This window comes from Excalfactoria chinensis, chromosome 2, assembly GCF_039878825.1.
Source record: "Excalfactoria chinensis isolate bCotChi1 chromosome 2, bCotChi1.hap2, whole genome shotgun sequence".
Taxonomy (NCBI): domain Eukaryota; kingdom Metazoa; phylum Chordata; class Aves; order Galliformes; family Phasianidae; genus Excalfactoria; species Excalfactoria chinensis.
In genome coordinates, this window is record NC_092826.1 from 92,315,635 (window position 1) to 92,600,675 (window position 285,041).

Genomic DNA, 285,041 nt, shown 5'->3' on the forward strand with positions numbered 1-285,041 from the left:
AAAGAGCTAAGTGAGCCTGTAAGGATCTCATCAAGACCAGTAACAATTACACCAAATCCTGTAAGAAATTTCCAGGACAGCCAATATGAACCATGGCTACAGGCAGAGTCTCTACCACAGTACCTATGACAGACTCACATGTGCACTGTGTTGTGAAGATGGCAGAGCTCATCCAAGGCCACCTCCTGCCCAGGGCTTTGTGGTTGGGCTGCCTGTTTCATACAGGGGCAGCCACATTCCTCACACCAGGAGCTTACCATCAAAGAGTGTTTTTCCATGTGGTATTGAGGCCAGTGCTTATTAATCCATCAGCACAGCTTCTCTGAAGTTGCACAGCACATGTTGGCTCAGTTCATGTTGGTGCCAACCTGAGGTAGACCCATGGCAGACCCCCAAGGAGAGGTGCTACTGGGGCAGCAGACACCAAGGGACGTGTCCTGAACAGGATGTTTTGTGAGGTGAACAGAACTCCACTCTGTGAGTTGAGGTGGCTCACTGGGAGCCCACCTGGAGGTACATACACTGAAACAGCAAATTCAAAATGGAGGATGTTGCTGCTCTTTATTTAAAAGAGGAACTGGAGTTAGAGATCAGGTGATGCCTTAAATTGTTTGCTGGGAACTTAAATCTCTGTAAGAAGTACCATGAGTGTGGTGTTCTGCATCAGAACTTTCATTTCAGAAAGCCTTTTGCTTTAAAACCTTTTTTCTTTCTGAAGAGAAAAAATAATTTAATGCATGTGTTAACCTCAGAGACTGTTGTCCTGTGAAACTGAACCAGTTCAGAAATAGCAGTGTTTGTCTTCTGTATCCAGTACATGGGCTGGTTTACACTATTCACTTCTTACTCATTTCTTCCTTTTGGGCATAGACATATTGATTTGTATGGGAACTGTTCAGTCATGGCCTCAACCACTGATTGAGAACCAGGGGAAATGACCTGGTCTGCCATGGGAGCACAGGTGAAGTCACCTGTGTGACTGGAAGGGTTGGATCCATCTCTATTAGACCCCATTTAAGAGCTGACTGCCACTGTGGTTGGAGATGTCTTCCTTGTGAAGACTTTCCTGTGAGCCTAGATCTTTGGAGACAGGTGAGCACCTTCCCTTTTCCTTTGTAATACTATTCCATCCGCACTAGTCCCTTTGCTGTTACACTCATCTGTTGCCTTTCCACTGTGTTAATCTAATTAATTGTAATGGGATTAGACTTCTAGACACTGTCCTTCTCAGATTTGACCTATGATGATAGTAGAGATGGCTACTCTTTCCTGACAAACAGCTTTAACTTAGCTGTATTTCTAATGGCACTCTTAACAAGTCACTGCTGGCTGTATTACTTTCTATTTAGTTGCCAAATGTCAAAGGTTACCCTAAAATCTACCGGCACCCATGACAGGGGTATAGACGGCCTGCAGGGCCGCTATCCCAAAAGGAAAAGAAAACAGGGAAAGAGAAAATAAATACAGCGGCAGCGATCTAAGGAGGCACACTATTTTACTAAATACTATATCGGAATACAGAATAACACAATATAATGCAATATAATTGGAATTAAGGCTAACAAATCAAGTAAAATAAGAGAGAGTGAGTCCCGAAACCGAGAGGCCTACTGTAACTCTAGGCGAAACGGCTGGAACGCTTCCACACACTCCCCCATGGCTGGCAGGATCCGAGAGAGCGAGTCCAGCACTGAAGTGAGATTATATAGTCCTGGTCATATGACTGACCGTGGTGCTCCCTGGGACATGTAGTCTTCTTTCTGTGAGCAGCAGATTCGTCAAAATTATCTATGCTTAACATGATGTTATGATGTGGAATACTGATAGCAAAATTACAAAATTGCAAAACCATGACATTCCACCCCTTATTCTACATCATTACATTATGCTTATTATACACACACACACATATATATAGTCGTGAGCAATCAGCAACCTTATTTTCTTAACAATTTATATCTATTTTCATGCAAATCTTTAGGCTGAAAATAAAACTCCGTAACTTAACACACTATTATTTGCTAAGTCGAGGAAATGGCAAAACTGCCAGAAAGAGGAACATGGTGGAGGGAAGAAAGGGAGAAAGGCAGCACTAGCAGGGCGTCCCCCACGTCAAGGTGCACTCATCCTTTCCCTAAGCTACAGGGCCACTGCACAGAGGACTTCTTGGGACTGTCCTCCTCTGTCTCCATCACTGGATGTCAGGGCAGGAGCCCAGAGCATAAGCAGAGGGGAGAAGCAGACCAGCATCACTGCTGGTGGTATGGCCATCCTCCAAGTCATCCATTCCCTTCAGTGGAACAGAAGCATCAAGGAGAGGCTCAGCAAGAAACTCCCCAGCAGGTGATCACAGTATCACAGTATTGTGCGAGTTGGAAGGGACCTTAGAGGTCATCGAGTCCAACTCCCGGGATTCGAGCCCTCTGTGTAGCAGAGCGGCACTTCTACCACTTGTGCCACAGCGGGGATTCGAACCCAGGCCTCCGGTGTTGCAAGCGGCACTTCTATCACCACGCCACCGGGGCACACGATTGTGCCAGCAGCTTCACATCCTGGCCTGGAGAGTTCAGCTCCAAACCCTCATAGGGGAACAGTGAACCCAGGCCTCGTGGCTGCAGGATGACCCCCCTCACTGCGGGGTGGCTCACTTGGCACATCCACACCATCCTCACCATGAGCTCCTGCTTCTTGCCCAGGTGACAGGGATAGGAGTGGAACTGCTGGGGCAGTGTCTGGAGTACCATGCCTCCATAGAACTTGCTTCTCCAGCCCTAATATTGTATTTCGGGCGATAGCATGGGGTACTGGTACTGCGTATGTTTCAAGCCACCCAGTGGCTGCCTCCACCATGGTGAGCACATAACGCTTACCATTGCGAGATCATGGCAAGGTGATATAATCAATCTACCATGCCTCCCCATATTTATATTTTTGCCATCGCCCTTCCCCCCAAAAAGTTTTCATCCTCTTGGCTTGTTTAATTATGGCGCATATTTCACAGTCATGAATGACCTGAGCAATAGCATGCATAATTAAGTCCACCCCTCGGTCTCTGGACCACTTGTATGTTGCATCTGTTGCTTGATGGCCTGAGGTCTCATGGGCCCATCGAGCTAGGAATAATTCAGTCTTGTTCTGCCAGTCCAAGTCTATTTGAGCCACCTCAGTTTTGGCAGCTCGATCAACCTGATGGTTATTTTGATGTTCTTCAGTAGCCTTACTTTTAGGCACGTGAGCATCTACATGGCGCACCTTTACAACAATGTTTCTTATTTGGGCAGCAATGTCTTTCCACAGTTCAGCAGCCCAAATAGGTTTACCTCTTCGTCGTTGCCAGTTGTCTTGTTCCCACTGCTGCAACCACCCCCATAAGGCATTTTCCACCATCCATGAGTCAGTATAAAGATGAAGCATTGGCCACCTCTCCCGTTCAGCCACATCTAAGGCCACCCCTCATGCCGGACAGCCGGGCCTCCAGTGGGCTGGATGGGGGCAGTGCAGTTCTCCTGCCCCATGGCCATAGCGGTGGGCGCCTGCTCAGCCTGGAAGCGCACCAACCCCTTCCAGATATGGAACAGACCCACCGGGAGAGCTGAGACCGGTGACGTCCGCTTGGGGTTGCGCTGCTCCGCTACAGGCTGCCTCGCCTGGGCTCGGGAAGGAGCCTTGCTCTGACCGGAGGTTGTTACACTCAGACTGGAGGGCGTCGTGCTCAGACTGGAGGGCGTTGCGCTTGGACTGGAGAGTGTCACGCTCGGACTGGAGAGTGTCACGCTCGGACCGAAGGGCATCTCGCTCAGACCGAAGGGCGTCTCGCTCAGACTGGGGTGTGTCTTGCCTGGACCAGAGGGCATCAAGTTCGGACCGGAGGGTGTCACGCTGATATAGGAGGTCATTTCTCTCAGCTCTGAGACTCTCCATCTCAGTTCTGAGACTCTCTATCTCAGCTTCAGAAACTTTTTCCCTCTCTGCCTTTTCAGCTCTGAGACTCTCTCTCTCAGCTTCAAAATTGAATAAGGCCCAATAGGCATTAGCCAGGCCCCAAATCATTTGTGCCTCCTGAGATCTGCCTGTGCCGCAACATTCCTGCCTCAAATATGCGATCAAGCTCTCAGGATTCTTCAAGTGTTCAGGAGTAAAGCTCCATGACGCTGAAGATGTCTGCCTTTTTAAAGTCTCCTCAAAGCCTCTCCACACTCCCTGCCACTCAGTATTCTCTGGTTCTGGGGAAGACTTCCTCAGAATGTTATAAATCCAGATACTGAGTGAGATTAATAAAATAACCAACAGTATGTTCAGGGAAATTAACAGTGTGGTCAAATGGGCATTCAAAAACTGCATAATGGATTCAGGGAAGGGACAAGGAGCATGCAGTCCCCTGAAAAGCAGTTTTACTAGCAGTTTTAACAGAGCACACATTTTTTTTTCCTCTCTTCAATAACGAGATAGCAGAGCTAAAAGTTTACAAAATATTCTGGGGTATTGGCCGTCCGCCTGGACTTTCAAGGTCAAGCTCCCAGGTGCAGAAACGTAAACTTTAGATAGCTCCTTAACGAAAAAAAAACTCGTAGCTCTGTAAAAGCTAAAGGAACAGCAGGGAAAACAGCAGCTTTTGCAGTTTTTCCCCACTTTTGCCCCTTTTTGCCCAAATTTCTTGGCAATCTGCCCGCATTCTCCACCAATTATGTCAAAGGTTACCCTAAAATCTACCGGCACCCATGACAGGGGTATAGACGGCCTGCAGGGCCGCTATCCCAAAAGGAAAAGAAAACAGGGAAAGAGAAAATAAATACAGCGGCAGCGATCTAAAGAGGCACACTATTTTACTAAATACTATATCAGAATACAGAATAACACAATATAATGCAATATAATTGGAATTAAGGCTAACAAATCAAGTAAAATAAGAGAGAGTGAGTCCCAAAACCGAGAGGCCTACTGTAACTCTAGGCGAAACGGCTGGAACGCTTCCACACACTCCCCCATGGCTGGCAGGATCCGAGAGAGCAAGTCCAGCACTGAAGTGAGATTATATAGTCCTGGTCATATGACTGACCGTGGTGCTCCCTGGGACATGTAGTCTTCTTTCTGTGAGCAGCAGATTCGTCAAAATTATCTATGCTTAACATGATGTTATGATGTGGAATACTGATAGCAAAATTACAAAATTGCAAAACCATGACACCAAATCATCAAAAGTAGATAACTTGTATGTGAGTTTCATGTTGGTGGATAGTAAACACAAGAACACATAACCTCTGCTGCTGCCTGTGAAGATCAAGTTGCACTAGGCCCAGCTGCTTTGGATTAGCCAGAAATGGCAGAGGGGCAGCTCTTATAAGGGTGCAAAGCCCTCCAGGCTCAGACCATGCTGTTCTCTGTGGACAAACCCTTGGGGAGAGAAGAAAAAAAATAAAGAACAAAAAAGGTGTTAACCATTTATGCCCATTCAGGCTGGTCCCATGACACACATGACTTGCAGACTGGCACCTCAAGAGAGATGGAAAGTGGAGGGGAAGGGTAGGGAGACAGTAAATGAGTCTAAAAAATAAAGCCACTGGCAACAACCTGAAGAGGAGCAGTGATTCACTAAATCCAACAAAGTCAAACAAAATGAGAGAGACAGTGTTCAATATGAGGCCTTACTCTACTGGACTGCAGGATAACCATGTACTTTTCTCTGCAGAGAACCGAGTGAGGGAGAGGGAGTCCTCCCAGCAGCACCACCTTTCCGCCTCAAGGCTCCAAGTTCTCTGGGGAATGCCACTCCTCTGAGAACCAAAATGCCCCAAAAAGGCAGTCCACAGAACCAGAAAATTAACTCTTTAACTCCCACTGCTTTACATGCTATCATGTGGAATTATCAGCAGCAAAAAATCACAAAACTATGACAAATTATAAGGAAGTGAGGCTCTGAATTTGTCTCAGACATGTGAAGACAACAAACTTAATTCCCATCATGCATCAGTTGAGCAGGCAAGCAAAAACTAAAAAATGCCTTTATGCCAAAATTGAGTTCTTTGAAAACTTTTATATTTGCAGAGGGCAACAGGCAAGTCTCTGCAACATGTTAGATAAGGGTTAAGTAACATTGTAACAGTCTGTACATCTGTGTTCCTCCAGAATGTTGTGCTGCTTTTGGATAAAGGGCTAATCTGTTATGTTGTTAAGAGTAGTTGAGCACAAACAGTGGGAACGATATGGGGTCGTTAGCTAGGGGTGGAGTTTGGGGCCTAGAATAAGCATGGAATAATATAATGGTTTCTAGAATTATTAATTGTAATAACCATTCCTTCTCTTAGAAAGCCCCAAAGTGCTCCCAAAACAATTTATTTATTTACTTATTTATTTTCCCAGAGAAAACTCCCCAGGTCAACAAATCCACTGCAGGGCAGAGAAAGAACTCTAGTGCGGACCAGGTATATTACAGGTACAGGGGACCTGTATCCCAGAAGTAAGGCCATAGTTCCCTTGGGACTGTAAACTTTGTAATACTGTGTTTGAAAGATCGTAGCTACAAAAGTGTGATAAATCTGAGGCGTGAATGTGATGCGAGTGTGACATAGCTAAGCTGCAGGTTGAGTGAAGTGTTCTGATCAGTGGTTTCATTCTCCTGCGATGGAGACGGCTGGAGACTGTCATGTTTAAAGCGACTGGTCAAGCAGGGGGGGCAAATGCCCGAACTGATTTTCTTTCTTTTCGTGATAGGACCTGTGTTTGTCATTGTTGTTATCTTTGTAATTGTTAAGTGTTTCTGTTATTAAAATATTGTACGTGGAATTCCATTTATAATACAAGTGCTACTGTTGCTGGGGTCATTGATTATAGCTCTTGTACAGGGAATTTGGTCTTCCCATGCCCTGAGCAAGTAGGCAGATTCCATTACCAAGCAACAGAGACTTTGACAAGCGGCTGTTATGTAGATTGAATGTTAAATATTGGATCCAAGGTATGAGTGGTATTGTGTGATCTGAGAGTAATTGGATGCTAGTTACACCCTGAAAATAATTGCAACCCTATATTTGTTGGTAGATGCTTAAGTTGTAACACTGCCCAGGAACTGCAGTGGAACATAGGAGTGACTTACGGAATCAGACTCTATAATCCAGAGACTGGTTATAAAGCAGGTATGTTTATTCCAGTGTTGCACAGAGCTGGATGCAAGGGGGGTAGTTCCACCAAACTTGCACCCCAACTTGTAAAATTGTGACACAGATATAAGTACACCTAATACATAATCAATGATTTCCTGGAATTCGGATACATATTCAATAGTTCTTTAGCATGCAGACCCCCTCTTGTTATCACCCACCTTATCAGGGAGATGCAACTCCTATGAGTTATGAGCCCAGCTATCTGTACAAATGTTCAGGATGCCATCACTGGGTTCCTTGGTTATAACCACCCACACAGCTTGCACTTCTGCCCAGTGGCTGCTCTGACCATCCCCCTCATCAAACCAGATTGTCTCAGCAGAGGGATGATATGCTATTGCTTTCCACTTGCTCAGGTTGCCCTTGCTGGATCCATCCGCGTACCATGCATCTTCAGGAATAGGATATTTTCCTTCCTGAACGGGACTCTTGTCTTGTGGAGAGACCAATGTTTCTCTTGGTGCATCACTACGGTATGTTACTGGGCCTAGAATTTTCTGTAACTCTTCTTTCAATGGTGATGAAGACAGACTACTTCTCTGGCTGAGATAGGTGACCCATCGTGCCACTGTTTGTGCTTGGGCCACCCCGTCTTAGGAAGGTGGGTCAGATCTCTTACCCATCCCTTGATTGGCAGAGTAGCTTTAACTAAGATTTCTGCTGTTTGGGTTATTGACTCTACTGCTTGTAATGCCAAATAGACAGCCAATAACTATTTTTCAATCATGCTGTATCTTTCCTCTGCTCCATGCCAAACCTGACACCAGAATCCAATAGGGGTTCAAACAGAACTCTGGCATTTCCACAGGCCCCAGCCAAAACCATCCTGAGTAACATGAACATCTAATTCAGCTGGGAGGGTAGGATCAAATATACCCAATGCCTGGGCTTGTTTAACTGCCAGTTTTGCCTGTTGGAAAGCATCCTGTTCTGTTTTCCCCCAATTCCATAATTGCCCCCTTTTTATGAGCCTATATAGTGGTCTTAGCAGCTGCACCAAATGAGGTATAAAGGAGTGCCAATACCCCAAAATATCCAAAAATTCCTGCAGCTGTCTTTGTGTCATAGGGACTGGAAACATCTGAGCCTTATCTATTACAGCACTGGGTAGTACTTTCGTTTTCCCTGACCTAACTACCCCCAGGAATTTCACAGATAAGCCTGGACCTTGCACCTTCTGAGGTTTTATAGCACATCTTTTCTGCAGATGGGTGGTTAACAAATCTGCTGCTTGTCCCACTGCCTCTAATGAGTCAGATGCTAACAGGAGATCATCAATATAATGATACAAATTGATATTATCTGGTTTCTCCCATTTAGCCAGGTCACACGCCACTAGATTATGATAATACATTGGCGAATGTATGTACTCTTGCGGCAAGACCTGAAAGGCCCAATGCCTGCCTTCCCATGTAAATGCAAACTGATCTTGAGATTCCTCAGCAATCGGAATGCTGAAGAATGCATTTGCCAGATCTAGGACACAATGGTATGTTTTGATTTCTCTACTTAATGCGTCCATTAAGGAGGCAATATTGGGTATGGCTGCATGAATAGGCAACGTGACCTTATTTAGTTCTCTATAATCCATCATCATTCTCCATGTTCAACCCGACTTCCACACTGGCCATATGGGAGAATTATACAGGCTATGTGCAGGTCTTATAATCCCCACTTTTTCTAACTCCTGCACTGTTCTTGATATTTCTTCTTGCCCATCCGGGGGTCTATATTGCTTTACATTAGTAATCAGGTATGGTTTCTGCAGACAAATGGGCTCATGTTTCACATGGCCTCTCAGTATTGTCTACACTGCCTGAATACTAATACACCTCTGTCAGAGCCTGAATTCTCCCACAATCTTGTGGAGGGCCAGACCCCGTAGGATATCTATGACCAAAATGTATTCTTGGACCGGGCCAATAAATACCTTGTATTCCCTAGGTGAGAGACACGCCCAACCCCCAACTTTAACCAGGTCTGGGTGACTGGAATAGTCTGTCCCTCAAAACTTCCAATCACCATTACATTTTGTTGGATCTTCTTAAATTATAGATGTTTTGGCCCCTGTATCAACTAGGGCCATAACCCTCTGGATATTCTTTTGGGACCAAAACATCAGTCCCGTCTGAGTCTGTCCCTCAAAACTTCCAATCACCATTACATTTTGTTGGATCTTCTTAAATTATAGATGTTTTGGCCCCTGTATCAACTAGGGCCATAACCCTCTGGATATTCTTTTGGGACCAAAACATCGGTCCCGTCTGAGTCTGTCCCTCAAAACTTCCAATCACCATTACATTTTGTTGGATCTTCTTAAATTATAGATGTTTTGGCCCCTGTATCAACTAGGGCCATAACCCTCTGGATATTCTTTTGGGACCAAAACATCAGTCCCGTCTGGAGACTAACGTACTAACTAGGGACTAACTAGGGAGACTAATGTACCTTATCACACCATGAACTGGGCTAGGTTCAAATCTTTTACCTCCGGTGGCTTGGGCATTGTGGCCCAAGATACCTGAGGTGGCTTTTTCCTTCTACTGGGGACAATTTAGTCCCCTAAGTTCCATACTACCAGTGGTCTTCATTCTATAATTCTTACCCTTGTTTTTTTAGGATAATTCTGGAATTTTTGCTCATTCTTCAGCTGTTTCCATAGCTGAAGGTGAATGTGGTTGGGCTGGTGATCAATCTTTGCAAATTGAACACCGGCCCTGAGGAGATCATTAAACATCTGCTTTCAGGACACCCTAATGGGTCACAATCGAGGGGCTTGTGGAGCTGGCCTCTTGGCTTTAATTACTGGCCAAACCTCAGCCTCTTCCACTACTCAGACATTACGTTTATTCGGCAGGCACTCTGTTTCTTCCAAATCAGCCACTAACTGAGCTGCCTGCTGGACCACTGCCTCTGATGCCACTAGAGGATTTATTATTGACAGCAGGGTATCATACATATGGGAAGGGGCCTGTTGTAGAATTAAGTCCCTCATTCCTGCTGAAAATTTAACCATATCTGGGCTGTCAAAGGTGTCCTCATAGATAGCCTCTCTCATTCCCAGCTCTCTGATATGGTTTTGGAGATCCTCCATGGAGGACCATAACCCCACATTAAGGTGCATGTCAGTTTTAATTGGCCAGACAGGCAGCCATTAACCAATCCAGAATAGAATGGTTGTCTTCTGGAAATTGGGACCCTCCATATAATCTCTGCCTAAGGGAAGGATGAACTGTCACAGTGACTAGTTTAGATACTTCAGGTCCACTGTCCGTGACACTTTCCGCCCCTGAGTCCCACAGGTGAAGCAACCAGGTTGGTATACTTTCCCTGGGTCTTTGTCGGAATCATTGTACCAAATCCATTAACTCTGTGGCCATGTATGGTCGGTCTGTGACATGGAAGTGTGTTTCAGCAGGGGGCCATTGATTGGGAGAACCCCTGACGGTCTATCTTGAACTTTCTTTGTTTTTTGTGTTATAATAGGGTGGAGTTGTAATGGATCCATCCCAAGAGGTTCTTATAAGTCTGTCTTCACAATTTCATCTTCTTGTTTAACCAGATCCATTGTTTCAGATACCTGGTTATCATCTATTGAAACATTATGGATCTGAGGGATTGGGGAATGTAATAAAGGTCTTTTCTCCATTAATATACTGAGGTCTTGTTCCAGTTTTCCAATACGATCTTTTAATAATTGATTTTCAATTATTTTATATTTGATCTATTTTCTGCCTGATTTAAAACAATCAGTAATGGCCATGCCACCGTAGAAGCAGCTAATTGTCTTTCCTTTGTAATCAAGAAATCTTTATTTAAACCTTCAAAATATTCCACCAGGTGGAATGGAGAAAAGTTTCCCACAATGCACAATGGACCCCATCATTTAATTATCATAGCAATTAGATAATAGGGGGACCCCATAAATCCTGGGATCATGTTTTCTGAGGGGGTGATGTTCTCCCCTTGACCATATTCCATAAGAAGGGCATTATGGTCATGGCTCCTGCCTGGCTTGCCAATTGTATAGTGGAAATAATACAAGTATAATGTACAGTTGGAATACTATAAATATAACTGGAAATAAATAGCCAGAGTATAGCTAAGGAAAAGGACTCACAAACTCTGAGGCCTTCAAGATAGGTGCTTACCAATCTCAAGGCTCACCACAAGAACTCCACAACAGAGCAATCTCCAGAAAGAGATGCTACCTTAGTGGTGGTCAGCCCTTAAATGGGATCTAGGAGAGGTAGAGTCAAGCTCCACCCCTTCGAGGAGCACAGCTGAATTACCTTCACCTGTGCTCCTGCAGCTGAATCAGGTAACACTGATCCCAGATTCATGTTTGTAAGCATCCTTGTCAGTTTACTAATTACTTTTCTCCTGCTTTCTTTCAGTAGAAGATGGTTCAGACTAATCGGGCACTTCTCCCAAGGGGACAGTGGTCACTGGGAAACTTAACATTATAAAGCAAGAGATGAGCCCACTGGGATACTGGCAGCTCAGAGGATTTACACCAAGATGAGGAAGCCAATGGCAAGATACTGGAAAATAGAAGTGGCACATTCAGACAACTGAAAGTAATTCTGCAGAGGTGACACTGAATGTTCACAGCGTGCAGCAAAAACTTAGCTTCACTACGTCTCTGGAAGACAGGAAAACACATTACGCAAAGGTAGGAAACTGAGATAAAGAAATACAAACTGGACTGGTGTGGGATGCCTGAAGGGAGAGAGCAGGTAGGTTTTGATGTAGCTGTACAAGTGTTGACAGAACAGAGGGAGAGCATCCTTCTTATAGGAAGAGAAGGGATGAAGTGAGAAAGGGCATATCAGAGGCTCTTTGACTGGCTCTTTGACTTCCTCAACAATGAGGAAGAATGAATTCTTTAAAATGAAAAGTACTGTGCTTTGGTTTGTTTTTTTTTATATCTTTGCATCAAAATTTGGTCATTGGTTGAGTGATCTTCAGATGGCCCACTAGACCTCTTCAGTGGAGGAGGGTGGAAGACTACCTGTTAGATTTTGCATGTATAAGACCCCTATGTGTGACTTTTACAGAGATTCTGGTTGTGTTGTCTTTGCATCTTTCTCCTTTCAAAGAGGTTTGTTCACAGGCATATGTATACTCTCCTGAAGGATGCCATTTCCTATTTTGCAAGTCTATAAGCTGCCTGCGTTGAGAAGGTATTACTTCAAAGAGAGCTTAATGAGATCATAAATGAGTTCCTGAGTTCTGGGTTACTGAGTACTGAGGTTGTCATTCAAAATATTCAAACAAATTTTATTGCTTGAAAGATTATTATTAATCAATATCTGTTTCAAATTATCTTAATGACCACAACTCAAATTTATGCTTTCTCACACAAAGAATCACAGAAAAGAAATTACACAGGAACTATCAGAAAATGAAGAATTACATGTAAATATAAATGTTTATTCCCCCCCACAACCCCGGACGCTGTCCCGACCACCCCTCCCACAAACTGCACCGTTGGCTCCAGCGGCCACTCTCCAGGCCAAGATCACAATGGGAGTGAGGCAACGTCTGCAGCAGTATCCACCAGAAACTCCAGGGTCGTATGGGGTCAACAAACCAACAGTGTGTATGCAGACCCGGAGACCCCCAGCTAGCACTTACTAGCACTGAATAACACAATCTACGAGCATTTATCTCAGGAATCAGATCGCACCCGATCAGAATGCATTCTTGTGCCTTGATGGTCCAGCGTTCAGCAACCTCGGCTGCTTCCCTCCCCAGATCTCGATCGCTCGCAGCTTTACTTTGAGAGCCCGAGGATGCCTCACTGCCTGAGGCTGACAGCTTTCCTATTTGCGTTAACTCCGTTTCAAAGTCTGCCTCCTCCTCGCTAGTCGAGGACTCCCCGGCGCCACCTCTCTTCTCTGTTTCCTCAGAGACCTTTAGTTGAGGGTACGGGGGTGGCATAGCGGAGAACACAGGCGGCTGAATAGGGGTAGCCGCGTCCGCCACCAGTCCTGGCGGTTTCTCCCCCGAAAAGTAGATAAACCCTCGCCCCCCCATACCCCACAGCCCTCCCGACTCATCCTCCCCCCACTTCCCATGGGGGGAGCGGAGGGGGCTGTTGGAATCTGTAACGGGACTAATAACGGGGTTTTCTCCTCAGCTACCGAGGCCCTTTGTTTCTCTACCTCTTCTACTGAGTCTCCCTCTTTTGTCTCCTCTCGATCACTTAGCTCCTGTTGTTGAGTCTTCTCCTCCTCCCCCTCGGAATCAATAAGCCCCAACGAGGTGTTAATGGCTCGCCATAGCTCCTGCTCCCCTTTGGCCGATCTAGTTAACTTTCTAAGAGCGCCAAGGGCAGGTAGCAGCTTCTGCGCCTCCTCGTCCCCTGCACAAGCTCGCTCAAAAAGCTCCTTGCTTGCTTTCTCTAATGCCGACCGACTCACACAGTGAGAAACTTCGTCAGCCAAACCTCTCCGCATCATCCACTTAAAAAGCGGATCGAGGTCCTCATCATCCACTTCACACCACACCCGTGAAGCCATCCCCCACAGCATACTCACCCACTGTCCCATAATCAGAACTATAATGCTGTTGCTGTCTCGCACACACCGGTCCGGAGCACTCTCACCACATCACGTCCTGGTCGCCAATTGTCGCCTCCCGATCCGGCGACAAGTTAAGGCTGCCTAATGAAAGTACCGTGCCTCAGCGCATGGGGAACAGACGGGACTCACACACAGTGCGTAACGCCGAAAGTACAAGTTTAATGCCTCACAACAAACCCTATATAGTGGTCCAGGTGACCACCCCTGTGTGACACTCGTGACCTCCCTGACTCCACCCCAGGTGCCCGCAGGCACCACCTACCCAATACCCAACAGTTGTGACCAAAATGCAGGTTACTTGGTCCTATTGAAACTCATGCCGTTATCCTTGGCCCATCGATCGAGTCTATCCAGGTCCCTCACTGCTACCTGTGTGACCTGTTGTAGGGTACTTGCTTTACTGTGGGAGCTGGACTTGATCTCTTGAGGTCCCTTCCAACCCCTGCAGTTCTGTGATTCTCTGCAAGCTGATTTTTGATTGAATCCCTGCTGTGGTGCCAGCTCAAGCTTTATTTTCTTCCCCTCCTCCATCCCCCCCTCTCCCCCCCCCGCCCCCCCTCCCCCCCCAAACAAAAACAAAAACAAAACAGCAAAAAAACCCTAGTGCTGTAGTCTCCTGTTCTTCACCAAAATTGAAGTCACTTCTCTCTGAAATGTCTCTCCTCCTTAATCTGATTTGAGCTGAAACAAAATAGAGGAGTTTTGATTGTTTGGTGGGTAGCTTTCTGCACATAGGTCATCTCTTTGCTGCTTCTGCATAATCAGTTGCTTCAATTTTCAGCCCAGCTTCGCACACAGCTTCAGTTCTCCAAAAGAACTCATAATGATAGAAAAGGATTAACAGAAAGACAGTTGTTTTGGGAACAGATGGTGACAAGAAATCCTGAGATGTTGGCAGCTATTCAGGAAGCTGAGCTCAGTTTTTCATTGTCTTACCATCAGCTACACAGGTTACTTGTTGCTTAGATGCACCTTAATGCAACTAGATGTTTGCAGCGTTTGAGGCACGGACTCAGATGTGATTGATCCAAATCCTTTATTACAAGTTCTCACATCCCTTATATACCTTCACAAGTTGTTGTTTTCTAACTTTCCCATCGGCCCTTACAACTTTCCCAACCACCTTTACATGTCAACGAAGCATTCTACAAAACACTTTTCAACTGTCCATGCAGGCACATATCCAGTCAGAGCTGTGAGACCCTTCCTCTCCTTCCAGAGGTGTCCTTGGTTCTCATGCTGTTTATCTTGCTCCACAGCTACTGCTCTGGACAGCTTTTCTTGTATTCCCACAGATGTTAGAGTTTTTCATTTGTTTGTTTGTTTTTCCCAGATATATTTAATCATACAGTGATTTTAAGGCTAATAAGTGTGGGTAATGCATTCAGTATAACCATCAGATACCTCCATCTAATGCGCTTTCCCTCAGTTTAGGATAGGATGCTTGCTTCATCTCCAGCCCTGACTCCAGGAACATACTTATCTCAGGAATCACAGAATCATAGAACTACTCAGGTTGGAAAAGACCTCAAAGATCATCAGGTCCAACCTCAGCCTAACTATAGTATCCTAATTCTATGAACACTCTGTTAAACCATATCTCTGAGCACTACATCCAAACAGCTCTTAAACACATCCAGGGACAGTGACTTTCTCTGGACCTACTCCAGAACCTTCATGTCCTTTTTGTACTGAGGTGCCCAAAACTGATCACAGTACTCGAAGTAAGGCCTCATCAATGCCGAGTGCAGGGGCAGGATGACTTCCCTCGTCCTGCTCACCACACCATTCCTGATACAAGCCAGGATGCCACCGGCCTTCTTGGCCACCTGGGCATGCAGCTGGCTCATATTCAGCTGACTGTCCATCAACACCAAAGTCCCTTTCTATCAGGCAGCTTTCCAGCCACACCTCCCCAAGCCTGTAGGGTGTCCTGGGGTTGCTGTGACCAAAATGCAGGACCCAACACTTGGCCCTATTGAAACTCATGCTATTAGCCAGCAATCCAGCCTATCCAGGTCCCTCTGTAGTGCCCTTCTTCCCTCTGGCAGATGAACACTCCTTCCCAACTTGGTGCCGTCTGCAAACTTACTGAGAGTGCATCAACCCCCTCATCAAGATCATCAATGAGGATGTCAAACAGAAGTGGTACCAGCACTGAGTCCTGGGGGACAGTGCTCGTGACCAACCTCCAACTGGATTCAAATCCATGGACCACAACTCTTTGGGCCTGGCCATCCAGTCAGTGCTTCACCCAGCAGAGCGTACGCCCATGGGCAGCCAGCTTCTCCACCAGAATGTTATGGGTTACAGTGTCAAAGGCCTTACTGAAGTCCAGGTTCACCACATCAATAGCCTTACCTTTATCCACCAAGTGGGTCACCTTGTCATAGAATGAAATCAGGTTTGTCAGACAGGATCTACCGTTCATAAGCCCATGCTGACTAGGCCTGATCTCCTGGCTGACCTTTAATAGCTTTGGATCTTTTTTTACCTACACTGCTTTTATGATACAAGTCTCTAGTTAAATACTTGACCTCCCAGCCCTTTCACTGCTGTGGTAAGCCAGGCATCTTCAGATAAAGTGATCATCAGGGCGCATGAGTAACTGCCAAACACATGACTTTTTTGGCGGGTGTATTTAAAGTCTAGACAAACAAATGTGTCAGCACTCACCTCTTGCAGCCAGAAGGTGGGTAAGTTTGCTTTTCCTCCCTCCTAGACCCATTTTCATTACTCTGAACTCCAGTGATAGCTCACAGCAACAATTGGTGGGAGATACTGCCTGTGTTCAAGACTTCTGTTACATTTCACTACTATTACTATCCAGGTCATACTATCTTGAACAGTACTAAACTACAATTTTACTTCCAGTGTCAGCAGAGATAAACTAACTGCCACCATTTCCTTTAGTAGGAGCAGCATGGCATCCACTAGTCCTGTTATTTTTCTTTCCCTGTCTTGTCTACCACATATCCCCTTGCTTCTCTTTTCCGTTCTTGTACTACTCTCAATCTTCCTCAGCCTACAAAATATTATACAAAATTATAGAGCCAACTTGCTTGAAGGTGCTTGTGTTTTTCCTGATTATTCCTCCAGAATATTCACTTCATTATTCCTCTGTGTCCTAACATGCTGAAAAGCACTGAAAATAGCATCCAGAGCCACAAGGCGCATTTTGAAGAACGTAAACCTTCCCCTTCAGCAGCACTGAGAGAACTTTGTGTGTTACAGCATCACGCCTATTACTTCTGGTGAATCTCAGGCCTGGGTCTTTCATTTACACTTATCTCAAAATAGTGACTGGGGCTACTTTTTAAGTCACATTGTCATGGTGTCATTCAAAGGGTACCAGAAGAAATAAGAAAACAGTTGCAGTAGGGACACAGTCAGAAATTTGAAAATACAAATTGAAACAGCTTCCTCAAATAAAGGCAATGGTCACTTTTTTTGTGCTCCTTTGTATGGAGCAAAGGTGAAATAAATAGATGTAGTTAGGCCAGCCATCGGGAGCCTAACAGTACATGTATTTCACTTCTGTTTATTATTCTCCATGCCTTTTGGAAAGTTGCTTTTTTTACCAACTGGGATGTTCTTTTTCTGGGCTTACAAACCTTGGCAGGGTTAGTATCATCTCCTTTGAAAATCCAATGATATGCCAAAGATTACTAAGGGTACATTTAATGTAAGCTGGTTCAATTTTCATCATAGACAGTAAACACCAGTGAGAACATTTACAGACATCTTTGCATAATTTCATTATAAATTGTATTCCTTACAAGATCAAAAATCAAGAGCACCAGGATTAAAGAGATAAGGAACCTAAACGTTTGATTACAACAAAATCCATTATTTAAAAACAACTTGAAACGCAACAACTGCTGCTCAGGCTTATCATTTATTAGCGTGCACTCACAAAAACAGTATTGCAACAGACATGATGGCACTGGTTTTATTTTTGTTGTTTTTTGTTTGTTTGTTTGTTTGCTAAAAGGAAAAAAAAAAAAACAGAAAACTTAAGAAAAGAAAAAGAAAAAAAACACACAAAAAACCAAAACCACAACTATATGGAATTATTAAAGTATTTAATATTTTATTATTTATTATTTAATTATTGTTTATTATTATTTATATTTATATTTATATTATTAAAGTATTTATTTGGTGTTTGAGTTACACAATGTCTTAACAGAGACATAGAAATCTCTGCTATATTAAACAACGTTATTGTATAATAGAGATCAGTTATTCATAGCAGACACATGAATCTGTTGCTATCGGAAATAAGTATGATTTAGTATATCACACAAAAACATTAATTCTTGTGAAAACTTATACTCCACCTTAAGATGAACTGAAATACAGGGCTGAATTTCATCCAAGGCCTGAAAGTCTTTTACAATTAACATACAAAGCCTGATCCTGCAAATTTGATATTATTAACATCATATTAATTACAAAAAGGAGTGCAACAGAGTTTATTAGGCCTATATTGTTTCAAATAATTTGAATGCAGAATATGATGGTGGAGAAAAAAAGAAATTAGGAAATATAATTAAGTGGAATGCAACAGTAATGGTGAAGAGAGGATGAGGAAGTCTTTGTAGGCTGTTAAAGGCCTGTGGCAGTGTCTGGCCCTCTTTTATTCATATACAAGAGTTCAGCTGAAACTCATCTGTTGTGTACGGAGACAGGCCCTCCCCTGCTCGGTCATGCATATGTAGATGGAGTCATGTATATGTAGAAGGAGTCATGCATATGTATAAGAGGTGTAAATGAAATAGGAAACCTATATAAGGGACTCGCACAATCTAATAAACACCATTTTACCACTCACCATATTGGTGTAAGGATCAGTGTGTAACTTGGCCACAGGGCTGTCAAAAGCACATTACCGAAGGACGTGATTCTTAAGGTTACCTGATTAAGGTAACACTCATCAGCGTACACTTAGAAATAAAATGAGATTAATGCAGCCACTGCACAGGTTCTCCTCAATTTACAAGGTATTTTATCAGTCACATACTCATCATCTGGTCTGCTTGCACATGAGACTGCAACTGTAAGCTGAAGCCAGTGCTGGGACAGGCTTCATCTATGTTTAATCACACACCACATATGTATTTTGATCACAACATAACTACTAAGTGCCTAGCGCTCGAGGTCATTGATCTCTGTACAACATCCCAGTCTTGAATTAATAGTTTTTTGTCTTGCTGCCTTACTAACAAAAGTAATGGCATAGTTCAGTGTAAATATTTAATTGGACAGTGAGGTCTCCTGCATCCATACACTTACACACACTTCTGTGCTGAGTTTGGACTTTTTTGCTGTGTGTTTCTATGCCATTCTACCTTACAGAAGGGCTTATGCCACCTGCCCCAGCCAAACCTCGGCTTCCCCCGCCCAGGGAGCGGCCAAGCCCAGAGAACTCCCTCTGGCCTCCCCGCCGGGGCAGCCTACAGCCCACCGCCCCGGGAGAAGCCTGAGGAGAACCACGGGCGCTGGTGGGGGTGTGTGTGTGTGGGTTGGGGGGAGTGAATACCGAGGCAGCCCTTCGGGACACTGGGTTTCGTCTTATTTTTTAACATGGCTTTGAGAGAAGAGCTGGAGCAGTGCACAACCACTACGGTCACAGTAATCCACAAGGACTGTAAGCCGAGAGTGGAACGAAGGATGGAAAGCGCCTACGCCTCCTCTCTGTAGCCGCCCCTCCTGCTAGTGAGCACCTGCCTCCGCCTCGAGGGCGGACTCTGAGGGCCGCCTTCCTCTCGCAGGGCAGGCGGGCGGGCTTTGGGGGCCGTCACCGCCTCTGTTTCTCTCTTTAGGCCGGGGCGGCGGAGGCGATGGTGGCTGTCTCCAGATGAGCGTGGTCCGGCAGAGGTCGTGGATGCACCGGTCGAAAGAGATCTTCGCGTACTGTCTGTTCCTGGGGCTGTCCTTACCCCTTATGCTGTTGCTATTGTTCTGATATGAGCCGGGCCGTGGTTCGGTCTCGCCGCGAGGGGACAGGCAGGCGGAGTCGGCGAGAGCCCCGCTTCTCAGCCCAGCGTGTGGCTGGCGGCAGCAACCCAAGGGCCTGACGGCGGAGGGGGATGAGGAGCTCGGGCGGGCTCTGTAGAGGTGATCTGCGGGCTGGCGGTCTGCTTCTCCCCGCAGGGGGGCACGGCCACGACCCCAGCAGCGGCTGTGATGCCGGCACGCTCGCCGCCCCCTCACCCCGACTGACGGGGAGGTGAGGCGGTGCCCGCGAATTCGAGTCGCTGCAGCTCAGGGGCGTCGGCGGTGTCGTCTCTTCCGCCCTGAGTTGGCCCCGATGTATCAGCAGCCGCTCCTCACGCCCCTGCCAGCGCCTCGGGGCTGCCGCGGGCCGTCTGACTCTGCGCCTGCCGCGCGGCGGCCGTAGCCCGAGGCCGGTGCCGGCCGCGGCGCTGGCAGTACTGCAATTCGCCGCTCTGCGAGGCGGAGTGTGTCCCCGCCGGCTCGCCGTGGACGGAGGCGGGCCGGGGGCTGTCTGAGATGGGAGAGAGCATGTCCAAGAGGCTGAAGCTACAGCTGGGAGGTGAGACGGAGATGGAGGAGCGGGCTTTCACCAACCCCTACCCCGACTACCAGCAGCTGGGAGCCGCGGCAGCCCACAGCACGGTGGAGGCCCAGCGGAATCGGGCGGTGCTGCCGCCGGAAGAGGACCCGCTCCCCTTTGACGCGGACGGGAAGGTGAGTCCTGGCAGGGAGTCGCAATGCGCGCCACGAGGCCTGCTGCGCGCCGCAGGCTGCCCGCGGCCTGGATGTGGGGCGGGCTGAGCGCCGTGTTCGCCTCGTTGTCAAATGGGTGTGCGGTGCCCGGAGGCAGAGCTGCCTACTCCGAAATGGGCTCCGCTTTTCTGTGGTACCGCCTGCGGCCTGTCCGAATTTGGCTCGGGAAACGTGCGGAGGGGATGGGAGCTGCCCCGCTCCCCGCCAACCCCTCTCGGCCCATTAGTGCCGCTGCCGCGCTGTCCTAAGGAAGGGCTTCCCACAGGTGGGCGGCAGCGGCACTTGGCGTTTCAGTTGTCGCCGGTCCATTTCCTTCAGCGGTGACTCTCTAAGGTATATATTTACGTTCCCCAAAAACACTTTACGTGCTATTTTGAGTGGCCTGCAGGAGGTCTGTGCGGTAACACTAGAGACAGTAGTACCCTTCTTAGCTTCTGGACCCCACGTGCTGCTGATGAGCTGCTCTTCTACATGCATCACGTGCACACATTTCAAAAGCTGCTTTGGCTGTTTTCACACAAGTGGTGAAAGCTGGGGAAGGAATGTCATCTTTCCAAGGAAGATACTGCATGGTGACACTGCTAGAAGTACAAGTGCACTAGGTGCAAAAGTAACTTTTCTCATTCACCTGTGTGCTTGGGTGAAGAGCACTGTAGTACTCGAGCATGATAAAACTTAGCGGGGCACATACTAGCTGTTGATTAGGATGAGGCAGTTAAAGCTTTTACTAGTTGTTGGAGTGTAGTGAATGAAGTTGTGTGGGTGCCCAGAAAGGATCACTCGTGGGGGTTGGTTTCTTACTGTTAGATCTCATTGTAGCCATCAAAAGCAAGTCGTGGTGTTTGAAAAGGTTTAAAAAGCAAAGGTAGATTTGTAAGTAAAATCTTACTTGTTTTTACAGAAATCTCAAACAGTATACCCAGTGTAATACTCTTTTTTTTTTTTTTTTTTTTTTTTTTTCCCGCCCCCTCCCCCATTTTTTTCCCCTTTTTTCCTGGAAAGAACTGTGGTACTGTGGTTTCTTTTGTAACTGGCTTAGAATATAAAAAAAATCTATCCAAGTGTGTTGAATTGGAGTATGAAGACACAGAGGTGACTTTGCAGTGTTCAAATGCATGGAACTACTCTGGAAAAAAGACCAAGTCATCTTCTGTGTTGCATTGAAGCAGTGTAGTAACAGCAACTTTCAGCAGGCCCGTTTTTTCAGCACTGCATTTTGCTGGAGAGGGCAGATCTGTGCCTACATTTTCTTTCTGTTTCCTTTTGGTTTTTCATCTGCAATTTCTGAGTAATGATTCTGTGTCTTTCTGAGTTCAAATATGGCTTGAAGTATGTTTGTGTCTATTTATACTGTTGGCAACATTTGCATGTTATCATTCCTTATATCGTACTGACTTTTTTGAGACTTCCTGATGAGTATTTTAGGGTGGTCATTTTGGTTTGTTTTGATTTTTTGATTTTTTTTTTTGGTGCATGTGTGTGTTTATTTTTGTTTGTTTGCTTGTTTGTTGCGTTAAACAGGCTCTAGAACTGTCAGAGAAACATCTTAGCCTCTCTAAAGCCCCTGTGAAGGTGAAAGGACTTTATGCAGACTTATAGTTCTGTAAAGTGTTTTGTGTAATAGCACAGATTTCCTAAAAATGAAATTAGCCTTCAGAAGCCCTATGCGCATTGCATCTTTTTTTTTCCTACCATCTGCTGATGTGTGCAATGGTGAGAACTGAGTGACTCACAAAATGACAGCGAGAAGTGTATGGGGTTCTGCCATTGTCATGGAAGGCACTACATTATTAATCCCTCAGTTTGATTTCATAAGCTGCCATTTTTGCCATCTAAAATTAATCCAGGTGACAGAAGGACAAGAAGCTCTTCAAGTCATTGTCTAGAATGTGAGACAACTGGGGCAAAGCACTGTATGTGAAAGTGTGTACTTATGTGCGTAGGATATGCATAAAGAAGTTAAGAGTGTGGGAGGAAGAGAGGAGCAAACAGGATTTTGGCCTGCTGGTTTGCTTTTTAAAAAAATACTTGCACAAAAAAAAAAAAAAGAAAAAGACTATTTTAATTAAATACATATAGATTCCTTATCCCTTTTCATTTTCGTGTGAACTCCATAGCGATACTTTTGCCTGGAAATGTATCTATAGATGTAATCTCCAGGTGGTCCAAGTGCTTTTAAACTGGAAAGGTAAATAGCTAGAACACAGTAGTAAATAGATATCTATAAACTGAAAGCAAAGCATATTTTGTAGTTCATGGGGGAAAAAACTGTTTATCTGTTCAGTTTAATTTAATTTTGTTTTAGTTGATTTTTGGGGGAAAGTATTAATATTTTAAAATCAGACATTTTGGTATTCATAGAGAGTTCTAGCTGTAAGCTCTCCTGTTCTTAATGGTGGCTGTAGTAATGTATGGGCCCCTGCAGTTGGGAACCAAATCATCACTCTCTTAAGCAGTATGGTGCTTTGCTTTCTTTCTGTTTCCACCTGAACTGGAGTGGAAGCAGCCTTTAGCTGCAGTCAGTGCTGGGACTTGTTGGTCTTTTGTTGCCCATTAACTGTAGTTTAGGGGTGGAGAATAGAAAGATGTGTGAAAGGATGACCAGTAGTCCTGGCTCAGAAGCTGTTTACCAAAACAGTCACAACAGAGAGCCTGAGAGCTGTTACACGCTTGCTGAGGAGGGACAGGCTGCGCAAGGCTGGCTGGTGAGAGGTGCCAGAAACTTGTTTGAGGATGAGTCTGTCCTTGAGTGAGCTTCAGGTGTCAGCTCAGTTACTCCGAGCCCAAAGAGAAACTTTCTTTCTTAGGCCTTTTCTTTCTAAAAACCTCCAAATTTTGATTGAATCCCTGCTGTGGTGCCAGCTCAAGCTTTATTTTCTTCCCCTCCTCCATCCCCTCCTCCTCCCCCCCCCCCTCCCCCCCCCCCTCCCCCCCCAAACAAAAACAAAAACAAAAACAAAACAGCAAAAAAACCCTAGTGCTGTAGTCTCCTGTTCTTCACCAAAATTGAAGTCACTTCTCTCTGAAATGTCTCTCCTCCTTAATCTGATTTGAGCTGAAACAAAATAGAGGAGTTTTGATTGTTTGGTGGGTAGCTTTCTGCACATAGGTCATCTCTTTGCTGCTTCTGCATAATCAGTTGCTTCATTTTTCAGCCCAGCTTCGCACACAGCTTCAGTTCTCCAAAAGAACTCATAATGATAGAAAAGGATTAACAGAAAGACAGTTGTTTTGGGAACAGATGGTGACAAGAAATCCTGAGATGTTGGCAGCTATTCAGGAAGCTGAGCTCAGTTTTTCATTGTCTTACCATCAGCTACACAGGTTACTTGTTGCTTAGATGCACCTTGATGCAACTAGATGCTGAGAAGTGTTTTTGAAAAGCATTCTGTATCTAAATATCTTTGAAAAAAAATTAATTGAAATAGCTCATCCTGTGGTTTTCAAATCAGAGTGTTTCTTCTATCCACAAAAGGAGTTCTGTGGGTTCTCAATTGCTTTGTCAGATTTACATATGCACTGTGGTATGTTTATGCAAATCATTTGAAACTTAAGGTATGCAAATGTGCATACCTTATTTTAAAACTTAGAAGACTTCTAAGCTACGTACCTAATTCCTAAAATTGTAATATAAATCACATATGTTGCAACTGCATGTTCCTTCATCGGTGATTGGTGCTGGTTTGTTGTAAAGCCACACTTAATTTATTCTGTTGTACGTACACATTTCTTACAAGCTTCTAGTGGAATCCTATCAAATGAACAGTAACAGTGCTCTGTTGTTAAAGCAACAGCAAAAAAAAAGTGGTGGATGAATAGGTATCTGGGAAAAACTGCTGCCCTTAATTGTTCACACTGGCGTAAACTTGTGATTAGCTTTGTTTGGGTTGATAAATGATTATAACCATAATTTTAAAAACCTTTTTGCTTTTGCTTTTCCTAGCACTGAATCAAGATAAATGAATTACAGTTCATGTTCTGGAGAGAGGGAAATGTCAGCCTGAGCTAAATTACTTCTGTGGAACTGGGGTTTCAAAAGAGAACCTAGTTGTCCTGATGTCCTAATCCTTGCCTATTAAGTAATTTGATTTGGTGTTTTATTAATAAATAACTCATTTTGGTAACAGCAGTATTGTCCGAACTAGAAGGTAACCAGCCTACTTATGATGTGCAGTAGGTAAATAAACTGAGTATAAAACCTTTGTTCACTCTTGTTGGACAAACAGAACTGTGCCTGCACGCATCAGCTCATGCTGCTAGACTGTTTGCCTAAGCTTTGGCACAACTAGCTTTAGAAGGAGAGAAACCCTGCCTTTGAGTTCTGTTAAGGCTTCACTGTGCTGTCTGAAAAGCTTGGAGGGTTTTTTGTTTGTTTGTGGTTTTTTTGTATGCTATTTTATAGTTTCCTAACAAAAAGATGCTTAATGCCATACCAAAGCTATAAAGCAGATGCCAGCTTCATACTGTATTTGGTTCTACATCTCAAATTATTGAAGAATGCTAAAGAGAGCTCTTGCTGTTTCCTAGGATAGACTGGAGTGTTATTTGTGTGTCATGTGCTGTAATGGCACATTTTCCCTCTCCCTGTCTCATCGCTGTAAAATGAATTTGAACTGTTGACCTAGACATTTCTGAGTGTGTCAGAGGATTTCTGTGATTCCAGCTATCTTTCTGATTTCTTTATCAAGTAGATGTCAAGAGGACAGGCTGAGAGAACTAAGGCTATTTAGCTTGGAGAGGAGAAGGTTCTAGAGGGACCCAATAGGAGCACTTTCGTTATCTAAAGGGGGGACAATAAGAAAGAAGGGGACAGACTCTTTATCAGGGTCTGTTGTGATAGGACAAGGGGAAGCGGTTTCAAACTAAGATGGGAGATTTAGTTTGGGTAAAAGGAAGATTTTTATTTATCTTACAGTAAGGCTGGTGAGGCTCTGGAAGTTTGCCCAGAGAGGTGATGGATGCTCCATCCTTGGAGATATTCAAGATCAGGCTTGACCAGGCTCTGAGTAGGCTGATTGAGCTGCAGATATCTCCGTTCATTGTAGGGAAGTTGGACTAAATGACTTTTAAAGTCATGACTTTCAACTCCAGTGATTCTATGATTCTATGTTTGCATTCATTGCTTGGAGCTCCATTCTGAACAGAATACAAAATGCGTGTTCTGAGTGATCAGTTGCACAGCAGCGCTTGGGATTTGCCTTTTAACTGAACTCTTCCCCTTTTGAGATGTGTTGTAATCAAACAAGAGCTTGCCTTCCTAAATGAGCTGACTTCACTTTCTCTAGTGAGAAATTGTACATGTGTTTAACATCAAAGAAACCTTCACCAATCTAACTTGTTCTAGTTGTCACTAGGGAGCATGCTAGAAAGCAAGTGGTAGAGGCACAATTCAAGTGTATCAAGCACAATTCAGAAGACAATGGCTAATTCTGTCCGTGAGCTGACAAGTAGCAAAACTGGATAATGCTCTTTTTCTGGATGCTGATGGCCACTTTGTTGTGACACTTGGTTTGGGGTATGAGAGAACTCTTCTGGCTTTTTTTGTTCCTAGAAAGGTTCTATTCTCGCTGTTCCTGCCTGGATAACTAAAAACGAGTGACTTGGATGTTTCTGTAGGTGGTGGAAAATTAACATTCAGGAAATATTTTTTGGTGCTGTGAGATTAGCGTACATCACTCTCTTGTCAGAGTGATGTAACTATCTGATACTGACAAAGCTTTTCTTATAGCCCAAGTAGCAAAGAAGTATTTTATTTCTCCTTTTCAGGTTCTACTTAAATATTTTAATTAGTTTTAATAAATGTATTGATAGGAAAAGTTAATTAGCAAGTCATTATATGTATAATAAAACATTTTTTAGTATTCTTCCTGATGTTCCCACTGCAAATGTAAACCTATCCCATGATGGGACTTCATGAATACACTTTTCCATGGAAGTTGATAGGGCAACAAATATTTGATGAGGGCATTGAGTGCATTCTCAGTAAGTTTGCAGATGGCACCAAGTTGGCTGGAAGTGTTGATCTGCTTTGGGGTAGCGAGGCCTTACAGAGGGATCTGGACAGGCTGGATAGCTGGGCTGAAGCCAGTGGGATGAGGTTCAACAAGACCAAATGCTGGGTCCTGCACTTTGGCCACAACAACCCTAATGCTATAAGCTTGTGGCGGAGTGGCTTGAAGACTGTGTAGAGAAATGGACCTGGGGGTATTGATTAATGCTGGGCTGAACATGAGCCAGCAGTGTGCCCAGGTGGCCAAGAAGGCCAATGGCATCCTGGGTTGCATCAGAAACAGTGTTGCCAATAGGAACAGGGAAGTAGTTGCTCCTCTGTACTCAGCACTGGTGAGGCCACACCTTGAGTACTGCGTCCAGTTTTGGGCCCCTCACTGCAAGAAAGACATTGAGGCCCTGGAGCAAGTTCAAAGAAGGGCAGCAAAGCTGGTGAGGAGTCTGGAGAACAGGCCTTATGAGGAGCAGTTGGTGGAGCTGGGATTGTTCAGACTGGAGAAGAGGAGGCTCAGGGGAGACGTTATTGCTTTCTGTAACTACCTGAAGGGAGGTTGTAGTGAGCTGGGAGTCTGCCTCTTCTCTCGTGTCATTAGTGACAGGACTAGAGCTGCAACAGGGGAGATTCAGGCTGGATGTTAGGAAATGCTGCTTTTTTAAAAGAGTGTTCAGGCAGTGGAATGGGCTCACCAGGAAGGTGGTGGAGTCGCTGACCCTGGAGGTGTTCAAGGAACATTTGGACATCGTGTTGAGGGACATGGTGTAGTGAGAGCTGTTGGTGATGGGAGGATAGATGGACTGGATGATCCTGTAGGTCTTTTCCAACCTTGGTGATTCTATGATTCTATGATTTCCATGCTCTTAAGGAAATAATAATGCATTGGCCCACACATTACATTTAACAAGAGAGAAATGGTGGCAAGGATAAATTGTTCTATGTAGTATTTCATATATAGTTACCTGTAAGCTTTTCTTGCTTGAAAGTAAAAACAAGCAATGGATAAAATCATGGGTTTGTTTCTTCAACTTTGTGCCAAAGGATATGAGCTGAAGCTTCCAAGCTGCTTTTATCTGTCTTCTTTGTGCCTAGCTTATTTTTTCAGGTAGTTATTCTTTTATAGTTTGCTGCATATAACAACCTCCCCTCATGATAGAGTGTGCCAGTCCTACTGGTATTTGGTGAGAGTAGAGAGCAGGAAGAAGAGGAAGGGCGTTTTATGGATCTAGATGACTTGCCTTTTGCGTGGTTATCACAGACTCAGCAATCAGATTTAAAGAAGAAAATGTGAATAAATTATGAATTATGTAATTAAGCATATCATCTAAGATGGTGGGTTTGATTTTGACTTGGTTGTCTCAAATATGAGCATTTATTTTCATTTAGCTGTTTCTTTGACACTACTGATGACTGCACGTTATTTATTCTGTAGTTTTTGTTGTTTTTGTTTGTTTGTTGGTTGGTTGGGGTTTTTTTGTCTGTTTTTCCAAATAAAAAAGTAGAGCACCTTGCTTCTTGGATTCTTTCCTTTACTGGCTCACTCCTTTTCTCCTTTTTCCTTCTCACAGGTCAGTGCTCAGTTCACAAAACGGATCCAGACAAAAATCAAGGACCTTCTGCAGCAAATGGAGGAAGGGCTGAAAACAGCAGATCCCCACGACTGCTCTGCCTATACTGGCTGGACTGGTGAGAGAGCTAGACTGTGAATGAAGGATGTTTGTTGAATGGTATGAGTGAGTCCTTTAGATATCCATATAGGAGCAGTAGCAGAATTCTGATACAGTCAGTTGTATGAGTTGCTTTCTTTTAACTTTGTAACCTTGGTCACTGTTGTTTGCAGTGACTTTCACTGCCTTCAGTAGACCAACGATCTCATTATAGAGAGTTAATAGGCTTTTGTGTATTAGATATTTATCTTGCAAAATGAGTGGATTTTTTAAGGCTACTCCTTCTTTTGAATTACCTGCCATTTTTTTTAAGGTTTTATTAAAATTAGTCATTTTCACCTTTTTTTTTTTTTTTTTTTTTGCTTTTTGTTTTGTTTTGTTTTGTTTAAGTGACTTAGAGGTAGTTAGCTGGTGTAATGGTAATAGCATCTTCTAATAATTGAGGAGGTTGTGAGCTCTGTGCAGAAGCCTTAGTATTTATGGTATGGGTAGAATAAAATTATAGAATGGCTTGGGTTGAAAAGGACCATAATTATCATCTAGTTTCAACCCCCCTGCTATCTACAGGGTCACCAACCACTAGACCAGGCTGCCCTATGCCACATCCAGCCTGGCTTTGAATGCCTCCAGGGATGGTATGTCCACAACATCCTTTGGCAACCTGTTTTAATTGTGTCCCCACCCTCTGTGGAAAAACTTGCTCCTTATATCTAACTTGAAACTCCCCTGTCTTAGTTTAAAACCATTCCTCCTTTGATCTCTCACTGTCCACCTCCCCTTCCTATTTATAGACTCCCTTCAAATTAGAAGGCCACAATGAGGTTTCCTCAGAGCCTTCTCCAAGCTAAACAAGCCCAGTTCCTTTAGCCTTTCTTCATAGGAGAGGTGCTTCAGTTCCCTCTGATCATCTTAGCAGTCCTCCTCTGGACCTGTCCCAAGAGCTCCAAGTCTTTATTGTGCTGGGGACACCTAGGCATGAACATGGTACTCCAGATGGGACCTCACAAGAGCTGAGTAGAGGGCGACATTCACCTCTCTCCCTGCTGGCCACCTCTCTTTTAATGCAGCCCAGGATTTATTTGGCCTTCTGGGCTGCAGTCACACACTGCTGCCTCATGTCCAGCTTTTCATCAACCAGGACCTCCAGGTCCTTCTCCACAGGGCTGTTCTCAAGGAGGTCTTTCTCTAGTTTGTATAAACACCTGGGATTGCCCTGACTCAACTGCAACACCTTGCACTTGGCCTTGTTGTACCTCATTAGGTTCACATAGGCCCACTTCTGTCTACATCTCTCTGGATGGCTTCCCTTCCCTCCAATGTGCACCGCTCAGCTTGATGTCATCTGCAAACTTGCTGAGGGTCCACTTGTTAAAAACTCCAGGGTAGTTTGGTTCTTCTGTTCTATCTGTACAAAAATGTTGAAATTAGCATGTAGGAAGGAGTGGAATGGAGTTAAGGCTGCAAAACTGTGAATTATATAAGGACAAATACGTATGTGCAAGTGCTGTTTATCTGTAGACACCGCTGTTCTTTTACTTTGCAGTACTAATGCTGTCAAAATGTGAATGAGCCCTACTGATCCTTTAGGCAGAGCTTGCAGTTGTCAAACCTGACACAGCCACTGCTCTTCAACCTGCCAAAACACTTTTCCATCGTGGCCTCATAAGTTCCACTTTGCAATTACAATGGCATATTGTATTCCTGTTCTCTCTATCTTATGCTTTGAACATTCCTGTGATTTTTAGCATAGCATGTTTCATATGTGCCATGAGCAGATCTGTTATCTTTGTGGCAGAGAGGGGGAAGTAGCCTGGAAAAACTCTCCAGGCTTTGCCCATGTTTAGTCTTAATTTTGACAGTGGAAATATACCAAGAAGAAAGTGAAGAAGTGTTTTTTTTTCAGCACAGATGGTGCTGTGGGTGAATGAGTGGGGGTGTTTTAGACAATTCATGCGTAAATGATAGATATATTTTAAGGTCTAAGAGTGGCTGCTAAGTGAGTGCAGAAGAGATGTTAAGTAGCCAAAGAGGCCCATTGTATCATGGGATGCAGGAAAAAGAGCATGGCTAGCAGGTTGAGAGAGGTTATCATCCCCTTCTACTCTGCTTTGGTGAGGCCTCATCTGGGGTATTGAGTCCAAGTCTGGGCTCCTCAGTTTAAGCACAACAGGGAACTACTGAAGAGAGATCAGCAGAGGACCAGGAAGATGAGGTCTGGAACCTTTCCCTTTTGAGGAAAGGCTGAGTGATCCAGGACTGTTCAGCTTGGAGAAGACTGAGGAGGGATCTTATGAATGCTTATAAATATCTATTGAGGGGAATCAAGTGGATGGAGACAAACTCTTTCCAGTGGTGCCTAGCAGCAGGACAAAGAGCAATAGGCACAACTGGGACATAAGAAGTTTCATCTGAACATGAGGAAAAATTTTTTTTACTGTGAGGGCAACAGTGCATTGGAACTGCCCAGAGAGGTTGTGGAGTTTCCTTGTCTGAAGATATTCAAAACCTGCTGTCTCATTCCAATTTATAGGAGGGAGAGGAGGTTCTTTTAACATACGTATGCCCGACAGCAAGATAAGACACAATGGGTCAAAATGTTAACCTGACCAGTTTATTACTGTAAGGTGGAATAATACAAAGATGGTAACCGATATTCAAAAGGTTATTTATAGGGAAAAACTCACCAATATGGATGCCTTCAGTCCGCTGGGAAACACTGAGGCAATCCCCAAGAGATACTGTTTTAGTGGTGGTCAGCCCTTAAATGAGGTCTAGAGGAGGTGGAGTCAAGCTCCACCCCTTCCAGGAGCACAGCTAAATTACTCTTACCTGTGCTCCCACAGCAGACCTGACACTTGCCTCAGCTGATTAATCAGAGGTTCAGGCTGTGATTACCAATTTCGCATACAATTACAAATCCTAGTCATTTAGGGAGATGGGGAAGGGAAGATGTGTGAAAGAAAAGATAGGAAATAAAAGGAAGGAGTCTTTGTAGGAGGCAAGAGATAGTCACCACCATGGTTTCCAGCACTGCTCATAGGTCAGATGTTGATCTTCAGTAGTGGTGGGTAATTGGGAGTTGTTGATCAGTTAACAATGATTATGGCAACGATGACTGTGATAACAGAGATGATGGAGAAACTTTCCAATGGCAGTGCAAACTTATTTATAAGTTCGAAGTGGTTGAGTCAGCTCCTTTTGGAGTGACAGCTTCTCGCTTTTGGATCTCAGCAGGAATTCCTTTTGTTCCCATCTTCTGGGCCTTGCCAGCAAATAAGAGGGGGCTTGGAGGCTCCCACTTGTATCTTCCCTTCACAGCATGGTATTATCCCTAAATCTCCCTTAGCAAGTTGGAGTTATTTGGTCACAGGCCAGATCTTCTGCCAGTAAACAGCCCTGAGCATTCTCTTCCAAGGGTCAACAGCTCCAAAGAAATGCTTTCAAATGTAAAATTGTTCACACAGTGATGCTGGCTGCCACAGGGCACCACCCACCTCTCATTTCCAAGATGAGTCAGAGTCTTATTGCAAGAAGGCCTCAGAAAGCAAGCTTTGAGCCAAAAACAAAGAAGGGTTCAGACACCTGCCTTGAATGCTTTCCTGTGCAACCTACTGTAGGGAACCTGCTTTAGCAGGTTTGATGAGAGGTACCTTAAAACCCCAGTGATTCTGAGATTCTAAAACCGTGACTGACTGCATACATTACTGAGCATGACAGAAATGAGCCATGAGGTAAAACTAACACAACCATCATTAGCTAAACAAGTGATGCAGTCTAATGAGAGTATATATTTTTTTCTGTCCTATAGAAAGATTGCTGATTACATCTACTTCAAGTTGTAAAATTCTTTCAAGGTTTCTGTGGAATTGCGTCAATAAAAATATGAAAATGGTCTGGATTTTGAAAAACTTCATGAAAATACTTTCTCCCCAAGCTTGCTTCTTGCACTATTTTGCTAGAACATGAAAATCAGAAGATAAAAGGAAAATCTGAAAAGAACTGCCTTGCTTATTATGTACCAAGTCTTGACAAATCTTAGTGGAGGTGAGCAGTCCTGAATATTGGCTTGTACTTTGGAAGCATCTTCAAAATCTTCCGGTGCTTATTGTTGTCACATAACAATATTAAAACCCATGGTAGAGTCCATTGTGCTTGTATACTAATACAAATACTGTTTGTACGTGACAAACGTCTTGTAGCATTTTTGCACAAGAAAGGGTTGGATGAGTTGGACCTCATGGCTAGTTCCCAGTCACATTCTTGATCAAATCTGGTTATCTGCATACTTGGTGCAATCTGTGAAAGAATTGAAGAAATTCCTGTCAGGCCAACAGCCTCAAAGGAAGTGTTTTCTGACTGTTGCTTTGAAGGGGACAGTAAATAGGCCACAATCGCCTAACCAAGAAAGTAACCTTACTTAAGTAAGCCTAACCAAGCTCTGCAGCAGCCTTCTTGGAGCCATCTGTAAATGCCTTTTCAAGACTGTTCTAGAGAACATCTGAGCATGTGCCTCTGCTCTTATGGTACCATTCTTGTTGTCACGGTTTTGCAATTTTGTAATTTTGCTATCAGTATTCCACATCATAACATCATGATAAAGCATGTATAACTTTGACGAATGTGCTGCTCACAAAAGAAGACTGAATGTCCCAGAGAACATCACGGTCAGTCATATGACAAGGACTCTATATAATCTCACTTCAGTGCTGGACTCGCTCTCTTGGACCTTGCCAGCCGGGGGGAGCCATGTGGGAGCGTTCCAGCCGTTTCGCCTAGAGTTACAGTAGGCCTCTTGGTTTTGGGACTCACTCTCTCTTATTTTACTTGATTCATTAGCTTTAATTCCAATTATATTGTGTTATTCTGTATTCTGATATAGCATTTAGTAAGTAAGTGTGCCTCCTTAGATCATTGCCATTGTATTTGTTTTCCTTTTACCTTTTTCCCTTTTCTTTCTGGGCCAGTGGCCTGCGGGCCGACTGCCCCCCTGTCATGGGTGCAGGTAGATTTTAGGTTAACCCACGACACTTGTACTCCTCAGAAAGTCTCTCTGTGGAACTAGGTGCATCTAGTTTGTTTTCCACTTTATTTATGGCACAGAAGAATCTCATCCCTGCTCAAAAAAGAGGATTTTGAGTTGCAGCATGGTCAGAAGGTACATTTTTTGCTTTTACACATGTACTCTTCCAGTTGGCCAAGAAACATCCACTTAGAGTTGTTTCACTTAGTTAAAAGCTGCATTGATGTAGACTTAAGGTTGGGTTTTGTTTTGTTTTAAATGAAAACTGTATCATTGTAATGGAGTGAAGCTTGATTTAACCTTCCAGCATTCTCCTAGGACTTGTTTGCTTTCTGGCTTTTACAAGCTATACGTATTATAAGCTATAAATCTTAGGGTTTCATAATCTCATTGTGAAATTCAGTCAGGGGTTGTAAAGAACTTGGCAAGTCAAATTCAAGAACTGCTTAAAATATCCTTTTAAAAATCAAATGGGAAGTAAGTAATTTTTTGTCTATAAAAGATGAGTATTGTAAAGTGAGTGTGCTTGGTTTTAGGTATGCTTACCGTAAGATTTTGAGTCTTAAGCAATTTCTTCTCCAAGCTTTAGTACCCAAGTCATGAATTTTCTTAATTCTTTGCTAATAGTGGATGTACTGTTGGGCTTCAGTCTAATAAATTTAGATGTTTGTCATGATCCAAATAGAAATGTAGTGAAGACAGGCTGATGTGCTCCTTTTGCATGAGCTATGACCCTTAGCTGAAATGTTTTAATTGACCAAATATCTCTCCATGTTCAATTTACTGATTCAGTGGCACTAAAGATGACAATGTGATGTACTGAGAAGGGAAAATGAATGAATCTCTTTTTTCATGTGTTTATTCCAGGCATTGCCCTCTTGTATGTCCAACTGTACCGTGTCACAAAAAACCAAAGCCATTTGCAGAGATCTCTTGATTATGTGAAGAGAATCCTTCGCAATCTGAATGGCAGACGAGTTACTTTTCTCTGCGGTGATGCTGGGCCACTGGCAGTAGGTGCAGTCGTTTATCACATGCTGAAAAATGAAAGTGAATCTAAAGTATGTGTTGCTAGGTAAGTGATTGATGGTGGGAAAAGCCATGGCTTTCTTTAGTAGAGTTCAGTAAAATTAGCAAGTTCAGTCATGAAGGGCAGGATTAAAACATGGAGGTACTTTCTGTACTGATGCATTTTCAGTAGAATACAGTATAGACTTAGCATTATTAAATCTGGCTTAGACTTGTATTTAGTGGGTCACTGAGTCTTCTAAACTTCTCTAAGGACAGAATGTCCTGGATGTATCTGTAGTGCATGCACATTTCATTTTTGTTACAGGAATAGTAGTAACCTTTCTTTGGCAGAATGTAGTGCTTATGCAGTATGTGATGCTTCCTGTAAAGTTTTGCAGTATTCCTTGCCCATTCAGAATTTGCATACTGGCTTCATGTCATCATCTCTGGTTTATGTTTGAATATATAACCCATCTACAATCCTAGTCTAAATAATATCAGTTACTGTTCTTGGATGAATGTTTTGAAGTGAATGAAAGATTTGTTTTTTGCTTTTAGAACAGACAGTTAGCTTAGGCGTGTCATTTCAGGTGCAGCTAGGAAGGCGGTGTGGCTGTAAGGCATGAAGTATGAGTAGAGCAAAATGAGATAAGCAGTAAATCTTTTAGTCTTTCCTGTGCTTGAGAACTCATTTTCAGGGTGACTGAGAAGGAGGTTAGTATGATTATTTGCTCCTTTTCTTTCTTTTTTCTTCCTCCCTTTGTTTGTTGGTTTTGTTTACAAATGCCAGGGCTGCTCTGAAAGTAGTAGCTCCTACATTGGCCCACAACATTAAGAGGCAGATGTTGGTGGTATGGCAATAGAAGATGAACTTTCCTGACAGTATTCCATTACATTTTGTTGCCATTTGACAAGTACTTACACAGGATCAGAAAGAAAACCATGTGCAAGTTTGTCATGATCCACTGAACCAATACTAGCATGAAAGTGGCAGTTGCATCATGACCAGTGACAAGTGAAGGTGTCATCATTACAAGCTGGAATCAAAGTGGCACTTCATGGAGTTACAACATCTGAATTCATCATCGAGTAAAAAGTTCAAGATGCCATCTTTAGTGGCTAAAGTGATGTGTGTTGTCTTTTGGGATGGAAAAAGGGTGATCCTTTTGGATTGCCTGGAACCTGTGCAGACCATCAACTCTTGACTGCTATGTCATAATGCTGACTAATCTAAAGACTGGCCTTCTAGAGGCAGGCCAGAGAAGAAGAGAACTTTTGTCTTGCAGTGTTATAATACCAGCCCCCATACCAGTTTTAAGACAATGGAGTATGTTGCTAGTCTTGACTGGACGGTCCAACCCACCCACCCACCCACTGAATGCATCAACTTCTGACTTCCATTTGTTTAGGCCAATGAAAGATGAGCTATGAGGGCAGTGTTTTCCTAGAAGCAGTGTCGTCAAAACAGTTGTGAAACAGTGGGCCTTCTGCTGGTGAGGATTTTTACAAGTGTGGCATGCAGGTGCTTGTTCATCATCACTGGCAAAAATGCATAGCTAGTGGTGGTGCGAGTGTTGAAAAATAGTGTTTTGTAGCTCAGAATTTGCTTTATCAAACAGTGTTGTTGTGATCTTTGTATGTGTTGTAGTTACCATGGAAATCAATAGGAGGCTTACTTTTGGAGCGACCTACGTATATTCAGGACATCAACAGTGACAGTTACATTATAGATGTCAAAGTATATATGTGATTGCACTTAAAACGTTTTACCTTGGAGCTGTCTAGTTATAATATGACTTGAATAATAAAACCTAACAGTGGACATTTAAAAGAAAGTAATTTAATTGCAAGTCCAAAGAGTCCTAGGAAAGGAGTAATAACTTAAAGTTCTTTTTGTGAGTAGATTTTCATGGATATTAAGCAGTGGCAGTGTGAACAAGCCATTGAGGTCTGTGTTTTTGTTCCAGCGTGATGTTAGTGCTAACATTTCTGCCAAATAATAGCTACTGAGAATACCTGAGTGTAGGTTTTTCTCTTGATCCAGATTATTTTTCCCTCTCCCCAAATTTAAAATGTGACTGTTTCCATGGTTTCGTCTAATTGCTAATTTTAATCTGTGAAAAAATAGGAATAGACAGAGAAAGAAAGGGAAGGAAAATAATTTCTCTGCTTCTGAAAGCGAACTGGTAGAGTAATAGTAGGAATGCTCAGTGGAGCATGTGTGAGTTACAGTGGCTAGCCTAAGGTGTCTTTCCACTACTATAGACAAGCAGAACACTTCTGCATAATAGCAACACTCTCTCTAAACTGTGTTCTTAAACATTTGAAAAAATGTATATCTAGGGAAGAGGAGTGCAGAGTTTTTTGCCCCTCTGAAACATCTAAAATGAAGAGTCTTTGCTCAGGTGAAATTACCAGAGGTTCCAGGAGGTTTTAATAATTCTTCCCATTAATTTACAGCTACTTGTACAATTTAAGTGGCATTTCCTTTGATTGATCTCTGAGATCAGGAGTGATGTAACTGGTATCTGAATCTTTTTGCTTCAGTGGAAATTGGTTGTCAGGTAGTTTGATGTTGTCCAGTTTGATGTTTCTGGTCTCTCAGTGTTATCTCTAGATTGGAGTAGCTCTCCAGCCCATTACCAGTATATGTGTTTCTATCTGCATGAAAGCCCCTTTTTTTCAATATACTCACTGGCTCCAAGTTGCCTTTCTGTTAGGGACATAACATATGTATTGAGCCAGCTGAGGAGAACTGAAAGGAGATTATGGAACTTAAGTACTCTAACTGTATCTGGTTTGGCAGTTTATGCATTGCATAGTCCAGTATAGTGTCTATGCTTTCTCTCACTCTACTGTTCTTGTCTGATGCAGGCTGTTGCAGCTGCAAAGGACAGTCAGAAGCATGGATGCTGAACTTCCGGATGAATTGCTTTATGGCAGAGCTGGTTACCTGTATGCCTTGCTGTACCTGAATACAGAAATTGCTTCAGACACAGTCCCACAGTCTGTTATCAAAGAGGTAGGACTTTTCTCTCTCCAGTGCCACAGTGTATGACGAAAGGTGGTGATGACAGTGTCTTCAAGCGGGATACAGGCACAACAGTGCAATAATGGGTAATAAAGAAGGAAAGCTGGCTCACCCCTTCCAACAGCCAGTGACAGCTCAAGAGAAGCATGGTCTCTATCTAGAGATGCTACTTCTTCAGCTGTTAACCCTCAGATGAGGATGAGAAGGAGTGGATCCAGGCTCTACCCCTTTAAGTCACTCAGATGCTTTACTTGAACCTGAGCTCCCTAGGTTAGCCATGCCTTCTCAGCTGGTGTTCAACCATTGGTTCAGACTGTGACCTGGCAGTTCCACTGCACACAGCATTTGTGCAATTGAATTAGAATCATTACTTCATGTAATTCAAGGGATTAGGAGCATGAGGCTGGAGAGGAGAGAAATCTGCAACTACAAACTCAATCGGATACCACCTTCCTGTGCGTTGCCCCTTTCTCTGCTGCCTGGCTGGGACTGAAATGGTAACTAATGTGGTGGGTCTGCAGGTGGCTATGGAAACAGATCTTCTGTGAAACTGGGATTGCAGCACTTGAGGGTGAGAAATGGTTATGAAAAACCTTAGGAAAGAAGAGTGAAGAAAGAGAATTCAGTGGGGAATATGCACATCTTTTGAAAATACCAGATTCAGAGAAAGCAGGCCTGGAAAAAACTGATGATAAGTTTTTAAGATTCACTTCTAAGTGATTCCATCATTGAAGCAGAAATTTCCTTTTTACCTCAATACCAAAGTCCAAAGTAATATCATAGTCATACTGTTTATTATGGCTTATTTTCAGTGTGATTCTAGTCATGACAAAACTCTGCATCAAAGCAAATGAGATGGAAGGGGATGTGTTTTTTCTTTCTTAGGTAATAGATGCCATTATTGAGTCAGGGAAAAACTTTTCGAAGGAGGAACGTAAAACAGAACGTTGTCCTCTGTTATATCAGTGGCATGGGAAGCAGTATGTTGGAGCGGCCCATGGTGTGGCTGGGATCTATTACATGCTAATGCAGGTAAGAGTGTCTTCTGTGGGCTGGGATGAAACACCAGTGATGTCTTGTTTGCATCAGAAGATTTCAGGTTTCATGTGTGCACAGTGCAATGTTGTGGTAGGTCAGGGAATAGAATTAGGAGCTGGACCCTGCAGCAAAGAATAGTGCTAACAAAGACCCCAGTAGCAAAAGAAAACTGTGGCTCATCTACCCCTTCATTGGAGTGGATTAAGCCTTGCCTGTCAGCATCATGGCTTCTCTAATCCTCCTGTTAAACCTCCAGCTGAGGGACTCATTTTTCTGCAGCTTACTCCAGGATGTCAACATTGTGTTGTGCTTGCATGGCCAAGACTTATGTCCTTGACCCAGAGTAGAACATGTATTTTTGAATGTGTGTGGGTTGTAATTGAGAGCATAAACATTCTGACATTTCCTGTCCTCAAGAGAGTCAGGTGCTCATCCTCATGTTTACTTTTTCTGATACTTGCAGTTAGGTTAGCTAAATATTAATTTAGCTCAGCATCCATCACTCTTCAGCTTCAATTTTTGCTATTTTTCAGAGAGTGTATCACTACTTTCTTGTCCTTTTTTCCTTTGAAGATTTATTTTTTCCCATTTTGTTGAAGCTTTAGGAAAATTGTCCTTAATCACATAATCAGTATGGTTTTATTAATTTATATTCATCCTTTTCTGTCTCCCTTCTCTCTCTGCCCCCCAAAAATATGATGTTCCTGAGTGTGTTTCTGACACCTGCTCTTCTCTTCGTGTTTTTCTGAGATTCCTCTCTTCTGCATGCCTGTATAGCATACTTAAATCCCTTCATCTCCCTACTTTTATATCCTCAAATAGTATTATGATGTTTTTCAAAACAGACCTGTATGTCTATTCTTCTGTTGTACAATCTGGAAGTAAAAGCCTTATCTTTCATTACAGAAGTGGCCATAAAGCTGCAAAGTCTGTATCATACAATTTTCTGGTTTTGAAAGATGCTTCCGGTCTGTGCATCATCGTAAATGGTAATTTTCTTATCAGGTTATGGAAAATGACTGTCCTTCAGGCAAGTGGAAGGAATGTACATCCTTATCTTGCAGCCTAAACATCTGTACAAATGCTCTTTGCAAAAGTGACTGAGGTAGCTTTAGCTGTCGCTACTGCTCAGCCATTCCTCATTTGCAGAAGATAGTGACTTTTCCCTGTCTGTTCCAGATTAGCTCCCACCACTTCTACCAGTAGCTCATGCTAAAGCAGCTGACTTTGATTTGGAAGTGGCTGATGCTCTGCTACCTGGGGTCTTAACTTCACCACAGCTGTGTTGTACAGTGGACATCTGATCAGTGCCTCAGGACACTCTAATTACCGTGTCCTTATCTTCACTTCATGCTATCCTTGATAAGGTTGCCCACCCTTTCCAGCTACCTCATTTTACCTGACTTTCATTTTTTTTCCTCTGGATTTTCTGAGAGACATCTGTTTCTTTTAAAGAAGTCTTTTTAAAAACTCCACCCTTCATTTGCTTTTCAAGTCTGATACCACAAATGCAGTACATTCTTGTTTAATCTCTACTCTGTCTACATGGTAAAATCATAATTATCTTTTCTTTTACATATAATTGCTGCTTTTAAGGATTACCACAAAGCCGTTGTTTATGCAGCATTAGATTACTGTATTTTCACTGTACATTAAACGTTGTGAGTTGCCTTATCTGCTGCAGATGAAGATGACATCCTTCCCCCATCCCTCTTACTCCATATGAGAAAAAATTGTCTGTATTTTCAGCAAAAAAATCATGAGATGATTTGCTGGGTGGTTGCTTGGTAACAGAGAAAGCATCCAAAGTAGCACCTGAGATGCAAAGACCACCGATTACTGCTTCTGTATATCATCTTTGCAAGGGAATGTATCGAGGATATGCTTACAGACGATTACAGGGAGAGTAAGGGCTCAGCAGTGTTAAATAACTCATCCAGGAGGTAGAGGAGCTTATTCTATAGCTGGGAAATCCCCAACTCTTTCACTAATGCTAAGACAAAAATGTCTACTGGAGTATCTGTCCTCTTGGCTAGAAAATCAGGACACATACCAGCAGATTACTTTTTTGCTGTTGACAGTTAGGTGCCAGGAACCTCAGCAGTTCAGGTGAAAGGAACTTGCTTGTGCTTAGATCTTCATAGAAACATAAGGTGAGAAGGAAGGTATGTAAAGAACTCTGTTCTTCTTGGATTTACTTCCAGTGGACAGTCATAAGCTCACTTAAACCCTCTACTTTGCTTGCCTTACACAGCTCAAAACTGAATAGCATTTATTGCCGGCGCCTGTCTTTACCTTCTGCTGCAGGATTCCAGTATGTAATCAGAATCCTGAAACAAAGATTCCATGAGACCTTCCATACTCTGAAGGTCCACATCTGGGCCTTACCTAATTAATTCCAAATTGTTCTTGAGAAGCTGATCTATATTCAGGTATACTTGTACTCAGAAAAGTACAGAAGAGGAATTTGCTCTAGTGATCTGGTGGGCAGGAGTCCAGCATGGCTATTCTAACAGAGGTAAAGTAAAGGTTATTATTTTAGGTTACTAAAAATAGATACTTAAAGTCATGTAGTTGTAGGGCTGTGAATGGTAACAGCAGTCTCAACCCTTGAGTGCAAATGTGCTGGTAGGAAACCATAAAATTGTATGACATGATCAGCAAAGACAAGTCATTTATAACCAAAATAGGTTATTAGCTTCTGTAGACTCCCACAGTTATTCCACCAGTTGCTGGAATTAATTAAATTATGTAGGCTGTGTAAAAATAGAGAGCTTTGTTATGAAAATACTGTGAAGTAGGCTGGTAGAGGAAGTTATACCAACTAAGAACAGCTACAGACCCAACAGATACTGAGGAAGTGCACAGTTTGATGGATACGTTTGCCTTTTGGGAAGGATGTAAACTAAACAAAAGAAACAGGAAATTAAAATTCAGAAGAATAACCTAAGGGTGAGTGTGTAGAAAAAATATACTTAGTTACTTTGAGAAGTAACTTTTGCTTCTGACTTTAGACATTAGTTTTATAATCCATAGCTTCATGGAGTTCTGTTTGCAATGGAAAACTTTAACCTTAATAAACGTTTGTCAGGTTTGTCCACATTAGTTATTTTAAAAACGTGTAACCCACTGTGTTTTAAGTAAGTGTTATAAGCAACTAATCTATAAAATTATCTTTCTCCTGTAAGCATTCTCTCAGTATTAAGATATAAATAGAGGCATGGGCATCTTGGAGGCTGCATTCTGTTCTCAGTTCTTCTGTAGTCTTTCTGTGTCACCTCAAGTAAGACAGATAACAGGTTGGCATCCCAGTTTCTTTACAGACACTAATTAAATCTATGTGAAGTGACAAAGTATTTTGGATCAAGGGTATATATGTAGAGTACTTGAAAATAGGGTGCCTAATTATTGATACCAACTCATTACTACTTTAGTTTTGTTTTTTCTCTCTGTGTGTCTATAGCCAATTGCAAATGTGGACCAGGAGACCTTGACAGAGTTGGTGAAGCCAAGCATTGACTATGTGCGTCATAAAAAATTCAGATCTGGGAATTATCCATCATCACTGAGCAATGAGACTGACAGATTGGTTCACTGGTGCCATGGTGCCCCTGGGGTCATCCACATGCTCATGCAAGCTTATAAGGTGAATCATTCTGTGTTTATATAAAACATTTTTTTTTTTTTTTTTTTTTTTTTCCCTTCTTCCCAGGAAGACCTGTAGATAGGCCTGTTAGGTTCTAAGTCTTGCTTTCAAACCAGAACCTGGACTAGGCACCTAAATATCTCAAAATACTATGTAAGAATTTTAAAAAGAAGAAATAAGTAAAATTGCTTCTCAGGGTGTTAATTATTAATAGACTTGAGGCTTCCTTGGACAAGGGCCAACATAGTTAAGCAGTTTGATATCTGAATCCTGGTTCTGAGCACATTGACCTAAGTTATTTTAATCTTCATCCCAAGCATTATAAGGATTATGTTGGTTTTCAAAAATGTAGGTTCATGTGTCTTGTTACAGAATGTCTTTATAAATTACTCCATTATTTTGTTACAGTACTTCAGAACTTAATGTCAGAGTGAAGATCCCAGGCACTGTCTAGGGCATAAAAATGACTCCTGAGCTATCGTGAGCCTGCTGCTTGCTCCTTTCTGTCCTCAACTAGGTTGGCTATCTTGCTTGTGTTGTGTACTTCTGATTTGTATGACATTTGAAAGTTGCCATTTAATTAAATTTATGCAAACTGATTTCTGCATTTGACAGCCCTCCTTGGCAGATTCTTTTTTGGCTTCTGGGTGAGCTGATAAAAATCAGATTTTGTTTATGGAATAATTACTTCTGTGAAATGTGAACTGTAGATCTCTTACAGCACTGATAAGTGCAGTCACATTTGCTTTTTCTTTGGACTGTGGTAAAAGTCTGGCTTATCATTGCAGACGTGTTTTTTTGTTTGTTGTTTGTTTTTTGGTTTTGTTGTTCATTTTTATTTTTGTTTTATAACTTTTTACCCAATCTGATGCTTTCCCTAGCAGAAACAGTATTCCAAGACATGGGTGATAGGACTAAGTTCTGTTTAGCAGTTTCCTTTTGTCCTCTTTTTATGTGACAAAGTAGATGATGCCTTTCTTTTTCTCTTTTATCTGCTTTTTGAAAAACTGTTAAGAAAATTTGGAGTGTGTTGTGCTGGCTGTGCTTTCATGTCAAGCACTGGCACTTCTGATAGCAGATGGCAACATTTGTCCTGGAAATGAAATGCTGTTGCCAGACCTTCATTTGAAATGTTACTGTCTGACAGATCCTGATCAGAAAGGGAGACCTTCTTTATCCAGATTATGGATTTAATAGAAAAAATTAACATTCAAGATACTTACTTAATAAATAACATCTTTGCAGAGGATGCCATCTGCAAAAAAAACATCCACCATAGTGCAAAAATTGTTCTTTCTTTGTCTCGTTGATCTGTTGTGTGGCTCAGGCACAGGGGAACAGAATGTTATTTAGGTGGAAGTCTGTGATGCTGTTCAGCTAAACTAGTTGATGTTTCTTTTTCTGCTCCCTTGATGGGCTCAAAATTTACTTCAGTTGTGCCCAAAATGCACTTCAATATATTTTGTAAATCTGATCCTTTGCCCAAACTGGCTGTTGCCTCTGATTATTTCCAGCGCAAGGTAATGGAGTGTTCCTACTTCTACTGGAGATCAAGAGCCCTGTTCTGTGCAAAGAGATACTGTTCCCTTGCATTTTTTGACATGAAGTTGAAAGCAGGCAGTGAATAACCAGCAAGAATTACTCAGAAGGATGTGAACCTAACCCTTGAGAACTAAATTTGATGGCCAGTATTGTTGTATTTCTTGGAGACAAGAATTATATTTCTCTATTTCAAATCAAATGATATAGTGATTTGAGAATGAAGGGGAAAAGTAAAAAATGATCATGTACCCTTCGAATTGATTACAGCCTGTAGAACCAAGAGCCATGCTTGAGGTTTTTTTCTTTGGGATCCTCATTTCAGATACAAAAACTTAAAAACTTTCTTTTTTTCACCCAGGGAAAAAAGAAGCAACTTATAAGAAAGGCAGTTCTGTGATGAATGGAGTCTTAAAATTCAAAATAAACTGTATATGTAAAACTCTGCCCTACTGCAAAGTGTTTTCCAGGTCCATCATCATTTTGTTTTTGTTAATACTGCAATTTGTGTGTTTGTTTTTGTTCTGCAGACTTTTAAAGAGGATAAGTACTTGAAAGATGCTATGGAGTGTAGTGATGTCATCTGGCAGAGAGGTTTATTGAGAAAAGGCTATGGGATCTGCCATGGTACTGCTGGCAATGGCTACTCCTTCTTGTCTCTCTATAACCTAACTCAGGACAAAAGGTACCTCTACCGAGCTTGCAAGGTGAGCTCTTCTGCATCCCAACAAAATTACTATTTCCTTTTGTGCATTTCATGTAATTTTTCTTACACGTCTGTGTGGTAAACAGAGTGATCAGACTAAGCTGTTGAGTGCTACCTCTGAAACTAACTTGGTGGGACAAGAGCATAGCATCACATATTCCTCTTAACTAATGCCTTGACAAGACAACTTCAACTCTGCTTGTGTGGACAGTTATGTCTTAATATGTAGACTGTTCAAAAAAATAAACTCAGTTCACTTTGTTGTGATGTAAATGTCTGAAAATTAGCCTGCCTGAACAAAAACAGATGGATGTTATGTGGTGCTAATTATTCCATTGAGAGACCTACTGTCATCCTCAGCTCCTCAAGCCGTTCAGTTTGTAGTCTTTTGTAATTATTTGTTTTCAGACTAGTGTCTGGGGCTTTCAGAGCTCTGAATTGCAGTTACTGAACTGTTCATGTTGATTTTTTTCATTAATAGAAATTGTAGAGAAAGACATGCTCAGAATTTTTCTGCCAGTAGCATCTAGGTTCTGCTATTAGCTCTGCTTGTGCTAGCAATTCTCAAAGAAGAAAGCTTTCTTTGCCCCTATTTCTTGATCTTGGAAGAGCTTTTTGTTTTGTTTTCTACTTAATTTACTGATACTGAATTTCATATTACATATATAGTTATTTAACTGAGGTTTGTTTAAAGGTAGTACAGTCTGATGAGTTGCATCTTGGGCTCTTACAGATAAGCCATATTGAAAGCTACTGTTTTCATCTCTACTGTCAGCCTGTCCACCACCAGCAGAGCTTTAAAAAGTTGGCATTTGTGTCATCTTATGTTTACCTATGTCACCATTAATGCATCCTGGAAAATACAACAGACCCCTAAGACTGCCATGGTAAATAAATTATTTGTAGACTCATCCACTGCTGAAGTGTCAGCTACGTTACTGAGCATGCATTGCTTTTAGCACAGCTGTCAGTCTCTCCCTGTCGTTGTCCTCTGCTATATGTTTATAGGGAGCTCTATGCAGTGCTGGCAGTTTCTGTTGCTCTACATTTCTTGATCAGGGGAACCCTGTAGTTCTTCTGTACAAAGCTAGAGGAAAGCAAGCATACTCATTTCAGAGCCTAAAAAGGAGATTCTAAATGAAGGAAAATAACAAACAAGCAAACAAAAAAAACATTACAAATTGTCAAGAATATCTGGAATTAGAGTGAAATACAAAAATAATGGAAAAATATTTTGAAATGCAGCAGAAGACTAAATCCAGAATGAGTGAAAATCTGGGTAGAAAAAATATACCCTTCTCCCTGTTCTTCCTTTTCCCCTTTCCAATTTAGGTTGGATATCAGGGGGAAGCTCTTTCCTTATGAGAGTGGTGAGGAGTTTTGAACCTCCCTGAACACCCTGAAGGTGTTCAAGGCCAGGTTGGATGGGGCCCTGGGCAGCCTGATCTAGTATTAGATATGGAGGTTGGTGGCCCTGCCTTCAGTGGGTAGTTTGGAACTTGATTATCCTTGAGGTCCCTTCCAACCCAGATCCTTCTGTGATTACATACTTGAAATCCCTTTGAGAATAAAGATGTGACAGTGAGCCAAAGCCTATTTGTTTGCTGTAGGTATCCACTGTAGTCGAGTCTGGCAGTGTATTTGCAGACATTCTGCTATAGATGCCATGGTATTCAGTCAGGCCCTGTAAGGTTCTTCTCTCTGCGTGAAAAATCTTGAAATTGGCATAGGAGTTTATTTGTCTTGGACATTCTTGAAGTCTTATTTTTGAGACAGTGCATGCAGGGAAGCATATGTGTAGCTGTACCTAAAAGCACTGCAACTGAGAGGGCTAGGTAGCTCCCCTCCCAGGGGTGTTTGTTCACACAAAAACATGAGATCTGGTGGAATAAGACCCTGTTTACCTCTCAGAAGCTGACTGAATGAAGAGATTGAAAGGCAGTTGCTCAGAGATTTGAACCCCACTTTTATCTGCACGACTTCATTGTTAGAAGGGCTCCCAGGATGTACTGCTTCTAGGTAGCCTGCTTGAGAGAATAAAGGGCATCCTGGGCTCCAGAGAGCATCTGAGCCTCATGCTTGTGATTAAATCATGGTGTGCTGGATTTTTGAATTTTGTTTGGGGTTGTGGTGGTTCAGGGGCAGGAATGTACTAGGCAGCAAGCTGTCTGATTTCATCACCATAGCATACTAGCATCACCAGAGTACTGCTGAATGACAGAGAGCCAGGGAACACTGTCAGTTTAAGAAGCAGTGGGGGAAAATCTCATATTTGTCCCAGAGGATTGTGGGAGGGTTTCTCTAGGAAGGCAGTGTATCTGAAAGCCCAGGCAAAGTGCCTCTGTACTGATGCATGTAGCATGGGAAATAAGCTGGAAGAGTTGGAAACAATGGTGCACTTAGAAAGCTAAGATCTTATTGCTATCACAAAAACATGGTGGGATGATTCACATAACTAGAATACCACTTTTGAGAGATATAAGTTTTTTTAGAAGGGAGAGACAGTAGGAGTGGGGGAGTTGATGTATATGTATATGTTGATATATATATATATGTATGTGTGTGTGTGTGTGTGTTGATGTATATGACAGTGGATAGGCTTTCATCTTGATGGGGGATTTCAGCCACCCAGATATTTGCTGGAAAAACAGCACAGCAACCTGCAGGCAATCCAGTAGACTCCTGGAGTCCATCAACAACAACTTTATTATTCAGGTATTGGACAAAGCAACCAGAAGTGAAGTATTACTGGATGTGGTACACACCAAGGCAAAAGAGGTCATTAAAGAAGTTAAGACTGGAAACAGCGTGGGCTACAATCATGATCTCAAGGAATGTGAGTCTGTCAAAGAATAGAGTCAGGACCCTGAACTTTGGGAGAGCAAATTTCAGGCTGTTTAAGGAATTGTGGGACAAGATCTCCTAGGAAGCTGTCCTTAGAGACAAAGGAGTGGAGCAAGCTTGTTCTTAAGGCTTTGTGTTCTTTCTCAGCACAAGAGCTCTCTATCCCTTAGAATAAGAAAGGCTTATATCTCTCAAAAGTGGTATTCTAGTTATGTGAATCATCCCACCAGCAGCAAGCTGAGTGGTGTAGTGGATATGGCAGACAGAAGGGATGCCATACAGAGGGATCTGGATAAACTCAAAAGATGGGCCCACGTGAACCTAATAACGTTCAGCAAAGCAAAGTGCAAGGTTTGAAACTTGGGTCAGGGTAATCCCAGATAGGCATACAGACTGGGAGAATAACTCCTTGAGAGTACCCTGACAAGAAGGATTTAGGGGTCCTGGTAAATGAAAAACTTCACAGCAGTGTGCCCTTGTGGTTTGGAAAGCCAACTGTGTATCCTGGTCTGCAGGATGAGAAAATTGTCGCTCTCTGTTCAGCCCTCATGAGGGCCCATCTGAGTATTGCATCCAGGTCTAGAGTCCCCAGCACTTGAAAGATGTCAGGTTTTTGGAAGAGGGTCTTGAAGAGGCCCACAAAGAACATCAGAGGGATGGAGCACCTCTCCTATGAAAACAGGCTAAAGGAGCTGGGCTTGTTCAGTCTGGGGAAGAGGGCTGCAGGAAGACCTCATTACAGCTTTCTGATATTTAAAGAGGGATTATAAACAGGAGGGAAATCAACTTTTTCATGAGTAAAAAATGATAGTACAAAGGGTTTAAAGCTAAATGAAGAAAAATTAGATTATATGTCAGAGAATTTTCAGTGAGAGTGTGGTAAGGTGCTAGATTAGGTTGTCCAGAGAGGCTGTGGATGCACCACCCCTGGAAGTGTTCAAGGCCAGGCTGAATGGGGCCCTCATCAACCTAATCTAGAACTTGATCTAGTGATTGGCAGCCTTGCCTGTGGAAGGAAGGTTGGAACTTGGTGATCCTTGAGATTTCTTCCAACCCAAGCCATTTTGTGATTCTTTGATGCTTTGTTCTGTTGGGATTCTGAGGTTTGGTTTGGTTTGGTGTTGTTTTTTTTTTAGATTCAGGACAGAACTTTCAAGGTCTGAGATGGCTCTTTCTTGATGACATCTTTCTTCATCTTATGTGTTAAGTAATGGCAGATGTCTTCCTGCTAGAAGAGATTTATTTTTCCTTGGTTTTATAGAGACATAAATATGGCTTATAGGATCTGTCAATTGTACCAAAGCTAGGAATTTCTAAACAGTAATTGTGCCTAGAAATGCATTTTCTTTATTTCTTTTGAAGTTCCTAGGCTGGAAGTAATAGTAAGGGCTTATACACAGTAAGATATGGATATTGCAAGAATTGATTGCAATTTAGGAAACATGCCATAAATGTGTTCTCTCCCCATGTAGAAGAAAAGATTATGCAGAGAATTAAACTGTAGTTTGAACTACAGTTACAGTGACAAACCCAGAACTTGTTAATCATTTCTTAATAACAGTTAATAATTTCTTAATAACAGTGTTTGAGTTTGTGGGTTTATTGCTGGATTTTCTCAAGACATGCACACATGCATGTACCAAGTGAAGGAATCCATACTCCAGTAAGTACTTAAAGAGAAAAGCGTGGGTGAGAGTGTGTTGCTGGGAAGGAGTGAAATACCACACTTCAATCTTCCCGTTAAACAATTTGATGGGTCTGGAAGCTCGTTCATATTCCTCGTAGCCTATGAGAGCCTGGGCACCCTCTAGTGAGAAGGACAAGCCGCTTGCTATAGCAGGTTGCAGAAGTCACAACTCTTTTGGTCCTTAGCAGCCTGGATAAGTTAAGCACTGAGACAGATAAGAACTGATGTTATGTTAGAAAATTTCTGTCCTAGAAACTGTTCGTATCTGCTCTCGCAGCATTTCTTCATTGATGTGTTGCAGTTGATTTAAAAAACAGGAGTTAAGTACAGCCCACCTAATTTTGTTGTTGCAAAATTGAAAGTCCCACTGTGGAAATATGTATCCTGAAGAATAATTGCATCCTTGTCATGACTGAAGTGAGATTAAAATCTTGGACAGCAATTCCTGTGTTGTATCTCTGCTTACACTGTTTTTCATTAAGTACATATTAAAATGTCTTCCCACGCAGATCTTTGAACTTGCATTTAACAATCTTAAATTTAAAATAAATTAATAAATATAATTTGTTTCCCACAGTTTGCTGAATGGTGTTTGGAATATGGTGCGCATGGATGCCGTATTCCTGACCGCCCTTATTCTCTTTTTGAAGGTAAAGTGATTGTATTGCAAATAGTGTTGTATTGTACAGGATAGAAGGGCTATCTTGCAGTTTTGGGACATGCTTGGGAGTTCAGAAATATTTTCCTAGAGCTTTATATGTTTTCTTTGTTTGTAACGTATTTTCTACACCCTATCTCATCATTAAGTTTTAAAACACAGTAGCAAGGAATCACAGATAAAGTAGGATAGTGCTGCTATTCTGAGAGCTGTGAGCCTAATGTGTCACCTGTCACAAGTAAGTGAAATTACAGCACACAAGGCAGGTTTATTTTACAAGTAAACCAACCCAAGGCATAAATGCAAGAGAACAGTAGTTGTATGCATCTCTTACAAATACAGAATTATTGTGCTAATGTTCATGGGGAAAAAAGTACAGGCATTCTTATCCCTGGGAGATCCATTGTAGGCATTTGTAGAAGGAAGAAGCAGACAGACAGTATGTAGTAGAAGAGCTTTGAAACTTGTTGATGTGAAGTAATGCCAACAACAGTCAGGATGATTTCTGCTTCAGTGTTGGCACACATTTTATTTCATCTTTTAATGTGATTTTTTTTTTTTTTAAAAAGACACATTTGTGTCATATTTGAGAAAGAAAGAATATTCATATTCTTGTTTCTTAAAAGTATGCTTGAAGTTGTCTGTTTCAGCACATATGTGTATACATGAATGCTTCCATGGGAAGGTGTGCATGATTCTTACGGAGTTGTTTTACTCACTTATATCAAATGCCTGTATCTAAGAAAAAAATCCTCTGTTTCTATGTGTTCAGCTGCTGATACAGCAGGAATTTTGCTTGATCTTAAAAGTGAGATTTTATCTGCATGCTGTTCTTCTATAGCATGGCCCTATAGTTGTCTCCCTGTGAGTTTTATGAGACAATGTTAGTATTAGTGCTTCTGGTTGCCCCCTTTAAGAATAAAGAATGAAGGAGTATATCACAAGAGTAAAAAGCACCTTTGCTTTTTAACTCATGAATTGACCGACAAGAGCTGCTCAAATTGTGAGAGATGGTCCAAACTGGGATTAACTTTTTCTTAATTGAAGTAGCATTGAGATTGTGCTGCTAAAAAGACAGCAGCAGAGATAAGCCTGTTTTTGCCTTTGATCTTTTCAAGTGAAACTTAGTTTCCTGGGCAAATACAGATAACCTTGCCTTTCTAGGAGCTGTATGTTTACCAGCTCAAAAAAGACCTAGCAAGGTGTTAGACTGCCTTTGCTGTCAACAGTGGTGTTTTAATGTCCAAGATGCAAAAAATTATGTCTCCTTACTTTTTAGGTATGGCTGGAGCTATTCACTTCCTCTCAGATATTTCAGTACCAGAGACTTCTCGGTTTCCAGCATTTGAACTTGGACCTCAGAGGAGGGAAGACAAAATGGAACAGGACAGCTAAAAGGTTCTTTGGAAAGTAAACACATGCCAAGAGAGATGAGACTGCTTAGTGCCTCCGATACAGAACCAACTTAACCCTAGCTGATTTATGGATAAACCCCATTTCTCAATTCTCCTGCCACAAGGGACAGAAGTCCTTAGAGCATGAATTGAGAGAAGCTACATTTAAGTTCTGTTAAAGTAACACCTTCACATGCAGAAGGAGATAAGTCAAGTTTTGAACTTTTTCATTGTATTTGTCTTCTTCGGGTCTTTGACATGCTCTGCATGTTTATTGGTGTTGTCTGTTGATTTGAGTCTTCTGTTGTTAGCAAAGAGATGTTCTCTGTGTGAAGCTCTTGTTCTGTACCTTCATGCATGCATACCTGTAACAAGTGTTGCTTTCTGCAGCCTAGTTATCCTGAGAGCTCCACTTTATTCCAGAAGTTCACTGTAAGAGAGTACTCAGCTTCACTAGTGAGCTGACAACTTCAGAAAGAGATGGAAAACATGCTTTTTGTTCAATTGCTTTCTACATTTTTCTCCTTCACAGTCCCTAGAAGCTGAGGTGATGGAGATCAGATGGAGATCAGCCTTGCTTGATAAAGTGGTATGAGGTCTTCTGTTTTCAGGATTATATTAGATGGATGTGGCCTGACTTTTCTTTTGCTGCTGATTTAGGAGTTTGTTTTCTTTTTGTTTTGTTTGTTGTTTGGTGGGGGGGGGGGAGGAGAAGAGGGGGGCTGCCTGCACCTGGTTTGTGTGCTAGGAGGAGGTGCTCATCCCTACCTTTGCATGTTAGGAGCTTACCAAAGTGCAGGCAGAGTCACCTGAACTAACCTCCCTCTGCCACCAACAATAGAGAAGGGACAGTATAACTATGCTTTTTCAGTTTGGTTCATGAATTTGTTATAAATGCCTTCAGCAGCACATAGTGTACAGTTAAGGGTGAAGTCAGCACTGTTTCTCATGCAGGTAAATCAGGATGACTGTTACCACTAAATCAAGGGGGCAGATTGTTCCAGACACTTCTCTCCCTCTCCCAGCCCCATTGCATTTATCCCATGCTGTATGACAGGAGCGATAAATAACAACTGCTTGTGGAGGCTGCAGAAGATCAATAAACAATACCACTGCTAAAAGCTGTAATTGAAGTTTATTCTATCTTAAAATGCCTTTTCCCCTTTGGTTTTGAAACTGAATTGTTAGTGCTTTGCATCCTCCTACTGTGCATTGGAGATGTGGAGTATTGAGTCTTCTCTCAGCTGTCAAAGTGTTAGTGAGTTCTGCCTCTGTGTGCACATACAGGGCTCTTTGTTTGGGACAGGTGGAGCTTAACTCCATGTACATTTACAACACATTCGTGTTTTCCAGATAAACAAATATTCATACTATTTGAGAAGGGTAAGAGTAGCATTATCTCACTTGCTCAAGTTCTTTTTGTCTTCCTCACCTTCCACACAGACCTGGCTGTGTTCTGTTCATCTCAGATGCTTATTTTAATTGGTACTTTACATCAGGTGAAAGCACAACAGATGGCTGAGACACTCTGACCTTTGAAGTTCCCATTGGGATATCTGCAACAAGGGGCACCTGCTGAATCCTGGTGTTTGTAGTCAGGCTTGGAAATGCATGTCTGTATCTGCATAAAACAGGTAGCAGGTGACTTCCCTGAACGTTGAACTTCCTGTTGCCAAATCCATTGGGGTGCTAATATTTTCTGGATTCAGTTCTGCTAGGCAATAGCAGCAGTACCAGTGCTGAGAGAGCTTAATGTCTGCTGATTTGTCAGGTAAGATGTGGGAGTGGTAAGAGAGAGCAAAGAAGCAGTGTGCAGTATGTACCAGCCCAAGTGACATGTTTTGCTGTAGCATGCGTGCTGAGGCCAACTCTATTTCTTCTGTCATTGTGTGGTTTACTGCCTGTAATCCAGGGAGGAAACTAGCTCAGAGTGAAGTCAGACAGAAGGCCTATCAAAGGAATACCTGGAGGTAAAAAAAAAATAAAAAAAAATCCTGATCCTGTTTCATATCCATTCCCTCCCCTTATTTCTACTTTGCCTCCACTACAGCTGTAAAGTACATGAGGTAGATTAACTGGGGTGGGATTCATTCCTCTTCCATGTCTGCGGGAGCTCCTGCAAATGCAGCACAGAAGCCACCCTTCTTCCTGGCAGATCTAGGCCTGTCTTTCACTGACCAGTGAGCTGAGGGTGACAGGGAGAGGTTTTCATTCGGTTGTTGGGAGCCTTCTTGGCTGCAGTGCTTGAGGTGGCACCTGTGGAGGATGATGTTGGCTGAGTGGAGCCCAGGGAGAACTGAAATTACTGGCTGGTTTAAAAAATGCACATGTAACATTGCTTAACAGTGAGTAGAGATCAGAGGTGCATGATTGCCATGCTCAATAGAGGGAGTATGTTCACTGTGTACTCCTGCACTGCAGCTGGCTGGATGGGGGGTAAGGCCCACCACCACATTCTCCACAGAATTATCTTGGAATTGAACTAGACAGGAAATGCCACATATCACAGAAGGAGGCCTGCGGGTGTCTTTGCTTTGTCTTCCTCACACAGCCCTTCATTGCAGCTCCTCTTTGTCCTTTACACCTTGTTATATCCAGGCAGCCATTACAAAGTATATTGTAGGAAGGGGCGGAAAAAATGCATTTTACCGAGACACCATTTTCAGAAATCTCATTGAACTAAATATTTGGTCAGGTCCTGTTTGTCTGTTTGCAGCTCGAACCGTATTTAGGACTGTATGGTTTTTAAGAATAAATATACGAAATCTCTCTGTCTTGCTGATATTGGTTTTCCAGCTTTAAGAAAGCTTGATGTTTTCCCTTAGCAAGGACTTAACAGAATTAAACCAAGTATTCTGCAAGCAAGGGGCAGTATTGCTATTTTCACAAAGCCAATTCATAGCTCTCTGCTATGGAGAGCTGCTGCTTTCTCCCCCTCCTTATTTAATAGCCTCTAGGTACAAACCTGAAGATAATCTAAAACATTTACCTTCATCATATGGCAGCTGTTGCCAGGTAAATGTGGGACTTCCTAATGCAGTGAGTCATGGCCACCAAAGCGCTGTTTTCAGGCAGGAAGGCTAGAGGCTTGCGAGGAAAAAAGCAGGAGGAGGGCTGTCTGCTGCAGCACAGGATATGGCTGAGCAGCACTGACTGAGCCCTGTGCTGGCGAGGCGCTCAGCAAAGCAGTCTGTTTCTCCTGGTGGCATTGCTCACTTTTTTCCTGTTTGTTTCATGTTGATTTACAGGGACAGGAGTTCTGTCTGCACTTAGCAGAGCTGCACTTTCTGTATCAGGAGCATCGGTGACCTTTGTTCAACCACTGCTTCTTCACAAATGTACAACGGAGGCCAATAGGTGAGCTAGGGCTGGCAGTGAGAGCTAAACAGAGAAACACACCCATCTTTGTGCTTTCCCTCACTGTGTGAACCCAAAATAATGCACAGGTGCAGCCAAAGAACTGAACTGCTTGTGTTTCATCTGCTTCCTCTGCAGAGACATCTCTCCTACAGTGCAGCACCTGACAGCACTATTGTTTGTCATTTGCTTCATAGAAATTGCCTGATGCTGCGTCCCCCCTTGCACAACGACCCCTAAGGCAACTAACTCCCCAATTAGAGCGTGTCAGAGGGTAGGCCTCCCACTGCCTGTGCGCTGTCAAATGATCCTGGCCTGTTTTCTCACCCACTGAATCAGCAGTCATTTGTTAGAAAAACAAAATGGTTAGACAGATCTGTTATCAGATCAGGTGTGTGTCTGCCAGTAAGTGGCTTCTTGGGTATATGCATATAGAACTAAGCCATCTGCTTGCTTGATTTTTAGTAAGGAAGAAATAGCAATACCTCTCTTGCTCCTCTGTGCACCACATAGGGTGGAGATGGTTAGAAAAATGCAGCCCCAACCATTCACTTTCACAGCAGTGTAAACTATCAGAAGGCTTAAAAGAAAAAAAAAAAAAAAAAAGACACTCCCTCCCCAGCACAAAGAAGCCAGTCACTGTACTAATATTCTCTGAAGTGCTAATGAAGCACAGGAACAGCTGCAATGCAGGGGCTTTGGAAGACCCAAACAGAAATGGAGGGTTGATCCCATCTTTGTCAACCTGGCTCCCATTTGCAGTGCAGCTGATTTAGCAGCTTGCTAATTACTGGGACACATGGAAGCAGTCACGTCATGTCCAATGTGGAATTTGCCCCTATTATCAGTGGTGGGGCTCACAGTCATGGCAAAGAAATGGCCGGGGAGAAGAGCAGAAAAATGTGATTTTTGTTGGTTTTTGTTGTTGTTTGTTTGTTTTTACCATTTGCTTGCACTGGTGCACATCAGAAAAGTAACTTGATAGAAGCAGTCCTCAAAGGATGCCTTGATGCACCTTTCCTAACAGCTCCTAAGTAATGAAGTACTTAGCACTTCTCACCAGTTCTATAAAACATATGTAACATTTCAATTTGGGAATAAGTCCCTGTGATACTCTTGCCTCAAGCTTTTATTATCATCTAATCATAAACAAAACATGTCAGGAAAATGAATACCACATTGATATACGTTCCAGGTCCTAATAATTTTTTTCTTCAACTTCCAAAAATTCCACTACTCCAAAGAGAAGTAAAAATGTCCCCTATCTTTATTTCAATGGTTCTACTCCACAAACTTGTTTAATATTTTAAAGAGAATATTTATAATTTCTTCATTTATCATTGGTGCTGTTAGAAAAATAAATTCAAAACTATTTAAACAGGAAGAAGTTAAAAATTCTACTTTATTTTCATAGAATTACAGAGTGTTTTAGGTTGAAAGCAACCATATAGTTCCAACCCCCCTGCTCCAGAAAGGGTTGCCAACCACTAAATCAGACTAGATCGACTGCTCAGGATCCTATTCAACCCGGTCTTCAACGCTTCCAAGGATGGGACTGCCTCTGGGCAGCCTATTCCAGCATATCACTGCCCTCTTACTGAACAATTTCTCCTGACATCTAACATAAATCTCCTCTCTTTTAGTTTAAAACCATTCCCTCTAGTCTTATCACTGTCTACCTGTGTGAAGTTTATTTCCCCTCCTGTTTATAATCTTTTAAATATTTCAAGGCTGCAGTGAGGTTTCCCTGCAGCCTTCCCTTCAGGTTTTTCCTTCCCCACCGTCCTCTTCTTCTCTCCTCCTCCTCTTTTCCTTTTAAGTTCAGCAATTAATGTTTCTTTTCCATTTAAAATACTTTTTTTTTTTTTTCCTCATTCAAGTGTTTTGGCTCTATTTTTAACCAAAACAGTTAAAGGAAATAGATTACCGATTTCATCATGGAAGAACTGTTTGGAACACTTCTTCCAAGATATGTGTCCTATTGCATGTGTAAAACTTTGAGCTAACAGATCATACAGCTGTTAGCTGATTTTTCTCAACAAAAGTCCTTTGATCCTGCTCTTCTTCTACCAATTAAGCCTTGTTTTCCTGAAAGTTTAGTTTCAGACACACAGAATGTAATTAAGAAACTTTATATAATCCCTATGGGGCAGAGGGGGAGGGAACGTAGATTGATATTTCACATGTTTTCCTTTTAAGAATATATTTTTAACAGACAATAGCCGGATTCTGAAAGAATGTCTTTCTCCATTTTAAAGACTTGTGAATTTCAGCAGGAAATTGAGCTGGATTCTGAGTAACACTAGCAAGCTGCTAATGCGTGTCTAGAACTACCTGGGCATAGTGTAAAGAAAAAGATGGGAATAAAGGAAAGGTTAGTCTGGAATCTGTGGGATTTCAACCTTTATACTTCTTTCATAGAACTCACTGCAAAAAAGTATTTAAACTCTTTATTAATGCCAGCTAATGGCAGCAGCTCAACTGAAAACTAAAACTATGTAAGAACTGCAGGATCAGGCTTCCAGGGACTCTTATTCCCCCAAAATGTTCATGTTCTGGGAAAGGATTAAGTCATTTTAGAACAGTAGTGTAATGTAATCAATGTACTTAAGTATGACATAAACACATCAGATATACAACATCCTCTTATTGCATTAACTCTTTGTAGAGAATTAGGTACAATCTCATTTTAGGTAATTCACTGTTTCTTTTTCCACTTGGGCTCTTAGAGGGCCCAACTGACAACACCTGGATTGGAGTAAAAAAAAAAAAAATCAAAGAATATTATGCATGGTACGAGCAGAGGTCTAATAGGCCAAGAAATCTACTGAAAACCCAGCTGTTACAGTGGATGCCACACTAAGTCAGAGCCAGCACCATGCTCTCCTCATGAAAAAGGCAGCCCATATGCTTGGCTGCTTGATGCTGATGAGTCTGCCCCTGGATTTCTGTGTAAAAGTTTGGGGCCTCTCATTTCAGAATGGTTGCTGATAAACCAGTGTAGATCCAAAGCAGTGCACAGCACTGTAAGATGGTCTAGCCCAAGGGTATACCAAGCAAACTTTGTTAAAATATTAAAAAACAAACAAACAAACAACAACAACAACAAAAAACAACAACAACAAAAAAAAACCACAAAACAAACAAAACACAAACATAAAACTAGTGGGATATCTGACCTTGTTTTTGTAAAACTAATCCATTGGTCTGGTTCAATATCATGTGGCCGCCATTCTTAGTGAGTTGTCTAGGTGTTCATCAGATATTTCTGATGAAATTTGATTTTCCTTGTGCTTCATTCTTGAGAACATTTGCTAAGAAATGTATGTACTGCCAAGAGCAATTACATGAATAAAATGTTACTGTGAAGCAAAGGTTTCTCTCTGGTTAGAGAGGGCTTATAAAGGTCTGGTAAAGAGACAATCAGATCACTGAGTGGAATTATAACTCTACAGATTCCATTTGAAAACTTGCAGATGTATTTATGTCAACAGAAAGTGGTGGTCACCACTGCAGCAACAGATGGACTGCAGCACGAGGCAGAGGGCAACCACAGGCCAAGCTAGGCCATGCCACAGGTGGAACATGCTCATTTAAGGTTGATTCTGGCAAGTAGCATAGTTCTGGAGTGCAGAGGGGGCTTCTGTATGCCTGTCCAACATCAGCCCTTAGTATCATGAGGTGGTGCATTTAGCAACCCAAAACAGAACTCAAGCTGTCAGCACACCTATCTTTGGCTAAAGATTGGACCAAGAAATGACCGGGATGATACTCAAGAAATAAGCTAACACCCATCCCGGGAGCAGCACCTACATGCACATGTCCACCACACAGCCCACTTCTCCAGCCAAACAGCACAGATGAGGAATATAAGGTTTGTGGCATCGCTCCCTGCCTACTCCAAATAACAGAGCTTCACATCTCAACACTGATGTGCTATGGTTCTACAAGAAGCACTTCTGCTATGTGATGTGGAGGCTCCCCCCCGTTACTCTCATGGAAGTTAAAAATAACAGCAAGGAACAGTGATTGTCCAGGTGATGTAGAGTACAAGCCAGCACCTGGAAACTCAAATGAAGATAAAATCAAAAGTGAAACCAGGTCTGTGGCCATGTCGAAGAAACTGCATTTGATCATCCTTCAGGAGATGTGATGACTGTACCTTGAGGCACAAGCTCATGCCACTACTTACACCTTGTGCAGTCCCACAGGAGGGAGGCAAGCAGAGCCCAGCAGCCGTTCAAAGACTTTGTGGTGCTTCATTGAGGCAGACTGCTACAGCAGCCCCAGGCTTCACCAGCAAGCCACAGGATGGGCATATTCCCTACTTAGCTCTCAGCACACCCAGGGCTCTCCTCACTCAAAGTGCTTCCCACACAAGCACAACACACCACGTGTACTGAGTCAACTGTGATGCCTATTCTTTGGGAGATGCTTCAGTGGAGGTTTCTTTGCAAACAGGGGCTGACCACCCTCCCACCAGAACCAATGCAGCACACTAGCCACCCAGCCTTTTTTGGCAGAGGGAGAAGCCAGAGGGAGAAGAAACCAGAGAATGCCACACAAAAGCTGTAGTGTATAAAGTTGCTTGCCATACAGAATTTAACAGTTGTGAAGAATGAACATTGCCTCTGTCCTCCTTCATGCACAGGAGATCACAATTTTAACGCTACCTATGTAAAGAACTTCCAAATGTACACCGTGGAAAAGAGCAAAGAAGATGATTAAGAGGTACAGCACCATCTAAACTTACTTACTTTAATAAAATCATAGAATCATAGAATCACAAGGTTGGAAAGGACCTACGAGATCATCTAGTCCAGCCATCCTCCAATCACCATTACTACCATACCCACATCTCCTACAAAGAATCCTCTCCTATGAAGAACAGCTGGGGGAGTTGGGTTTATTCAGTCTGGAGAAGGTTCTGGGGAGATTTCATTGCAGGCTTTCAGTAATGAAAGGGAGCTCATTTACAGGAGGGAGAGAGTGTTGGGGTACTGAGTTGTCTTAGCAAGGATTTATGAGTGCATACAGTAGTTCTGAGGAGTGTTCTAGAATAGCTGAGTTAGGCCTGTAGCTTAAGAGTTAGTGGGTGGGGGGTTTAGGTAGGTGTGTGTACAGGTTCTCTCACGTGCATTGGGTTTTGCGTAGCGGGTGTACACGTCTGCGCGGGATTTAGGATGGTATATAAGGTGTGTGACGCAGCATTAAATTGGGAGAAGACATTATGGTGTCCATGTTTGTCTCTCTCTCCCCCAGACAGTCAAGGTCCTGGGATAAGTCGGGTTAATTGGCGGATACGTCAAGAGAGATTGATTTTTTATATGAGCCAGATTGTGACTGCACAAGAAGAAGTGGTTTTGAACTAAAAGAGGGGAAATTTAGGTTAGGAGAAAGTTCTTTACTCAGAGGGTGGTGAGGCACTAGAACAGGTTGCCCAGAGAAGTTGTAGATACACCATCCCTGGAGGTGTTCAAGGCCAGGTTGGATCAGATCTTGGGCAACCTAATCTAATGGCTGGCAACCCTGCCCACGGCAGGTGGTCTTTAAGGTCCTTTCCAATTCAAACCTTTCTGTGATTCTATGAAACAAACAAACAAAACAAAACAAAACAAAACAAAGAAAAAAGAAAAAAAACCTGTCCAAGTTTTACAAACAATAAAACCCTAAGACTGTAAAAAGACAAAGAAATTCTATCCACCAGTCCACCAACCCAGCTCTGAAAAACATGAATACTTGAATCCTTTCATAATGGTGATAGGACTTTGAACAAATCTCTTTTCCTTTTTCCTCAGCTTTTTTTTTTTGTTTGTTTTTCTTTCCCCCACATCAGATTAAGGAACTGATCTTAAGCACAAGTTCCAAAGAGTTATCTATTTCTCCTAGAGAGGAGGGCATTATCACAAATCACAGAATCATAGAATCACTCAGGTTGGAAAAGATCTTAAAGATCATCAAGTCCAACCACAGCCTTCCATAGTACCCTAACTCTAACAACCCTCTGCTAAATCATATCTCTGAGCACCACATCCAAACTGCTCTTAAACACATCCAGGGATGGTAACTCAACCACCTCCCTGGGGAACCTATTCCAGTACTTAACTACCCTTTCTGTAAAGAAGTGTTTCCTAATGTCCAACCTAAACTTACCTTGGCGCAACTTGAGGCCATTTCCCCTCATCCTATCACTTGTCACCAGTGAGAAGAGACTTGCCCCGCTCTCACAGTAAGCACCTTTCAGATACTGGAAGAGAGCAATAAGGTCTCCCCTCAGCCTCCTTTTCCCCAGACTAAACAGCCCCAGCTCTCTCAGCCTCTCCTCATAGGGCTGATTTTCTAAGCCCTTCACAAGCCTCGTGAATGTGCCACCCAGAGGTACTCTTTGTGACAGCAGCAAAAGACCATAATCAAAAGTATTATTTATCAGTGACAAAATAATTATCATCAATTTCAAAGGGAGCAAACTTGGAAATGTGCTCCCATTCCCTCTTAGTGTAACTATTTACTAATTTATTGAAGAAAACTCTATGTATTTCAGTATTTCTAACCATTTAGTCTAGAGGTACAAGCACAAGTAGTTCTAAGGTTATAGCACTTGCCTCTCACTACTGTTATTTACATTATCAGCTGTTTCATTCAGTCTCACCTTTGGCAAAACAAGTGTAGCCAGGATGTAGCTCACAAAAGCAGAGTCCAGGTTCTGGTCAAGAAACACTGAGCTCATGGTCCTTCACTTTCAAATGCACCATTTAAAGCACTAAATCCCCATTCTTAGGACACTTGGCACTTTCCCTAAGTGAAGGGAATTTTAGGAAAATGAACATCAATCTGGGATTACAAAAGGAACTGCTACCAGTCACCTGCCACAATGTAATTATAACTATGGGTAAAACAAACAGTAAATAAAGAGAAAGACATACAGGTTTTAAATACAGATTTCCATTAACAGCATTACAAAGACAACTTCTTTCATTTCATTCACTTCTACTTAAAAAAAAAAAAAAAAGTTTTTTTAAGTAGAAAAAAAAATAGAAAAAAAAAATCACCCCTTTGCAATTAAATTTAATGAGGAAAGGTGCAGGGTAGGGTGGGAGAGAGGACATAGAAAGCTAGCAAGTATTCAAAGGGGCAGATGCCCACCATCCTGATTGTTTTGCAATGGCACCTTCCTCTCCCAGAGTCAGGTCAGAGAGACACAGAGTCTTCATGTGGAGGATTTCACCACCTGCTCATACGGAGGAGGAGGTGTGTTGCAGTAGGAAGGTGGAGGAGGGTAAACTGGGTTTCCCTGTGGGGAATTCGGCTGGACATGGAAAGCCATCGCCATGGGATTCATCACAGGTCCGCCTGGGTCTGTGTAGTATGGCATTCCAGGTTGTTGTGACCCTGAAATAACAGGAAAGAAAAGGCATCAACAACAGCAGCAGCAGGTAGAAGTCACATTCTTCCAGGGCTGGAGACAGTGTGCCTGTGCTCTGCACACTCAGAGAAGACTTCTCCAAATATTCATAGGAGTAAAGACAGGGAGCTTCATTCCTCCCATCCCAGTGCAGGACTACCTTCACTTACTGAGATTTCACCAAAACATTTCAGTTTTGCATGCTGTGGAAATAACTTAGTAAAACAAAGGGCACTACTGTCCCAACCAGATACCAGCTAAAGGGGAGCTCTGCTCTATTCTCCAGACAGAAGACCTGTTGCAATACGGAAAGAAGAGGCTTGAGATCCCAGATGGACTGCAGCTCCCGACTCAGGTGGAAAGTCTTCTCTAACAAAGAGAACATCACGGAGTGTTCTGTAACATACTGTATTTTCCTGTACATCAGAATACATCTCAAACAGAACATTTCCCTTTAAGGAAGAATATGGCTACAGAGTAAACACGTACAAAGCAAAAATCTAAGTTTAAGCCAATTATTACTGGCTAACAAAGTGGGACAAGATTTTTCAGCACAGATTAGATGTATAAAATGATACTGAAGCCTGCAGTGACAAGGAATGGAAACATAAAATCAGACACAGATTTCCTTAATTGTGACATGTGAGGAGTAACAGAAAGTGCTGCCATGAGAAGGAACAAAACAGATGCCACAATGGGTGATAGAAGGCCACTAAGCACAATTTAAGCAATTAAAGTCACGGAGTGTCTGTATCTCAGTACATTCATTACTTTCCTTTACTTTCTCCTTGTATCTTTAAATAAGACAGGACTGAAAAAAGAAATATGACTGAGGAACAGATTTTCTTCTTTTTGTGACAAAGTTTTTCATATAATGAATGTGGGAATCAAATGTTGTTTCTGCATTTAGAATAAGATAAGAATATTTTATTTCAAGATCTCATTATATAAGTGAAGCAATTTGTAGTTATTAGGTAGAAGTCATAGGTACAAAACTGGCAGCTCCTGTCCAGCTGTCTGAAATAGAACTACTGATTTTTGGTGCTGGACAAATAAGACCTGAGTAATAAAGGATCCAAAGAGGAGAAGTTAAAATAATTAACAATATACCTGTATAAACCAGCAACAATGTATGTTTTAATGTTTTGTTGGACGCATTGCAAAAGTATACAAGTCGTGACATACCTAAGGATGGGCCTGAAGAGATATCGGGAAGGACTGGAATCACCCCCCTCCCCGGACTCTTTGTTTAACAAAGGCCTCTGGGACAGAATAGAAGAAGCTCTGAAGGGAATCAACATATCAATACGATAAGAGTACCGAGACATCTTGGAAACAAAAACAGCAGGATGGCGACTGACTGGCACAAGATAGCACACGAATTAACAAGTGTCAGAATGTAATTAACAAATGCAAACCTCGGGTAAAGTTGTAACCTGGAATACCCAACCAAAGGGGAAAGGGGAGGGGAAAACATATGGGAGACAAGGTATAAAAACTGTAACATCGTGTCCGTAGGTGCGCTTCTGCTATCAGGGCGCCCGCCATTGCAATCGCGAATAAAAACTGCTTTTATCAGAGATACCGTCCTGACCAAAAAGTATTGAGGATATTTCCAACAATTTGGGGGCTCGTCCGGGAGCATTATCGCTTCTTGGGGTGTCCCCACTGCACTGGACAGGATAAGTGCACTCCGCTGATTTTAGCGGTCCTGTCTGGGTGGTGAGGTGACTTCTCAGGACAGCCGATAGGAAACCGAGATTGTTACAGAAAGGCCGGGCTCTGTAAAAGCCAAGGGGCTAGGCAGGCACAGGTGTTAACCCTTGCAGACCCGGAAACTTCGTGCACGGATCAAGGTAAGGGAACTGAATCCTTATCTTGGGTTGAGACTCTTGAATGTGTGTGGCTGAGACGCACTTTTAGTGCGAAGTGAGTGCGGAGTCCCAATCCGCGGTTCCGTTGTCCCGCGAGGGGCGCGGCCGGAGACGGACGAGGCGGCTGTGGTGCTGAAAGCAAGAGTCTCGGGAGGGAGCTGTTGGTGTACGGTACCCTGCGCACTTGACGAAGATGCCAGCAGTACACCCCTATTTAATCCGAGAGTCGGAGCGGGTGCTCCGCAAGGATTGGGCCCAAAAATCCGAGAATCGGAGTGTGGTAACTTGTGAGCTGGGTAGTTCACAGTAGCACTCCGGAGGGATGGGTAATAGGAGCTCCATAAAACAGGGTAAAAGGGTCCCTAACACTGTGCCCAAAGATAGCCCCTTGGGGAAGATGCTTCAGAATTGGAGCTGTTCTAATTGTGGGTTCGAGTCCCACCGGGATTACTGTGCGTGCACGAGGAGAGCTATTTTTACTTCCCCTTAAGGGGTTGGTTGGTAACAAAGTATAGTGAATATTGTCAACGTTAAACTTGGTTTTCCTAGCTGTATTAGCAGGAATTGTTGTGTATTTGGCCATTATTAACATCTCTTATTAGCGCTTGTTACTGTACATTTGAACTAAGTGTTGAACCAACAACTTTGATATTTTCCGAGAAATGTTGTACCTTGAACTGTGTAAAGACCGGTCTTGTGCAGTCTGTGTGAGTGTGGGTGTGAGTGAGACGCAGCCCAACTGCGGGGCGAGTGCGTAATCGCGACCCGCGGTTCCGTCCTGCGAGGGAAACGGCCGCGAAAGGCCTCTATGTTCTATATGTTATGATGTTTTTGTATATGTTGCGATGTTTTTGTCTTATTAATTGTTGTTAGTATTGTGGCAACTGTAACGCACATAATAGTGAAGTGCATACGGAGTAGGGTGGTGGAAAGAAAGCCCGCAAAAGGCAAACCACAATTAGTATCGAGACCCTGTTGCTTTTGTTGTAGAGAATACTGCGGTTTAAGGGTGATAAAGATTCAGATTAGGGATACAATAGGGTTGTGTTACCTCTGCTTTAACGTGTTAACTTTATGAAATTTGTTTTGAACCATTGCTCCCCCTTGTTGTGTGTGTACGAATCAATAGAAAACAGAGTAATGGGGAACTCAAGGGAAAGAGATACCTAAGAAAACTCCCTTAGGATGTATATTGGCATATTGGAGGGATATTGCTGGGAAACCGGGAGGGACTCTAAGCAAGAACACCTTCATCAAATACTGTAATCATTGGTGATTAGTGTATAAGTTGGAGGACAGGAAAAAATGATCCCCAAATCAGGAAAAGAGGACAGGGAAAAGATGTTTAAATGTTGTGTACAGATATGGCCTAGAGAGCCACTACAGGGAAAATCAATATTTTGGCCAAAATATGGATCTGATGAAGGTTGGGTTTGTCAGATCTTGAATTTATACGTATATATATATAAGAACAAAACCCCTTTTCGAAGGAGGAATCAGAATATGCTGTCTGTTGGATACAAGAAATCAGCCTGTTACTAGTAAAAAAAGAAAAAGGTCCAGACCAGGAAGGAGAGGAACTACAAAAGGGAACTAGTCAATGGGACCCTCTAGAGAGTATCCCCCTCATATAACTCCAATGTTGCACAAAGGGAGGCAAAGGGAGACAGGCACTGCCCCAGTAAGAGAAAACGGTAAAGCACATGGGGTCATTTAACAGGAAGGGGGGCATGCTGGGCTCAGGAGAAAATTGAAACAATGTAAAAGGGTTATCAAAATTTTTCCTTTCCCAGACAGGTGTACCAGCACCTCAATGTACCCCTTATGGGAGGTCCCACTGGGACAAGGGCAAATACGCTATGTAAACTCCCCACTCACTAGTGGAGAAATTAGAAATTTTAAGAAGGAAATGAAATCTTTATTTGAGGATCCTATAAGAGCAGCAGAACAATTAGATGAGTTTCTGGGGCTTTCAAAACTTTGGTCCCACCAGGAGCCCCTGGTAAATATAAAAGTGGGACCTGAGGGGGAAGAAGTTGTGATTTTAGTTGATACTGGGGCAGCTCATTCATTGCTGGCCCATAAAGTATCAGGACTCAAATTAACAAATGAGGCCTTAAAGTTATCAGGGGGAGAGAGAACCTGGATGACAGTACCAATTTTTGAGAATATTAGTGGATAAAGATGAAATTTGGAATCAAGAAAAACATGAAATAAGGTCATAAAGATAAGGGTGGAACAGCCCAGGGAACTGAACAATATGGATTGCTAAGGAAAAGTTGTATGGTATTAAGGGTGTGGAAACTGAAAAACTGTACTGCTTGATCTGTGGGTTTTGAAGGGAATGGGACAAACTGCTTTGATGGTATAAGAAAGAGTATTTGCTAATGGCATACAGGAGTATAATTGAGGGTGTGTGGAAGTGTATCTGAAGGTACAAATAGTGGAATTGTGTACAAAGGAAAAAGGGTTAAAGAGAAAGTGTGTTTATCTGTGCTGGTATAAGAGCAAACCCCTGCACTGTTCCCCCCCCCCCCGCAAGAACTCTTGAGTGAGAGAGAGCCGGGGATGGAGACTGTTGCTGTAAACAGCAAAGGGTGAGGTGGAGAGGAAGGGGCAATGGAAGTGAGAACAGCCTTCATGTGCAGAGATGTAGGAAACCTGAAATCCCAGTGTTAGCACTGGACACCTCTGGAGAGAAGGAGGTGAAACTGAAATAGGAAGAGTCCAACAATATTGACTGATTAAGAATTGTAAGTTTTAACACAAACTGGGAAAAACAATGTTGTACCCCCAGGAGTCACAGCAATCTGAAATATGATGCACTTAGGGGTGTGGGCATCAGGGGCAAACATGAAGCCCTAAATAGAAATTGAAAGCAAGAGCTTGCCCAGTCAAGGTAAAGCGATGCCCTTTGAGGATATGTAACTGTAGAAGGATAAAAGAAATAATAGATAACTTTTTGGAGTTTGGATTCCAATTTTGCAAAAATTTTAGATAGCAAGTGCAATAGTTTGGTACAAGACTTGAGGGCAAGTAATGGAATTGTTGAATGTGTACATTCAGTGGTAGCAAATCCATGCGCTTTATTAACCCAGTTAAGGAATGAATAGGTGAAGTTTACCTTCTGGATTTGAAGGATGTCTCTTCGGCCTGGTTTGGCCAAAGGAAGCCTAAGGTTATTTGCCTTTGAATAAAAAAATCCCTAATAGAGGGAGAATAGACTCAATTAATCTGGACAGTGTTACCCAGGATTGTGAGAACAGCTTAATGATTTTTGAGAACTGGTCAACTCGTGAGCCTGAGACCTGGGATCCTCCAGCCCAGGGTGGAACTTTACTGCAGCACCTGTATGCCATAGCAACAGAAGAGAACTGTGTAATGAACTGTGAGTTTGCTGAGTTTCTTGATTTACAGAAAGCACAACTAACTCAACAGCAAGTGACATATTTGGGAGATTACAGCTGGACTTTGAACCTTAAGGACTGCCAGGAAAGAAGCCATCTGCCAAACCCCCCTGAGCTGCAAATTGCCAAGGAACTCCATACATTCCCAGGAATGACAGAGTGGTGCTGACTGTGGATACTTAGCTATGGACTGATCGTAAAGCTCCAAACAGCTTGATGAAGTGAGTAAGGGATGGCCAGGGTGTCTGAGGGCGGTGGCTGCACTGGTGCTCAATATTCAAGAAGCCTGTAAATATACATTGGGTCAAAGGATACTGGTTTTAATATTTCATACAGTGTTTACTGTATTGGAGGCAAAAGGGGGACATTGGCTCTCACCCCAAAGATTCCTGAAATACCAGGCCCATCCTGATAGAGCAGGATGATGTAGAAATAATTGTAACTAATATTGTCAACCCAGTATCTTTCCTTAGCGGAACACCTGGAGAACCAGTATCTCCTGACTGCTTTGAAACAACTGAAGCTGCACATTTCAGATGGACAGTCAGAACTGAAGGACAAACCCCTAGAAGATGCAGAAGTTCCTGGTTTACTGACAGCTACAGTTCTGTGAGACAAGGAGACTGTAAGGCAAGGAATGCAGTAATTGCTACTGACCAGGATCCAAGGACTATTAGCACAAACATCATCCTTGAAATCTCCAATTCACCCATTTCAAGCTGGGGACTGGATCCTGATCCAGACGGGGAAGGAGACAAAGCTGCAGCCTGACTGGGAAGGACCGTTCCAAGCACTTATAATGACTGAAACAGCTGCAAGGACAGCCATGAAAGGATGGACTCACTACACACTGGTAAAGGCATCCACTAGCCCTGAGGCGTGGGAACCGTAGCCACAGAAAAACCTTTAAAAGATAAGAATTAGAAGGAAATCATGAAAAGTTTTTAATATATGCATATTTTTTAATTATTATTTTAACTAACCTTTAACTTCTTCTTGAATAAGTGAATAAGTTGTATATGTAAGTGGGAGAGTATTATAACCTATATAGAACTAATGCTCACAAAAAGTTTTCCATGTCATGACAAGAAGTTTTTACTGCTGTAACAGAGTGTATCCCATTTATTACCCTGCTAATTATCTGGAAAATGTATGCATGGAAAGGATCCAACAGCGAGATTCCAGATAGCTGTGTGGGATACACTTTGTGAAAATACCCAAATTGTCCAGGATAGGGAAGAGGTTAAAAAGGGGTTAGAAATCTTCCTAGAAACCCTGCAATTGTGACAGCTAAGGAGATAAAAGATCTTAGATAAACATTTGAAATCAAAACAGGATATGGGGACATTAATGCCTGGATAGAATGGATTAAGTATATTGTCCAGAGTCTCAACTATAGCAATTGCTATGCTTGTGCATCCGGATGGCCCATAGCTCAGGTGGTACCCATTCTGCTGGGATGGACCAAGGACCTCAAGGGAATGTGATGCATGATTGCACTGTACCAAGAGAAAACTGCCTGGGGAAACAGAGACTGCTGATCTCTCTCCCTCTTGTTTCCTCCAATGCTTGATACAGGTGTCAAGATCCCTCCTGCACTCTCTACAGTGGTAGGTAACCATACATCTTGCCTCTAATGGCAGGGTGTGAAGGCTGCCAGGCCTATGGGAAACTTTTCCTTATGCAGTGAGGTCTTGAATGTTACGGAGGATTCAGCAGGAAATTATTCAAGATTGGGAATCTTCAGAGCAGATCTCTGGTGGTACTGTGGGGGAAAGATTTTATGGTCCACCCTACCTTCTAACTGGGGAAGCACCTGTGTACTTGTTCAATTAGTTAAACCATTCACCCTGGCATTTGAAAAAGGAATATCCAAAAATTCTGGAAGAACCAAAGGAGTTTAGGGTTATAGCCCAGTGTTGTACCTTCATCCCCAATAACACAGTTCCAGATGGCACAATAACGAAGGCATTGCAGGGACTTACTACCCTTGATTTGAGTCACTGTTTTGGTGGAAAAAAATTCAGGAATAGATACCTCTGTCACTGGATGGTTGGACTTGTGGTTTGATATTAGAGGAGATGGTTAATGAAGTGATGAATAGGAAGAGGTCTACAAGATAACGCCTTAAAGAAAAAGCAAAACTTGCAGAAATCAACAGTGTATAAAGAAGAAAAGGGGGGATTGTGTAAACACGAGTAACACGTACAAAGCAAAAATCTAAGTTTAAGCCAATTATTACTGGCTAACAAAGTGGGACAAAATTTTTCAGCACAGATTAGATGTATAAAATGATACTGAAGCCTGCAGTGACAAGGAATGGAAACATAAAATCAGACACAGATTTCCTTAATTGTGACATGTGAGGAGTAACAGAAAGTGCTGCCATGAGAAGGAACAAAACAGATGCCACAATGGGTGATAGAAGGCCACTAAGCACAATTTAAGCAATTAAAGTCACGGAGTGTCTGTATCTCAGTACATTCATTACTTTCCTTTACTTTCTCCTTGTATCTTTAAATAAGACAGGACTGAAAAAAGAAATATGACTGAGGAACAGATTTTCTTCTTTTTGTGACAAAGTTTTTCATATAATGAATGTGGGAATCAAATGTTGTTTCTGCATTTAGAATAAGATAAGAATATTTTATTTCAAGATCTCATTATATAAGTGAAGCAATTTGTAGTTATTAGGTAGAAGTCATAGGTACAAAACTGGCAGCTCCTGTCCAGCTGTCTGAAATAGAACTACTGATTTTTGGTGCTGGACAAATAAGACCTGAGTAATAAAGGATCCAAAGAGGAGAAGTTAAAATAATTAACAATATACCTGTATAAACCAGCAACAATGTATGTTTTAATGTTTTGTTGGACGCATTGCAAAAGTATACAAGTCGTGACATACCTAAGGATGGGCCTGAAGAGATATCGGGAAGGACTGGAATCACCCCCCTCCCCGGACTCTTTGTTTAACAAAGGCCTCTGGGACAGAATAGAAGAAGCTCTGAAGGGAATCAACATATCAATACGATAAGAGTACCGAGACATCCTGGAAACAAAAACAGCAGGATGGCGACTGACTGGCACAAGATAGCACACGAATTAACAAGTGTCAGAATGTAATTAACAAATGCAAACCTCGGGTAAAGTTGTAACCTGGAATACCCAACCAAAGGGGAAAGGGGAGGGGAAAACATATGGGAGACAAGGTATAAAAACTGTAACATCGTGTCCGTAGGTGCGCTTCTGCTATCAGGGCGCCCGCCATTGCAATCGCGAATAAAAACTGCTTTTATCAGAGATTCCGTCCTGACCAAAAATTATTGAGGATATTTCCAACAATGAAACAGTCTCTAAGGGATTTTCAAGTCAGTCATTCATTTCCATCACTGACTCTAGGATTCAGTACTACCACAGAAGGAATTTAGGCATCTCAGAGCTGTAGGCATCCTCCAATACTTCAAGCATTCAGGAAGGACCTACACACTGCACCCAAAAACACACCCTTACAAGATTAAGATCAGACAGACTGAGCAGTAACATAATGCACATGGATGAAAACTGTCACAGAGCTAGAGGCATATGGCTCAGGAGTTTTGTTTGGACACACAGGAGCAAAAAGGAAGGAAAAAAAGATCAGGAACAAGGCTATTTCCTTCTTAACAACAGCAATTTTTCCTTTTGTCTATGTGAGCACAGTGGGCTCCTCCATGGCTTTTCTTCCTTTGTCATGAAAGTGAGAATCTTTTGTCTCACTTCCACTTGCACTAGCACACAGCTGCAGGAGAACAGGGAGAAATGGAAGAGGTAAGGTAGCTCACTGCCCTCTGTTGTTTAGAAAATCTGGCATTTTCATTAAGCAGCATTTCTATTGTATTTCTGCACTCACAGCTGTTCCTCAGAACACATAAATTCAAAAGGGAAGCCTTTACAGTAGCAGCTCACAATAGAGACATCTAGAAGGAGCAGAATTCAGGAAAGGAAGAACAGAAAGCAAGGAACAAGAGGGAGACCAACTTTTTACATGGAAAAAATAGTTTAGGACAAGGGGGAATGTTTTTAAATTAAAAGAAGGGAAATTTAAGTTTGATGCTAGAAGGAAGCGGTAAGGCAGAGGGTGGTAAAGTACTGGGGGACAGGTTGCTCAGAAAAGCTGTGGATAGTCCATCCCTGGAGGTATTCAAGGCCAGGTTGGACCAGATCTTGAGCAACCTAATCTATTGACTGGCAACAGTGCCCACAGCAGAAGGGTTGGAAGTGGTTCGTCTATAAGGCCCCTTCCAATCTAAACCATTCTGTGTTTCCATGAACATGGAAAACACCTGGGATTGCTGAGAGACTGACAGAATTTCAGCTAAACAAGTAGAATTAGAATTGGTAGGCTCAACTCAGCTCCAAGATTAAGTAAACAAGGAGTTTCGTTGGCTGGACTGGGGAACTGGTGAATCAGACTCAATTTTAGAACATCAGTTTTTCAAATAACACCTCACAAAACACAACTTGTGAGCAAATATAAAATAAGCATAAGTCCTTTGGTAAGCTGCATGTTCCACCTATTTCCAAACTGTTATTGCTGTTTATAAAAGCTTTGGCATCTATTTTTCAGGCTTAAGAATATCATTTAGTTCGTTCATCTCTCCCCCATCCCTCCACTGCTGAAAATTAAATACTCCCTGGAGAAATGTGTGGAATGAAAAAAAATAAAAGCTGAATGGATGCTGCAGGATCCTTGGGATTAAGGAAAAAAAAAAAAAAAAAAAAAAGGGTGAAGAAAAAAAACATAACTTGTTTTTGTTGTGTTTTCGTTGTTGCAGTTGTTTTTTTAAAGAGTGAGTAGAGTCTTAGTTTGTGTGTTTAGCATCTTTTTATTCACTTAGACCTGTGACAGAGAGGGAGAAATGCATGTCTATGCGCACACACCTAAGAATGTGCTCTTAAGAAAAGAACATTCCATAAACAGTATTCCAAAGTCTGTACACTGCATGCAGGTGTCCAGCTGCAGGCAAGATGGAGGAGAGAGCCTGAATGTTCCATCTCTCTACCATGCTTGTCATGGCTTATTGGAATGAAACCATAGTTTTCAGTTGAGGCTGTCTAGTATGGCATGGAGATGTAATGGTTTAGAAAACGATTCTTTAAAGAGAAGTTTCAGAGAGATCTCCAAAGAAAAATATTGCCTTGTATTTACACTTCCAAGGCAGTGTAAAACTGAAACAAATAACTAGTTCCTAAAAAAACTTGTCAGAAAAGGCAGTTACCCTCTGGCTTCAGCTCTCTTTAACATGTCTTGTGACAAAATGACAGCCCAGGAGGAAAAATGTCAGTACACCATGTTTGTCTTCCTATGTGTGTTTTCACAGACAAGTGCTAGCAGAGTCTTGTGCCATCAGGAGCGTGGTTAAAAACATTTCATTTGTATTTCAGCTAGAGACAGATGGATTGAAAATGCTCTCCCAGAGTGCCAAATTCTCCTTACAGGTGTCTTATTTTGCAGAATTCTCCCAACTGAGGCTCTCTAACAACCTAAGTCTAAGAAATAAGAAACTTAGAAACAGTATTGCTAGAGAAGCCATCACTATGTGGATCCTCCTGATGCTCACAGCCATTGATAGACCCACAATCAGACTAACAAAGGGTGAAGGGCAACTTTACCACAGACAAACAGCACAGAACATGGATCACAAACGGAAGAACAATGTTTTCTTTTTTTCCAAATTCCTCACAATCAAGAGATATCACTGTTGATTTTGGGTATGTATCATTTCATCTATACTGCAAAGCGAGCTTTCACTGTCCTTGTTCCATTCATGGGGACACTGCTCTAAAGATACTAGGAACCACAACAGAAGAGAACTTATATTCTAAGAGAAATCCTGCTATTCTGGGTTTCATATATACTGTTATGCTCTGCTGCTGAGTGCTATCTTTTGGAAGGCAGAACTTCATTCATCACAGGAGGTTACTGAGTGGTTCAGTGCACAGCAATTCCTATTCAAAATCCCCCAGTTCTCAAAATACAAACACCCTCTCCCCCCCCCTTAAAAAAAAACATGTTCTTTCAATACCTTGGCAAATGTAAGAAATTAGTGAAATTTGTGAATGAATGTTTTCTGACCTGATGCAGTGTTGACTGGTTGTCTGGTATAAGACACATTAAAAGTAGGTTCTTCTACAAGTGGAGGAGGGTACATCCGTCTTCGGATAAAGAAACCAGCTCCACAACAGAACAAAACTCCCATCATCAAAAGGAACCTAAGCAAAGAGAATAAGGAGGTCAAAACCCACCTGCATTCAGGGATCTCTCAAACTGACTGTTCAACAACGGAGTATAATCTATCAGCCAACAACCTATGACTTTTATCAGGGTTTCTTAAATTACAGAATCACGGAATCATTTAGGTTGGATGGGTTGTCTATGTCATTTGAGATGGCTATATCTTGAGGTACTTATGGACATCCTGTGGACATTTCTTGTGATTTGAATTCCTTTTCAATATTTTTTGGCATATAGAACACAAATCTGAAACTGAAGCACCCTTGAACTTTTGGAAAGTTCAGATTCTTATCTGACTTACGCCACTGGATTGTGAAACTGAAATGCCAGGCCCATACAGTTTCAAGCTGCATACCCTAGACCCAAGTCTAGCTCTTAGAGTATATAGGTTAGTCAGTAGATTTTAGGGGGACTGGATGAACAAAAAGGTATGCTAATTCTGCTAATAAAAGAAGACTCTTAGATGTAAGTGAGGCACTGGAACAGACTGTCCAGAGATATGCCCTGTCCCTGCAGACATTCAAAGCCAGGCTGGACAAGGCTCTGTGCAGACCGATCTAGCTGTAGATGTTCCTGTTCACTGCAGGGGAGCTGGATTAGATTACCTTTAAGAGTCCCTTCCAACTCTAAGGATTCTATGATTCTATGTTCTTAAATGAGTAAAACTGTAATTTTGACTCCCATGGGAAATATGGTAGCTGACATTTAAACTCAAGCAGAAGCATTCAACAGTGAAAATGACAGAATCACAGAATCGTCATATTTTGCTTTGCATTTCCTAGCCAAGATATTTATTTTTAAGGAAAAAGGCCATCATTTTGCTTCAATTTTTGTCATCTTCTTTTCCAGCCTTACTGAACCCTCCTCATGATTGCCCTGCTCAGACGCCCTGGCATATCAGACATGGTAGCGACTGACGCAAGCTTCAGAAAACCTAAATGATTTTTCTGACTTTAATTGACATATCATTTCTTTTCTTCTCAAGACCATAGAATATGGCCTTGAAGCTAGGGAAACTATGATCACTGTGCACTTTTAGAAAGGTTACAGGCAAGAGGATTTTATTATTCTTTTTTTCTGCTTAAGTTGGCTAGAGGCAAGCCTACACACCATGCTTATCTCCTCCAGAGCGCTCCCAAGTGCCTGTGAGGAACCATGGCACAGAACAACACTAAGACACATTTTATGCACAGGATCAAATTTTTTTCTTCTTTGTACAGTGGACACAAGAGCAGAATGAGGTCCTATTTCCCTGAGCCAAAATTAATACATTTCTTTTTGGCAGTATTCCTGCAAAGGATTTGTTCTGTGGGAATCAAATGTTGTTTCTGCATTTAGAATAAGATAAGAATATTTTATTTCAAGATCTCATTATATAAGTGAAGCAATTTGTAGTTATTAGGTAGAAGTCATAGGTACAAAACTGCAGCTCCTGTCCAGCTGTCTGAAATAGAACTACTGATTTTTGGTGCTGGACAAATAAGACCTGAGTAATAAAGGATCCAAAGAGGAGAAGTTAAAATAATTAACAATATACCTGTATAAACTAGCAACAATGTATGTTTTAATGTTTTGTTGTACGCATTGCAAAAGTATGCAAGTCGTGACATACCTAAGGATGTGCCTGAAGAGATATCGGGAAGGACTGGAATCAAACCCCCTCCCCGGGCTCTTTGTTTAACAAAGGTCTCTGAGACAGAATGGACGAAGCTTTGAAAGAAATCAACATATCAATACGATAAGAGCACCGAGACATCTTGGAAACAACAGCAGGATGGCGACAGACTGCACCTGAATTAACAAACTTCAGAATGTAATTAACAAATGCAAATCTCGGGTAAAATTGTAACCTCGAATACCCAACCAAAGGGGAAACGGGAGGGGAAAAGGTATGGGAGACAAGGTATAAATGCTGTAACATCGCGTCCTTAGTTGCGCTTCTGCTATCAGGGCGCCCGCCATTGCAATCGCGAATAAAAACTGCTTTTATCAGAGATACCGTCCTGATCAAAAATTATTGAGGATATTTCCAACAATTTGGGGGCTCGTCCGGGATCATTATCGCTTCTTGGGGTGTCCCCACTGCACTGGACAGGATAAGTGCACTCCGCTGATTTTAGCGGTCCTGTCTGGGTGGTGAGGTGACTTCTCAGGACAGCCGATAGGAAACCGAGATTGTTACAGAAAGGACGGGCTCTGTAAAAGCCAAGGGGCTAGGCAGGCACAGGTGTTAAACCCTTGCAGACCCGGAAACTTCGTGCACGGATCAAGGTAAGGGAACTGAATCCTTATCTTGGGTTGAGACTCTTGAATGTGTGTGGCTGAGACGCACTTTTAGTGCGAAGTGAGTGCGGAGTCCCAATCCGCGGTTCCGTTGTCCCGCGAGGGGCGCGGCCGGAGACGGACGAGGCGGCTGTGGTGCTGAAAGCAAGAGTCTCGGGAGGGAGCTGTTGGTGTACGGTACCCTGCGCACTTGACGAAGATGCCAGCAGTACACCCCTATTTAATCCGAGAGTCGGAGCGGGTGCTCCGCAAGGATTGGGCCCAAAAATCCGAGAATCGGAGTGTGATAACTTGTGAGCTGGGTAGTTCACAGTAGCACTCCGGAGGGATGGGTAATAGGAGCTCCATAAAACAGGGTAAAAGGGTCCCTAACACTGTGCCCAAAGATAGCCCCTTGGGGAAGATGCTTCAGAATTGGAGCTGTTCTAATTGTGGGTTCGAGTCCCACCGGGATTACTGTGCGTGCACGAGGAGAGCTATTTTTACTTCCCCTTAAGGGGTTGGTTGGTAACAAAGTATAGTGAATATTGTCAACGTTAAACTTGGTTTTCCTAGCTGTATTAGCAGGAATTGTTGTGTATTTGGCCATTATTAACATCTCTTATTAGCGCTTGTTACTGTACATTTGAACTAAGTGTTGAACCAACAACTTTGATATTTTTCGAGAAATGTTGTACCTTGAACTGTGTAAAGACCGGTCTTGTGCAGTCTGTGTGAGTGTGGGTGTGAGTGAGACGCAGCCCAACTGCGGGGCGAGTGCGGAGTTGCGACCCGCGGTTCTGTCCTGCGAGGGAAACGGCCGCGAAAGGCCTCTATGTTCTATATGTTACGATGTTTTTGTATATGTTGCGATGTTTTTGTCTTATTAATTGTTGTTAGTATTGTGGCAACTGTAACGCACATAATAGTGAAGTGCATACGGAGTAGGGTGGTGGAAAGAAAGCCCGCAAAAGGCAAACCACAATTAGTATCGAGACCCTGTTGCTTTTGTTGTAGAGAATACTGCGGTTTAAGGGTGATAAAGATTCAGATTAGGGATACAATAGGGTTGTGTTACCTCTGCTTTAACGTGTTAACTTTACGAAATTTGTTTTGAACCATTGTTCCCCCTTGTTGTGTGTGTACGAATCAATAGAAAGAGTAATGGGGAACTCAAGGGAAAGAGATACCTAAGAGAACTCCCTTAGGATGTATATTGGCATATTGGAGGGATATTGCTGGGAAACCGGGAGGGACTCTAAGCAAGAACAACTTCATCAAATACTGTAATCATTGGTGATTAGTGTATAAGTTGGAGGACAGAGAAAAATGATCCCAAAATCAGGAAAAGAGGATAGGGAAAAGATGTTTAAATGTTGTGTACAGATATGGCCTAGAGAGCCACTACAGGGAAAATGAATATTTTGGCCAAAATATGGATCTGATGAAGATTGGGTTTGTCAGTTCTTGAATTTATACGTATATATATATAAGAACAAAGCCCCTTTTCGAAGGAGGAATCAGAATATGCTGTCTGTTGGATACAAGAAATCAGCCTGTTACCTGTAAAAAAAGAAAAAAGGTCCAGACCAGGAAGGAGAGGAACTACAAAAGGGAACTAGTCAATGGGACCCTCTAGAGAGTCTCCCCCTCATATAACTCCAATGTTGCACAAAGGGAGGCAAAGGGAGACAGGCACTGTCCCAGTAAGAGAAAACGGTAAAGCACATGGGGTCATTTAACAGGAAGGGGGGCATGCTGGGCTCAGAAAAAAAATTAAAACAATGTAAAAGGGATATCAAAAATTTTCCTTTCCCAGACAGGTGTACCAGCACCTCAATGTACCCCTTATGGGAGGTCCCACTGGGACAAGGGCAAATATGCTATGTAAACTCCCCACTCACTAGTGGAGAAATTAGAAATTTTAAGAAGGAAATGAAATCTTTATTTGAGGATCCAATAAGAGTAGCAGAACAATTAGATCAATTTCTGGGGCTTTCAAAACTTTGGTCCCACCAGGAGCCTCTGGTAAATATAAAAGTGGGACCTGAGGGGGAAGAAGTTGTGATTTTAGTTGATACTGGGGCAGCTCATTCATTGCTGGCCCATAAAGTATCAGGACTCAAATTAACAAATGAGGCCTTAAAGTTATCAGGGGGAGAGAGAACCTGGATGACAGTACCAATTTTTGAGAATATTAGTGGATAAAGATGAAAATTGGAATCAAGAAAAACATGAAATAAGGTCATAAAGATAAGGGTGGAACAGCCCAGGGAACTGAACAATATGGATTGCTAAGAAAAAGTTGTATGGTATTAAGGGTGTGGAAACTGAAAAACTGTATCGCTTGATCTGTGGGTTTTGAAGGGAATGGGACAAACTGCTTTGATGGTCTAAGAAAGAGTATTTGCTAATGGCATACAGAAGTATAATTGAGGGTGTGTGGAAGTGTATCTGAAGGTACAAATAGTGGAATTGTGTACAAAGGAAAAAGGGTTAAAGAGAAAGTGCGTTTATCTGTGCTGGTATGAGAGCAACCCCCTGCACTGTCCCCCCCCCGCAAGAACTCTTGAGTGAGAGAGAGCCGGGGATGGAGACTGTTGCTGTAAACAGCAAAGGGGGAGGTGGAGAGGAAGGGGCAATGGAAGTGAGAACAGCCTTCATGTGCAGAGATGTAGGAAACCTGAAATCCCAGTGTTAGCACTGGACACCTCTGGAGAGAAGGAGGTGAAACTGAAATAGAATGTTAGTAGTTTATGTAACGATGAGAGTTTGGAAAGTGAGAAAGTTTGGGAAAGACACAGGCTGAAGGAGGCAAGGACTGGCAAGGTATAACAGGGATGGCAGGACTGAAGAGAGGTGAAGGATAAGAAAACAAAACAAACAAACAACAACAACAAAAATTGTTTGACAAACAGATAGAAAGGGAATTGGTGATAATAACAGCTGTTACTGTGTTGTGCTAAAATAGGGTCATAGGGCCCAGAGATCCCCTCGGGAAGAGGTGTGGGGGGGGTAGGAGCTTGAAGAGCCCAGGGAGGGCTCTGCCCCCACTGGAAGGAAAGCAGTGTGCAAACTGCAACGGGAAATTGCATTTAGGGAAGCTGGATAAAGAGGTTTATTTTCTGGTGGATATGATATTCTTCTTACCACTCATAGATGGCTTTATAACAGTAGTAGAAGTTACTGCCCAACAAGAAAATGTTTTTTAATTAAGTAAATATAAGCTAGGAAAGCAAGTAGGAATACAGGAGTTCTTGTACCTGCCAGGTTACTCGGCAAGAAATTTAATAAAACTAGAGCTAAGAGTCCAACAATATTGACTGATTAAGAATTGCAAGTTTTAACACAAACTGGGAAAAACAATGTTGTACCCCCAGGAGTCACAGCAATCTGAAATATGATGCACTTAGGGGTGTGGGCATCAGGGGCAAACATGAAGCCCTAAATAGAAATTAAAAGCAAGAGCTTGCCCAGTCAAGGTAAAGCGATGCCCTTTGAGGATATGTAACTGTAGAAGGATAAAAGAAATAATAGATAACTTTTTGGAGTTTGGATTCCAATTTTGCAAAAATTTTAGATAGCAAGTGCAATAGTTTGGTACAAGACTTGAGAGCAAGTAATGGAATTGTTGAATGTGTACATTCAGTGGTAGCAAATCCATGAATTTTATTAACCCAGTTAAGGAATGAATAGGTGGAGTTTACCTTCTGGATTTGAAGGATGTCTCTTCCGCCTGGTTTGGCCAAAGGAAGCCTAAGGTTATTTGCCTTTGAATAAAAAAAAAAAAATCCCTAATAGAGGGAGAATAGACTCAGTTAACGTGGACAGTGTTACCCAGGATTGTGAGAACAGCTTAATGATTTTTGAGAACTGGTCAACTCGTGAGCCTGAGACCTGGGATCCTCCAGCCCAGGGTGGAACTTTACTGCAGCACCTGGATGCCACAGCAACAAAAGAACTGTGTAATGGACTGTGAGTTTGCTGAGTTTCTTGATTTACAGAAAGCACAACTAACTCAACAGCAAGTGACATATTTGGGAGATTACAGCTGGACTTTGAACCTTAAGGACTGCCAGGAAAGAAGCCATCTGCCAAACCCCTGAGCTGCAAATTGCCAAGGAACTCCATACATTCCCAGGAATGACAAAGTGGTGCTGACTGTGGATACTTAGCTATGGACTGATCGTAAAGCTCCAAACAGCTTGATGAAGTGAGTAAGGGATGGCCAGGGTGTCTGAGGGCGGTGGCTGCACTGGTGCTCAATATTCAAGAAGCCTGTAAATCTACATTGGGTCAAAGGATATGGGTTTTAATATTTCATACAGTGTTTACTGTATTGGAGGCAAAAGGGGGACATTGGCTCTCACCCCAAAGATTCCTGAAATACCAGGCCCATCCTGATAGAGCAGGATGATGTAGAAATAATTGTAACTAATATTGTCAACCCAGTATCTTTCCTTAGCGGAACACCTGGAGAACCAGTATCTCCTGACTGCTTTGAAACAACTGAAGCTGCCCATTTCAGATGGTCAGTCAGAACTGAAGGACAAACCCCTAGAAGATGCAGAAGTTCCTGGTTTACTGACAGCTACAGTTCTGTGAGACAAGGAGACTGTAAGGCAAGGAATGCAGTAATTGCTACTGACCAGGATCCAAGGACTATTAGCACAAACATCATCCTTGAAATCTCCAATTCACCCATTTCAAGCTGGGGACTGGATCCTGATCCAGACGGGGAAGGAGACAAAGCTGCAGCCTGACTGGGAAGGACCGTTCCAAGCACTTATAATGACTGAAACAGCTGTGAGGACAGCCGTGAAAGGATGGACTCACTACACACTGGTAAAGGCATCCACTAGCCCTGTGGGAACCGTAGCCACAGAAAAACCTTTAAAAGATAAGAATTAGAAGGAAATAATGAAAAGTTTTTTTTATATATGCATTTTTTAAATTATTATTTTAACTAACCTTTAACTTCTCCTCGAATAAGTGAATAAATTGTATATGTAAGTGGGAGAGTATTATAACCTATATAGAACTAATGCTCACAGAAAGTTTTCCATGTCATGACAAGAAGTTTTTACTGCTGTAATAGAGTGTATCCCATTTATTACCCTGATAATTATCTGGAAAATGTAAAATTTGACAACAATGCAGGGGAGGGACCAACTGGTAGTTTTGATATGAATAAGGAACTCTCTTGTAGCGTATGGAATGATGTATGGTGGAAAACTGCCTACTGAGGCTGGACATATACACCTGGTATATGTGATACTTTGTGAGCACATAAGGGAGTTGTCCAGCCAGATTGCAAACCGTTGCAATGTAACCTGGTAGAAATAACAAGACTGACAGCATTTGTAATACCACTTTTGGTCTTGGGATAGATATGCATGGAAAGGATCCAACAGCGAGATTCCAGATAGCTGTGCGGGATACACTTTGTGAAAATACCCAAATTGTCCAGGATAGGGAAGAGGTTAAAAAGGGGTTAGAAATCTTCCTAGAAACCCTGCAATTGTGACAGCTAAGGAGATAAAAGATCTTAGATAAACATTTGAAATCAAAACAGGATATGGGGACATTAATGCCTGGGTAGAATGGATTAAGTATACTGTCCAGAGTCTCAACTATAGCAATTGCTATGCTTGTGCATCTGGATGGCCCATAGCTCAGGTGGTACCCATTCTGCTGGGATGGACCAAGGACCTCAAGGGAATGTGATGCATGATTGCACTGTACCAAGAGAAAACTGCCTGGGGAAACAGAGACTGCTGATCTCTCTCCCTCTTGTTTCCTCCAATGCTTGATACAGATGTCAAGATCCCTCCTGCACTCTCTACAGTGGTAGGTAACCATACATCTTGCCTCTCATGGCAGGGTGTGAAGGCTGCCAGGCCTATGGGAAACTTTTCCTTATGCAGTAAGGTCTTGAATGTTACAGAGGATTTAGCAGGAAATTATTCAAGATTGGGAATCTTCAGAGCAGATCTCTGGTGGTACTGTGGGGGAAAGATTTTATGGTCCACCCTACCTTCAAACTGGGGAAGCACCTGTGCACTTGTTCAATTAGTTATACCATTCACCCTGGCATTTGAAAAAGGAATATCCAAAGATTCTGGAAGAACCAAAAGGAGTTTAGGGTTATAATTTGATGATGCAATATATATATATTCAGTCGGGGTACCAAGAGGTGTCCCTGATGAATTTAAGGCGAGAAATCAAATTGCGGCAGGATTTGAGTCACTGTTTTGGTGGGTGGACAATCAACAAGAATATTAGAGGAGATGGTTAATGAAGGAAGTGATGAATAGGAAGAGGTCTACAAGATAACGCCTTAAAGAAAAAGCAAAACTTGCAGAAATCAACAGTGTATAAAGAAGAAAAGGGGGGATTGTGGGAATCAAATGTTGTTTCTGCATTTAGAATAAGATAAGAATATTTTATTTCAAGATCTCATTATATAAGTGATGCAATTTGTAGTTATTAGGTAGAAGTCATAGGTACAAAACTGCAGCTCCTGTCCAGCTGTCTGAAATAGAACTACTGATTTTTGGTGCTGGACAAATAAGACCTGAGTAATAAAGGATCCAAAGAGGAGAAGTTAAAATAATTAACAATATACCTGTATAAACTAGCAACAATGTATGTTTTAATGTTTTGTTGTACGCATTGCAAAAGTATGCAAGTCGTGACATACCTAAGGATGTGCCTGAAGAGATATCGGGAAGGACTGGAATCAAACCCCCTCCCCGGGCTCTTTGTTTAACAAAGGTCTCTGAGACAGAATGGACGAAGCTTTGAAAGAAATCAACATATCAATACGATAAGAGCACCGAGACATCTTGGAAACAACAGCAGGATGGCGACAGACTGCACCTGAATTAACAAACTTCAGAATGTAATTAACAAATGCAAATCTCGGGTAAAATTGTAACCTCGAATACCCAACCAAAGGGGAAACGGGAGGGGAAAAGGTATGGGAGACAAGGTATAAATGCTGTAACATCGCGTCCTTAGTTGCGCTTCTGCTATCAGGGCGCCCGCCATTGCAATCGCGAATAAAAACTGCTTTTATCAGAGATACCGTCCTGATCAAAAATTATTGAGGATATTTCCAACAGTTCTGAACAGGAAAGCAGATTTACAGTTTTATTCTACGAATGCAGATGCAGAACTCCTCAGTTATATCCATAAGGATTGTACACTGAAATCCCACAGTCAGCTTTGGTAGATCTCTATATTATATCAGGCTTCTGTTTTTCAGTGCTTACTCATTTCGGTTTTTAAGGCTTTTTTTAAAGCTGTCTTCAAATTCTACATTAAAAAAAAAAAAAAAAGACTAAAAACAGGTTTTCTAGAAGAGCATTTGCTTTCTACTGTAATGAGAAGGTTTTATTCAAGTGCTTTAAAAAATTCCTCTCTATAAGAATTTGCCTTATTTTTTCATTATGCATATAAAAGTGATTAGTTTAAAGTTTATAAGGATTACTGAGCTTCTAGTTTCACAAACTCAAATTTTTCTGCCTTCTTCTCCAATGTCATTTCCAGTGATATCCTCATTTTAACTGAAGCCTCAATTCACGAAGCAGAGAACTGTCACAACATATTCAAGACATGAAGCATGGAGATTGTCTTAAGGCCTAAATGAAAGTACAACTCTCCTTACGCAGTCTTCTTTGAAAAATTTAAAATACCCAACAAAAATGGAGAAAAGCTGACATCTGGTAGTAGCTGGGATGGATATAAGGATAAATGTGAGACCACTGCCTGTACAGACCAACAGGATGCAGAAATGGGAACGGCCAACCTGAAACAAGTATCCTCCTTTTCCAGTGTTTTCTCACTACTTAAGGTATTATAAAATCATTAGGATTTCATAACTGAAAAAGGAGTTCTTTCATTTGTGCATACACTTTACCACATACCTGTATCTATTTTACTTTAAATCACTAAGGCTGGTGATACCCTGATTCTAATCCTACAAGCAAGACAAGAACAGCACACTGAAAACATCAAAATCTGGAATTTAGTTGCAGCCTACCAAAAATACCATAGTCGCTGGATAGAGAGGGCTCTTACACAGCATCTCGAACCACAGCAGTCCTCATAGGAGCGACATCTGCACAGGAATAAATAGAGAGAGAAGGTGGTTGTTGTTCAGAGTAGAATAAACAGCATCAGAGTAGGGAAGGGAATATAAAATCAAATAACATGTCCAGCAAATTCAGTTGTTTTAAATTGACACTACAGAGTCTAAACACACACAGGAATCTATGACACAGATGCTGCCAGCCCAGCACCAGAGGCTTTATTTACAACCCTGCCCCAAGCCTGGGAGGCAAAATCTTCAGCTTCTGTCTGCTGACAAAGAGCAACAACTGTGCTCTTCCTAAGGACAGTCACCACTGCTTATTTAGAGCTGTGAAGGAGCCAACATCTTAACTCCAGCCTGATCTACTCTGATGCACACAAACTGCACCCTGCTAATGTCCCTGGAGCTGCTTCTAGTCTAAGAAGTTAGAGGAACAAGAAAGAATCAGATTCAGCTATCAGTTTGCACTTAAACCTGTACTATGGTCTCAATTTCATATGCTCACCTCAATTTTCATACACTCACTTGCTGAGTCTGTCAACCTGTGTCAGATCCCAGAGCTACCACTGGGAACGAGGTCAAACTGAACTGAGTAGAAGCAAACTATGTTTGAACAACTGGATAAGGTTTTGATTCATGCATACTCAACTATTGCCACAATTCAGAAGCTTTGTACCTGTAATTGAAACTGCCTTTCCACACGCTTCTTTTAAAGCCAACTCAAAGCGACCAAATTTAGCATTTAATTACATGTAACAGGACAAACTACATGGACAAGTGCTGCAGACATCAAGCATGAAGCATCTGGGGTTTTATTCACTGCATCAGACAAGAGTTGCAAGGTCAAAACTGCCAAATGCTTCATTTTCCACAAAATGGCAGCTTCCCAACATAGAAAAAACCAAGTGCAGAAGAACTTCAGATGCACCAATACAGACAATTTTACAGGCAATTTTTGCTTTCCAGAAGTTGCATCCAATGGCAACTGCCAGCAACCCCCACTACTTCAGTAGGCTTTCCTACAACACTGCACTAGGGAATAGTATTTAATGGGGAATGGAACAGCTTTAAAAACATTGTAGCATCAGTTTTATAGCAAGCACAAAGTACAGTTTCATTCAACCAAAACCAGCACATGGGTTAACTGCAACCTCTGAACAGTTTCCATAGAGAGTTCCAGTACTGCATCAAGGAAACATGCTACATGTGCAGCAGTATAAAGGACAGAGGTAGTGTGGAAACCATGATATGCTGGTATTTGTTGGTATGTATATGTTGGTATTAGTTTGGTATTTTCACCTAATATGACTTAGGTGAAAATATTCAGGTTAGCCAATCACACACCAAAAAGGAAAGAGGTGAGCATCACAACTAGATCAATCTTTTTAACAGTGTTTACTTCTGTATGTTTTGTATGTTAAGTAAGTATCTGGCTTCAGATAAACTGCTCAACTAGACAGTGCTCCCATATTTGTAAGCAAAGCTAAAACAAAATCAATTGGCTAATTGTATGGATAATTACATGCTTACATGCTTGATTAATGTGCCTCCACTCACAATATTCATCAAGTCACACAGGCTTCAGCCTGCAATGGGGGCAGGGAAGATGTACTATGAAGAAATAATCATCATTTTGCAAGGGGAAGAAATGTGCACTCTTCAGTGACAAGCAGAAAGAACTTCTTGTAGTAAGCCCAAGGATCTGATACTCTGATCATCATGCCAAGGTCTACTTGAAGGATGAGAGAAGGGCCCCAGAGTAAAAGAGAAAATGACTTCACAGAAACTGAGATAGGAGTAGTGAAAAGATAGTTTATGTAGAAATTCTTAGAAGAATGGGGATTGCAGACACTGGGTCTGGAATAACAAGGGGAATGAAGGCTATAAAGATAAGGGTGTGAAAAACAGCTCTAGGTGCAAAAAGAAAAGGAGGACAGTGAGGTGATTAAATGTCCACAGGGCAAGCTGGAACTAGTTTGGGGGTGCCCTCCCACCGGGTTGAAAGTTTACAGTGAAGAAGACAATGGGCCGTCATCCCACCCCCACCCCCACCACTCACTATGCACGCACAAGGGGGGAGGGACCACATGCTAATGTGTCTCAGGAATGTAATGAATATGTATCTGAATTCCTGCAAACTATCGATTATATATTAGTTCAGTCTATATCTACAGCTTTCTCCTAACGGTGTGCAAGTTAGATGGAGCTATCACCCTTGCACCAGGGTGTGTGTGCATTGCTAATAAAACATAACCTGCTCTATACCCTTACAGGCTATGTGGTTTGATTTCCGCATGTCATGCTTGTGTACTCAGACACACCATTTGGGATTTCAGCACAACTAGCTGCCAAAGCCGAAAGAGAAACTACCCCTTTGCAGAACCTGAACACTCCTCAGTCTCCAATGTCTCTTCTTTAAATCTCACCCTTGAACAGTGCCTAACAGCAGCTGAAATATCACAGAACTACCAGCAAGACATAGCAAGTCAGTATTAATTCTGGGTCTTATCAGAACCAAGAAATTAAGCATTGCTTCACACCTCCCCCTGAGTGGATCAGTCCAAGAGGAGCTTTCAAGATCAGTCTTAATTACATTAATTAGACCAGGCTTCTTACTAAACTGCCATGCCAATGCAGCATGTGTCAGAAAAACAAAAGAGGCAGTAAATCCGACAGCAAGGAGCTGGAGGCCTATTCTGTGGGCCAAGTGTGCTAGTAAATAAAAACACTTCTCACCAATTCTTGCTGCTATGCATTTTAGAAGAGTAATTTGTGCTCAGATTTGTGAAAGTGAGTTTCCCAGCATCACCAAGGGAGTACGTTTTTGCAACCTTTCTTGAGGCAACTGAGGCCAGAAAACAGAAGGATCTGGGGATGTGAGTCCACTGAATGGCAAAAAGCAGACCGTCAAGACATTCTGTCTCCTACAAAGGTGACTGCACTTTTGAAAGGCCGAAAATGAGACAGAAAAATTGAACAGTCTCTCCCTGCAGCTGTGTCTAGAGAAACTCCGTTTTACTATAGCCATAATCTTTGCATGGTGACTCAGCCAACTCTGAGCACTGCACCTCCTGGGCTCATCTCTGAAGTTATTCCATCATCATGACTCGAGGGAAATCCCTTTGAGATCTGACACAAGTCAAACTGCTTCCACTTTTTGCCCATAAAACCAAACAAATGCTTGATTTTTTGTGCCTGTGGGCAAGAAAACATATATGTTGGAGTCTGGAATCAAGTGTGATACCATGATTGAGCTGGCTTTAGTATTTGCCACTACTTGAGAGCAGCTGCCCAAGCAGACTGAAGATCAAATGGCCATTTGCCGATACTGCTGTTCTGGTACTGCTTGGAAGCTCTGCTTCTCTTCTGTTACTGATCCAATGTGCTATGAAAAAACAACACAGATTCTACCAACACTGATCCTAAATTACAACAAAATTAATTTACCTATAGAAGACATTATTATTTGCAGGCAAAAGAAGACAATAAAATCAGCTTACTAATAGAGCGACATACATGCTTAAGCATTATTGATCTTTTGATGTTCTACCTCTTGCTGCCAGACATCAAATCCCACAAAAAATAATACCCTAGCTCAGAAAAAGACAATGAAGCAGGTACACTGATATGTATTGAATTGATAGGCGTGTTCTTTAAATTATTGTCTTTGTGCTTTGGCTCTTCCCAATGGGGAGGAGCTGGATGTGCACAGTGTTGGCATGTCTTCCACCTAGCAATCTTGACAGTACCATACTCATCACCCAGGAACATCCGTCTGCCTCACATTAAAACTTTCTCTCAGGCAGCTTTACAAATAAACAAACAAACAAAACAACAACAACAAAAAACAACAGAGCTCCATGTCAGTTTTGTATTTTGGGTTTTGTCTTTTTTACACTGGATCAATCTGGACTGGCCTGTGCTCATCTCCTACAGAAGAATACTCTAAAGCCAGTTTCCTTCTTTCACACATAAACAATGATCATGAGATCTTCCTTTCCATAGTGCAATCCTTGTCTCATTGATCAAAATTTAATCCATTATGTCGGATGAGGTATGATCCACTCGTTGCTTTGCTAATCAGAAACTTGGAAAGCATATGTTCTCTCTTTTCAAAATGGCCCTCCCAGTGATTTATGACTTAGAAGGTACATTTTTTTTCATTCATAATTCAGTGGAATGAAATTAATGCATTTCCATCAAAGAACTGCTGTGTCAGGAATCAAAATTACACTCCGCTAGATCACACCAACAATCATTTTGTATGGATTTGCATTTAAACCACAAAGCCAAATGTTTTTCTTAATGGACACAAAAAGCATGAATTTTAATGTGAAGGTATAATGCAAGCTCCTATAACAAGCCCTGTACTTACATGTGTTCTCCAGATAACAACCACTTAATAAAATGGTCCAAAAGTTCCTTTTCAGTCCAAAAGTTTTTTCCAGCAGAGTTGCTGCAGGAAAGAACTGCATCTAAAAACAATTCCCTGATTGGCATTTGCTGAAAACCAGAAAAGTTAAGAAGGTAAGCAAGGATTACAGTCTTCAGTGGACTGTATGATCACAGTGGTCTGACAACATATGCCCCATCAAAATAATTCCTTTGAAATGTAGGCTCTAATGTTCTTAGTTTTCCTCTCTAAACTGCTGGCATCATATGTGCCAAAACCTGATTTCAGAATGAAATGTTCGACCAGCAATGTCTTTTGGAAGGGTAAAACAAAACCCGAATTATTAATCTACACATAGGGGCAGAAAGCTTGCTCAGAATGCAGGGACAGAGGAAGTGAGCGTGAAAGAAAATCATACAACCCCCCACAACAACCAAAAGTCCTTTAAATACAGTAAACTGCATAGTTTCTAACTAGTGTCCTATACACAAGTCTGACTTGAATTCCAAAGAAGGCTGCATGCCAGTGATAAGTTAAATGATTGCTGCTTCATTTATGACCCCTTACCCCTTTCTGGAACCAAGAATTAAGTTTACGCAAAGGATTGTATACCAATAGACTGAAACTAAGAAGAGAAAAATTTGGGGGAAAGAGCTAGTATCATCAGATGAAGCTAAGAAAGCCTCATAACACCGGTGTAAGCAAATACCAGTAGAAGAACCACAAATGGAAGGGATGAACTGAGACTGGGCAACCTCCAAGAAGACTCAAGGCTGAGCAGGACAAGGGGATATGGTTTTAAGTTGAAAGAGGGAAAATTTAGGCTGGATGTTAGGGGGAAGTTCTTTACTAGGTGAGTGGTGAGGTCCTAGAACAGGCAGCCCTGTCCCTGAAGGTATTCAAGGCCAGGCTGGATGGGGCCCTGGACAACCTGATCTAGTAATTGTGGAAGCTTGGTGGCCCTGCCAGGCAGGGGGATTTAAGCTTCATGATCCTTGAGGTCCCTTCCAACCCGGGTCATTCTGTGATTCTGTAATCTGTGATTCTGTGAGTTCACAAAGCTGCTCAGGTCTGCTACTGTTAACAGATCAAGGTGGACAGCTGGAATCTGCATACACGTATACCTGTCCACCACAGACCAAAAAGAGGTAGTTTTTGTGTGTGTGTTTTGTTTTTTTTTTCAAGAGAGATTCAATCTGCTCACTCAGCTGCCTGTTTTGAAACTCAGCCAGGATACAGTGATGCTGAACTGAGAAAAATCATAGAATCATAGAATCACCAAGGTTGGAAAAGACCTAAAAGATCATCCAGTCCAACTGTTCACCTATTACTGATAGCTCCCACTAGACCTTGTCCCTCCACACAACATCCAGTCTTTCCTTGAACACCCCCAGGGTCGGTGACTCCACCACCTCCCTGGGAAATCCATTCCAGTGCCTGACCACCCTTTCTGAGAAGTAATACTTCCTAATGTCCAGTTTGAATCTCCCCTGCCGTAGCTTGAAACCATTCCCTCTGGTCCTATCAAGAAGAAAAAGGAGGAACATTCCTGGGGAGCATCATGATTACAGTAATTTCCTACCTGTGAGTGGGGAAGTTTGCTCAGGTAACAAGGACCTGCTGCTGTTACCTACTCCCCACCCCAATTCTTTTTCTTTTTTTTTTTTTTTAACTTAGATTTAAAAGATGTTTGCAATTACGAAGTTACATAACCCAAAGTCTAGTGCGTTCATCTCCTTTCTGCCCCCAAATACACAGGAACAATAATCACCCTATCATACATTTCATCTACCTCTTTACTGCTACTGTGAGCAATTCAAAACAGAAAACTGCAATTTAGAAGGATCCTCAATCATGCACCTACAGTTCAATGGCATTTAGTTAACATCCAAACCTGGTGTGAATATGGACGCCACCCATCAAAATGACAGCTACGACATAGCTCATCTCAAATCCCTGAATTAAACAACAGTATTATCACAGGGACAAAGCTGTATGCTGCTTGATTACCTTCCCTTGTTCAAAACAAAGAGAGAACTGTCCTCACGTAGCTCCACTTATATTTCCTTTCATCATACTAAAAAGAGAGCTATTTAATGTCCAACATTTTGTTTTCAACTGGAAAGATCATCTGAATGGGTGGGGAAATTAGTCTGTATACTTTTTTTCTTTTTTTAGTAGTGGGAAGGAGAAACAGATAATAGATAGGGAAAGCGGGGAAATAAAATTTCTTGCACATTAACTGTTAAATTACATGAGAAAAAGGTCTCAAAAAGTTATGGAAAAAGTATAATCCAAGAAAGAATAACGTTCTAAGAGCTGAAAGAATCTAGTTACCTCTCGTTCACTAGAAAACACAAAAAGGAAAGTGATGACTACTTACATATAATAGGTAGGATATAACCCTTCAAAGTACCAGCAATGCTTTTTGGCCTCTGTACACTACAAAGAAAGAAAAATACCTTATTAATATTTACACAGAACAAAGTGCAATTATAAACACAAACACTGAGTGTTGATAAATACTGTAATTTTGAGCAATCAGAAAAGGTGTATCTTCCCAAAGACTTCACAATTCTAAAATACATAACTGGGAACTCAGTTAATATGAACTGTGACATGCCCTGTTCAGGTTTAGATCCTTCACAGTGGCATCGTCTATGGGGCCTCAAAGGTTAATGTGATTCATGACTATAGTTAATAGATTCCATGCATTGCATGCATTGCCTGGTAAAAGTAGTGTCTTAAAGGAATATGGAGAATTTAAGAGCTCACTGTAGCTGTAGTTACTTAAGAGATCTCCATCATATTCTGAGTTTGAAGACGCAAGGCATAAGACTGAACAGTGAATTGCAGGAAATTATCCATCTTCATGGAATTCTCTACATGTGGAGACAAGCTTGGAAAGGAACAAAACAGAGATCCCACTTCATCTACCTACATTTTGGAAATGTTTCAAGTGTTCATTAAATAACCTGGGAAACTGCTTTCTGCAGTTCAGGGGCATTGTTGTCTTTTGCAAATTGTCAGCATATCCTTGCTAAGGGATGGTGACAGGCATTTTCTCAGGGCAGGGGGATGGTGATGCAGGCAGTGTGAGAAATGCATATCACTACAGGCACTGCTGGAGTACAGACAGCAGCTAAGAACAATAGTGACACTTGAAAAACAGATGTCAAGCCCAAACTATATATACAAGACACAAAATACTTCTGCTCACTAATGCAGAGGAGAGCATTAGAAAGGTTAAGACTGGAGGCAGCCTGGGCTGTTGTGACCATGCCTTGCTGGAGTTTGTGATCTTGAAGAATGTGGGCCTGGCAAAAAGCAGAGCTAGGACCCTGTGCTTTAGGAGAGCAAAATTGTAGCTGCTCAAGGAACTGCTCAGTGGGATCCCCTGGGAAACTGTCCTTAAGGGCATGGGTACAGAACAGAGATGGCAGCTCTTTAAGGACAACCTTCTAAGAGCACAACAAGTCTCTGACCCCAGCAGAAGAAGTCAAGCAAGGAAAGCAGGTGACGGTCATGGCTGTGCAAGGACCTGCAGCTTAAACTGAGGGAAAAGAGGGAAATGTACAGAAAGCAGAAGCAGGGTTCTTTAGCCTGGGAGGAATACAGGGCTGTTGTTTGTGTGTGTAGAGATAGGATTAGGAAAGCCAAGGTGCAGATGGACCTAAACTTGGCAAGGGATGAGAAAGATAACAAAAAGGGGTTCTACAGGTACGTAGGCAGGAGGAGACAGGCCAAAGAGAGTGTTCCCCCTCTCATGAAAGGTAATGGTTTCCCATGTCTGCCAGGACCATGAGCCTCAAGGTGAGGGTGGAGGGAATGGTTTCTGTCCCGCTGTAACAGTGGAACAAGTCTGAGCCCTCCTCAAGAAACTGAACGTGTGTAAGTCCATGGGGCTGGATAGTATCCATTCTAGGGTTCTGAAAGAGATGGCTGATGTGGCTGCCAAGTTGCTCTCTATCATATTTGAAAAATAATGGCTGTCTGGTGAAGTCCCCAGTGACTGGAAAAAGGGAAACATTACTACCAGTTTTAAGAAAGGGAGAAAGAAAGACCCAGGGAATTACAGGCCAGTAAGCCTCACCTCTGTGCGTGGGAAGATCATGGAGCAGATCCTCCTAGCTTAAGGCACATACAAGATAAAGAGGTGATTTAAGACAGCCAGCATGGCTTCACCATGGGCAGATCTTGCCTGACCAATCTGGTGGCCTTCTATGATGGAAGAAAGGGAAGCCATCCAGAGGGACCTGGACACGCTGGAGAAGTGGGCCCATGAAATCCTAATGAGGTTTAGTAAGGCCACGTGCAGGGTACTACACTTGGGTCGGGACAGTCCCAGGTATTTACACAAACTGGGGGAAGATCTCCTTGAGAGCAGCCCTGTGGAGAAGGATTTGGAGGATGAGAATCTGGACATGAGCAAGCAATGTGTACTTGCAGTCCAGAAGGCCAGCTGTGTTCTGGGCTGCATTAAAAAAGGGTGGCCAGCAGGGAGAGGGAAGTGATTGTCCCCCTCTACACAGCTCTTGTGAGGCCCCATCTGAAATACTTTGCCCAGGCCTGGGGCCCCCAGTACAGGAAGGATGTGGAGCTCTTAGAGCAGGTCCAGAGGAGATAAGATGATAAGAGGGCTGAAACACCTCTTCTATGAGGAAAGGTTGAGGGAACTGGGATTGTTTAGCTTGGGGAAGAGAAGGATCCAGAAGGCCTTCCAGTATGTGAAGGAACATATAAACAGGAAGGGGAACAGTTTTTTATATTGGTGGATAGTGATAGGACAAGGGGGAATGTTCTTAATCTGAGACAGGGGAGGTTTAGGTTAGTTATTAGGAGGAGGTTTTTCACACAGAGGGTGGTGATGCGCTGGAACAGGTTGCCCAAGGAGGCTGTGGATGCTCCATCCCTGGAAGCACTCAAGGTCAGGCTGGATGTGGCTCTGGGCAGCCTGGTCTGGTGGTTGGTGACCCTGCACATAGGCAAGGGATTGAAACTAGATGATCAAGATGATCATTGTGGTCCTTTTCAAACCAGGATTTTCTATGATTCTATGATATCCTGCTGACAGTGTTAGCATAAAATGGTGCCTCCCTTGCACATATAGTTCCAGAAACTCCAACAATAACTGTATTATCTGATCACATAAAGACTGCGGATTCCAGGACACCTCCACAGAGCAGTAAGAAATATCTTCTGGGATTTTAATAGTAGTTCTCCACACTGCTCACACAGGACACCCAAGGTCAGAGAGCAATCGCACATCAGCAGCACTTGGATCATCCTTCATGTTCACTTGGCATCTCACCTTGAGATAATAGCTCATGTAATTTTACTAGACTCCCTGAATCCCATCTCCCTGAATCCCTAATTGAATCCAGTTAAGACAAAGTGTTTTTAGATCTCTGATTCTTACTCTTCATGAATAAGAAAGGCTACAGGCTATTTAATGAGAATTTGATGAACTAACTCACAGATGGATCAATTAGAGCCCCTAAAGACAAAAGTCTATGGATTAAATTGTTAAGACTAGTACAAAGGAAGAGAGGAGGAGAATTATGATGCATATGATCAGGTCTGACCAGTAATCAGGCTCCCACCAGCTCCAAGAAGCACACCTTTTGGTTCTGATAGAAGAACTTTTGCCTTGGGGAAGAGCCTTGCTCCCTTCTCAAATGTATGCTGCAGTGAATGTGGAGGATTTGTAGGAGGACTCCATGGTTTCTGCTGCAGATGTTGGTGTTCAGAGAGCTATCTTCAAATTTCACAGAATCACAGAATCACCAAGATTGGAAAAGACATCTAAGATCATCCAGTCCAACCATTCACCTATCACCATTGTGTGCCCCCGGTGGCGCAGTGGTATAAAGTGCTGCTTGCAACACCAGAGGCCCGGGGTTTGAATCCCCCCTGTGGCGCAAGTGGTAGAAGTGCCGCTCTGCTACACAGAAGACTCAAATCCCGGGAGTTGGACTCGATGATCTCTAAGGTTCCTTCCAACTCGCACGATACTGTGATACTGTGATCACCAATATCACCTATAACCACTAAATAATGTCCTTCAGTACAACATCTAAACATTTTTTCCACATCTTCATCAACGGTGACTCCACCACCTCCCTGGGCAGCCCATTCCACTGCCTAACCACTCTTTCGGAGAAATTTCCTAACTTCCAACCTGATCTCCCCTGGCACAACTTGAGGCCACTCCCTCTAGTCCTATCACTAGTTATATGAGTGAAGAGGCCAACCCCCACCTCACCACAACCCCCTTTCAGGTAGTTGTCTCCCCTGAGCCTCCTCTTCTCCGGACTAAACAAACCCAGCTCCCTCAGCTGCTCCTGATAAGACTTGTGCTCACCAGCTTTGTTGACCTTCTATGAACATGTTTCAGAGTCTCAGTGTCTTTCTTGTTGTGAGGGCCCCAAAACTAAACACAGTTCTCAAGATGCAGCTTCACCAGTGCCAAGTACATAGGAATGATGACTTCCATGCTCCTGCTGGCAACACTATTTCTGATACAAGCCAGGATGCCATTGGACTTCTTGTCCACCTGTGCACACTTCTGGCTCATGTTCAGCCAAACATCAGCCAACATTTGGTCGCTTTCTTCCACACAGTCTTCCAGCTACTCTGCCCCAAGCCTGTAATGTTGCCTGTGGATATTAGGGACAAACTGCAGGACCCAGCACTTGGTCTTGTTGAATTTCATCCCACTGGCCTCACCCCAACTATCCAAGCCTGTCCATATCCCCCCATAGAAACTTCCTACCCCCAGGAAGGAACACTTCCTCCTAGATTGGTATCATCTGCAAACATACTGAGGGTGTACTCAATCTCCTCATTCAGGTCATCAGTAAGGATACTGAACAGGACAGGCACCAATACTGACCCCTGGGGTGAACCACTCATGACTGGTCAACAGCTGGATTTAATTCCATTTACCACCACTCTCTGGGTATGGTCATCCAGCCATTTCTTTAACCAGCAAAGAGTGTACCTGTCTAAGCCATGAGTTACCAGCTTCTCCAGGAGAATACTGTGGGATACAGTGCCAAAGACTCTGCTGCAATCTACGTAGACTACATCAACAGCCTTTCCCTTTTATTGCCTCAAGTTGCTCCAGGGGAGATTTAGATTAGATATAGGAAAAATCTGTTTCTCTCAAAGAGTGGTCAGGCACTGGAATGGCCTGACCAGGGAGGTGGTGGAGTTACTGTCCCTGGCATCTGGATGATGTACTACAATATATGGTTTAGTAGCTTAGTGGTAGTAATGGTGATGTGAGGGTGGTTGGACTAGATGACCTTGTAGCTCTTTTCCAAGCTTGTGATTCTATGGTTCCTTCATCTACCAGATGGGTCTCTTGATCATAGAAGGAAATAAGGTTGGTCAAGCAGGACCTGCCTTTCATGAACCCATGTTGGCTGGGCCTGTGTCATGGTTTTTTAATTTTTGCTATTGGTATTCCACATCATAACATCATGTGGAGCACAGAGAAGAAGAATTACACACAGACGACCTCACGGTCAGAGAGGGAAACACATCACGGAAGTGATGCTGGCTCATTCACTCTCTGACTGCCTGGCAGCGGGTGTGGGTGTGCTTCCAAGCCGTGGTGCCTTCAGTTTCAAAGTAGGCTTCTTGGTCTTCAGAAACCTCTCTCTCTCTCTTATTTTACTTGATTTATTAGCCTCAATGTCAATTAGATTGTAATTAGTAAAATAAGTTTTCCTCCTTAGATCGTTGCCACTTCTCTGTTTGTTTCCCTGAGCCCAGCTCCCATCTCCCTACCCATTTCCCTTTTTCCCTTCCCATCTGTCAGGGGCCAGGGGGCCCACAGGCCTACTGCCCCCCTGTCACAGACATAGCCTGATCTAGATAACACCGTGACATCCTCCAGTTGTCCAGCACATGCACTGTGATCTCACTCAAGACAATCTGCTCCATAACTTTTCCTGGCACTGAGGCCAAGTTGACAGGCCTGTAGTTCCCAGGCTCCTCCTTACAACCCTTCTTGTAGATGGGAATCACACTGGCAAGCCTCCAACCCTCTGGGACCTCTCCAGTTACCAGGAATGCTGATCAATGATGGAAAGCAGCTTGGCAATCACCTCTGCCAGTTCCCTCAGCACCCTTGGGTGAATCCCATCTGGCCCCATGGACTTGTGGCAATCCAGGTGGAGCAGTAGGACTCTAACTGTTTCCACCTGAATTAGCATGGGGTTTATTCTGCTCCCCATCTGAGACATCCAGCTCAGGGGGCAGAGTACCCTGAGGGTAACTGGTCTGACTTTCAAAGACAGATGTAAAGAAGGCTTTGAGAACCACAGCCTTTTCCTTATCCTCAGTGGTCATGTTCCCCAACACATCCAGTAAAGGATAGAGATTCTCCTTAGCCCTCCTCTTATTGTTAATATATTTGTAAAAAAGTCTTGTTCTCTTTTATCCCAGAGGCTATGCTGAGTTCAAGCTGGGCTTTTGCCTTTCAAATTTTCTCCCTGGACATCCCAACAACTTCCTTGTACTATCCCCAAATTGCCTGTCCCTTCTTCCACAGGAAGCAGATTTTTGTTTTCTCCTGGAGCCTCAGGAAAAGCTCCCTATTAATCCACGCCAGTCCTCTTCCCCACTGGCTCATCTTGTGGCACAGTGGGATAGCCTGCTCTTGCACCTTTAAGGTTTCCTTCTTGAGGAGTGACCAGCCTTCCTGGATGCTTTTACCCTTCAGGACTCAAGGACTTCAGTACCAGCATACTGAATAGTTCAAAATCCACCCTCTGGAAGTCCAAGGCAGAAGTTTTGCTGCCCCTCCCCCCAACTTCACCAAGAACTCATAACTCTAGCATTTTATGGTCACTCTTAACAGCTCTTAACCTCCTCACCTCCTACCAGTCCTCCGTGAACAGTAGATCAAGCAGGGCACCTCCCCTGGTAGGCTCTCTTGCCAGCTGTGCCTTCTACACACTCTAGAAACCTCCTAGACTGCTTCTTCTGTGCTGTATTGTATTTCCAGCAAAAATCAGGTAAGTTGAAGTGCCCCATGAGAACAAGGGCTGGCGATCACACAAATTCTGCCAGCTGATCATGGAACACCTCATCCGTCTATTCTGGTTGGGCAGTCTATAACAGACCCCCATCAGGATGTCAGCTTTGTTGGCCCTCGTCTGATTCTTACCCAAAGAGATTCAACCTTATCATCCCCAGCACTAAGCTGAACAACACTGAAGTACTCTCTAAATTAGAGGGCCACATCACTACCCATCCTTCCTTGCCTGTCCCAATAGTCATCCATTGCAGCACTCCAGCTGTGGCAGTGATCCCACCATGTTTCCACTATGGCAACTAAGTCATAGTTTGTGGCCTATGTAGTGTGTAGATGCACTTCAGTTAAGTCCCTTGCCTCACTCCACAGTCTACCATCATTCCCCGAGGCTCATCTCTAGCAGGCCTGGTTTTACCCCCTTCCCCCTTCATACCTAGTTTAAAGCCCCCTCAACAAGCCCTGGCAGCTCCTGGGCTAAGATCCATTTCCCCCTTTGAGAAAGGTGAGAACCATCAGTAGCCATCAGGCCAGGCTTAAACCAACCTTATGGTCAAAAAGCCCTGAATTTTTGCAATTGCATCAGCTTCTCAGCCATGTATTTATGAGAAGTTGTCATGGTTTTGTAATTTTGTAATTTTGCTATCAGTATTCCACATCATAACATCATATAAAGTATGGATAGTTTTACTGAATGTGCAGCTCACAGAAGAAGACTACATGTCCCAGAGAACATCACGGTCAGGGACAAGTCACGCAACAAGGACACTATATAATCTGACTTCGGGGCTGGACTTGTTCTCTTGAATCCTGCCAGCCAGGGAGGGAGCGTGTGGGAGCATTCCAGCCGTTTTGCTTAGAGTTACAGTAGGCCTCTCGGTTTCAGGACTCGCTCTCTCTCCTATTTTACTTGTTTCGTTAGCCTTAATTCCAATTATATTGTATTATATTGTGTTATCCTGTATTTCGATATAGTATTTAGTAAATAAGTGTGCCTCCTTAGATTGTTGCCACTGTTTTTCTTTTCCTTTTGGGCTAGCGGCCCTGCAGGCCAGCTGTCCCCCTGTCACAGGCGCAGGTAGATTTTCAGTTAACCCGTGACAGAAGTGTTTTCCTGCTCAACTCAGTATGCCTCCCTGACACTGAAGGGATAAAGGAGAATATGACCTATACTCCTGCTCCATCCACTAACCACCCCAGTCCCCTGAAATCCTTTTTGATTGTCCTTCAGTGACCGCATTACTGCTGTCCTGAACTATCAATAACTGATATTAATCAGAGGGGCAAATCAGACTAGGAAGTTTTGTAGAAATATCCTATACCTGGGCACTAGGGAGGAAGCACACTTCCTGGGTAGGGTCTGGCTGACCTACAGGGGCCTCTCTTCCTCTCAGAAAGGAGTTGCCTATGACAATCACACTTCTTGGCAGAGGCAGCTTTAGACAACCTTGTGGGTGAATCTCCCGCTGCATCCTCACTCACTTCTCCCTTGAGTTCTAGAGACTCAAACCTATTACACAGAAGAACCTGGGGAACTGAGGTAGGCTGGGATAGGGATTGCCTGTGATGCTGAGCTAAGACCTGTTTCTACTCCTTTTAAATTACCTCCTTCTGCTCAACAACAGTACAGCACAGGGCGCATCACTGGAAAATTTGTTTTATTCCCCATTATTATCCCACCCCTTCTAAGCTTCCAACTTCTGAAACCTTTCTTCTGAATCTCATTATCAGCATGCTGTTTCCTCTTACTCTGAATTTAGAAGTACAAGTTTCTCTTGGCATCACTCTGCAAATACATATCCATAGCAAATTGAGCACGCCTGCTGCTGATAAAGGGAAAAGCACTTTGGCTCTTTTCCTTCGAAAGCTGCAAAGCATCAAGTCCTGGCTGAAATCCCAGACAATCCCTTGCGAAGCCTCATTTCAGTCCAGTGCTGTCTGGAGCATACATTGCAAAACATCCTTCTTCCTGCTAATGGACAAACATGATTCACTGTTAACCTCAACATCCTCAAAGCCTCTGTCAGTTTAAAACATTTTAATTGATGTTTTCTCAGCAACGTTCTGAGCACATGGAGCCTGCATACCATTTACGAAGGGGAAAGAATGCTTTTGCATTCAGTACTCATTCTTCCACCCTCCTACCCACATTTAAATTTCAAAAACAAACTGGGAAGATTCCTCTTTGCCATGGTTTTATGACTTTTGGTTACTGGTATTCCACATCATAACATCATGTAGTGCACTGGGAGTTAAAGTGTTAATGCTCCAGATCTGGGTACCTGCCTGGAAGAGAAGAAAAACTACATTCCCCAAAGGGCTTTGTGGTCAGAGAGGAGATATAACTCCTCGCAAGGTCACCTGATTGGGCACTTTGGTTCTTCACACTCTTCTCCTTCGCCTCTCCTTGCTGCTGCCTGTCCCAACTGCGTGCATCACTTCAGTATTACTGTAAGGCCTACAGCTTTCAGATACTCTCTCATTATATTTGATTTATTAGCTTCAGTTCTAATTATATTGTATTATAGTGTGTTATCTTGCATTCCAACACCATATTTAGTAAAATTAGTTTGTTTCTCCTCAGAGCATTGCCGTTGTTTTTAATTATTTTGGGATCCCCTGTTTCCCTTTTCTGGAGGCGCAGATTTTGCAAAATCCCTCCACCCCACTAGTCACAGAACCAGGCCAAACCAGCCCTTAAACCATTGACACTCCTTTCCACACCTTCCAAGTTGTAAAAAGCCTGTTTCTGCCTCTTATTTTATTTTTACTTTATTTTGACAGATAGATAATATGCTTACCGCTGTCACAAAAATGGCTTCAGCCTGGCATCATTTTGCAAATATTTCCTTCTAGCTTACAGGGCTTAGATAAACACAGAAAAAAATCTGATGCACAGACCTTATTACTATATGGGACCTAGAACAGTAGGCACCAATCCTTATTCTGCCTTTTACCACAACAATATGAATAATGCACGGAAGCTCTTCAGCTCTCATACAGGAATCAAGAAAACAGACAAGCAGCAGGGCAGAATCTGGTACACGTTACATTTATACACATAGGACAAAGTGCTGCAGCTCCTGCAGTTAGAACTCCCCCTGATCTCCATGGCAACATTGATAAGCAAATACCGACATGTATTTTTCACTTGAAATGCATGTGTGTTTAGCACTAGATAGTCTCCCACCAGAAAACTCCACTTACAATTAGATCGATTAACTTTTCCCACAAATGAAATATAAATATCCCTCACATTAAATTTCATTTCAAGAGCCTGACTTCTTTTGTTGTTGTTCATTATGCTGCAAATTGCAAATTTACTTCAGTCCTAGAATAATATAATATAATTATTTCGTAAGTGACTTAGGGAGAAAATATAGTAATGGGGAGTAAAGGAGAATAAGAAGTCTTCAGCACCTGGGACGGCACCTAGCAAAGGCCACCTGGGCTGCATGAGCTCATGCAAAAAATGATAATTGAATGGAACAATCATGCTGAGTCTTTTTCAAACTGTCTGTGAAATCAGTTATGCTATTTATTGTAGCAATATGAAATATCCAACTTGGATGTCAGGATATCAAAGCAAAAAGTGCCAAGAGATCCTCCATATCAGGACTTGCTTTGTGTTCCTATTTCTACATCTACTGACTCTGCAGTACTTGCACACGCATAAAAGCTCAGGGGGCTAAACCCTCCTGGTAGAGCTGACCTTACAAAGTAAGTTCTAATGGCAGATATTGAAAGCATTTTCACCTTAGAAAAGCAAAGAAGATTCAACATCACACTGGAACCTCACAACTTGGAAGTGGTAGCCTTTTCTGTTCCAACTAGAAGAAAACATATAATATCTATTCTGCCCTCATGAGGCCCCAACTGGAGTACTGCTTCAAAGTCTGGGGTTCCCAACACAGAAAAGATGTCAAGTTTTTGGAAGAGGGCCATATAGATTATCAGATGGATGAAGCAACTTTCCTATGAAGACAAGCTAACAGAGCTGGGCTTGCTCAGTCTGGAGAAGAGGGGCTGCAAGGAGACCTTATTACTGCCTTCTGATATTCAAAGAGAGATTATAAACAAGAGGGAAATCAACTTTTTGCATGGGTAGATACTGACAGGACAAAGGGGAATCATTTAAAACTAAAGGAAGAAAGATTTAAATTATATGTCAGGGTTTTTATTTCACTGACAGAGTAGTGAGCTGGAACAGGTTGCCAAGAGATGTTGTGTATTCCCCAAGGTCAGTTCAAGGCCTGTTGGGATGGGGCCCTGGGCATCCTGGTCTAGTACTTGATCTAGTGATTGGCAACCCTGCCTGCAGCAGGGGAGCTGGAGTTTGATGATCCTTGAGGTTTCTTCCAACCCAATCCATTCTATGACTATGATTTCCTCAGCTCCCCTATAAGTTGTTGATCTACTGCAAATGGCAGTGGGCTGCTTCCACAGCTCCAGAATTGAATTTAATATAGATTAATTTAGATATTATGCTTCCTTTTATACATGCATGATAAGCAAAATCAAGGTTATTATTTGCATTCTTTAGCTACAGAACAAGTCATAAGTCATCTTACAAAAAAGCCCATAAAGAAGAATTCTGGGGAGAGGAAAGGGATCTATTTGTCAGGAACTGAAAGTAAGATCATGCCAAGAGTTAGGATATCTACCCTCAGTCTCTTTAAAACCAAAACAAACCAAATGTTAGAGTTTTTCATTTGTTTGTGTGTTTTTCCCAGATATATTTAATCATACACTGATTTTAAGGCTAATAAATGTGGGTAATGCATTCAGTATAACCATCAGATACCTCCATCTAATGCGCTTTCCCTCAGTTTAGGATGGGATGCTTGCTTCATCTCCAGCCCTGACTCCAGGAACATACTTACCTCAGGAATCACAGAATCACAGAACTACTCAGGTTGGAAAAGACCTCAAAGATCATCAGGTCCAACCTCAGCCTAACTATAGTATCCTAACTCTATGAACAAACACTCTGTTAAACCATATCTCTGAGCACTACATCCAAACAGCTCTTAAACACATCCAGGGACAGTGACTTTCTCTGGACCTGCTCCAGCACCTCCATGTCCTTTTTGTACTGAGGTGCCCAAAACTGAACACAGTACTAGAAGTAAGGCCGAGTGCAGGGGCAGGATGACTTCCCTCGTCCTGCTCACCACACCATTCCTGATACAAGCCAGGATGCCACCAGCCTTCTCGGCCAACTGGGCATGCAGCTGGTTCATATTCAGCTGACTGTCCATCAGCACCAAAGTCCCTTTCTATCAGGCAGCTTTCCAGCCACACCTCCCCAAGCCTGTAGGGTGTCCTGGGGTTGCTGTGACCAAAATGCAGGACTCAACACTTGGCCCTGTTGAAACTCATGCTGTTATCCTTGGCCCATCGATCCAGCCTATCCAGGTCCCTCTGTAGTGCCCTTCTTCCCTCTGGCAGATGAACACTCCCTCCCAACTTGGTGCTGTCTGCAGACTTACTGAGAGTGCATCAACCCCCTCATCAAGATCATCAATGAGGATGTTAAACAGAAGCGGCCCCAGCACTGAGTCCTGGGGGACAGTGCTCGTGACCAACCTCCAACTGGATTCAAATCCATGGACCACAACTCTTTGGGCCTGGCCATCCAGTCAGTGCTTCACCCAGCAGAGCGTACGCCCATGGGCAGCCAGCTTCTCCACCAGAATGTTATGGGGTACAGTGTCAAAGGCCTTACTGAAGTCCAGGTATACCACATCAATAGCCTTACCTTCATCCACCAAGCAGGTCACCTTGTCATAGAATGAAATCAGGTTTGTCAGACAGGATCTACCGTTCATAAGCCCATGCTGACTAGGCCTGATCCCCTGGCTGACCTTTAATAGGTCCATGATGGTTCCTGAGATTATTCATTCCATAACCTTTCTGGACATCGAGGTGAGACTGACAGGCCTGTAGCTACCAGGATCATCTTTCCGGTCCTTTTTGAAGATGGGCATCACACTCGCCAGCCTCCAATCCACCAGGACATCCCTGGTCTGCCAGGAGTGCTAAAAAATGATGGAGAGTGGTTTGGCAACCACATCTGCCAACTCCCTCTTGGGTGCAGTCCATTCGGCCCCATGGACTTGTAAGCATCCAGCTTTTGGAGCAGGTCCAAAACTATCCCATGATGGATCATGCAGGGCTTATTCTGTTCCCCCTCCCCATCTACCAGCACAGAAGGCTGTGTTCCCAGGGAGCAAAAAGTTTTACTATTTAAGACTGAGGTAAAGAAGGCATTAAGTACCTCAGCCTTACCCCGATCCTTGGTGACCAAGTTGCCCTCTGATCCAACAAGGGATGGAGATTCTCCCTAGCCTTCCTCTTGCTGCTGATGTGTTTACAAAAATAATTTATTGTTCTCCTTTATGTTAGCAGACAAGCTCAGTTCTAGCTGCACTTTGGCTTTCCTATTTTTCTCCCTGCACAGCTTCACCACATACCTGTAATCCTCATAAGTAGCTTGCCCACTCTTCCAGAGCCATAAACTTTCCACAGCCAAAGGTCTGTGTTCAGCCAGCCTGGCCTCCTTGCCCGTCGGCTCGTCTTTCATGACTTCAGGATGGTCAGCTCCTGTGCCTTTAGAACCATTTCCTTAAAGTATTCCCAGCCTTCCTGGGCTCCCACTCTCTCCAAAGTTACCTCCAAAGGGACCCTCTCAACCATGGTCCTAAAGAGGTTGAAATCCGCCCTCTGGAAGTCCAAGGTGGTAGTTCTGCTGATTCCCCTCCATGGTTCAAAAAGGATTGAGAAATCTAGCATCTCATGATGACTTTGTCCAAGACAGTCTCCAGCCTTTACAACCCCTGCCAGACCTTCTCTGTTAACAAACAGCAGGTCCAGGATTTTGCTTCTCCTCAGTGGCTCCCATAGTAACATCAGTCTTGTTGGCCTTAGCTTTTATTCTGAGCCATAAGCTCTCAACCCTGTCATCACTGTCATTGATTTCCACACATTCATAGTCTTTTTTAACATAGAGAGCTACGCCACCACCTTTCCTACCTAGCCTGTCCCTTTTGAAAAGTCGGTAGCCCTCAATCACAGCACTCCAGTTCTGGGAGTCGTTCTACCACATTTTTGTGATGGCAACTATATCAAAACTATCCGAACACACAGTGGCCTCCAGCTCCACTTCTCTTGTTTATTACCCATGCTGCGTGCATCAGTGTAAAGGCACCTGAGCTTGGCCTCCTCACAAGTGGCAGCAGCCCTAATACCCTCATGACCACACTCAGGTGTTTCCACAGCCACCAACCTTACACAAGTACTTGTACTGCTTAGAATTTTATTCAGAGAAAACTTTAGATTTAGCTTCCGCTCTCTATTTTATTTTTCAATCTTAATCCATGCTACAATTCAACACAGTACTTGCTGTGGAAACTAGCTTCAGAGCAGGTAAGACTGCACAGGGCAAGGGATCTGGAGCAAAAAAAGGTCAGAAAAAAAAAAAAAAAAAAAGCTCATTTTTGAAGGCTTTTTTTTTTTTTTTTTTTAAAGCTAGCAACAGTGCTGCACTTGTGCTGGGGAGCTGACAGCTTGTGAGCAGGCTCCTGAGTCAGCAGGGATGAAGCTGGCACATTAGTGGCACAGTTTAAACACCCACCCTTAATGTCTGCACCCGATAATAAGCTTTAAATAGCTTCAGGGAGCACAGCAAGTGAGTAACTGTTGCTGCCAACTGAAGATGGAGAGATTCAGTGAGTGAGCACAGCCCATGTCGCCCATAGAGTGCTGTAGCTGGGTGTGGGAGGTGGGTCATGTGGTGAGGACCTTTTCCTTTTCCTTACTTGGGAGACCAGCTTTACTCTTGGCAGTCTCTAAGACTGCAGACCTAAACATGATCTCCTCCAGACTGCAGGCTTATTCCACGAAGACCATGGTGACCTAGACAGAGGGCCTGCCCAGAAATGTAGCTGTTCAGGTCTCCTGCTGCAGGAAGCCTAAGCCTGCTACTGCTTGGGGAGGGTGGCAGGGATTCCACCTATGTGAGGTGTGATCAGGTGGATGAGCTGTTCAGCCTGGTGATGGAGCTCAAAGAAGAGGCGCAGAGACTAAGGACCATCAGTGAGTGTGAGCAGGAGATGGAGTGGTAGAGTGATTTGCTGGTGTGCCAGAGGAATGAGTGTAAGGCAGATAACCCCAGAAAAGTGGTTGACCCCCTGCCCTGTCAGATTCTGCCCTGACTGATTAGGAGGTCTGGAAGAGAGTCTCAACTTGGCATCATGGGAGCCCCCCCTGCCTGCCTTGCCCACTTCCCCATCTCCCTCTAAGCAACAGGTTTGAGACACTGGAAATTGAAGAGGAGGTGAGTGGGGAGTTGATGGAGGATCTGCCCAGGAGGGAGCCTAAGTGAGGCAGTCACCTGCACACCTTGAGACTGCCTCTGTCAGGAAAGAAAGAAAGGTGGTCATGGTAGGTATGTGTGGGAATACAAGAAAAGCTGTTCAGAGCAGCAGCTGTGGAGCAAGATAAACAGCATGAGAACCAAGGACACCTCTGGAAGGAAAAGAAGGCTCTCACAGCTCTGATTGGATATGTGCCTGCATGGACAGTTGAAAAGTGTTTTGTAGAATGCTTTGTTGACATGTAAAGGTGGTTGGGAAAGTTATAAGGGCAGATGGGAAAGTTATAAGGGCAGATGGGAAAGTGAGAAAACAACAACTTGTGAAGGTATATAAGGGATGTGAGAACTTGTAATAAACGATTTGGATCATTCACATCTGAGTCCGTGCCTCAAACGCTGCAGGTATGGTAGGTGACTCCCTTTTCATAGAAATGGAGGACCTCATAGGCAGACTGTACCCAAGCCATTGGGAAGTGTGCTGCCTTCCTGGGGCCCGGGTCAGGGACATAACCAGGAAACTCCCAAAGCTGGTTAGGTCCACTGATTATTTTCCATTGCTCATAGTTCAGGTGGGCAGTAATGAAATTGCTCAGAGAAACCTACAAACCATAAAAAGATATTTCAGGGGTTTAGGACATTTAGTTCAAGGCGCATGAGCTCAAGTGATTTTTTGTTCTATACCTTCAGGGGCAGTGAGGGGCACAGAGTGGGCTTGGAAAGCACAAGCAGTGAATTATTGGCTCAGAAGCTGTTGTCAAGCCAGGAACTTCGGGCTCTTTGATCATGGGGCTGTTTCTGTTTACTCGGCCCCTGGACTGTTGTCCATCCATGGAACCCACCTACCTCAAACAGGGCAAGAAATCCTAGCGCAGGAGCTAGTGGGGCTTATAGAAAGAGCTTTAAATTAGCTATGACAGGGAAAGGGGAAAAAACAGCTCACCAGAGATGAGCCTAGGGGAATGATGCTTGAGCATCTGGTGAGGCAGATGACTCAGCTGAAGTGCATGTACACCAATGCATGCAGCATGGGCAACAAACAGGAGTTGGAAGCAACTGTGCATCAGGCTAACTATGACCTAGTTGCTATTGACAAAACATAGTGGGACCACTCCCATGACTGGAGTGCTGTGATGTATGGCTATAAGCTCTTCAGAAGGGATAGACGAGGAAATAAGGGTGGTGGTTGGCGCTTAATATTAAAGACTGTTTTGATGTTGAAGAACTTGGGGTTGGAAATGATAAAGTTGAGTGTCTGTGGGTAAGGATCAGGGGAAGGCCTGTAGGGGTGATACCTTGATGGGGGTCAGTTATAGACTGCCTAATCAGCATGAAGAGGCATTCTGTGAACAGCTTGCAGAACTCACGTGATCTCTTCACTCGTTCTCTTGGAAGACTTCAAGTTCCCTGATATACGTTGTTAATATTATACAGTGCAGAGGAAGCAGTCCAAGATGTTTCTAGTGTGGAAGATAGCTTCCTTACGCAGCTGGTACGAGAGCCTACCAGGGGTGGTGCCCTGCTATACCTGCTCTTCACTGAGTGAAGGACTGGTGGGAGATGTGAATGTTGGGGACTGTTTTGGGCAGAGTGACCTTGAAACTGTAGAATTTTTTGTTCTTGGAGATGTCAGAAGAGTGACTACCAAAACAGCATCTGCAACTTCCAGAGGGTGGACTGTGACCTGCTCAAGACTCCTGTAGCACAGGTCCCTTGGGACTCACTCCTTAAGGGTAAAGGGGTCCAGGAAGCTTGGATGCTCCTCAAGATGGAAATCTTAAAGGCAAAAGAACAGGCTGACACTGAACGCCATAAGGTGAGCTGTAGGGGAAGTAGACTGGTGTAGATGAACTGGAAACTATTGTTGAGACTCCAGAAGAAAAAGAAAGTCTATGTCCTCTGGAAGAAGGGACAGACTACTCGGGGAGATTACAAAGAAGTTGCTAAGGTATGCAGTTAGGAAGGTGTATGGGAACTGCTGAACCACATCCTGAACCTCTGATTAACCACCTGAGGCAAGCAATAAGTAAGCCCCGGGAGCACAGGTGAAGGCAATTCACCTGTGCTAATGGAAGGGGGTGGAGCCCAGCTCCACCTGTCCTAGACTCCAGTAGGGCCAACAGCATCCTGGCCTGCATTAAAAATAGTGTGGCCAGCAGGAGCAGAGAGATAATCATCCCCCTGTACTCAGCACTAGTGAGGCCCACCTTGAGCACTGTGTTCAGTACTGTGTTCCCTTTACTACAAGAAAGACATTGAGGCCCTGGAACATGTCCAGAGAAGCACAACAAAACTGGTGAGGGGTCTGGAGCACAAGTCTTATGAGGAGCAACTGAGGGAGCTGGGATTGTTTAGTCTGAAGAAAAGAAGACCCAGGGGAGACCTCATTTCACTCTACAACTTTCTGAAGGGAGGCTGTGTTCTCCCAGGTAACAAACAGGACCCGAGGAAATGGCCACAAGTTATACCTGAAGAGGTTTAGATTAGACATGAGAAAAAACTTTTTCTTTCAGAGTGTTCAGGCACTGGAATAGCCTGCCCAGGGAAGTGGCGGAGTCACGATCTCTGGCAGTGTTCAAGAGGCATCTGGATGAGGAGTTACGAGATATGGTTTAGTGGCTTGTGGTACAGTTGGACTAGATTATCTTGTAGGTCCTTTCCAACTTCATGATTCTACGATTCAAGTCCCTTCATTTCATTTTGAATCGGCACATTTGCCTGTTTCCTGTGTACATCTAATTCTTACAATTTACCATCCCCAAAATGGAAACAACCTTTAAATTGCCTTGTACTGAAATTCTTAGGCAGGCATCTTTCATCTTCTGTAATAATAAAAGTAAAGCAAGGAAAGACTGAGTATAAGAAGATGGATTCAGAGCTCAATTTTCTCAGTCATTCACAGAGTAAACAAGATTGAGGCAGGAATAGCAGAATGCTACAGATGCTGGTTAGTTAAATGATGACAAGCCATCAGAGACTGCAGGAGAGCACATCTCTTTGATGGCTATGACAACCCAGGGAAGCTGTCCTGGGAGTTGATGGGCTTTATTCTGATTGTATTATGCATCCCCTGCACATTCGTTTGTTCTGCAGCAAAAGCTGACAGGACCCAGCTCGTCTTCCCACCAGACTTTCATTCTTGACACTTAATCCACTGATGCACACATTCCTCAATTCCTTCTTATGAGCAGTCTTTGGAAAACCGAGTATTAACATTTGGTTAATAAACATTCAACGTGGACTTTTCCTTTCAAGGCTTTGAAATATTTATTTCAAAACTGCAAATACTGGATGAAAATCCTTTCTACTGTAAGACCAAAAATGCCTGAATCATTGAATGCAACAACTCCTCAGTCTCAAGTAACAACATACAGAGTACGTGGCCAACTTCACACTCAGTGGAGGGAACAAAAGAAACTAGTAATAATAAGATATTCCACTTAAGTGCTATTTCCCTGTAGGGTTTGCAAGGCCAAAGCCTAGTAGTACTGAAATATCAGGTAAGCACTGTTCTCCTGTAAAGTATGCAAAGCCAAGGCAAGTTCTCACTTTCAAGTGCTTATTCCAGAAACCCACATCATGCTTAATGCTATATTATTTGTGTATCTGTTCATTTTAAAGTACATTATATATGTCATCCATGCATTAAGCAAATGAGCATCTGAACACGGTTAAGATTAAAGAGGTTATCTTGCAAACATTTTTATATTAGTAAACCAGTTTTTTAAGAACCTTGAATAGAAAAATCTACTTCAATATTCTGTTGGGAAGCCTGACCAATATTCTTGGTCAGCTTCTATCTGCCTAGCAGTGAATTGTAAGCCCTGCCATCAGATGCTTACCTACAGGTGCTTCATTAACGGCCATTGTTTATTGGGACATTCACACACTCATAAGCCGTCTCAGTCTCCCCAGGGAAAAGCATAGATGTCTGATTTGTGATGCAGGTTCAATCTGCTTTAATGACAGAAACAGTTCTAAAGAAAACTTAAGTTTGCTTGGACTAACTACTTTTGAATAAACACACACAAACCCTCAAATAGTAATAGCCTTGAATACCTAACCAACTTTACATTTGCTATCTCAGAAAATAGGGCTGTGTGTCACAGTGTTATCTAGATTAATCTGTGTTGAAGGCTAAAATACAGTTATCTCCATGTTGCAATCCAGAAAACACTTTGTTTCAGGATTCAATTCCTACAACACTGGAGGGAATTCATGGATTTGGGTTAATCAGTATTAATAATCAAGCCTCTCTTCTTGCACTTATTCTGTTAAAGTTCCTAATAATTGTCAGCAAACATCTCTTTATCAGGGCAGAACTTTCCTCAAAGAAAACCAGCAGAAGAGTTTGAACCAGTATAATCTGTATTTGTTTAACAAATCAATTTAATCTTTACTGTGCCTTTTGCTTAGACATTCACCAAGGAGACTGAAACATCTATGTTTATTAAACTGAAAACCTAAACTGACTCCTGCTTAGACTGTCACTACCATAGTGACAGTGTATGATTACCAAATTCTAGTACAAACACAATCCAATAGCGGCACCTCACTTCTTATTTGAACAGAAAAAATACTATGCATCTGTCCTTGGAGTAGTTCCCATGAAAAGACTGCTCAACTCTTTCTGGCAAGTCACAGTGCCTACCTACTAATGGCAAGGCAATTTTCAAAATGAACTAACTTCCTACACAAGGCAATCATGTCTTGGCTCATCCTGCAATTTAACTCTCTCCACACACTTCACAGCTTGATGAAGGCTATGCTGGATGGTGAGAACTTTTTACATGACTTCTCACCTGTTCAATTGTTTGCCCTAGAATTTCTTCCCCATACACACTGTGAATTTTCTTGAACCAAATCCAGCTTTTAGTTTTCTCTAGTAACAGTTATGAAGCAATTCTAGCAATCACCATTGGACCTCTGGTAACCACTCCGGTGGTCTGTGGTCTGCTTGATGTTAAGCTCTTTTGCTTGCACTTAATAAAACGCATTCATGTAGGGGGGAAAAGTTACTTGACGAGACTCAGAAAAAGTGAGGACGCTGCAATGAACTTCTCTCTCTTTCATACACACTAGACAAATATGACAAATCTCTTCACTAAGATTATTTTCCTCACAAAGAGTATCTGAACGCTCCTCAGAGACACTGCAATTGACAACTGCAAGAGTGAGATGAGGTATCATCAGCCCTCCATTAACACGTCATTTACATTCCAAAAAAGTCCACGATTTCAGCATGGAGGTACTGCTATGGATGGATAATAGCATGAGATACGGTCATCCATGTTTAATTTATAAACCTAGTAGCTAAAAATTATTCAACTGAACTGAAAGTGTAGAGAACTTCAATAGCACTCATAACAAAGTACAGCTGCACTTGCAAAGTTGGTTCTCAAATTTCCTTGAGAAAGGACTAAGTTCTTATTTCTGATAAGTATCATCTTCTATGGCAGTCTCTCACTGCAACAGATCATCTTTCACTTCTTTCCTCATTTAAATCAGGTAATAGGAAAAGAAGAACCTATAAAATTTGGGGCTTATTCTTCTTTCACCTCAGTATATGCCAGCTGGAGTTAACAGGTAACAAGCAAAGAATCAAATCAGAATCATGCTTAACAATCTCCAGTGACCCCACAAGTGACATTTTCAGGATGTGGACTGTACAGAACAATTTCAGATCTGAGTCAGTCTACTTCCCCTCCTCCTTCCTGCCTCTCAGAAACAAAACTGACAGGCAGTGAAACAAATGGCACAACTTCCTAACTGCAATCAAGGCTTCTTCTCTTCACTTTTCCAAACAGGCTGCTCACATCAGAGGTCAGAAACCAACAGGATGGCAGGCAAAGAAATCACAAAGGCAGACTCCGAATGATATGTAGTAGTAGGAACAATATATTGGATTGAGAGCATTTTGTGAAGGCTACTGATGAAAAGCAGTCATAGTCATAGTCATTTTTACACCATAACTTATGCCTGGTACTGCTAACTAGCTGCATTTCTACTCTGTGAGGTAGCAGTTCCCATTTTCAGCTTGAAAGGTTTCAGACTAGGAGCCCTCCTGACAGAGGAAAGCATGACAACATGAATTAGCTGTGGGTCCTCATTACAGCCATCTGAAGGAATGTGGAAATCCTGGTATCATCTTCACGCACCACAAGGTAAAAATAAATAAATAAATAAATCTAACAGCCACACCTAAATTATTGGTTATGCTTAGTCTTTAATTTGTGAGAGAAAAGGGCTGCCACTTCACCACAGACAGGTTGCTCAGTCTTGGCACGTTCTTACCATAATGCTGTTCATTTTCAATTTTATGATGAACATTTCTAGAATCACAAAATGACTTGAGTTAAAAGGGACCTTAAAGAGCTCTAGTCCCAGCCTCCTGCCATGGGCAGAGACACCTTCCACTAGACCAAGTTGCTCTAAGCCTCATCCAGCCTAGCCTTGAACAGCTCCCAAGTTAGGGCATGCAGCTTCTCTGGGAAACCTGTGCCACTGCCTCATCACCCTCTGAGCAAAGAATTTCTCCCTCATACTTAACCTAAATCTCCCCTCTTTCAGTTTAGAGCCATTATCCTTTGTCCATAATAGGGCATACAGTCCTTGACAAAGAGTCCCTCTTTCCTGTAGGCCCCTTCAAATACTGGAAATATGCAATAAGGTCTCCTTAGAGCCTTCTCTTTTCCAGACTGAATAAGCCTATCTCCTCCAGCCTTTCTTCACAGGAGGGGTGCTCCAACCTACTTTCTGGATTTCTCTACACCCACTCCAACAGCTTCACATCTTTCTTGTGCTGGGAACTCCAGGCCTGGACAGAATATTACATGTGAAGCCTCAGAGGAAAATAGTAGAGAGGGATAATCTCTCTTGTCCTGCTGACCATCCCTCTTTTGATGCTGTCCAGAATGCAGTTGGCTGCTGGTATACACTGGTCATGCTGAGTTTTTTTGTCCACCAAAAGTCCAAAGTCCTTCTCTGCAGGGCTGTTCCCCATCCATTCTCCCAGCCAGCCTCTATCTGTTCTTGGGATTGACCAAGTACAGGGCTTTGTACTTCACCCTGCTGAACTCTATGAGATTCACACAGGGTTACTCTCTATCTTCTCCAGGTCCCTAAGGATGACATCTAGTCCCTCCTGTGTGTTGATTGCAGTTTGGTGTTTGATGATTTAAATGCTGTTCTGTTAACTCACATCAATAAAGTCATGTCTCAGAGAACTCTAGCTCAGTTTATTGACTCTTAAGTAAGTCATAAGATACCAAATAATGCTTCAACCTATAAAAGAGCTTATAAATGGGAAGGAGACTGACTTCTTAAACAGTCTTAGTGACAGGATGTCATGGTTTTGTAATTTTTGCTATTGGCATTCCACATCATGACATCATGTGGAGCACAGAGATGAACTACACGTCCCAGAGGACCTCAGGGTCAGAGAGGAAAATACATTACAGAAGTGACACTCTCTCTCAGTGCCTGCCAGTGGGTGTGGGTGTGCTTCCAAGCTGTGCACCTTCAATTTCAGAGTAGGCTTTTTGGCCTTCAGAAAACTCTGTCTTTCTTTTACTTGATTTATTAGCCTCAATTTCAATTAGACTGTATTATATCGTGTTATCTTGTATTCTGATATCATAGTTAGTAAAATAAGTTTTCCTCCTTACATTGTTGCTGCTGCTCTGTTTGATTCCTTGAGTCCAGCTCCCATCTCCCTACCCCTTTTCCCTTTTCCCTTTTCCCTTCCCATTTATTTGGGGCTGGAGGGCCTACAGGCCTACTGCCCCCCTGTCACGGACATAGATTGATCTAGTTAACTCCATGACACAGGACAAGGGGCAATGGTTTTAAACTAAAAGAGGGGAAGATTTAGTTTAGATATTAGGGGAAGTTTTTTGTTTGTTTGTTTGTTTGTTTTTTCAATAGAGACCGGTGAGGTACTGGCACAGGTTGCCCAGAGAAATGTTCCATTTCTGGAGGTATTCAAGACCAGGCTGAATGCAGCCCCAGGCAGCCTGGTCGAGTGGGTGGCAACCTTGTCCATTGCAAGAGGGCCTGGGACCAGATGGTCTTTAATGTCTCTTTCAACCCAAACCCTTCTGCAATTCTATGATTCAGTCTTTGAAATATGTGAGCAGCACTGCACATACAAACAACACAAACAAATGTGTTACTAACTCATGGCAGTGAAGCGCATGCACAAGTGCTAATGGGAATGGGTTTGTCTTTGTCCTTAAAGTTTTAGGAAACTGAGAATAACAGAAAACTGTCTCCTTCACTCATTTCCACTCAAATGCAAAAATATAACAATGTATTTTCTATATGTAAAATAATGACTACAAATTCTCACAGTAATATGTATTTCTCAAGTATGATGACCAATTTAAGCAATGAATGTTTTGACATGAGTTGTGTCACGCAAAGGCTGAAGAATTGGACCTCCCACCTCCTCAGCTAAAGGAGATTATTCATTGCTAAGCTGCTTTGCAAATAAACCAGCAGTGCACCTGCTGCTTGTTCCTACTGTTCAATGGCAAGACTTCTGAGAAGCATCTTTTTACACTGGTGGAAAAGATAATGCTTCAGCATAGGCTTCCTCCCATTCATCCTGCATTCACTAAGTCTTCAGCTGCAATACTGAAAAGGCTGCAGAATAAATTAAAACCTTGTTTTTCTTCCCAGTGACCCTTCCAGCTGTTGTTTCTCACTATGTTCTATGTTCCAAGTTTCAAATGCTCCAGAAAGCACTTAGAGTGAACTTTGATACTAGAGTCTGCCCCACATCATCTCCCCAGCACCACTCTGTGAGGTACCTGATACTAGGGCAAGGAGCAGATAGGGAAACTGAACCCCTTTAGGACCAGAACAAGCTGCTAACTCACTGATTCACACTGACCTTTCCTCTGGAAGCATTGGCTCTGCCTCATCATTCCTGACATATGAGCACACAACTCCTGGGGAAAAAAATGAAATAAAAAATCTGAGTAGTTGGACGATTTATTCAAGAATATTTGAGAAATTCTGTTTTACCATCATCTTCATAAGCTTTCAGAGCTTGATATTAGGGCCTCATCCAAAGACTGCTGAAGGGAGCAGCTGCCTTGGGTTTTGACTTATGTCTATGGCTAGGACTATAAAACATAAAATAAAATTCCTTTGCTTCTGTTAATCTTTACAAAGACTAAGACAGATGATCTTTCTGTAGGGCTTTTAGAGGAGCAGATTGCCTGAAGGAGGTGCCAGTTACCAAACCATGTGTCTAGGTGACTCTACAAATTCATTCATACCAAAACCAGACTAAGAGGCTCACATAATTCTGATTAAATTTCTGTGCTGCCATCTGACCTATTAGTTCTATGGATGCTTTTGTTAGGCACAATATTTTTTATTTTTAATTAAAAACAAAAAGTCGTCTCTTGGGGGTTCTGTTTTTCTTTCCACTTCTAAGTTCAGTACAAACACACCAGAAAAATTATAGCCACAGTCAAATAAAAATAGCTGAAGAACTTGCAGCTGTTGATAATCTCCCAAGTATTCAACACTGCTCATTTAATGATGGAACAATATGCTCCAGTTTCAGTCCTTGCACAATGCTACATGAACAAGAGGCAGATATTTGAGTTGGTGTGAATGCCAAAGGTGAGTAAACTGTTATAGCAAACAAAGAAAGGGTAAGAGAATGTAGACCACTAAGTGTCCACACAAACATTTCTCCCTGCCTGTTCTTTCCCATTTAAAATTAGTGAGCTCACCACTTGGTTAATCAAGCTCACAGAGTTATTAATATGTACAGCTGAAAAAAAAATAAATATATATATATATTGTCAATACAAATTCTCAATTTGGAAAACAATAACTATCTGCAGTTGCTAAGTATTTTCTCAGACTTACCAGCTTACAAATGAGACCAAGTGAATTAGCAGATGATGCTTATAAATTCAAAATACTCAAAAGTACCAATGAAATACAAAATTAAAACTAAGACTTGGGTACAAAAGTAAGGTTAAAAGCCTCAGAAACAACAAAGAAATCAAGAAACTTTATTATAATTGGAAATTCGGATCTTCTTCTGTTAGGATCCACTTCCCTCATTCATATGCTTAAGGGCACAGCTAGAGGTCAAAAAGCCAGAGCATTCAGCAGGTAATATTTAAGGGGAAAAAAAAAAAAAAAAAGAAAAAGAAAAAAAGAAAAAAAGTTGCTATATTGTTAATAGCCCATTGCAACAGCAAAATCTAAGGCATGACTACCAAGGAACAGTTTTAAAGATAGGAGAAAAAAGTTAAAAGTCAAGTTGACAGTAGTTTCCCTCCAGAGAAGGAAACAAAAGCACCAAACTGATTTTGTTCAGCTTTTGTATTTCATATTAGAGATACTAATAATGTAACCAGTGCCACAAAGCACCTGCAGAAATAGCTATAACAAAAAACAAGGAAAACAGAAAAAATCCCCACAGACAGTCCCAAATCACAGCAACACTCCTGCATGTCCTGAATTTTGTAGGTAGAGGCTTACCCAGTAGCAACCTGAGCTTCCTCCTAGGCATAATTTTAAAGCTCTTGCTTGCTCCCAAAATGAGTTCAAATTTTGGGCAGCAGGTGCAGGTTCCTCCAGGGTAAATACTGAAGAACCATGTCTATTTTTGAAATAAACCTTTGCCCCATAGCAGCCCTTGCCTCCAATCAGGCATTCTAACAAAACCTTTAGTCTCCTCACTTGAGAGGTCGAATTTAGGAAACTCACCCCATCAAAGTACAGGAAATGTCTGAGTGCATTTTTCTCTCCTGTGGAGAAACAGCGAATGCCTGGTAGTTTCCTTTCAATCTGAATTTAAAGCTTTTGGCTTCTTCTAGATACATTTCCAGTTTGTCTGTTTGGGAGGCAGACACACTAGCTTCCTCCCATCCATAATTCAGGACATAAGTGCCATAGATTGCAGATACTCAAGAAGAAAGCAAAAAACGGAGAACAAACAAGAATCAAAGACACAGACAGGAGAAGACTGATGACTAATCTGTTTTAAACGTGCATTTTGAGGAGTTGTAGTGTCAGCTAAGAGTGCTGGATAAAGGATGGGGGGAGAGGGATCACACTAGTCTGGCAGTCGTATTCTCAGTCCAGCAAACAGCAAAGATGACAACCAAGAAGACAAAGAAGAGAAAGAAGACAACTCCCCAGGTTCCATCTCAGGTATCCTGTGCCTGCTGGGTTTGCAGGTGCACTGTCCCAAGGTCATGAACAAGTGAGGTCGCAATAACAAGTTTGTGAAAAATACGTTTCTATCAAAACTTGCTCAAGGGAAAGGTATGTCAGGTTGTCAGCAAAGCAAGACTATCCTATGAGAGAACAGAATCCAATATCTCCCTAATGACCTCCTACTGGTTGTCATCATGATGTCCTGGTTCTGCAAACATTTGAGACATACCAAGCACACTCCAGAAAGTCAGAAAGTATTTTTTATTGGACCTTGACACAGTCTGAGGGACCTGGCTTAGTGAGCAGGTGGTGATGGGCTGACTGTTGGACTCAATGAACTTAGTAATCTTTTCCAACCTTAATGATTCTATGATTACATGAAGGTAATGCATGGAAGGGATTGAATAAGACTCTAGTCATCACTGAGCTCTAACAACCCAAAAAGTACAAAGATTTTAGTATGAGGCCTTATCCAGTATTATAAAGACATGAACAGAAGCTGCACATGCACACACACAGCTACTGCATCCATCTGAACTAGCCCATATGCCATCAGTGATACCCACAGCACACTTTAGAAATCTTTCTTCTGGAGTAAACTCTTCACACTTAAACCCCAGACCAGTCAATTGTGTTCAATGAAACTTCAAGGCTTGCAACTATGGTATCACCCAGCTAAGCAAAGGGCCTACTATGTTCTCCTTTCACTAGCAGGAAAGAAAAAGGTAACACATGCCACTGCACAATACAGCTGTCTTATCATGGCACAATGCAATTCTGCATGTTCATTCAAACTAAAAGAAATGAAAGGAAGTATCATCAGGAAAAACTCTTAAAATAAAAACTGAAATACTTACATATTCTATTTGAAAACCATTTATCATTTTTTTTGTATTAGTTTCACTGCAAAGAGTCCTTTAATACTCCCTGCTGACACAACATTATCAGTGCTAAATCAATCCTGATTTAACAGCAGCATCACCAGCCAAAGAAACATGAACAAAGAACAATGGAAGACTGACCTAGCCCAGAAAAAGGTAAGCTGCTGTCACTGGATTATTTCTAATCATTTCAGGGGAAAAACAAAAACAACAACAAAAGAACAATGACAACTGCAGCATTGTAGTGGTCTAAGGTTGGGATGCTGCCTTCTTTGCAGCCCACCTGCACCACATTTCCCAACCTCCAGTAAGTGCAGAGGAAAGGTGAATATCTGAAACATCTTTCCAGTACTGCCAACACTCATTGTTTGACTGTGCAAGAGCATTAATGGTGATATAAGATACTATTTAAAAGGAGGAGACAGATTTTTGAGCATTTTATTAGATATAAATATTTCATATCAGCATATGAATTATTAATTAATTATATAGTGACAGATAAACTCCACGTGGTGCCACCTTGAAAACCTAACTGAAATATTAGGGACTTAGGCACATAACTGTGTTTTTTGGATCTGAAACTATTTGTTGCTTGCACTCCTAAAATAAATTTAAAAAGTCTTTTTTTTTCTTAACATCTGTTAAGTATTTCAAAGGACACATCTGCAGCACCTGGAGGTAAGAGAAAAGAGGAAGTGATGATGTCTGATTTCAGTCAAGACTCATCTAAACTGGTGAATGAGTTCTGTTGAGATATGTCAAATTCTGTTCAAGTCTCCCACACCTCAGGAAACATAAGCATCCTTCCCATCACAGACAGGTAGAATCCCCATACAAGCATTTCCCGTGTCAAGGCCATGCTGTTAAATAGCAGCCAAAAGACCTAACTATCATGAACATAACTTTTTTTTTTTTAATCTTTAACTTGTATGTTCTTCCACTTCTGAAGCACATACTGCAAGCACAGGTACCACTCCGTCTTCAAGAAGGCCGCTAAACCACTGAGCTTTCCATCTGGCTTAAGGTGCTTTTCTTTTGCATTCCAAGTAATGTAGAGAGTGACAACATAGCAATTAATACAGATTAACTCCAGTATACTCCATATCCTATCGGAAGTCCTCCAGGAGATGCATGATAAACATTCACAAAATCCTGAGAACACATAGAAAATAAAAATGGCCTCCTATTCTCTGGGGGAGCACCATCACCCTTCTCTGGCCACATTCTGTAAACCTGTACTTTCAATTCCTTAGCTTCTGGATGCATATAAACAAATACAACCTTTTTAAAAGACGGAACAGTTTCAACATGCTTTTATTTCCATTTTGACTAAAACTACTCTGCTGCATTGACTCAATTTTGCAAAACTTTAATCTCTGAAAAATGCAGTCCTAGGACATTTTAATTAAAAACAAACACATGAATAAACAAAAGTAAGAACAGAAATCCTCATTTAGTCAGTGATTCCAAGGGGTGTGATGCAGGTGAAGACTTTTGCCAGTTCTAGTCATCACTATAGTCTAACACTAGATAGATCAACAGAAACTCTTAAAAACATGCACAAGTACAACCAAAATACAAGTATAATTTGGTGTTAAGTGTCCAATACATAATCAAAAGACTGGGTTAAAAATGCACAGAATAAGAATCAGGATGCATTTACTGATGTCAGATTCAGTACCATAAAGATTAATTGGACAAGCATTAGGGTCACAATTTGGTAATCACACGAGCAAATAAGGTCAACTACAAATAATTTTCCTCCACAACATTCAGCAGAATTGCCAGGTCACAGCCTGAACCAAGTGAGAAGGCATGGCTAACCCAGGGAGCTCAGGTTCAAGCAAGGCACATCTGAGTGACTAGAAGGGATGAAGGTTGAATTCACCCCTCCTCAACCTCATTTAAGGGTTAGCAGCTGAGAGAGAAGCATCTCTCTGGATAGGGACTGTATATCTCTTGAGCCATCCCTGGTCTTTGGATGGGGTGAACAAGTTTTTCTTCTTTATTACCTGCTTTTGCTCCATAGTGCTTGCATCCTATTAGAAGGTATCTTCACCTTCTGTAGTTATATAGAGGTCAAAGAGGTTTTCGTGTGATGCACTGGACTGAGAAACCTGTGGTCAAGAATAGGAAGATCCTAATTCTGATGCTAATGATGCACATGGCACTTTCACTCCTTTCTGCCCACTCACCCATCTGTACAATGGTTATGCATCTAGCCTGGCTGTGAAAGGAACAAGATACAGCATATTTCTGATGAGCTATGGAATCCCTTCTGAGAGGTGTCTGAGAAGCACGCTTAAAGTCACTACAAATGGTTGCAAAATTCTGGTGTCCCACTGTCACAGAGTTATCCCTAGATCTGTGTCCATGACAGGGGCAGCAGACCCACAGGCTGGGAAAAAAATAAAAGATAAAGAAAAAAAATTGTCGGGTTTACAGGCCAATCTGGCCTGACCCCATGACTAACAAGGCAGGGGACTCATGAGCCTGAGCCCTGGGAGAGAGCAAAAGGGGAAAGGGTAGGGAGATAGTAGATGGGTCTAAAAAACAAAACAAACAAACAAAAAAAGAGCAGCAGTAACTATCCATGGAGGAAAATTCATGTACTAAATATGATCTTGGAATGCAAGATAATACAATACAATACAACACAACACAATTGGATTTGAGGCCAACAAATCAAACAAAAATGAAAGAGTGTCCAAAACCAAGGCCCTACTCTATAGACTGCAGGGGGACCATGTGCTTCTCTGCCATGAACAAAGAGAGACTGGTGACCTGCCAGGATCTTCACCTTTCTTCTTTGGGTGTAAAGTCCTCTGGAGAACTATGCTCTTCCCCTTTTCTCCCCTCCCCTCTGAGAACCAAACACCCAAAAAAGGCAGTCCACAGAACTAGAACATTAAGTCTTTAACTCCCACTGCTTTACATGATGTTATGATGTGGAATACCGACAACAAAAAATTACAAGATCATGACACCCATGCAAATCTAGATGCTGTCAATCACACCTGAAGTGTAACAGTGCAAATTATTCTGTATTTCATTACTGCTATTTAAATACAGCATGAAGGAATATCCTAAACATACAAATAGGCTTAACTTGATTTGGAAGATGGGTATTTGGAGAAGGAGCTACCAAGACCAACTTGTATGTTACCAAGACATTTACAATGCTTACAGTCACCTTTGAGGAGTTGTACAGAGAATCATCACTGGTGCTAGAATAACAATTGCACATGCGACAGTGGAATTACAAGTGCACTTCCTACTGCTGTGAACAAGGCTGTGGAGCTTTCCCTATGCAGCATCAGAAAGCCTGGTATTAATTGTCCCTCTATAACCTTGCTTCCTCGTGCTTAAGTGCTCTTGCTTGAAAGAAGAAAGTCTTTTTATGACAGATTCCTATTTCCAAGATTCTCTAGATTTATTTAAAAGCTTGCTGCAGGAACATTTCAAAAAGAAGTTTTTACATATTATTAGTTTGGCTCCATCAGGCATTTCCAGACAGCAGAATATTTGCAGGCACCACTAATTTTTATCTTCAGAGATAAAAATTATCTTGGCTTTGGAAATCTATTTATCTGGACTTTAACTGAATCTATTTAATTGAACTGTCCTGAGAAGTTTAATGACTTCACAGCCCATTTTCCTTGAAGTTAGCAGATCACCAGTTAGGATCTAAAGAGTTAAAGCTCCAAAACATGTAAACAATCGTCCTGCTCCCACCACAGAGTAACCATGATTCATCATTCAACATGATGAGTACACTGCAGCTCCACTGAAGGCTTCCTGTTTGGAACCAGCAACCTGTGCATCTGGAATCCCAGAGCATAAAGGAACACAACACACTTCCTGTAATTAGTAAAATTTTACACACTGTATCTGACATTGGCAATGTAGACAATTTAGTAAGAAAAGACTGAACACGGCCTTTGCCACAGATGAAAAAATTGCACTGGTATCTGTTTACACCGTGTATCTATACTTAAGTCTTTGCATCCATCTGTAACTAGAACATCATGCTTTTCTTTGATCCTAGGTAGGAGTTTACAGACATATCTCACAAATGCTATGTAATTTACATTGACCCCAGGTTCACAGAACTGGTCAAAACAGTGGGTGAATTTCATTGTCCTCCTCTTTTCACTACTTGCCCATTGGGATTATCCTTACTGTGTCAGCACAGATGCATATTAAACAGTTTTCATGTTACACAGGCTCTTATAACAGCTTTCCCAAACCTTTTCATGCTCTTGCACTAAAACCTGCACCTGAATTCACATCTTTGCCCAGATGAGATGTTTGAGGTTGAGAAGATAAATCCATTAAAATTCTGTTAATTGACATACTACAGTATTTTCATATCACCCATGACTCATTTCCAGCCCATAGCAAAACACCTGCAGGTCTATCATGTTCTTTGCAGTGGTTCACAGGAAGCTTACTAGCTGTACGCACAGAATCCTCTTCATAGTTCCCATCCACATTACACCTATTAAAAACATCCCCCTAATACTCTTTTGCCTTGACAGCAAAAGTTGCATACTCCAGCATGGTACCCTACTAAAAAGAGGATGAACAGATATGAAGGAAAAAGGATCTGTATGTGCGACAGTCCTCTGTACGATTAAGAAAACTCTAGGGATAATCATCAAATGGATCCCTCAAACCTCTAACATAGAAAAAAAGGTTGGGGAAAAAGAAATATTTGGTAAAATGAACAGGATGGAAATATATATTTCTTCCAAGCAGACAGGAATGTTTTTTCTATCTGTATCAAAAAGATAATTGCAATACACTAAAAATGTATTTACATATTTATAGATATGTTAACAATTCATTTACAGCACACGTATAAGTGCAGATGGTATGGCCTCAAGAATAGATTTCTGCACACAAAGGAAAGAAATAATGAAAGAAGCACAGTCCATGCAGGAGGGCTGAATCACAGATGGGACAAAAGAAATCTTAGAAAAGAGAGAGGGGGGAGAGCAGAAAAAATGTTAAAGGGAAGAATTTTAAAAGGACAATGAGGATTCAGCAGCCAGGAATGTAGAAACATCTGCAAGCAGCATTGGTGACAGTCACTAAATCAATAATGCAAAAAGGGAGAAGGAAACCACCCAAAGCCAAGGGGAGCAGAACAAATGTCCAGAACAGTCCGGGGACGAGGAGAAGGGGGAAAAATGGTCAGAGCTGCACATATATATATATAGGCTTACATGGCAGCTTGAAGATAAATATCTTGAGCTTCAGGCAGCAAGAGATTCAGCACCTGTAAAGTAACTGAAAGTAGAAAGAACACTGTGGCTGCAGCAATGAGAAAGAGTGACAACAATGCAGTAAGAACAGTGTATCAGAGACGAAAAAAAAAAGAAATACAAAAAGAGGAGTAGGAGAAGCCAGAAATAAAACAGGCAGCTGCCCAGACTCCAGTAGTTAAGCTAGGATCTGTGGCAACATTTCAGGGGATGGGATTCATACACTGAGATGAATCACTGATGCTAAGAAAACTCCTTTTGCTTGTTTCCTCTCCTTGCCAGCCTCTTGCCTCCTCCTGAGCACTCCTTTGCATATCCCCACACAGCTATTTCAGGGCAGAGAGAATTTCAGAACAGCATATAGTTCCTCCCCAGAATTTTCTTTTTTCCTGAAGATCTCAGTTAGCGCTACATGAGCTTTCCCCAGCCCTGGCTGCATCTGCTTTTGGTAAGTCACATCCCTTTCTGCCAGGGTAGTGGATGGAGACAAATCTGGCAATGAGAGTTAGGCAGCAGCAGGGCTGGAACACACGTGGGTTCCTCTGCTGTCTCAGAGCAGCCTGAGAGGATTCTTGCTGCTGCCAGCACCCTGAGCACGGTCCAGCCTAGATATCTCATGTGAGATACCCTGGGAAGCAAGAAAGACTAAAACATTTCCCTGAGAAACAACACGTGTTCCCTGTACCATCAGCTGCTCTGCAGATATACCATGCATCATCTTAAACAATGCACCTGACATCTAGCAGCTAGCACCATATGCATTTACCTCAAGAGCTAAAAGCAATTCACTCTTCAAACAGCTTTGAAACTTCGCTGTACCTCAAGAGTAGGAGGCACAGTGCTAAAGGGAAAAGAGAAAAGTCGTGGAGGTACGCTGCTGGAGCAGCATGCATGTCACTAAGCCTGCACACCGCCCAGCACCCAGCTTAGTGTGCTTCATTGCTGCAGCCAGCCATCAAGGAGATGTACACATTCCGAGGCTCACCAGAGAAGGGATTACAGAATTAGTGGGTTACATAATCTTTTATATAATCACTATGAGGCACTTCGCTTACACAACATAAGTCAGCCAAAATAACCCCTTTCCCAAATGAGAGCAGCACTAGCAGCACATCAGGTTTATGGCCGTCTAAGATGAATGAGGGGCAAAGGCAAGATCCAATTTGAGGCAACCAAGCTTTATGGAGGCAGCACTGTACAGATATGTGCCTTTGGCCTGGGGAAGACAGAAGCATCCAGAAAGCAGAGGGAGGAGGGACCACCTGCATCTCCATGTGTTGAGGTGCCAGAATCAGTGGAATTTTACAAGGTGCAGAGCAGCCTCCAAGCAGCTGGACCAGCACTTGCTGAGATCAAGTGGGGCATCCACATTGACTTTGACTGGGCTTTAGATAGGGTCCAGGATTAGGGCTTCAATGAAAACAGGAGGTCAAGATTACTGCAGAATAAAAATAAACTTAATCCAAATGCCCTTGATTTACACCACAGCCATGCCCGCAGCTCCTGTGTGCAGCAAAAACCAGGCAAAGCCATAGCAGGGACCAGCTCTTGGTTATTCTTGAAGAGCTCCCTATTTGAGATTTGGGAAGACCTCACCTCTACAAAGGTCTGAGGTACATTCCAGTGAATCCACCAACTTGTTTCCAAGTTCTCACTTGTTGCCTTCCAGTTAACAACAGACATTTACATAGGCCATTGTCATGTATAGTATATAAGACCTAATCTTATAATTTTTGCTCAGTGTTTTAAGAAATCAGCATAAAGTGCTATCCGCAGTAAAAGAGAAGGACAGTGCTAGTCCTGAACAATGAAAGTGCAGGATATTTCTTAAAATGCAAGATCGGAGATTCTAAGATTTCACTTCCAAGTCCTACAATTATTTACCATTACTATAATTGATGCTGGGCATTAAACTGAAGTTCAATTGTAGCTGTGAATTGCTGCAATTGAGGGGAAAAAAAAACAAAAAAACAAAAAAAAAAAACAAAAAAAAAAACAAAAAAAAACCAACTGTGAAGTCCCTCAATGACAAGGTGCCTACACTGCTAAAATCAGAGTCCTATTTTCTAAACACCAAGGGAACAGGAAAAAAAAGAATGCAGAACAGGATCATGCCTTTGATCTCAACCTACCTCCTTTGAATAACACTCAGATCCAAAGGTCTCTCCCTGTGGCACTTTCTCAGGTTATGCAGCTAGCAGTATTTGGCCATCATTTGGCTCCTCACTGCTACCTCTGCTCACTGGTTTCCCTAGCAGAACTGCAGATCATCCCCAGCAACACAAAGCAAAAACTCTGGTCTCAGTGCAGCACAAGGTGCCTCCAGTTCCTGCAGGGACACAGACACCAGGTTGGGAATGGAGAGAGCTATAATTCCAGCGGCACCAATAAATGAAGGTGATTGTCATCTTACGCCATCTTATCACAAGGGATGACCCAGTTTTGAGGAGGTTTAACACAATCTTATGCACTGCAATTCCTTCTGCATAGATGGGAGAAATGAGTTGCCTTACTCAATTAGCAGGTCAAAGGTCATGCACACTAGACCATGCTGATATAGGTTTGTGCCTGACATGACAGCACTGCTGAGAGCACAGCATGGGTAGGTGTCCTCAACACTGCTACATCCCAAACATCTGGAAACCCTTGTTCTTTCAAGGGATATTTATGTGGAATCAACAAGGCAGCACTCAGGATGGGAACAGCTCATGCCAGCCTGAAGAAGAAAAGCCAGCCATGTAAAAGTAGATACAAGACTTCACACATCTCTCTCCCCCCTTGAAGCAGGATTTTCAGAGCAGAAAGTATTCTCCTCTATTTTGAACTGAAATTCTGTCAAGCTTAATAGCACTGAACAGATGCAGGAGGAATTTTAAAGCTTCCCTGTACTGGTTTGAACTTAGGCTCCAAATGTAGTGGGGAAGTGCAGCTCTGAGCTGAGAATTCAAATTTTAAGAGAGCCAGTATTGAATTTCTGGATCTCACTTACACCAGTATTGAGATAATTATCTGCAGTGATGAGCAATACATCTTTCCCCAAGGAGCACAAATGAAAGAAAACACTTGCTTGAGTCATCCTCAGCCTGTTCTTCTATTAACAGATAGCATGCTTTGAGCTATCCACAGCAAAAAGAGGCACCTGTGCTGACTTTCCATGCTCATAGAAATATCACAGCAGGAATTTGCAGGCCACACTGATATTTTTTTTATCCACTAATAAAACTAATAACATTTTAAAAAGCAAAACAATGAGTCACACCTTGACAACTCCTCTGTGGAGATGATTATGCTGCCTGCTTTATTGTGCTGTCATTCTCTAATAGTAGTCACTGTGCAGTACAAGCACTAAATTGATTGTACTAAAACCACTGTGGCATAAACAACTAAACATTTCTGCTTAGGTAAGGAGGCTCTCCTATCATGAAAAGAGAAACAGATGCAGGTCAGCATACTCAAGACAATTTTGTTGGCCTACCTACACTCATCAGATAAGTAAAATTACAACTATGGCAGCAAAACACAAGTTCAAAGCAACATAAGACAAGCATGCTTTTGCTACTACAGCTCTTTGTATTTTTTAATTATTTTTTTTTTTAATTTTTATTTTTTCTAGTAAACATATCCTGGCAAAGCTCCTGTATCATGGATACCCTAAGAGCTCTCAGCTGCATGGTTGCAAAAGCCTGTCACCCCATCTACACTGCTGGCAACCCCAAAGCTCAGCAGAGCAGGCCTGCAAAAGCAGCAGCCATCTTTGGGTCATGCTGCAGTGGAATCCCAAAAAGAAAATGAGCACACACAAGAGGCAGATGTTGGTGGTACAGCAGTAGAGGTTGAACCAATATTCCCAATATTCCACTGAGCTTTGTTGCCATGTGACAGACTACTGGAAAGGGCCATCTGAACCAACTGAGTTTCTCCATGAGGAAAAAATGGCACCCACTGATATTCATGGATCCCTCCTGAACATTCATGGAGAGAAAACAGTGGACGTGAGTCCAACAAGGTGGTGGGTGGCGCATATCAGCAGTAGAGAATCACAGAATTATAGATGACAGTGGTTCACCTCTAGTGCAGATTTTTATGAGCGTGGCATGACAGCTCTTGTTCATTGCTGGTGAAAATGCATTGCTAATAGTTGGGGCTATGTTGAAAAAACAGCATTTTGTATCTGAGTTTTATTGTGGCCTTTATATCTCTTGTAGTTTCCATGCAAATAAATACAAAGTATTACTTCTGGAGCAACCTACTCCTAGATGGAAGGTGGAAGGCCTTTGGTAGGGCAGAGTGTTGAAACACATGTTGCACATGATCTTTGGTCTACCCTTCCACACAGTAATTTCATTTCAGAGTTCTCTGACTCTTCCTCCTCTGAATAATGATGCAAACAGATAGGAAATATACTTCAGTAGAGAGACACAAAGGTATGATTAAATGTGCTTGCTTTAACCTAGTGTACTTGAACATAAGACTTGTGCAGATACGATCCGCATGCATGGATAGCGTGATCGTGATCTCTAACTCCACCAGTGCAAGATCTGAGAAGGAAGGATTCACCCTCAGTACAACTGCCAGCTAAGGTAGAAGAGGAACACTGAAGGAAGGCTGGGTAAGCCAGCACCCGCCAGCTGGACTCAGGATGTACAGCCCTGGCTGTGCTGATGGACCCTCTGGGAAAATGCTCCACAGCCACAACCCCTTGCCTGCCCCTCAGAAAAAGAAAGCTCTGGGTTGAGTGTTTCTGCTCCAACAGACACTTGGCAAGTAACGTGGGAAAGCAACAGAATAGCTTCTAGAAAAGTCTGTCTCAACTAATAGCATTTTTCATTGGAAAATAAAAAACAGACTCTGCTAGTTCTCCCTTTTAGCTGTGCATGTAGAAGAGCTTTCTGCTCCTTACAGATCATTATGCAGGTAACTCTGACCAAAGGTGATTTCTAACATACAGAAATAAGCATACTACCAAAATGGACAGCCCTGCTCCCAGCCATGTATTTCCTCCTCCCTCTTGCAGCAAGATTGGTGATGCTACTGCTGTACCAGCCTCTCTAGAAGCAAAGGAAACTCATTCCTTTGCTTTTTTTCTCTCAGTTTTTTCCTGGTGGTTGTTTCCCACTGCTGATGTGGGCCAATCCAGTTTGTCTGCAGTTGCACAATTAAGAGACCTGAAGGAATAGGCAGCTAGCACAGGGGTTAAGCACTCAGCATTACATCAAATACAGAAAAAGCACGTTTTCCCCACTTCTCTTTCTTCCCAAAAATCTGTCAAAGCAACAGCTGAGTCACAGAGAAAGAGGGGGAAAAAAAATTCATCAAGTTATTTAAAACATGGGTTTAGTTAACACGCATTTAGCACAGAGTTGAAGACACACTTGAGAAAGACATTTTTAACTTCAGAGTGCAAACTTTTCCACTTAATATGCAAGAAAGTTGTCAAGACACATCGTTCTCATAAAAAATAAAAATACCCACATTGGTATTTCTTTTGTAGTACTTTACAGAAGTCAGGAAAGTGATAATATCCACTGTTTGAGACCTTATCTTTTCTCTTGCTTTACAGGGCTCTATTAACATCCCCCAATTCTGGATTATGCTCCCAGCCTTTTGACAAAGCAAGTATTTTTTGCCCAATAGGCACTACTCAAGCAAAGAAAAAAAGATTGCTTCAGAAAGGTTTTGCCTCTTTCTACTCAGAATGAAGTTTTGTTGTTTTTTTTTACCATAATAAAGGGATTCCAACAACAAAGATTTCAGCAAAACATAAAAACTGTGATAAGAGGTATACTTAAGGATGCAAAACAATGACACATTTTCAAAAATGAGGATGACTGCATGGAGGTTTTCTGTATGTTTTATTTAAATGGATTTTACTTTAAATCACAACAGATTAGAAGTGCGCCTTGTTTTAGCAAGAAATCAGATTTTTTTTTTTTTATGCAGTAGTATAAGCTCAAGCATTACTGTGTTCCTGTTCATAGACTCAGCCTACGCAATTGAGCAGGGCAAACTTGTATATGGGCATATTTTTCCTAACCCTCTTCCTATTGGAGTAAAACTAAAATAATTTTGCATTAAATCAAAGCAAAAGTTCTTTTTCCTCTCCACCCCCCACCCCCAATTCATTTTAGCTAAATCCCAAAAGAGCAGATGAAGTCTACAGGCATACTTTGACCAAGTCAAACACATCCTTACAGACACCTTAGCTAGCTAAGTGGGAGTACTGAGATCAAGAGTGTCAGAGGGTGTTTTTTTTAGAGAAAAAGCATGGCAGAAGGTGCTGAGCATTTCTGACGATTGGGGAAAAAAAAAAAAAAAAAAAAAAAAAAAAAGTCAACAGATTTTATATATGCTTTTCCTCATGGGGGGGGGGGGGTGGGGAATGCAAAACACCAAAGAACCCACTGCACAATTTTTTGCGTCTTCCCCTGTAGAATGCAAACAGCATTAAGCTGCCTTTCCCTTTCTGCAATGAGCATGAATCCTCATCAGTAGGAGAGAAGTAAGAAACCCATGCAGGCTCAGTTCTCCTGCCTGGAAGTCACAGCCCAGCTCACTGCTGTAAAAAGACTGGGAAGGCCTGCCAGCACCAGCTGGATCAAGGAACGACAAATCCTATGTAAATTATTTCCTGCCTCCACTCAGCAAAGCTCCTTTCCAATGGGGAGCAAGACAGTCAGAAAAAGGAAAAAAGTTTCCTAAGATTGATAAGCCCCTCTGCAACAAAAACTAATAAGAAGCAGAGAGCAAGTGGACACACCCTCCTTTGTCGGTATTCTGGTTCAGCCCTTTGCCATTACAGGCAAAGGATGGGATTTTTTCTTCTCACCACTCGCTGATGCAAAGCCCACAGTATCTAAAACTTCAGCACTCCATCAACTGGACAATATCAGGGGCATTCATAGAGAGGAACATCACAGAGATAACCTTGGTATGCACGCATATTCCTATAACATGTACATAAAGGAAAATACCAACCGTCAGCTAATAAAATACTATCAGAACCTGGGAGTGCTGCTGTGAAAGGATGCTCACAACTTCTTGAGCCCTAGCAATGCTTGCTCTTTTTTGCTCTTTTCCTTTAAGATTTGCGTTCTTAGTCATTTACTGTACTTGTTTCCACTCCGGTGGGCAGAGATTCTAGCTAGAATCTGCCCTATTGAACTCCATTTACAAAAATAATAAAGAGCTTCACACAGCAGTTACCCAGTTGGGAAGAAACTAGCCAACTTTGCTTTTATTTAAATAAATCTTGCATGACAGACTGTCAGAAGTGTTTGAATTTTATTTAAAGTTAAAACATTTTGCTGTTCACATTAATTTCTAGTAAGGAGAAACTGCATACCAAGATCCCACTTCCAGTATCTCCAGAAGTAGTCATCTAAATGTTGTACTGACACATTTAAACATTTTCACCAGATATTTCATACCATTTACAACAGCTTCCACATGTATTTCTTCAAATAGAGCACTAAAAAACTTAACTGAAAATAAAAACTGACTTAATACAAAAACGTTCAGGCTCTTTCCAGTTCCTAGGCCATTTTGGACATAACATAAAGGCCATCCGGAAGCTTATGCACTTAAAGATGCATGACAGCTTTGTCAAGCAAAGCTATCCAGCAAGCCACCAGCAGGGCTGTCCTTGACACAACTACCTCCCTCTCCTTGATTACCACCATGCTACTTGCAGTGTCCTGATGAAGGCTGTGACTTGAGCACCTCAGTTCTGCACTTCCATCCATGAGTTCAGCATCAGATGCCCACTCACAGCCCAGCGCATCAGAAGCTGCAGAAAAGAAAAAGGCACCATCCTGAGGAGCAACTCAGCAGGAAATACTGTGGTGCACACATGCAGGCTGATAACAAGCTCACTGAATCATACAGGCAGAGGCTTGTTTAGCTTTATTTTTTCTCCTGTCCCAAAGGCAATGCCACCCATTAAAGCCAAACATGAACAAGCCTTGAGATGTCTGAAGAAATAAAAGCAGAAAATCTTGTTATAAAGCTCAGACTGTCAAACTGACATACATTAAGGCACTCCTCAAGTCATTCCTATGAGCTGAGAGCCCTAAACTCATACAGAACTGAGACAAATGCAGTCCTTCCAGGGCAACCATGAGCTGCACCACGGAGCAGGACTACCAGCTGAACACTTTTCCTGGTAAATACTGAATGCACTACGTGTCTATTGGAACTGCAGGCTCCTGATGAAAAAGGGGGAAAAAGGGATAACTCTGGTTAATAACATGCTGCTACCTCCAGGCAGCTGAAACAGTTAGAAAAAGGAAGACGAATGAATATTTAGCAGCATTCATTTTCTCCAGCAAGAACCAAAATTACCTATCAAGTAATCCATCTTAAAAGTTCCTTGATTCAGCTTCCATGTTCAGTAAGTCAGCAACTTAACTGTGTGCAAAGCTTATGACATCTAAGACTTCTCTCTCCCAACAGCATATCTTCTCAGCATCAATATCTGGGTAAAGAATTTAAGTATATCTTTCACTGTGGGACTGGAAAGAAAAAAAGGACTATAAAAGACAAAGGTAGAAAACTCCTGTCAAAACGCTGAATTTATCACTCTTTACTATCAATGCAGTCCTCCAAGTGGTTCTGTAATTAGTACACTGCAAGCTCTTCTCGACAAAGGATAAGGAGCAAGGAATTCCTCATGTGTAAATCCTGATCCAATAACGACTGTCTCAGTACAATTACTCACCAGCTGATGCACGCTCCTGTATGGGAAACTGTTGAACACAGCCTGAACCTCTGATTAACCACCTGAGGCAAGCAATCAGCTGCGGGACCACAGGTGAAGGTAATTCAGCTGTGGTACCAGAAAGAGTGGAGCTTGGCTCCACCTCTCCCAAATCTCATTTAAGGGCTGACTACCAGTAAAGAATGATCTTTTTTTCTAGAGATTGTTTCTTTGTGGAGTTTACTGTGAATCTTCAGCATTGGTGAGTGTTTTTCATTTATCATAGCTTATCTTTCTATCATGATGGTCTTTCATACAAAACATCTGTTTACCCCCTGCTTACCTATTGGCTATATAATTCTATAACTACACTTGGTGAGCCAAGCAGACATGATGTATTTTTTGTGGATTATTTATAAATGAGTCAGGGAGGAAAACATCACTCCTTAGATAAAATGATTCCTGGGCAGATCCCAGAATTTATGGGTTCTTCCTATTATCAGCTGGACACTATAGTTGGAAAGTGGGGTCCCCTGCAGGTTATTGGGAATGTTTCCCTATTTTGCATGACTAAATATTTTCTAACATTAAATAAGGGTAGTTTGATTATAGAAGAATGGCAGTTAGCTGTCTCTATAGTGGCATAGCTGCCATTAAATGCCTTAAATCAGGTAGAAATCAGAGCTGATGCATTGGAAAATAAAAATCAATTATCAAAAGACCATATTGAAAAATCAGAACAAGATCTTAATATATTAACAGGGAAATGACTACCCTTACATTCCCCAATGGTCCATGTCTGTAATATTTCAATGGATAGCAACTATATCTCTGAAACAATGAACCTGGTTGAACAAGAAAATAAAATCGCTAAGGCTGATTTAAAGAGCCACAAGAACAGATTCCTTGGAACTCTGTCCTATTATAACTGGGACAAAAAAAAAAAAAAAAAAGTAGACCAGAAAGGAAGCCTCCTAATCAATGACCCCCTGCCCAAACACATTTTCATGTCACTGTCTGACCATACACAGCAACAGAATTAATGGATCTGGTACAGCAGTTTTGACAGAAACCTAGAGAGAGTACACTGACATGGCTATTGCGCTTATGGGATTTGCAGGCAGAAAGCATTACAGTTAGTGGACCTGAAACATCTAAGTTAGCTACTGAAACTGTTCACCCTGCCCTTAGGCAAAGATTATATGCTGGTACCTGGTTTCCGGATGAAAACCATTCTATTTTAGATTGGTTAATGGCAGCATGCTGTATGGTTTGGCCGAACAAAGCAGACATAAAATTACATGCAGGGTTGTGGTCCTCCGAGGAGGACCTTCAAAATTACATCCGGGAACTGGGTATGAGGGAGGCTATCTATGAAGACACCTTTGATAGCCCTGATATGGTCAAATTCTTGGCGGGAGTGAGGGACCTGATGTTACAGCAGGCCCCTTCCCACATGTATGGCACTCTGGTTTCAATATTAAACCCTCTAGTAGCATCAGAGGTGGTGGTCCAGCAGGTGGCTCAATTAGTAGCTGACCTAGAAGAAACAGTGTCTGTGGACTAAATGTAATATTCGAACATTAGAAGAAGCTGAAGTACTGCCAGTAATTAAAACCAAAAGGCCAGCTCCATGAGCTCCTCAATCAGGATCCATGAGGGTATCCCAAAAGCAGATGTTCAATTATTTTATTAGGGCTGGTGTTCTACTTGCGAATATTGATCAACAGCCCAACCATGTCCTCAAAAATTCCAACATTACTCTAAGAAACAAAGGGTACAAGTTATAGAAAGAAGGCCAACAACAATGTGGAATTTAGAGGACTTCACTGTTCCCAACAAAAAGAAGCAGCCACCTCAGGTGTCTCAGGCCATAATGCCTGAGCCACTGGAAACAAGAGATTTGGCCTTAGCCCAGTTGATGTTGTGACAAGGGATATCAGTCCCCGTAGGGGCTCCAGATGGGACCAGAGGCCCTATGTGGAATTAACAATATTCCGGTCCTGGAAAAATGTCCAGAGGGTTATGTCCCTAGTCAACACAGGGGCAGAAACATTGATAATTTATGTAGATCCAGCTAGGTTTAATGGTGATGGAGTGATGATTGGAGGACAGACCATTTCAGTCACCCAAACCTGGTTGAAATTGGAGGTTGGGCATCTCCCACCCCAGGAGTATAAGGTATCTATTGCTCCAGTGCAAGAATATATTCTGGGCATAGATCTCCTATGGGGTCTATCTCTCCAGACGACTGTGTGTGAGCTCAGGCTCTGACAAAGGTGCATTACTGTCCAGGCAGCGCAGGAAATATTGAGAGGCCATGTGAAACATGTGCCTATTTGTCTGCCAAAACTGTGCTGGATTACTAATGTAAGTATACTCATGTATACTTACTAATGTAAGTACAGACTCCCAGGTGGGCAAGATGAAATACCGAGAATGGTGCAGGAATTGGAAAAAGTAGGTATTATAAGACCTGCAAATATCCTGTATAATTCTCCCATATGGCCAGTGCAGAAGTCAGGTGGAGCATGGAGAATAATGGCAGATAACAGAATTAAACAAGGTCACACACCTATTCATGTGCCCATGCCTAATATTTCCTCCCTAATGGACACAATAAGTAGAGAGATTAAAATATACCATTGTGTTTTACATTTGGCAAATGCATTCATCAATGTTTGGATTGCTGAATAATCGCAAGACCAGTTTGCATTCACATGGAAAGGCAAGCAGTGGACCTTTCAGGTCCTGCCACAAGGGTACATACATTTGCTGACATACTGTCACAATCTAGAGGCGCATGACCTGGCTAAATGGGGAAAACCCAATAATGTCAACTTATATCACTATACTGATGATCTCCTGTTAACATCTGATTCATTAGAGGCAGTGGGACAAGCAGCAGATTTGTTAACCACCTATCTGCAAGAAAGCGGATGGGCTATAAATCCTCAGAAGGTGTAAGGTCTGGGCTTATCTGTGAAATTCTTGGAGGTAGTTTGGTCAGGGAAAACCATAGTACTACCTAGTGCTGTAATAGATAAGGTTCAAGCATTTCCAGTCCCTATGACACCAAAGCAGCTGCAGGAATTTTTAGGTGTACTGGGGTACTGGTACTCCTTCATACCTCAGTTAGCTCAGCTGCTGAGGCTGCTGTACAAACTTACAAAGAAGGGACAGCTATGGGATTGGGGGAAAGCAGGACAGGGCGCTTTCCAACAGGTGAAACTGGCAGTTAAACAAGCCCAGGCACTGGGTATATTTGATCCTACCCTCCCAGTTGAATTGGATGGTCATGTTACTCAGAATGGCTTTGGCTGGGACCTGTGGCATTGCCAGAGTTCTGTTCAGACCCCTATTGGTCTCAGGTTTGGCATGGAGCAGAATAAAAATATAGTGTGATTGAAAAACAGTTACTGGCTGCCTATTTGGTATTGCAAGCAGTAGAGCCAAGAACCCAAATGGCTGAAATTTTAGTTAAAACCACTGTGCTGATTCAGGGGTGGGTAAAAAATCTGACCCACCTTCCTAAGATGGGGGTGCCCCAAGCACAAACAGTGGCACAATGGGTTGCCTGTCTCAGCCAGAGGAGTAGTCTGTCTTCATCACCACTGAAAGAAGAATTACAGAAGATCCAAGGCCCAGTGATGTACCATAGTGATGCACCAAAAGAAACATTTGTCACTCTACCAGAGAAGAGTCCCATTCAGGAAAGAAAATATCCCGTTCCTGAAGATGCCTCGTACACGGATGGATCCAGCCAGGGCAACCCACGCAAGTGGAGAGGGATAGCAAATCACCCCTCCACTGAGACAATCTGGTTTGATGAGGGAGATGATCAGAGCAGCCAATGGGCAGAATTGTGAGCTGTGTGGATGGTGATAACCAAGGATATCCTGTGATGTTATCCTGAACATCTGCACAGATAGCTGGGCTGTGTACTGGGGGTTTACTCTTTGGATTGCACAGTGGACCACCCAGGAATGGGACTATCCATGCCTGACCAATCTGGGGTAAAGACATGAGGTTAGACACACAGAATACAGTTAAACACAGGAATGCACATGTCTACCATGTCTCTGGTCACTGACCCCTACAGTCACTGAGAAATGATGAAGCTGACACACTGGCCTGAGTTCAATGGATTGAGAATTCACAGTCTGAGAACACTGCCTGTTGGTTACACCAGAAACTATGGCATGCTGGACAAAAGATAATGTAGGCAACTGCTAAAGCATGGGGGCTGCCCGTACAACTACCTGACATCGCCCAGGCATGCTGAGACTGAGATGCTTGCTCTAAGATGAGACCGAGATCACTGCCTGAAACAATGGCCCACATTGCTAGAGGACACAATCCTCTCCAGAGATGGCAGGTTGATTACATCAGGCCCCTCCCTTGGTCTGAGGGGGCGAGATATGCCTTGACCTGCGTTGTTACTCTAAGTGGGCTACTGCAGGCCTATCCGGTGCCAAAAGCAATTCAGGCATATACCATCAAGGCACTTACTAAACTGATGTTTGTCTACGGGATCCCTGAAATTATCAAAAGCGACCAAGGGACCCATTTTACTGATGCAGTGATACAGCACTGGGCAGAAGAAAACAACATTGAACAGTGATTCCACCTGTGATTAAAATCCAATGGGCAGATCTGATTGAAGGTTACAATGGTATTTTCAAGGCTGTCCTGAAGACAGACTCCCAGTCCCTGCAGGGGTAGACAAAGAGACTCTATGAAATTCTATGGGACCTGAATGAAAAACTTCGAGACGGCAGATCTAGTGCCCTGAAAATGCTACAGACAACATGGGTCTCCCTGCTTAGGATCCAAATTACAGGCACTGATAATCAGGTAAGACCCCAGATTGGTAATGAAAATCACCCTGCCCCTGAAAATTTAGATCCAGAAACCCATAGAATAAAACGGCCTTGGAAGGTGCAAGTAGGACCTAAGTGGTGTGGCCTACTTGAACCCTGGGGGAGATTGTTGGAGGTGGGAGGTTCGGTAGTCCCTCTGGTGATAGGTACATGGCCTATGGATCTTGTGGTCAACACTCCAATCTTTATTGCTAAAAAGACCCCCATCACGTTCCTACGGCAGTTCAAAAAGCCTCCTTTGGTGGATATGGCAGCCCACGGCTTGGATGGGTACACTCTCAGCTGGGTAAGGAGCTGGCTGGAGGGCCGAGTTCAGAGAGTGGTGGTAAATGGAGTTAAATCCAGCTGGCGACTGGTCATGAGTGGTGTTCCCCAGGGGTCGGTGCTGGGGCCTGTCCTCTTCATTATCTTTATTGATGACCTCGATGAGGGCATTGAGTGCACCCTCAGTAAGTTCGCAGATGACACTAACTTGGCTGGGAGTGTGGATCTGCCTGGGGGTAGCGAGGCCCTACAGAGGGATCTAGACAGGCTGGAGAGCTGGGCTGAAGCCAATGGGATGAGGTTCAACAAGACCAAATGCCGAGTCCTCCACTTCGGCCACAACAACCCCAGGCAGCGCTATAGGCTTGGGGCGGAGTGGCTGGAGGACTGTGTGGAGGAAATGGACCTGGGGGTACTGATTGATGCACGGCTGAACATGAGCCGACAGTGTGCCCGGGTGGCCAAGAAGGCCAACGGCATCCTGGCGTCTATCAAGAATGGTGTGGTGAGCAGGACTAAGGAAGTCATCCTGCCCCTGTACTCGGCATTGGTGAGGCCTCACCTCGAGTATTGTGTCCAGTTTTGGGCACCTCAGCACAAGAAAGATATGGAAGTACTGGAGCAGGTCCAGAGAAGGGCAACAAGGCTCGTGAAGGGCTTGGAGAATCAGCCCTGCGAGGAGAGGCTAAGGAAGCTGGGGCTGTTTAGTCTGGGGAAAAGGAGGCTGAGGGGAGACCTTATCGCGCTCTTCCAGTTCCTGAAAGGTTCTTACAGCGAGAGTGGGGCAGGTCTCTTCTCACTAGTGACAAGTGACAGGACGAGGGGAAATGGCCTCAAGTTGCGCCAGGGCAAGTTCAGGTTGGATATTAGGAAGAACTTCTTTACAGAAAGGGTAGTTAGATACTGGAATGGGCTCCCCAGGGAGGTGGTTGAATCGCCATCCCTGGATGTGTTTAAGAGCCATCTGGATGTGGTACTCAGGGATATGATTTAGCAGAGGTTTTTTTAGAGATGGGGTACTGGTTAGGCTGCAGTTGGACTTGATGATCTTCAAGGTCTTTTCCAACCTGGGTAATTCTATGATTCTATATAGTTATGCAGCTGCAGATACCTGGCCAAAGGATGTGGTATAGGTGGCTAGGGCATGCCCTGGTACAAGCTGAAGTGTTGACCCAGGATAGAAATACAGCCTGTGTCTTGCCCTAGTGGGCAGACCTTCCCCTCCTTTTACCTTTGAAACATCTGTATTACTCTCCCTGTCTTTGAGCCTCCAGGACCACTGGAAGGAACAAAATATCCTTAAAGCATTCCAGTGTTGCTGCCACATCATATGCAATACCCAGTGATGATCCACATGGGACTGACGAAACACAGATGGACATGCACCTCAGGATTACATGCCTCCAGTAACACCAATCATAGTATCATAGTATCGTGCGAGTTGGAAGGGACCTTAGAGATCATCAAGTCCAACTCCCGGGATTCGAGCCCTCTAGTGTAGCAGAGCAGCAGTTTTACCCCTTGCGCCACAGGGGGGATTCGAACCCGGGCCCTCTGGTGTTGCAAGCGGCGGTTCTAACACCGTGCGCCACCGGGCGCCAATCAAGTGTTGCCCCATGGAAGAACATGAACCTTCACCAGTCATCACTCAAATTGTGTCAACATACATCATGATGGGAAACTGTATAAGTGCCACAATGTGCCAGATCTCTGCAATAGGGGAAAGCTCACCTAAACACTGTTTCACGCTGTGAAGGCATGGAGTGTATGGGGAACTGCTGAACACAGCCTGAACCTCTGATTAACCACCTGAGGCAAGCAATAAGTCAGCTGTGGGAGCACAGGTGAAGGTAATTCAGCTGTGGTACTGGAAGGGATGGAGCTTGGCTCCACCTCTCCCAGATTTCATTTAAGGGCTGACTACCACTGAGGCAGGATCTCTTTCTCTGCAGATAGCTCCTTTGTGGAGTTTACTGCAAACCTTCAGCATTGGTGAGCATTTTTCATTTGTCACAGATTATCTTTCTATCATGATAATCTTTCATACAAAACATTCACTTACTGACTGTATAATTGTTTTACTGTACAGTTCCCCAACCTGTCTTTCCTTCTTTCACAGCATTCAAGACATGATACCCTCAGAGCAGTACAGCATAGCTACTTAATGACCAAGCTCAGCCCGGAAGTCATAGGGAAGTGCTTCACATATCTGAGCCTGCATGTGTCTTCATCAGTGAACATATACTAGCGAAGAGAGTGAACTTCTTCAGTTTGATCTAAGGGGAACTCCTCGTTCAGCAAACATGAGGACAGAAAGTTCATCCACACCTTACAAGCATTTCAAGTCCCTTAATTATGGAAAACTTCAACTACCAGTAAATTAGTGCAAACTGCTCTCAATGGCTATGTGTCTTCTTTCCCTATTACCTGTAAAACAGTGAAAGCCTTTTGCAAAATGTTCATTTAAAAGCATGCTCCTCAGCTCATGCTGTGTTAAATACTAAGAAGCTACAAATGTATTAAAAAAAAAAAAAAAAAAAGCAATTTCAGTTAATAGTCAGTGTGGAAGTGAGTGCAGAATGCCAGACACCCTTGGAAACCAAACCGCTCGATGTCTCTGATCAGTTATCTGAACTCACAATGCTCGGTTTCTGGGTCTTCTTGTCCTGTAAAGTACAACTTCCACTGTTTTAAGTTGTAACTTCTTACTTACATCTCATCTAAAAGCCTACTTTAAGCTTCCAAAAATAAATAAATAATACTAATCTACAAATTCAAATGGCAAAAGAAACATTCTAGATTAAAAGAAGAAAACAAACAACAACAACAAAAATACACAAATTATTCCATTAAAGTGAGCATTAGAAACTCGAGTAAGAGCAATCAGGATCCCTGCAAAGAGGACCGGCGCCGACGGCCGTGAGGCAGGCGGGCCAGGCAGTGGCCTCGTTCAGCAGAGCGGACACCACACCGCATGCACCCGAAGCAGCGAGCACAGCACCGGGACCGCCCGCACCCGCCTCACCGACACCTCACGGACTGCGCTTTGGGAAGAGCTACGACGAGGTCCTGGAGCGCCGGGCTTACGGACGAGGTAATGAGACGCAGCCCCGTTACATTTATTTACACGAAACGGTGACTTTGAGCCTAGCGTGATGGTTATGGGTGACATATCAGAAATCCTTCCTCTGTGTAGGCAGAATAAACATAAAGTAGACACAATCTTCATGAATTACATCCGTTTCTGGAAGCATTAACGATGCAGCCGGCGCTCCGGCCTGCCCACCACCGGACACTTCACGACTGAGGAAGCACCTTCGTCCCCGCCTTCCCGAGGCGTACACGAGTGCGCTCTGTTGTACTGCGCTCTGCTCGCAGGGCAGCCACGTTCACTAAGAGACAACGCTCAGCACCTCGCGCCGTGCCGGCAGGTCCCCAACCGAGTCTCATCCAGCTCCCCACAAACCGTCACGTAACGATTTACAAAAAGAGCCTAAGACCTCAATGCTGGCACCGTCAGCTACAGTGCAGCTCCGTACCCGAACCCGCACTTTCCCGGCGGGCGCCAGCGGCCCACTCATCTCCGTGGGACCAGAGCCTTCAGGTCACGCCCAGAGTCTCCCTTCCCCAGCGGGCTCTTCGAGAGCCGCCGGAGCCTCCCGCCTCGGCCTCTAGCCTCGCGCCGCGGGCAGGCGCACCATGCCTCCTTCTTGCCCGCCGCACCGCGCTCCCGGTCTCGGGGTCTCGGAGCCTCACCTCCCATAGCAGTGACAGCAGCAGCGCGGCCCCGGGCTGCAGGCGCCTCATCTCCCTCGTCCTCGCCGCCCCCGCCGCCTCAGACGCGTACGAGCGCTGTCAACAGCGCCATGCCCGGCGCCCGGGGAGGGCTAGGGCTGCACGAGGGGGAAGACACAGTCGGCGACTCGGGAACGCGGAGATCGCGCGAAAGGACAGCAAGCCGGGCGGGCTGACAGACAGCTCGGGGTAGGGCCGGCAAGCAGTCCGCGACGGGCAGGAAGCGGGGAAGCCCCTCAACGGAACGGGCAGGGGCGGGCTGACCCGCCTCTCCGATCAGAGGCGGCTCGCGGCCGCTACCGGAGGCTGGCGGGCAGGGAAGCGGCAGGCAGCGTGGTGTCCGGCCAGCGGTACAAAGACGGCCAGCGTCGCCGCGGCGGCTGAGGGCGGGGAGGGGCGGTGCCCGTTGCAGCACCGCCCCGTTGTCCGGCTGCGCTCGATCATAGCTCTGAGTGGGGCTGATGGGCTGCAGCGTTATGGTGTTGGAATCTGTGGAGCACTTAATAGCGACCCCCTTCTCAGAGGAGATCAGCCCCCGCAGAGGTGGACGTTGTGTCCTGCGTGTTAGCGACCAAGGGTGGGGGCTGTGGTCGCTGCCATGATATATGACTGGTGCAGTATGGACTGGCTGGACCAGGGGAAGACAGCTTCCAGAATTTGTGTCATGGAAGGCCAAGAGTGCACAGCAGCATAGGGAGGCCCTGAGGAAGAGGAGGAGGAAGAGGACTGTGCCTCCTTACAGGTAGGGAGCAGGAGCCACGTGGGTAGGCTTTGTGCCTGCGTTGAGTGTGCCTTTGGCCTGTCAGAGAGGCTGTGTCCCCATTGTTTCATTTCATATACTAGATTAGTTACCAGCAGCCCTGGCCACCTTCTCAAGAAGGTCTCAGGAACTGCCTTGAGCCCCATAATGCACGGCCAGTGTAGTTATGTCATGGATGTTTCTTTCACTGCCGTCTTGTTGAAATGCTTGGTGGCTCCTTTCCCAAGCCCATTCCCACTCTTATCACAGCTAGTCCTGGCACCTCTTCAGGGACAAACAGCAGTTCTTCACATTCAAGTGAGACCAGGTATCAGTGTTGCAGAAGAACTAGCATAACCCTTGGGAGGACATGAAAGGGTATGAAGGGGAACCTCCTGTTTCCATCTGAATAACAGACATTCACCAACAGTATTACTGGAGGAGGTATTTTTTGTTTTTGTTTTTTTGTTTCTCCCCCATGAGAAGATTAGTTAAGAGTGAGATAAAGGTAACAGGAAGGAGGAAGAGAAAGCCACACAGTCTGGAAGCATATGTCTCCCTGTGCATACATTATCCAGCCTAGATAAGGGCATGGATATCCTAACTACAGAATTCTTTCTAGGCCAAAAGGTAAACTGAAAAAAAAATAAATAAAAAAAATCATCTCCTGACCCAGGCATAAATGGTTTCGGATTTTATTTTGGCCATACCTCTGCTCCCTTAAGTGATGTCTTCTCTCATTTGTGCCCCCAGTGGCGCAGCGGTAGAATTCCCGTTTGCAACACCAGGGGGCCCGGGTTCGAATCCCCCCTGTGGAGCAGGGGGTAGAAGTGCCGCTCTGCTACACAGAGGGCTCGAATCCCGGGAGTTGGACTCGATGATCTCTAAGGTCCCTTCCAACTCGCACAATACTATGATACTATGATACTATTTCTGCCTAAATTCAGAGAAACATCTTCATCCCTGGGGAAAGCCCATTAGCTTTAGTGGAGTTAGAGTACAAATGAACTTAGCCCAGTGTAAGACATTTTCTCAGCTGAATTGCAAATTGTAGCAGAACCCCTTAGAGTTTGTCTAGGCTCTAATGAACACTTCCCATCTGCAATGTACAGCCAGTCAGTGAAGCAGGCAGGATACACACTGTGTTGTTTTGGTGGAACAGGAAAATGAGAAGATTTTTGTTGGAGGCAAGGTCTCTGGGTGAAAAAAAGCCCCTCATTCTCCATTCTAGTTTCAGTCTTTCTTCTGGTACACTGTTCAAATAGTAATACACATAAGTGCTCAGGAGCTATGCATTGAAACAAATGTAATAAATAAATAAATAAAATCTAGTTCAATGAGCAGCATCATTAATTAAGCTTTATTTTATCTCATCAAGGCTTACTCTCCTTTCCTTTGTGGATTGTTAGTCATTCCTTAAAAATACTGCAATCCTCTTTTCAGTGGAGGTACCAGTAATAACATATTTCTTTTATTCAGTCTTTTCTATTTCCTGAAACTTGAAAGAAGATGCCATTTATGAGACTGTCACCTCTCTACCAATTCTTTTCTTAACTGAGTAGCAGGTGTTGATGTACCTATCTATGAGAGTATTTTCTAGGTCTTATTTATTCTGAAACCAGACAGGTGGATATTTTTGAAGTGTACAATGGTTCTAAACTGCTTTTTATTGAGTGGGTTCTTGTTCATGCTGGGACAGTTGTTCCTAATACTACTGAGAAGCATTTGACTCCACAAGAGCTGTGTGTGAAGCATGTAACAACTTTATATAAACAAATACAATATTCTCATTTACTTCTTTGCATGAATTGTAAACAACTGCAATTTTGAATTTAATACCATTACTGCTATTACTTCTTTCATGTGTGCTGTTAGGATTTGTCAAATGATGTTTGTTCTCCAAACTGTGATTTAAATATAAGACAACTTCAAATACACTTTGAGATTCTCCTTTGTAATTATTTAAATGGAAATATCCTTTATCAGTATCACTTTTCAGTAAAAGAAAGCCCTTCTTAATTGTACAAAATATGCATTAATACCTCAGCCCTCCTAAATTCTATTTTCTTTTGAGATCATTTTAAATCATTACTGATTTAAAAACAGATAGAAAAGTATTGTATTCACAAATACAGCAATCCACCAATGCGAACGTGGTTTTTTTTGCAGCTTCTGTATCTTGTTCAAAGCACTTTTTTTTTTTTTAATCCTATCCATCTCATAAGATGTGAGCTATTTCCTGAAAAAATGTGCCTTTTTTTTTCGAACTGTGGCAGAGAGAGAAGTTTACATAAAGATGTAGTCTCTTGGTAGAATAATAGTTAAATTTAAATCAGAATCCAACTTCCCAGAATAAAGACTTCTTTTTCTGTCATTACTTTCACCAAAAATTACTTTCATCAATAATTACTTCAAATAAAACATTAAAGGAAGACTGATTGAGAGACGTTAAAGTTTTAGCAAACCACTCCAAACTCATTAATATATTAACCCAGTGCCCCTATCTTCAGTGCTTACATCTTTAGGAAAAGTCAACGGAATTTCAGAGAGATGATGCTGTCACGGGGTTCTCTCTAGAGCTCCCTCGTGACAAAGGAACAAACCCAGGGGAGCAGGAACAAAAGTACCTCTCTTCCCTAACAGCGCGGCCCGGCCACGTGCGCTCCGGGAGAGGGGACGGGAAGGGAGACCGCGAATGGGTCTAGGAGGGAAAAAAAAAAAAAAATGAAGAAAGGATGATCTGAGAACGAACGGGAGTTTAATAAACACAGTAACACTAAACAACAACGAGAGAGTTTCAACAATGAGAAAACCAAATCCTAATCTCACCGACGGGCTGCGGGAGGCGGGAAACTCCGACCACGCTTTCTCCTCGCCGGGCAGAGCGAGAGCCGTCCCCTTCCCGACCTCCCCTCCGGTGCCGCTCCCCACATGCCCATTTAAGGCAGCCCACAGAAAAAAACTTGTCCCCTTAACTCCCATTATCCTACATGATGTTTCGATGTGGAATACCAACACCAACCAAATTATAAAACCATAACAGATGCGGATATGCTTTCCTTTCTCAAAATGGAAATGCACACTTCCAATTAAACATCCTACAGCTTAGTTTTAGTATGGAAAGATATTACTGATCTGATTTGCACAAGTGAAAATGTTACTAATTAGTATTGCAATACATCCAAATATTATTTTTTTAATGCAATGCCTGCAACATCATTAATGTCTGCAAAGCTCAAGGAAGGGTCAGAATTCCTGCTGTTTTCTGTAACTACTGAAATTAAATAAAAATCATTAAACTGGAAGAAAATTACTTCTGACTAGTCGGTGTTCTGAGATTTTCCAATGAGAGTCCACAGTAGTCATAGTTACTAAATACTACTGCAATGGGCCATTGAATGACTAACAATAAAAAGTAATATATTTAGCTGATTTGCTAAGAAACGAAGGGTGGGATGATTGTATACCAACTACCATACCTAGGCTCCAGAAAACTGCAGCTCACATTCTGTGGCTTTGAGACTCCTCGTGGTATCAGGTATTTGTTCATTATATTAAGTAAGTAGTTCTATAACAAACATTAGCTTGAGGAGCACCAAGCTCAAGAAATGCAATAGTAATCTTGAGGACAGAGTTTATTGATTGGATATAGTATAATATGCAACCAAAATAGGGTTAGGGTTACGGTTAAGGTTAGGGTTAGGATCAGGGTAGGGTCAGGGTTAAGGTTAGGGTTAGGGAAGGGATAGGGTAATGGTTAGGGTTGGGTTAGGGTTAAGGTTAGGATTAGCGTAGGGTTAGTGTTACGGTTAGAGTTACGGTTAGGGTAGAGTTAGGGTTAGGGTCAGGGTTAGGGTTAGGGTTAGGGCTAGTGTTCTCTTCTATCATGTCAACAAAGTTTTCCCCGTCTCCAGGAGTTGCCATAGATGAAAGAGGGTGAGGTGCATACTCTGAGGAGCTCTGGGGGACCCATGTGGCTGCAGGAGTTGAAGCTGTCCCTTCGAGACTGGAGCTTACCAGTGAACGAGAAGAGCTCTGAGTGCAAGCAATTTTCAGCAAATGCCATATCTCCCTTTGTCTTTTGCCCTGCATCTGCATCACTGAGTTATCATCTTCTTTGATGTTATTTAGAGCCAATTCAATCTTTGGAAGCAAGTCAATAATCTTCTGCTTACAGCCCAAGAGCTGGGAGCTCTCACGGGAGACGACGCAGCCGCTGACGCAGCTTGTGGGCGTTGCCTCACAACTGCGGGAGATTTAAACGGGCACCAGAGACGGACAGGAGGGGTTAGGGTCTGTGCACCTCGTGACTTCCTGTTTCAGTGCTGGTAAGTCTTCTGCTTTGACATGGTTGCTCCCTGGCGGAAGCCTGCTGCCAGAAATACTGAGGAGGCCCAGTCAAGGGTCCCATGCTCTCAGAAACGGAAGGCAGCAACCAAGAAGACTGCGGAGAGGTTAGGGGTTAGGGTTAGAATTAGGGTTAGGGTAGGGGTAGATTTAGGGTTAGGGTTACAGTTAGGGTAAGGGTTAGGGTTAGGTCTTGGGTTAGGCTTCGGATTAGGTTAGGTTTCGGATTAGGTTAGGCTTCGGGTTATGGTTAGTGTTGGGGTATAGGTTTAATATTAGTGTTAGGGTTAGGTTTAGGATTAAATTTAAGTTTTGGATTAGGGTTAGGGTTATGGTTACGGTTAGGGTAGGGTTCAGTTAGGGTTAGGGTTAGAGTTACGGTTAGATTTAGGGTTAGGGATAGGGTTACGGTTACAGTTAGGGTTAGGGGTTAGTGTTAATGTTAGAGTTAGGGTTAGTCTTAGGGTTAGGGTTATGGTTAGGTTTAGGGTTAGGGTTAAGTTTAGGGTCATGGTTAGAGTTAGGATTAGGGTTAGGGTAGGCTTAGGGTTAGTGTAGGGTTAGCATTAGGGTTAGAGTTATGCTAAGGTTTAGGGTAGGATTAGTGTTATGGTAGGGTTAGAGCTAAGGTTAGTGTTACGTTTAGGGATAATTTTACGGTTGGTGTGTGAGTTAGGGTTAGGGTTTATTTTTAGGGTTCAGGTTTGGGTTAGTGTTAGGGTTAGGTTTAGTGTTAGGTTTTGGGTATAGTTATGGCTAGGGTTAGGTTAGGGGTTAGGATTTGGGTTAGGGTTATGGTTATGTTCTGGTTAGGCTTACAGTAGGGTTAGGGTTAGATTTAGGTTTAGTGTTAGGTTTTGGGTAGGGTTAGGGTTAGGTTTAGTGTTGGGTTTTGGGTATAGTTACAGTTAGGGTTAGGTTTAGGGTTAGGATTTGGGTTAGGGTTATGGTTATGTTCTGGTTAGGGATAGGGTTAGGCTTACAGTAGGGTTAGGGTTAGGTTTGGGTTTAGGGTGAGGGATAGGGTTAGGCTTAGGTTTGGGTTTAGGGTTAGGGATAGGTTTAGGCTTACAGTAGGGTTAGGGTTAGGTTTGGGTTTAGGGTTTGGTTACGGTTAGGTTTTGGGTTAGGATTAGGTTTATGGTTAGGTTTAGGGTTAGGTTTAGTGTAGGGTTAGGATTAGGGTTAGGGTATGGTTAGGTATGGGGTTAGGGTTAGGCTTAGAGTAGGGCTAGGGCTAGGGGGTAGAATTGCTGCTTGCAACACCGGAGGCCCGCGGTTCGAATCCCCCCTGTGGCGCAAGGTGTAGAAGTGCCACTTTGCTACACAGACGGCTCGAATCCTGGGAGCTGGACTTGATGATCTCTAAGGTCCCTTCCAACTCGCACAATACTGTGATACTGTGATAGGGTTTGGGTGAGGGTTAGGGTTATGGTTAGAATTATGGTAAGGTTTAGGGTTATTGTTTGGGTTAGGTTAGGGTTATGGTTAGGATTATGGTAAGGTTTAGGGTTAAGGTTATTGTTAGGGGTAGGGTTAGTGGTTGGGTTAGGGTTAGGTTTAGGGTTTAGGGTTAGGTTTTAACGTTTAGAGTTAAGCTTATGGTTAATTTTGTGCTAGGATTTGGTTTAGGGTTAGGTTTAGGGTTAGGTTTAATATAGGGATAGGTTTAGGGTTAGGGTTAGGGTATGGTTAGTGTTAGGATTAGGGATGGGGTTAGGGTTAGGCTTAGAGTAGGGTTAGGGCTAGAGTTAGGGTTAGGGTTATGCTAAGGTTTAGGGTTAGGGGTTGGGGTAGTGTTAAGTTTAGGGTTATGTTTAGCGTTAGGGTTAGTGTTTGGGTTAGAGGTGGGTTAGGCTTAGGGTTAGGGTTATTGTTAGGGTTTGGTTTAGATTTAGGGTTAAGGTAATGGGTTAGGGTTTTTTTAGGGTTAGGTTTACAGTTAGGGTAAGGTTTAGGGTAGGGTTATGATTAGGATTAAGGTTAGGTTTGGGGTAGAGTTCTTGTTAAGGTTATGGTTAGGGTTAGGTTCGTGTTAGGGTTATATTAGGGTAAGTGTTAGGGTTACGTTAGGGGTTAGGTTAGGGTTAGGGTTAGTGGTTGAGTTAGGTTTCGGTTTAGGGTTAGGGTTAATGTTAGGCTTAGTGTTAGTTTTATGGTTAGGGGTAGGGTTATGGTTATTTTTAGGTTTTGGGTTGGGTTAGGGTTAGGTTTAGGGTTAGAGTTTTGGGTAGAGTTAAGGTTAGGATTAGGGTTAGGGTTAGGCTTAGAGTAGGGTTAGTTGTAGATTTAGGTTTAGGGTTGGGTTAGGGTTAGTGTTATGGTTAGGGTTAGGGGTTTGGGTAGGGTTAGAGTTATGGTTAGGTTTAGCATTAGGTTTTAGTGTTAGTTTTTGGGTTGGGTGTTGGTTAGGGTTTGGGTTAGTGTTAGGGTTAGGTTTAGATTTAGGGTTAGGGTATGGGTTAGGGTTAAGATATGGTTAGAGTTAGGGTTGGGTTAGGGTTAGGGTTATTGTTATGGTTAGGTTTTGGGTAGGGTTAGGGTTAGGGTTAGGGTTAGGGTTGGTTGCAGGTTAAGGTAGGGTTAAAGAGTGAGGGTTAGGGTTAGGATAAGTGTTAGGGTTATGTTAGGGTTTGGGTTAGGGTTAGTGTTAGGGTTTGGGTTAGAGTTAGGGTTAGGTTTATGTTCAGGGTTAGTTTTAGGGTTAGGGTTCGGGTTAGGATTAGGGTTACGGTTAGGTTTTGGGTAGGGTTAGGGTAAGGTTAGGGTTTGGATTAGTGTTTGGGTTAGTTTTAGAATTAGGGTTAGGGTTCGGGTTAGGGTTACGTTTAGGTTTAGATTTAGGTTAGGACTATGGTTATGCTTAGGGTAGGGTTATGGTTATGGTTAGGTTTAGGGTTTAGGTTTAGAGTAGGGTTAGGGTTCATGTTAATGTTAGGTTTAGGGTTAGGTTTACGGATAGGATTAGATTTAATGTTAGGGTTAGGTTTTGGGTTAGGATTAGTTTTTACTGTTAGGTTTAAGGTTAGGTTAATGGTTTGGTTTAGGATTCAGGTTATGTTTGTGGTAAGGTTTAGAGTTAGGATTAGGGTTAGGGTTATGTTTAGGGTTAGGTTTAGGGTTGGGTTAAGTTAGGGTTAGGTTAATGTTAGGGTTAGGTTTTAGGGTTAGGGTTAGTTTTAGTGTTATGGTTAAGGTAGGGTTATGTTTACGGTTAGGCTTAAGATTAGGTTTAGGTTTTGTTTTAGGGTTAGGGTACGGTTAGGGTTTGGGTTAAGGTTACAGTTAGGCTTAGGGTTAGGGTTATCTTTGGGTTAGGGTTAGGTTTTGGGTTAAGGTTAGGGTAAGGGTTTAGGTTTAGGATAGGGTTAGGGTTATGGTTAGGTTTAGTTTTAGTGTTAGGTTTACAGATAGGATTAGGTTAGGTGTTAGGGTTAGGGTCAGGGTTAGGTTTTACTGTTAGGTATAAGGTTAGGTTAAAGATTTGGTTTAGGATTAGGGTTAGGGTTAGGATTAGGTTTAGGGTTAGGGTTAGGGTTAAGGTAGGGTTATGTTTAGGGCTAGGCTTATGATTAGGTTTAGGTTTTGTTTTAGGGTTAGGGTACGGTAGTGTTAGGGTTAAGGTTAGAGTTAGGGTTAGGGTTAAGTTTAGGGTTAGGGTTAGGTTAACGTTAGGGTTAGGTTTAGTGTTAGGGTTAGCGTAAGGGTTAGGTTTAGAGTTAAGTTAGGGTTTGGGTTAATGTTAGGGTTAGGTTAACATTAGGGTTAGGTTTAGTGTTAGGGTTAGCGTAATGGTTAGGTTTAGGGTTAGGTTTAGTTTTAGGGTTAGGCTCAGGGTTATGTTTAGGATTTGTTTTATGTTTAGGGTTAGTGTTAGGTTTAGGTTTATGGTTAATTTATGGTTAGGGTAAGGGTAGGGTTAGGGTTAGGTTTTGGGTTAGGATTAGGTTTAGGGTTAGTGTTATGGTAGGGTTGGTTTTGTGTTAGGATTAAGTTTAGTGTTTAATGTTAGGTTAATTTTGGGGTTTGGTTTAGGTTTAGTATTGGGTTTAGGGTTTTGGTTCAGGTTACGTTATGGTTTGTGTTGTGGTTAGGTTTAGGTTTAGGTTTAGGGTTCGTTTTATTGTTAGGTCTAAGGTAGTGTTGGGGTTAGTTTTATGGATCGGGTTAGGGTTAGTGTTAGTGTTAGATTTACTGTTATCTTTATGGTTAGTATTAGTTTTAGGGTAGGGCTAGGGTTAGGTTTTTTTTGTTAAGGTTATGTTTTTTTGTTCCGTTTTCTTGATCTTAATATTGTCCTCTCAGCAGAGATCTTAGTGTTAGAGAACTAGGATCTGAATGTAGTTATTTTTTTCCTTAAATATGGATCATTTTTAAATTCAAACTGTTAACAGTCTATGTTGAAATAATTAATGAAGGGTATGTTCACTCATTGTACTGTTGTAAGAACAAAACCTTAAGTCAGTGCAACATTTAGTCTCCAAAGAATTACTGTTGAGTTCAGTGGATAATATGAGGTCTAAACACGTGCTGCTGGAGCCACATGTATTCTGGACTACTTCAGAACAGAGAAAGGTGAGTATGAAACTTTGTCAAGTTACACTGAGAACTTTCCATGCTGCCTTTCTAGGGGAAGTATTCCCAAGCAGAAGGTGACATAGTGGAAATGCAAAGCTATGCCCTGTGGCTCCTGAGAAGAGGCCCCCTGGAATGAAACAGTTTGCAGCACTTCATTTTTGCTTTATCTTTTTTTTCTGTCTGCATCACAAACAGTCTTTTACACCTTTACAGCATCTGCATAGCCAAATAATAAAAGACTCTACCACGGTGTTGATTATAGATGGTAATAATGAGCCCCTGACGATGCGATTCTTCTCAGACCAGTGTAAATTAGGATTAATACCACTGAAGTTAAAGGGAAAAAATCTAAAGCCAGTGCAAGTGTGGAATAAAGTTTTAGATTTCAGATCTAAGTTAAACAAAAAGATCATTTTGCATTATAGGGCTTTTCCTTATCCAATGAAAGTAATAATATTTTTCTGTTAATTTTTCATTTTGTTTTGTATTCTTTCCGTTACTGTGACTCTATCTGATTTGCAGCATACTGTGAATACACATAGCATACTGAGAATTTCTCTGCCATGATAGCCTTGCTATTTCAGTGTGAGAAATAATGTATCATTAAATACAGATGGAAAAAAATTCATCAATTGCCTGGGAACTACAGGCAATGTGTTCATTAGCTAATGTTCCCCCACCACTCTCAATTTTCTCATGTTGTTATGAGATAGAAAGAGAATTAAGCTGTTGCTGGACTGAAAAATAAAAAATAAAATAATAAAATAAAAAAAATCAGCACTAGATTTATTCTAGAAATAACAAGGGACAAAATTCAGCTACTGTCAGAATAACTAGAAATCATAATGGAGCTAATGTGGCATCTGGTCTGCAAAACAAAATATTTTTAATAAAGGAAAATATGTAGGATACAGAAAGAATCATGCAATGTTCTTATTCACTTGCTCTTGAGTCTTCAAGAGCCTAATGGGATCCATTATGAAAAGGAAGATTATTTAACCTTTAATCAACCTTATTTGGGATGTGGTGTCTCTGCATACATTTACACACACACAGCACTGTTAGTCAGGGAATATTTGCCTCAGTGGTACCCCCCCCGGCAACCCTGTCCACCTATTTTCCTAAGTTTTCCTGCTACAACTCCTATCACTTCTCTGCACTGAAGATATTAGATGGTGGGTTTATTTCCCCTAAAAACAAGTATTTCCAGCCATCAGGTAGACCTTCCTCAGGAGGCCTGAGAACCAGAGCAAATAACTTCTCACTGGCACTAGCACAGAAGTGAGTATGAATGCAGACACTGAAGCATGTATGGCCTTGCATGAGGAAACCACCTTGATTTCTTGGAGCGTTTATGCTGCTTACCATGAAAATCAAGATGAGTCCTTCAGCAGAGGAATATCACTTCTATACTAATTAAAAATGCATTCTATCAGCCTAGCTTATTGTGTAAATCTCAGTGAAGGGACTTGGTAAGCAGTGAAGTCAAGTTGAAGTCTGTGATTATTTACTTGTTCTTAAGAAGCTGATAATTCTATTCAGTGTGGCCAACATCTCACACCTACTTAAACTTCACTACATATATATATATATGTATAAAATTATTATTATTATTATTATTGTTGTTATTATTATTATTATTTTTAATCTAAGACACTTATCACCAGTGTTCCTAAGCTGCTGCACTGTGCTGTGCACTGTTAAATGACTTCTAGGCAGCTCTGTTTTGACTATACTAGATTTTATCAGAACAACATGTCTTAGTTTAGCACATATTTGCCTGGCTGTCAGTCAATTTCAAGTCCTATCATTAAAATCATTTATATACATTCATGTACTCCCATGCCCATTTCTTTGTTCCAGCTGGCCCAACCTTGAGAAACCACACTATGGCCACATTCCAGGATCTCCTTACTTTTTGGGAAAGAAGCTATGGATTTTCTAGGCTGGTGATGCAGAAGAGAGGATATGTCCGCAACTGTAGACATAAAGCTGTGGTTGGGCACAGGAGACAGGATGTGGCAGAGGATAAAATTTACTGAGGTAACAAATACTGAAAAAATGAATCCAGAAGGGGGTCATTTTGGACCTCTTGAGAAGAAAGGGTTGTGTTCTGACACACAGTTCTAGAGAATTGCTTCTACAATGTGGGAGTGCTGGTATCCTGCAGTTCAGTCTGTATTATTAGATAGTGGAGTGAGGGACAGCCAGGCATCAACAAAGCAAAGCAGCTTTTACCAGTGAAGATAAACATTCAGCTCACTATGCACACAGCAGTTAGACACAGCAGGGAGTGGCAATGACAACATCAATTATTCACTAATTATTATCTATTTACTACCATTAATAAATCTCACTTTGATGTTTGTATGAATTCTGCCTGTGAAGAATGATGCTTTTCCCAAGGTAAAGCGCTTCTGGACTCCATTTGGGATAAATACCCATTATCCTCTTGTCCCTTTTTAGTGGTGGGAAGTGGTATTTACATGAAAAATAGGATTGATGGGAGAACAGCCTTCATAAACAAGACAGTAGTCTGGCTTTTTGCTTTAAAATAAAAATAAAAATTAAAAATTAAAACATTAAAAAATATTAAAAGCCTGAGCCAGTCATTGTTGCAGCTCAGCCTCTTAGTATTTAGACTGTGGCTACAAGGAGTAAAACTTTAGATACATATTTAGATGAAGCTGCTAACAAGCATAATCCATTTTATGTCTGCTCATGAATGGCAAAGCCTGTGCTGGGATATGAAGTGTAAGGAAAGATGCTTTCTGTAATCTCCGAAGCTTGGAATATGACACCTTTTTTTTTTTTTTTTTTTTTTTTTTTTAAATCTCAGGCTTGAGGGTTTACAATGTAGGTAGTCTTAAGAATGTAGACATATCCTTGCTGTCAGTAAATTGAATTTATTACTAATTAGAATCAAACACATTTCAAATAGAAGGTGAAATGTTATAGCTGAAAGTAAAGCAGAGAAATTATTATGTTTCCAAACAAAATAAATAACTGATCATTTTGTCTCCTCTGATTACCATCAGACCTGTAATTGTAACAGCGTACATGAAGTAGTTCTAATAGCTGCCCTTTCGTCCAGCCACCCTTGCTTATAGAAATAAAGACAAATACAGCATGTTACAGTTCTTTTTCAGATCACTAGGCCAACCCAATCTAATTTATGCTTGCAGCCTTTAATTTTAACTAGGTCAATTTATTCTGATACCACAGAGAAATCCATCCTGACAACATAAAATTACAAAGTATTGGGAAAAATATAAAAGTGAAATTGAACATACAAGAACAGCAGTGTTCAAAATGGAAATACTGTGTGAAGCTTTTGCAGGAAAAAAAAAGAAATGTACTTTAGAGCATTGTAATTTACTCATATTGGGTGAGATCCAACAAGCTATTGAAATCAGCAGGGGATCTCTTGATTCCAGCGGGCTTTGGCTCACAGCCATTGTTTTTCATAGTTCGGAGAATCAATTTGCTTCTTTGACTGTTGAGGCTGAATTGAACAAATAATACTAATTTTGATAATGTGAATACCAGCTTGACTAATTCAACTATGTTTTGAATGCCTGTGTGCACACAAGCTCTACTGCCAGTAATGCTGAGCATTACTGAACCTGGACCCCAGGAATGCCTCATGCCCCTGTGTTACCTTCAGCTGTCTGAGCAGCTGGGTGCACTGGGGAGTACAATACCTGGAATGCTGCTTTTGGAGATATTCAAGAGTTGGTATGTATTTTAATATTCCTAACTTAGAGATTTTAATTAAATCAAATGTCACTGGAATTAGTTTCGACTGGATAGATTTTAATGAAGTTTTTAACTTATCTTTCACTGTAGTGAAATAATTATGTAATGCAGGGATGTGTTCTATTGGTCTGAATTAATAACATGATTGCTTTGTGTGCTGTCATTTAATTCCAAGGAAGACGAATATAAAAAATAATATTCTGTCTGCAGCTAAATGAAGCAGAATTCTTCCCATTTGTGTTTACTGATACAAGATATGAGCTCTCTCCTGTAGACCATCTCTTACTTACATTTCCTCCTTCACCTTCTCCTACTTCCAAAACTCTTGGAGTCAATTTTGCCTCTAGCTCAAGAAGCCAAGTTAGCACTTTGAGGCCTGATAACCTTTGCCTGGCTGCTTGAAGCAATGTAAGCAGAGTACACAGAGCTTACTCAGTTACAATAAATGAAGCATTAAAGCCTTCTGTTATAGCCAGACAGCAAAAATAAATCCAAGCAGCTTTGAGAATCAGGAGGTTGGGTTAGGATAAAAAGCTGTTTAAAGGAAGTGGGTAGTCAATGCTGAGTTAAAATAACAGGTCAATAGGAAAAAAAAAAAAAAAAAAAAAAAGTGGAGATGGTGGCAGCATTGGACCTTGTGTCTCTGTACTTCATCTTTCCATCCTTCTTCTGTAGTTATTCTGTATGCAGTGAATGCATTAAAAAAATGCTTGGTGCTCTGATGAGCTTCAGTAATTCATTTTCTGCAATAGTCCCACCTTTGCAAGAGACACAGATTCTTCAATGAAAAGTTGAAGAAACCCCACGAATGCACCCCAGTGGAAGTTCCTCTTTGTCTCAGCACCCTCATGCAGTATTCACCACACTTCTTAAATTTTCACCTCCAGAAAGTAAACAAAGTCATCAAAAAGAGACAGATTTATTATCTAGATATACAGAAAAAAAAAAAAAACAAAACCAAAAACAAAAACAAAAAAACCCTGATGCCTCTTTTCACCTGGACATTGTTAGTTTAAAAGATCTCACAGGTATCTTCTCTGAAGGATAAAATTCCTATGCAAAACCAAGCAGATGAATTCTTAATACAGTCTTATCTCATTATACTGCTGTACACACAAACTGCCTCCAGAGCATAAGAGGAAATTGCTGCCAGCAGAGTGCTCTGATTCACAAATTATTAGCACTCCAGAAGTAACACAGCCAAAACACTTTTCACACCTTCTCAAGGCCATGCCTTCCTCATATTTCATGCTCAAACACACTCATCTTCAACTTCAAGCAGCTTCAGGTTACTCCAGTTTTAGCCCAAAATCTAGGTTTTCCCAGCCTCTCATGCTTTACTGCATAAAATGGCCTGAGCTGTACTCTTGTTTGACCTGAAGGAGAAGAATTAACAAGAGCTGTGACTATCTCTGGACCTAAATTTCACCATAAGTTTATCAAAAATTGATCTTGCCGCTAATCCATTTCTGTGTAAAATTACTATTCCACGTTTGCATGTTAAGAAAATAATAGAATCATAGAATATCCCAAATTGAAAGGGACCCACAAGGATCATAAAGTTCAACTTCTGGTGTCACACAGGACCACACAAAAATCAAACCCTATGTCTGAGAGAGTTGCCCAAAAACTTTTTGAACTCCTTGGTGCCATGACTACCACCCTAGGGAGACCAAACTCAAATCTCAGTTAACTTCCAAATTAAATATCCTTTTAACTTCTTTGCAGTTCGCCTGCTTATCTTTCAACCAAAGCAAAGACTAACTGGCCATAGTTCACAGACCAGCGTGCTCCCCTATTAGCATTAACTGATGTCCTGCAGTAACATTGCAGCTGTATTTAACCTTGTCCTCATAGCTTTCTAGGGTTTCTCATACTTGTCCACTATATTTTTGGGTGGATAAATTTGTTATTATGCTGACTCCAGATCTGATCTGCCATCACTGCATTATCATCTATAGTAGCAGGACATGGAAATGCTTTTCTTTCCATAACATTATTTGTATCAAGAATTTCTGAACTCTGCTAACCACTTTTTTTCTTTTTATCCTCTCCCAGGAATTCGAAATGTGAGTAGGTTAATATAAGAGCTGTCTCAACAGGTTTTTTTGCAGTCTGATAAATTCTAGGTTCCCCTTTTTCATAAAGTGTCACAACGTTTTTGCCATATTGGTAAAGCTCCCATGATTAAATCAGAGGCCTATATATCTGCTGTGAGTATTTGGGGAATTTGCCCAGTTTGTACAGTTTTGCATTTATTTCTGATGGTGGAAATTCCCTTTTCACTGATTGTGTGACAAGCAGCTTCTACTGTAACAACTCTCATTTCTCTGTTTTTTTTTTTAGAAGAGCACAGTACTTTCCCCTCTCCCCCCCTACCCCCCACCCCCACCCCCACCCCAGCAATTTGAAAATATATCTGTTTCTATTCCCAGCTTTAGTATGTGCTAGGGTAGGTAGAAAGATTTCCAGTGTTGCTGTGGAGCTGTTGCTAACATCCCCTCTAGGGACCAGATCTGGTCTACTTTCAGGGGTTAAGCTTGAATCTTACAGGAAGAACCAAAATCCTTTCTGGCTGCTGGAGGTGAGAACCATAGAAAGTGCCAAAGAACTAGGAGACAACAGGGAGAAGCAGGAGAACTTGCAGAAGCTTTCCCTTGGAGGGCAGAGAAAGGTGGAAGAGTAACTGAGCAGGAAGAGGCTGTTTTCCAACTAGCATAAGACATTTTTAAAGCTGACTTTTCTAATCATTTCACTTTAGCTAGCAAACAAGAAATAGGCATATTTACGAAACATCACCTAGTAATAACCCAAGCTGAACTCCATGATAGATGATGAAAAGTTCAGAGGCTCAATAAAGCACTTAGCATTTCTGTACCTTTCAGAGTTGGTGACATCAGCCAAAGAAGTTCCTAAATTAAACTCATTTTTTCTTTTTCAGGTCCTGGTAACTAGAAATGGTTACTTTTTACACAGATTATTCAGGCATCTGTCTGCTGCTCATCTGACTGTGCAGCATTTTTGTTGCTTCAGTAATTTTGTCTGTCAGCTTAAGGGAGAGAAGAAAGAGGTAGACTTTAAGGGTTCAGCCAATCCAGGATCATCCACATCAACCATAATGGCATGTACTCGTATACTCTATACTTAGGACTTAAAAGAAGAGCACTACTGTGGCCGTTTATAAACAGTTTTCAGTTCAGAGCTCTGCTTATTTCTGATGGTGCTTAAATGACAGAACTGGTATGAACATTGCTTTCCTTAGCAGAGCATTAAGAAGTTTCACTCATTTTAGCTTGTATTCTGGAGTTAACCTAAACTGCCCCTTGACAGAGTTTCCCCATTTCAAAGTCTACTGTGTTGTTCTTCCTACTGCCCTTCATCCTGATTGTATGAGAAGAGGAGTTAGGTATACGGATAACTGGATGCTGTTTCCCACGTGGCTTAAAAAGTCGTGGTTTAAAAGTGCTGGAATGTTTGATCCCTGCCTGATTAGCTTTTTGTTTGATGGCATGAGTTAAACTGCAGGCAGTTAATGTCATTGTCCATCATCAATTGATGATAATCCATAGCTGTGAGAGATACTTCAGAGCCAAACAAGGCAGAGAAGCAAGGAAGGAAGAAGCAGGATCATCTGTCCACATAGACAACATCACACATTCCTATCTGTTTAAGATATCTTAAAAACTTTCTTTGCATCTGTGTTCAAATTCATGGCAAATTACAATTAATCTGATATACTTTCAAGATGCTTTTGTCTCTGACCATTGTCAGAGCAGGTGAGGTTCATTAAAACCTCAGGCTATGCAGAAATGAATATTTCCTCATTTGTGCAAGTAGGAAGGAGCTATTATATCTTACCACAAGTTGTGTGTCTCTCAAACACATTCCTATCTCATACATTTTTTCCATTATAATGAAATCCAGATCAACAATTTGACTATCATAACTTCTTGCTTACCTGACTCAAATCTACAGGTCTAGTGCAATTCCCTTATTCATAAATGGAAGGAATCCCCTAGCCACTTTTTCCCATTTAATATGATTTGGTAGTTAATTTCTGTGTCTTTTGGTACTATCAGATTTATCTATGCATGAGAGCCCAAACCGCCTACGCATCTCACAGCTCCAATGGCTCATTTTACTAGCCAGGTTGCTGTTAAGTTTGTTTAGCTGCCTCACACTAAGCAAAACTCTATTTTATGTCTCATTATCCTGTTTTCCACATTATTTGAAGGACTTTTCCCTAAGTGCCTGTGATGCCTATCCCTGGACTGTTTTATACTTCAAACAGTTCTCCTGACCATGACTAATGCTTCTCTCTACCTTTTCTGATGTCCAGCTTCCTGTTTTATACAAAATATATTTTTCCAACCACTTCAAGCACTATGAAACAGATGATAATCCCTCCTTTACACCCAAATTGTCAGTCTAATACTTCCAGCATTCCCTGTGGCGGAGTCCCACACTCCTTGCTTTTGCAGTTTACTCTGCTCAGGTAATGTCAGGTTCCCTGTGAATACTCCTTCACTGAGGCTTATAGCCTGCCTCAAGCTATGTTGACTGGTTAAACTACACTGCAATGCCTCTGTCACTTCTTGGTCCAATGCACATGGGGAATCAAGCTGGCCTGATCCTGAACCTTCATCCCACTTCTGAGAAGAGCCAGCTGTGTTGCACGACAAAGTTTGATACAAAAGTAACAGACAAACATCTAAGCAAGTCTCATAAGAGGGCAACTTCCCCATCTGGATCCTCCTGACTATGGACTTGGCAATACCAGGCATATGCACTGCTGCCCAAACAAGCCCCACAGGAAAGTACTCCCTAAACCTGGACTGGCTCTTCACATATCAAGGAAGCATGTGTTGCTAATGCTTAAATTCTAATATACATGGGTACATTATGAGCTCAGCTGTCCATATTCTCTATCATTCTCTTTGAGTCACTTCTCTTCCAGAAAATAGCTGAGGTTGATCAGGATTACAGGATGCTATCAATCTATTTTACCCATCTTCAACATTCAGCCTGAGATGATGCAAATAAGCAAACATTTTCAAAGAACGGAAAGGAAGTGACATTGATTTTCTAATCAAGTATAGATTGCCCAATGTCACTAATACTGAATATAAGGAGTTTTTTCAACTATCAAGTTCTTTTTTTCTTGGGCAGACAATTCTAGTCAATAGATGAATAACAAAAAATGGCAAGGTTATACCAGGGGAAAGACCTGGTAGGAAAAAAAAGAAAAGAACAAGAAGAGAAGAACAAAAAGAAAAAACTATGTATCTTCCATGTTCTATATATATATATTATTTTATTTTTATTTCTAAATTAAGTGTGAACTTCACTTGACAAAGGATTTTAGATTTTGTGTGAATTTAGATCTTGTATGAATTTGGATTGATTTTCTTATCCTAGGAATCTCTCCACATGGGGTTAAACAACTAACAACAAAATTTGTCTTCTCCTTGATCAAAGTTTAATCAAACAGTAACAGTGGAGATGTAAAGATGTAAAGGCAGAAAAATCAAACACCGTGTATAATAATAGAAGTTCAGCAACCATTAAAATAAATAGACTGTCACTGTTTCTATGTTCCTCTATCTGAACAGATGAATACATGAGATTTTATCTTCATTGCTAATATCACAAGACTAGACAAATAGCTGGGTGTGTGATGTTCTATCAGGACAGTTACCTTTGACTAATTGTAGTATTTCCCTGAAGGAAGGAAAGACACTCCTCGTTTTTAAATTAGTTCCCCAGGTCCATCAAAAACAAATGTAACTGTGAATTAAGGACAGAGGTCTGAATTACAAACTAATATGGGGAGTTTTGAGGGCCAAATCCTGCTGACCTTATTCGAGGAAAGTACCTTCTTTAAGAGTTAAGACAAAGTAGATTCACTTTCAGTGCATGAACATGAAGAAATACAGAAACTTGCAAGCTTCATTCTGACAAATGAAGCACAGCAAGTGAACAGCACATAATTATTTGCTCAGATGTTCCTGGAGCACGGCATTCATTTCTGCCAGTGTTTGGAGGTGAGGCGTGGTGCTCAGTCAAGCATTTTCTGATATTTTTCATAGAATTGTTTGAGTTGGGAGGGACCCTGAAAGGTCATCTAATCCAACTTATGAAAAGATGAGCACTCAGTTCAGTAATCTCCCAAGATAAAAGACAGTGAGAAAAGAAGGGGATAAAGTATTTTATGTACTTCAGGCCTTGCTCTGAAGCCTGTTTTCCAGCTGGATGGCCAGCCTTGACCATGCTGCACTTCAGCATGCCTTAGGTACTGCCTCAGTGGTAGTATACACATTGTTTTCTCTTTCTTGCACAGATGGACACTTTTACCCAAATTAAGAATCTTAAAAGTAAAAATAGAATAGGAATACTCTTCCTGGAAAAGCAGCAGCTTTTAACAGTTAATCTTTGTCTGTTCAAATCCAGATTGTTGACTTCCAACACATGAAAAACTAAAGCCCCGAGAAGAGTGAGACCTGCCACCTTCCCAGTAGTTGAGCTCACATCAGGGGCTAAAACCCAGTCTCACAGTGCTGACTTGAGGTGCTGAAACCATACCCTGACCAACAGTGTGCAGCCCTCATACTGACACCTCACTGACTGTAAGGCCGTCCTGCTAAGCACGAATTATGAACTGATCTGGGTTTAAAATAACCATCTTTTTCCTCTCAGCTATTTTTTTTTTTTTTTTTAAACCCAGATCATCCTCACAAATCCAGACCACAACATATCTCTGTAAATCATTCATCTGGCAGAAGGACTGCTACCAAAGCTCAAAGGCAGAATGGGTAATCCTGGGCTTAATGGATTGCATCAGCATTTGCTGATGGTCCTCTTTCAAAAACAAACCATTCCTGTGTGCAAAACCCCACAGCCTTGCCTTAAATAACTGTCTGGTACCTGGTCAGAAGATAATCTACTCTCTGTCACTTACTGCTGCTCTTCTTTATTGAGATTGATGCTCCCAGGAATCATTACCTTCATCCAATTCTGCATTGAAGTAAAAAGTAGTCTCCATTCATTACTCTTCAGTATCTGTACTCTTCAGTAGCTGGTTCCTTCTTGCATATTATGAAACTTTATAACCATTCTTCATTAATGTCACAGTATGTATTCTGTGACTAAACTTTGACTTTATTTGCATGCAGTTATTACACTACCTTTCTTATCTCTCCTTTCCTCCACTACTAAATATGTAAGCCAACTCAGCATCTGTACTGTCATTCCTGCCTACTGCCTCTTTCCTCCTTTTCTATCATGTAATTTCACTATCTACTCTGTGTAGAAAAACTAAAGGAGTTACAGACAGTGAGCCTGTACAGTTTTGCTATCTTACATGAGGCCAGTTTAAATACCTCCTGTCATGTAAGTGTCAGTAGCACTTAAAAACTGTACTACAGACCTTCATCTAAATGCAGCTGCTCCAGCAACTCTTAACTGACAGCATTTCAGCTAATTTTACAGGACAGATTGGTTTGTAATGCGCATCCATTCTGGACAGAAATCATTCCTGATAACCACCACTCAGTACGGTAGTTTTCTCTTCCCTGCAATAACAGCATGCTTCAGGAATCCCATTTTCCTTTTCTATCTGCACCCTTTTTATATTTTTCAGAAGTGAGAGAGAACACAGACCTCCTTCTCAGTTTCATAAACATCCCATTATCTTTTTTTTTTTTTTTAATTTACTCCTATGCCATTAAACACCAGGCAGTAAATTTCTGTCTTGGAAGTTATCAACACATTCTTCTTAGACATACACAATCACTGTGCTTTACAATAATTTCTCACACTGAAAAAGTACTTCTTGTACATTCATTCTTAGAAATATATTCAGCTCCAGCTCCAATACTCACTACCAAGACATAGAAAGTGAACATAGTTTCTTAAGTTCTCCATAGACTAAAATTTTTGCAAATAAATAACTTTAGGTTTTACACTGGCTTTACTACACCCACAGCTCCCTATTCTGCTATGAGCCTATGGAGTACCTGTAGTCAGTACAGTCCTTTCACAGTGAAATATTGCCCTGTTTTTATAATTTAACCAGGTAGGTGCATTTTGCCAGGCTTTTGAAATACACATCCCACAAACCTAGATTTGAAGAGTTCAGAAATGAGTTTAGCAGTATGTGATTGTACTAAATACAGTTCAGCATTTTTCTTCTGAGTGTTCCTTGTGTCCAGCATGTTCAGATCCAATTTCTGTGTAATTACCATTAGCTCTACATTATTTTGAATGTGTCATCATAACAAGAAAACTGTTTCAGTTTTGCTTTTTGCTTTGATGATGTAAAAGTGTGCACATTTACCTTGTGCTTGGCCCAGGGCATCTTTGTTGTTTGCTGTCTCCTTGAATCTGAAAAGTCAAGAGCTATGCTACTTCCTATATCTGCCTGCACTGGCATGCAGTGAATCCTCACACTAAAGACATATATGCCTATCATCTCTCTTTGATTAAGGAACAGTCCTGGGGAGAAGTGTAATATCTTTCTTAGCTGTGAAATACTTTTCTGCCCAGCTTGCCTTTCCCACAAACATCTCTATTTTTCCTCCTCACCTTGGAATCCATCAGGGAACCCCATTGGTCCCTGGTGGTGGTGGTGATGATAGCTTCTGCTGCATCCTTGTTCCTACAGGAACTCTTGCCCAAGGGTGGTGTGAACAAAGCCAAGGAGCTGGAGGATGAGTTGGAGGATGAGAATGACATACCATTTACAATGAATTTATGTGCTGAATCTGTAAGGAGCTTGTTCAAATGCCCTGAAGCTAGAAATGTCATTTATATTCACATCCCAGAAAGGAGACGAAAATTACTCCAAAAGAACTGCAGGCTGTCAAGCATGATGGAATGACAGGCTTTCAGACAAAATCTGTGTTGTGCTATATAGGCATAAGAAAGTTGTTATTCCTCTTTGTAAAGCCACTTATTTACATTTGGATACTATTTCTCATCAGTATTCTTAGGTTTCAGGATGCTACACACTCGCAGTATAATTGCACTTCAATATAGGACAAATAACATCTAATGAAACTCTGCGTGGCATGGAAGGAATAGGAAGGATTAGTGTGCTGTCGGCTTCTTCTCACTATATCCTTTAGCCATGGCATTTGTCTTCATGGCCTTCTCTGGACTAGCTGGTGGTTTTTCTGGCTGGTGGACTAGCTTCTGCCTGGAGCATGGTGCGACCAAGAGGGAATATACTTTCTGCAGAGCCAGGCCCCAACAAGGCCACTGTCCTCTCAACTCTCCCTCCTCTCAGCAGAAATCTCTTCACATATTTTTCAAAGATGATCACAACAGAGTTTTCTTTTGACCTGCATCAATTCATGATTTGCCTCATACATCTTTTTCTTCTCTGAGTTACACCATTCACTAGCAGAGCTCTGAATAACTGAGTATAAATGCTGAGAGTATGAAATCATGTAAATAGTTCCTTACTCAACTGATAGATTAAGTTTTGGTCTCTGACTTACAGATAATGCAGAGTGAAGTCCCCTGAGGCCAGACCTACTCTGCTTGGCACCTCCTGAAAGGACTGTGGACTATATATGTGATTTCCTAACATCCATGCTGCTTCTCTGAAACAGCAGGACACAGAGGAACACTGTGTGTGCAGGATTTGAACAAATAAGGAGTTACTTTGTGTTTTGATCAATGGTCCTATGTCTGGACAGGTTGTCCAGAGAAGTTGTAGATGTCCCATCCCTGGAGGCATTCAAGGTAAGGCTGGATGTGACTCTGGACAGTATGCTCTAGTGGTTTACGACCCTGCTCATAGCAGGAGGGGTTAAAACTAGATATCTATGAGGTCCCTTTCAAACCCAAGCCATTCTATGTTTCTATGATTCTGTGACTGTTAGGCAAATTTTACTATCCTATGCTAAATCCATCTCTAGATCCTAAAAAGTCACCACCGCTGTTCTAGAGGCAAGCTACACAAATGCGGCTCTCGCTGGAGTGCACAGGTTAACCTCAGAGCCAATAAGCTATAATTGGTGGGATTTAGAAAACTTGCTCATTTCAGTAATTCTATACAAGTACATAGCAAAGCCCATTCAGTCCTCAAAAACAACTCCTAGGAAACAAATGACCAGTAATATGAGAATTCAACTGTTCTGTTCTACAGTGTGCCATAGACTGTACACAGAGCTAGCAAAAAGAGTTGGTGTTCTTTGCTTAGAAATTTCCCACACTGCCATGGGCTAACAAGATTAAAGATTGATTTTGTTGTCTGCTGGGATGTCTCAGTAATATATCCTTACTGTTTTCCTTCCTTCCAGAGAGCAGACATTGGCCTGCATGTGTGACAAACCAAGCTGAGAAACAAAAGGGATCTTCTCTTCCAAACATGTTGCTTCTTCTGTATAGCATGATCATTAAGTGTCAATACACAGCAGAAAAAAAGGAGACGAGAGGCAGTGGAACAGACATAGGTGAGACCATAGCTGATTTCAAGGCAACATGCCAGACTTTGAAATATACCACTTATATAGATGACAGTGAGGAAATACTTAAGCACTTTGCACACTGGTTGCTTTTCAAAAAAGTTTTCTCCCTAATTCTAATATGCAGCTAATGAGCACTTTGAAATGAAAAGGTACACCAGTAAAATCTTGCATAAGGCAAGAAGAAGGGCAGGTACTGCTTGACCAACCTGATCTCCTTCTATGACCTAGTGACCCATCTGGTGGACAAGGGAAAGGCTGTTGGTGTAGTCTACCCAGACTTCAGCAAAGTCTTTGACACCGTCTCCCACAGTATTCTCCTGCAGAAGCTGGCAGCCTGTGGCTTGGACAGGTACACTCTTGGAAATGGCTGGAGGGCCAGGCCCAGAGAGTGGTGGTGAATGGAACTAAATCCAGCTGGCAACCAGTCATAAGTAGTGTTCCCCAGGGGTTGGTGCTGGGGCCTGTCCTCTTCAATATTTTGATGACCTGGATGAGGGCGCTGAGTGTACCTTCAGTAAGTTTGCAGATGACACCAAGTTGGCTGGAAGTGTCGATCTTCCTGGGGGTAGCGATGCCCTACAGAGGGATCTGGACAGGCTGGAGAGCTGGGCCAAAGCCAACGGGATGCGGTTCAGCAAAAGCAAATGCACTTTGTCCACAACAACCCCAGGCAATGCTACAGGCTAGGGCAGAGTGGCTGGAAGACTGTGTAGAGGAAATGGACCTAGGGGTTTGATGCTGGGCTGAACATGAACCACACATAGTTGCCACACAGCAACATCTACCTCTCACCTCCTAGATAAGTCAGAGACTTATAGCAAGAGGACAAACACCTGTGTGATACAGCCATCTACACTGTTCATGCAAACCTGCAGACTATCTGACACTACCATATGGTGAGGGATCCCATCCTCTAGAATGAGAGTGTACCCAAGCACAGTGGACCCCCAAAGACTCCTTTCCCTCCCTCCCCTAACAGTCCACATTTATTATTTTCCCTGTTCCCCCACCTTGTGATATATGATTCCAAATTCCTTTCTCTACATTCTACTTGCAAACTTAGAACTAAGTAGGGTGCTGTATAATACACAGGAATCTGCTTTCCATGTATTGGCCTGGCACATAATGCTCTAGATGCTATATTTATACTTCTTAACTGGACTTCTTTTTACTCAAATTCTGAACAGCTTCAAAGTCTTTTGTGTGTGTGTGTGTTTTTTCTTTTGCTGAGAACTATTTATGTCTATCAATAACCTCTGCTCCTGGGCCCTCACTCTCTGCTTCTCCTCCCACCAGTCTCAATTGCTCACTTAGGGCTGACATCCCTAAGTTCACTTTTCTCCCCACATGGTAATGTTTTCCCCAGTGGGATGCTGAATTCCCTCCCTGCTCTCAATACTAGCTCATCTACCAATTACTTAAAAATCAGGCTTCATTTCTGTCACCATTTCCACATAAAAGTACACACAGTTTTCATAACAAAGTTGTCTCTGCAACTTAAAGTTTGTCATATTTTAACATTATGCGTAATTTGCAAAGCTGCACATTATTAAACATATTCTGATGCTCCCAATTACTTGCAAATTATTCATTACCAGTTCCCACTGCTATATTCAGTCAACATCTGTCATCCTGGAGAAGACTTCCAGATTAAGTTACCATTGTTGCTGAGCATCAAGGAGGGAGGCTGCTTTGTCATCATGCTTGGAGAAAAAAATAGAGTAGAGCAAAATTTAACTCATTTCTGGCTCTACCAGTGAGCTTCGGGAGGATGGGCTGCTGGGGAATGTGATTACCTCTGCGCGCATCCACTGAGCCTTAAGATGTGATACAACAGCTGTTGTCATCTGTTTCCAAGCACATTCATTCTGCACTGATACTCACACTTTTGTCAACTACAGTAAAGTATCTATGCTGAAAGATCTTGGTGCAAATTGCATAATCGACTACATTATGCTGAAACCCTAGGAGCCCTAACTCTCCTGCTTGTTTGTGGCTGACAAAGCCAGACATTTCATAAAAAATCTGCACTGCATTTAATTCACTAATTTCATTTCCTATTTTATTTGACTTATGAGCACCTATTCTGAGCCTGGCACACATTGCCTTTCCACAGACTCTCACACTATGCTTTGCACAGCAGCATTCCAGTGTTATTCTCCAACACCTCTGAGTTGTTACAGTTATTACACTAATACAGTTTTCACCAGCACTTTTCAAGAGCTGCTATTATCACATGGTATATGTATTGTGATGTGCTACAAATTCATTCCCATATTAATAATGGATGCAAGAGAGGCTACTGATAGCTTAATTTAAAATCAGGATTATCTGTAATCTATCCCTCTAATCAAGTTAGAAATACTGTTGTTTCCTATGCTTTATGAAACACTCAAAGACAAGACCTGTTGCCTTGTACCAGCCCCAGTACTCTTCCTCCTCTGCATAAGACCTTTCTTTCCTCTCTGATTTTGCTAGAGAAAGCAGGGGAATAATGGTAGGAGTTCTGACTTGCTACCTAGGGAGGTATCTTTTGACAAACATCCATTTCCAAGGTGAATGCCTTTATATCCTACCACTTCTCTCTTGCAGTGTACTCTATGAGCTTTCCATCATCCACATTCCCTTCAGTAACTACCAAACTACTTATCTACTTCTTTGATATGTCACAGCATTTCTTGGCTTTTTCTGCCAGGACATCAGATGCTACCGTGCTCGTCAGTTTTCAACTCTGTGACCTTCTGCTCAAGTTTTTGGTTTTCACTCTCATCTTTTTCTTGATTAATGTGTTGAATTTTTCACATCCTCTTTCAAGACTACATTTTGCTCTGCTATAAAAATCCTGAACATCTGTAGTGTCCTATTCCTGTCAATATTCTGTTTGCTAAAAGAGAGAGAGAGATCTAGAAATTTGCAGCACCCATTTCAGGCACGTTCTGACTTACTTGTATAACATTTTTGAGGGTTTCAATACTGGAGGCTGCTGAATAATTACCTACACATATTTCCAGAATACCTCATGTCCCATAACTCTTACCTACTGATTTCAGTAATTCTAATCCATATTTTCAAGATTGGTAGCAGTCTGATCTGCAAACTGGCTACAGATACTACTGTTTTTATCCTCTGGGATCATCAGCTTCTTGATCTTTGAATCTTCGTCATTCTAACTTTATAAACACTCTAAAAATCCTTTATTTCTTCTCCAATACTAATGTCTTTATTTTTTTGACTCTTTTGATGTCACCATAGGTTCTTTTATTTTGGGTCTCTCACGCAATAATCAAATTTAGACTTTGTGCATCCTTTCATGGATACATCATTTCCTCTCACTTGCTACAGTGATTGTTTTTGGATTACTTGCTATCTGTATATAAATGGTCTCTTTTTATTGCATGGCTCAGAGATCTGTGAAGTCTCCCACAACGAAGGATTTCCATCTGTTTGCAAATGTTGTAAAGAGCAATTAACAAAATGAACACAAGAATCCAATATTGTTTGGAAGAGAAACACCTGTATCAAATAAAGAGACAAAAAGAGATTTTTCTGAGGAAGTAAACCACAGAAAAATCAGCATGATCAATAGAAAAACAGAGTGCTTCATCTATGATTTATCAGAAATCACATGTGCAACTAATATTCTGCCTAAAATATCTGCTAAGTTCAACCTGAGGGAACTTTTGAACTACTTCTTGATGACTGAGGGTGGATGAATGGGAAAATGGATAAAACTGCAAGAATAGATATGGAAAATAAAAGGCAAAGCAGGTATCAAGTGGACAATGGAAGAAAATAAAGAACTATTAAATGGGAATGTATCCTTCTATCTTGAAAATTCTTTCCTCTCTATTCTGTTTCTTTTATATCCAGTTCAGGCTTTGCTCCTGTCTTTCTGTTCCTTGTTTTATCTTGCCTCTGTTGGAACACCCATATTCTGTCTGCTGCTCTGTAGGACTATCTTCCTTCTGAGCTGAAAGCTTTTTTCTCCTCTCCCTATTTTATCTTAATTGTCTAAAAGTCACTCTATCTCTCCTGAGTATTTGCAAACTCATTACTTTTCCTATTCTTTCCTAAAGTCTGTCACTTTAAATAAAGCTCTTCCTTCAATAACTATGTATACACCTCTTTCTAACTTCTTCTCTTCAGACCACATCACTAATGCATATCTTTTTCCCATTGTTGCCTGACTACTACTTTACGCAAACACTCCAACTTGTTTTTATCTTAAAATGATTTCTTTCATTTCCTGAGTACTTAACCTTTCTACCCAACCAACTCACTCATACTTTCCCTCCTTCATGCTGTCTCTCTTCTTTAAAAACCAGCCTGATTCTCCCTCTTACAGGTCCCTTTTTTCTCTCTCTCTGAGAATTGCTTCAAGGCCCACTCTCAACAGATTTTCTGCCAGATGTTTTTCTGTCTTTGTCAAAACCTTAGTTTGACCTGCAAATCTCATCTTGTTTGATGCCACTGGGCCTCCCTCACCTGCACCCAGCTCTCTTCAAGTCTTTTGCTGGTATGGAGCCAGCCACAAAGGCTTCTCAAGGAATAAGAGAGTCACTGTTTCTCTGACACTACTTTAGCTTCTCTGCAACATCTGGATTGGCTCTTTTAGCAAATGTTAGAAACCAAGGAGAGGATTTGTTCCACTGACACCAGCAGCAAACTTTAACACATAACCAGCAGTAAAGAAGATACTACAGTAGTAACATCAGTTCCATCCAGCATTTTGCAGTTGTTTTTTTTTTTTTTATAAGTTCCATACATTTTAATAACATTGAATATTTCATGTTTTCACTGTCTCTTGACTTGTCTCTAAGACCCTCCAGCCAAACTATACAAATTGCGCCCCTACAAACCTCATTAAATAGACTAGTAAAATCTGGTTTTGCTTAAATTTACTCAGTGTCACAGTATTTATGAAGGACCCTGAACAAATTAGGCAAGATGCTCCAAATTTTACAGTAGAACAAAGATGGCAGGCTAATAGAACCAACAACAGGAGGCAGTAATCATGTATTAACAACAAGGATATTCAGAGGATTTCTCTGTACTCAAAAGAAAATGGATTTACATCTATAAAAAAAGAAGCTGATTATAATAATCCTAACCCAGTTGATTTATACTGATCTAATAGTACTCATAAGTTGTCTTCATTCAGCTTAGGTATTTAATCCAATTGTACTCTGTGTGTGTACAAATAGAAGCATTACCTGCTTGGCATGACAGAAAAAATCTGGTGTCCACAGCACTTAACTTTAGGAATTATTAGTCAAAAGCAGAATGAGTACTAGATTTGCATACAATTTGAAAAGGGTCAACAATTTCAGAATCACATATGGTGGGGGAAGATTGATGGACTGCAGAAAAAAATGTCCTTTTATGTGACAGGTGCAGAAGACTGAATTTGCCAAGCCAGGAGGTTCCTGTCCTTTTATGATCATAGCATGGAGCTATGAGATACCATTTTTTGCAGCCAGATCAAGACAGACTGTCACTAGACCTCTGAATTCTGAAGATCTGACTGAGGGCTGCATTTTCCTGGTCAATAAAATCAAATCAAGACAACAGGCAGGAAAAAGGGCTACCAGACCTCAATTCTGACATTGTCTAAAGCCAGCATAGTACAATTCATGAGGTGAGAACTGTTTAGTAACTTCGGACACACCTCATTTCCTGAGAGAAATAACTTAGCATCATCTGGGTTTACCTAGTTTTGGAGAGCATTCATACTGTTAATGATTCCTGAACAAAATCAATGATATTATTCCCAAGGACTGTTGCAAGGGAAAATTTATTCTCTTCTAGTCTGTGTCTTCTCTGAGTCCACATGAGACATGATTATCCTTGGCTCCTCTAATCTCTCCCCAGCCATGAGTTCTTGCAGCTTCTCTGATGCTCTGATTTGGAACAGCAGTGCAAATGGAGAAACATTTCCCTGGGGGAAAATGCCAGCTCTCAGTTTGGATACAGAGATCATTTTCAGATGTACTTCTTTTTCTCACGGGACTGAAGTACATCCATTCTCCCCAAGGGTCAGCCCTTCTCCCTTCCTCTGAGAATACTGTTTTTCCTGTGTCAGAAAATAAGCGTTTGTAAATAAATATAATCAGCTCAATCCTTGGCTTGGCAGAATCTTCTCACAAAATGTAACAAAGAGGTGCCTCTCAGGGAGTGAAATCTATGATAACTTGTATCTTAAGTAATACTCTAGATGTTAAGTCTGCTATATATGTGTTGAAGCTTTGTTGCTCTTATTGTTATTCACAAAATAAACAAAACATCTTTGGGATTTAGGAAGAAATGTGTTATTTTGCACTTTTTTTTCCCCAGACATCTTTTCCAGAGACATCCACCTGAGTACCAAAGCTACAATTAGTGATAACATTCAGAAATTATACACAAAGTGCTGTTGCATGGGAAGTTTATTGCTGTCAATCTTTTTTTTTTTTTTACTTTTAATTTGGGTGATTCTCCAGTTTTCTTTGTTACTCCATCCCTCCCACTGAAGGCTGTGCGGCCATTCAGCAAGACCTGAACAGGCTGGAGAGCTGGGCAGTAAGAAACCGGATGAGGTTTAACAAAAGCAAGTGTAGAGTCTTGCATCTAGGTAGAAATAATTGCATGCACCAGTACAGGTTGGGGGAAGACCTGCTGGAGAGAAGCTCTGCTGAGAGGGACCTGGGTGTCCTGGTGGACGACAGGTTGGCCATGAGCCAGCAGTGTGCCCTTGTAGCCAAAAAGGCCAATGGCATACTGGGGTGCATTAAAAAGAGCGTAGCCAGCAGGTCAAGGGAGGTGATCCTCCCCCTCTACTCTGCCTTGGTGAGGCCTCATCTGGAATACTGTGTCCAGTTCTGGGCTCCCCAGTACAAAAAAGACAGGGATCTCTTTGAAAGAGTCCAGCAGAGGGCCACAAAGATGGTGAAGGGCCTGGACCATCTCCCCTATGAGGAGAGACTTAGGGAACTGGGTCTGTTTAGCCTTGAGAAAAGAAGGCTGAGAGGGGACTTGATCCAGGTTTATAAATACCTGAAGTGTGGGAGCCATAGTGGCGAGGCTGGTCTCTTTTCAGTAGTGCGTGGGGACAGGACTAGGGGAAATGGGCTGAAACTTCAGCATAGGAAGTTCCGCACGAATGTGTGCAAGAACTTCTTTACGGTGAGGGTGACGGAGCACTGGAACAGGCTGCCCAGGGAGGTGGTGGAGTCTCTTTCTCTGGATATTCAAGACCCGCCTGGACGCCTACCTGTGCAACGTGGTGTAGGGAGCCTGCTTTGGCAGGGGGGTTGACTCGATGATCTCTAGAGGTCCCTTCCAACCCCTATAATTCTGTGATTCTGTGATCCCTTGTCACGCCATAAATTGGGCTAAAGTCTAGGCTGCCTCTGATGGCTCAGGCATTGTGGTCTGAGACACCTGAGGTAGCTTCTTCTTTCTATTAGGGACAATAAAATCCTCTAAATTCCAGGTTACTGTTGACCTTCTTTCTGTAATTCTTACCCTTGGTTTTCTAGGGTAGTTTTGAAACTTTTGTTTATCCTTCAGCTGTTTCCACAGGGCAGCAATGTAGAATTATGTTCAATATGCTGAATAGAGAAGAAAAATAGTATATTTATCCTTAAAATGTACTGTATTTAATATTGTTTCCTTGTTAAGAAAGTAGTTTTTAAACTTCCAGGCATTCATTTAATTATTATTATAAATTATATATATATATATATATATAATTATTATAAACACAGTAACATGAACAAATCATTCTATGAGAAATCAGGGCTACAAAAAGTTTTTCATCAATTAGGCAAGCTCTGGTTACAGCCATTCTGCGAAGAGCTTCCCGCAGTATCAGCAACTTCATACTAAATTTAGTTAGCAAAAGTGCACAGCTTTATTTATCAATTTCATCACAGTACTTTAATATAGTAAATAGAGACAATGAATTCAAATTTCACATGCAATTTTAGCTAGATTTTTTTTAAGTTGCTGTGTTCTTTTGAGTTTCATTTTGTTTTTATTAAGCTCTGATTTATCTCATGACTATTTTTTTCTACAGTCTTTAAAATACAAACAAATACAAACATTGAACTGGCTTTCAGATATCCCAAGTGATACATTATCCACGAAGGACATTATTTCTGTATGATCTGTTGTAATTTTTTCTTGATTTTCTGTTAGTATTTAACACAACATTTAAGAATTATTTTTACTTATCTGTTGCTTGGATAACACCCATATATAAAGCATCATAAAGCCCCAATTTACTGTACTAGTTGTTCATTATATGGAGGTAATATAGTTGCTTTACAGACCTGTTGCTGTTCCTTTGTATGGGAACCTGTACCAGGGAAAAGCGGTGGCTCTCTGGTGTCAATAGGATGACATGTCACACTAGGCATGGCAAACAGCAACGTTAGTAGGCAGCTTGCAAAATTAGCAGCAGCGACAAAATCAGAAAGTCAGCTCACACTGAATGCCACCTATAATGCTCTGAGTATCAATTTCCAGAGGAGTTTTGAAGCAGTAACCAGGACTAAGCATATTCTATACATCAGGCTATATATACTAGTTATAAGAGCTAGCAGGTATGTTCAGAGGCTATTACTTGAAGATCCTAATTATAGTATTTTGGACTGCAATTATGGTTTTGAAGTTTCTTTTCTCATTTACCTGCACACAGCTCAGCCCCAGTCAGGTGTATGAGTTGTCAGGACGTGGACAAGAAGCACTAAGTGCAGAGCTTTGCCAGCTGTGACACAGGCAGCATCCCCACAGCTTCACAAGCACTGCTAACATGGCAGCCCCAAACTTCATGAGCCTTATGCCTCTGTTCAAAAGCATTGGTTTTAATCTGCATGGGTCAGCAGGAAAGCAGAAGCTACAGTTCTTATTGGTGCCCCACCATTAATTGTGAACAGGGAGAAAGCACTTTTGATGCAGGCAGTTTTAGGCGGAAAACCAGAAGCTGACCAGGCCCTTCAGTTTGACCTGTGAGTATGTTGACATGGGCAAACATCACTGAGGAACAGGACACATTTCTTCAGGTGAAATTACCCAAACTAGCCCTGTGTAGTACCTGAGGGAGTCCATTCAGAGCTGACTCAGGTATTTTGTACAAAACCACGGTGTAGTGCACAGACACCTTCTGTCTTCTGATTTAGGGCTGAATTTTGCTCTGATCATACCTGTGCTGAGTAACTTCCATGAGTGAAAATACAGGTTTGTTAACAGACACCTGTAACTTCATTTAATCCAGTCTCTACAGATAACAGCTTCCAGCCCTTAAGGCTAGCCAAAGAAATTGCTTCCTTTGTCAAAAATCTTAAGTTTTTTTTCTGGATCCATTTAGCTTTCTGGTGTCAAATTTTATTCACATTGTCCATAGCATACTACATACCACAGTGTGCAGATCTCTGGCCTGCTGGAAACTTGAAGTTAGTTGTCCCACTAGGCTGCAACTGTGGGCCACTCACCAGTACATTGTGACGCTAAAGACTGTGCTGTCAGCCTGAAGGGACCTAACATTTTGACTGAGAACTTCCTGCAGAGATCTCACATCCTTGTTTCTTTGCTCCATGGAAATTTTCCATTTCCCTTATCTCTCTCTGAAAATGAGTTTGGAACAATCCAACTCCTGTGCATTTCAGCTGAGTGTTCAGTTCAATGGATGTAGTGGCTCCATGGCAAGAGACAAAGCTCCATCCTTGAGGAGGCCTCCTCCTTCACACAGAAACATTTTACAATACAGCGCTTTCTGCATCAACTCCATAGCATTAAGCAGAGTTAACAAAGCATACTTCAGTGGACTTCCTCAGCTGTGCCACAGGAGCAGGGACAGTTCCAGAAGTAGCAGAAAACCAGATAAAAAGAACATATGCTAACCTGCCCATGCCATACCTCATACTTAGATTTTCATACTGATATAAACTGGCTTGGTTCAGACTGTGACAAATGCTATCTGAGAAACTCTTCTGAAAGTATTTCTGCTATTACTAAGCTACTCATTAAACCACAAGGAAACCTCTTTCAACACCTGGTTTAGATTATATTTATCATATTCAAAAAGGGTACTCAAAATAATCAGCTTTTGAATAGAAAACTGGAAGCATCCAGCTGAGATTTAAACTTTCATGCATTCGTGGGCAGGGGGCAGACTAGGATCAGAGGAGCAGGAATTCTGTGGGAGGGACCACAAACTGAGATAAGGTCTCTGATCCCAGAACACCTGTATTCAAAACTCTGAAACAGGAGGAGACAGTTGTGGGCTTTGGAAAAGGATCACAGCATGTAGTTGCTGGCAGGACTTCACAGAGCATAAGGGGAATAGAACCCCTTGGGACAGAGACATTTTCAGCACAGACAATGGGAATTGCTAATGAAGCACTACAGAACAAAAAGGAATTATTAAGAACTCCAGTTCTTTTCTTGGTGAGTTTGACACCTGGTTAAGCAATACATACATTTGAAGCTTGATACTCAGTAGCTCTTGTATACAAACCATGGCAGTACATCAGCAAATTCAGTGTCAAATAAAAAGCAGTTTGAATGCTCCAGGCTTTCAAGTGCAGTAGGTTTGCTGGGTGGAACAGTGGGGATGGAGAACACTGCAGGATGCCCAGAATCTGCCTCCACCAGCTTGAAATAACCAGCTAATTTCCCCAGGCACTTGCTACAGAAACAGGCTTCTCCAGGGTGATTCACTGAATGGCTACACCACTTTTTGCAGTGCTCCCATGAGATCTCCCCTCCCTTTGACTACCCACTGTCAGTTAGCAAGTGGTATGCACCCCAGACTTACAGGTGAGGACTTTGACAGTAAACAGGAAATTGAGTGTTCTGTCATATGAGGCAGATACACATACACAGCAGATTTTAATTTCATTTTGATCCAAGATGGACTTCTTGTGTTTTGCCATGAATCCAGTTGGGATAAAATCTTTTCCACTCATCAGGTCCACCCAAGCAAAGTCCATTACAGTCACAAATAAGTCCCTGAGAACTCTCAGTAAGGGATCTGTTAGGATGGACAAGCCTTCACAGATCTGCTGGTGACACACATGGATTTCAAACACTTTAAATGCTTTTCACTTATTTTAACAGATATAATGGATTTAAACATATTTTGTTTGGAGAATTCATTTACATATCAAGTCCTAGCTGTTCCCAAAATCTGAATTATTTGGGAAAAAAAAAAAAAAAAAGCAGTCTTTCCTTCCTTCGCTGATTCAGACTCTAACTGAGCTGTGTCTAACTTCAGAATAAGCATGATTGACTTATTGACTTAATGGAAGATCTTTTTCCATCAGTATTGTGTGGTAGTAGTTATATAGACATTCATAACATATAAAGTTCTACTCAAAATTGCCCAAGTGATAAAATAGTAAAGAGATGATGGTTCTGCATTTTAAAGAACAACTGTGCAGACTGAAGTTTGCTACTACATTAGGCAAATGCAAACAGAGAAATTACTAATTGTTTTGTACACCATTCAGGCTTCTTCTCAAATAAAATGATTTTTTAGGGAAGTGATAATGTCTTCATATGTAATCCTGGGACTACTGTAAAATGCTAAACACCCATCCCCATAGGTGTGATACTTGGCAATTGCATGGCTATATTTGCAAATTGCTGAATTTTCTACAGTTCTATTCTAATTTTATCACTATTTCTAATGAATTTACTGTTTCCAGGAGAACACTAGTTACTTCTTTCTTAATATCAGGACATATATTATTTTTAGGTGAGAATCATTCACATGCTGAATCAGAATACAGAACACAAATGAAGGACAGTAACACAGTGCCCCCCATACACACACACACACACACACACACAAAAAAAAAAAAAAAAAAAAAAAAAAAAAGGAAAAGGAAAGTAATCAGGTGACGAATTAATTCAATGTATTGTTTCAATCTCTGCTGGAAAACCACTTCTGTGTTGGCACAGAACACCAGACAAGTAGAATGAACTTAACATGGCATCTGTCAGAAATTTCTGTTCTGGTTTGATACCATTATAGATTCTATTTGAAGGTAGATGATTTCCAGAGTGAATGGAAAATAGGCACAATTTCTAATAAGAGTAAACACACAAAGCAGTTCAGAGTACCCAGAAGAAAAAAGTTGGGACTAAGGTGGTACAGCTTTCTCAGATCAAGCAGAAAGGTTGAAAACTCATTTAGAGATTTGTTCTAGATAATCCTATATGTCTCATTTCCAGATATATCTAAACAGAGGAGAAAGAATACTCAAGAAAGAAGATCATGTTATCTATTTCCAATCCTCCACAATCTGATCTCAGGAACATTACTAACTGAACTGCTTGGAAGCACCCACAAGAAACCTTGTTGCTGCTATGTTCCTGTCTGCCTGAAAGGACAGCAATGCATCGCAGTAGGGCAACGGTGCTTTGTTCCAGCAAACATCAGAAGGCATGGGGCATAGCCCAGGTTCTCCAGTCCACACAGAGAGCCTAGGAGTCAAGTTCAGTCAAAGAGATTGTAATAAAGCCGAAACAGCAAATGCCTGATGGCAACACTGAGCTCTAGACCTAGAGCTTTCCTGTCTGCCTCTTGGAAGAACACCCTCAAGAACAGACTTTCTCTGGCTGTTCACACAGCTGTTGAATCATCTCAGCAAGGTCAAGACACCGCAAAATTCGCCATTTCTCAGCAGCCAGCTCCTCCTTGGATACCTGTCCCAGCAGTTTTTTGGCAAAGAGGTTCTGATCCTGCATGAAAAGTCCCACAGCAGACCTTGGGGCTTGAGGAAAGTTCTCCAGGCAACCACTGGTGAAACAGAAATTGATTTTCTTTTCACGTCTCATCCCTGGTCCTCTTTCTTCAATCCAAGTCAGAGGCCTAGTATGGAGAAACAGTGGAACAAGAGATTATTTATGAAGAAATTGAATCAACAGTTCTGCTTTAATCATGTTTTGCAGTAATCACAGAAAATGCCCTAATAAATGTACCTTTTTAAAATTTCAGTCACTGCATGCTAATTTAAGATGTTCTGATCAACAAGCCTTGTGGCTAGTTACAAAGCTGAACACCATGTTATAGCCTTAACTCTGCCACTGCTACATGCTACTGCTTTCAGCACACCACCTAAACTCCCTCCAGCTTCATTTTCTCTATGCACAATGAACATGTTTAACCATCTTGAGAGGCAAAGAGAAGTTGAATCTATTCATTCAATTTGGATGAAGAGTGCGGTTAAACATCCAAATACTTTGTTAGTGATTTAATCACAGCTAAACTTGCAAGGCCCTCAATATTTAGTCATTCCTCTAGCAAGAATAAACTGTCAGTAAGATACATAATCATGACCCATGTGCAAGCACCTTAAGGGAAGTTTTCCAGTTGTCTGGGACAAGTGTTTGCCCAGAGAACTGCACCCTTTAGGATTATCTGGACAGCACCAGACAGCAAGGTGTCTCATGCAGATGCATCTGTACTTTCTTGGAACTTTTTTCAGACTTTTCAAATACAATGATGGCACTCAGTCAGTCCTAGATATTATACCAGAATATGTCAATTTGGCCTGCTTCAGCTTTGTAACTCTTAGACAGTTCTCTTATGTCACGACAGTCACAGGCTCCTAGGCAAGCAGAGGTGTGCTGGCTATTGACTGCGTTAGTTGTCATGGTTTTGCAATTTTGTAATTTTGCTATCAGTATTCCACATCATAACATCATGATAAAGCATGTATAACTTTGACGAATGTGCTGCTCACAGAAGAAGACTGATGTCCCAGAGAACATCACAGTCAGTCATATGACAAGGACTCTATATAGTCTCACTTCAGTTCTGGACTCACTCTCTTGGATCCTGCCAGCCATGGGGGAGTGTGTGGAAGCATTCCAGCCATTTCACCTAGAGTTACAGTAGGCCTTTTGGTTTTGGGACTCACTCTCTCCTATTTTACTTGATTTGTTAGCCTTAATTCCAATTATATTGTATTATATTGTGTTATCCTGTATTCTGACATAGTATTTAGTAAATAAGTGTGCCTCCTTAGATCCTTGCAGCTGTTTTTTTTTTTTTTTGGGGGGGGGGAGGGCTAGCAGCCCATTCCAGGCCAACTGCCCCGCTGTCATGGGTGCAGGTAGATTTTAGGTTAACCCACGACAGGATTTTGGTGGAGAATGTGGGCAGAAGTAGGCAAAAGTGGGCAAAAATTGCAAAAGCTGCTGGTTGGGTTTTTTTTTTCTTCTTTTAGCTTTTACAGAGCTACAAGTTTTTGTTTTGTTTTTTTTTTTTTGTTAAGAAGCTATCTAAAGTATACGTTTCTGCACCTGCAAGCTTGACCTTGAAAGTCTGGGCGGACAACCAATACCCCGGAATATTTTGTAAACTTTGAGCTCTGCTATTTTGCTACTGAAGAGAGGAAAAATGTGTGCTCTGCTTGTAAAACTGCTTTTCAGGGGACTGCATGCTCCTCGTCCCTTCCTTGTATCCTTTATGCAGTTTTTGAATGCCCATTTGACCACACTGTTAATTTCCCTGAACATACTGTTGGTTATTTTATTAATCTCACTCAGTATCTGGATTTATAACATTCTGAAGAAGTCTTCCCCAGAACCAGAGAACACTGAGTGGCAGGGAGTGTGGAGAGGCTTTGAGGAGGCTTTAAAAAGACAGAAATCTTCAGTGTCATGGAGCTTTACTCCTGAACACTTGAAGAATCCCAAGAGTTTGATTGCATATTTGAGGCAGGTATGTTGTGGCTCAGGCAGATCTCAGGAGGCACAAATGATCTGGGACCTGGCTAATGCTTATCAGGCCTTATTCAATACCATTCCAGAGAAGGAAAAAGTTTTTGAAGCTGAGAGAGAGTCTCAGAGCTGAGATGGAGAATCTCAGAGCTGAGAGAATGAATGACCTCCTATATCAAGCATGACACCCTCTGGTCTGAACTTGATGCCCTCTGGTCCAGGCAAGACGCACCCCAGTCTGAGTGAGAAGCCCTCCAGTCTGAGCAAGATAGCCTCCGGTCCGAGCATAACACTCTCCAGTCTGAGCGCGATGCCCTCCAGTCTGGACACTACACTCTCCAGTCAGAGCGTGACACTCTCCAGTCCGAGCACAACGCCCTCCAGTTCGAGTATAACAACCTCCAGTCAAAGTGAGGCCCCTCCCTGAGCCCAGCCGGGGCAGCCGGTAGCGGAGCAGCGCAACCCCAAGCAGATGACACCCGTCTCGGCTCTCCTGGTGGGTCTGTTCCATATCTGGAAGGGGTTGGTGCACTTCCGGGCTGAGCGGGCACCCACTGCTATGGCAACGGGGCAGGAGGCCGCACTGCCCCCGGTCTGGCCTGCTGGAGGTTAGTTCACAGGTCCTCATACTTACCTCCCCAACTTCAGCTCAGTTGATGACAGAGAAAGCATGGGAGGACTGTGTTGCTGCATAGGTTTATCAGATTCCTTGGCCTTACATGGCAAATGCTAGCAGAAGGTTTGAGGAATGATCATCAACACGAGCTACTTACAATCCTCTTTTCCAGTTCTTTTTTCATCTACATAAATCATACTATTACCTTTCTGCAGCTCATTCATCAGTACTCACACTACTGCCTCTTATTAGAAGGTGCACACTGTTTTCCTCACATGGTTTTTGATGGCCCTTCCACAGTCCTTTATGGCCTACTTCAGTCTGCCGCTCACAAATTATGAGAGCATTACATGTGGAAGAATAAATTCTGTCCTCAAGCACTACTCATTAAATCTTAAATATCACTAAATCAGGAAGTCCTTGTCAATCTACCCTGAACACATTCTGCAAAGCACTTAGCTTAATGGTTCTGCACCTCTCATCTTCCATACTTTAGGAGGTAATTTCTACATTCGTATCATTGTAACTATTACTTTTTGCTCACCAATATTTCCGTACACACACCTTAGAAATTAAGCATGCCAGAAGAAACGAATCAAACAGATTTAAACTACTGTAGGGAAAGGAAAAAAAAAAGGATCCAAACCACAGTCAGCAAAAAATGCACACAGGAAAATCCCCACAGGACTAATAAATCCAAATCTCTTGTTGTTCAGGAAGTCCTAAGGCTGCAGGCCACAAGGGTGCCTGAGGGCTGCATCACTCTGTGGTTTTTATGTTCTCATTCCCTTTCCCTGAGACATCTCCTGCTGACCACCGCCACAGGCAGGCCACTGAGGTGGCTGGTTTTCTCCAACCCGAGAACTGTTTTTTTTCTTATGACAGCAGATATCCATGGAAGGTTTAGACCACTGTTGTGTGAAGCTGCTTTGTCTCAGGTAGACTGGTGTGAAGAAACCATTGGGCAGATACAGGCAAAGGCCTCTACCACATAACACTGGGGAGTACATGGGATGATCCAAAACAGGTAATATTAGTATGGGGTCACATCCCTGGAGTAATCTACAGCAGATGCAGATCAATGGACAGATTCAAATTTATGCCATCTGGAAGCACAATCACATAAGTCGGGCAAATTTAAAAAAAGACTGAAATGGCTGATTCAGGTCAGTGAGCAGGAAATGTTAGTTACATTAGTTTTACTGATAGATTTGTTGGGTTGCGGTTGGGTTTTTAGTTATTCTTCCAAAAAGGGAGATGTTTCACTTGATTGCTAACTAAAACATATTATTTTTTAGCTAACAACTTCTACATTAAAATTTGTCCTTTTTTATCACTACAAAGGCACATATGCTGCAACTCTGCTTAAGTACCAGGGTTGCATTTCACATCAGAAAACTATTTTTTAATAGGGCTGATGTTTTTATTAAGTAATTTATCCACTTCCATTTAAGATCTGCATCAAAGCACTTTCTGGAAATGCATGTAATTAGTTACTGAGTAGCATTAGTAGTTTTATTTGAAAATAACAATCACAGTATTTTTGGCAGCTAAAGAAGTCATACCTGATTTGGTTGGACAGTTAAGAAGGAAAAGGAGAGTTAAAAGAATTAAACACTGAGAAATTTTACACTGAATTCAAAAGCATGCAGTATCTACTATGGGAAGAAAAGAAAAAGAAAAAGAAAAAGAAAAAGAAAAAGAAAAAGAAAAAGAAAAAGAAAAAGAAAAAGAAAAAGAAAAAGAAAAAGAAAAAGAAAAAGAAAAAGAAAAAGAAAAAGAAAAAGAAAAAGAAAAAGAAAAAGAAAAAGAAAAAGAAAAAGAAAAAGAAAAAGAAAAAGAAAAAAAAGCCAAATTGATTTATAGAGTCTTTTTGTCTTTCCAGATTTTAGCTCTCACAGCTACATTTTATTCAGATTAGAAGATACTTCATCTTTTCTGACTCTCTGTTGCCTCAAATGGTATGTAACCATGTTGCTTGGGCTGTGCTAGCTGAAAAACCAAAATGAAGAAAATGCTCTTTGTACCTGCAGAAGAATTAACCTGGTTTCATGCTTGAAAGCATTCTGGGTCTACTCAACATTTCATGCAACAATTGACACAGAAAAGCATGTTTTACATGCTTTCTGGATATTTAGTTATTTTTTAGACTTCATAAGCTTCATTCTTGGTACAAACAATTTCGAACAGTTATTGTTAGAATGTTTTCAGAAAATGTCTTCTGTTTCTTTTAAACATCCTGTTTCATGTGTTGAAAACACCAGTAGTATTTATTTACTAAGCAATCAACAAGGGCTACCTTATTAACATCAGAACAGGTGTTGCACAGATTATTACCTGTCCAGCTTGTACTAAAAGTCCATTTTTGACATTAACAGAATCCAGGCTTTATAATACTAGGACAGGAACTGCAGTCCCAAACCAGCTGTATTGTCAGTTGAGGTTTGTCTTTTCCTGGATTGCTCAACATTTTGTCACATTAAGGCTGTAAGCCTTGGAAACACAAAAGAGGTAGAGGTCATCACTCAGATAGCTGAGCTTGGGACATTAATGCATATCTCCAAAATTCACCTGAGACAGATAAGCAGCCAGTGCAGGCTAAGCGGCATGGACACGCCATAGCCTTTGCACAAATTCCTGCTCAAGCAAGAACACAGGCTGCTGTGCTCTGCACCTGCTGCATTCTCTAAGGCAGAAAGTAGGCTGAATTAACCTGATTTCTCAAAGTTAGTGCATATATGTCTTTCAAAGAAGGGTGTTCAGAACTTTCCCATCCCTAATGAGAGCTGTAAGAACATCACCATTGCTGACGGGTCACAACTTCACTTGGAGAGTGGGCCAAATTCCCTACTGTCACACATTTACTGATGTCAGTGGGGGAAGGTCAGCAGGATTATGGTGCAGAGACCGACAGGCATACTGGAATGCTATGTAATTTTCCAGCCAGTGTTAAGTTATTCTGAAGCACAAAATGACTGTCATGGGCATAATGAAAACATGGCAACAAAATACTTACTGACTGACCCACATGCAGAGTTAGCCATGAGCTAAGAAAAGCAGATATTTGTCAGCTGTGTTGCAAGAAAAATAATCCAGGAACAGCTCTGTACCTAATACGTATCATACATGGCAGCTAAGGACTACTTACAGACAGGTCAGCCAGAGATGCTTAAACCATCCACTAGTTCCACCTGCTGGAACTAGCTCAAAATCTCACTCTACACTGAGCTTTACAGACACTCTCATTATTTTCAAATTACTAAGAGGGTAAACATGGACAGTGTATGGTGTTCTGTTCTCTTGTAACTACAGAAATTATTTCTTTTATTTAGAGAGGAAGAAAGATCACTAAGACAAGATGCTTATCCCATCATAAACAGAAACAGGTTTTGTAGGAGTTCAGAGAGTGCTTCAACAAAATCTGCAGTGAAACTAATGGTCCAAGTGAGCCTTGATTTTTCACTGCCCAGATATATAGTTCTACAGGTCATAATTTTTTTAACAAATAACTTACTCAAAATTCTTCTAGCAGTCAGCATTCATATTTATTTTGTTGCTATTGTCTGTTTGATGGTATTTGTTGTGTTTTTAAGGTTTTGGTTCTACATACGTGCAACAACAAAAAAAGTAATTCATTATAAACAGAGGTAGGTCAGGATATTTTCCTATGTCATCATCTTTTCCCTGGTTCTCCCTAGTCTTCTTATTTGCCTGTAAGGGCAGAACACACCTCATGGAAAAAAAGGAAAATGTGAATGAAAAGAAAGGAACGAACTGTTCTACCACCATTCCTACCTGCTAGGAAACATACAAAGATTAGTAACTTCTCTACATCTTTTAGTCAGACAATTCTTATGTTGCAGCTCTAGCATGCTTCAGCCTTCTTCAGCTTCCTTGAAAAGGAGATGACCTCCATGCAGATGGTCCACAATAATCAAAATGAAAACTTTCCAGCAAAATTCAACACCATACTGTACACTGAGTTGGGCACTTCATTCTCAGAATGCATAGCCCATAAGATATTTAAAAATATATTTCATAGCAAGGTCACTAAAAAGTAACCTGAAAGGTTATCGTTAACATAATAAAATGGAGATCTAACTCAGTATTATAAATTGTAGTATCAGAAATGTTTTCTGCAAAGAAGTCGTACAGCAATGGCTAGACAATAAAAGTATCCTTGCTGCTAGATTCTCACTCTCAGAGTATGACAGACTGGGGAAACATAAGTGAAAAAGAAACAACCCAAAACAAGATATGGAACAGACTGATGACCTATTCAGGAAAAAATCAGTGTCAGTACTCCAAGTTAGACATTAATCAAGAGCTGGCCTCTCTATAGTGACAAAATACAGTGCTTAAAATGTGTTATTTTCTCTTAACCTTCAGCTAGTTGCACATAGCTACAGCATTATAGTGCTACAAGCTACATATTATGACTTCTCCAGTGGGTTTTCAAATAGTTGCATATTTCCAACCTTTAAACAAGGGTTAGTGTTAAACATACATCTAGAATGTGTATTGTTAAACAAAAAATATCCTGCCTCTGAAAACCTTTTCTGGATGCAAGAAAAAGGCTTTTCAATCTAAGGCATAGGAAAGGCATAACTGCTTTGTGAACCCATTCCCACATTCAGACAGCAGGAAAGAACTTTTAAAACATTCTTTTTCTCTTCCACAGACACTGCCTGATTGTGGCTGCTCTTCTTTACCATGATTGCTACAGGAAATAGTCTCAGGTCTCTTTTGCTTGCAGCACTCTAAAACCAGTATTAACCAGTATTCTATTTCCACAAGAGAAAGGATGTAGACCTCCTACAAATGATACCCAAACAGGCTGGCTCATCTACTGCCATAACCGTTACTCACTTCTTGTCTGCAGTCTGAAAATGAACAGTCATTCTGGAATAATTCTTATCCTTCTGCTCTTCTCTGGAGGCAGAGATGACAGTGAGGTCTCCGAAGAGGTCAATCAGCCAAGTCAGTCGGGCAATTCCACTGAAAGCTGGGAACCCTGCTTTTGTTTCATCGAGGACACTACCTGGTGCAATAGCAACAGAAAGACTTGAGAAATTGAAAATAATAATGCGTGCTGCACAGGAAAGGCTGAAAAAACTGCAGTATTGCAGGCTTAGAAACCAGGGTGTAGAAAGGCCATCAGTGAATGAACTGAGTAGCAAGTCAACAAACACAATCAACCTTGAAATGGATTTGTTGAAGTGCTATGACAGAGAATACTGCACCAAGTACATATGCAATAAGCCTTAGAGATGTGCTGAGGACAGAAGGGTGTATGTGGATTCACATGTGAATATACAGTAGAGAAAAAGAAATGAACAAAAATCTCTCCTATCACTGCCAGGGCCAAACACTAGTGTGGTAGGCTAAAAGTCTCCACTGGAAACATGGACATGTCCTCAGAGCTCATATTGGTATTGGAATGAGGGAACTAGTTGATACCAGAATACAGGAGAGACAAAGAGAGAGTCTGCCCCCTTGAAAGGCACAGGCTCGCTTTCTTCACAAGTGGTAGTAGAAAGGGAGCAGAAATAGTGTTTTCCAGACCCTTCTGTAACTTTAAGGAAATATCAAGAGGTGATATTTGTATGTCTAGTCAATTTACAAGCAGACTGTTATATAAAAGCTCTGGTCTGGAAGGGCTGGATCCCTGTGGTGCAAGCCAACAAATCTGGTTGAGCTTCAATTTCCACACAACTACTGACCTGTGAAATGTAACACTCCCTTCACTAGGTCTTTCCCAACCATCTCCTTTTTCAGCTGCTTGTATTCTTCAGTCAGAAGTTCAATATGCTCCACATGGAGGACTTTACCTGTCATTAATAAACAAATAAACAAATCAGGCCAGATTAAATAAGAACTTTCTGTATGAAACACATCTAAGCAGGAAAGGCTTCACCAGCCACGAGTAAAAGCTCACTTAAAAATGCTCTCAAGTATGGCTTGCAAAATTACTTTAGGAGGAAAAGAAAATGCAGGCCCTATGTTGAGGCATCTGTTTGGGTTTGTGATTTTCAGGAGATAATGAATGCAGTGACTACAGTAACAATAACCACTATGTTCAACAGAAACTCTGCAATGAAACCCAACACCCAATTAAAGCTGAAAAGTAAGATTTCAAAGTAAAAAATGGGTGAATTCTTGGCCTCTTTCCCCTCATGCTTCCCTGTTCTGCATTCTTCTTCCCAGAGTAGTAGGAAAGAAGATGAAGCAATAAACCATAGCACAATACTTAGACCCAGATTGTAACAATATGATAAATAGTACCCCTTCCATTATAATTAACTGGGCTACTCTGGAAAATAAAATAAAATAAAATAAAATGAAATAAAATGAAATAAAATGAAATAAAATAAAATAAAATAAAATAAAATAAAATAAAATAAAATAAAATAAAATAAAATAAAATAAAATAAAATAAAATAAAATAAAATAAAGTAAAATAAAATAAAGCCATCTAATACAAATTAAATCTGGCTTTCATTCAGTATTTGTTTTTCTTGTAGGTTTTCAAGAGAATCAATTTAGGCTGCTGAAAGTAGCTGCTGCTGCTTCAAGAGCAGAGGTATAATTTTTGCTGAGTGGGAACCCATTTTGCTAGCAACAAGGCAGCAAGTGATATTGGAATAAGGAAAGTGCAAAGCAGAAATCCTATACCTTCGGTATTTTAGGGCAAAAAGGATGCTTTTAAGAAGTGATAATATAGCAGTGCAACCTATCCAAATGACTTGCACTCTGATTCTGTCCAGCATTGCTCTTTTTCTTGCAATCCAGTATATCCCCACTTAGTGACCTCAGCTGAACTGCCACCTTCTCATCCATGGTACTGCAGGGATGGGTCCACAAGCTTTTTACAGTTAAAAACATCTTGCCTGGGGATAAACTGAGATGTCTTGCTGGACTGCAAAAGCATAAGCAGCTGCGTGTGACCAGCATGACACAAATACTAGAAACTAGGGGAGCTGTTTCCAGCTTTATTTTCAGGGAAAGGACAGGGAGTTGTGTAGCCCTAAGGCTATGCTTACTAAATGCTCAACTATCACTGTGACAGAACTTCTCTTTAACAACACTACCAGTAGCAGAAGCTAAAACCTTCAGTGAGGATAAACAAACCTTACCCTTAGCTTTGACATCTGTGTATTTATTTCCCCATTGGAAATCTGAGATTCCCCATCTTAAATCTGATTGACATCTCTGAGACATACATACTCCGTTGCAATCTGTAATTAATAGTGGACTGCAGGGTCCTGCCTTTGAGTTTGATGTCTTTAGTGCTATTCAATAGGTAATAGTGCTTGTAGCACTGAGAACAAATTTCATTACCTTTTTGCTCAGCCATCTCCCAGAGCTCATGGGCGGCCTTAGCAGACAAAGCCATGGGGTACTCAACAAGGACATGTTTCCCAGCTTCTAAAAACATTCTGAAAGGGATACAAGATCAGACTTTAAAAAGTATACTGTCATAATCATTTCTCACCACTGTGCGACATGAGCCAGCAGTGTGCGCTTGTAGCCCAGAAGGCCAACTATATTCCAGGCTGCATTAAAAGAGGAGTGGCCAGCAGGGAGAGGGAGGTGATTGTCCCCCTCTACTAAGTTCTTGTAAGGCCCCATCTGGAATACTGAGTCCAGGCCTGGGGCTGCAATAAAGATTCAGAATTCTTGGAATGGGTCCAGAAGACAGCCACTAAGATGATCAGAGGGCTGGAGCACCTCTCCTATGAAGAAAAATTGAGGGAACTAGGCTTGTTTAGCTTGGAGAAGGTCTCTGGGGAGACCTCATTGTGGCCTTCCAGCTCTTGAAGGGAACATACAAACAGGAGGGGGAATGACTATTTACATGGGTTGATAGTGATAGGACAAGGGATAGGACACTTAGTTTAAAAACTAAGACAGGAGATTTTAGGTTAGATATTAGGAGGAAGTTTTTTTACTCAGAGGGTGCTGACACAATGGAACAGATTGCCCAGAGAGGTTGTGGATGCCCCATCCCTGGTAACATTCAAGGCCAGGCTGGATGTGGCTCTGGGCAGACCTGATCTAGTGGCTGGCAACCCTACCCACAGCAGGGTGGTCCTTTCAACCCTACGATTCTATGAACCCATTACAAGGCTTATGTGGTACTTAGGGAAGTCACAGTGATTACTTCAGGTTTCTGTCTCTCCTCAGGTGTCCACATGCTTTCCTGCAACAGCTTTACATAGACCCTTTGTTGTAATACAAGAAGAATTTCACAGAGCAGCAGCCATGGTTCAAGATAAGGACTTCACAGAACAGCAGCTGCGGAGCAGGATAAACAGCACAAGAACCAAGGACACCTCTAGGATAAGAATGAATGGCTTGCGGCTTTGAAGGGGGGTTTTAGGGTTGTTATTGAAGTAGCTTTCCTCCAATTAGTGTGTGTGATTTTTGGACACCCTCATCTATCTCTATAAAAGTATGGCTTTTTGGGCAATAAATGGATGCAGCTATATTTAACCATATTGGTGTGTGGCTGTTTGTCTGAGCATGCTGACCTTTTGCCTTCAGGTTCGCCAACAACCCTTTATGCTCCTAAATTAACATGGAAGGTGAAGGCAAGGGAAAACAACAGAAAAAGCAGTACAAAATACCTGATGGTTTCCTCGTGGCTTCTGTTTTCTGTGCTGATAAACGCTGCATGAATCTCTTTGCTTCTTAGAGCATCTCCCAGGCTAATCTGCTTGGCCTCATTAATACTGCCAAAACTTCTCCTGTATATTTTGCATAAATACAACAAGAGCATAATCATTTCAGTCCTTTCTTCCCGATTGTATGTTCTGCAGCAGCACTTAGAAACTATTGCTATGGACCACTGAGATAAACGAAGGAAACTTGTGATCCAGGAAGGGCAAAGCACTTACAGACAGAAGCAGAACACAAAACACAAATGAGTCAGTGTATGGGTGGTGGTATCAGTACAGACACCATCCACCTGTTGAAACATATTTTTAGAAGCATCATAGCAAAAGAGCAGTTTTAAAAGAATAATTTGAGGGAGAACAGTGTTCCTGTGGGAGAACTACTCCCCAGTGTTGGCCACTTGGACAAAAGCACCTGAGTTGGCAGGACAATATGCAATGCAATGGACAAAACAAATGCTCAGCTGTGATGGCTCATGACCTGCAGCACATGCACCAGACCAGCAATAAGGTGAAGACTCGCTTGTTCAACACACTGAGCACATCTCCACCTGAAAACAAAACATACACCCACAGCCAAGGCCCTTCACATTAGTAAAGAATACAGCATACAGCTTGGTTGTGTTATGGTAGATGACGAAGAGGATGAGGATAGGCCAAAATTAGGACTTGAAAAGAAGGACAGGCAATGCTTGTGCATGACTGCAATGCAAAGAGAAAGGCAGTACATATATACAAGCAAGCTGCCTGTGAACTGTGTGTTTCAACAGAATTGTTTCTCAACAGAAGTGGTGGAAATCCTATTTTTAGTGCTGTTCCAGACCAGCTGTAGCTGTAGCAAAAGCACCAGAGAACCAGAACTGCATTTGGCAGGGAGATAAACTGGATGACCTAACGGATCTTTTCAGTCTCAAACAACCTGACTACGTGACTTAAATATAGTTGGAAAAAACATGTTCACAGTCTGAGACCCACACATGTACCCCGTAACCATTTAAAACCTTTATGCTTATTGTTATGGAGCAGGCAGTCTAGCAGGAACACTAAGAAGGAAGTATACGCATAACAGTCCCACTAAATTTCTGTTGCTCCAATCTAGCAAGAAAAATTAACATTGCTCTTTGAAAGGCAGCCTTACTGTAAGTACTAAATTATGGGAGCTTTTTTAAAGTTACAGTAGCTTTAAAAAAAATAAAATAAAAAGAACTTAATGATGAAATTGCAGTGTGAGGAGCTTTACAATAGTTTCATAAAACTGTATCCTCAATACACTTTTAAAATTTGTAAACCTTATGTTTTTTAAACATCTAAGTTTCATACAGACATTAGCTCATTAGTATATATATTGTACGTCTGTACATCCTGAACCTACAGTAAATTTAACCCAGACAGAACTTAATCACAGAAATTCTGTAGTGAGTAGGTCACTTCCTTTTTATTTTTAAAGAGAGTCACTTCTGCAAGGTATCTCGTCAAGGTAGCCTATTTGTTCTTTCTTGCAAAGCTTTCTGTGCTCATTTCCTAGCTGACACTCACAATGACAAGACACATTTGCAAAAATTTTCTCTTTGCAGCCAACATTAAGAGAAATGTAAAACTTCTGATATTCACTCCATCCCTACCAAATTACAGTCCTCCATATGAAAAAGTATGTACACCAGAAGAAAGAAACATTACAATATACACGTTACATATTAAGAAGAAATGTCTAACCTGGATACAAATCCAAGGAGCTTCAGATGCTCTGAAGGGCTTGAAGGCATTGGATTCATCAAATCTCGAATACGTGCTAAGCCAGCAATTCCAGCTCCAACCACCACAATCCCAAACATTTTGTTAATCTGACTAGAGGAAAAACACATTTTTTTCATTTAAGTGGGAGAGAAGCAGCTGGGGGGGGGGGGGGGGGCTGTTGGGAGGATAGATTATTCTTTAACTCTTCTTTCATAAAGCCAAACCTTACTCAGATGTCAGCAAGTAGATAACAGAGATGTAATGCTATAGGCTACTGAGTTCACTCAAATCCTTTTGAAAGGTGTTCAAGTGGTTCATCATATTACAGAACTTCTCTTAAGGCCAGTATTTAATAGATAGCATATCACAGCCCCACCACAAAGTCCTTCCTTTCCATGAACAGATGGCAGACTTTATAAGTGAGACATTTTTCCGTTTATACGACAGCTTCCTTTCTGGAAAGAAGCCAAAAGGTTCTGCAAATCCAGCAGTTTTATATAAAGCCGGCTGACTTCCTGAGTGTATGCAATGCATCCTGCCCTGGGCTACCATATGGCCATTAACTGCACATGGACAGCCAAAATACTCTTAGACAAAAAGCAAAGATCACAGTATCACAGTATCACAGTATCATGCGAGTTGGAAGGGACCTTAGAGATCATTGAGTCCAACTCCTGGGATTCGAGCCTTTCTGTGTAGCAGAGCAGCATTTCTGCCCCTTGCGCCACAAGGGGCATTCGAACCCCAGGCCTCTGGTGTTGCAAGCAGCACCTTATACCACTGCGCCACCGGAGGCACACAAGATCTTATATTTCCTGATATAACTGCTGGCATGTCCCACACTGCCAAGATGAAACCAAGCATCTGATAACTTGGTCAAGATACTTGACATTTCCATGCATGAAGAAAGCTCTGTGATCTCTTTAACGACAAGGAGGCATGTCTTAAAGATTTATATCTCCCAAGTGCATATCCCTACCACAACAGCATCATAGGGAGAATGAGCAGGGCAGTACTTACATTGGCCAGCTCACTGGTGATGAACTATTTCTATTATGATTTGTCCTTGATCTGTTGAATCTGAAGTCAATTAGCATAACCTTTCAAACCTCGAATGAGAACTGTTCATCTACCACAAGGACAAGTAATGCTTTGTAAAGTAATTTTAAAACTTAAGGGAAAAAAATAGCTTTAAATCAATCCAAGTCAGCCTCTCTGCTTTTTGTTTGTTTGGTTGGTTGGTTGTTGTTTTTTTGTTTTGTTAATTTCATCCAACTACACCTTCCCTACAGACACTGCTTCTTTCCTGGTGTCCCTCCCCCCACTGTCAATCCCTGTGTAGCCTTGGGTCATTTCTCTACTCATCTCTGAAAAACACATGGCTTCAGCTACTCTACATCTTCCCATCAGAACGCTCTAGGCAGCACTAATATCCACCTTTATCATGGCCATCTCTGAAGCTCTTTCTTGGACTCACTCTTGTATTCAATATGCTTCTTTGCACCACAGAACACAAAACTGGACAAAGCACTGCATGACCTTCCTAAAGCAGTCAGGACAGTGCTGACCTTTGCAAGAAGAGGACAATATGGACTGAAGTTCAGCTTGTTTAGAACCTTCCACAAGCTCCTTTCTGGTGTTCCAGCCAGGAACTGGTGCACAGGGTCATTCCATCCAAGGCACAGCTCTCTACACTTGCCTTTGCTGATATTCATAAAGTTCCTGTGCCATTTCTTCAGCATGGCCAGATTCCTCTAACAAGCAGCTCTTCTTACTGGTATACTGATCAGTCCCCAGAGTTTGATTTTACTCATAGAATGGCTGAAACTGCACTCAATCCCATCATCCAGGTGATTAGTAATGATATTAAACAGTATCAGACATGATATCAAACATTGAGGGATGTCACTAATTGACTGTGCAAATTTGAATTGCTTGAACTTAATGTCACAGATCACAAATTTTGAGCCAGTTTTCCACACACCATACAGCTTACATACTCAGTCCACACCTCACCAATTTGATCATAAGAACACCACAGAAGATCACACCAAAGGCTTTGCTAGAGTCAAACTTAAAACTATTCACCATTTTCTTCTTGTCAACAGCACCAGTCATAGAAGGTGACTGGATTGGCCAGGCACTGTTTGTGCAATAGTGACTGTTCACAAACATCTTCTTGTACCTTACATGCTTGCATGTCTTCCAGGAGGATTTGCTGCATTGCCTTCCCAGAGACCAGGATGAGGGTGACCGGTCTGCAGTTCCCGTGATACTCTTTCCTACCCTGAAGACAAGTGAAATGCTTGCCTTTTTGCCTTTCAGTAACATCAGATGTTCAAAGAGCAAAATTGCTACATCACTGTCCATCTCTGCTGTGGGTAATGATGTATTACCACAGACTGTTGGTCTGTTCTGAAACCTGGAAGGTCTGAGAACAGACTGGGCAAAGCCAATGCATAAAAGGCACTAAACACTGAATTTTCCCTTGCCTCCAGCCCAATGGAAGAGCAAACCCACGTTTGGTCTTGTTGCCACAGAAGCCCTTCCTGTTGCTAGCTTAAGCTCCAGTTGAGCTTTAATTTCCCAGCTTCATTCCTGTAATTCGCTGTGTCTCTCCTTGGCAGTCCTGCCTGATGTCTGCTTCCATGTATTTTCTTTGTGTACTTGAGGTCAGTCAGATGGTTCCTGCTGATCCACACAAGCTGAATCATGAGAACAGCTTTCCCATATTGTGAGAACAGCCTCTTACCATAGCTTGAATGGATACAAACTGAAGGATGAGATGCCTGCATTTAATAAGTTCAAGAATAGAATGCAGAGTCTGTGGAAACTCACTGCCAAACAATGATAAGGAAGAATAGATGCCCTGTTGTTGAAGATAGGACAGTGAAACAGATGACTCAGATTAACACAACACCAGTATGAGCTGGTTTGGGCTACCTCCCCTTAAAAGGTTGGAAAGTCACTGTGAAGAAAATTACTAGCTTTCATCTAATGACTACCAGAGACCCCCACAACATTTTTAGGACACATGCTCAAGAGGATAGGACAATACATTAATGATTAATTGGAATTCCAGCCCATTTTCTTTGAATATAATGAAAATGTGTCCATTATGTCTTTAAATATGAACCCTTTGCTTTTATTGGTGTGCAAGTTAGGAGATATCCCCCTTGCACCTGATGCCATAATAAACATACCTGCTTTATAATCTTATGTGTGTTAGAGAGTGCGATTTCACATGTCACAGTATGCTATCACACGCGGCTTTGCTTGCAGGACACCAGACACCAACAGTTTCCAAGCTGGTTCAGCCCAGTTCTGTGACTAGTGGGGCAGAAGGACTTTTGCAAAATCCATGCCTCCAGGAAAGGGAAACAGGGAACCCCAAAATAATTAAAAACAGCAGCAACTATCTGAGGAGAAACAAACTAACTTACTAAATATGGTATCAGAATGCAAGATAACACACTATAATACAATATAATTAGAATTGAAGCTAATAAATATAATGAGAGAGTATCTGAAAGCTGTAGGCCTTACAGTAATACTGAAGTGATGTGCACAGTCGGGATGGGCAGCAGTCAGGAGAGGCAAAGGAGAAGAGTGATGAAGAGAAGAGACTGATCAGGTGACCTTGCCAGGAGTTATATCTCCTCTCTGACAGCAAAGCCCACTGGGGAATGTAGTTCTTCTTCTCTTCCGGACAGATACCCAGAACTGGAGCATTAACACTTTAGCTCCCAGCACACTACACGATGTTATGATGTGGAATACCAGTAACCTGAAATGACAGCAGAGTACTAGTGCTCTCTTGCCCTTCAAGGCAGCCTCCCATGAGATCTTGCCAAGCAGATACATAAAAAAAATCCCAAAACCACTCTTCTAGTGTCTATGATTGTCATTCTTGAAATTCTGATTCATAAGGAACTCCAGTATAGACCAGGACCAAGTCAGTGGAGGCTTAGAAGTGGTTCTGCTGGAGAACAGTAAATCAAGGCCTTATTTTAAGTTCAGACATTTTCAAAATTATGGGACTTTTAAGCTGTTATGGTTTGCCTACTACCTGAGTCATACTAAATGTTTCATGGCAGACAAATTCCCCTGAACTCCTACAGCCAACGTTTCCAAGAACTGCTGTATTTGTTGGTGAGATGTTAACATCAGTTTCATCTAAGTAAAGAAGATGAGTGAGCTGCCTTCTTTCCACTGCTGTGAATAAATGTTTCACCAAACATCAGTGCTTTTGCATCTCCTTTGATGAGCTCTCTCGCTTTCATCCAAAGAACATCTTCTGGCCTCCCAAAAAGTCAAATTTAAGAGAGACAAGATGATTTCAACCAAAGAGCAAAAGCTGTTACTATGCAACCTGTTGCCACAGCAACAAGCTGAGAGGCACATGTAGCAGGCTCCCAAGATTTTCCAGGTTAACACAGTATTCACACAGAAAGAGACAGCTACTACATGCATACTGCAGAGTTTTGCTTATGTGCATAGCCAAGAGAAAAATCACGGTGTCTGCATCGCTGCTGCTGTTTTTTATTACCTTCATTTTGCTCACACGATGTATCTGGAAACTGCTTAGCAAGAAAGGTAAATTGGATGTTTTGTTTTCACCTATTAAAGCAGAATAAGGAATATTCACCTAAGAGTCCAGATGAATATATGAAAATTTACTCATTATTTCAAACCTTTACGCTAGGATAACAACCACAGTTAAACTTCAACTACAAAGCTGATGAAAGAGGAAGCCCAAACCATAAACTGCTGTGCCTGCCTGTCACAGAGTCCATGACAAGGGGCAAAAAGCCCAGGAAAAAAACAACAACAAAGGAGAGAGAGGAAAACTACCCTCCCTCTTTTCTTTCAGCTTAGCCCCGAGGTAGGCCATGTGCTCCGCTCCAGGAGAGGGGGATGCGTAGAAAGATAGCAGATGGGTCTAACAAAAAACAAAACACAACGGCAACAATCTGAGGAGGAACAGTAATTTACTGTATCTAACAAAATCAAAATGAGAGAGACAAAAGTATCCCAAAGTACGAGATAGCAGATGAAGTAGTCTTACTCTAGTAGGCTGCAGGAGAAGCACGTGCTTTTCTCCATGGCAAGCTGAGACTGAGTGCGCGGCAGACATCCGCCAGCAGCTCCAACTTTCTTCCTCTGCCCGCCAGGTCCTCCGGAAATGCTGCCCTTCCCCTCCCATCTGAAGACCCAAAATGCCCATGAAGGGCAGTAAAAAGTACCAAAACATGAACTCTAACTCCCACTGGTTTACATGATGCTCTGATGTGAAATACTGGCAACAACAACAAAAAAAAAAAAATAAAAAAAAATCACAAAACCACAACACCGCCTTTCTTCTTAAAACCTGTGATCTCAGTTCAAGTAGCAAAGGTGCATGTCCAAAAGGACTGGTCACAGTGCAAATGCATTCCTCCCTGGTGCAATCACAGCAGGACTTCAGCCTTTACTTCAGCCTCTATATTATTCATACCTATACACTACAGGATGGTAACAGGTACCTTCTCTCATCACATACGAAGCGTTTCAGTAAAGTTTCACACATTCTTCCTGCAGTTTTCAAAGTCTAATTCCCACAAGTACAAATGAATGACTCACATTAGAAATCAAAGTATTTTGCAATCAATTTCACCTGCAGCAGCACTATCACCAATAATACTGATGTGAGAAGCCTCCCTGGAGCAATTCCAATCCAGTCTTTCTACTTGTGCTACTCCAGATGACTGCCACTCTACTGCTACACATACCAAGAGAAGCAGAAACCTTGCATACCACTACTTAATCTGAATATGCTGCCACGAAGGTTAGCAAAACTTTGCATATTTAATAGCAGAACCATCTGATTCCCACAGTTATTGAATGGTAATTGTCAGTTTCTGCAGTGCTCCCTTCTGTATAAGTCATATCCTTGCTTACATTAAATCTCTGTCTCTCCAGAGCTAGTCACAGAATCACAGAATTGTAGGGGTTGGAAGGGACCTCTAGAGATCATCGAGTCCAACCCCCCTGCCAAAGCAGGCTCCCTACACCACCTCACGAGTTGTCACTTACTCCTACCACTTGAAAACACAGAATGCAATCACCAGCAGTAGATAGAGATATTATATGTAATCATACATACAGTGGCCTGGTGATTGTATTCTGCTACTGCTAAGAGAAACAGGGAAAGGAGGAATTCCTATATTCAGATGGCCAGCAAGTGAGGAGACCGGGATGCAGGGGCAGTTACCAGACTGATTGAGCATCCGAGCCCAACTGCTAGAGGGATCCACTAGTAGACCACATCCTGCTCAACCAGAGAAGTAAGCAGGATGAGGCTGCTGAAGTTCATACAAGTGCACTGAGTGCCTGTGATCCACGTGGCCAGCCACATACGCACCCATGTATGGTAAATGTTTGTGCTTTGTGTGAACGTGCTAACTGGTAATACATTTTCATCCATACTACTGGTTGGATCTGAGAGCATGGAGCCTCACCCCTCCCAGACTTTCAGATCCAGCCCAATATATTCCCCTAATATAACCCAGATTGGTTTGAGGATGTTCTCCAGAGTTTGTTTTGCAGCAGACTTGTCGATTAGCCATCACAGATAATATCATCTCTACTATGGTAGTAAAACATAGAGAAGGGGTTGTGGCACCTTTCTCAGCAAAGATTTTTGGAGGAACACCAGACAGCAAGAGTCACTGCAAAAACAACAAGCTGAAACACTGAGGATCCTTCCAGAGCTACATCTCCTATTTCAAACACCCAGAGTCCTGAAAATGCTGTACTTGGAGATGCTGGTTACATCTTACTGCTGGCACTACCACATTTTATTCTCATATTGTCTTACAGCAAGACATATCTGCCTGGATCAGAAAGAGCAGATATTGAACAGTACGGGTTTTTTTGGCATAATTTATAAAGGAAAAGAATAGCACAAATATACATATGAGGAGGGAACTACTTAAACACTTCAGCCTTTGTATATGCCAAAGCATAGCTGCAGCACATGAAGAATATGTACAAATATATTATATATATATGTATATTTATATATATGTACAAATTAGACGTAAACCTGGCATGGATCACTTTTATCAGTCCTAACTAAAGGCAGAACTTGTGGAAAAAAAAAAATAAAAGACAAAACAGAATGGAGATGATGAAAGTAATTGTTTGAACACTAACATGCTAGGGCAGCAGTTTGTGGTTTTGCCCTGCCTTTGCTGGAACTTTGAGATAAACCCCTTCTGCAAGAAAGAAATTATCAAGAAGGCAACGCCCAGCACTCTGTTGCTGTTACTTCTCTTCTAGAACATGAATTGAACAGAAAATGAGAGCCAAAGATAAGTAATCTCAAAAAACAGTCAGGCCTGTTTACCATCCATCCATATGTTTCAGAAGAAAGCAGCAGCATCTAGTAGTTTCAGAACTGCCCTTGAGCTGTTTGTAACAGTCTTACCAATCCTCCCCAAGCATTTCTCCTTTGCTAGTATCCCTTTTTCTGGCTAACATACCTCAGTTCACAACTTCCTGGCAGGTACACAGAGTAGGTGAGTTAAAACTTCAAGGCACCAACTTTCACAGAGGCTTACCATCAGACAACAAGTCTCTCACTCTGACTGGCCCTACTACACCTTGGATTAGCCAGAGCAGTCTTCTCTTCCTGACTTTTAAATGCAAATTGAATGAAACATCTGCATGCTTTTACAGTTACAGGCAGGTTTACTTGTCCAGGCTTTCCAACTAAATTCTATCTTTCCAACTGGCTTCCAAAGCTGAAGTTGCTTGGGGAATCAGGCCTATGAGGAGAGTCTGAGAGAGCTGGGGCTGTTTAGTCTGGGGAAAAGGAAGCTGAAAGGAGACCTTTATTGCTCTCTTCCAGTATCTGAAAGGTGCTTACAGTGAGAGTGGGACAGGTCTCTTCTCACTGATGACAGGATGAGGGGAAATGGCCTCAAGTTGCACCAAGGTAATTTTAGGTTGGACATTAGGAAACACGTCTTTACAGAAGGGGTAGTTAAACACTGGAATAGGTTCCCCAGGGAGGTGGTTGAGTCACCATCCCTGGATGTGTTTAAGAGCCATTTGGATGTGGTGCTCAGAGATATGATTTAGCAGAGGGTTGTTAGAGTTAGGGTAGTATGGTTAGGCTGCGGTTGGACTTGATGATCTTTAAGGTCTTTTCCAACCTGAGTAATTCTATGATTGATATAGTTATATTGAGATCTAGCCCTCCATTCACTGTGTTACAGGTGCCCAACAAACATCTTCACTAAAAAGTGAAAGTTAACAATAAATGGCAGCTTATAAATTATATAATGTCTCCAGCATTAATAACTGAGCAGAGTGGAAAATTTTATTAAAATATACTTGTTGCAACCTAACTCCACCAACTCCAGAGCCCATGGCTGCACTGACTCACATCCTAGAAAGGCTGCACCCCACATCCTGCAACTCCGTACTGGCAGTAAAAACTTTTCATAAAACTGTAAGAGATACTGTAAGAGATACTGTAAGAAGCTGAAGATCTGTTTTTAATACATCACATCTTCCACCCTGTGGGAGACAGAATCAGAAGTGCTGTGAAATGCCTGTGTGAGCATGAGTGACCATCTTGTCCTGTTGCTCTTCACCATCCCTAGTAAGCCTTTGTGGTTCAGATTTGGTCAAAAGAGTCAGAAGAGAAAAAAGCAAAGCAAGTAACATTTTTGAGGCACAGTCCTAGAGACAGACATACAAAGAAATCAAGTCCTCGATCTAGCTTGTTTTGTTTGAAAATTTGCCCTGGGATACTGCATTATTTCAGTGAGGGGGTAGGGGGAATAATGATGATTTCTGGGGCCAGTTTCAATGGTGGTCCATGCCTATTGTACATGCTTTGCAAGAGACAACTGATTTCTATATGTGACAACAGATGGCCAAACTCCTTTTGAATATATCTGCACTGCTAGCACTGAAACTGGCCAGGAAAAAAACAAACTCATCTTTGGGCACCCCCAAGAAAAAGCTAGGGGGAAGAAATGAAGGGATCCAGTTTTGATTTCATAAAATATATACCACTAAAAAACAAACAAACAAAAAAAACAACAACAACAAAAACTCTTATCATGAAATTTCCAGGAAATACTCTGGAGAGAATTAAGAGTCTTCTGAAGCTTTTGGGTGGGTAAATAAACAATCCCACATAAGAGCGATTAGTTAACCAAAAGGCTGTAGTTGATTAGTACATGAGTAAAGAAAAGAGCCACAAACAATCTCAAAAAATATATTTTGAGCTTTAGTGTGCTACAACAGTTTCTGAAAGTGAATCTGTACATGGTTATAGAAGAAGAAAAGAATGTTTTAACAGACTAGTGTCAACTTCTTTAAAGCCCAAATTTAGATGAGGATTCAGAAGAACAAGCTGTAGTATGGAGCTATCAACAATTAACAAATCCTTTTTTTTATCATGGGATCAAACAATGTTATTGCTTCAGTTCAAGTCTTTGACAGATCACAGCCTGCACAGCCTGGAGAGAACAGGCCTGAGTAAATTCTAGTTCAAATAAAGTATATGATGCTATTGAATGATCTCCTTTTCCTCAAAATGCATTCTCCAACCCTTGCCTGCTTAACACCTGTGCAGGCACTAAGTTCATATGCATTCTCTGGTTTCAAGCTGAACCAAAATAAAGCCACCAGAATCTCTTCACAGCAAAGCAGCTGGGGGGCCACAGGAAAGCTCAATTTCCAGGCTGTGTTCTTACTTTCTCCCAGAAGTTCTCCTGGTAACCCAAAGCAAGCAAATCAGATCCTCCTGGTCCTCCCAGTTCCAAAGCAAGGGAAATCTCTACTGCAAAGCATCCTGATGGTAAATGTAAGGCAGTAAGTAGGTATTACTACAACATGTGTTCTTCTTATTTGCTGTGGAAAACCATTACACAGATCTAGAAAAAGTGGGTATAACCACATTTTGCATTCAAATACCTATTTAACACAATACAATAGAAAATATAGCATAAAAATATTTCTTCTTTCTTGCTGTTAAATTCAATTGAAGTCCTAGCCCTACAAGTAATTAATTATATGCTTTAATCATGACTAATCAGATTGATAAATGAGAATACTCATAGAATTGCATTAGTAAATAAGAGATTTTGCTACTAACTGTAACATTAGTAGGCACAAGAACAAAGCACATATCCGGCCACAAGTATGTTCTTTTAATATCTTTATGAACTCAACTCAAAAGATGATACCTATCTTCCTGTCACTGCATTCCAGCTCTGCGAAAGGCTGGCCTATTTTGAGAATTGCTCCCACTCACAAATCATCATATCATAGTATCGTGTGAGTTGGAAGGGACCTTAGAGATCATCGAGTCCAACTCCCGGGATTCGAGCCCTCTAGTGTAGAGGGCGGCAGTTATCCACTTGTTCCACAGGGGGGATTCGAACCCGGGCCACCAGTGTTGCAAGCGGCAGTTCTAACACCGTGCGCCACCAGAGGCACAAATAAACAAATTGATAAAAAGACAGACAGATAGATAGAGATAAATAAAATAAAATATAGTGCTCCTGCTAGAAGCTACCTGCAGTCACCATAAAGATACTGCTTGCCGTGACTGATGGAACCTTGTGTCCATCATAAGCATCTCAGCTCATAACACCAGAGGCCTGCCCTGTACTCTCTTCAGAGTAAATGACATACACATTGTCAGAAGCTGCTCATAAAATTGTAGTTGGTCAGACAAATGAAACTCCTACCCTGAAATGACGTTTAAATTCTTGAAAATAAATTGTCATTGATTGAAAGTCTGTTTTATTACTAGATTAAGATAACTTTGAAAGTAGATAATGTTTAGCATAACATTGCAATCTTAAAAATAATTTATACCAGTACCTCTGTCATTTTATCAGTTTAACCCTCTTCAGCAGGGCCTGAAAAATACAATCGAAGCTCTCAGTTCTCATTAAATTTTGGAAAGCTATCGAGGACAGCAACTTCTTCACTGTAGGAGAAAAAAAACAGCTCTTGAATTAAGTAGAATAACCAAGGTTACTCAAATTCCTAATAATTTTACAGCCCAATATTTTCATGCTATTGGCCATCACAGAACTCAAGAACTGCCACTAGCCAGCCATTAACTTCTTTTCACATGAGCACTCAGTCTGCAATTTTATGTCTTTTAGCAGTCAAGAAGTCCTCACATTCTACTGCTCTTAAGAATATCCAAAGAAACTGAAAAAATCCGTACCAGCCACTAGAGGGAGCACTTGGTATGGTACCAATATATATTAAAATAAATAAATAAAGTTAATTAAAAAGTTTCTATATAAAGACTATAGGAACTCTGTAAGGTACTTTTCCAAAGTGCTTCAACTTTCTAGCATATCTTATGTAAAGTTTTAGGAAAGACAATGCTTTGTGTTGAAACTGGACACATTTCAAAAGTGAGTTCTTCATCTCCTCTTCCAACTCATAGGTCTACCCCCTTCAAACCCTGAGATTTCTAAAATGAGAAAGGAAGTTTTATATAACAAGTGAATAACTGAATTACTCAGAAGTTTTAGATTCCCTGTACAGTCAGATAGCTTCAAACATCTCTAGACCCAAACCTTCACATTTGCTAACCCAAAGCTTGAAGCTACTAAAAAAAAAGATAAGGACATACAAAATGGTCCCAACTTATAGCTGTCAGTCTACTCAGATTCACCATCACCAAGAGTCATTGTCTAGTCTCAGAGACCTAAAAACAGCCATCAGCAAAAGAGAAAATTCTGACTCAATCCTCTCCAAGTACTATCAATATTCAAAAAATATGTAGAGAGAAATGAATACATACCGTGACACATCAGGTACCTCCGTTCATTACACAGGAGTATGTATAATGAATATAAAACCCACTAAAACTGATAATCTAACTTGATGATTGTGTCCATGCAGTAACATTTGCTAAAGAAGGATACAGGGTGGATTGTGCCAGTATTCTAGAGGTACTGTAGGTTCAATGTACTCTGTTAAATCCTGCTGGATAGGGATTGTTGAGGCTGCTGGCAGCATCTACAAAACTCATGGCCTTTTCCAAAATCTCGGTACATCTATATATAAAATTGGTGAACTGGCTTAAATAATGCTTTACACTTCCCAGTCTGCCTTCAATGGTGTTCAATGGTGTTAGTGAAGCTAACAGCCTGCTCAGATATTTTAAAAACACAACCTAACCAAAAACAGGCAAAAATGTCTACTAGTGCTTACCAGTAATATATTCTAACCACTGTGGTTCAATAACTGGATAATATCTTGTCAAAGGCAGGACTGGTGCATTTGCCTAGCTTTACAGTAACTTAAGCAAACTCCCACAGAGGTTCAGGTACCAGCGATACTAAAGTCACGATAGGCAGGCAATGTAACTTGTAAGAGAAGCAGAGAAAGAATTCAATCATGGAAGTAAGGGATTTCCAAAATGAATACTTCTAAATGATAAATACAGGTATCTTTCTCTTTCCCAAATTTTACTTAAATATATGCACTTTGTTTTTCTGCAGTACTTTGGTGAAAAGATTTAACATTAGAAAAGAGCTCCATTTTCTCCTACGTGTTGATTTCTGTAACTGCACCATTACTGTAAATGGCCACTAAATTCTGAAAAATAGAAAGCGGCTGTACTGAACTGTTACCATCCTAAGCTATCAATGGCAGCATAAAAGATATTCTGTAATGTACCAGCAATCCTGTTCATCACATTTTTCTCCCTTACAGCTTTAAAATAATTCAGTCTAAACGCATTCATTTCTCATTATTCTGAGGTTCTGGGTGAACGTGCAAGGTAAATTTCTATTATTTAAGCCACGTGCATTTCAGGCATGATTGTGGCATCTTCATAAAAATGGGTTTCAGACAAATTATTTCATTATTTGATCATTAGAAATGGAAGATATAAGACAACATACCTGAGCATCATAAGCATAATCACTACATGCAGGTATTTTTAAGTTGTCACTGTTTCACACAGTTCTTCAAAAGATACCAGGTCAAATTCACGTAGATAAAGAAAGTAAAGGAGCCTCAGTAGCTACGGATATATAAGCCATAACCGTCTGTAATGACAGTCCTCTGAGTCCACTTAGATCCCCTTGCCTTTAGAGAATGATAACATGACCAGACAACGGCTTGTGAGCCAGATTTACAAGTTGCAAGCAATCTGCATTCAGGCTGGATGTTTTTTCCCCAGAGCTTAATGGTTGCTTCTCCCCTAGGTTATCAGCACCTTCGGTTCTTCCTTAGGAGCTGACAGCTCAGCAACATCCTGCACAGGAGGCATTCACCTCCCATATTTTAAAAACAAGAATATTTTGTTTCTGGTATTATAGGCCATTTTATTGGTCAGGTGATGTGGATAGTAGTAAACTGGACCAACAGTTTCTCTGAAAAGCGTTCTCTCAACCTGAGTACATGAATGGAAGAAAACTGTCATCTGGTATTTAGGAAAAATAAAGTGAGCCTTCAAAATTGAGCCTCCTTTGTGTAGCCAGCAGGGAATAAAGACAATTCTTCATTTCTGCCTCCTTGGCAAGGCAGCATCTTTCCTTCAGAATCACCCGGGTTGGAAGGGACCTCAAGGATCATGTAGTTCCAACCCCCCTGCCTAGCAGGGCCACCAAACATACGCCTTTACTAGATCAGGTTGCCCAGAGCCCCGTCCAACCTGGTCTTGAACACCTCCAAGGACGGGGCATCCACAACCTCCCTGGGCAGCCTGTTCCAGGACCTAATCTTTCCTTGTGGAGTCTAACAGAAAAACCAGGTTCAGAGCAGCCAGAGAAATATGTTCTCATGTTCCCCCTCAGGTGCAAGAAATGTGAAGTTCTCTCCCTGTGACAGTGCCATAACATCCAGCCAATCTTTTTTAAAAGATCAGCTTGGTATTTTTATGGTTCTGCTGTGTTTTGAGTCAATATGGCAAATATGATTAGACCAGGCCAGTTTTCACCAGGCCCTACCCAGGAAGGATTGGGCTGGAAACACAGATTGTCAGAATATTGTTATCTTTAAGGAATAATCAGATACAGACAAATGGCTTGTTTACTTTGGAAAGATTTACTGAACAACCCTCAGTCTTAAGGCCTCTTTTCAAGTTCTGGACATAATAAAAATAGAAAATATATCTTATTTTTGTAAATACTGGACAAGGATAGCTATTCATTCTGTTTCTGGCTAGGACAGGGTTTATTTTCTTCACATTGTTTGCTATGGTGTTATGTTTTGGCTTCAGGAGAAAAACAACATTGATACCACACAACGCAATAGCTGTTGATGAACAGTGCAGTACAGAGTCAAAGACTTCTAAGCTTCTCATACTGTTCTGCCAGTGAGGGAACTGGGGAAGCTCAAGGAGTAGGAAAGGGACAACCAGGTCAGATAATCTAAGCTGATCAACATTCTATACCTTATTGTGTTACATGAAAACTATAGAACTGAGGAGAGTTGGCCAGGGGGCAGACTGCTCAAGGATTGGCTGAGCGTTAGTTGTCAGGTAGCAAGCAACTGCATCATGCATCACATTTTGCAAAATATATCATATGTATATACACACACACGCGCATATACAATAAGAGTAATTATCACAACAGTAATTAACTATTAACAGAGATAAAAGTAATGGACTGTTATTCCTCAATTCTTTTTCTGTCTTTTTACCTATTCTTTCCCCTGTCACACTGGGATGATGAGGTAAGAGAAAGGCTATATGGTGCTGAACTGCTTGACAAGTTAAACCACAAAACCATTCCACTTTACAATGCAAGAAAGTAATATAGACTTCAAAAATCAAAGTTCTGCTCAGCTGCTGTCATTAGAGAATGTTACAAATTCCAGACAAAAAATATGTTTTACAAAGCAAATACTTCTAGTGTCTGATATCAATGAATCTAAGACATCCCATGCCTGTTTCCAGTCCTGTTTCTAAGACACTGCACTCCAGATTACTCAAACAGCAAATGCAAGCACCAGATATTTAGGGGAAAAAACAACAACAACAAAAAAAGCACAACTTGTGTTATATTGTCTTGACTTACATTGGACACCAAGACTGAAAGTAGACAAAGCCCGTAGTTACTCCCAATGACAGCATCATTTCAGTTTACAGCCTAGACACCTAACTGTGCATTGTCACTGGTACAGATTATTATCTTTTTCTGCTAGTTCCTCACAGACTTTTGGCACTATAGAATCCATTGCTTTAGAAGAGAACACAGGTCAAGAGTTAATTTGCCTTCTCCATCCATATCTTATGAATCTGATCTGATGGGGATAAGAATCTCAGTCCTTTACATATCTGTATCTGTCATTAAATCTAAATATAGATAGGGATTTATACAGATAAGTTAATCACACTCTCAACCACACACAGTTCAGCCTGAAAAAAAATTAACTAATTACTCTGAAGATAAGTTTGAACAAGCCTCTGTGGTCTCTAAATTCCACATTAAATGACAGACTAACTCATCTTCTGTTGCTAATCTATGTCAGAGCACACACTTAATAAATTCTAAGTGTGTTCTCCCTAGAAACAGAAAGATTCACAAGGCTTTACAGCTTTTAGCATAAGTAAATCCTTCCATGGTTCTTCAGCTGGAACAACCATGGTCTTGGCTCTTCCCCTCACAAACCATACTACTTTTTTCTTACTTAGGGATTACATGATGATTTAATAATTCTATATTCTCGGGAAGCTTTCATCTGCTCTCACTTACAGAACAAAGGCAGCAGTAAGACAATAAAGATGCTGCCTACACATTTCACTAAGAAGGGAAAGTAATAAACAATGCAACATTACTTGAGCCATGAGAACGGCTTTCTTTATAAGCAAGCATAGAGCAGCCTTTAATTTAGCATTCAGGATAGTTACTATAACATAGCAGGAACATCGGTTGCCCAAGCAAGGTTCTTCTTAAGTAGTTTACAATGCTATACTAACAAGAAAGAGGAGAGGAAAAAAACAACAACAAAAAACACAGGCTTCTTTTATTCTGTTGAACCTCTGTTGTCAAAGTTCATTTCTACTTAACATGGTGAATTTCACTCACTTGGAATAACTGGATTAGCAAATTCATGTCATTATCTTTCCCAGACAGGTGAGTTTTCTGCAATTTTTTTCCAAGTAGAACAGTAAAACTATGTCTGGGTTGCAAACATTAGTGTAAAGAATGCTTGAGTTCAGTTAAATTAAAAAAAAAAAAACACAAAAAAACAAAAAAAAACACAAACACACACACACAAAAGCTGTTTTTGCTTACTTGAGAAGAAAAATGTCAGAAGTATTTTTATATTTATGTTACTACTGAGCTGCCAGGTGTAAGCCCAACATATTTGCCCTACACGAATAAGAACAGCACTCAAGGCTGGCTCCTGAGGAGGCAGACAGCCCTTCGGCAACCTTTGCTCTAACAAGTTACAACAGGGTATGTAAACATTCCACGTTTTCTACCCCAGGATTAACCTGCTAAGCACCTTGTCTGTCTAACAGGTTTTCTTCTGCAAGTCCCATCCACCCCCCTCTCCATGAAGTAAGGATTTTGATGCCTTACTTTATCGCTTATGTTGTCCTTCATTAAGCAAGTTCTCTTGCTACAATAAGCAGTAATGGCAGTTTTCAGAAAGATATATGGTTGCCTGAAAATTGAAAGGTTTTTGCTGGTCCTACATATGTTGACATGGCTACATGTCAAACAAATCAACTTCTTCCCCTGAGGAGTAATTCTCCTATTGCAAACTTTCCTGACAAATATTCAAATCCCTTCTCATGGTTTCTCTATTTCTTCCCAACTCTGGTTTACGCTTATGCCTTCTGCCTGACTACTGCTTACCTGTATAGCAAGAGAAGCGCAGACAAAGCTACAATGGACAACACCACCAATGATGGAAAACATTTATTCCCTAAAGCTTCTTACAAAAAATCTGCACAGAACTGCATGCAGCACAATATCCTTCCTATAAGCCATAGACAACTGAGATGACTTCAGTCTTAACATTACAAAACAAAAACACCAATGTGCATTCAAGTCTCTTACATTACTGAAATTCTGATACCCAAGTGCAAGACAGGAAGTGACCTCAGTTGTAATTCAAACTCTTGTCAGTTCATGTATAGACTCACCTTCACCTGTTTCAACAAGAGTGATTTCTCTTCAGTACATAGAAGAGGCCCTCCTGTTCTATCTTCAGAAACTAACCCTAGAACTTAGTGGATACTGCTATTTTGACCCTTAGTTAAAAGGATACATCTCAAAACTGAATGTGGTGGTATTCTTGTTTACTCTGGAAATGTTTGGTTACCATGATAATTTATGAAGTATTGACAGTTTAAAACAAAACAACAACAAACTACAAAGACTGAGTCTCCTTTTTTAGCTAGACAAAATTTGCGCTGCACTTTCCGCAAGGTAAACACAAACCATACTGAATTGATTGAAACTCCACTTTCTTTCCAGAAACTAGGTTTACATGCTAAAGAAACTGAGATTAGTATTAGAATAAAGGCTTTTGACAATGTTCACATGAATTTACCAGGACAAGCCTGCAATACATTAGCCCTCAAGCGTAAGGGAAGTTCCCTGATCCTACAATAGAAATCATACTAATCACTATTATTTTACCATCAGTCATGGAATGTCTAAGTTCATGCATAACTCTAGTGAACAAGAGTTTGCTAAGTATCTGTTTAGTTAAGCTTTAACTGAAGTCTTCTGGCACCTTGAAGGAAGGTTCATGCTATTAGTTTTCTAGTGGAAACAATGATTTCCTTTGTAGTGAGACAGTGACCTCTCTACATAACTACATACGTTGGTGAAACAAAACTAATGTTTCCTTAGAAAAATATTATTATCTTTTAATCATAAAATTTGTAAAGGATATTTTCTCCTGTGGGAATCAAATGTTGTTTCTGCATTTAGAATAAGATAAGAATATTTTATTTCAAGGTCTCAGTATATAAGTGAAGCAATTTGTAGTTATTAGGTAGAAGTCATAGGTACAAAACTGCAGCTCCTGCCTGTCCAGCTGTCTGAAATAGAACTACTGATTTTTGGTGCTGGACAAATAAGACCTGAGTAATAAAGAATCCAAAGAGGAGAAGTTAAAATAATTAACAATATACCTGTATAAACCAGCAACAATGTATGTTTTAATGTTTTGTTGGACGCATTGCAAAAGTATACAAGTCGTGACATACCTAAGGATGGGCCTGAAGAGATATTGGGAAGGACTGGAATCACCACCACCCCCGCCTCTTTGTTTAACAAAGGCCTCTGGGACAAGAATGGAAGAAGCTCTGAAGGGAATCAACATATCAATACGATAAGAGTACCGAGACATCTTGGAAACAAAAACAGCAGGATGGCGACTGACTGGCACAAGATAGCACGTGAATTAACAAGTGTCAGAATGTAATTAACAAATGCAAACCTCGGGTAAAATTGTAACCTGGAATACCCAACCAAAGGGGAAAGGGGAGGGGAAAACATATGGGAGACAAGGTATAAAAACTGTAACATCGTGTCCGTAGGTGCGCTTCTTCTATCAGGGCGCCCGCCATTGCAATCGCGAATAAAAACTGCTTTTATCAGTGATACCGTCCTGACCAAAAATTATTGAGGATATTTCCAACACTCCCAAGCTGGAAACCTCATCAGTTAGGCTGGTCTCCTTTTACTTAGCAGAATTTTGAACATTTAACTACTGCTTTTCATTTTGTGAAAATTAAACTTCAACTTGGATTTGTATTATTGAAACAGATTTGTCTTTATTTTCCCATTATTCACATAGATGACAGAAAGATGCTCAAGCATTATCTTTTAGATTTTTGGCATGGTGTCAATTTGCACTGCATTAGCCGGAGAACCAACAGCTGAATGACTACCTTCAGCTCAGGAAAATTAATTTGGCAAACCATTTTAAGGAGCTTGATTTCACAGAATATCGGTTTAGTAAACTGCTGCCCTAATTAACACTAGCATGTTTTTTTGAACAACATCCAATAAAGTAGTTCAGAACGATGCCAGGAGAGTTATATAAAGGCTGAGCCTCCCTTTCTATGCATAAACAGAGCCATTATGGTTTTGTTTGTTTGTTTTTAAACAGAGATAAATGATAGCTGTGACTGAAGGATAAATGAAGAGTCAGCTTTACACACGGATTCCATACTGTATCTGAAAAAATAAGAATCACAGCTTACCCACCCAAAGTATTTTGGATATATGACCCCATCACATTCCTTTCAAAAATGTAAATATTATAATCACTACACTAGGTAAACTGAAGTACATCAAGGGTAATGGGCCACTACTTCAGGAGATGTCAAACTCGAGCAGCAGACAGATTTTTACAGGACTTGCAGGAAGCTCAGCACTCCTTTGTGCAAGTTCAGGAAACGATCTGAGAAAAGGTTTTGAATGAACTTTTGCTGGCCACCCACGATGCTAACTGGATACTTTTCTGTCGTTTATGAGATAATTCTCTGATTCGGTGCAGCTCAATCATTTTTCTAAAGGGCTTTTCCATTCTATCTGTTCCCCCCGTCCCCGACCGTGGCCTGTCCCCTCGATATGGTTGGGAGCCCCCAGAGCAGCTAGGAAGCCTACGAAGTGCAGGACTCCCATACTTCTTCCCAGCAGAGGGGGGAAATGATGGTGGCAATAAATTTTCAGAAAGGCAGAATGGGTTCACAAAACAAAAACTGTACTTCCAAACCTTAATTGCTGTTAGCAGATTTTAAATAATAGTCACTAACCTCTTAAATTCACAAAGGAGAAATGTGATCCTGTTTAATTCTCCTCCACTCCCTGCAGCTTCTTCTTACACAACACGCTGCAGATCCAGCATATCAATGCACTGCTCGCCCGGCTGCTATCATCGCAGCAACACCCCCTTGGCCGGGAGTCCAATAAGGACATCCTAGGGGCGGGCTATGGCCAGAAGCAGCTAAAGCCGCAGTAAGGTAGGCACCGGCATTGAAGCTTCGAGCTATCACCTCACCCAGAAAACGCTGAGAAGGGTAGGAAAGGACAAATCCTCCGGGGACCTGGGGGAAGATCCCAATTAAGCCAAAGCAACAGCCGTCCCAGCGAGGCACTACGCAGACCCCAGCGTGCCAAGACTTGTTGAGGCTGGTACCCATTAGCATTTCCATCCACGGGCTTCATGCTGTAGGCTGAGAGTTTCAGCAGTGCCAAGCCTCTCATAAAAAAAGCAATGACGTCTGTCCCTGGCTTTGCCCTAGCAAGCTGCATATGGAAAATAGCTGTTGGGACAGTCCAGGCATTACACAAGCGTTACACTCAGGGCTATTTCCCACCCCCATCTGACAGAGGCTGCTTCCTGGTCCACAAAATGCCAACACTAGCTTCAGCATTAGCTTTTCCTTAGAGAAATGCTCTGCCCAACTCTTTCACCCTCTTTACTAACCTTGCAACTTGGGCTTCTTATCTATATGCAGGAGGACTTGTACTCAGGGCTTGAAAGACAAAAGCCTGAGAAGGTGCAGCTGTTTTCCCAAATGCCAGTAAAGTTCCTTCAGTAAGCAGGATATGAAAGGATGAAAATGTGAATCCCACAGCTCATATTATATCATGCTGATGTGGGGCATTTACAGACCATGTTGGCACCTAAAACTGTCAATTCTGTCAGACTAGAGGTACAAAAATTAAAAAACAAACAAACAACAAAAACACAAAAACTTTTGAATAAATTTGCCTCAGATGTAAAGTAGAAATAACTGGTGAAATCAGTAACAACACACTTTTCCACCTGAGCATGTTCTATTTAACCTGTGTAAGGGAAACTGTTGATCACAGCCTGAACCCCTGATTAACCACCTGAGACATGCAATGAGTCAGCTGCGGAAGCACAGGTGAAGGTAAGCTATCTATTGTGGCTATCTGTTTCCTGCTATATTTGTATTATTCTAATTGTACATTATACTTGTATTATTTCAGCCATACAATACTATACTTGTGTTGTTTCCACCGTACAGCCTGTATCTGGTAAAACTTAGGTCAGGCTGTATTTAAGTAAGAAGTAAGAGTATAATTTGTTTTTTCCTTCTAGGCTTAAAAATTCAGTTATGTATCGCTTAAATTTTTTATGCTAGTATTCTGCAGGATGAGATTGTAATGGTATGTAATGTAACTTTCTTTTGAGATTTTTCTCACTCGTTCCTTCCATGGAACTTCCTCACTAGCAAATAGTCAGGTACCCACTTAACCTCTTTATAGCTACATGTACTTTTCTATATTCATGTGATCTACGTTATCTGAGCCACTCACAGAGTCCTAATACAGACGAAGCCTGCATGATTTAGCATAATGCTAACTGAACATTGAGTTTATACTGACATGATTATGTTGACTGTTTCAAAATTCTTTCTTCTCCCTCTCAGGTGCTTTGTAGCATCACTGTCCAAGGTGGCCATGCTGTTAAAACAAAAAAGAGGAATGTGTGGTTGTATTGGTTATTAATATAGAGATGGTAACAAATGTACAGAAGGTATAAGTAAATAGAAGTAAAGGAAAACTCACCAATGGTGGTGCCTTGGCTGAAGAAGCTGGGGCAGTCCTCACTGGTGAGCGATCTCCAAGAGATACTGCTTCAGTGGGAATCAGCCCTTAAATGAGGTCTCAGAGGGGATGGAGTCGAGCTCCACCCCTCCCGGGAGCACAGCTACATCACTCTCACCTGTGCTCCCGCAGCTGACCCCATACTTGCCTCAGCTGATTAATCAGAGGTTCAGGCTGTGATTACCAATCTCCCATACACTCCACCCCTTCACAGCGTGAACCAATGATTAGGTGAGTTTTCCCTTATCACAGAGACCCAACGCGACGCTGATACAATTTCCCATCGCACCAAACGCTGATGTTAAATGATGATTGGATGGGTATTCACGATCTTCCGTGGGCCAGTGCTTGATAGATGTTACTGGAGACAAGCCATCTCGAGGTGCAGGTCCATTTGCGTTTCATCAGTCCACACAAATTGTTCTCTGATGGTCCTAGAGGCTCAGAATCTTAGGGAGAGTAATACAGATGTTTCAAGGGTACCAGGAGAGGAAGGTCTGCCCTCCAGGGCAAGATACAGGCCGTATTCTTATCTTGGGTCAGTACTTCTGCTCGCACCGGATTATGTCCCGGCCTCCGATACCATACCCTCTGGCCAGATATCTGTGGCTGTATAACTATATCTGGCACCAGAGGAGGAGTCTTGATCTGCCATAGGGACATGATGGGTGTCCCTTTAGCAATAAAGACCGGAGTATTGACCACGATGTCAGTAGGCCATGTACCTATCACCGAGGGGGTAACTGAACCTCCCACCTCCAATAGTCTCCCCCAAGGTGCAAGTAGGCCACACCACTTGGGTCCTACTTGCACCTTCCAGGGCCAATTTATCTTATGGATTCCTGGTTTTAGATTCTCAGGGGCAGGGAGCAGAAGATTATTTTCATTACCAACCTGTGGTTTTACCTCATTATCAGTACCTGTAATTTGGATCCTAAGAGGGGAGGCCCATATAGTGTGTAACATTTTCAGGGCACTGGGTCTGCCATCCCGAGGTCTTTCGTTCAAGTCCCGCAGGGTTTCGTATAATCTTTTTGTCCACCCCTGCAGGGACTGGGAGTCTTTCTTCAGGGCAGCCGTAAGGATACCATTGTAGCGTTCAATAAGGCCTGCCCCTGTTGGATTATATGGCAGATGGAATCGCCATTCAATGTTGTTCTCTTCTGCCCAGCGCTGTATCATCGCTCCAGTAAAGTGAGTCCCTTGGTCGCTCTCGATGACTTGAGGTGTCCCATATGCAGACATCAGTTTAGTGAGTGCCTTAATTGTATATGCTTGATTTGCCTTTGGTACGGGATAGGCTTGCAGCAGTCCACTTACAGTATCAACGCAGGTCAGGGCATATCTCGCCCCCTCAGACCGAGGGAGGGGCCCAATGTAATCAACCTGCCATCTCTGAAGAGGACTATATCCTCCAGCAATGTGGGATGTTGTTTCAGGCAACGGTCTTGGTCTCATCTTTGAGCAAGCGTCACAGTCCTGACATGCTTGGACGATATCAGATAGTTGTACAGGCAGCCCCCATGCTTTAGCGGCTGCCCACATTATCTTTAGTCCAGCATGCCGTAGCTTCTGATGTAACCAACGGGCAATATTTTCAGATTGTGAATTCCCAATCCATTGAACTCGGGCCAGTGTGTCCGCTTCATCGTTTCCTGGTGACTGCAGGGGTTGATGACCAGAGACATGGTAGACACATACCGTCCTGTGTTTGACTGTATTCCAAATGTCTACCCACATGTCTTTCCCCCAGATTGGTCGGGCGTGGATAGTCCATTCCTGGGTAGCCCACTGCGTAATCCACAGAGTAAGCCCCCGGTACACGGCCCAACTATCCGTACAGATGTTCAGGATGCCATCACCAGGTTCTTTAGTTATAACCATCCACACGGCTCGCAATTCTGCCCATTGGCTGCTCTGACCATCCCCCTCATCAAACCAGATTGTCTCAGTAGAGGGATGGTATGCTATAGCTCGCCACTTGCTCGGGTTGCCTCTGCTGGACCCATCCGTATACCAGGCATCTTCAGGAATAGGATATCTTCCTTCCTGAACAGGGCTCTTCTCTGGTGGAGCAACCATCGGTTCTTTCGGCGTATCACTGCAATATGTCACTGGGCCTAGGATCTTCTGTAATTCCTCCTTAAGTGGAGACGAAGACAGGCTGCTTCTCTGACTTAGATAGGCGACCCATCGTGCTACCGTCTGTGCTTGGGCCACCCCTGTCTTAGGAAGGTGAGTTAAATCTCTTACCCACCCCTGGATCGGTAATGTAGTTTTAACTGTAACCTCTGCTGTTTGTGTTATTGGCTCTACCGCTTGTAACGCTGAATAGGCAGCCAATAACTGTTTTTCAATCATGCTGTATCTTTCTTCTGCTCCGTGCCAAACCTGAGACCAGAATCCAATGGGGGTTCGAACAGAACTCTGGCGTTGCCACAGGCCCCAGCCAAAACCATCCTGGGTAACATGAACGTCTAATTCAGCTAGGAGGGTCGGATCAAATATACCCAATGCCTGGGCTTGTTTAACTGCCAGCTTTGCCTGTTGGAAAGCATCTTGTTCTACCTTCCCCCAGTTCCACGATTGACCCTTCTTGGTAAGCTTATACAATGGCCTCAACAACTGAGCTAAGTGAGGTATAAAGGAGTGCCAATACCCCAATATACCTAAGAACTCTTGTAGCTGTTTCGATGTTGTAGGAACTGGAAACGCTTGGACTTTATCCACTACTGCACTGGGTAGTACTTTGGTTTTTCCGGACCAAATTACTGCCAGGAATTTTACAGATAGCCCCGGACCTTGCACCTTCTGTGGGTTTATAGCCCACCCTCTCTTCTGCAGATAAGCTATCAATAAATCTGCTGCTTGTCTCACCGCCTCTAATGAATCGGATGTTAACAGGAGGTCATCAATATAATGATATAAATTTACATTACGTGGCTTCTGCCACTTAGCCAGATCACACGCCACTAAGTTATGACAAAAAGTGGGTGAATGCACGTACCCTTGCGGCAGAACCTGGAAAGTCCACTGCCTGCCTTCCCACGTGAATGCAAATTGGTCTTGCGATTCTTCACTAATTGGAATACTGAAGAATGCATTCGCTAAGTCTAGGACACAGTGGTACGTTTTAATTTCCCTACTTAGTGTGTCCATTAGGGAAGCAATATTGGGTACGGCCGCATGAACGGGCGGCGTGACCTTATTTAATTCCCTATAATCCACTGTCATCCTCCATGTTCCATCCGACTTTCGCACTGGCCATACTGGGGAGTTGTACGGGCTATGTGCAGGCCTTATAATACCCACTTTTTCTAATTCCTGCACTGTTTTTGTTTTTTCATCCTGCCCACCTGGGAGTCTGTACTGTTTTACATTAGCAATCCGACGTGGCTTGGGCAGACAAATAGGCTCATGTTTTGCATGGCCTCTCAATATTGTCTGAATTGCCCAGATACTAATGCATCTTTGCTGCAACCGGAACTCTCCCACTGTTGTGTGGAGAGCCAGACCCCACAAGATATCAATTCCCAATATGTATTCCGGAATTGGAGCAATAGATACCTTGTACTCCCGTGGTGGGAGGCGCCCGACCCCCAATTTTACCCAGGTTTGGGTGACTGGAATGGTCTGTCCCCCAGAGCCTCCAATCATTACTTTATTGCCTCTGAATTTTGTTGGGTCCCCATATATTATAGATGTTTCTGCCCCAGTATCAACGAGGGCCATAACCTTCTGTACATTCTCTCGGGACCAATATATCGTCAATTCTACATAGGGCCTCCGGTCCCGTCTAGAGGCCCTAGGGTGACTGATGTCCCTCATCATGCCATAAACTGGGCCAGGTTCAAGTCTTTTACCTCTGATGCCTCTGGTATTGTGACCTGAGGTACCTGAGGTGGCTTTTTCCTATTTGGCACAACAAAGTCTTCTAGATTCCAAGCTGTTGTTGGTCATCGTTCTATGAGTCTTATCCCCGGTCTTTTGGGGCGGTTCTGAAATTTTTGTTCATCCTTCAGCTGTTTCCACAACTGAAGTGGAACATGATTGGGCTGCCCATCAATTTTGGCAAATTGAACACCTGCTCGGAGTAGATCGTTAAACATTTGTTTTCGGGACACCCTAATGGGTCCTGCTCGAGGGGTTCGTGGGGCCGATTTCCTGGCTCAGGCTATTGGAAAAACTTCAGTATCCTCGATTACTCTGATATTGTGCTTGGTTCTTAGGCGCTCAGTTTCTCCTAGGTCCGCTACCAATTGGGCAGCGTGCTGGACTGCCGCCTCTGTGGCCACTAAAGGGTTTAATATAGAAACCAACGTTCCATACATATGTGAGGGAGCCTGCTGTAAGATTAGGTCCCTCATTCCTGCGGAAAACTTTACCATATCTGGGCTAAGAGATGCATCTTCATAGACAGCCTCTCGCATGCCTAGTTCCCGGATGTAATTCTGCAGGTCTTCCATAGAAGACCACATTCCTGTATGTACTGGCATGTCTGTTTTATTCGACCATACCATACGGCAGGCAGCCATTATCCAGTCTATGATTGAATGATTTTCTTCAGGGAACTGGGACCCTGAGTACAATCTCTGCCTCAGGGCAGGAAGAACTGTTATTGTTGCTAATTTAGATACCTCGGGGCCGCTAACTAATACACTTTCTGCCCCCGAGTCCCATAATCGTAGCAGCCAGGCCGGGACACTTTCCCTCGGCCTTTGCCTGAAACGCTGTACTAAATCCATAAGTTCGGTGGGTGTGTATGGACATGCTGTCACATGTAAATATGAGTCAGCAGGGGTCCACTGATCAGGAGGCACCCCTGCTGGTCGCTCCTGGACTTTTTTTGTTTTTTGAGTTACCATAGGACGGACTTCTAATAAGTCCGTCTTAAGTGGCTCTTCTAGGTCAGATTTAGTGACCTTATTTTGGTCCGATGTTTCAGGATCCCTACTTTCATCCATTGAAATATATCTAATTTGGGGGGTAGTTGAAAAAAAATGATGAATTTTTCCCCGTTAACAGACTAATTTCGCCCTCTAGTTTTTCAATGAGGGCTTTTAATAATTGATTTTCATGCTTGATCTTATTTGATTTAATTTCTGCCTGATTTAAAGCATTCAACAAAGGCCAGGCTGCCATGGATGCAGCCATTTGCCTTTCCTTGGTCGTCAAAATATCTTTTTGCAGTCCCTGAAAGTATTCGGTTAGATAGTAAGGGGACATATTGCCTGTTACTCGTAAGGGCCCCCATTGTTCAATAATTGTTGCTAATTGAAAATATGGGGACGCCTCAAACCCTGGGATTTGTCCAGGGAGGGTTTTTCCTAAGGGGGTGATCTTCTCCCCCTTGAACCAGCTAAACACGTTCCATAAAAAGGACTTTTTTTTTTTTTTTTTTTCCGATATTTGCAGGCTCCTGCCTGGCTCGCCAAATGTATTGGTTATTAATATAGAGATGGTAACAAATGTACAGAAGGTATAAGTAAATAGAAGTAAAGGAAAACTCACCAATGGTGTTGCCTTGGCTGAAGAAGCTGGGGCAGTCCTCACTGGTGAGTGATCTCCAAGACATACTGCTTCAGTGGGAGTCAGCCCTTAAATGAGGTCTCAGAGGGGATGGAGTCGAGCTCCACCCCTCCTGGGAGCACAGCTACTTCACTCTCACCTGTGCTCCCACAGCTGACCCCATACTTGCCTCAGCTGATTAATCAGAGGTTCAGGCTGTGATTACCAATCTCCCATACAGTGGTGTATCCCCAACTGAGAAACTAGCCAAAGCAACATATGTATTAAATCTCTTCAGGCACATCCTTAGGTATGTCATGACTTGTATATTTTACAATGTGTACAACAAAACATTAAAACATACATTGTTGCTAGTTTATACAGGTATATTGTTAATTATTTTAACTTCTCCTCTTTGGATCCTTTATTACTCAGGTCTTATTTGTCCAGCACCAAAAATCAGTAGTTCTATTTCAGACAGCTGGACAGACAGGAGCTGCAGTCTTTGTACCTATGACTTCTACCTAGTAACTACAAATTGCTTCACTTATATACTGAGACCTTGAAATAAAATATTCTTATCTTATTCTAAATGCTGAAACAACATTTGATTTCCACAGCTGGTAGTAGGAATTATGTAGCCAGTAGTTAATTATTCCTGAACCAGCTCATGTAAGTGGCACAGCTTTTCACTTCTAAGGGGCCACCGATCTACCCACACAGTATCTGATGTCTCCCATATGAGTGGTAATGTACACTGCACTTCAGCGGCCCCTACAGTAAGGACGAACACAGGCTCTTCTGCCTTCAGGACCCACTACTTAAATCACATGTTCACTTTGTACAGGGATAGTCCGTCCTCTTATACCTGTTAATGTGGTATTAATCTGTGAGGTTGTTGGAAATATTCAAATAATTTTGTCACGATGGTATCTCTGATAAAAGCATATTTTATTTGCAATTGCAATGGCAGGCATCCCACAAGCAGGAGAGCGTGTGATGTGGTAGCTTTTATACCTTGTTTCACCCTCCCTTGCTTCCCCACTGGCTGGGTACTCAAGGTTCACAATCTTATCAAGAGGTTTACATTTTTTAATTACTTGTTAATTCATGTGTTATCTAGTGTCAGTCAGTAGGGGTCCTGTTGTCTCCAAGATGTCTCAGTACTCTTCTCATTCGTATTGATATGGTGATTTTCTTCAGAGTCTTTGTTAGACAAAGAGTATGGAGGGGGATGCCAGATCTTCCTCAGTACCTTCTTCAGGCACTCTCTAAGGCACTTCATGAATTGTTCTTTTAGTTTGTGCAGGATATTCTTGCAATGTGTGTGACATATATATTTTCATGCTGGCTACATATAAGTTGTTACTAGCTTATATATGTATGTTGTTAATTGTTTAACTTCTCCTCCTTTAATTCTCTGTTACTCAGGTCCTGTCTATCCAGCACCAAAAGTTTTCCTACATCAAGGGGTTTCTGATTTGTTGAGATATCTATTACATCTAACTTGCCTTTAACTGAAGGCCCAGAAGTTTTGCAGACAGGAGCTTCAGTCTTTGTGGTTATAACTTACTCCATCTACCTAATCTCTATGGAGATATATGTGTATATATATATTACTTATATACTAGTATGTGTTGTTGGGGAAGGTTTATCTAGAAGATGAGCAATGAAAACTATCAGAGAACCCCGATAAAGTAGAAAGACTCCTGAAAAGAACTACTAATTGTAATAAAGGGCCCAAGTGGTAGCAGAGGCCATGAAATTAATAAATTTCTTATCTTGTTTGGATGGCTGAAACAACATTCAGTTCCCACAAGGTGGGCCAATGCAATGGCCAGGCACTTTGAGCAATTGCTGTTACATCTGCTGCAGTGTCTATGATGCCAGACACCACAAATTTCTGCAATGGACTCTCTTACTCTAGTGTGCAAGTCAGGGTTAGCCAATGTGTGATTTCTTTTGACCCCACAGTATGTGTGGGGAACCTGTATAGCCAAACCCCCCTGCCCCTCTCTCTTTGTCAACTGCTGGTACCATGCTGGCACATAAAAATATATCAGTTGTGCAATTACAGGCACCTGATAGCACATGACAAGGAGGCCCTGGCGTCTATACCAAAATTCTAATCTCCTGTAAGAAATCTGCGTTTATGATCCCCGGCAGTACAAAGAAACCTTGCATAGTAACAGAAGATCGCCTTGTCAACAAAGCACTATGACCATATCCTAAAAGGTCCCATGGCTCCTGTCGCTACTGCCCTCACTTGGTTGGAATCTAATGTCACTGGCTCAGAGGTGGCGGAGCGAGTTCTTGTGTATAAACCTGTGGCGCTAATGCCGATTGTGATGCCGGGGTTATTGATGCCTCGCGCTCCGGCCCCGGTTTCCCTGAAGAATGAGCCCTTCCCTGCCTAATCTGGGATGGAACTGATTTGCATAATGCCGACCGTGGCGGCATCTGGTGCATATCCCTGGTCCAGACGGCTGCATGGCCCTTCTGTCTGTGCAGTTTTGGCGGAAATGACCTGGCTGACCACATGCAAAGCAATTCTGAAAATCTAATTTCGTCTCTGCGAGTACTGCATCCATCATGTTGCACTGATGTTGCATAGTGCCCACTTTATTACAAGAGGCTATCATCTGTAAAAGGGTAGGTTTATTCAGAGGGCCGAGAACTTTCTGACAATCCTCGTTAGCATTTTCTATAGCCATCTTGTAGCAGCATTTCACGTGCCTTTTCATTTTCTACCTGTTTGTCCAGACTATATTTCAATTTATCAATTAACTGCATGAAAGGTGCACCCGGCCCCTGCTTTATGTTGGTAAACGGAAGCTGGGGCTTACCCACATCAGGGACCCTTAGAAAGGAACCTAGGGCTAAGTCTTTGAATTGGTCTAAAGCCGCAACATTCAATTGTACTCGAGTCATTCTGGCAGCCTAACTACCTTCCCCGAGCAAGGCTTCTGTACCGATGACTTGCAAAGGGTCCCCCGTTCGGTCTACCCAGATTCTCTATTGCCTTTTGTTGTGTAGATTCCCTCCGAAAGCCCATCTACATCATGTATTAGGTACTTAAATGAATTGTGCAAAGGTCTTGCAATCACAAAGACAAAGAGTGTAACTTTTCGTAACAGAACTCAGCAGATTACTGGTATAGGGGGAGCCATGCCCAAATTCAAGAACCTGAGTAATTCGAAAGTTTATACCCTCCTAACTCAGGCGCCTATTAGGTTCATAAATTACAGGGCAGGCAAGAGACGAATGCAAATCTGAACCATGTTGTCACGAATTAGACCAAATCCGTTTTCAAATCATAAATAATTTATTAATTTGAGTAAGCAATCGCAAGCAAAATCAGCGCTAGACGGCCATGGAAGTCACAGCTCCGCATGTGGCGCACACTACCCCCCCGCTGGCCCCAGCTTTTATAGTTTCTTATTTCTTCTGAGTGGCTGGCATGTCGGTCCTCTACGACTGCGCTTCTTCGTTGCCTTCTTGCTGTTGGGCGCCGTCGCTTCCCGACACTCCGCTCCTCGTCCCGAGCCGGTCAGACCTGGGGCGGGGGGGGGGGGGGGGGGGGAAGCGGTGAAAACAGGAGCGTCAAAAACAGAAGCTGCGGAAACGGGCGGTGAGTGCTGGAGCTGCAGGGGCGCTTACAAAACCCGTAACCCCGCTTGACTCCATTCCGCACAGCCCCCTCCCAACAACAACAACATCCCCCTCCCCAACATAATGAACAAACATTCACCAACTTTTTACAATGTCAAAATCCCCCTCCTGCTCCACTTCTTTGCGGATCGCGCGCCAAACATCACGTGGATCTGGAGGGTGCAAGTCTGGTTCCTTCCTAGGGCTCACTAGACTGAGGTCTAAAAGTCATTGCTCTTATAACCACAGTCGTTTACAGCGGCTTCCACCACAGGAGGAGCGGTGGGCTCTATTGGGACCACGGATTCCGCATGTTCTTTTAGAGATGCAAATACAATCTTCAGGGTCCCAGAAGGTCTTTAGCCACAGGGTCAGAGCAGCTACGTTTCTATGTCATAGACCGTTGAACAGTGAAGCAGGAAACACATGCTCTGCTGGAATTCGGAATAAAGGGGGGCTAAAGTGGGGATAGTTAAAGGTAGTTTATAGAAAAATGATTTAGTTAGTTAGAATAACAAGTAAAGGAAACAAGGGGCCTGGGAGAGCAGGAAGGATGCAGATAAGGAGTGAGACCTCACGGAAGACATCAGGCAAGGAGGAGAATAGATGTTGTAAATACCAGAAGAGGAGTTGCATCCCTCTGATAAGAATAAGAGGGGGTCTGTATGCTAAAGACCTATTGAATATGTATCAGAATTCCGAGAAATCATTGACTATGTATTAGATGTACCTATATCTGTGTCACAATTTTACAAGTCGGGGTGCAAGTTTGGAGGAGCTATCCCCCTTGCACCCGGCGCTGCGCAACGCTGGAATAAACATACCTGCTTTATAACTGTAAAAAGTTGGTGAAAGTTTGTTCATTGTGTTGGTTATGTTGTTGTTGTTGTTGTTGGGGAGGGGGCTGCGCGGAACGGAGTCAAGCGGGCTTCCGGGTTTTGTAAGCGCCCCTGCGGCTCCTGCACTTGCCGCCCCTGTTTCTGCGGCTTCTGTCTACCCGCCACGTGGCAACGAGTGGCGGGAAAGCATAGCGGCGGGGAACAGAGTGGCGGGAAGAATGGGACCAATCAACAAGAAGAGAAGAACCACTCGGAGCAATACTGCCCGGCAACAAGGGAGCGCAGGCGTGGAAGGCCAACACGGCAGCCAATCAGAATACAAGAGAGACTATAAAAGCTGGGGCCAGAAGGGGGAGGGTGCGCCACACGTGCGGAGCTGTGACTCCCGTGGTCGCCCAGCGCTGTTTTTGTTTGCGGTCGCTTACTCAAATTAATAAATTATTCATGATTTGAAAACGGATTTGGTCCAATTCATGACAATTTGGTGCCGTGACTCGGATGAAGGAGATTTGATCAGGGGTCCTTCTGGGGAGGCGCCCCGCTGATTTCAGCGGCCCCAGGAGTGGAAACTCCTGCTCAAGCCCTTCACCGACGAACCTAAAATAAGGACGCAAACAAAATAAAACCGGTAAACCCCTAGTAATCTTTGTGCACGAAGACCGAGCGAAGACCCACGGGGTGGGTAAGTATAGGCCGGTGATCCGTTCGGTTGGGGTTGGGTATCCCGGAGCACAACGACTGAGACGTCCAATTGTGGGCGGAGCGAGTGCGGACCCCTCGGTAGTGCGGTTCCCACATCCCGCGAGGGACTGGGCCACGACAAGGGAGAAGCGTTGTGAGTGTGTGTGAAGGTGCTCCGGAAGATGGGACAGAAGAAGAGTAAGCCTTCTGGTCCCATGGGTGGGGGAACTAGTGGTGTGGGTATAGGTATACCCCCTATTCCCCCAGACAGTCCATTAGGGCTAATGATTAAGAATTGGAATGATTCCCCTTCTAGGCGGGGAAAAAGTAAAGTCAAAATGATTTAGTGTGGGGCAATAAGCCCATAAAAGGGGAGAGTGTATTTTGGCCCTTTTTGGCTCCTCTGAGGACTGGGTAGTTCAGAGGAAAGTGAGTATGCCCACGTCTGGATACCTTATGCATTTATACCCTCTAAAGAAAAAGGAGGGCGGAAGAAGAAGATAAGGGATTTAGAAGTCCCAGTGTCACCACCGCCCTACATACCCCCCACCCGAACCGACGGCCCCGTCTGCCAAGGAAGCGGGGGGTTGGCGGGGAGGGTGTCGTCGCGCCGGGGTCCGGGAGCACCGACCCGCCCCCCTCGCTGCGGTCTTCCCCTCTTTCCTCTCCTCGCGCTCTCCCCGCGGCGCCGGTCCGTCGCCGGTCCGGTCCGCCTCCGGGTCCGGGCCGTCCGATTGGTGGCCGGGCGGCTCGAGTCCCGCGCGGGCGGGGCGGTCCGAGCCGCGCTTCTCCCGGCCGCAGTTGCCGGCGGGCGCCGGGTTACGGAGGGAAACCCCGGGTCCCGGGAGGAGGGCGAGGTGGTGGCGGCGGACGACGGGTGCGCCCCCGCGGGCGGACGCTCCCCCGAGGGTCGCCGGGGCCGGTTGCCGGGTTTCCCCTCGGCGCGCCGTCCCGGACGTCGGGCGACCGAGCGGGCGGGTGGAGGCACCTCGCGGGGCCCTCGTGTCGTTTCCCTCAGCCCAGGGCCAGGTACCGAGTGTCCGCGGAACAGGGCGGAGGTTTACAAAATAAGTAAAAAAGAAAAAAAGGAGGATGGCGAATACAGGCTGGTACATGATTTAAGGGAAATCAATAAGAGAACTGTAACCAGGTTTTCCGTAGTGCCAAATCCTCATACCCTATTAAGCCAATTGCACCCAGATGACCGGTTGTATAGTGTAATAGATTTAAAGGATGCATTTGGGGCATGCCCCTTAGACAAGGACAACACGGATTATTTTGCTTTCGAATGGGAAGACCCCGATACTCATAGGAAGCAACAGCTAAGATGGATGGTCCTTCCCCAGGGATTTATAGAATCCCCAAATTTATTTGGTCAGGCCTTGGAACAAATTTTACAGGATTATAATAGAACACCGGGAACAACAATGTTACAGTATGTGGATGATTTGTTAATAGCACGGACAGATGAAGATAGCGTGAGGCAGGCTAGTGTACAGTTGTTAAATTTCCTTAGTTTACAAGGGTTAAGGGTTTCTAGATCAAAACTGCAGTTTGTGGAGGAAGAGGTGAAGTATTTGGGTCATTTGCTGAGCAAAGGGACAAAAAACTGGACCCAGAGAGAGTCGAGGGGATCTTGGCCCTAAAAGCCCCAACAACAAAAAGGCAGGTATGACAGTTGTTGGGTTTAATAGGATATTGTCGACAATGGATAGAGGATTACAGTGGAAAAGTTAAATTTCTTTATAGTAAATTAAACAAAGATGGGTTACTTAAATGGACAGAAACAGATGAAGGACAATTAAATAAATTAAAGAAGGAACTTGTGCACCCTCCAGTCCTGAGCTTCCTGGAGTTAAAGAAACCATTTCTTTCTGTTTGTAAACAGTGTGGAGGGGACAGCTTATGGGGTGCTTGCCCAGGATTGGGCAGGAGGCAAAAAGCCTGTGGCTTACCTATCTAAATTATTAGATCATGTTAGCCGGGGCTGGCCTAGTTGCCTGCAAAAGTAGTAGTAGCTGCTGCTCTCTTGCTAGAGGAAGCACAAAAGATAACCTTTGGAGGGGAAATTAATCTCCCCCTATAATATACATGGAGTGTTGCAAGTGTCACGTGGGCGGTTCCAGCAGTCAGCATGGTCACTACACAGGATGTTTCACGTTCCAGTTGTTGCACGTGATGTTATACAGAATTGCCCAGGTTGCCATTCGGCTGACAGGTTTCCTGCAGGGGTGAACCCCAGATGCTTCACATTTCAGTTGTTGTTGCATAGGTTTGAGACCAAATAAGGTTCGGCAGATGGATGCTACGGGTTTCCCAGAGTTTGGGTGTTTCCATCACTTGCATGTCACAATTGACACATGTAGTGGTTTTCTCTGGGCTGTGGCACAATCTGGACAGACTGCCATGCAGTGCATAAGAGTGTTGCACATGGCTGTCGCTGTCATGGGTGCACCTCAGGAGTTAAAGACTGAAAATGGCCCAGGATATAGAAGTGCACGTTTTGGACACTGGTGTACAGCTTGGGGCATTAAGCATACCTTCAGCATTCCTGGCAACAGCACTAACAAATCTATTGTGGAGCGTGTGCATCAGACCTTGAAGGGGTGTCTTCGTGCGCTTAAAGAGGGGGGAGGGCTAGAGGGGCTTGAGCTGTGCCCAGACGCTCTCCTCCTGTGTGCACTGTTTAGTTTAAAGCATCTGGAGAATCGGATGGGAGACCATCAGCTGACTGAACAGACTCCAATAGGTCAGGTCCTGATCAGACCTGACGGAGGGTCATGGCTCCCAGACCCTATGCCACTCCTCGTCATGGGCAGAGGATACGCCTGTGTCGGGACCCCAAGTGGGCCCCGCTGGCTGCCGGCACGTTGGGTTAAGCCGGCACCAAACGATGAGCCATCCTACACACCGTGAGGATCCGAACATTTCAGCATCGGTTTTGGTCAACGTCTCCTTGGTTAATGTCTCCAGTGCAGCCAGTGATTTGACGTCAACTGGCCAGCAGCTTGCTGGTAACAGCACATGAGGCAGCGTTGCTCCCAATGTGCCTGAAGGTATGAACTGGGAATCTAGTCTTCATGCCGGACTGATAGTTTGTGAGTGGAGGAGACCTTGTTCCTAAATAATCCCCAAGCAGTGGACATTTGGAACGATTCTGCACAACCAATAAGTTTTTGTCTTGTTATTTGGTTATGGAGTGTGATATTTGTAATGCACACTGGACTGAACTGGAATGCCACGAACAAAAAGCTGACAAATGGGTCACAGATGCAAGATTGTTAAAGTATGAGGGAATTCTGATTTCCTCCCCAAAACTGACCCTAGAAATAACTTCAGTGCAGACCCCAGCTCAGTTTCTCTATGGTGAACCCAGCGAGCCCCTAGAACATGATTGCCTTAGGAGTATAGAGGAGCAAATAAAACTGAGACCCGATCTAGATGACATGGAATTACCTACAGGGGAAAAGATATACATAGATGGTTCATCTAGAGTAGTTGAAGGAAAGAGAAAGTCAGGCTATGCATTGGTAAGTGGAAAAATATTTGAAGTGATAGAATCAGGACTATTAAGCCCGAGCTGGTCTGCTCAAGCTTGTGAATTGTATGCCCTGTTGCAAGCCTTAAAACTATTAAAGGGCAAGAGTGGTACAATATATATAGATTCTAAATATGCGTATGGGATAGTACACACTTTTGGGAAAATATGGGAGGAAAGAGGACTTATAAACTCACAGGGAAGGGGGTTAATTCATCAGGAATTGATCCTTAAAGTTTTGAAAGCTATTAGAAAACCAAGAGAGATTGCAGTAGTACATGTAAAAGGTCACCAGCGAGGACTGGATCCGCAAATTAGAGGAAATAATCTAGCTGACTAGGAGGCCAAAAGGGCCTCTCTTATGTGTATATATAAGGTAACCGAGAGGGAGGATTGCCCGGCCATGTTTGCAGAAGGTGGACAGAATCCCCTTCCCCTGCTTTGTTTCACGTCTGTGGAAAAAGAAATGATACAAATGGGGATTCGGGAAAATGAAACGGGGAAATGGATACTACCTGATGGACGAGAGGTTTTACCAAAGTCAGTAGCTACAAAGGTGCTACGGAGGTTCCATGAACAAACACATTGGGGTACTCAGGCCTTAGTGGACCAGTTTGCTAATAATTATATGTGTATAGGGGTATATAATGTAGCAAAGGGGATTGTCAATGGATGTATGACCTGCCGGAGGGTAAATGTGAAAAATATGAGGAAAAAGGATCCCAGGAGGGCGAGAATTGGCATATCGACCCTTTGCAAGGATCCAGCTGGACTTTACTGAACTCCCCAAAACCGGGAGATATAAATGAGCGATGGTGCTTAGGAGTTCTCGCAGTAATCACGTTTTGTGTGGCAGCACAACACTGCTCACATCAACCTTTCCGGTGGAGTCTAATTAGGCTTAAGGAATATATCACATGATTTTTGTATACAGGTGATAATTATACCAAGGATTCAATACCACCCTGAGGATTTAGGAGCTGCAGGAGCTGGTACAGGATTCACAGCTCTGCGCATTGCTGTAGATGAGGACTTGGCTAAAATTGAACAGTCCATCTCAGCGTTAGAAAAATCAATAAGGTCCCTTTCAGAAGTAGTTCTTCAAAATCGAAGGGCATTGGATCTGGTTTTTCTGAAAAAAGGGGACTGTGTGCAGCCCTCCGGGAGGAATGCTGCATGTATGCAGACCATACTGGGGTGGTAAGAGACACAATGACCAAATTGAGGGAAGGATTGGAAAAACGTAAAAAAGAAAATGAGGCTCACCAAAGTTGGTATGAATCCTGGTTTAATTACTCACCTTGGCTCACCACATTATTATCTCTGTTGTTGTTAATTATGGTGTTAACCTTTGGACAATGTATTTTCAATTGGGTAACCACGATAGTAAAGAACCGATCAGAAGCTGCTCATTTAATGTTAGTAGGAGCTAAATATGAGACCATAGAACAAGATGATGAAGATAACGAGATCTATGCATTAAGCCGGCAGGCACTCCAAAGATTCAATGAACAAAATAAGTTAGTTTAAAGAAAAAGGAGGGATTGTAAAAAGTTGGTGAAAGTTTGTTCATTGTGTTGGTTATGTTGTTGTTGTTGTTGTTGGGGAGGGGGCTGCGCGGAACGGAGTCAAGCGGGCTTCCGGGTTTTGTAAGCGCCCCTGCGGCTCCTGCACTTGCCGCCCCTGTTTCTGCGGCTTCTGTCTACCCGCCACGTGGCAACGAGTGGCGGGAAAGCATAGCGGCGGGGAACAGAGTGGCGGGAAGAATGGGACCAATCAACAAGAAGAGAAGAACCACTCGGAGCAATACTGCCCGGCAACAAGGGAGCGCAGGCGTGGAAGGCCAACACGGCAGCCAATCAGAATACAAGAGAGACTATAAAAGCTGGGGCCAGAAGGGGGAGGGTGCGCCACACGTGCGGAGCTGTGACTCCCGTGGTCGCCCAGCGCTGTTTTTGTTTGCGGTCGCTTACTCAAATTAATAAATTATTCATGATTTGAAAACGGATTTGGTCCAATTCATGACAATAACCAATCTCTGGATTATAGAGTTTGATTCCGCAAGTCATCGTAGTTGCTTTGTTCATAATGTCTTTCTTTGTCTCACAGCAAATAGCAGCCAGAATAGCTGTAGGTTTACTGGTGTACAAATGTCTTCAACAGACCATTCCTCTTTCCACAGGAAAACAGAGAAATAAAGTGTCTATAAATAATGGAGAGCTTTTCAACATGCATTCAGAATTAAATATATATATATGTATATCAACAACATCGGGTAGATATTGTATAGCTTCCACCACTGTAAACTAGTAAGGACGTATCCTGTAGGGGTACTTAGGCTGGAAACTGTGGACAAGCTTCTGATGTGTGGAATCAAACTCTATAACCAGACTAGGTTATAAAGCATATAGGTTATATACCATATCTCCTAAGTATTGTGATGTTATGATTTGTCCACACTTGTAACTCTAATTTAGGCCCCTTTATTTCTGCACTTATATTCTCATTTATATGCTTACGCCTACCTCCTGCCCCTTTCCATATGTCCAATTAGCGGACGGAATCCCATATTGAGGGAGTTCCATTCCTCCATCCCTTGGCAAGGTTGTACATACCCAGCAATCCAAAATATTCATAATCTGAGTGAGATTTTCTGTCATTTGTATAAAAGCATTATCCCGACAGGCTAGAGCAAATCCTATATAAACAGTAAGAAATTATACATTCATATTTTCTTCTTAAGTTTATGTTTAAGAGGCTCCTTCTCTTCAACAGTCCACTGTGGTCAGTCGGTCTTTTTCAGGCAGGTGTGGTGTATCCATGAGATCAGTCCTTCCACCTTAGCCGCTGTATGTGCGGTCAGAAGCACTTGGTAGGGCCCTTCCCATTTTGGTTCCAAAGGTGAAACTCAGAGGGATTTAACATAAACATAATTGCCAGGCAATATGTCATGCACTGTCCACGCCCCGTGCTCTAGTACCGAATACCACTCTTTCAGTCTCTTTAATTGCCTTGTTAGGCTGATCACATATTTATTCAATACCTCATCCCTCACCTGTGTGGAGATTCCCTGCTGTACAGCATAAGGTCACCCATAGAGAATTTCATACGGGCTTAATCCTTCCTTGGTTTGAGGTTTGGTTTGAATTAAATTGTTCCCAGTACCCCGAACCTTGGAATTATTTCTTGGCCTCAGGCCATCCTGAAAAGGTACCTGTTAAAACTAACATGTACCTGTACCCCCCTTTTTTGGGGAGTTCTGAGAAATCCACTTGCTATTGTTGTCCTGGATAATTCTCTCTAACTATTTGCCCTAACTGAACCTTGTGATCTGTTTTAGGATTATTTTGTAAACAAACTTCACATTGCTGCATCACTTGTCTGAAAGTAATATACAAATTTCGGGCTACTACTTGTTGAATAAGATATTTATATAATGCTTCTGCTCCCCAGTGGGTTTTCCTATCTTCAGTCATCACCACAGCCCATACATAATATGGCTGCTGGAATAACTACTTTCCTTTGTGGTGTAATGGCCCATCCTTCCTTTTTTTTTTTTTTACCTGCCCTTCTAAATCACTTCTAGCACCAAAATCCTTCTTCGGGTCTGAAATGAATATAATTTTTTTTTTTTTTTTTTTTTTTTTTCTCTCTTTGCCTCCCCTCCCTCCCTCCCTCCCTCCCTTCCTCTCCAGAGAGTAATTAGGTATCTTGGAGTCAGAGCACTCATTAACACAAAGCTAACGCATTTCACAAAGGAATGTTAGCAGAGAGGCAGGAAGAAAGAACGACTGTTAAAAAGCCTGCAGCTCTGCACACAAACGGCCTCTGAACAAGCTTTATTGGCATGAGCATAGGATGAATTCCCACTAGTGTGGGCTGACACCCACCTTCTTAGCTGTGCCATATTTCTCACAGTATTTTTTGTTGTACCTGCATACTGTTTTATTTTGTTGGTTGTCTTTTCATGCCTGCCTTCTCTCCCTGCTGTCAGGGCCATAGTCTCAGGAATGTTACAAGTGATAACATATAGCAGATGTATTAACACTAACTCCAGCTACAATCAAGCAATCTCTCACTTTTCAACTTTGTCAGGATTGTGGGAATCAAATGTTGTTTCTGCATTTAGAATAAGATAAGAATATTTTATTTCAAGGTCTCAGTATATAAGTGAAGCAATTTGTAGTTATTAGGTAGAAGTCATAGGTACAAAACTGCAGCTCCTGCCTGTCCAGCTGTCTGAAATAGAACTACTGATTTTTGGTGCTGGACAAATAAGACCTGAGTAATAAAGGATCCAAAGAGGAGAAGTTAAAATAATTAACAATATACCTGTATAAACCAGCAACAATGTATGTTTTAATGTTTTGTTGGACGCATTGCAAAAGTATGCAAGTCGTGACATACCTAAGGATGGGCCTGAAGAGATATCGGGAAGGACTGGAATCACCACCACCCCCGCCTCTTTGTTTAACAAAGGCCTCTGGGACAAGAATGGAAGAAGCTCTGAAGGGAATCAACATATCAATACGATAAGAGTACCGAGACATCTTGGAAACAAAAACAGCAGGATGGCGACTGACTGGCACAAGATAGCACGTGAATTAACAAGTGTCAGAATGTAATTAACAAATGCAAACCTCGGGTAAAATTGTAACCTGGAATACCCAACCAAAGGGGAAAGGGGATGGGAAAACATATGGGAGACAAGGTATAAAAACTGTAACATCGTGTCCGTAGGTGCGCTTCTTCTATCAGGGCGCCCGCCATTGCAATCGCGAATAAAAACTGCTTTTATCAGTGATACCGTCCTGACCAAAAATTATTACTAGAAGCCAGAATAGAAACAACAACAACAACAAAACAGTTGTGTTTGGCTGAATTCAATAGCATATAGTATTCCACTAAATCACAATGGCAAGTCAAAAAGTGTAGGTAAGAAACTGGAAATGACTTGGATAACAAAACAAACTGGCATGTCAGCTGTACCGAGAAGAATGTTCAGTTCAGCTCCTCAGTCAGCAGCATGCAGTATATATCAAAGTATGTATGATGCAGTGAGAACTAACAGGAGAGCAAACTCTAAAATTACTGGTACTGTCACCATTTAATTTCAGATAAATCAAGGCTATTGTAAGATGACGCTCAGGATCCTCTAACACGCACATGCCCTTTGCAAAACCTACAGCCTAAGTACTGACCTGCTGCAGCCCTAGAAAGCTTGCTAAACAAACCCTCTCACAGGGACATCAGCTATGTGGTACAACAATTAAGCATGCATATCAGCTTATAGAATAAGATCAAGAGAATGAATTTTGGAACTAAACTTTCTGGATTATTTTAAAGAGACAGAAATAGTTGAGAGTGGGTTGTTTTTTGTTTTTTCTATCCCCCATTTTATTTTAAAATATAGGTGTCTGTTTCATAGTATCCTTTGTTTTGGGTCTTGCCCTGGAAAAATAAAATTAAGTATACAGCTCCCCCCCCCCCCAACAAAAAAAAAAAAAAAAAAAAAAAAAAAAAAAAAAAAAAGAGAGAGAGAGAAAGGTGATTAGCAATTTACAGCCGTGTCCAGTCGTCAAGGGCCGCTGCAGCCTCGCTTCGCCTCGCCTCCGCCGCCCCACAGCGCCTCCTGCCGTCCCCAGTCGCAGGTCGCTACCATTGAGGGCCCACGCGAGCCCGTCTGTCGACTGTCGCTGCCGTCGGTGGGGAGGGGCGGCCGCGCCCGGATCGCGATTACAGCCGTCGCGGCGATTGGGGTAGGGCCCTACCGGCGCATCGGTGCACCCGGCGAGACCCCCGGCTGTGGGCGGGCACGGCGCCGCACAAAATGGCGGTGGAGGAAAAGGGCTGAGGAAGGGCTGGTGCGGCACGGGGTCCGGGTGGGAGCGCTGCCTGGGTTGCCTCGCCGTCAGGGGAGCTGAGGAGCCTTAGGCGTATGTGGGAGATCACGCTGTAGTAATCACGGTGTAATTACCGGGACGCTGTGGATGGTTAACTGCATTCTAAATGCATCTTGCCTGCTTTTAGATGTGGGGCAGATTCTTCTAGTGTGCTGCAAACAAAACCCTATAAATGGAAAATATTTGGCTTTCTAGTGGGGGCGTGAGGCTGTAGCTCCCTCGGTGGTAGTTTAACCTGTGTGAATTTCATTTCCAGAGATGGTGCTGCAGCTCCACGAGGGTGGGTTTGGGTGGACAGGGGTGCTGCTGCTGCTGCTGCCCAGAACCTGGCATGCAGGTATGTTGGGAGCAGCATTGCTGACAGAAATTCGAGGAATTAAGGCAGACTTTAAGCAGGTCAGTTATTCTGTCAGATTCACAGAAGGAAAAGTGCAGCTAATGTTGTTTCACTTTTTAGGTATGACTTGATTGTCATCAGCACATTTTAATAAACTTATGACACCTGGAAGAAAAGGAATTGGTATCCTTTAAAAATCAGAGCGCCCCAGTTTAAGATTGGTCATTGCTGATGACAAGGTTCTTCCCTCATCCCTTTTCACTGTTGAAGTGAGCCCCTCCTGCTTACCACACTGGTTGAACTAAGTCAGTTACATTCTGCTTAATTGCATGAACTCGGGAAGCACAAAAGGAGCATGTAGCTCAGGGTGCAAAAGAGTGGAATGGATTGCTTCTTTTAATGGCAATTTTTGATGAACTGAAGCGCTGACGCTGGTGCAAGTCTCCCTTAAGCTGCCTTACATGCTGGAGCAGTAGCAGGCAGCGACAGCAAGGTGACCCTGTTCCCCTGCTCCAGTGGCACGGCCGGCTGGAGGCTTGCGGCAGCTGTGGGCGTCCGCTAGTGCTCCAGTGTGTCCCAGTTTCCTGGGCGTCGTGTACCCTGCTGCTTCCACGCCCAGCAGAAAAGGCCGGAGTACCCCTTTTCTTCAGCGTGACCGGGAGTGCGGTAGAAAAAGGCATGCAGGCTGACAGAGAGATGATAAAATATTGCCCTTTTGGCAGCATAGTGCTTAGTGATTGTTTTGTCACAGTTAAGAATTCCAAATAATTGCTAGCTCTATTCTAACTTTTCTCTGCATGTATGTGGTTTGTGCAGTGTTCGGCTTGTTCTGAATATTTCAGTACTTAAAGTTACCGTTTACCTTAAGGAATGTGGCAGTGAAGTTGTTGCATTTACTCCCCCGAGGAAGAAAGGATTCTCATGAAGGACAGGCAGAAGCTTGGATGCAGGATTAAGAAAGTAGTAATAATAATAATGTGTCTTTTTTTGTTTTATGACCTTTGATTTGGACTACTGTACATTGAATTTAAACAAGCAAACAAACAAAAAACAAACACAAATATAGAATGGAGATAAGGTGCTTTTGGGATTAGAAAATTAAAACCCAAATGCTTCATTACTATGTTAGAACTTTTTCTAAGTGCTACTTTGCTGCAGCATTTGTGAAGTTAATGAAGTGTTCAAGGATCATTGCTGCACATTTTACTTCAAAGCTGGCCATTCCCTAGAAGTCAGAGGCTTTGTGCGTCTGTTGATGGAGAAAGGTGGCTGAGAAAGCACTAATATGAACTTCTGGGTTTTGACTCAGTGTCAGAGGAGCAAAGGAGCAAAACACCTACACAGATCTGACCAGAGCATAAGGTCAAGCAGGGGGAAGATTTTATGCTGGTGGTTGTTTTCACTACAGCTAAGGTAGCTTTATTCTTGCTGCTTACACAGAGGGATGGGCATACACATGCTCTGTCCAGCAGTGTGGCTGTTCTGGTGCTTGGTTTGCACCTCACACAGTCTAATCAGCACAGGTGAATGTGACTGATGTATTCAACACCAGAGCTCCACTCGAGCAGTATGTAATAACATTCTCTTATTTGCTCAGACTGATTTACCTATGAAAGTCTGCAGGGCAGCTTTTAGAGCAGCTCTGAGGATTCATGTGGTAGCAGCCCTACCTGAGGTTGTTCTGTGAACTGTAACTGGTCTTGAGATACAGATCTGAAGGATACATCAGCCCTCACCTACTTTTTGCTGAGACACCCCACCGCTTGTCTAGCTCTCAGCTGTATGAGTGCCAAAAAACAGAAGTCAACAGCAGATGTACACATGGGATATGCTTACATATTCAAGCAGAAGAGGAAGAAGGAACTCAGCTGGATTTTTCAATTTGTCTGTATTGTCTCAGTCTAGAATTTAGAGCTGTGATTTTGCGCAACTGAGGAGGCTGCAGAAAATACTTGCATTGTTTCTTGGTTTCAGTAAGCAGTAGTTTAATGACCATAAAGTTAATGTGGGAGCTTGAAGTTGCAGTCTTGTTTTCTTTTACTAAATATATTGTAAAGAATAAAAATGATGTAAGAGTGTACCTGTTACACAGGAGAACTTGAAATCTTATTAACAGTTGTCAGTTCAGTGTTATATCTTAGTCTCACCAATTACTTTCACTAACATTTGCTTTTAAGTGTGTTCTGTGGATACTTTCTGGTCTGATATGAGTGTGTATAATTAGATGATAAAAGACATGATAGAATATGAGAAGATACATTGGGGGGATAGGGCTGTTTTCTTCTTTAGGAACTGCACAGCAATAATGACTTATAACCCAGTGACAAACTCCTTGTCCTCCAGGGTACTATAATTAGCTTTTCTTTGTATTTACATATTTTCATTAAATGATTGTACAGTATAGCACAAGCTAAGACTGCCTACTCCCTGTTTCTGGAGATATTTCAGAATACTTTGCGTGTGCTGATAATTTGATGTTTTTTTCTTTTTCTCCTTCCTTGCCTTTCTCACTTTCTCACCTAAATCAATCATAAGAACAACTTTTTAAATGATTGCAATAAACACAGTGAGGATTATTATCCTTTAGCTAAAAATGGATTCTGCCATCATGCTATTAGGCCCCCTCACAGGTCAAACTGGAGGCACATGAATGCTTTCATTTTTAGTATATGTTGCTGTATCTGCTTTGAAGAACAGCTTTGTAAGCTTCTCCCATTATTAACTAACAAAGAGATAGAGATCTTCCACATCCCTGTGTGCATGCTCCAGATGCAGATTAATTTCATTAATGCCAGCAGCAATCTCCTAGTCTGGCAGGTGTTGGTCTGCATCTTACTACTAGGGCTGATGCTAACTTTGATGATGTTAAATGAACTAGAGCCAAGAGTGTGTTTTTGAAGCAGATTGATGGCTTGACCTTGAAATTTTCAGATGGACCACCAGAAGATGCACCCCAGGAGTTTGCCTCACACCTTCCCACACCACATGGAGAGAGTACCTGAGGGCAGGCAGGCATTAGTCCCAACTAACTGCACACGCACACAGAGCCTTCATAGTGGGAAATGAGACCTCAGTATAGGTAGTGCACACACTTCTTTCACCCCTTAAATCCTCTGCTGACATACGAGATTCCTATCCCTCAAGCTCGTCTAGCCTGGAAGAAAAAAATAGCAGAAAGGTGGATATTTTTCTCTGGAATGTTGAGATAAGTCACCTAGCTAAATGACAAATAAAAGGTAAAGGACCAGAGGAGCACCTGAGCAGCTGCAGATATAACTGGGAATCTGGGAATAAGACTGAGAGACTTGTCCTCAAACTTTGGCAACAGTGGCTTACTAGTTCAGCTTAACTTCAGCTTAACTGTCTGAGAAATCATCGTTTGACTTCCTTCTTTTACAGAACAGAGGCACAATTTTGCCCCCCCCCCCTTTTTTTTTTCCTTTTTTTTTTTTTTTTCTTTTCTTTTTTCCTTACCTTTGTCATTTATAGCTTTGTCATTCAATCTGTGGAAATGTGAGTAAGTGGATTCAGTTTTCACTACACTGTTGCTTAAAAATCATACTTTATGGAAGGGTTATCAGGAGCATTCTATGTCATGCTTTTGCAGGAAATCACATCTTGTGCAAACTGTTTTGAAATTAAACAAAATTTTGAGAAACTTGCGATGTCTGTTACAGAGAATGTGTTGCCTGTGATATCTTCTTTCTGACCATCTGGAAAATGAATAAATAGGAGAAAAAAAAACAACTACATTATGTCTAGCTAGATTTGAGATAGAAGAGCAGAAGATAAAATGTGCTAAAAAATAAAACGTCTGAGAAATGATAGAAGACTTGAGTGCATTAAAAAAGCAGTTCAAACGTTTGTCTGCCACCAGTGGTGGAGCACAGAATGTCAGAAGAAGATCCTCGTCTGCTTGACATCCACTCCCAGTACTCATTCACTGATGGTGTACTTTTAACATAGGTTATAACTGTACACATAGAACAAAGCAGTGCCATGAAGTCCCCTGTCCACAGCAAGGAGAGAGAGCAGAAAGGTCTTATTGATTAAAGCATTCTCAGCATTTACATGACTTGCTGTGAACCTTGAAAGAGCAGGAAGAACAACTGCACACACCATCTTTGGGTGTATTGTTCAGAATGAATGCTCCTATGCTAAAGTAGTTCTTGACAAAACATTCTAGCTTTCAGAAATCATACAGTCAAAGCACACACAGTGAGTGTTGGAAAGTTGAAGTATCAATGTTCTGTAAATATGCTTGAATTAGAAGTTAGGGCTGCCTATTTGGTGAAGGCCTAAGTATATGTCTTTTAAACCAAATATGATGCATTTTAGTTTCTGAAGAGGGAAGAGAGTCTATCCTTTCCTAACAGAAGGAAAAGACTGAATGCATTGTCCTGATCCTTATTCTACAGGATTCTCTCTAAAAACCTAAACTTAAATTGGAAAGCAGAAATAATGTGCTTGTTGTTTATGTATTTATACAAAACACATTTATGCACATCCAGTTTGGGCAAATTCCTGTTATAATCAAGCCAATGGGTAGCATCTAGATCAAATTTGCTGCCAGCATGGTAGTGCTGACTTAGTGACAGAGTATTAGAAATGAATCTGGCCATTCATTCTCATGAAAGTGTGCTAGCCAGTTGTTTCTAAAGCATGCAAGGTAGTATGCCTTTGGATTGTACACAGCTAATCCTCTTTCTGCTTTGCTCTCTGTAACCTGCTTAGTCTTAAATGAAACCTATTCTCCATTTTGTGCGCCTGTTGAAGTCAGTGGAAGAAGTCCAGATTTTTTTCATTGGTTTTGGAGCAGACTGTGTGAACAGCTGGTCTACATCTGAGACTTATAGTTGAAAGGTGAAGAAAATACGCAGTATCAAACTGTATTGGCCTCAGTGCTGTAGTAAAGGTATAAATGAAAGTAACGTGAAACTTGTAAAACCAGACTGGATGTAACACTGATACATGCTGAAGAAAACAGTCTAGTGCTAGCAGGGGAATAAGTCAAATACTTCATAATTTCTTTTCCAGAGTTTTTACTTTTCCACATATTCTGTAATGTAACAGCACTTTTTTTTTAATTTTCTTTTTTTTTTTTTTTTTTTCTTTTTTTCCCCTAGGCAAATAGTTGCCAGACAGCAACACTGGAATGAGAATATATGCAATGTTTGCTTTTATCTTGTTTTACAAAAGAACTATGAATGCCTAGTGTTATTCCAAGTATAAAATTACAGGTGTCAAATCATTTGGTGTTTTAAGTGCTATGCCAGGAAAGTAATCCAGTAAAAATAGCTATATCCTGTCAAAACTAAACAGTATTGTTATTACTGTTCCTTACTTGCATGGTTCTGCAACATTAGACTGTATAAAGCATGTAAGACCAGCAAGGAACTTGTCTGGAATTGCCCAGAATGTAGGAAGACAGGAGGATGGAAACCAGGTAAACCAAAGTGTTCAATGTCAGAATCTGCCAGGTTTGTGTTGCATTGGTTTGAACTATAAATACTATTAAGCAAAAAGTGTACAGCTTCTCAGTGATTGTTTCCCAAAGATTGCAATGCATTAAAGCAAAGGGTGCTTTATTCTTTATTGTGGTTTAATATATGGACAGCTCTCTGTCCTAAGAAGTGTACCGTTTAAATAGGAGAAAAATGCCTAAAAAGGTGAAAGAATTTTAGCATCTACATGTTACGGGTGAGGGTACAACTCAGAGTTTAAGATGACTTGACATGGTTAGGGAGCTGCTATGCCAGCTGTGGTGGATACTTTTGTGTTAGATACTTTAAAAAACAAGGGCATATTTACAGGGCTGACTAAGTCTTCAAGAAGCAGATTTCTGTGCTCTTGATTTAAGGCAGGAGGTACAAGACCATGTGACAGTCCAGTGCAACACGAGTTTTTGATATATGAATTTTTCCTCAACAGAGCCACAAACTTTGTGCAGCTGCTGGAAATCTAGTTAATATTTTTATTGTCCACTCCACAAAAGCTAAGTTTGAATCAGATCTATTTAGTATATTATTTCCTGGAAGAAGGCAAAAGGATCACTGCATTTAATGCTTTTTCCAGTTCTCTGGAGCTGCAGTGAAACCTGGAGAGAGAGACAACCCAGTCTGCTAAACTGGGGACACACTGCTTCTGTGAGTGTAGGTGTTAAGAAGCTTATTAAAGGACACTGCAGCTGACAAATGAATCTTTAATCTCTGGCAAATCCCTTGAGTTTATAGTCAGTGTAAAGCAGTTAATGTAGAAAATAAATTTTTACTCATCATTTCATGTGTGTTTCCAGGTCAGATAAGGTTACTTTTGTGGTGATTGATCAGAATTCATTTTACTTGTGATATTCAGAGTGAATGTTGTCTGCCTTAAAAAAACATTTCCCAAATGCCAGCTCTTTTCCTTTGTTTCTTACAAAACGTGGGCAGCATGTGTTCATTGTCCCCACTGGTATTTTAAGTCAGTGGCACGCAGAGTGTGGCAGGTGACAGCATGCTGCTAGCAGCAGGCCAGATCCTGAGGCTGAAAGGCTGGGATGCTATTAAAGTGCTAGAAACTGCAGGGGCATCTTATGCGCTACAGCTTGAATCTCCTGACTGACATATGAGTAAGGGTTAACAATCACATGTTGATTTACCACAAAACTTTTAATGTATTTGTTCATTTTTGCTTTGCAAACCACGTGATCACTCTGAATGTAAGCATTTTGTGCTGAAGTTAGTAAGGCCTTTTTAGATTCCTTTTTCGTACAAGACTTGTTCCTATTACCTTGTGGAAAGAATGGTGCTGAAAAAGTCAGAGCAGATTATATAGAAAAAAATTCTTTGGGGTTTTTATTTTTTCAGTTTCTGAAAAAAGGTATTCTGGTAAGGTCTATATGTCAGTAGGTCAAGCGGTCAAGTAGTGCACCCACTGCAGGGTGATCAATTTGTTCAGTAGTTAGCTCTAGCCTACGAACATAGCCTTTCACTCTAAAACAAGCACTCTAGCAGTGTTTGCTCCCAGGCAAATACTTACTCTGCTGTAGTTCTTTCCCAGCTCAGCTGCATTTGATTCTTTTTGCAAGTGCAGAAGCTGTTCACCTTTGTAGTCATGAGAGTTAATTACAGCTCACTTTGGTCCTTTTTCTGCACAGCCAAAAGCTTTCATGTCCTTTTCATGGGACAGAGTGGAAAGACCAGTGTGTGTTCAGGTTCTGCTCCTCATGCAATATATGACTCAGAACTGCCAAGAAGTGCAGCTTCTGAAGCTGTGCAGGTCACTGTGTGTTCAGGCTGCTGAGCACAGTGCATCTGGTGCTGTGGCTCAGCTCCAGCATCGATGAGACTGGGGAGTCTGCACCACCTGGGAACCGGTGGCCAAGTGTGGCATCTGGGGTTGGAGAGACAAACTATTGAGCTTGAGGCGGGTACCAGCTGGAATAGCTCATGCAGCTGCTGGCTGTTTGGCTTGGCTCTCAGTGCTGGGCTGGGCTCTGAGCTTCCAGTGTGGTTGTGGCAGCACCAGAAGAGCACAGATTATAGTTTGGCTTTCATATCAGGCCAAGAAAACTAGATTTATCTTCCAGGCCAAAAGAGCTGTCCTCTCCAAAGCAGATTTTCACACTTTTTCAAGTGTTCTTTATAGATTATGGCAGCAGTAGCAGGAAGATAAGCAGAGACTGTGTGTACTTATACCATCTCAAATCTCTGGGGCTTCTAAATTGAATTATGTTTTTTCTTTTCAGCTAAATAAACTGTAGAAGGCAAACAGCTTTTTGTTGTACACTTAGATATATTCAAGTGTTCTTGTTTCCAAGGGTGACATTAGTGGGGGCAGCAATGCAGTCTCAGAACGGAGTTCTTATGTGTTCCAGTTACAGATATACTTCCCAAGATGCTGACAGCTTGATTTGTGAAAGAACAAAGCAGCAAAACAAAACTCAACCCATAGCCTATGCAAGAGAGAAAAACAGACTTGCTGTGCTACAGAGGAAGTGTCAAATATAGAGATAACATTTCAAAGGAGGAAAGCTTTTAGTCTTCATGTACATGACAAAAAACCTTTTACAAGAGTAAGTCACATAAGTAACTGTAACTATTTTTGAGCTTTAGAAGTTTCCTGTTTAATACCTGTGCGGTAAGCATGGAGCTAGCTGGAGGTCAGTTTAGGGCACTGAAATCTATTGACCTGTGGTTTGTTACAGAGCTAGCCATTGTTGCTTCTTTTTTTCTCCTGCTTTAAAATAAGGGATATCTGGTAAGCCTCTACCCACTTCCCCCAGAATTTAAAAATGTCACATGACTGACTGTACTGGGCCTGTTCTACTTAGCTGCCTTGTTTTGCAAAGCAGACAAATACTGAGAGAAAAATGTTGCTTAATTTAGCAGCTGTCAGACATAGAAACTCACCATGATGCTTTTATATGAGTCTGATGGATACCGAGAGCGCTCAAATTTGTTTATTCCCTTCTTCCTCCTTCCCTCTTTCTCTGAGCTCTATTACAAGCAGTGCTGTGACTGGAAGCTGTGGATGTGTTACAGGGAAGGGGGTCTCAGTTGTATCATAGTATCATAGTATCGTGCGTGTTGGAAGGGACCTTAGACATCATCGAGTCCAACTCCCGGGATTCGAGCCCTTCTGAGTAGCAGAGAAGCATTTCTGCCACTTGTGCCACAGGGGGATTCGAACCCCTGTCCTCTGGTGTTGCAAGCAGCAATTCTACCACTGCGCCACCGGAGGCACACATGTTCCTCTCCTTGACTTCTCCCCCTGACTTAGTGCTGGAAAATCCTGTTTTAAATCCAACCTGAGAGGAAATAAAATATTCCCTGGTTCTGAAATGAAATGAATCTCATACACTTACTGCCAAATCTGTTTTTTGACAAGAGGATCTGAGGCCTGAAAGGACAGATCCTTTGACCTGTTCAGGACACTTGTAGCACAGGTCCCCTGGGAGTCGTTCCTTAAGGGTAAAGGGGTCCAGGAAGCCTGAATGCTCCTCAAGATGGAAATCTTAAAGGCACAAGAACAGGCTGTCCCTGAATGCCGTAAGGTGAGCTGTAGGGGAAGAAGACCAGTGTGGATGAACTGGGAACTATTGTTGAGACTCTGTAAGAAAAAGAGAATATATGTCCTCTGGAAAAGGGACAGGCTACTTGGGGAGATTACAAGAAAATTGCTGAGGTATGCAGGGAGGAAGTTAGGAAGGCAAAAGTCCAACTTGAACTCAGACTGGCCACTTTTACAAATATATCAATGGTAAGAGAAGAACCAAGGAAATTTTCCATCCTTTATTTGGTGCAGTGGGGAACGTGACCAATGAGGACAAGTAGAAGGCTGAGGTCCTCAATGTCTTCTTTACATCTGTGTTTAATAGGCAGATCAATTATCCTCGGGGTACTGCATACCCTGATCTGGAAGTCTGGGATGCTATGCAGAATATACCCCTAGTGATTCAGGTGGAGACAGTTAGAGAGCTTCTCCTCCATCTGGGCTGTCACAAGTTCATGGGACCAGACAGGCTCCATCCTTGGATGCTGAGGGAGTTGACGGGGATGATTGCTGAGCCTCTCTCTGCCATCTATCAGTGTTTCTGTCTATCTGGAGAGATCCCAGAGGACTGGAGGCTTGACGATGTCACTCCCATCTACAGGAAGGGCCATAAGGAGGATCCAGGGAACTACAGGCCTGTCATCCTGACCTTGGTACCAGGGAAAGTTATGGAGCAAATCATCTTGGGTGAGATCACATGGCACATGTGTGGTGTCCAGGGGATCAGGCCCAGCCAGCACAGGTTCATGAAGGGCAGGTCGTGCTTGACCAACCTCATCTCCTTCTGTGACTGGGTGATCAGGCAGGTAGACAAGGGAAAGGTTGTTGATGCAGTCTACATAGACTTCAGTAAAGCCTTTGGCATGGTCTATCACAGTATTCTCCTGGGGCAACTGGCTGCCTGTGGCCTTTACAGGTTAACCCTTCTTTGGGTGAGGAACTAGCTAGAGGGCCATGCCCAATGGTTAATGATTAATGGAGTTAACTCCAGCTGGCAACTGTTCTGTTTTAAACTAAGTAGTACTCATGAACAGGTGTACTTTGTCAAAGATTAAGAAAGACACAGAGAAATTCATTTGCCAGAAATGCATATCTAGAGATGTGTGGCCTGGTTTGGGTTTTCCCAAAGTCAGACAAGCATACAGCTTTGGGGATGTATTTCTAGAGTCTGCTGAGGCCAGGAATCTGCCTTCACCGTTTTAATTCCATATCAGAACATGTCAGAAATATTTTCTTAGCATTTCTGTATATGCGTGTCTGTTTGTGTATATATGTGTGTGCATAGTCAGTTAACAGCAAGTATTGACTACATGCAACAGGGATAAAATAGACTGTAAAATTTCTTTGTAATCTGCACAAACATCAATCTGGTTTCAAAAAGAATCCTCATGTTTATGAAAGATAGTCTGGTTAATAATGGTGAAGCCTCTGTATGTGGGAAAAATTAATTTCTCAAATGGCAAACTAATTTGAAAGTCAGAATTTTCTGCTACCTCATTACTCTCTCTTTTAAACTCAAGATTCCAGTTTTCTGCTTCATAACAAGTTTATTGGGACAGCAGGTAGGTTGGGCAAAACAAAGGATGATACCCTGATGTTTGTTCCAAATTCAGATGAGGATTTCTTGCCCCTACACAGAAGAGAGATATTTGTGTGCATGGTGAGATGCTGCAGAGTAAATGGTAGGCACTGTGCTGCTGATTTGCTCTTCCATGAGGACTGAAGAGCAACAATAGCACTAGAGTCAGCAGCAGAGTGACAGATCTGCAGGTGAAAGAATACAAATTTGATTATAGTATTTGTTATGCTGTTAGTTGAGGTTTGGACAGCCACATTTACTTTGAACAACATCCAGAGCCTGCTGGAGCCAGTGGGAGCTTTGCCATCACCTTTCCTTGGGGGCAGGATTTTGCTCACTGCTTAAGTTAGACACATCTTCACAGGACCAAATGGAGCAAACACACAGATTTTGAATTGAAGGAGCCAGTAAGCATCTGGATGCATTTACTTTGTCACACAGGTAAAAGAAGAGACAGCAAAATCCAGCTGCTAGGCCTTCAACACGTTTCTGTAACACCCATGTTGGAGTCAGAGCTTACTCTTCTGCTTTATTTATGACCCTGGCTGCCAGAATGGGTACATCTGGAGCTCAGACACCTTGTGCCCGTATTGTAAATTAGTTAACTTGAAAAACTGTGCATGCAGTCAGATCTTTGCAGCAGACATACCAGGCTCTGTAGTGCTTTTGTGTGTATATGTTTTTTTATGTGAAAAGGCTGTTGAACTTTATGCATAAACACTGCTCTCTGTCTTTTCCCTCCTCTTTTTGTCACGGGCTGTGGACTGTCATTGAGTATGCAGGAAGAGCTCCCCAAGGAGATCAGGAACACAAACAGATTTTAAACAGGGCTTCAATGCATGGACATGAAAGAACAAATATTCTAGTGGGAATACTAATGCAAACACCCTGCTCTGGGGTCAAAATGCATTAAACAGCTGGTTGCATGCTAAAGAAGCTTTTAAAATCAATACAGAAATGAACTTATAAAATGTTTATGTGTAGATACGCTAGTATTGTAGCATAAGAGAGCAAAAGGATGTCACTGACCCCGTTTGTTATAAAGCATACAGCATTGTCAAGTACAAAGTATCAGTGCCAGAGAGCAGAGTGCTGGTCTGTTAATCCCTTTCTGTAGGGCTCAGAGTTCCAGATCTGCTGAAGTTGACACCAGGTTGGAGCTAGGCCCTGGCAGGTTGAAGAATTAGATTTCAAGAGTGAGCTGCTGTTATCATCAGTTGCACAGAGGACACAGGTCTGCAAAGTAGCCTGTTGCTATTTTCGATAAATCTACATTAAAAGAAATCCTGTGAAGCTATTTTGTGAAAAAGCTTTAATAGTACATAAATTTTAACATGATGTTATGATGTGGAATACTGATAGCAAAATTACAAAATTGCAAAACCATGACAGCTAGCTACTCAGCAGCTAAGCTGACATGGAAGAACAGAACTGGAGTCTCACTCTAAAAACTGGCAGCCTGGCTGGGTCACCAGCTGAAATCAACTGATGTTACCTTAAGACAGAAATTTCAAAGCTACAGTGTGTCTTTAATCACTGCACAGTCAGTATTTATCATTACATGATGTGCATATTAAAGGAAGGCTTTGACATATTCTCAGTAAATAAAATGAAAGAATATTTCAAGTTGATCCTGTTTCCACCAGCTGTTGAAATAGATGTCTTGTTCCACCACTGCTATACACTTTTGGGACCATAACCCTGGCTCCACATTACTGCTGTGCTCTAATCTCTGAAATGGGAACAAGTACCATTTGCGGTATAGAGGAGCAATAGCTTCCATGCAGCACATCATTAGGACCACATTTCTATACCTGGTCGCTTTGTCAGACACTTTGCCTGTAATGCCACAATCCCACATTATAGTAATCTCTAAAATAAGCTGCCACTGGGTTGAGATCCTTTTCTTTAGATGTTGCATGTTTGCATCTGCTGCAAGCATTTGCCAGCTTCAAACTCTGCATAATCCATGTTCCTTACAGTTTTAGTTTGGGGCAAAAGGACAATCTTCAGCAAGGAGCCTCACTGCAGCATAACTTTCCATTGCTTCCAGCCTCCTATGTCATCCCCGTACCTCTTCCTTTTGACTCCTTGCTTTCTACCAATGTCAGAACTCTCACCTGATTTGCTGCTCTTAACTGTAGTTTTAAACCATCCCTTGGAGACATCTTCTCCAAATTTGCCACTTAGAAGAGAGTCATTAGTTGCTGCTCTGCAGCTGTAGGGCATAGTCAGAGCTGCAGCTGCTGCTCACTAGAGATGTAATTTTGAATTCTTTCAGAAATGAGATGGCCTCCCTAACCTTAACCTTGCTCACAGGAATGCCTGTGGTATAAACACACTCAATAGTTTGTGGTTTGGATTTTGAAGAGAACAGTTCTCTTTGAGTGCACAACAGCTGTTGACACATGGCAAGACTGCTAGATGTCTGCATTCATATGTGTCTGTTAAATCTAATCTGGCAGAAAGATGGGCCAGACTCGTGTCTACAGGCTGGTACTTAGTGGAAAGTATAGTTGTGAGTGCCTGCGATGGTTCCACTGCTGTTAGTGAGGGCTCCTTTTGTGCTCCTGCTCTTCTCAACACCACAGACATCCCTTAAGCTGAATGTCACAACCTCTCTTTACTTTTCTCATTCTGTTTCACAGAGATGTTCAGAGAAAAGGAAATGCCAAGAACAGAGAGTATTTTGCTTCAGACACATAGAGGCATATTTTTTTTCACATATTTTTCACATATTTTTCACATAGAGGCAGGTTAGGATGGCCAACAGTCTGCCCATCCTGCACACAGTATGAACTTGCTACTGATGCACTGCTCTGCCAGAATCCCAGATATATCTTGTATAAATGGGGATTTAAATGATAGGGGGACACGCACAAACACAGTAAGAAGAACAGGGGTAGTGAAATTAGACTTTCCTGTCTTAAATTATTGCACATGTATCCAGCAGGGGGCACCGATAGCCTGAGCCCGTCCACATCTCCTCTGTCTTGGTCCAAGCACTGCTTCCCAGATGGATACTGCTTTCTTAACACAGGACAGGGTAAGCCAGGGCCCAAACCTTACCTCTAAGCCTGCAAGGAGGTGACTGCTAGACGTAGATGTGATAATAGCATCTTAACAAGGTGAATGAGGAACTGTGTCTTGGGAAGACCAAAACCTTTAAGCACTGGGATCTTTACATCCTCATGACAAAATCTGTCTTGTCATTAATGTGGAGAAAAATCTATTTGAATCATTCCCCCCCCCCCCCCCTTTTTTTTTTTTTTTTTTTTTTTAAGAGGATGTCTTCCAGCAGGTACTACTGCAGATATATTAGTAAAGAGTACTTTGTGGTGTATTTATGGCAGCTAATGGTTGAGTTATTTCACACACTGGGAAAGCAAAAAGCTACTTGGCATGCGTTTTTCTGGAAATACCTACTAAATAGTAAAAGAAAAGACATCACTTTATCTTCTCCTTCGGAGGGAATTCTTCAAGGATTTTGGCCCTGAAACCTGAAGCTTTCAGCAATGGTGCCTGCAGGGGTGGCCTAGTGACAGCTTGGTACTGAGGAGCTCTCAGCTTCATGCCCCTGGGAGCTGAAACCATTTCACTACAGAGGGAAGTGGATGACATTTTCAAGTACATTTGAAAAGCCAGACAATTTAGACTTCTCTGCAAGAGAGAATCTAGCTTTTACATTTCATTTTTTGAGATGGAAGAAAGCTTTCTTAATTTAGGCAATTATTTGCCATCTTCAGAAACCACAAAGATCTGTGCTGTTTTTTTGGGGATATCCTACTCTCTGTGTTGCTGGGTCTGTTCCCATTTTCCCTTCCTAGCATTATTGCTTTTGGTTACAAAAGCCCTCATTTTTCCTCTTTTCTTCACCTCATCTCAGCAGGAGCCAAATACAGACTCCCACACCTGCCATGTTGCACCAGCTGCTGCCAAGGGCAGGAGAAGACAGGTAGCATCCCACACAGCTGCTACCTGACAGAGGGAGTTGGCTGCTGCACCTCTTCCAACCCTCAGCCTCCAGCTGCTGCCCTCTACTCCCTCTTTGGCAGCCGCTGCTCATGAGCATTGGCAGGAAGCAGGAAATGCACTTGAGTGAAAGCAACAGGCTGACTGACTGCTGATGGTGTTGATCTCTTTTTTTTTTTCTTTTTTTTTTTCTTTTTTTTTTTCTTTTTTTTTTTTCTTTGGTAGAAAAAAAAAAAACAACAAACGAACATATAAAGTAATTCTCAAAGCTCTCTTCTGTGTTCGTTGTTAGGTGCTATCAATTTACTTGCAACAGCACTGAAAAGTAGACAGGAATAAACTCCTGATAGCAGGGCGCAGTGTATTTACAGTATGCCTGTAATTTAACAAAGTGCTGAAAAACATCTTACTGTGTATAGATGTGCGCTCAGTGGCTAAAAGTAAATTATTCTCAACAGAAATAATTTGTTATATTTTAAAAAGGTTTTGCCATGAAGGAAAAAGTATGTATGTGGAAAATAAAGATTAGCGGAGAAATTGCTCAGATTTGTGCAGCTGACTTTGTGCTGGAACAGTCTGCCCTTTCCCATGTGCTTGTCTCCTGTTGATAACCCTTGGTGTTATGCATAAGCAAGAAGGCAGAACATGCAATTGGACAAGAGAGCTGTCTATGGAGAGTTTTGACCTCACTGCAACCTCAGATGTTGCTGTTCCTTCTTGTTTCTGGTCATATATCCTCTGTTCTTTATGTAATCTCTTTTCTATACAATGTCAGAGGTTGGGCTGTGCCTCTCAAGTTTTTCTTTTTCGGGGGGAGAAGGAGGTCCTGTTTTGGGTTTAAACCTCTTCTGATAGATTATCACCAGCTTCCTGCAAGGCAGACTGCAAGTCTGCTTTGCTTCTGTAGCAACTGTGCAGGAGAGCTGCTGCTGAAGAATGAAATGAGAGCTAGTGAGCAATTAGATGGAGACTGACTATCGGGGGGGGGGGGGGGGGAAAGCCAGCCAATAGCCAGATAATAGCCAGATAATTAGAGCTGAGAGGAAGAGGCAACATTTTGTGCAGAAAACACCAGAAGGAAGGCCCTCCAAATCTCATATGCTGCCTGTAAATAGCTATGATTAATTCCATAGTATTCACTTAATGAAAACTGAATTAATATTTGTTTTCCTTGACAATTGTTTTGAAGTCAAGAAAATGTAGTGGCAACTGTTTTTCTGTAGACAGCGGTAACATTCAAGAACAACAGCAGAGGCATAGGAGACTCCTCTCAGTCTCCCAGATGTACCTCTACTATGACAGAACTAAAATTGCTCACTGAATTGCTAGCAAAAGAAGGGAGGATGTTAGACTGCAAGTCCTGCACAGTGACAGGCATCACTCTATGAATGCAGCACCCACCCACGTGGGTTATTTGGAGGTGTGTGAGAGAGAAACAGTGAGAAAATGAGTGCTGATGGCTTTTATTTGACCTCACCAACTGTTAGCTGCTATACATTACTGTGATTAGTTTTGATGTTCTGCATAAGTGGAGTGAGTTCAGCAGAGATACCTCTCCTGAACTCTGTGGGCCCCATCAAAGTAGTTATTGCTTTAAAATGGTGTGACTGTACCAGCAGCTCGGCACACTTCTGTTTTGCTCCAGGGACAGGTTTCCTGTCCACTCATGCTGCTTGTGCTAATTAGTTCTTGAGCTTTCCTCTGGAACAAATCAGTCAGTTTCTCTCAGGGGAAAGCCAAGTGTAGTGAAACGTGTAGTTCATTCCAGGGTTTGCTCCAAACAGACTAACTAGATGTGGAAGACACAAAATATGTTTCCATACAACCAGAATGGTGCTTCAACATACTCCCAGGTTAGGCTCAAGCATTATTTGTGCCCTGTCCCCATCCTTTTCCTAGAGCACACAACAATTTTATTCTGGCATGTTTTTGACCCTGTACTCTTCTGCTGGCCTCCTGCCTATAGCCATTATTCCTTTACATACTTTGAATTGAAAAATACCAAGTCTGTGCACGGAAAATAGTAAGTGTTATCCACAGGGTTGAAAGAGAAAATCTCAGCTGAGTGCTACACAGCACGTCTGCAGCCAGTCTGTTCAGTAGGGCCAAACATAACAATGTGGTCATAAGCTCCTCTGCAAAACTTGCGTGTGGACTAGAGTCTACAGTACAGATCTGGTGAGAATGACCCTGGTCTGCTATTCCTCATTTAAGAGGAGCATACAGACTGAATGAGCAAGATTCATGGAGTGTTGAACCCAGATCTCCCAAATTCTTGGGGAAGCAGCTTCTAATACAGATCTGTTAGTTAAAAACAAGTGGGGAGAGGAGATGGAACACCAGCACTATCAACACCACCATCTTCTCTCTATTCCTCTGGGTTAGGCATGTATTTGATAACACCTGGTGGATCTGGCCTTTCTGGTAACAAAGTGACATGCTAATTCTCAATCCTGGAAAGGCATTTTTAGCTGTTTAGTGCTATGAAGTCAGAAGTGCTTCTGAGCACTCCTAGAAGCAGAACTGGAGGTTCCTGATGAATGTCAGCGTTAGAAAAGCTGTGTGTCACCATCAGAAGTTTCTGCAGCCCTAAGGTTCAGTGTGTAACTACAACTTTAGAACCATCACAGGTCCTGTCTTATGGGTGCACAGAAAACAAGTCTCAGGCCTACCAGACAATGATTTACATCTCCTGTTGATCGTATGCCTCCAGTCATGGCGAACACTGAAAGATGGTGGTGGACAGAATGAGTTCTCTACCTTGTGGGTAAAAAAGTGATTCTGGTGCTCTGCAAAGTTGCTCACGCTGTAGCCAGCAGCAAGGTCAGAAAGGCGGAAATCAAAATGGATAGCCATTGCTGTTGCAGTGGTTCTGTCAGCTTCAGGTTGAGGCACTGTATATAGCAATGTTGAGTAATAGCAGCACTTAGTCTTCTGCTGCTGCTGCTACCTGTTATGAAACAAGCTTGATCTGTTTGTAGTTCTAGATAGATTTCAGTGAAACTGAAGAAGTCTGAGATAGATGCTAAGAATTACTGCAGTCTTCATTCCAAAATGAAACTCAAAATGAGCACAGTAACTGTCCATCAGTTACTGCAACTGTTGCCCAAGTTTGGGTGCATCTAAAAGATTTTTCTCTCTCTTTTCTGTCTAGTTAAAGATTTTTACTGAAGTTTTAGAAATGTACTTCTACCACCTCTCCAAAATTCACTAGCTTCTCTGACTTGTACAAAAAGAAAAGCAGATAAAAACAACAAGGCAACTCTCTGTTAAGTTTTTAACTTAACGTTAAGAACAACAAATACATCCAAGCAATCTTTGCTCTGCTGCTAGTCATTTGTACCAACCTGCACTTAAAACACTCAGCATTTGTTCTCATCTCTTAACAAAATTACATTTTCCACTTCCTAGGCCCTGGCCTCAGGCAGTGGATTTTTGAAGCAATCATGCCTTGGTAATTAATGTTTAAAGATGAATGTTTAAACTTTCAACACAGTGCATCACTAAGTAAACATCCAGCAATCCCTTGTAATGAAAAGGAGTATGAAAATGTGTATGGCTTTTACTGGAAGCAGTAGATTTAGCAGACATTATCCTCAGAGCTCCCAGCTTCAGTATGTTTGATTACTGCTCCCCCTATGCTTGTGGATGTAATTAATGCCACACAGAAAATAAATAAATAAATAAATAAATAAATAATAAAGCAGAAGACAATAAATATCACATCCAGTCTGTCAGTTCTTCGTGGGGTGATGAGTCTGTGGCAGAGGTTTGCTGGGAATTATTAGCTCTAATGAAGAGGAAGGAGTCAAGAAAAGATACGTTGTGGTAATGTGATCAATGCTACTTGGAATTTTTACAAAAGGACAGGGGGACAAGGGCAGAGAGGAAGGGGCAAAAACATTGGGCCTGGAATGTAGAATATGCTCAGAAATTCCTTTTCTGTTTCATGTCATTTTGTTTTTCCCAAATCCACTTTTTAGCTTCTAGCCTCTTACTAATTCAATTGGTGTTACCTGTGATAGCAAACCTTCCTTCAGTGGGGCTTCTGGATGTGACATGTACTCCTCAGTAGCATTACTCAAAGTAGTCCTTGTGGATTTTTTAGCACTTTAGAAATTAACTGTATCATCCTTTTACAACACAAATCTGTTTCAGCTGAAAGCAATTAGGAAAATTTGCAACTTTGGCATCTATAAAAAGGGAATGAGTGGCCTGGATTGACAGTGCCTACATACTTCAGCATCTGATCTGGGCATTGTGATCCTGATTTAGATCTTTTGGTAGACACACCTCATGCCTAACATTTCCCAATCAGTTGGCATGAGGCAGCTGCCTATTCATCTAAGATTCCCATAGAAGTACTCACATGATCCCACAAGTGGTTTCAGTAAAAAAGGACAAGGTTGGGGGGGAATATAACTGTGTGACCATAAGATCTGGACATGCCAGGGACCATCATGCCAGTTGCATCAGCTAGTTCTGATATACTCCTTTCCAGTCTGATCTCCACCTGTTCTCCTATAACTGTTTTATGTACACACTGAAGCCTTTCCTGGTCCAGTAGAAGTCAGTGATTAAATTCTGTAGAATTTCTTCAAAGAAATCAATTGGAACAGGAGCAGAATACATGTGGCTGATTTGCCTTTCTGCCCATCCCTCCAACACCCTCACCCCCTTCCTTTTTTTCCCCGTCTTTTCCTTTTCTTCTCTATGTCTCAGAAAAGAGAAGGAAATTCTAAACCCAATACTCTACTGACAGGTCAGCAAACCAAGTTCAGAGCGGGTGCTCTGGGCTTTAATATCCTTTGATGTTCTTTCTGGTCAAAATAAATGAAAACTCAAATAGCTCCTGGAAAAGCTCTGCATGTCTGATTCTGCAATTAAGTGTAAAAATGGAACCTCCCATTTTGAAGTGAAGTTTGGGCACTAAGATTAGTAAGAGAAACATTCAGTGCTAGTCATACTCCTTTGGGTAACAGACATGTTTCTGCCTGCTCTCTCTTCTAAGTATTCATTATGATTGTGTGTTAGTGACTTTCTAAACAGAAATTCCATGTGAATAATGAACAAAATATTGCCCTGCCCTCTGCTCTAATAATTTCCTATTCTTTTAGCATTCCTTATATACCATCAACAGTATGCTGATATACTAACTGGATATCCCAAGCTTGGCTATTTTATTATCCATTGCTTTAGCTATCTGCTCTGATTATGGACTCTAAAGAGAGTTAATAGATTAGAAATTATGAATTAGACTTCACTGTTGTATTGCAGTTCTTTTTAATATTTTTTTAAAATTATTTTTAAATTTATGACCCTCCTCCCTCTCACTTAGAAGTCTTCCAGGAAAGTTGTAGGCCTATTTGTGCCAAATTTAAGCCTGCACAAAATAACTTGCTTTTTTCATCTGTTTTTCACAGATCCCTTAACAAACAGAAACCCAGGGAGTACTTCTGCAGGATACAGGATGCTTCAGTTACTCTTTTTGTTAAACATGACGCAGATTGTTCAACATTTTGCTGATCTGAATCATTATTGAGTCCCGTGGCCTGGAAAATACTTCAGAACTAAAAGCAGTGTGTTTTTAAAGAAATACTTAATCCTAAATAGATTGTGCTAGTACTGTAATAGAGACTCCACTGCAGTTAATGAAAAGATTTTGTTTGACCTCAGTGGGTGTGGGAACACAAGAAAAGTGGTTCAGAGCAGCAGCTGTGGAGCAAGATAAACAGCATGAGAACCAAGGACACCTCTAGAAGGAGAAGAAGGGACTCACAGCTCTGATTGGATATATGCCTGCATGAACAGTTGAAAAGTGTTTTGTAGAATGTTTTGCTGACATGTAAAGGTGGTTGGGAAAGTTGTAAGGGCAGATGGGAAATTTAGAAAACAAAAACTTGTGAAAGTATATAAGGGATGTGAGAACTTGTAATAAATGATTTGGATCGTTCACATCTGAGTCCGTACCTCAAACACTGCAAGTGGGCACTCAGATGGGCTAAGAACATATGCTTGTCATTGGTAACAGGCCTTATTTGAGTTTCCCTTCCTAGATTGTGGAGTAGTTTTGCTTCTCTTGTTCATACAGAAAGACTGGAACTACTCAAGGAGATCATGTGGAACTACTGTGTAAAAATAGTGGAGCTACTTTTTGGTAGACATTATCTCCCAGCTCTACATTCAGCCATTTAACTTTAGTCCAAATAAGCATCCTCAACAAGCTTTTTAGCTGATTCACCATAACAGACCACATCAGTCAGTTGCTCACACTGCCTTGCTGGAATGAAGGCCTGTAAGAGAACACGCATAAACAAACAGCTTACATGCTGTCCAAGCTTAAGTCCTTTGAAGCATATCCATCTAACACTGGAAGTGTCTATATATCAGTTTCTTTTTTATTTTAATTTTTATTTATTTATTTATTTATTTTTTGGAGGCTGCATTTACAGATTATTCCAAATCTTTTCCCTAAACTTAACATATTTCATTCTTAAATTGCCTGTAAACTTGAATCATGCAGACTTCATCAGCTTCAGTGGCTCTGGTACATATTCTCTAGAGGACATTTAGAAGGACAAATGTCTGTTGACTTACAAGGCCATTTCATAAGGACCAGACTTGTAAAGAAAAAAGCAAAGAGAGAACAATCTAGTCAGGGGCACACTTGCTTAAGGATCAAGGATGAGGGTATAATTTAGGCATCTACCTTTCTACTTGCTCCAGTGCATGCTGAATTTACTGTCCTTGTTTTGCCTCTTTTACTCTTTTTCCTCCTTACATCTTCACTTACTAGAATTAAAATTACCAATGTAATTTATGCTCCAAATTCCTTTTCTTGTTCTGAAACCAGCAACAAAAGCTGTAGGTTTTTCTAAAGGACTTTTCTGTAAAGGTGCCGTGCAGTTTTCTCTCTAGGAGCATTGGATGGGGCACAAAAAATGCTCCAGTAGTGACCCTTTTGCTGTGTAACCTTTCCTTAAAATGCCAGCAACTGTGCTTCCACAGAAAGGAACAACAAATTGAATGAGAAATGCGAAGGACATTATGAAAGACTAAGGCAAGAAAAAGGATCTGCTCAGAAATGTTTCTCAGGGAAGGTGATGTAATATGCACTGCAGAAAATACTAGTAGTTGACATAATTTACTGTTTTTCTAAGCAGTTGTGGCTGCCAGCAGACCAGGAGAAACAAAACATACAGCTGGGAATACAGATGATCAGATTTTTTTTGTTTAAAAGAAATACAGTAGGTATAAAACTTGTTTTCAAAAGATGTCATTGAAGTTCAATGGAATAGTGTCCTATTAATAAAGACTAATGACCAACAGATGAAAGTCTCACTTCTGTTGGAACAATCCATGGTGGTAATGTAACATTAAATATTACATACAGGCATTACTCAGGAAGGTGCTGCTTAGATGCCATAGTATACAACTCTGTTAAAAATTCACAGTTCAATAATGTTCAACAAACTTTTCAACAGCTATCTTGAAAATGATCTGGTTTTATATTAACCAATTCTCTGCTTAAGCCCGGTTTCTTAAAAAAGTGAGACTTGTGGTAATGTTACAAAAACTTCATCTGTAGTATTCCTTGGAATTTACTGAACTCCCTGTAAGAGAAAGTTTCCCAGAACTAAAATCCTGGTGGCTGTAGTCTTAGGGGAGGCAGGGCAGCAAAAGTGCTTCCATTTTGCAGAGAAATGAAGATCAGCTGTTTGTTCCAGCTGGCCTTTAGGCCAAGATTTGATAAAACTTTGTTCCTTTGCTGTTCACACCAAATCCTTTCTGGTGTCACATACATAGCTTATTGCCAGTCCTGCATAATCTCAATGCATACTACTTCTTATGAAAGTCCATTTGTGGCTTGAAAAGCCCATACCAGAAACAAAGCAATTTAAAATCTTTTGTGGCTTCTTCCTTATCACAGAATTGTAGGGGATGGAAGGGACCTCTAGAGATCGTTGAGTCCAACCCCCCCTGCCAAATCAGGTTCCCTACACCAGGTTGCAGAGGTAGGCATCCAAGCGGGATTTGAATACCTCCAGAGAAGGAGACTCCACAACCCCCCTGGACAGCCTGTTCCAGCATTCCATTACCCTCACTGTAAAGAAGTTCTTGTGCACATTCCTGCGGAACTTCCTATGTTCCAGCTCATGTCCATTTCCCCTTGTCCTGTCTCCACATACCACTGAAAAGAGACTGGCCTCGCCACTATGGCCCCCACACCTCAGATATTTATAAACCTGGAATGTTTCATCTTCTTTTAGGTTCTGAGAACAGTTGCTAGAAGTCTGACAGTAGTTGCTGTTCTGACCTGAATTTCTTCCCCTTCTCATTGCTAAGCCAGGTGATGTTGTTAGTTCAATTTATACAGAAAGCACATTAACTATCACAGCTGAGAAAAATAGTAAACAATGGGAATGCAGTATTACATGCTGCAAACAAACCAACTCTTCATATTAAAAACAAATTTTTTTGTTTAGCATATGATGAGTCCATCAAAAAGCTACCTGGGAGATGGAATGTATACCTGCCTAGTTTGCTTTCTGTTAGGTTATTAACACTTACTTACTGCATCTGTAACTGCTGGTTATTGAAGAAGGGGCTTAGCTTTCTACCAGAACCTTGGGACTAATTAAAACATTGCTATTAATATTTAATGAGTAAGTTGTTACTTTCACCAGTAAATTGCCTTAGACTCTCAGTCCTGTAAATGAGGAATTGCCCATAACTGAATTGTAGTTAACAAGCTGATTTGAGGAAGAAAGGCAGTCTGGGGAGCACAGCTTGCTGCAGATGTTATAAACGACGGGTTGTTTTCTTCTTGCTTTCCCCACTAGGACTGGGTATTATATATGGCAACTAGTATTCATCTCTCAATAAGGTACCCAGACCTTGTAAGGCCAGTTCTTTCTTCCAGTAAGACCTTTCCATCGTAAAAAAGACCCACACAAAACATCCCCAGGGGAAAATCCTATGCTTATAGGAACTTCCAAGCCAGAATATAGCACCGATTGCTTGCCTGGCTGCTGTGTGGAGGAGAATGGCCTTTTAGAAAGGAGTGCCCAACTCAAGTGAAGAATAAATGAGACATTCACATGTATCACAATGTAGAGGACACAAAAAGATGAAGTTTTTTCTCCTTTTCTGTGCTAGCCTTGTGCAGAGGAGTGGATCAGATAAGTTTTCGCTTTGTATAGCTGTCAGCCAATTTTGCTCTCTTATCATTTGTACATCCACAGAGTAAGCAGTCCCATCCTGTCTTCTCTGATAGCCATACTAATGTTATAAATGTTAAGAAAAAATTGTATCTGGCCATTTCATAAACTCAGCAAAGCCATTATGTTGTGTAATACTCAAGAAAAGAGTGAATCTTGCTATCTCATTCAATTCCATACAAATACAGCAGTACATTTAAAAGCAATGAAAAACCAGAGCAGAATGATAAACCCGTGCCCTAAATTTGGTACAGATTTTTTGAGCAAAATTTCCATCTAAGTACCCTGAATTCTACAGCACTAAGTCACCTTTTCCTTTTCTATAAGGTGTAGTCCAGGTTTGTATTTTTTTAATTCTCTTTTATTCTGTTTTCCCAGAAAGAATTTTATATATATTTAAACATGCATGTTTATATATATTTGGAAACAGACCACATCGATCACATAGTTGACTTCTGGGAAGAAAACTTCAAAGAACATGTATTTTATATATATTAAAAGACAACAATCCACAGGCTTCAGTTTTGAAGCTCAGTTTTTAGGTCTACCAGCATTTTATCTTCTTCATCATTTCTCTGCATACCAGAAAACACATGGCCTTAAGCGGTTAACATTAAAAACAGATTATCTGGGAAAATAATTTTTTCCCTTATGAAAATTACTTGTCCTATATTTGTGAAATGAATTAGTCACATAACACACCTTTCACAACCTCAAAAGACTTGGATTATGAGCTATATTTTCCGATGTATAACAGGAGTTCCTCTGGATGTTCTTCTCATGGGAAGGCTATCCATTCTTCTTCGTACATGCACCACTGTCACTCCACAGTTTCTGATTGTGTTTTATTTGGATATAATCATAAATCACTCACAACTCAGTCCAAGACATAAAACTAACATTAGCTGTTCATATTTTTGAAGTGAACTATTCTATTTGCACTACTCTCCAGATTAAAGCATTTCTTATGACATGGAAAGATTCCAGGTATGTGGTGTTCAGCAGGGAAAGGTGACGGAATGACATTTTAGGACATGTGTGGGGAAGGGAGGAAAAGCAGCAGTGAAAGAAACAACTGTGTTTTGAGTCAATCCACGGAAGTAAGTCAACTGAACAGTAGCTACAAAATTCATCCTTTGTTTTAGCATTCTACTTTCTGGGAGTGTTCAGCATGGAGGAAAGGACGCTCGTGAGGAAACTTAGAATCCTAGGGTGGTTTGAGTTGGAAGGAACCTTAAAGATCATCTGGGTCTAACTCCCCTGGTATAGGCAGGGTCACCTCCCTCTAGACCAGGTTGCTCAAAGAGCCATCTGGCCTGGCCTTGCATGCTTCCAGGGAAGACTGGAACCTCTCTGGGCAACCTATCAATCTATATAAATACCCGAAGGGAGAGTGTGAAAAGATGGACCCAGGCTGTTTTCAGCGGTGCCTAGTGCCAAGACAGGTTGGTGCCAGGCAGCACTTCTGTGCAGTGTGAGTGACAATCTCTGGCAGATGTTGTAGAGTATCCTTCTTGGAGATCTTCAAAAGCTGCCTGGACATAGGACTGAGCACCCAGCTGTGGATGTCTCTGCTGGAACAGGAGTTGGAGCAGATGGACCCAGAGGTACCTGCTCAGTCATCCTTGGATTCTGCTTTGAACTCTGTCTGTCATGAGAATGTGAGGCACCATCTCCCTTCAACTAGGAACAGAAAATTCTGAAAATATCAGTGGTGCTCTAGTACCTAACAGCTCTGGAAGGGATCTCAGTGAATGAATATGCAGCAGGAAGGACAAATTTTGGTGAGGTCACGATCGGCAGCCTTACATCTGACAATAGGAAAAAATCATGAGTGCTGGGATTATATATTGCTTTCAGTAGTATTTTGTTCTTTGTTTTACCTGTGATATAATTAATGACAGTACTTCAGGTACCACCTCTTGACTGCTGCTTAGTGCTGATGGCATTAGAAGCACAGGAGGGTTGTTGTGAAAGAACTTGTCATGTAAAGCCAACATTTAATTCCAGTGCAGAGGATGTAGTGGTTTCTGGTGTTGCAAACATTTTTCAGACTGATAAACCACATTAATCTCCTGCAGAGAATGAAGGTAAACATACAAAGTAGAGTGCTTAGACACAGGAACTTTACAGTGCTATTTGCTGGTGCAGCAAGCTGAAGACTGTGGGCATGGAAAAGAATCCTAGGCTTTAGGTCTGCGCTGTGATCACGCTGGAGAAAAATAAATAAATAAATTAGAAAAAAAGTTTGCACGCCTTCTTGGTCTTCTAAAACTAGCTTGTTTTCTTGAAGGCTGGCTCTCTGATATGCTAAGAAATAGCTAACGTGGACTTGGTGTAGTGGTGGGCAATAGCACAAGTGGGCAATTTCTTTTTCTTCCATAAGTGCATTTAGCAAAAGGACATGATAGAGGATGTTGAACTTTCATAAACATGAAGTCTGTAACGCTAAGCAGAGGGCAAGAAAAGGTGCAGTACTTTCAAACCATACCTGGCACCTTAAGGCAATAATGATAAACAAGTTACAAAGGTGTGACTGCAGCTTTAAATGTGAAGTGGCAAGTTTCTCTCCATCATACAGAAAATATAATGTTTTGACAGGTTACGAATTTTCATACTCTATATTAGACAGCACTATGATGAAATAATACTTTCACTTTTGGATGATGCAGTTGAAAACTAAGAAGGAAATCATTTCACATCACGCTCTGTTCTGCCTTCACTTAGAATAATACAAAGTGCTTGCAGCTTGAACACTCCATGCTGGGTCTGGGTTTTGCTGACAGAGACCCCAGAGAAGCCCTGTTGTGGTTAACATATTACTCTGCCCAAGAATCTGGAAGTGTATTGCAGAAAGGCACTATGCAAATAATGTTCACAGAATTTATAATTTCCTGTTGGAACAGCATAGAAAATAAGGTCATTGATTTAAACCAGAGAATACAAATGATTTTCTGCCCACAAAACTGCCAAATGCTTGGAGTTATTGACTTTTTTTCCCTCCTTGCTGCTAACCAAACACTCTGTTCCTTTCATGGGCATCATCAGTTTCTTGACTAAGTAAACATAACCCACTAAGCTAAACAATTTAAGAATAACAGAAAATTATGGTGGCTATAGTAACAAAATGTTTATATTCTGAAATAAGAGTAGAAAACAAAAATAAAAAGGAAAGGAAAAACTATTTCTGAAATTAATTATCTTTTATGTAAATTCGAGTTTCTTGAATTTATGTTAGCATCCAAAAGAGAGAAAGGAGCAAATTGAAAGAAGACTGAAAAAGCAAACCATCAAACAACAGCAAAAACAACCAAAAACTCACCACTTTTCTAAAGAAGCCAAAAAAGGGAGAGTACAAAGAAGTGAGTATTTGAAACTTTGAAACCCCAATTTAAAAAAAATAATTAATTTACAAAATAGAGATGGAAATGGTAAAAAGATGTTGCAGCAGCATGATAAAGGCATATATTATTTATCTATTTACTTGTTAAGTAGCAGGTGGTCTGTGCTGTTGCCTATTTTTTTTTCAAGGCAGAGCTGAACACAGATGATGCCTGGCTTTGAAACATGTCAGTTTGAAGATGATGTGTACGGTATTAATAAATGTGGAACAATTCTTGCTGTCAAGTTGGTTTCAAGGCAGTAGTTCACTGAAGAGGGTCTGACAATGTCGAAAAGCATTAGATCAGAGCCAGCAAATGCTTGTTATGCTACAGTCAAACCCAAAAGATGAATTGATGCCCTGTATCTGATTTTAAGGCATCTGTCTGCTCTGGAGAGCATGTGTTTGTCAGAAGAAGCAAGGAAACAAGTTGCTTTTCTCTCCTTCAACCATGTGCCTAATCACATAAGGTGAGGAGCAAGACAAGACAGAACAAACTGCTATGTGGTGTAAATGGAGAGAGACGCCTTGCAGGCAAAATAACCTTGTAAAGCATGTTGGGGAGCTATGATCATAGGAATGAAGATAGTCATCCCAGGCCAGGGGCCAGGGCCCCATCAAGGAGATCTCCCAGGCTGGGACACCAAGAACAGGCTCTCAGTACAGACACGGTTGCTGGCTTCTCCTCACAAGGGACATTACCACCCTTGACTGGAAAGCTATGTGACAGTAGCAGTTAGAGAAGATCCAGTCAGAAGAGCCACCAGGAGGAAGTAAACAAGCAGATTACAAAGTGATGAAAAAGAAGGGTGTTGGCCTTATATGGTGACTTAGGAGAAGTTATGACCCATTTCGTCCACCCCCTTACTCTCTGCCTGTTGACTGAAGAATACTATTAAAGCAGGTAGTCACAGATTATTAATGACCTGTTAACAGCTTTTTAAATTTTATAATAAATGCCAACCATGGCTGCTATAATTTTTCTGCTAGTCCTACAACACACCCCGTGTTAGGCATCAAAATACATTTTTTTCCTAGAGCATGTTGTCATGCTTCATCACGTGTGTATTACAGCTGGGGAATTTCATGCCTAAGTAACATTACATCTTAGGCTGTCAGAGCATTTTGCAGTCATTAAATGTCACTCTCTTCCAGTAAAGTAGGAACCAGGAAGCATGTAGCCACTTATTTTTGCAAGTGTGAATTGAGACACCTAAAGTTTATGGTGTTTGCCGCAGTGACACAGTGAGTCAGTCCCTTAGCAGCTTATGCAACCTAAGAGTGCCGTCTTCTGCATTGTCTGCAAAAAAAATAAATAAATTCAGAGTCATGCCAAGTTCAGGCTTCCTCTGTCTAGGCAGAGATCTCTGGGAGAAACATTTTATACAAGTGATGGCATCTCTTTATCTTTCCTTTTAATTTCCACAAAGAGAGAGCTGAGTAGCATGCAGTGAGAACAGAAAACAAAAACAAACGGAAGAAACTGTGTGTCTTGTGGTCAAAGACAAAGTCTTTCCTGTACAGCCCTTAATTTAGAAAGTCCGTGGGCATGGATTCCTGCCAACTTACCTGATCCTATTTTCCTTTCCAATGGATAAGAGCTTATCTATGAGTTTCACGTATTCTGTATTTGTCAGATTTCATTACATTTATCCTTGGTAGTCTAGCATTTGATGAACAAATGTTTAAAACCCTACAAAACAAACAAACAAACAAACAAATAAATAGAAAGTGTTTGAAGCTACTTATTGTAGCAATGTTTATCGGGAAAGAATGAATGTTGTTAGCAATCCTCTTTGAAAAGTTCTACCAAGGGTGTCTTAAAGTGCCAGAGAACAGCCTAATTTTTGAAGAACCCAGCACTTGTAGGAAACAGTGGTCCTGTAAAGGTGCCAACTGTTGAGCATGCACAAGGCACTCAGTGTTTTGAGAAATCTCATCCATCAACAGTATGTAGAAGTGTAATTTGTGCTTTTGTCCAGCTCCCAGACTGTGACACCTGCTTCTTGTTGTAGCTCAGTAGGAACAGCTTGTCTCCATACACCTTACGGTAGCTTGGCTAAAGAAAACAGTTCTGTGTGGAGTTTTTTCAAACCTGTTCAGCCTAGGGTATTTCAGTCTAAGAGAGAGGATGGTGCAGGCATCAAATAGCTGACATAGGCTTCCTGTGAAGCCATGTCATGTTTTACTGCCACATTTTTGCAGAATTAAAAAGTCCTACCTTCCCTAACAGGAGCTACAAAAGGACTGACAATTTAATGAATAAAATAAAAACATCATTTAAACCACTAAATAAAAGTGACATTTCCCCTTCAAACATTTTCCCATGTGTTCAGAGAAGGAAAATATGGATTTCAGTCAGTTGTTATCTCAGGTTCTCTCTTGTCTGGACTCACTGGAAGAGAAGTTGATTCACTCAACTGATTTGTGAGCATCCAGCATACCTTTTTCTTTCTCCATGTATGGATGAATTAATCAGAAACTATTACTTTGATCACATTAGAGATCAGACCCTAGATGTAGTATGTACAAACTACGTACCAGGCTCCACCACTGTCTTTGTCACTTGCTCTTTCCATGATTATTCCACACAGCCCTGTGCACAAGTTAACTGAATTGATACCTTCAAGTACCTTAAGAGTTTCTTTCTGGGTTTTTCTTTTTTCTTTTTTTCTAAATGGTTCCCATCATAACTTTTATTTTCTTCTTCTCAGAACAGAGTATTTTTAGGGCAGAATCCCTGTTGGTCTTTTGATGTTTCTGCTGTTCAACACTTATTAAAATGTCCTGTGTATCTGAGGCACTTAGTAAGCTTAGTTACAGTTTGATAGGCTTTGGGAACTTGTCAGTGTCTTTGTCGTAATTAATGTACTGGATGCAGAAAAATGGCTGTAGACTGGCATGAAAGTTAAGTAGCTGCCACTGCATACAAAGCATTGCAAGCTCTTTGATCTTGCCACGAGAAATGCTATTCTCTACCGATTATCTTGCAGGTTCAGTGAACCTATTCTATTAAATTAAGTACAGAAACGATACACGACAATATGAAAAGCACTCTGGCTCAAAAGTCCACTTCTGTTAAGCCTGTGCTAAACATGTTGTTATTTCTGATACAGTCAATGGGATATATTTACTGTTTCTTCATGAGATTATTTTGTTTCATTGTGGCCATTTGGAAGCCAGGCTGTGACACAGGTTGTGGGGACGTGCTGGTGCAGGGTGGAGCAGTTCTTTTGAACCTTGGATTGCAGTTCTGGTGACCTCACTCGCTGTGGTAGGGAAGCCAAGAAGCTGTCGTGTAGTTTTCCCAGGTAAAACACTCACTGTTAAAAGGGTAAATGCCACTGATTTTCTTTTCCTGAACTTTGGATTGAAGTTTTTCATTTGCCCTACTTACAAGCTCTTACTCTTAAATCTATGACAGTTCACCTTGAAAATATAAAAGGTGAACATTCACACCTTCCTCCCCTCCCCTCTCCTCCCCTCTCCTCCCCTCTCCTCCCCAATGACATCCAATTACAGAAACATACAATTAGGGATTGTTAATGACAGATTATTCGGCATTAACCTATAACATCATGCTCTAATAACAATTCAAAAAAAAAAAAAAAAGAAAAAAAAAGAAAAAAGAAAAAAAGTGTCACACTGTAGGATAATTATCTTGCTTTTTTCAATAACATGCCCTAGTCATACTTCTGTGATATCTCTTGACTTTCAGTACAAAGCACAAGCCTACCCTTTGAAAACTCTTAATAGGCTTTAGGGTCATTGCAACTTGGTAGAAAAACTAATGGTTACAGGCATCTGCCTTCATTATTCACAGATAGGAAGACAGAAGACAGAAACATTTCACAGAGGGATAAACTGAAGGATGGCAAAAGAAGGCTCCTTGAACAATGGGAACGATGGTCCTTTTGTTTCTGCATGCACAGCACTGAAGTGGTGCAATAGTCTGAAAAGGACAGGTGGAGGAGTGAAAGGAGGTAGACAAGGGAAAAAGAAATGTAGTACAGGTGACTGTGTAGATTAAGAGCACATGGGGAAGTAGTCTGTGACAGAAGATGTACAAAGACATATAAAGATACAAAAAAGTGCAAGTGAGAGCACTCAAGAGGAAAAAGGAAATGAAAATAAATATCTATAGGCACTACCTTAAACTCTGTAATAACTAAACCAAGCCACCTGCGCTGTAGCATGTGGTGCCAGCAGATGTGATACAACTTAAAAATTAAAGCGTTCTTAGTTTCTTTAATCACTCTGTTGACTACTTTTACTTTCCTTGTTAATTTGATAGCAGCAAAGGCAGAAATAAACTTGCCACAGTTTTGTGGCTTGCCAGTAATCCTTCTCATACATGCGGTTGTCCTTACAAAGCATTTTAACCTGGATAAGTTACACATTTCAAGGAGCCATCTGCAAGAAGTACCCTCAAGGCAACATTTCAGAGCTGCCTGAAAAAGTAGTTTACTTCCTAAATATCAATATACCACTTTTCAGTGCAGCTGGAGAAAAACAATGGAGAAAAAAAAAGCATTGCTGCTACTTTGAGTTTGACTCTGAATTAAGCAGACTTCTTTTCTACAAGTACCTGAGCTTTTGGCAAAGGCAGATACTACATGGAAAGTTCTCCATATTTCTGAACATGCTGGCAGGAGGCACAACTTGTGCAGTCATTTTTCAGAGATATGATAAAAAGTAGGTTGAGAGAATGTTCTTGAAAAAGAAGAAAATAACATGCTGAAATGACAATCTTGTTAAAATACTTCTGTTGTACAGTCCTGTCATCAGTAATGTTACCAATAATGAAGGTATTTGCTAGACAGTGTCAAAAAGCTATCTCTGAAATTATGTTCTGGCAGTTATTAATACAGAAATTGGCTCAAACTCAGATGCCTTATGTATCTTATGAGATCAGTGGATGGGCTGTATCTATCCACCTGAGCAAATCCCAAATAGCAAGTGTGTTCAATACAAGTGCATTATCAGACATTACCCTCAACTGCCTGGGTGATTTTCTCAAAAGCTGAAGTTGCAGCCAACTCACATCTCACCAGCCTGAATTGCAGAAGGACTTCTGAGAGATCCCCAAATCTAGATGCTGAGATCTAAGTTCAAATTGCATGATAACTTTTAATTCAATTTATTTGTAGTCTTTTACCACACATATTTAACATGTCAAGATGATAACTCAGGACAGCAGTGGTTTACAGTGGTTTAAAGGTTCTCAGGTGCCTGTATTAGTGGTTATTGGTCTTAGCTGGGTAAGTAATCAGTGGCCAAAATTGAAGTAACCAGCAGTGATCACACTAAGTTTGAATAGACCAAGTAGCTTCTCTCTGAATTCACAGCAATATTACAGTTTACTGTTTGAACTGTGATAGCAACTGGAAACCAGACATGCTGGTGGAGCTTGGTGATGCCTGGAAGAGGAGGAGGTGCCTTCCCCAGAGAACCTGTGCCCCAGCTTTCTTGCTTCAGTCAGAAACAAATAAAAAGAACAGCTTTAGCTTTGTGAAAAAGCCTTTAGTTTCATTGCTCCCTTGCCTCTGGTGGAGGTGCCTGAGATCAGCCTCTCACACCAGTGGAAATAGCATGACATACACAATTTGCAGAAACCAGAACAAGAGATATGAATTTGCTGAAAATACAGAGAATCTCTTAAGTCCAGCATATGTCTGTCTATGGAGAAAACAAAAGTCTAATTAAAAACAATCCTTATTGTTGCTGGAGCAACATTTGTGGTAGCGATGGTAATGGAAGGACGGTTGGACTAGATGATCTTGTAGGTCCTTTCCAACCTTGTGATTCTATGATTCTGTGTTGCAGTAACCCACCATTTCACATGTGACCCTGGAAGACTTCCACTTCTCTGTTAACTGAGTCCTGCTTACCTTCATTGTCAGGCCTGAAGTATACCTACTCCACCAGATCTTATTATTTTCAAAGCATTAGATGAACATTGCCCTTATTATGAAGTAAGTTCTATTCTTTAATACTTATTTTTAGGCAACATTACTTATAATGATTTAATATATCTTTTAGTAACTGTGGGCTTGGTGCTTCTGTGTGTGCAAATCTCCACTTAATCTTTCTTACTGCTGTAAAATAGCAAGAAGGAAGATATCTTTATGCAGAATACTATAACTTGGACATTGTGCTTTTTTTAATTTGCAGTTGAGAAGAAATCTGTTTTTCCACAAGTTGACTTACATACTTTTTAGTGGTATAACAGGTTCTGAGGAGAGATCTCTGTCACAGATAGCAGTTGGAGCTTCCTTCAAGATGACACAATTGCATATTGTATTCATTTATAAGATTCTCTAACTGCACTGTCATACAATTACTCCCATCGTGCTGAATGAAGTCTAGTTTTTGTTTTGTTTTGTTTGTTTGTTTGTTTGTTTTTCCTTTAATGCCCTAAGTGCTTTGCAAGCTCTATATATTTTTTATGAAGTCTCAGAACAGGAGGAATGAATCTCAGTATGTCTCAGCTTCCTTTCCCTAATGTGCTACCTCTGTGGCATTTCAGCAAAGCAGTTTATAGGAGGAACAAACAGTTGGCCAGAGATCTTAATGACAAATCCTTGTGGGCAACAATTACAAACTATGTTCTGATCTTCCACAAGCTGACTTCATTGGTATCTCCTGTGTCATCACTCCAAAGTCATCAGCAGTTGCGTGCTGAGGGTTGCTCAAGGATGTGAATACAGCGTTTAGGCATCCATCCCACAAGAGACCAAGATGGCAGGGAAGGGGAATGGCTACCCCTTTGAGGGATCCTCTGGGTTCCAAGGGCACTTTGTCCTTGCTTTTGGAATCTAATTGACAACTGTGGGATTAAAAAGATGGTTTACAATACCTCCAAAGACTTGTTAAAATGTGTAGCTCTTAACCTCTTTATGTAACATGCTGTCATAGGACTAGTCCAGAGAACAGCTGAGAAACTAGTGGGAGGAGGCCTAGTGGGTCATCAAGGCCTAGCCTGAAAGGAGAGAGGTCTGGCCAGCTGGCAACAGTGTGTGACAGCTAGCAGACAATGGGGATAATCTCTGTGCTGGGGCAGTGAGGAGCTTGGCAGAGCTGAAGCAGGCTAGGGGGCTAAAGCTAGCAGGGTGCTGGTTGTCTCAGGTGTGCCTCAGCTCCTAGCAGATTTGTTTTGCCAGGGCTTATGATGGGCCATGGCTTTGAGGGAAGTGCAGAGTAGCAGCACTTACTGGTCTCCATATTTCTCAGCTACTAAATCACATTTCTGGATGGCACTATCCTGGTATATCATCATCAGGGTACCCAACAGCAGCTGGCCCTCTGCTCTGCTCCATTCACAAAGCTAGTTTGTGCTTGAGCAGGCTGTGACCTGGCAGACCAAGATGCATCATGTATAGACAGAAATGAAACAGGCATGAGCACATGGTTGATTGGCAAGAAGTTCATCTTATTTTCCATCTTGCTTGTTTGCATACAATCAGACTGTGAGACCAACTGAACCTCAAACCTCCTGACAGCAAATTGCAGACCATTTCATTTTCGCCATTTGTTAACCGGGTTCCTTTAGTCTCTATCAAAACCTCCTTGCTGGTGCAAGAGCTCCATGTCTTTCTACTTCTACTCATGCAAACAGTCAGCAGTCAGAAAAACTCCACCCCAGGCCCAGACATTTGTGTTCAATTACCTTGAATTTCATCATAAAAAGCAAATTTTGTCTGGTATTTTCAGTCTGCAACTTTGAAAGGGGCAAAACAAATGCCTTAGGTCATAGTCTGTTATATCTGATCAGCTGTCCAAATTTACAACTTTTTTTCCTGTTATGTGGTGTTGGCATCAAGCATGTTCCTCACTTTATTCTGCACCCAGCAGAACAATCAGCGTACCAGGCTCTGAGAACAACAGCTGGTTAGCACACCAGGCAGGGCATGTCCTACTCCTTGAAAGACAAGTACTATAAGAAACACAGATATTAATCAGATGGTCCATTTTGAGGAAAAAAATAATGTTGTAAATTGTGATTTAAGGAAAGCTGAAAACACAAGCCAGCAAGAAAAAAGCTCTTGATGTCCTATCCTTGTGAGCTGACTGTCGCAATTTCTCTAACAAAACACACTGTTACTTCCTCTGCTGCGATTTCTCACGCTGCTCAAGTTCCTCAAGGGAAGTGAAGAAAGCCCAGCAGAGAAGCAGGTAAGTAGGAAGAGAGACGAGTGATTGTGCAAACGTCACATCACAACTTGGGGATTTGGGGCATAAGATTGCTTTGGCATTAATATGTTTGGTTTTTTTTTTGGGGGGGGGGGGTTGCTACCAGTACTAGCTATCAACAACTGCTCAGTGAAAAAGAGCTTGCAAAGATGAATATTAAGACCTCTTAAAACCAAATTAGCTAGTTAACAAAGTAAGCCTTTGAATGAGTAATAACATGCTTTAAAACTGAATTCTAGAAACAACAAAAGTTATATCTAGGTTTTCCTTGGGCTGGAGCATGTAAGATACACATATGGGCATCTCAGCAGAGAAGTGAGAAGAGGAAGTTTACCCTGAAGTTTGTCTCTCCACCCTCTCTAAACTGTGGTTGTCAGCTGTGTAATACCTGACTAATGCATACTTGAGGGATGCAAGAGGTGATTTTCACAACAGGACTCAAATGACGTTGCCTAGGTCATATTTCTATAACTGGGTTTTGTCCTTTGGTTTACTAAACAGCTCTCACTAAGTACAGTGTTTGTGTTACACCAGCCTGGCACAAGGATTTAGGTGTCAAATTTGGGTTTAGAAATCCCATACAACTTCCCTATGCATTCAGATGTCTATGCTTCTACATCAAAAGGATGCAGCAGCTCTTTATTAATTTTTCAATTCTTTTAATTGCTGTGAAGGCCATTCCTCCCTTTGCCCAGCTGAGAAGAAATAGCATAAGCTGGTACTCAGGTGCTTGGTCAGGTCCTGTACTGCTACAGCCAGGCCTGAAACAACTTGATGCACTCCCACTGACAACTCTAGTTTCTCACCAACCTGCTTGAACAATAGCAATAGATCAAGCTCCTTAGGCTGTGTAGTCTCACTCTTACACAGAGAAATGGAAGAATGGATCAACTTTCTTGGAGATTTTCTCTCTGCTTTGTCATTCAGTTCAGGTGCCATAACCAGGACTTGTGAAAAGATCAAACTGGAAGATGGTGGGAAGGGGGATACAGGAAGGAAGGAAAATAGGCTTGCAAGAAACTTCCTGTTTACCCCATGGCTTAGGGAAAAAAAGAAAAAAGCAAAGAAAGAAAAACCAGAATATCCACACCCTGGGTACACTACGCTTGCTGGCATAGCTTGGCCAAACTAGCCCCTGCTACAAGTGTGTTTACTTTACAGGAGTTTACTTGAAAGAGAGATCTGGCCCCTGGAGCCTGAATGCTTGCACTGTGCTAGTGAGTGTGCATGGGAAGTGCCAGAACAATGCGCTGGGCCCTGGCTCCCTGCCACACCCAGGAGGTCATTTTCTTCTTGGCAATTAGTGAAGTGGTGGGATCACTAAAAGAGGTGAATAAACACATTCATCCCAGCTTGGTGCCCAGTTTGCTCTGTTCTCACCATGATGCCTTCTGGGTGTGCTGAGGGACCCCAGTGAGACTGAGCCTGGCCACAGTGTGCTATGCTTTTATTCAGGCCCGCTTGGCTGGGCAGTTGGAAAGGGCTTTTAGAAAAGAGGGGAAATAACCCTTTAGTTCTCTTCTTTCACAACAAATATCTCTCCTTTTTCTTTTTCAGGGAGGGAAGATGACAGCTTCTCTCAGAAAACTGCAGCAAATGGCTATTTTTACAGGACTGTTCAGCAGTGGGGGATGTGTGGTTATGTATAATGTGGTTATGCAAAGTAAGTCTCAGTGCTGTTAGCAACCTTATTTCTCCTCTGCCCCTTTCATTTGCTTCTGTGTAGAAGGAAAAACAGCAGCACGTAAGATCTGAAAAGCACATGAAGTTGAGGGAAGTGTGGCTGAAACTTCTGGGTTTTTGCCTCTGCTTCATTTAATGCCAGGGTTGATTCTAAAGCACTGTTATACCCATTTCCAAGGGTGGGAGTTATGCAGACAGCAGATTGCTGTGGTCACTCAGGAGACTGGGAGGCTTCTTGGGAGTTAGGATGAAATGAAAGGTTACTCAGTAATGTTTTCATTTATTGCTGAGATTTTACATCTGGGCAGGAAAAGGAGAGCAACTTAAAGGATGATCTGTGAGAATGTATTTAAGTCTAGCAATTTTACTAGTAAATCTTTTTGTGGTGCTGTCCCATAAACACCACAAACCTGCAAGATGCTAAAGATTTTATTAATTTCTCCTGAAGACTGTGAAGGCAATTAAAAGTGACCAGCACTGAGGAGAACAGGACAAGAAGAGAAAAGCTGGGCAGGTAAACCATCTCTGCTCACAGACCTAATTGCCACAAGCCTTTGGTTGAGAATTCAAATCATTAGTCCAAGTGTATGGTTTTTGTTGTTGTTGTTGTTTTTAAATTGTTTATTTAGCTTCAGAACAGAAACAGGTTTTGCTAGTCTGAGGGGGTTCTATGAGCTTCTTGAGCCTCTCTCTCTCCCTCGCTGCTTCTAGTAAATGATAGCGCTTTTCGGCTACTACCTTACCATACAGTGCTGCCAGAAAAGTGTAGCTAAGCCTGTTCCTCAAGCCCTCACATAAGTTGTGAAGCCTCTACTTCATTTTACACATATTAATAACAAATCAGATAAGGCTGGAAAGCAGGCTTTAATTTTAGGCAGCCCTTGAGCTCAGTAGTATATAACAGGCATTCAATCCTCTTGTGCTTTCAATTATTGAAGTTGGCTTTAACAAGGACATTTTTTAAAAATTTCAGCTTCAGCACTGCTGTTCAGAAATTTTTTCCCTCTCAGCTCATTCCCTGCATCACTGAGCTGTGTAATTGAATGGCTTATTGCAATGGCTACTTCTTGGTCTGCTACAGTACCGATAGATCCTAAACATGTGTCAGATTACTCGGTGGCAAACCAACTGACCTGCTGACTTTCTATACTGAGCTGTGTGTCATTGTGTAGCCTCCACACTAGGAACCTGCCTTCCTTTGCCTGTGCTCAGGGCTGTTCCAATTTCTTCTGTGTAGTGTACAGAACTGGCTTGTACTGGAATGTGTGAGGAGCAAGCAGTTTCCATAATGGAGGGAGGAGGGGGGAGAGGAGTGCTTCCCCCATTCCTTCAGGCTGAAATAGTTTGCATGCACACGGTCTCTTTGAAAGAGACAAGAGGTCTCTTTTACAAACATTCAGGTAATCATATTTCTACTCTCAGTCTTCACACCCACTCCCTCCCTTATGAGAGCAGTTTCCCAAGCCAACCCCAGCATGCTTTCAGCTTTTCTACAGAAAATATGCAGACAAACATTAGCTGGGCATTTCACATTCAGTGCTCAAAGTGAGATGCTGCTGGGAGTGCCTGAGCAGGGGCATCATGAAACACAAAACATTTTTCCCTCCAAACTGGAGGATGAATACAACATACTTCTAACAAGTGGCTTCTTGCCATTGTCCACAAGCACTAAGGGCCAGTATGTTGAGGTCCCTTTTGCTTGAGCTGCCTAGGATAGTCCAGGGGGACAAGAGGACCATGCAGACTACAGGTTAGCAGAGCTGTTTCTATGCCATCTTGACACTGTCTGTTCATAGGAGATGCCTCTAATTAGGGAAAGCAGCCAACACCCCTCATTCTCATGCTCAGGGAGTGATATAGATGGGGAGGGACCAGGAAACAGATTGTACACCTTATTTTAAACTCTTTGGAAGGTGAGAGCAAAATTGTTGGAGCAGGATATTAATGTGTGCACACTCCGAGCTTCAAACTACTCTTCTTGATGTCAGCAGAATGAAGTAGGGCTTGTGTGAAACACATCTAGAAATCTCATCTAGTAAGCCTTAAAACTGTCTTTAGCCAAATCACTTCATCCATAAGGAAGGTTGGCATGTATCCAGCCTCACAGTTCTGCTTTATTCAGTGGTCATTAATGAACAGCACTTCCTAGCTATACATAGTGGCCAGATATGGACAAATAGCAGTTTACCACAATTGTCCATCATATCCAGTCTACAGTGCTATTATTGTTGTTTGACCATTAACTTTAACGGCACCTCTTTGTGCCTCAGTTTTAATATATCCTTCGGTAGAGCTGTAGTTTCCTGGCTGCCACTAAAAAAGCTGTATCAGAAACACAGCAGGAGTTACGTAGCTGTAGCAGCTGTTGCTGCCCCGCATCAATGTATGTGAAATAAATATTTCCTATTCCTGAAGTATTTTCTGTACTCCTTAAAAAAAAAACAAAACACTGAATTACATTCAGAGCACCTTCAAACTTATCCTTATGCCTTTTTTTTTCCTTCTTTTTTTCCTCTTTTACAACATATGCAAATCTGACTAACAGGGACACTTTTAGAATCACAGAATCACAGAATTGTAGGGGTTGGAAGGGACCTCTAGAGATCATCGAGTCCAACCCCCCTGCCAAAGCAGGCTCCCTGCACCATGTCACACAGGTAGGTGTCCAGGCGGGTCTTGAATATCTCCAGAGAAGGAGACTCCACCACCTCCCTGGGCAGCCTGTTCCAGTGCTCCGTCACCCTCACCGTAAAGAAGTTCTTGCGCACATTCGTGTGGAACTTCCTATGCTGAAGTTTCAGCCCATTTCCCCTAGTCCTGTCCCCACGCACTACTGAAAACAGACCAGCCTCGCCACTATGGCTCCCACACCTCAGGTATTTATAAACCTGGATCAAGTCCCCTCTCAGCCTTCTTTTCTCAAGGCTAAACAGACCCAGTTCCCTAAGTCTCTCCTCATAGGGGAGATGGTCCAGGCCCTTCACCATCTTTGTGGCCCTCTGCTGGACTCTTTCCAAGAGATCCCTGTCTTTTTTGTACTGGGGAGCCCAGAACTGGACACAGTATTCCAGATGAGGCCTCACCAGGGCAGAGTAGAGGGGGAGGATCACCTCCCTCGACCTGCTGGCCACGCTCTTTTTAATGCACCCCAGTATGCCATTGGCCTTTTTGACTACAAGGGCACACTGCTGGCTCATGGCCAACCTGTCGTCCACCAGGACGCCCAGGTCCCTCTCAGCAGAGCTTCTCTCCAGCAGGTCTTCCCCCAGCCTGTACTGGTGTATGCAATTATTTCTACCTAGGTGCAAGGCTCTACACTTGCTTTTGTTAAACCTCATCCGGTTTCTTACTGCCCAGCTCTCCAGCCTGTTCAGGTCTTGCTGAATGGCAGCACAGCCTTCAGGCGTGTCAGCCAATCCTCCCAACTTCGTGTCATCAGCAAACTTGCTGAGGGTGGTCACTATCCCCTCATCAAGGTCGTTGATGAAGATGTTGAACAAGACTGGACTCAATACAGACCCCTGGGGGACGCCGCTAGTCACAGGCCTCCAGCCAGACACCGCACCGCCAACGACAACCCTCTGCACTCTGCCAGTCAGTCAATTCTCGATCCACTTCACCGTCCACTCATCTATCCCATACTTCCTGAGCTTTGTTATAAGGATGTCATGGGGGACCATATCAAAAGCCTTACTGAAATCAAGGTAGACTACATCTACCGCTCTCCCCCCATCCACCCAGCTAGTGACATTTTCATAAAAGGCCACCAGGTTGGTCGAGCATGACCTCCCCTTGGTGAACCCATGCTGAGTACTCCTGATAACCTCCTTTTCCCAGTTGTCTGATTATGACACTTGGTCATAATCTGTACATCATTGCAGAACAGGCTATATTCACAGCTCTTCTCATTTAAATGTGATGAGTAATGTTGCAGTCAGCATTGCTTCTCTGAAGTAAGGATTCCTTTCCTCCTTTAGCTAGATTTTTCCTAATAAGTAGTTCTGAACTATTTTTCAGGGTGGATGTGGGAGTCTGGAGGAAGTATCTTTTTCACTGAATCATAGAATCATAGAATGGTCTGGGTTGAAAACGACATAAAGATCATCTAGTTTCAACTTCCCCCCTGCTGTGAGTAGGGCTGCCAACCACTAGACTAGGCTGCCCAGAGCCACATCCAGCCTGGCCTTGAATGCCTCCTGGGCATGCACAGCCTCTCCAGGCAATCTGTTCCAATGTGTCATCACCCTCTGAGTGAAAAACGTCCTCCTAATATCTAACCTAAATCTCTCCTGTCTTAGTTTAAAATTGTTCCCCCATGTCCTATCAATATCAACCCATGTATATTCCCCCTCCTGTTTATATGCTCCCTTCAAATACTGGAAGGCCACAATGAGGTATCCCCAAAGCCTTCTCTTCTCCAAGCCAAACAAGCCCAGACCCTCAACTTTCCCTCACAGGAGAGGTGCTCCAGCCCTCTGATCATCTTAGTGGCCCTCCTCTGGACCTATTCCAAGACTACCATGCCTTTCTTTTGCTGGGGACCCCACGCCTGGACACAGTACTACAGATCACAAGAGCTTAGTAGAGGGGGACAATCACCTCCCTCTCCCTGTTAGCCACTCCTCTTTTAACATAGTCCAGGATATAGTTGGCCTTCCAGGTTGAAAGCTCACACTGTTGGCTCATGTTCAGCTTCTCATCCACCAGGACTTCCAAGTCTGTCTCCACAGGGCTGCTCTCAAGTTGTTCTCCCAGTCTGTATAAATACCTGGAGTTGCCCCGGCTTAGGTGCAGCACCTTGCCTTTTACATGGGCCCATTTCCCCATCCTGTCCAGGTCCCTCTGGATGGCTTCCCTTCCCTCCAATGTATCAACTACACAGCTTGGTGTCATCTGCAAACTTGCTGAGGGTGCACTTGATTCCATTATGTCATTGATATAGATGTTGAAGAGCTCTGGTCCCAAGACTTACCCCTGGCCTCCACCCAGACATAGGACTGTTGATCACAACCCTTTTGCTGTGACCTGGGAACCAGTTCTTAATCCATCAATTCACTTATGTATATTTTTGTTTGTTTATTTAAAGTGGACAGTCTCCTCACTAACCTATTTCTCCTATGTAGAAAGTTTTGCCAGAATGCAGCATTATCTGCAGGCTTTGGAGCATCTGAAAAACAATCCTGCTGCCCTGGAAGCCCTGGGTGCCTCCCCTCTGAAGGTGCACAACATCCAACTGACAGATAGGAACAATCATGTGGACACAGAAAGAACACAACTAATGCTGGAGAGACTGTGTCACAGAGTGGCTTCCCCAGCTCATGTGAAAAGAGATCAACGCTGGGCTTTTCAGCAAGTCTCAAGTGGCCTGGGAGCAAGAGTCCCACTGCAAGGCAATAGAGTGGGATACCAGTTGATTTGGAGAAGGAAATCCATAGCTCTGACGAGAAGAACTAGAAACAGCAAGAAGGGTGTCTTCATTTTGTGATGTATGAGCACACTGCAGAATGCTAAGGGACCTTCCAAGTCAGTGAATCCTTCTCTTACTGTAATCATTTTCAGAAATGTATCAAGATCTAGTTTTCAAATATCAGCTGCCTCCCTTCCTCCCAGATATGTTCCACATTTCAAAACTTTGTTCAAAAGAGTTTTATAGCTACTCACAAACTGCACAGTGGAGCTTACAGCACAAATGGCATGGCTTTTAGAACACCTGTGAGCCTCTGCAATAGAGGATAACATCCTGGCATGGGGTTGAGCACTCACATTACATAGTTGCTGGAGAACGCTGTTCTGGGTGATGAAGTATTGCACAAGGCTGATTTGCATCACCCTAGGGCTGGGCTGAGGCAAACCTCACAAATACAAGTTAACTTCCTCTCTGGTTTGCTGTCTGAAAAGAACTTTGCATCAGTGTTTTCACCCAGAAACTAAAGTCCATTTGAAGAGGACCAGCTGTTCTCTCTGGGTTTTCCTGGAGACCCAGGACATCCTCAGACACCTCCTCAGGCAACTCACTGAGGAATTGTGTCTTTTTTGAATCATTTTATTATGATTTTTTTTTTCACTTTTTGACTAAACAAAGGCAGTAGGAATGGACTAGATACTGCAGGTGAAGGAGGAGTTTGTCAGGGCAAGAAAATTAACCTCTTATCAACTCACATAAACTTCACTTTACTCTTCACTCCAGCCAGACTTTACCTACTTGATATGCTGGGCAAAAACATTTTCCAGGTTTTAGAGATTTTACTAGCTACCTTAACTAAGGCCAAATACTCAGGGCAAGCATACGACCTTTTATGTTGACTGAGAAAAAGAGAAGAACTTTTCTATTATAAATAGAAGAATATTTTCTATGTCACCTTTTAAGAATGCCAGTCACTTGAGTGACTCAGGGTGAAATTAAAATCCAGCCTTCTGCAGACCTCATCCAAGACATAAACCACCAATTTTCTTTCCCACTTTCATGCTTCCAGTCTCTGTGAACATTCATGTTTTCTTGAAATAAACTAGTTAAGCATCTTTGATGATTATATCACAGATCAGATTACTGACTCCACAACATTCCTAGTTCCTGCCTAATGGTTCCTTTTCAGAACTCCTGGCAGTTAGTTAAGATCTTCAGCACTAAGCACAGCCTTATTTATTAACTAACCCGAATAGCAGAATTTGTGGCACTGATAAAATAATTGAATGTCTTATTACCTTGATGCGTCTTAATGGACTGAGTGATCTGTAAATAGACAACCTACAAGCTTGTTATGGTTATGGGAAGCTCTAACACAGTACAGGTCACCTCTGGATCACCATGCATTCTGGTGAGGAAAGGTGTTTGCTCATAAATATTTCAGTGAGCGAGTGGTTTTCCCTGGGGGTTGCAGCTGTAACACCATACACTCTTTCAGCAGACGTTAATGTACGCCAGAACATGCATATTTGTATAACCATGTACACATTAGCCATTAGAAAAGCTTAATGAAATGCTTGAAATACATGAAAACAACAACAATAACAAAATGAACATTTAAGCTAAAAGAGAGGCAGTTTTATTATGTCTTTGACTGCAGAAGGAATAAACATCCATTTCACTAACATGCTTCATTGAATCTCTAACATATTTTTACATGTGCAGATAAAGTTACTCGTATCTGGAACAAAGTCAATGGAGTACCTTTTAACTGACTCAGAAATGGATCGCTTCTGTCAGTGGAGTGTACTGGGGGAAGTACTGGAAGATATGTATAGATACAGGGATAGAAGTGGAAGGAGAAAACAGTGGAGCAGGATGCATGGGTTAGTCATCTGTGTTGCTAAGATCATTACAAGAAGGAAGAGGAAATTCATGTCTGAAGATCTTGTGAAAGGCTATTATTGTCATCATGACAGAAATTAGCTGAGAAACATGTTGAATACGTCTCTATGAACATAAATTTAAGAAAAGTGTGAGCTATTCATTTGTGCAAAATGTCTTCTGCAAACAGTAACTCCGCATACACACAGATACTGTGAGCCAATGTAGGACATTGTTTCCCCCACCCCTCCTCCAAAGGAGATGATGAGGTGCTTGTGCAGCAAACCTAACTTCAGTCTGCTATTGGGTGTTGAGGTAAGGGAGCTATCTTCCGTTTTGCATCAGAATGAATCAAGGTAAGCTAAATATCATGATAGATAACAGTTATCATACTCAGGTTGGTAGGATGCTCTGACTCTACATCACATAATAGTGATTTTACATTCTTGTGGTATTGAAGCCCGAAAATCTTAATTTTCAAGGTAAAATTGATTTCTGGAACTGAGCTTTACCACATTCGTACTCCATCTTCCACTGCAAAAGAGGAAATTATATCTGATGAAAGCCTCCTCACATGTTTTTGAGAACTTCTGTTAGCTGTATTTAGAAACCCAGAGCTGCAGTATTTTTGCTCAGTTACCACCAGCCATATGCTTTTTTTTGTTTGTTTGTTTTCATAATTAGATAAGTGAAACTTGGTGGATTTGTGTTTAGAATGGTGGTAGGAATCAAAGTTCATAAGTATGGGAAGAAGGCACAAAACTGGGACTTCAGAGACCCAGGGCCAGACCTGGCCTCCTTCTTAGTGGCCAGAGGTACCCACAGACATTATTTAGGCACATCTGCACTTCCCTAGGGATCTGTACCCTGGCATTCTCACTCCTCCCTATCCTTTTCTCACAGATGGAGGGAAATAACAGCTCCTCCTTATTTCACAGAGTGAGTGTGAGGATTGCAAGATATTAAAAAACAGTAGTAAGTGAAGTGTATCAGAGTTTTATTTTAAAAAGAACTCTCCACACATTTCCATCTGCAACCTGGAAAGAGAATGTATCTTTTGCAGAATGATTTGTGGCAGACAAATTTGACAACTTAGTATGGGGCTCACACATAGATCAGCTTGGAGCTTGACAGCACTTAATGTCCTTGCATCTGACTGAGGATCTAAAATCATTTGTTCTTATCTGCTTCTGAAACCCCCGGAAGGAACAACAAATGTGTAAGTGGGCCATCCTGACATGGTCTCACGCACACATGAGACCCCAAGAGCCAACAAGACACAGTTAAATGACATGGGGAGAGAAACTTCGAAGCAGAGCAGTCTGTCAATCAGGTTTGCCAACTGAAGAAAAAAAAAGGAAAACATGGAGTGAAGGAGGAAGTGGAGAGGCTGAGGACTATAAAAGAGTGTGAGAGGGAGATTGACTGGTGGTGTCAGTCCCTCTCAGCCTCAGGTTCTCGGCACACAGCCGAGGCTCTTCATGGAGCACGTCAGCCCCTGCCACCTCACAGACAGGTGGTAAAGAGGAACCAGCTAGCTGACAGTGCTGCAGCGAGCCCCCTGTGCTCTCTTCCCCCTAGCAGCAATTCGAGAAGGGAGGAGGAGTGGAAACGGGTACCTGCTCGGCAGAGGGGACATCCCCCATCCCGACCATCCCCGGCTCCCCAGGTGCCTCTGCACAATAGGTTTGAGGCCCTGGATTTTGAGGGGGGGACGAGTGAGAGTGTGGAGACAGGTTCACCCATGAAGTTGACTCAGGTGAAACCGTCGCCCCCAAGCCTCAAGACTGCTTCTACCCGTAAGGATAGAAGGGTGATAGTTGTAGGTGACTCCCTTCTGCGAGGAATGGAGGGCCCTGTATGCTGGCCCAACCCTACCCGCAGAGAGGTGTGCTGCCTTCCCGGGGCACGGGTCAGGGACATTTCAAAGATAATTCCTGGGTTGATTCGGCCTTCAGATTATTACCCACTTTTAATAATTCAGGCTGGCGGCGAGGAAGTTGATAGGGAAAGCCTGAGGTCTATCAAGAAAGACTTCAGGGGGATGGGGCAAATACTTGAAGGAGCTGGGGTGCAGGTGGTCTTTTCTTCTATGCCTGTGGTGTCAGAGAAGGGTACAGGGAGGATCCAAAAAACCCAGCTCTTAAATAGATGGCTTAAGAGCTGGTGCAGACACAAGAATTTTGGCTTTTTTGACCATGGGGCAATTTACACTGCACCTGGCATGATGGCTGCTGATGCAAGCAACCTGTCCCTGAGGGGTAAGAGGATCTTAGCTGAAGAATTAGCAGGACTCATTGATAGGTCTTTAAACTAGGAACGAAGGGGGAAGGGGGCAAAATAAGGGCTACTGGGATTGAACGGGTCATTCGAGGGCATGTACCAAACTCAGTGGGCAATGAGGGCGGAGTGCAAAGGGAGGGAGTAGGGCAGGGGGATGCTGGGGATGCTGCTGTAGGGGATCCTAAATCACTTATAAAGGTGGAGAGACGGATAGCCCGGCTGAAGTGCCTTTATACCAATGCACGCAGCCTGAGTAACAAGCTGGAGGAACTGGAAACTGTGATGCACTCGGAAAGTTATGACCTTGTTGCTATCACAGAAACATGGTGGGATGACTCCCACAATTGGGATACTGCCATCAACGGCTATAGACTCTTTAGGAGAGATAGGCGAGGTAGGGTGGGGGAGTTGCTCTCTATGTCAGAGATCGGATAAACTGTGAGGAGCTTCCTATGAGAAACAGTCATGAACAGGTTGAGAGCCTGTGGGTTAGGATTAGAGATGGGACTAATAAAGGTCATCTGGTATTAGGGGTATACTACAGGCCACCTGATCAAGGGGAAGCTGTTGATGAGGCTTTCTTGCTCCAGATGCATGAGGTGTCTGGCTCACAGGCTCTTGTCCTGATGGGGGACTTCAACCATCCGGACATTTGCTGGGAAAACCACACAGCGAGCTGCAAGAGCTCCAGAAGGCACTTGGAATCCATTGATGATAGCTTTCTGGTTCAGGTATTGGACAGACCGACCAGAAGTGAAGCATTGCTGGACCTGCTTCTCACCAACGCTGAGGAGATCATCAAAGGCATCAAGGTTGGAGGCTGCCTGGGCTCCAGCGACCATGCCCTGGTTGAGTTTGTGATCTCAAGCGATGTGGGCCTGGCAAAGAGCAGGATTAGGACGCTGAACTTTAGAAGAGCAGACTTCAAGCTACTCAATGGATTGCTGGCCAAGATCCCCTGGCGTGCTGCCCTCAAAGACAAGGATGTTGAGAAGAGCTGGCTGCTCTTCAAGGATGCCCTCCTGGAAGTGCAAGAGGTCTCCATTCCACTGAATAATAAAGTGGGCAGGTGAGGTAGGAAACCAGCATGGCTCAGCAAGGACTTACTGAGAGAACTGAGGATGAAGAAAGGGGTGTACAAGCTCTGGAAACCTGGGAAGAATACAGGGATGCCGTCCGGACTTGCAGATGTGGGATCAGAGAAGCCAAGGCGCAGGCAGAACTGAACTTGGCAAGGGATGTGAAAAACAATAAGAAAACTTTCTACAGGTACATTGGCCAGAAGAGACAGGCCAAAACGTGAGTACCTACTTTGGTAAATTTAAAGGAGAACTGGCTTCAGCAGATGAAGAGAAAGCTGAGGTGCTGAATGAGTTCTTCACCTCGGTCTTCACTGGTGGCCAGGATTCTAGTCTTTTTCACGTCCCTAAGCCCTGCATCCCCAAACCTCTATGTGGGGACCAAGGAGGTAAATCCCTCCCCACTGTAAGGGCAGAGCAAGTCCGAGAGTGCCTCCTTAGACTGAATGTGTACAAGTCTGTGGGGCCAGATGGCGTGCATCCCAGGGTCCTGAAGGAGCTGGCCGAGGTGGTTGCCAAGCCGCTCTCCATCATATTTGAGAAGTCGTGGCTGTCAGGTGAGGTCCTGGATGACTGGAGGAAGGGTCACGTCACTCCCATATACAAGAAGGGGAGCAGGGAGGACCCGGGGAACTACAGGCCGGTGAGTCTCACCTCCGTGCCTGGGAAGATCATGGAACAGATCCTCCTGGACAACATGCTCGATCACATAAAGAATGAGCATGTGATCCGAGACAGCCAGCACGGCTTCACCAGGGGAAGGTCATGCTTAACTAATCTTGTGGCCTTCTATGATGGAGTGATGGCGATGGTGGACGAAGGGAAGGTGACCGATGTCATTTACCTGGACCTGAGCAAGGCCTTTGACATGGTCCCCCACCACATCCTCATCTGCAAATTGGAGGGAAGTGGATTTGATGGGTGGACAACTCGATGGATAAGCAATTGGTTGAAAGGCCGCAGACAGAGGGTGGTGGTCAATGGCTCTATGTCCAGGTGGAGGCCGGCAATGAGTGGTGTCCCCCAAGGGTCTGTCTTGGGACCAGTCCTCTTTAACATCTTTATTAATGACATCGATGAGGGAATTGAATGCACCCTCAGCAAGTTTGCTGACGACACCAAGCTGAGTGGTGCGGTTGATACGGTGGAAGGAAGGGATGCCATCCAGAGGGACCTCGACAGGCTGGAAAGCTGGGCTCAGGTGAACCTAATGAGGTTCAACATGGCAAAGTGCAAGGTTTTGCACTTGGGCCAGAAGAACCCCAGGCACCTGTACAGGCTGGGAGGAGTAGTCCTTGAGAGCAACTCGGCAGAGAAGGACCTGGGGGTCCTGATGGATGAGGGACTCAACATGAGCCAGCAGTGCGCTCTGGCGGCTCGGAAGGCAAATGGGATCCTGGGCTCCATCAGGAGAGGGGTGGTCAGCAGGGATAGGGAGGTGATTGTCCTTCTCTACTCGGCTCTTGTGAGGCCCCATCTGGAGTACTGTGTCCAGGTGTGCAGCCCTCAGTACAAGAAGGACATAGAGATTTTGGAAAGGGTCCAGAGGAGGGCCACAAAGATGATCAGAGGCCTGGAGCACCTCCCCTATGAGAACAGGCTGAAGGAGTTAGGCTTGTTCAGCCTGGAGAAGAGAAAGCTGCGGAGTGACCTCATTGCAGCCTTTCAATACCTGAAGGGAACCTACACCCAGGAGGGGAGTAAACTGTTTGAAAGGGATGACAATAGCAGGACTAGGGGAAATGGATCCAAGTTGAAGGAGGGAAGATTTAGGTTGGATGTTAGGGGGAAGTTCTTTACTAGGAGAGTGGTTAGGCCCTGGAACAGGCTGCCCAGGGAGGTTGTGGATGCCCCGTCCTTGGAGGTGTTCAAGGCCAGGTTGGACGGGGCCCTGGTCAACCTGATCTAGTACAGGTGTACGTTTGGTGGCCCTGCTAGGCAGGGGGGTTGGAACTACATGATCCTTGAGGTCCCTTCCAACCCGGGTCATTCTATGATTCTGATTCTGTGATTCTATGAGTGTGTATGAGATGGTTTGAAGCTGTGTTTGCTCACAGGCAGGGCTGGGAGGCTGCAGAGCTTCATGCCTGGAGGCAAGGGAGGCCCAGGGGCTGTGAGCAGAGGCAGATGAAGCTCTGATCTTGACAAGGGGCAGCTGCAGATCCTGTCCAAAGTGAGAAGAGAGCTGAGGCCCCAGGCCATGCCAAGGGACCAACATTGTGCCTGCTGACTGTCATCAGCAAGGTGGTCATTTGCTGTGGGTCAGACTGAGCTGGAGGGCTGGCATAGGATGAGCCTTGCTGTAGATTAATCGCACTGAGGTGCAGCAGTCTCATTTCCTAATTGTACATACTTTGCACTGACTCCAGTAAAATCAGAGTTGGGTGTCTGCAAGGAGCTTTAAAACTCCTATTTGGTGTGCTGAAATAATAACACTTCCCAGCTGGAAAACCCATGTGAGAAGGCTCTTAGAAGTGAGTTTGTAGCAGAGATTTGGGAAAGCAAGACTCCCCTCTTGCAACCAGCAAATGCAGTTTTACTTTTCCTTTGAGTAGCCACTCTTGTACCCTGTCAGTTTTTCAGTAATCACATGGAGCAATCAGAGAGTGTTCAAAGTTTTTCCCAAGCTGGGATAGTTCCTTAGCAATGTAGCCTGGCTCCAAGGCAGGAGAAGAGCAAAGCATGGAATGCACTGGTAGGATGAGGGGGAAGAAAGGCATGGGGTTGGCAGTAAGAGAGGAACTGCCCAACTGAAAATAGCTGCTGGGCTTTTATTCAGGTTGCAACAAATAGGAACATATATCCCAGATCTGCAACGCTGCTGGGAAATAAATCTTTTAGAACCTGGTACTTGAAAAATGAGTTTTAAAGTAATTATGATAGGTTATTTTTTCTTTGTTCGTTTGTTTGTTTTTTAAGAGTAATGAAGGCATAGAGTCTTCATGCCTGCTGTTTTTGCACCACTAGACTGAGAGTGACTGAAGGAAATTAAAGGTTGTCTGAGTTTGTGTAAGCTGGTGCTTGCAGGATGTCACCTTGAAGCTGCAGGATGGTCAGAATATTCTGGTCTACTGCTCCCCTGTGGAAAGTGCCAGGATGCATGGAAGCTGGAAGTCCAAGGCAGCTGCATCCCCACCTGCCACTGAACAAAGAGAGCGGTTAATTGGTGGGTGCTTTGAAGACAGTTTTGTCTCTACCATTGAGCTCTGTCACCACTGTCTTTCATTTGTTGGTTTACTTGTGTGTTTGGCAAATACTTAACAAAAAGATACTGCAACAAGAGTTGCTGTTCTATAGGTCAGGTGTTGAGTCCTGCAAGTGCTGGTAGTGTAAATATGAATTTGAAATAAACAAAATGGCAGGAAATGGGGCTTTTCTTAGAATCTTGGACCTGAATTTGGATGTTTGGATTGCTCTTTTATATGGCTCAAGGACTAAGTCATCTCAAAGTGATTTCCTCTTCATTTGTTTTCCCCTCACTTCTCAAGAAGGTATTGCCTAGAGTAGCCAAGATGCAACTCAGACATCATTCCCCTTGTATAACAGCAAATATACAGAGTGTTGTGGTTAGGCTGGTATCTGCAGATCGTTTAGCTAGAACTATTATCACGGTAGAAAGAGATAATCAAAACTAAATGAAAATGCTCATCCATGTCCTAGGCTTGCAGAAAAACTCCCAAGGGAGCAATCTCCAGAAAGAGATCCTTACTCAGTGGCAGTCAGCCCTTAAATGGGGTCTAGGAGAGCTGGAGCCAGGCTCCACCCTTTCTGGTCAAATGGGTGAATTGCCTTCACCTGTGCTTCCATGGCTGACTCAGTGCTTGCCTTAGATGGTCAATGAGAGGTTCAGGCCATGTTTCAACAGTTCCCATACACCTCTGCACTATGGAATATGACTTGCATCAGGGAGATTTGCACCCTCACCACCGTCATCAAAAAGCTCACAAGACAGCAAAGGGTACTTACTGATCATTGCTTACAGGTTCCAGGAGGAGGCTCACTGCATGCTTCAACTCACATTGAAGATTGCTATGAACAATCCTTCATATCAGTAGCGTCAGAGACAAGTTGGGGTAAGCACATTCAATCTCTTAGTTCTGCTTAGGGAAGAAAACAGTCAGGAGGTGCAGAACAAGTAAATTACTGCCATACTACAGACTACAACATGAGATTTTAATTTTGCCTCAGTTTGCCTTGAGTGGACAAAAGGAGCACAGTAAAAGCACCTCTGTGATAAACTGTTTTAGAAGGAAAAAATGTGAGCTTTAGTTTGGGCCTTACAGTGGGCTGCCCAAGATGAATACTAACTGGGTGAATTCCTGAATGCATGAGCAGGATTAGGGAAAACTAAGACGGAAAAGGTATGTACCAGCTTTAGGACTGAAGTCACTGCTGTGCAATTTCAACAAATAATACAAAATATATTTAAAAATAGCAACCCTGCACCGCTGCAGCCCACACAGCAAAGCAGTCCCATGCAGGGACAGGAGCTCTCCGGTCACCTATAGTGCCTCACGGCAGCTCCAGCTTTTAAGTAACTGCTGGGCTGGTAGGGATCAAACAGCTGACAAGGAGAAGCCAAGTCCATCACTTTGTGTCCATCAATTATCACTTCTGTGGGTGCTGCTTTCACTCTTTACCTATCCCCAAAGGAGCCATGGCTGTGGAGAGCAGCCCCATATTTCTTTACTCTGGGTATTTGCTGCATGCTGCCATTGCTGTATTGCTGCTATGTGTGATCTGGGGCTTGCAGTGTCTGCAAGGTGTGCAAATTCCCAAAGAACTTGGTCACAGTCACGTTGGCCAACGAGATCATGCCTCTCTGCCCTGGCTCCCTGCTGGCACAGGCAGCATCCCCTTTCTGGCCTCACATGGCTGTGCCTTTGCACCATTGCCTGGTCCTAACCCCCTGGCAGAAGCACAATGTTCCCACACAAACCTTACAGGCAAAACTGGAAATTTTATTGCCTTACTTCAGGGAAGCAGAGTTTCTGAACAGATTGTGTCAGCCACTTCTCCTTGAGAGAACTGGCGGGGCATCCTTTTAATTCGAGGCTCCTAGGCATCCTAACAAGTCTGTGAGTTCATCAAAGCTGTGAGAATAGGCAGTATCATCATATTCCACTATTTTTCTTCTCAGATTCAAATCTTTAACCTAGATACAGTAGAAAGCAATGAGCAGAGCTGGAAGCCAGCAGGTCAGGGGATTGGAACAAGAGGAAAGTCACATTCAAATCCCTGTTTTTATGATATGGTCTGCAGTCAGCAAACTCAGTTTCTAATATCTTGACCTTGAAGAACCTCAGAAGCCACTTCTCCTCTGTATTGAGCTATTTTAGGATGCACATATTGAAAGGAAAAAAAGCATTAAGTCAGCATGCTGGGCTCTGAGCTATATGGCTCCCA

At 42.3% G+C, this 285,041-nt stretch overlaps 4 protein-coding genes across 10 annotated transcripts; 2 read left to right on the forward strand and 2 right to left on the reverse strand.

Annotated features, from left to right (window-relative positions):
- The first annotated feature begins 20,124 nt into the window (after positions 1 to 20,124).
- LANCL2 (LanC like glutathione S-transferase 2) lies at positions 20,125 to 53,514 on the forward strand. Of its 2 annotated transcripts, XR_011902837.1 has the most exons (10): positions 20,125 to 20,461; positions 28,073 to 28,190; positions 34,059 to 34,266; positions 37,077 to 37,224; positions 38,119 to 38,265; positions 41,735 to 41,917; positions 43,987 to 44,163; positions 49,271 to 49,343; positions 50,631 to 51,334; positions 51,700 to 51,862. XR_011902837.1 is itself a non-coding variant. In XM_072329126.1 (9 exons), the coding sequence occupies exons 1-9, from the start codon at positions 20,264 to 20,266 to the stop codon at positions 50,744 to 50,746; spliced, it is 1,368 nt and encodes a 455-aa protein (XP_072185227.1). In that variant the 5' UTR covers positions 20,125 to 20,263; the 3' UTR covers positions 50,747 to 53,514. The 2 variants fall into 2 exon arrangements, 1 of the variants encoding a protein (XP_072185227.1); XM_072329126.1 differs by having other exon boundaries at positions 50,631 to 53,514.
- A 7,447-nt stretch (positions 53,515 to 60,961) lies between these two features.
- Positions 60,962 to 140,598, reverse strand: VOPP1 (VOPP1 WW domain binding protein). Of its 4 annotated transcripts, none has more exons than XM_072329127.1 (5): positions 140,178 to 140,598; positions 90,196 to 90,254; positions 83,369 to 83,446; positions 72,901 to 73,037; positions 60,962 to 61,491 (listed from the first exon to the last, which is right to left on the reverse strand). In XM_072329127.1, the coding sequence occupies exons 1-5, from the start codon at positions 140,226 to 140,228 to the stop codon at positions 61,310 to 61,312; spliced, it is 507 nt and encodes a 168-aa protein (XP_072185228.1). In that variant the 5' UTR covers positions 140,229 to 140,598; the 3' UTR covers positions 60,962 to 61,309. The 4 variants fall into 4 exon arrangements, with proteins under 4 accessions (XP_072185228.1, XP_072185230.1, XP_072185231.1 ...); XM_072329129.1 differs by having other exon boundaries at positions 83,407 to 83,446; positions 140,178 to 140,256; XM_072329130.1 differs by lacking the exon at positions 140,178 to 140,598 and adding an exon at positions 122,541 to 122,621 and having other exon boundaries at positions 83,407 to 83,446.
- Positions 140,599 to 175,993: 35,395 nt separating this feature from the next.
- BLVRA (biliverdin reductase A) lies at positions 175,994 to 209,975 on the reverse strand. Of its 3 annotated transcripts, XM_072329204.1 has the most exons (10): positions 209,638 to 209,849; positions 209,041 to 209,056; positions 208,081 to 208,179; positions 200,751 to 200,859; positions 189,837 to 189,968; positions 188,076 to 188,195; positions 186,787 to 186,884; positions 185,169 to 185,276; positions 184,315 to 184,486; positions 175,994 to 176,973 (listed from the first exon to the last, which is right to left on the reverse strand). In XM_072329204.1, the coding sequence occupies exons 5-10, from the start codon at positions 189,953 to 189,955 to the stop codon at positions 176,700 to 176,702; spliced, it is 891 nt and encodes a 296-aa protein (XP_072185305.1). In that variant the 5' UTR covers positions 189,956 to 189,968; positions 200,751 to 200,859; positions 208,081 to 208,179; positions 209,041 to 209,056; positions 209,638 to 209,849; the 3' UTR covers positions 175,994 to 176,699. The 3 variants fall into 3 exon arrangements, with proteins under 3 accessions (XP_072185305.1, XP_072185304.1, XP_072185303.1); XM_072329203.1 differs by lacking the exons at positions 208,081 to 208,179; positions 209,041 to 209,056; XM_072329202.1 differs by lacking the exons at positions 200,751 to 200,859; positions 208,081 to 208,179; positions 209,041 to 209,056 and having other exon boundaries at positions 209,638 to 209,975.
- Positions 209,976 to 231,246: 21,271 nt separating this feature from the next.
- COA1 (cytochrome c oxidase assembly factor 1) lies at positions 231,247 to 276,066 on the forward strand. The gene is made up of 4 exons (XM_072330390.1): positions 231,247 to 231,438; positions 231,839 to 231,919; positions 268,860 to 268,965; positions 274,109 to 276,066. The coding sequence occupies exons 2-4, from the start codon at positions 231,914 to 231,916 to the stop codon at positions 274,468 to 274,470; spliced, it is 474 nt and encodes a 157-aa protein (XP_072186491.1). The 5' UTR covers positions 231,247 to 231,438; positions 231,839 to 231,913; the 3' UTR covers positions 274,471 to 276,066.
- The last annotated feature ends 8,975 nt before the right edge of the window (positions 276,067 to 285,041 follow it).

Excerpts from the sequence above, each read along its gene's own strand:
- LANCL2 (XM_072329126.1), top strand. The coding sequence starts at position 20,264 with ATGGGAGAGAGCATGTCCAAGAGGCTGAAGCTACAGCTGGGAGGTGAG. Across the intron at positions 20,462-28,072 it reads CCTTTGACGCGGACGGGAAG|GTCAGTGCTCAGTTCACAAA; the intron begins GTGAGTCCTGGC and ends TCCTTCTCACAG. Across the intron at positions 41,918-43,986 it reads TGCTCATGCAAGCTTATAAG|ACTTTTAAAGAGGATAAGTA; the intron begins GTGAATCATTCT and ends TTTGTTCTGCAG.
- VOPP1 (XM_072329127.1), bottom strand. The coding sequence starts at position 140,228 with ATGAGGCGCCTGCAGCCCGGGGCCGCGCTGCTGCTGTCACTGCTATGG. Across the intron at positions 90,255-140,177 it reads TGCTGTCACTGCTATGGGAG|TGTACAGAGGCCAAAAAGCA; the intron begins GTGAGGCTCCGA and ends CTTTCTTTGTAG. Across the intron at positions 83,447-90,195 it reads TTATATCCTACCTATTATAT|ATGTCGCTCCTATGAGGACT; the intron begins GTAAGTAGTCAT and ends ATTCCTGTGCAG.
- BLVRA (XM_072329202.1), bottom strand. The coding sequence starts at position 189,955 with ATGTTTGGGATTGTGGTGGTTGGAGCTGGAATTGCTGGCTTAGCACGT. Across the intron at positions 185,277-186,786 it reads GGAGATGGCTGAGCAAAAAG|GTAAAGTCCTCCATGTGGAG; the intron begins GTAATGAAATTT and ends TATTAATGACAG. Across the intron at positions 184,487-185,168 it reads GGGAGTGTTACATTTCACAG|GTAGTGTCCTCGATGAAACA; the intron begins GTCAGTAGTTGT and ends CTATTGCACCAG.
- COA1 (XM_072330390.1), top strand. Across the intron at positions 268,966-274,108 it reads GTATAATGTGGTTATGCAAA|AAAGTTTTGCCAGAATGCAG; the intron begins GTAAGTCTCAGT and ends TCTCCTATGTAG.